The sequence below is a fragment of the Echeneis naucrates genome, chromosome 6 (genome assembly GCF_900963305.1).
Source record: "Echeneis naucrates chromosome 6, fEcheNa1.1, whole genome shotgun sequence".
NCBI lineage: Eukaryota > Metazoa > Chordata > Actinopteri > Carangiformes > Echeneidae > Echeneis > Echeneis naucrates.
This window is the reverse complement of record NC_042516.1, coordinates 7,094,814-7,383,171: the sequence shown is the minus strand read 5'-3', so window position 1 is coordinate 7,383,171 and position 288,358 is coordinate 7,094,814. Positions and strand designations below refer to the sequence as shown.

Here is a 288,358-nt window from a genome sequence, read left to right as displayed (position 1 = left end):
TGTTTGTCCAAGAGGAAGTACACCGATCAGGCATAATATTATGAGCGCCTCCTTAATATTGTGTTGATCTCCCTTTGGTGCCAATGTCTGAACACCAGGATTGTGTTTTGCTGCCAAAACAACGCTGATGCCGTCGAGGCATGGACTCAACTGGACCCCTGAAGGTGAGCTGTGGTATCTGGTACCAAGATGTTAGCAGCACATCCTTTAAGTCCTATAAGTCTGATCCATGGAGGTGGGGCCTCGAAGGATCAGACTTGTTTGTCCAGCACATCCCACAGGTGATTGATTTGATTGAGATCTGAGGAATTTGGAGATCAACCCAACAACTGAAATAATGTTTAGGTAGGTGGTACGTGTCAAAGCAACATCCACATGGATGGCAGGACCCAAGGTTTCTCAGCAGAGCACTGCCCAAAGCATCACACTGCCTCTGCGTGCCTGCCTTCTTCCTATAGTACATCCTCCTTCATCAGACCAGGCCATCTTCTTTCATTGCTCCATGGTCCAGGTCTGATGCCTGCTGGTCCATTGTTGGTGCTTTTGGTGGTGACCAACTGCAACAAACTGTGATACTGTGTGTATTCTGACTTCTTTCTAACAGAAACAGCAAGAACTTCAGTTTGAGCAACAGTAACTTGTTTGTTGGATTGGACAGCCCCCCCCCTCCCCCCCACCCTGTCACTGGTACTACACCGTTCCTTCCTCAGAGCACTTCTAATGGATACTGACCACTGCAGATCAGGAACACCTCTCCAGAGCTGCAGCTTTGGAGATGCTCTGATCCAGTTGTCTAGCCATCACAATTTGGCCCTTTTCCTTCTTCTGAGGACAAAATGTTCACTTCTTGCCTCCTATCCCACCCACTTGCAGTTGTTGATGAAGAAAGAACCAGTGTTATTCACTTCACCTGCCAGTGGTCAGAATATTGTCCTGATCGGTTTCAGTGACTCAGAGCCCCATCCCAGCAGCTCCATATGGATCAAGCCCTCAGCCCTGCTGGATTGTTGCTTCAGCATCAGTCTGCCTGTACTGTGGGCCCTTTGTGTCTTGCTCTTCTGCTTCAGTCTGTTGCCTGTATCCTGCCTCTTGTCTTCTCTCTTCGGCAGTCCTGTACTCTCTGTCTTCAGCCCCGGATTCCTCTGGCCCTTTGTCATTTTCAGATTTTTGGCTCGAGACTCCTCCAGTCTCACCATTCCCTGCTCGTCTTCATTCTCGGACATCTCCATCACTAAATGTTTTCTAACATCCAACTTGCAGAGTCCTTGTCTGTCTTCACTTGGAAGCTTAAAAGTTGTGGTCTCTTAAACTTTCTCAAATGTAAATTATATACAATGACAATGATTGGAAGCATATGCCTATAATAATATCCTCTATGGAACATTGTATTCAACATGCCATTTTTTATAATATGTAATCCTTGTTAATCTTTCATAGTCAAGGCTTCCAAAAGAGGTCTTTGTGCACTTACAGATGACTTTGATTTGGAGAACAAAAAGTGCAATTTTAAAAAGTGCATTGCGATCATGGATCTATTGACACTGACACAAAGCCCAGAACCTTTTTGTCTTTGTGTTTGGGCTAGCACTGCCAGTGCCCAGGAGGAAATGAACCAGATTGCAAATCTGATACACGTTTTGTTGTTTACAGTTTCAGAATCTATGCCTATCAGTGTAGCACGCACAGTTTGACCAGCGCCCTGCCATGATGAAACATCATCAGACTGTCAGGGTAGTGCCGGCATTGATGCTGATTAAATGGACCGAGGACTTTAGGTGTAAATGTCATCTGCAGTTCACCTGAAGAAGAGAAGACCAGCTAGTGGCACCAAAGCAATGTTAGCTGAGACATGTCAACACACACATTCACTGGAGAGATAAATGCATCATGTTTAGTGTGTGTATCTCTATTCTCTTTCTTCTCTCAGTGTTTGTAAAATCAATTGTATATGCAAACATACACACGCAAAACCTCACACACAATGATATTGTGTGAACGAATTGTTTTCTACATTGTATGAGCAGGCTTTGTAACAACTGAAACCAAATATGCATCATTGTCCTAAGGAGAGCACCTTAATTTAATTGTGTTTGTTTCCTAAGCAAATCATTAATCTCCTTTTATACAGAGACTTCAGGTAGTCCATGTTGAAATGAAGATAATGTGAAACACACACTTTAAATGAAATGCTACAAATGGGATATGCCTTTTTAATGTTGTTTATTCATCGAGGACCTGAAATGAAATGCTGATTCTTTATCCAGTAAAGAGTAATGCTGGATCAGCTGCTGAAGGTCCTGGCTTATAGCAGCTATAGTGTTTTCACCACAGGTTATGTCATCATTACAGCACTGTTTTCGCTGCTAGCTTGCTTTTTATTGGCATTCTCGAGCCTGGACTATATACATCAGAGTAAACTGTGGCAAAAAGAGCCAAGCATATGGAACCAATAACACTAGTTCTGGGGAAACACAGCAGAGATCGTAAAGACAACAAGGAAGTCTTTCAAATCGTGTCTCACAATCAGTCTGCTAAATGTTCCATCCAAAAATGATACGGAAAACAGGGATCACTGGTTTTAGTCCTAAGTAATGGGGCTGCATCCCCCTCACATGTGCAACACTCGAGCCTAAATACCACACGATTGAGATAGGGATTTTGTACATTTTTAGCTTGATTGATTTCTTGTCAGTCTACTGCAGTGCCTGTGGGAGAGGTGAGACCACCAAAAAGAACAAATGTAACGCATTTGCTAAACGAAATGAGCACAAAATTTGATGTGTCTTTAAAGCTTGAAAAGCTCCACCTATGGTAATGCTCTAACGTACAGTAGTCATTCAGTATGAACCCATCGTAACGCTGAGGTCTTCTGGTTTTGGTGTTTTAGTTCAGCCCATGTTAAAATGAAAATGTACCAGCAGCAAGTTCTGTATAGCAACCTCTAGGTTTTGCACGTGTATCATATACAATTGATTTTATAAACACTGAGAGAAGAAATATCTCCAAAGCAGTGATCAGAAGAATAAGAACCAATTCATTTGAACAAAATCTTGAGGCATTTGAAATATAATGTGCATATATCCACTTTCATATATCACAGTCATAGATGTACAACCCTTGGGTTCAGTTTTCAAAGATTTGTTTTATGGGTGCAAGAGAGTAGAGAATTTAGAAGAACGACTTCAACCAGAAATCAGGGTGGCTCACAATATTTTTCACAGAGCAGACTGTGGGAAACCTACTGGCTCCATCATGACGTTGTGGTGAAAGAGCAACTGGAGAAGTTGGACTGTTTTATTGGCTGTAGCCATTTGCTTCCTGGTGGTTTTTGCTTCGAGTGTCTCGTAGGAATATGCAGACACCTGCTCTGTGTGTACATGAATGATTTTGTGTGCATGTAGTTGGAGTTTCTTAAATTGTCCGCAACAAGAGGATTGGAGCTAAATATACTGCAACCCTGGAGATAACCCGATTCTTATCTGACCATCTGCCGGTGATGAGACAGAGGAAAGTGTTCAGAGGAGACACAGCTTGATACACTTATTCTAGTTACTTTTTTTTCTCCTCAGTACAAATGCTATTAGATCATAGAGGCTTTGTCAAAAGCTGGTTGAGTTTTCATTCAAAATCTGTCAGCTATGATTTTAGCATTAAACTTTTTTGTAACTCTCTCAAGAGGGAGACATTTTTAAATCAGTTAAGACTTTGGCCCACCTACGCACAGGATCTTTTTCTGTTCTGTTCTGTCCTGTTCTGCAGGCGCTTCCTCTTGCCTTGCTACTCAGCTGTCAGCTGTCAGCTGTGAGAACTTTTTTACAGGCAGTTGTGTGCCTTTCAAAATCTTGTCCAATTAGCTGAATATACCACAGGTCATTCCAGGTAAAGAAACATGTCAAAGAAGCAATGAGCTAAATTAGCAAAGGGTGGGATTATTCATGTTCATATAATAATTTTTTTTTTTTAACTCAGTTCTTTCCTTGTCATTTTGCAGTGGAAACTGAGAGCATATTTTTAATTGTAGCATAATGACAAACTGTAAAAGAATTGAAGGGTCTGAATGGTTTCTGAATGCATTATAGCTATTCATTTGCTTTTGGAGAATGGTAAAGTAAAGTAAAGCAAAATGTCAGTATTAACTGCTGTTCGGTATTACGAGATATTGAACAAAGGCCAATAGTTGAGTGTCACAACGTGATCTTGTAATTGTCTGCAGAAAAACTAAAAGCACAGACCTGCTCGCTGATGGTGAGACCTGTTGGAAGGCATCATGAGTTGAAACAGCCAACTCTAGCAGAGAAACCAATTTGAGTCCTGCGGTTTTACATAACAGAGGACGCGAGAGCCAGAGAAACCGCAGAGCTCAGTGAGTGGACCATCTGAGTACCTGGAAGAGAAACATCTGTTGAATAGATGTGAGACTTCAGTGGAAGCACTGCTGCTTGTTTAAGAAAAAAAGTGTAACAAAGAGTGACAGGAGCCACCATTTGGTTGGGTTGTGGCTGCGTGTCTCTGCCTCTGTCTGCAAGTGTCCGCATGCAAGCTTAGTGTGTGTGTGGGCGTGCATGTGTGTGTCCAGGTGGAGAAGACTGGGACAGGAAATTCTTGCTGATAGAAAGAGCCAAAAGGTGTTGACTGACTGACTGATCCACTGATTTGTGACTTGCTCTCTTGGTGGCTGACAAGCTAAACATCTGACCTGCTGGTTGGCTTAGAGAATGCATTATGGGCAGCCAGCTGATTGGCTGGCTCGGATGGTTACTAGCTGGTTGACGGATGACATTTACAAAGTGTCAGTCAGCTTGGGAACAGGAGTTTGGGTGTGTGGTGGGGGATGTCACTGCTTGTGTGTTGTTAACAAGGCTGAAACAACATGATCGCCCACCTAGCTTCCCCTCTGAATCTATTTACAGCCATTCCCCAGCAGCCAATCGGCGGCCCTTATCAAACAAACGACACTCCCAGAGAAGACTGAAATAGGTTAACGGAGGGAAAAGCTATGTCGGCCTCCAGTCAACTGTCAAGGTTTTTGATAAGGTATTACAGTTGTGTTTTCGATTTGTATCATTTGTTTTCATCTACTAAAACTTGTATCCATTTTTATCCTGGATTTACTTGTTTCTCTTTGGTTTCATAAGGCAAAAACCTCTGATGTTTTTCTTTTAAACAAAGAAGTCCAGAATAAAACAGTTGGAACAACGTTATGCTGCGAGGGATTATTTCCTTGTAGAGATCTCCATTTTTTTTCCTTTGGATCAAATTAGGAAAGAAATAACACTGAAACTTTTGAGAAAAAGAAAAAAAAAAAAAAGCAAAAAAAAAAAGACATTATTTCCTTTTTCTACTGCGCAAGAAAGGAGTGGGAAAAATGGTTTCTGAAGGAAAAAAAAAAACACAAAAAGATGAGATGAAAAGGAAAGAATTTATTCTTTACTAAACCTGAATAACTCTTAACAATATGACCAATACAGCTGTGCTTTATGTTTAATTCTTCTGTCTCTATTATCAGCTGTTGACAGAGAGCAGGACATGAAGATTTAGCCCCAGCCTTTTTGCACGAAATCATGCTTATATCCATGAAGTGTGTAACATATTGGGAATTCATGTAAAATTCATGTAACAAGCGTAAAATGAAAACACGATTTCATCTAATCTGACTGAACAAACCTCTTCCCTGTTATGAGTTCATTAGGCCAATTGTAGTTGACCCCAAATGAAAATTTTAACGCCTGTGACCTTATTCTCTCAGAATCATAACAGTCCGAACCAGTCGTTTCGGTCATATTTTCTTCATGTTGATTTGTCCATGCATCTTTCCACCCGACCTGCAGGCCTTTTTTATTTTCCAGCTGGAGTGCTGCTTCTGTCTCGTCAGCAGGGAGAACAGTCCTTAAATTTCCCACTGCTGTTTCATTTTAATAATAACAGATCTAATTTCTCTCTCTATTTAGAGGACAAAATGAAAACAGCTTCAACTTGTCTAAAGCTTTACTTCACAGGGGCTGCCAGTCATAACACACCACTTGATGTAGAAAAATGGCTAAATCCCTGAAAAAATACAATTGACACAAAGGAGTTTAGTATTGGGTGGCCGTGCATGCCGACTGTGGTTTCTATGTGAAATGGAGATTAGAAATAGTGTGGCTGCAATCAGTTAGCGGTGAAATTGCACTGCTACCTCAAAGTTATTGGTTTGATATTATCCATTTACACTTTGTATATCCGGAAGCAACTTTTCTGCTTTTATTAAATTTGTTGACAAATGCGGCCATTGAAGTTTGCTTAATATTTAGTCTCCTTTAAGCCTGTGAACGACTTCCAACTTTAAAGACCACTGCACAGTAAACACAATCAGATGGTGGCAAGGCGCTTTATTACTTAGATTTATATCTTTTATCTTTTTTTAAATGGCAGGTCCAAAGCCGTTACACACTGAGGACACACAGCTGCAGGCAGCAACATCATCACATGTGTTCTATCTCTAGATTGGTGCTCCTGGTGCCGCAGTCTCTGTGTGAGTCACCCTGTCATCCGTGAGCACAGTGTACAGTATGTGTGCTGTTGGTGTTGGAGTAGCACCATGCTGGGCAGACGACAGGCCCGTCACACACATGCACACCAGAAAAGATCACCCAGGTGGTGTTTACATCATGGCCTATCAGACCGGGAACCAGTAAAGACCTGCAGTTTTCATTTTATTGGGTTTGAACACTGACTGTATCCTTTTGCGGTACGGTCTTAAGCTTGATGCAGCGGGATTGTTTTTATATCTAATTTTCAATACAGAATGAAAATATGAAATGCTTTGCAATTTAATATCTTAGAAGGCGGTTCGTCCCAGAACTAGAGGACTCCAAGCGCTATTTCTCCTCTGTGATAAGGAAAAGGTGTGACAGGAGCTTGACCAGCACTCTGATTAGACATTTTACTTATGTAGATAAATTGGCTCAGTCGCTTCTGATAAGATTTTGTAGCAGTGCTCCGTTCTCTGTGCGTCTATGACTGTCCCCGTGTGTCCAAGGCTGTGAGTGCTGGACATACATCCACATGCTGTATGTGTCCACGTACGTTATCGGATGCCAGCAATTAAAAGAAACAGAGGCCTCCTTGGATTCCTCTGACGAAAAGATGGCGTAAGAACAACAGATGGGTTACAGCTGAATGTGTTTAGGATGAAAGGGTGAGTGTGTGTGTGTGTACAGGTGATTGTGCCACAGGCATACTGTTCCAATGCTTTGAAGCTAACAGCTCAATGAACCGACAGAGGAAATGTTCTCTATGTACTCTGTAATGTTACCTCTGCACATGTGCATCACCATCTTGCTGGGCTGCTACTGGCTGTCTTCAAACTTCTGCCAGGCTGCAATAAAACATATCAATCATATCTAGAGTCATAAAAAGACAAATGTTGCAATATCATATTCAATTGGCAATGATTATGTTTTAATATCTAGAGAAATGATTTGATTTGGCATCCTGTACAAATGTAGCAGGGCGCAATGCAATGAAGACCAGGTGAAACCTGATATCTGACTAAGACTATATGGCTCTCTTATTTTGTCCCTGAAGTAGGACACAGCTTTCTGTCTACTATAGAATGCATTATACAGAAAATAGTAATGACATTCCCTAATTTTTCTTTTTATTTTATTTTATTTTATTTTATTTTTTTTTTATGCCAGTTAATCGATTCGGTCGAATCGGTTAATGTGCAGATTTGGTAATGCTGCAGACTGAAAATGAAAAAGATATTTCCACTGAATTTAAATTGCCTGCACGGTGACCATGGGCACAGAATATGAGCAATATTCAGTTTTACATCAATCTCATAGAAAAGTTCTTTTTCAAACTACATTTCAACTACGTTTTATCCATAGTTTCCCCATCATGAAAATAATCATCACCTTAGCAGAACTGAGGGTGACCATTGGCCAACCAGGTGAGGGGTCACTCCGCTTTCCATGAGACATACAGTGTAATAGGTATACATCTATATTATGTAATGTGGCTGTAGCTTCAGGTGCATGACAGTAAATACACACACATGTAGGCCCTGTCAAAGACAGTAATCCATCATTGTGCCCCATCTGGAGAGCAGACCAACACACTAGTATTCAAAGTATTAAGGTATTCAAAAAATCTATACAGCAATCAGCAGGAAGCGCAGTGCATGTTCTAAATGACACGAACAGTGATATGTGGTGTGAATATCAAACGTGAGAGATGGTATGCCGCCGCTTGTCAGGTTCTTCAGCACACATCTCACATCAGATATGTTCTTTTCAACTCTCTTTCGCTGACCACAGATCATTTTTCTGGAGCACTGCAACACGACAAATATTTTTTATATTTTTATATCCTGGATTCGACATCAGATGACAAATGCCAACTTTACAGATCACCGGTTAAAGTTTTGAACTTCTGGAGTCTTTCATTTTCAGGTTGCCCAAAAGCTTTATATCTGCAAGTGTTGCCTGCTGGATTTGTAGAATTGAATGTTTCTTCAATCACAGGCCGAGCCCAGGGGTACACCATGGTCAAATGGAAAGTAAGACACTTTTTTCTTGCTTTTCAAAAGCCCACGTTATGATTTTATGTCCTGCTGAAGACATTTTAAGGATAAGTGTGTGAGGACTCAGCACACGCCTGCTCTCACCATACTGAAGCACTATTATATTTGCTTTGTGACAAAACGGTCCATTAGTGTAGCCATTTAATGGAGCTTTGGTTTGGACACAAACCGCCAACAGATGCTTTGTGCATCATTATCATCAGTGTGACTGCAGTCTGTTCATGAAGCCTTCATAACACCACTGTCATGTCCAAATGATATAAAAGCAAAAGTGAACTGAAATGTAGCTGGACATAGAAGAGCACAAAGAGATAGTGATGAATTATGCTCATAACTTTGCAACAGATTGAATGAGGAGGTTGAATGTTTGCTTTCCTACAAATCTGGCAGGCCAAGTGGTTAGCTAAATGCTGAAAATGATCTGCTGTGGAACTGTGGAAAGTTGTTGTTCGGATTAATTAAAGATTTCAATCACCAGACTTTAATTCTTGAGGTGAAGTAAATAGTGAACAGAACAGAACAGAACAGTGAATAGTGACTGGAGGACTGGAGGAAATATCAACAGAACATAGAAACATTTTAACTAGCAACAACGATGATCGGTTTCCCGAAAATGACCACAATAGGATTTACAATAAGAACAAATGGGGATTTCACTGTAATATCATGTGATCGGTTGACAAATGGTCCCAAGCCAAGTGTTTTTATCATGTAATGATGCTGTCAAACTGCAGCTGCCCCCTCACCCTCCCCTTCCCCCGTCTGCAGCTCTCTGATGTCTGAATTTGAACATGTCATTTTAAATTTACTTTCCTTTTTTAGGATGTCTGATGTCTTATTTCCCCAGATAAGCAAAAAATCCAAGATTCTGGCATTTTTTTTTTTTTTTTACGTTAGCACAGAAGAGGCACTTGGGCAGCACAGCTGTGTTCTGGACAGAGCTGTCACCTCACAGAAAGAAGGTTGCGGGTTCGGTTCCTGGCCTGGGGCCTTTCTGTGCAGAGTTTGCAATGTTCTCCCCGTGCCTGCACGGGTTTCCTCCACGTACTCCGGTTTCGTCCCACTGTCCAAAGACATCACATTAACTGGCGACTCTAAATTGTCCACTGGATTGGCTCCAGCCCCTCCGTGACTTAACATCAAGAAAACATTCATTCTAAGTTTCCTTTTTTAAACAGCTTCAGAAATTCATTATACTAATTTTCCCTCTTAGGTGACTGAAGTGTAGTTGTCTTTACAGGGGGAATACCATTACGTCACAACTAAACTTCCCTCTGAGGACTCAACAAGTGTCTGTGTCTGAGGCAACGTGCTGCTGTGTTTCTTGGCATCAACAAATCTCAATGTAATTCTTTGATTCGAGTTTGGCTACAATCCCAGACACATGAGCAACATGTGTTGGACATGGCAACAGAGCCAGGAAATGAGCGAAGAGGACTGTGTCCGTGATGTAAGAAAGAAGAAGTCAAAGAAATTATGAGATAAAAAAAAAAAAAAAAAAAAAAAAGCTTTTAAAGCAATTCAACAAAGAAACCAAGTAGCTGTGTGGCTTGAAGGCTGTAGCAAAACAGTATTTAGCTTTGATTCATGGGGAATTGGAAACACAATATTATTATATTATCCACTTCGGTGTGTTGCTTTTTGTACTTAACCCACAAATGTATTTTACTACATATATGTATTATATTATTATTACATATATGTATGTAAATTCATTGAGAAAAGTAAAAAAATAATAATTTTCATTTGTACATGAATCATTTAGTAGAATAAAAAAAAAAAAAATACTGAAAACAACTGTCTTGTCCAGGATTTCCATTTTCAGATTTCTCCTTGGTGTCTTTTGAAGTGAATATCCCAAAAATATCACAAAACAACAGAAAAAATGCTCACATCCTGACAGACACCATTTCCCAGCAGCTACAGAATGTGTGCAGAGCAGGAAGAATAAAACTTAGTACCTGAGTTTTCTGTTTGATCCCCTGCCAGTAAAATTTAAATTCTGAAAAAAATGAAAGAAAATTTTTATATTAGGATTCAAACGATCCATTCTCTGTAAAAGAGTTTGTTTGGATTTCACTTAACTGATTAGTTAACTGAGATGTTCAAAAATTAATAAAACCCACCATCATGAAAAGCACATGACAATGGTGGACAATATGCTGACACAGTGTTACATTGTGTCTATTATTATGTTTATTATGTGGATGGTTTTGATCTTTTGGTCTCCATTATATGGACAAGTAGAAAGAGATGAAATACAGTTCAGTGCAACACACACTGTTACATGTAGTTTCTCTTAATATAAGCATTACCTAACACAGATTAAATAAATATATAATGTTGGCTGTCTGAATTATTATTTCTTTTATATTAAATGGTTTTATAGTTTTAAATTTATTTATAGTGGCCAAATTCTCCCTGGAAATACTTTTTAGATTTTTATATGTCTATATATAGACATTTGGTTCTTTATTATCAAATGACCAACAGATGCTCCTTCTATTTCAGATTTTTTTGAGACGTGCTGAACACTATCAGCATCATATTTTACTGACACAATATTGAATCTAACCCAGCTGCTAAGGTGAGTGACACTCCAATCAATTGTAATTGTACTATTACTATGACACATTCAAATGGCTCCATCAAATATGTTTTCTTTTGTATGTTAGCTATCATGTGATCCAACAGTGTTTATACTACGTCTATGGCTGTAACTTGTTACGTGTGAGGGAATGTCAGGTAAACAATATTAATGTACATGTGCAAAAGTAAGCTGTAATTACAGCTGTTAAGCAGCCAGCGAAAAATAGCCACACAATAATAGAATACCAGACTTTGAAATGATTACAATCTCTGCAAAAATATATACCGTAATTAGTTGGATTAATTGCTTGATGAATTTGAATTTTACGATTGTTGTTGTTTAAGTCAACCCAGGAGTCTGAAAGTCTGATTAAAAGGAACAGCAATACAGTTGTAAGTTAAATGGAGAAAAGTACATTTATGTGATGTTCCTGAAGGCCTCAGCGGCACAGCTACAGTACAGTGATGTTCCTGAAGGCCTCAGCGGCACAGCTACAGTACAGTGATGTTCCTGAAGGCCTCAGCGGCACAGCTACAGTACAGTGATGTTCCTGAAGGCCTCAGCAGCACAGCTACAGCAACTTACTTGGCGCGGATATGGATTTGATCTGTGACTATGGTGTATACAGGGGTTTATGTCTCTGGACACCAGTGGTCCCCCTCCAACAACAACCATCAAAAGCACAAAAAAGTGAGGAGGACTGGCAGTGAAGGTGGATTCATCTGATTGCAAAGAACTGACGCTTAATTACATGTGCCAGCTAATGGACAACCATTGCTTTAGAAATAAAACTCTATTTTGGTCTCGCCTGGATTTTGGCTTCTTTAGGTAAGTCTTGGCAAACTATCACAAAATGGGTCCTCCTGGCCATAGCTCCCATTTCACAAAACACATGTTTGCAGAGAATGAAGTCAGACTTTCAAAGAAAAGAACACTTGTGCCAATATTTTGGCCACAAGGCCTTCTGAAAATTGTTGATTACAAATGTTTCTCGCTCTAACAGAAAAGAGGAGAAAATGTTGACTTTTCTTGTGTTAGTAGAATAAGTGCATATTTTCATATTGGCACAGTAAAATTTTATGAACCAAATAAAGTGAAATTAAAATCACTAAAAATAGAAGTACTTGGTTTCATCATGCCACGACAATGCCAAATATATTCAGTCAAATGTGTGTGACTTGTAAGGATGCACAAGGGTTCAGATCGAAAAGGACAAGGGCTCTATGAGAATGGTGAAGATTCTTGTGTAATATCTGACTTTTGGTCTGAAGGTTACCCTGTTCCCCTAACAGACCTGATGGGAGAGATAAAGACACAAGCGGGACTGAGCACAGGACAGAAAGAATTAGGAGGTGAGGGAGCTGGGAAAAGAGAGGAAATGGCTGAGTGAGTCATAGAGAAAGAGAAGGACAAACGGGGACATGGAGGGAGAAGTGAGATGTGAGAGGGTTAAAACAATTTAAAAGAAACAGAAATGGTGGGGGGTCACACAGAAGGGTGGAGGCACTGTGTGTGTGTGTGTGTGTGTGTCACTGGTAGCAGGCAACAGATGTCAGTGCAGGGGGTAAAACTTTTCCCCAAACTGAACACCCACCCCCCACACGAACATTAGTTACTAACAGACCAAGAGGAGAGGCGGTGGCGGGTGAGAAGGCTGGGGGGGGAGTAGAGTAGAGGACATTAAAGTAGAAGAAAGGGCAGAGGAGAAGTTGGGGAGAGGTGGAGGTAAAGAGAAGGGGCCGTGAGGGGAGCGGGACCTTTCAGGAACCCATGAGAGGGAAGGGGTAAAAGAGGAGGTGAATGGGTGGTGAGTAAAGAGAGAGGAGAGGGAAAGAAAACATTAAAACAGGAGGTCAAAGGGAAGGATGTGGCCTCAAATGTGGGGCAAAAGTCACTGTGTGCATCTATAATGGGGCTAAATGATATTTACAACAGTCAAATAGAATTATAAGTTTTCCTTTTAACAGAAAACACCATCAATACGCACACCATTCTTCAACAAAAACAGCACACAGTTTCCAGGCTTTGGCACAATTAAAATCCTGAAAATTCAAGTTTTGTGACGCCTGAGAATCGCCACCAAAAATGACTTTTTTAAGCCTGATTGTCCGACAGCAGCAGTATGGATCTCACACAGGTGAGACTGTGGAGCAGTCAGAAATAGATAGATTCTCAGCTCTCCTGAGAAGTCCTGTTTTCAGATGATCCTTCCACCAACGCCAGCCCTCCTCTTGGACACAGTTACTCTTTATACTTAGCTCCTCTTAATTATAATGATTATAATGATTATAATTATAGCGATGGCTAGAGGTTACCTTTTCCAGGGCAGCCTCTTTTTAAGACATTATAGCTATTCCCCTTTGTTAATTCCATTTCCATTTTTTTATGATATAATATCCTTTCATGCATAGCAGCTGAAATATTACCTGCTTATAGGTTAATGGTAAAACAATTGGGGTTTGTGGGCAAGTCCAACCAAGTCGTGATCTCCTTCATCTTTCCAAAAGTGCTTCTGCTGAAGTGCTGGCTGGCTATCGTTTACCTCTATGACTCAGTAAGGAGTTTTATGTGCATTTTGCCATGAATCGGTTTCCACATTATTTGAATTTTGCACATTGGTAATGTGATTCTCTGATGGCACCCTTGATGTTTTATTTCAGCTCTAAGGCCTTGAAAGCAACATATGTCAACACATTCATGCCCTAATCTGGTCACTTTTGGTGCAGTGAGTGACTGCAGAAGATGAACAGTTCACTGTATAAACACTATCTCTCTTTATTGTGTCTGTTGCAGGTCGACAAGTGAATATTTTCATAAAACTTTCATAAATCTTGACTTTTGATCAATATGAAATCAGCTGAGGGTAAAAAATCCACTGGCTTTCACAGGCACTAGTTCTCCACCAAGTTGGAGACCTAGGAGATATTTTGGACTGAGGTGTTCAGGCACCATCAAAACACCAAATGAAGCATTACTTTTGGAAGAAATGGCATCCATCCCTGGCATCCAGAGTTAGGTGGCTTGCAGAATCAGAAGGTAGGACTACACAGGACTGTGTGAAATTCTGGCTCAGAGAGTGGTACAATAACCAATTTTCCCTCATTGGCAGCCCTCATCCCATCCCATGTTTCATCCCTCTGGGGTACAGATGACTAGCAATTTCTGGAAACTGTTTTCTTGTAGCCTCAGTAGCATCAGTCTGACAGATCCTTTGACAGGAACTTGGACCAAGGCTGTGTTAAAAAATGCAACAGCCCATCATAAGTGCATCCCACTGGTGACCAAGTAAAGTTCCTGTTGGCAAACAACAACAGTGAAACCACTCCGTCCCCTTGGAGCATTCCCAGAAGCTTTTAAAAATCAAGTTTTCATAGAATCTCACAATTCTGTTACTTTCCTAACTATTCTAAAGGTTGTCTCGTCACAAGCACACCATTTTGAATTAGGGCTGCAGGACTCTATATTGGGGACAATATTATGATGTGCTGATTGCCTTCTCCACAGAGGCCCGGCTCTTCAGGCCCAGGTTTCACTTTGCATAGAGTGAACCTTGAACAAAGCATTGTGTTTTCTGTGTTGAACACAACACAGGTTGGGACGTCTGTAGCGGTGGCATGCTCTGGGAGCTTATGCCCTTCCTCTAGGTGCTCTACCTTATAGGTTTACCATCATGTGGGAACTAAGAGGAGGCATAAAATAATAATAATAATAATAATAATAAAAATATAGAGAATGATTGTTGATGAATTTGATATGCTCGTGAGAATCAGTGTTTGTCTCCATAAGTCCCGTTATAATGGCCCTGTGAAGGAGGGGCGACGCCTTCACCCAATATCAGTTGTGTTTAGCTCCAGCCCTCCCATAACTCTGATGGATTGACAGTATCCATAATGGATGGTTAGATGGATAACCCTAACCCTGCTCATTCGCATCCAGCTGATCTCCAGAGCAGAAACCCAAGAGCTTGTGGTGACGTAAACACACAGAGTGGCATTATAACATTATTTAATTGTTTGTACAGCACTAATTTCAATGAAACGAATATACCTCGTATGGAAAGGTGCGCGTGTCTTTGCTGGTCTCTGATTAGAGAGTATGAGGTAGACATTGAACATTGGTCAGCAGTGTTGTATCAGTGGGTTAATGTGACTGTCTACAAATTATGGAAATGTATACACTTTCATAATTGAATGAGGACATAACTCAACATGGGGGATCAAATGTAATTCACTCAAGATGACTTTTTTTTTTTCAGTTGTCAGCCACAATATCACTTGAATGGTATCAAATGGTAACACTGCAACTTATGTGAGCTTATTTTCAAATCCATTTCTCCTGTTTCCCAAATGTCCTCCCATTGCAACTGCTTTGTGCTATGTACTTTAGATCCCAGAGTTTTATTGCGTAATACATGCAGAAAATGATCCATTTATTTCTGCTGAGGGCAGCAAGTGAAGTGAATATCTGTTACTGCAGGAACGTTATTAAAGTAAATCATATTCACATTTGTAGTAAGGTAAAGGATTCAAAAAAAAAAAAAAAATAAAAAAATGGATACTGTCTGCTCCATCTGTCCAGTATTTGCACTGAGGAGAACAGGTTATATCACAGGCATGACCACCGGACATGAAGCACAGACCCTCCAACTCACGCAACATTCAAGAAAGAGTAACCCAGCACACAGTTTAGTGATTCAAAAAAGGAAAAGCCATCCACTTTATAGCTGAGTATACTATGTCACCTCACCCGGGACACATGGGCAATCTCAGGCCTTAAAAAGAGACGAGTTATTTTGATTGTGAATCGAATTGAATTGGATACAGTATGATAAAATATGGCTGACAGCATAAATGATGAATCCACAGTAACATATTATTTTGCAAAGTGTTATCATACAAATGAATGCACACTAGCCCGTATATTTGATTGCACAAGTGAGATCAGTTACCAGACTTGAGTACCATCAACAACCAGTGCTGTGCCTCATGACATGACACAAAAAAAAAGAATCAAAGACACCCATAACAGGCAGTAATAGCATGCCTGGCCATCAGTTTCTTTATCGTAGTCCCACCCTCTGTCCCTTTTCACTGTCTTTTTTATTTTCACTCAGCTACACATCCAGAAGTATTCTGACAAAAACCTTTTAACTGTGGTGGGAGCAGCTGGGGTATGACAGACATAACACAATACCACAAGGCCTGTCTAATCCTTTAAAATGCCTGCTTCAGAGTGTGCAGAAAGCCTGCTGGAAAATGTCTATCATGACGCTCTGACCTGCTAACGGAAGCACCGTGCCTTCGTCGGAGCCATGCTTAGGTTTGTAAAATGAGTGAGATAAATGATGTGATAAAATATGATTTCAGCTCCAAAGCTCAAGGTTTCATTCTCCAGCCCAGGTCCACTGTCTGGTTTGAAAGGTGGCTGGATGGATGCTGCTATAACTCCTTGTGGGGGGGAAAAAAAAATCTGCATTAGATGCCAATAAAGTTTCTCCACCAAGTGGTGTCTGATATAAAGTACAAGCCTGCTATAAATCAAATAAAATGAGTGACTTTGCTGGTTCCTTGCCTTCATAGATCACCTTCATCGTTCCCTTCATAATTATATCAAACAACCTCAGGGCCAAACCAGACCAAACAGTCCAGACCTTAAAACCCCTTCCCCCCTTTGAGGTCCTGCCCTGAAGCCCCAAACGTACTACTATTTGCACTCAGTGCTCAAAGCCAGAACCTGAACCTCCCTCCTTCCACCACTTAAATCAATCCCATCTCCAGCATTAGAGGCTCTGCCTAGCCTAATAACCTTTGCTTTAGCCCCAACTACCTCAGACCTCAGACCTCAAATGCCCCAGTCTCAGGTCTGGTTACATTCACTCAGTCACAGCTCCAGGTTTCCCTCCCTGGACCCTCTCGACAGCAATATTAACTTCAGCCTGGCTCAGTTCACAGCTCAGCCCAATCTAAACAAGGCCCTTGCCAGTGTAAAACAGGGTGCACTTCATAAAAAGGTGATGTCAGCTGGCAGCAGGGACAGACAAGACTCTGTGCTCAAGGCATGAGGCCTTTTGTGTTGGTGCATGCATGCCTGGATGTGTGAATGTTGTGTATGTGTATCACTCTGATCCAGTCTCCATCAACAGACAGTTTTCAGTGGGGTTCGAAGCCTTTGACTTTGAAGTGATCTCATGGGAGCTATTAGGCAAAGAAACGGCCCTGTTAGAAGAAGAATGGCATCATGGAATAGTTTGGGGTGACAGCATTCAACAAGCACGTTTCTGGATGACAGAATCAGTTAATGACTGCTCACAAACTGCCTGAAGTTAATGCATTTTATGCACTGAGTTGCCGACTTTTAAGGTTATTACAATGATTTTCACTTGCTTCAAAACTCAACTGAAAATGACTCTTTTATAAAATATTTGATGTCCAGAATGTGTGCTGTTATTGAGGTGTGATCTTTGCTTTTGGAGTTTTTTTGTTTGTTTGTTTGTTTGTTTGTTTATTTGTTTCATGTGGCACTGAAAAGAATGTGTCCAGTGCTGTTTATTAAGCAAATCCATAGATATAAAGGCTTGTAACACCCAAAAACACTGTTGGCCCCCTCGGATTGATTCTACACCTCTGGAATGATATCAATGGGTGCAGTTATTTTTTTCTGTCTTGTGTCTAAATAAATAGCATTGTGCCATCATTTCCAGTAAGACGCCTCATTGACCAAAGCACCATTTGACCAGTCCGCATTTTTTTGTACTCTGTATTCTCTAACTCTTAAACAAACTTAGGTAATGTTAATATAATTTGCACTATTGGAGCCAATTATGAAATCACAAGAGTCCCGTGTGCCATATTTGGCCAGTCATCCTTCTCTGACCATGTCAGTCGTGCTGCTTTTTTCCACCTACCATCTGAAAATAAGGCTCTAACCGACTCAGCTTGGAGGCCTACGTTATCTCTTGCCTGAATGATTGCAATGCTCTTTTTATGCCTATCTCTTTGTACACAGCGGACCTGAATGATGGTCCAGAATGCAGCCGTCTGATCTTTTATCAGCTCAAAAGGGCACATAATTATTGACGTAAATAGACGACTTTGTCCTCTGGGTCTACACGCATCTACTTGAACTCAATCTCATAGTCATATGCTCCTTCTCCACAACTGCGTTTATCCAACTGATGTTGTTGTTGAATTTGCTGTTTTCCTTTAGAGAGCTTTTGTCTTTTTATATCACTGCTAACCCAGTTAACCCTTAACCCAGTTAATCAATCAGTTAGTTGTTAAACCTCATCATGATGGACAATTTGTCATGCTCTTCTTTCTCCTCCTTCTTATCTCTCAACCCAATCATCTTCCGCACACTGAAATTTTGAGACACATGCTCACTCATTCTCACAAATAAAATTGCACCATGACTGAGGAACCACACCCTGGTGGAGTCACCCCTTGATGTCTTTCCAGGTTACACCCCTGTTTGCCCTGGCTTATGTCCCCATTAGACATGATGGGCAAGAACTAATTTTTCCATCCGGTGATATCAATGAGGGAAGTGTGGAGTTTTAACATGACCCATAAGCAAACACACTCACGTACAATTGCAACATGAGGGTTGACTGAAAGACGTATCATCAAGAGTGCCAAGTTTCTCAGAGACTTTTATGCAATTGTTTGGGATTTTTTTTTCACATCTCTGCAAAATAATTTTGCTAAGATGTTGAATTGAAGAACTTAATGAGAAAAGCCTGACTGTTGTCTCTACTGTGCAGCTGGAACCTCGGAAGCAAATCTTGTGCCTGCAAAATATGTGGAGAGGTAAAAAAAAAAAAAAAAAAAAAATCACGACAAAGGTTTTTCATGTTTTTGATAAAAAACTTTTTCTCCTCTTGGAAACAATGACAGAAACAGAAAATGCTGTGTGCCTCACAGAGTAGGAAAACTTGGAGCAATCATCCTCTTTCTAAGAAGTGAGGCACTTTCAGTATTTGGCTGTCTTTGCTCACAGCTGCAGCACTCTGCATGTGTCAGTGTGCGTGTATGCGTACGTCTGTGTGTTACCATAGACACAGATAAACATGAATGCAGATCCTGAAAAGAATTTGGGATTACAAGGTTTATATACATCTTCAGCAAAGGCACCTCAAAGCAGTCTTCATGGATTCATGCTTTTGCATGTTCCACATGTGTGTGTGTGTGTGTGTGTGTGTGAATCTTCATATTAAAGAGCGTGCATGTGCAAAGATGTGCACCAGTGTCCACCCAAACACAGTGTGTCCAAGAAGGCTAGCTGGCTGATGTGAAGCGTGGTGGTCTAGCTGTTTGGCCTCAGCACAGGGGATTTTCCCCTCCAAGCTAATTACACCCAGCAATGATGTCATAAGCCAACCATGGGTCATGTTGTCAGGGCGACAGGTAGTGTGTAAACCCAGAACCGCACAGAGTCAGTTTACGTTTGCAGTTGTGGACAGTTATGGCAGAAAGCATTGCTTCATGGTGCTTGATAACAGACTGTGATTTAGATTATTTAAGACCACCTGCTCCTCTCAGCTGCTGTCAGTGTTGATGGCGTTGTTCATTCAGACATGTCTGAATGAATCGTGAACAATTTCAGCCGCTCAACTTCAGCAGCTACAAATAAATACAAGTATCTGATATTCTGAACTGCAGAAATGCACAGTCTAACTGTCCTGCACTAAGCTGGCCATTTAGACACGCCAACATACGCATACATCCCGGTAGTTCACTCACACATGCATGCACACACATGTTGTACTGCAGGATGTTTGTGCGAGTTGGTCTAATTGCCTCAAAACAATACCGTCTTTCTCCGCACTGAGGAAACTATAAAGGATGCATTGCCAGATGTTGCCAAGGTGGTTGTTGTTGTTCACGTGTGGATACACATTTTTTCCCTCAATGTGTTCCTGATTTCAGCAGGTAGAGTGACACACCACAGACCCACTATCTCCATTTAAAAACTCACCCAGGCAGCGCAGATGAATGAGCTCTCTGTCCAGATTTCTTGGAAGAGATTACACACATGCACATGCCCGTATCGCAATCCCCATTTTACACACTACACTTGTGTGCCCTTACACATAGTATTTATCTTGTCAGTACTGAATTGATGGTTCAACCATCCTTTCCCCGATGAAGGTACGGTCAGTGTCCTGAAAAGAAAAGGATCCTGTCACAGCACAAACGTTTGTGGTATACTGTATTCAGCCCTCTCCCACCACTGCCTTACAGGAAACAATGTAAGCTGTCAGACACACTGGCAATTGTTTAGTGATAGGTTCCCTGAGGGGACAAAGACATATTCAATTATGAAAAAAATCTGTTGAACAAAAACAGGTAAAAGTAACAAAAAATAGAAAATCATGCAAGTTATCGCCACAGTAGAAACCGTCAAAGAGGATAAAAAGTGACTAATGTTTCGTTCAATGAGTAACAGCCAGTTCCAACTCAATGAGATTCGAGGAAGAGAGAAGAAGTGGATCAACCAAATCCAGATCTGGCCAACAACATGGTAGTGATTTTACTACACAAAAGGCTGTCTTTCTTTTCATTACACAATTCAAATTGTACTATTGAACAAAGAGCGATGCTCCGTATGCATGATGATGATATCATGATGGATTTGGGGAGCACAGGGGAACTAGCTGCGTGTGAGAGGAAAGGGAGACAGAGGGGTGTGGAGAAAGAGACATGGGACATCTCAGGGAGATTGATGAGAAGAGGGGAACCGAAGGGAGATAAATATGAAAGCAAGCAGACTGCTGGGAAAGCCTGCTGGCGAGACAGAGCAAAGAAGAAAAAGATGGGAAGGTGCTGAAAAACAACAAAGGAGGTGTGAATGGAAATTTGAACGTGAAGGTGAGAGACCAAGCAGGAGGGAGCTCATAAATAAAACATGGTGAAATTGATTGCGTGGAGAGAATTGTTGAATATGGTTTTTTTTAAGGAGTCGCTGACCTCCACTTGCTGACAGAAAAACTGTGCGTCTGTCAACCTGCAATCAGCCTGCGTGTGATGTGAGGATACGATGTATGTTGATCTGTTGACAGAGCCTGTTCGGCATGCAGCAGTGGATGAGTGCATAGGGAAATAACACAAGAGATGACTTTCGTTATATTTACACTGAATGAACTGAATATTTAAATCAATCATTTGCAATCAATGTTGCAATTCAATCAAGGCAATTTCCAAACATTTTTTTTTTTTTCATTTTGCTTTATTAAATGTGCCAACCGTTTGATTATGCCAGCTGATTTTCCCTGAGTGAGGATTTTGAATTTCTTTCACTCTAAATTGTTTGTAATAAGAAATGATAGTAATTGTGCATTCTGCTAATGCACAGTTGCATTAAAGTTTGAAAAATGTATTGTGTAGCCTGTATAAGTTTCGTGACAGATTTTAAGATAAAAATTCATGAATTCCACTGACTGTGTGTGATGGGATAAAGATATAGACTTATGTTATGTCCCTCCCCCTCTTGTAAAACTACTTTGCGACACTGCATGTTTTTGTGTGTCAGTGCAGTGACCAGTGTGTCCTCTGTCTCAGAGACTTGGATAAAGAAGAACAGCTTGGCTGCAGCTCCTGCCTGGTATTGCAACCCACTATTTATGGGAAAGCCCTTGTTTAGTAAAGAAATATGATTAGTTACCAAGCTAACTACTTTTCCTGAACCCTTCATTCACTCCAAACTTATCATTTTAATATTTATGTCATAATGCAGGTAAACCTGCTGATAAAAAGATACTTGATCCTCTCTTGTGTGACACGGTGGAGAATGAGCTACTAATCGCTGTGCAAACCGATCCCCAGGTTGTTCCTAATAGCACTTGGCACCAAAGGCACTTAATTCCTTAGCATTCGCTGCCACGTTCATGAGTTTTGTTTCCTAAACTATGAGGCTGCACTTTTCCCTGCCGCAGTTTTTACAGCTGCTCAATGCCGCCGACCACAAAAAGGTAACTATGGGTCATACAAACCGATGCACTGTCAACCGTTGGGCTCGTATTTATTTTCATTTACAGGACAGTCCGACAGGTGAGTAAAGGGCTTTTGTTTCAATAAGTAAATCTACATGGTATATGGTATATTAAGCTCAACTTTGAGGCCCTGTAACCACAGCAACGGAATTCTTTCATGATCCAAAGCCAAAATGAGTCAGTTCAATGTGTCCTGGGATTCCTGGGTCATTAACACTTTCTGAAACCCCCTGGCATGTTGGGACATAACACACCCACGTGCAAATCTATCATGATTCTCCCTCCATTTCCCCTTCATGAGATTGGGGTTCGCTTATGTCCACATACATGCCTTATTTCCTGGCATCTGTAACGTGTCACAGGAAAAAAGCTGCTCAGTTTCACCACCGAATTTGAAGAATTTTGACATGGGATAATGCATCATCACTATCCATGTAGCACTTAAAAAAAAAAAAAAAGCCCAAATATGTCTATGATTAAGAAATTATGTGGAAATGCTTTGAATTTAAATAAAACATCACACAAAATAAGGATGGCAGACTTTGTTGTGTAAGGATAGTGACATATAATTGGCTTCCTAGTACATTCGCATGGCACAAATTAGCAGCGTGAGGTACCAGATTAAGTTTTTCTAACAAGGAAATTAAGCAGGTTAAAGTTGCAGTGGCCTGGAGGAATCTCTGTGGTGGTCAGGCCTTCCTACGTAAAATAAATAGAAACTGAGCAGTTTATTTTCACTGTGGCTAAATAGGGGGGACTGAGGGAGAGAGCAAGTAAGAGGGAAAGAGAAGGCGACAGAGAGAAAGAAGAAAGTGGTTTATTTTCATTGCGGCAAAATCGGTTTGTTTTAACTCCGCTGTGTTTGAAGTTAGAGTTATCCCCTGTGTGAGCCAGGCAGAGCGTCAGAGGGAGAAAAATGAAAGAGAAGGTGGACAGAGCGACAGGAAGGTGTAACACAAGAAGGTAAATCTGAACTTAAGGGAAAGTTGGGGAAGAGAGGGAGAAAAGAGGGCTCTGAGCCTCATATGTTCATACTTAGTGGGGGGAAATCAGAGGCTGAAACAAGAGATCCCAAGTGTAAAAGTGCTGTGCCACAGCCAAGTCCATCTAACACTGCCTCTCACTATTGATCTCTATCTCACACTATCATAATACACACAGTATTTCGTGGGTGTGAGTGAGTATTACAAAAGGCAGCTCTGATGCTGACGCATTCACAGCCTCATGATGTCACTGGTCTAATTAATCCCTGCATTTGTGCACAGAATAAAGTCTTTTTCTGAGTGTTGAAACAGGCAGTGTCACCAATTTTTAAGAAATAATAGTTCTGACTGTTGGATTTCAGGAAATAATTACATAACTCAGTTCCCAGTTTGGATCAACACAGTGAGTAGGAATCAAACTGTTGTTTCGAACAACACAGAAAAAGCGTTGCTTACACTATCAAAAAAAAAAAAAAAATCAATCCCACATACTTATTCAGTGTGTCTGTGATGAAAAAACACGTCTGCTCATTCACCCTGCTCACACATGAACAAAATGTGATTTGTACTTGGATAAAGGAAAATTTCAATGCAGACAGAATGCAAAAAAATCGGAGTATTTACTATCAACAAGTGCCCAGACTCAGCCGTGACCTTTAACTGCTGCTGCACTGCAGGGTATCTCTAAGCTGTTTGCCAGACCAATCAAGAAAGTTCAGGTTTTGTTTCCGTCCATGTTTATATTATAAAGCAGCCAGCTAAGATCCTTACTGCTCAGTAAGGCCTCTCAAATCTTGTGAAGTGAAACAGAAAGTTGGTTAGCTTAGCTGTCGCATACTGTTACACGCCCAGATTTCCAAGCATCCTGTGTTGGTGTTATCTTGGCCAATGAGACATTTTCATCCAAACCACTCACTTTCCTAACATGTTGACAGATACTGAACCATAATGTATGGGGTGGCAGGAGATGATAACCATGACGCTTGTCAAGAAAAATCACTTATAATTATGTCATCTTAAAATGGTGGGGCTTAATGAACTAATCTTAATGGATACAAAAAAAGGTGAAAGATGATAAATTCCCATGTGCTACACATGTTGAAAGGCAAAGGGAGCGAGCGAGGCCATAGTTTGTCATGCTGCTGCTAATGGTATAAGCCTTCAAATAAAAACACTACATTTAGGTTACACTGGAAAGTACTGGCTTGACATTTGGTTCAAAAGCTGATTATATATCAACCTTAAATCAGGATTTGAGGTAAAAAAAAAGAACGATGTGATGCAGAGTATCTGCAGCACCTGATATGTAGCCACGCCCTGTCAGTCTTTGCCTTGGCAGCATACTTAAGCCAATAATGGGTGCGTGTGCAGCCTCGTTTCTATCCATCACTGCAACGCTTGATTGTCCAGAAAGCAGAATGTGTTCAACCTCAACCTACCACGACTACAGTAACCAAATCTGACTGGAGCGCAATCATCTGCTCCTCCCATCAACGTCTTCGCCCAAGGCAGTCAGATTTTTCCTTTTTCATGTGTGAATTGATGGGTGGAGCATCTGAACAAAAGCAGCTCGAACAGTATCAGCATATCACTGTAGCGCACATCCAAACTGAAACAGCAACTTGTGCCAAGAGCAGTTTTCGGGTTGTTGTCTGGGGAAATTACTTGTTTTACTGTTCTTGATGCACTCGGACTGCGGGCCAAAATGTATATCGAAAAGTCTCACTTTTATGGAGAATAGTCATGATTGAATCATTACTCAGCAAAAAGAGACTTGTGCCTCCCTCCCCCCTCCAACTGACCCATACCATGTATGACAAAGTGAGTTGGATTTGCCCTAAAGGTGGTAATCATCTTCTTCAAAGGACACACTGAGACAAGGCAAAACATGAAACATGATTCGCTTGCAACAACAGCAAAAGGTCCATTAGCTCAGCACAAAACTGTACACCCCAAGACAGGACGCTTCATTAGTTACCATGCTGTGCAAGAATCTCAGACAGGGAACAGGAGACCCAGGGTCAATCTCAGCTGACCTTTATTACGCGAGTTTAACCAAAACCACTGGAACTTCCACTTCAACTGAACTGGCTTCAATTTCCTTTAACCTAAATGCAGACACAATGGCTAGTAGTTAAATGGTAGGAGTACATAATTCAGTTAAATATATTCCAGGGTTTTTTTGTTAAACTGCCTCCACTTTTCCGACAAGTCATAAAAAAAAAACAAAAAAAAAAAACAAAACAATGTGGAAACAAGCCTCTCTTTAAAAATAAGAAAAAATATGAGGGTCAGAATGGGTGATAAACAGAGGAAACAGGCTGAGAAAAGAAGCAGAGAAGCCTGTTTTTTCAGTCAGAGAGAATTAGCAAAACAGATCAGGTGACCATGAATGAGAATGTCCGAGAGCCACCAAGCTAGAGGGGGTTGGACGCGGTAGCTGGACCCTCTGGATTATTGATCACTGCAGGCACCAGTTCACCTCACCCTGGACAGCTGTGGCTTGTCCACTCTGACCTCTTGATATTAGCGCAGTTCAACAACATGGCCTGTATCCACCCTGCTTTATCTCCCCCAGGCCTGCTGGGAATGGAATGAAAAAAACAAAGATTGGGAGGACCTCTCTTTAAAAGCTGTTACAAAAGCACAAATGCGGAAGCTTACAAGGTTAACAAATCATCTGGAAGACGAAGAGCTGATGGCCTGATGTGGGTGTGCTTTGGTCTTTGTGGTAGTGTCGTCAAAGAATATTTTCTGTGAAATCGCACAGTTGTACCGATCCATATTCTCTTGCATTAAGCGTGCTCTGCTGTGTTTTACATTTTAATGCACTGATCATAATGCAGCATACAAAATTAATATTAATAAAAAGCCAATGGACATACAAAAAAAACATGTTTTATCCCGATACTTTTTGATTCGCGTTCTTGAAAAACGGCTTCCTTTTTATCTCATTGTTGAATTTATGTTCGGAAACTTCAACACACTCATTATTTAAGTTGAGGGAAATCATGCTGCGTCAAGAGCTAATTTTTCACTGGCTTTTACAAGAGCTTGCGGAGTTAAAGAAAAAGATTTAAAAATAACATAGATGATTATTAATCATCTCCATTTTCCGATCAACTGATCCCATTAGGTCAAAGCTGTGTGTGGTGACAGACTCAGCGACCGGAATAAATGGAAATTAGGTTGAGAATTTCATGATATGCAACTGGGAAAATGCTAATGGCTAATTTCTAATAAATCAATACAGGAACGTACCTGCCAAAACAGTGGTTAAAAAAAAAGAAAGAAAAAGAAGTGAAAAAAGAATAGAATAGCAGTGAAACTTTTAAGGAAACAGTAGTTCATCAAGTTTTCTGACAAAGCATTCAGAAGATTAAAGTGTGTAACGGTGACCGATTACAGATACGTATTCTAAATATTCCTCTGGAATAAAAATTGAAACCAATGTCATTGTCATGTCAAACTGCTGCCTATGCACCACAGGCCAAAAGACGTCCAGACCTTGAAATGTTGCTGTGTTTTCGCTGGAGGCTTATGAAGGTTGTAGACCCTTTCATTTTGCAACTCTTTCATACATGACTTTCCAGCTGGTCCCGCGACCGTAGACCTGGAGGGTCAAATGTGACCCATGAACTTCTGGGATCCTGGACCTGACATTCTGCACTCTGACCCCCCGAGGCTAAAGATCATGCAGGCGATTATTCTTGGCCATTGAGCAGGTCCGAATCAAAGGAAAGCGAGGCTTTGGTTTATGAACAAATGTGTCATGCAGATAATTATGGCCACCCATTCAACAAATCAACTTTAGGATGAAATGAAGGAGCACAGAGATGATGGCTGTGTATTTGAGGTAGAGGAAGAGTGTGCGTGCGTGTGTGCATTTCTGCATGAGAGAGCCAGCGCGCCTCCCACCAAAGGTGGAGGTGTTGCAGAGAGAGAAGAATTTGACCCATTCGTCCTCTGATCCTCTGAACCAGGGGTCCGTTTCTGTCACATGTTCACCTGTCTGCACGGATACGACCAACAAGTTCAGAGAAAGCTCCACATAGTGATCAGACAGCAGGACATACTGATGATGTCATGGGTTGAAGCATACTCATCACTTGTCACGTATCCACATCTCAAATAAGATGTCGGATAAGATTGAGAGCTTTCTTTGGGTCCCTGCTGCGGAACTACAGTTAAGAAATCTCAACGTTAAAACAAAATTACGGGAATAAAAGCAGGTGCTATTTCACTTGCTCGAAATCGTTTAAATCCTTTAAACACACTTTTCCAAATATGAATTTGAGTTTGAAAGATGCTGTCCCTTTTAGAGCACTGTTCCACAGCTCAGAGTACATCTGCATGTGTGGCTGAGCTCATTTCCGGTTCATGTCTTGTATTGCATGTCATATTATGTCTTTCAAATTTCCCGCTGTTGGAGAGTGCTGGCTTCACGAGTCAGTTGGTGTGATGTGAATCTTTTTCACATTCAGGCCCTCGTGGTGGACACTTCCACACCCTCGAATTCTACACATCAAAATGACATAAGCACCGTCTAGGGGCGGGACTGCAGCTGATAGAAAAGCGTTTGATTCAAAAACATGTTACACATATATCATTTCTGCATGTCTGCTGAGTAACCTTACAGGGACCTCTTGCGTAACACCCTCTGATATATAGGGGCAAGGCTCTGGTGGAACAGCGGTAACTAATATCATGGTTATGATCATTATTCACCCGCTGCGGCTGCTTCACAGTTGAACTAAGGCTGGTCACACTTGGAATAGTATGTGTGCCATGTGTTGCAATATGACATTGCACACCACATGCTGTAACATTTTAGATTCTCTCTATACATTTGAAGCACTACTCGCAGCTGCTGCATTTGTTTTTATTTTCCATTTTTCATTGTTTACGATTATCCGGCATCAAAGGAGGATTTACACAGAATGCATGCTGGTCCTCTGCCTTAGGACAGCGCAGCACAACTCAACTGGGTCTACAATGGCAATAATGAGTGGAGGCGGTTGCCAAGTTAAATTATTGTCACAGTGGGTTGTTGGGTCTTACATGACAATATTGCTAGGCCTGATTATGCTAAATTTAAACAAAGTTAAATAAAAAATGCTGTTTAGAGTTTGTAGTACAAACAAAGTCTTTACCTACTTTGATGGAAAGTCCTTCAAATAACATTCATTCTTCAAACACATTTGCTGGAAAAAGATTGTGTGATTGCACTAGATTGGCACCTGAATGGGCCTTGCAATTCTTTTTTATCAATGTTTGTAGAAAAGCAATTGCTCAAAAAGTGAAATATTGTAAATCCACAGTCACTCCCATTGATTGGTGGTGGAGCAGGTGGTATCATTATTTCATTAATCGGATAGTTGACTATTCTTTTACCTCGATCCATTGATTTATAACTCCCTGTGTTATGACTACCTGCATGGCTTTCACTCAGGATATCACTAGTTTCTTTTTATGGCCCTCATCACCATTTGTCTCACTTCCGCTGGACATCAAAAGTTTACCGTTACCTTAAACTACTTTCGCATGCATATTCTCCCGACTAACAGGATCATCCATTACTACCAGGCCAATATTTAACTGGTAACATGAAAGGTTGTGTGGCCATTATGTCATTTATCACTCACAATGTCATTGAGGTCTGTAATAAGACTCATAACTGACTTGTTATTCCACCCTTTGTTGCATCTATTACAGGAAGCAGTGCACAGGCCTGTTGCTCTTTAATATCCGCTTATAGTTTCACTGCCGACAAAAATGCTGTCCTGCTCATTTACCATACCGGCTGGCTTTCCCCTGCAGTGGCTGGAAGTAGTTTCTAATCATGCTGTAATGACTTGTGACTTTACACAGAAGAGATAACCTATCTTATTTCAAGGGTTATAAGCTCAGAAAAAATGTTGGCTTACATGGAATGCAGTTTTCTGTTTATGTGACTGCAAAAGTGATTTTTGGAAAGGCTTGAAGGAACAGCACATATCAGAGCCAGAGTCGTTTACCGGCAATTCTTTCAACATAGGGCCCATTTGCTTTTTCCAAAGAAACATCTCTCCATCCATCCCTCTTCTACTGCTGGGGGAGGGCAATCCCAGCGAATTTTCCGGTCGAGGGCAGTGCACACCCTGGACAGGTCAGTCCGACACAGGGCCAACACACAGAGACCAACAGAGACCAACAACCACTCACACGCACACTCAGACCTACGGACAATTTAGAGTCACCAGTTAACCCAAACATGATGTCTTTGGATGGTGGGAGGAAACCCAAGCAGGCACAGGGAGAACATGCAAACTCCACACAGAAAGGCCCCAGGCTGAACCCGTGGCCCTCTTATTGTTCGGCACTAACCACTACGCCAAATCCAATTTTGTAAATACGATATAATAGCCCCACATACTTTTGAAAATGTGTTGCATTTGATGTGATTCACTCCATGAATCAACTCCACCACATATCCAGCTCATGAGAAAGAACCTATCACTTACTTATAGGCATCACTTATCCAGTAAGACTTCCTGACTTTGTGTGTCAAACTGTTTGTTTGGACCTGCGCATGAAATACAAGTGTATTCCACTTGTATTTCATGCGCAGAGTGGGGGAAACACACATGGTGTTGCAAAAGTGGTCAAGTAAAATTCATGAGAAATGAGTGGTCACATAGCAGTGAAAGGCCACTTCAGATGTTTCGTGTTGTACTTGCATCAAACCCTGTCACTGGTGAGAAACAGATTCAATTGGACAGTAGCCATGTTTTTTCTGCTGTTGCTCGTTGGTCTCTTGCTGGGTGTTGGTGGTGCTGATTGTTGTCAGCCAGTTACCTGGTTAGCACATTAAAAGAAAGAGACAGAGACACGACATGGTGTTGCAGCCCGCAGCTGGAGACAGCCGTTGATGAGGAAGTTTGATGCTGAACTAACAGCATTTCCTCAATTGATCAGTGTTAGCAAGAGCAAATCTTCCTTTCCCAAAAACGTCTTTATTACACGAAAAAATCCCTCACGCATGGGATGAAAAATTTCTTCAGGTTCTTGGCATCAGAACTATGAAGTTCTTCAAGAAGATGGATGCCATCAGAGTAATGACGTATTTCATCCAGACTTATACACAGAGCTATCAGTCAATTAAAATGCCGTTCCATGTTGTCTTGTAGTCTCTGAAGAGCATTCACCAGAGAGATAAAAGCATCAGAGCAACTGTTCCGTGAAAAGGAAAAATGTATGTCTCAATTTTTCAGTTTTTTAAATGCCAGCTGTTAGTGAGAGACACTGAGAAGGTGTTAAGGGATAAGTCAAAAAAGTTAAATAAACATAAAAATAAAAACTACAGTTTATCCTGGATGGAATACTCTATCTATGATAAAATGTCTAATTTAAAAAAAAAAAAAAAAGCATCAGACTTACACAAAAATAACACAATTTCCATGGCATCTAATTCATTCATTTGCTTTTATTGTCTGTATGAGTCAGAAAAAGTAATAAAAGCAGCAAAGCAGCTGTGATGGTGGTGTGGTATTTAACACCATGGCACCACTGATAAGCAGAACGCAGCAAACAGCAACATAAATCACTACATAAATATTTATAGATCATCCGAAACTCATCATCATCATCATCATCGTGGTCGTAGTCGCCAATGTGCCTGAAACCACTTTAGACCAGTGTTATTTTCAAGAGTCCTAGATTGCTACTGATTTGCTATAAACACTGACACCCTGTGACTTCTGGTCATGGTGATTCACAGGTTTGCACTGCTGCCTCACGGCAAAAAAGATGTGGGTTCAAACTTTCTGTGTGGAGTTTAATATAACTTCACATTTGGCTAGCAAGCAGCGAATGAACTGTAAATGTCAAATTTATAAAGAAATGACTCCAGTTAGAAATGTATATATAACGCATTACTACACACAACAAATTCATTTAATGTTTTTGCAAAAAAGGCTTTGAAACTCTAAACTGTAGGGTTGTGAGCAGGATCTAGCTTTCTTGGCAGCGTGGGGTAAAATCAAAATCTCTGTGGAGTGGAATTTAATAAATGCTTTGGACACAGCACACAACTTATTCAAATCACAACCAGATTCATGCTAATGCTGAAGCATATACAATAAAAAATTCTCCGCAAAAGTTGCAAACACATGGCTCTGTTGGTAAATGCTGCTCATTGTCCAGAGAGACGGGTTGATGATTGAATACGTCAAATGTAATTCTCACAGGCTGCAGCCCTTGAGGTCTGCGTGACCTCAAGTAGCACGGCCAAGAAGAGACAGAGAAGGTGGGGGGCCACTACAGGAGCGTGGAGGGGAAGGGGTGAGGGCAGAGGTTGCGAGACAGAGAGGATGAAATCTTGAGGAAATATAGCCCGAAACAAGTATGGAGAGAGTTACCCATAAAAATGTCACCATGGCCACGTTACCATGATAAGATGGGTGAGGTAACCCTCCCCACTCTCTCCCTCTCTCACACACTTACATCCTTCTGCCCAAAGTGAACACTGTCTGAGGTAACTGCTGTGGCCGAATTCTGTGTGTATGTGTGTGTGCGTGTGTGTGTGTGTGTATCTGACTACTTTAGGTTCCAACCACAGATGATAGCAGCTCAGTAGGTCCAATAGTATTAGTGGAAGGTCTGAGCCAGTAATCAGAGGAAGGAGGGAGGAGGAAGATGATTTCCTTTTGGGGATCGAAGGTTACTTTTATCCATTACCAGCACTGTGTGTCACCTGAACTGCCTGTGTGTGTGTGCGTGTGTATCCCTGCCTAAAACAGGCAGCATTGTTGAAATATCACTGACCTACACGTGAAAATCAAGAATAAATACACATCATTTTGTACATACATATACACATAGATATATACAGGGAATCATTGCACAACATCCAGGGCTGCAGTGGTAAAATCAGAGGTGGGTAAACTACGAAGTCTGTGATCAGATTGACTATGATGCAGTAAGGCAGAGCGCTAGCGGCCGCGCGGTGTAGGCCTATATTTTGTACCATACCGGACCAGAGTCATCAGTGTCAGAATTGTTGGTTATGGTTATGGTGATATTGTGGTTATTGTTGAATGGTAATTTTGTGAAAAGGAAGAGGATAGGAGCTGCAGTCTATTACCTAATGTTTTGTGCTCTGTGTGAACATTAGACTGTACCAAGGACGTCACTGAGTGCTCTCTAATGCCTTCAAACAGTCACTGTATCCAGAGCGCGCTTGTTCTTTATTTCCCTGCGAAGTGTTGACATGCACCGACGTCATCCACACCTGCCCGTTGTGACTTTGTACCTGAGAGGCAGCGATTGGTCTCACAGACACCGACCGCAACAGTGAGACAGATACATTGCTTGTGCAGGTTGCCAGCAGGTTGCCAGTTTTAAAATCGTGCCAAATTTATTTAGGAAGATATAAAAGGCATGCAAATGTAAATGTGGAAAAACGAATTTTATATTTCCAAAATTCCCGAGGTGCGTAAACGGCGTTTATGTGCGGTTAGCCTCCACTACAGCCTGGAGAACATCTGATAAAAAAAATTCTCCTCAAAAAAGACTCCTCAAAACTGTTTGCACCAGAGGGTGACATGCAAATCGTGCATATGCGTCATTCTGAAAATGTTCATGTTCAGCGTCTCTTTTAAGCTTGTATGAACTTGAATGTTTTAAGATGAGCTGCTCTCGCTGCTTTTAGTCAACCATGTCTTCGAATAGTCATGTCAGGGAATGCTTCTGGATCAACTTCCTTCTGTCATCATCATCAAGTTGTCTTAGTGTTGTCTTAAACCCACATTAAGTTGCCTTGTGGGTGTGCCAGTATCAGCCCTTAATGTTAGAGCAGAACAGTAGTAGTTAAACTAATCTCCGGAGCATCTATTAAACATTAACATTAAACCTTTTTTTCACAATGACACAAATTCGCTGCTCAACTTTTGCCCTCCATAAATATTATTCCTTCATGACTACTGACTTCATCTTAGGGGACCAGGGCAATGAAAAGTCCATAATTTTCCTAAATTTGGGAAAATCACATCTGAACATATGACCCTCCAGAGAAAGGCGGTGAGGAAATTATAAACTGAAAAGTAGATTTAAGCGCAAAGACAGATGGTACCAATGATGTTGGGGGGAAGCGTGGAAAGGAACCTTACATGATGTGTCTGTGCTACCAGCCACCAGACCCAATGTCAACATCAAGTCAGTGGCCTGCTTTTGGTGGCTTTCTGATTAAACCATAAAACTGAAACCGCTCTTCACGCCCTACAAACTCCACCACAGGACTTGATTTGTGACTGCAGTTAAAGTGTGCTGAGATCGAATTTGCGCCACCCATTCCACTCAGCTACACTCAATCAAGCTTTCAGGACACGGGCTTGCAATCGTTCTCAACATCTGACCCAGTTAAAACAAAAACACTCATTGGACCTTGATTGCTTTGTAAGGCATGACTTCATTGAATCCAGTAATGCAAAATCTAACACAAACAAAGCATCAAACACCACATGAGAAAGTGTAGTGGCAACAATCAAGTTAAGTCTGATGGATAAACGTGATGGGAAAATGGCTGTCTTTGTAAATGATAGAATTACAGGAAATCTCATGAAAACAGAGGAGAAAGTTTCACTCTTTATTGCGAGTTTCCATTTCCTAGCAAGGAAACTTTTAATGGTGCTGATACATAAACAAGATGGTTCCATAATCCAGCCTTTACCTGGAAGAAGCTCTTCAGATTGATTTCTGCCCAGCAGCTGCAGCCCTTTAATCCTTCTGAGAAAACGGATTGAAAAACCATATATAGTCAAGCAGTCCACCTCATCTTCATCTTCTTCAGCATCAGCTTTGTCTCTCTTTCTGGCTGTCTGTTTGTTTTCCCCAGCTTCCCAGCCACATAGAGGTGCCTGTATGCAAATGTCACTCCAGGATAATAAATAAAAAAAAAACGATGACAGATTTTCTCATTTAGAGAAAACGTATTTGCTACTGCCTCCGTCAGTCATTTCTCCTTGGAGACTGACAGCTGCCCAATTCAATCAGATTTAGCAAACAAGTGTTTGACCGCTCTGTGGCTGAAAAAGTGTGGAAGTGTCTTCACAGCTGAGAAGTTACGGGAGGTAATGCACAAGGATCAACGCTGTTTTCTTTGATTTCCAGTGTTTTACATTCAAATTTTAAATGGCACCAGTGAAAAAATAAATTCAAATTAAAAGATTTCAGACAGATGTTGATGACAAGATGTAGAAGAAATAAGATGATTTTCATAGTTGAAAGAAACTGAATGATTGGAAATTATTTAAACTATAAGATGATGTCTTGAAAATTTATTTCAACCTCAATTTTCAAGCATCAAAAAAGTAGTGAATCTGAGAGTAGAAGATAAATGGTGAAAATTGTATACTATAGTTAGTTCAAAAAGTTACATAAACTTGGATAAATGATTGACACAGTAAACGTTGAACAGTTATAATTCTTAAAATAGACAGCTTCAAGTGAGCTGGGATTGGCTCCACTACCTGCCCCCATGACCCAGAAACAGATAAGAGGTTGGAGATGAATGAATGAATGAAAGATTGCTTTCAGTAATTGTTCAGTTAATCAGTTAATGAAGTCTGCAGCTGGATGGCTTGAACCAAAACAGGAAGGAGAAATGTCATTTATGAGAAAGCTGAACTTCTCAAAGGTCACAGTTAGATCAGTGCACAGTTACACTCACCTGCAGGCAATATTTAACAGTTGGCTGCGGCCATTTGAACGGCACTGCACCCTTTCACCCAAAACTTGAAGAAAAACCATTGTAATGATGACCTAACAACGACTGACAAAGCGAACATCTGAATGTATTTTCTCATGAACATGCTGGCAGGGATTTTTTTTTTTCTATAGGCTGATGTCATCAGCAATCCCTGTTCCTCCACTTCTTTGGTGACCATGTGAGAAGCCCCTGTTTCAACAGGAGAATGACAGCAAGCTCTGGCCAGAAAAGCATCACTCATTCGGTCCACGAGGCCTCGGAGATTTCAGTGAACCTCATTATATTTTGCTCAAGACCTTGCTATTTTAAAGTTTGATCTACACTTTGGTTTAGGGGTATCAGTGCGGGGGATTTGTGTTCAATCTCAGGCTGCCACACTGGACAAGGGAAAAGTAAAACAAACCATAGATTGACAGTGAGACATGTTTTGTGAACGTGGGCCCACAGCTAACCATACCCCCCAGGATAATTACTCATTATATTCCCTATGCTCTGCTGCTGTTTCCTGTCTGCAGAGTCTCATAGCGGAAGACATAGAACTTGAACATAAAACGCGTGTTTTTTGATATGTATGTGTCCGCTTTAGTTTGTTGATGTTAGTGCAATACCATCGAAAGAAATAACATTGCTTGGCTGTAATTCTTACCCCTCTGTGTGTGATAGATACCGTTGCATATTGTCACCAGCATCAGCATGACACAACATCTCTCTCCTCAGTGGTTCACATGATCAGATGTTTCCAAGTTGGAAAAAGTTCTCGAGCAAGATGCATTCATGTGCAGCTAAAATACAATTTGCTCTCCTCAAAGGAGACATTAACTAGCTTGTGTTTACAAGAGGTTAGACCGAATATATACATTCAAATAATATGAGCTGGCAAGAGACCAAATAAATGATGGAAGGGAGCTCACATTCAGCTGTTTATTCTGAAATCCAAGAGGTTGAAGTTGTGATTTACAATGTGCGCTTGCAAAGTTACTGTAGAAAAATATCTCGTCCACACTGCAAAAAGATTTATTAAGGAGTAGGACTACTGGCTGGTTTACAGAGACTTAACAAAAAGTGGACTTTAAAATGGATGCTGTAAACGACGTGGTAAAAAACAAAAACATAAAATACTTGATAAATGCTTCATCAGAGATCCGTCTCCTGATTACCTCATAATGATGTAGAAAGTCTTTCATTTTGACAGTTTCCCATGATGCCAGCTGGATTTCTGTTCTATACTCTGTTAACTGTACACACATTTCCAGGAAGCCTTTAGGTCTGCAAGTAATTCTGTATTTCCTTGTTTAAATAAATAACTGTGGAAATGAGGTTGTACAAAAGAAAAAAAAAAGGGAAGAATACAGGACTCACTGGACACAAAGTCATATCGTTTGGTATGTACATATACTGTGACAATAATGTAGCCTGCTCACTGGCACAGTTGGGGAAAGACCTACTGGAGCTTGGAAACTGTGTGCTTTTCCTGCACCATACATAAGCAACGCAGGTCCACTGAGAGTTCCGTATGATAGGCCCCATTTCTATTCATCACCTTGGTTCATACACACTCATGTTTGGAGGGGGGTTTTTCATTATATGGATGTTAATCATGTCGATTTTGGATCTTTAAAAACATGACATCACTTTGGCCCCTATTGTTGATTTCATGAAAATATTGGTCCCAGTATGTAAGGCTTATTACAGCTTATGTGGCCCCCAATCATAATTAACAAGTTTGCCTGAAAGGGCTTAACAATCTGTACAAAATACAACACCCTCCATCTTCACAACCTTGATTCAGAAAACTACAAAATTGCCCTTTAACAAAAAGAAAGTCACTCTGACACATTCACGCTTATCAGTTAATACCTTTTCACTGTAACTGGAAGTACATCATACATCTAATACCATGCAATTCGTACTGCTGAAATAGGTAGCATCCAAAGCAAAAACCCGCAACAGGGGGATTTTGAACAATTCAGCATGCAATCATTCCTCTAAGAGTCATGAACTTGGAAGTTACAGTGTGTAACTTTTTTCCCCAATATGGTTCAGATAAAAAAAAAAAAAAAATGCTCCAAAGAATAGTTAATTGAAGGAGAGTGGCTGTCAAAGGCTCCTATGACCCCGGACTCATTGACCAGCCTGACAGGAAGTCAATCAGACAGGCCAAAAGTCAGGGGTGAGCATTTATGGCTGTCAATCAGTATGCGAACTTCCATTTGTCTTGCTTGTTTTTTCATATCACTGAAATGCTGCAAGTGGCTACAAGGAAACATTGGCAGTGAGATTGAGTGGCATATCCTGATATCTGTAAGATGTTAGAATATAATGGGATGATGAGAAAGTAGGCAAATTGATTGAAGGGATTATTTTTAAATCCCACCACAGTGCGATTCAAATGTCAGGAACGTTTAAAATTGTATTATGGCCATTTTAGTCATTTAACAGCGAAGTTCATGTCTGAGAAACAATTTTTCTGACAAATAAATTGAAAACCCAGTAAATTCTTGACATGTCTGACTTATAAAAGAGGCCTCAGTCAATATTTGTGAATATGTAAAGCTTAACTACAACATTAATCGGTGTGTAGATTAACAGAGCAAATTGCATTTTGATTCACAAAAAAGCACATTTTTATGATTTGAGATCATCCCTGCTTTCATAATTGTGAAAATGTATTAACCAAGGAAGTGATGTCTTTATCTTAAAAAAAAAAAAAAAAGATTACCATTATGAAAACTGGAGATAATTATTTCCACTTATATAGTATAAATGGATATAAAATGTTGTATAAAATGTATAATATCAAACAGTATAAAATGTTGGCATTCCAAAGTCTCGGTTTTCTAGGGACTGTGGAGGAGAGATAGTCATGGCATTCACTGACTCAGTATGAGTAACATGAGTCCAGGTTCTGGTTGGATATTCCCCTTAAATCTCTTTTCAAAGGAGCTACTGTACATTTCAAAGCCCCGGCTGCCTGATCTGCATGAAACAGCACTGCCTGCTGGCCAAAGTGCCTAACTGCACTCTGTGAAACCACTGAAACTCAGCATTCAATCTGCAGCCTCACAGTGCGTATGAGCATTTCTTCCGCAGATGACAGCGTGGGCTCTTTTTGTGCCTGCAGCTGCTCTGACTGCTTCTACCTTCCCACTCTTCTCCTCCTGTCTCTGATCTTAGGCATCACTGTCAAAGTCAGCCAACATCTGATCTGCCGGTTTTCACACCATCAGTGGGGGCAGTAAGAGACAAAACTTGTAGGTTTAACTGCCTCTCAGAAACATGCTAGAATCCTGCTCAAGTTTGAATGAGGGCCATGGACAGCTACTCTTTTCTAAAGTCTCTCTCTCTCTCTCTCTCTGAAGCTACCTCAGGAGTTTGAATGATTTTGGGCGACTGAGTCTCTCTCTCTCTTCTCTCTCTCTCTTCTCTCTCTCTCTCTCTCTCTCTCTCTCTCTCTCTCTTCTCTCTCTCTCTCTTCTCTCTCGCTCTCTCTCTCTCCTTTGCTCCTCCTTACACCCCCCAATACCTATCCCTCTTATTAAAACAACACGCCAATCTGTTCAGCCCGGTAAAGGGGGTTTGGGAGCCACAGGAGCCATAAAAGAGGCTCCACACACGCACACACACACACACACACACACATACACACAGTCGTCTGGAAGGAATTAGACAGCTGAAACAGCGACAGAGAGACTTTTGGCCACTTCTCTGTGCGGCGTGTGACCTCCATGCTTGGAGAAACTATAGAACCATTTACCTACACGCCCCTCCACAGAGCAAAAGTACTGCTGATCTGACTAATATTTCATTATTACAGTTGCTGCTGGAAGCTTTTTTTTTTTCTTTTCTTCTGAATATGACTGACGCTGCCAAAGGTGATGGCTTTTATTTTTTGATATTTCATTTTATTCACTCTTTTTTTTCCCCACTTTTAAATATGAATGAAACCGTCAGAAGTTGATGGAGATCATTTTCCACAGCCTGCTTTTTATTTATACTTTTTTATATGAGTGATGCCAAAGTTGCCTGACATTATGCTTGTGTTTGTACACCTCAGATGCATGTGGTGTGAAGTAAATGACTCCAGACGGACTGTTCAGAGCTAAAGAAGACGAGGAGACTCTTTTTCACCGAGTTGACCAGTGGACAGGACGCGATTCTTCTCCATCTCCTTCTTCTTTTTAATTGATGGGGACCATTTGAGCGGATTCATGAGATTCACTGCTGCCCAAGTGTTCCTTGAAGCCTTTCCGAGACTTCTTCCTCCCGTGGAGGGGTCCCAGAGTTGACCGCATCTTTTCTCAAGGACGAGGAGGAGGACAGCATCTGCTCCAAGGTAGGCGGCCGGCTATCATTACTGTAGGTCTGATTCCCTGATCAATGCTCCGTGAAGGGACAGACAACCTGCATGCTCACCGGGGTCTTTGGAAGCTGCCTACCCGACGTGTTTTACCTCAATGGGGGAGTGATGCTTCCAATTGGGGACATGCCAGCTGTCAGCTGGGTTTTTGCCTCTGCTTCTACAAGCACAGCTCAGAAAGCATCAGTGGGAGATTTGAAGTTGAAAAGCTACTTCTTCATATCAAATCATAGCTGTTTATTTCATTTGTTACATTAAACTAAGAAAATGTGCCTCTCCGAAGTTTTATCTGGTCTAATAATGAGCATCTCCATTCGGAGCTGTGCCAGCGGCGGAAAAGTGCGACATGTCCACGTGTTTCTGTTAAAATATATCAAATAAAGAGCCACTGAGTCTCGGCTGAAACGGTTATTGCAGACCAGGTATAAATTATAAACTGTTGACGTCTCAGGCCATACGTCATACTTTGAGATGTGTGAACCAATGAGAAGGCTGGAACTGGACACGTCCCGCACGTCTCACGGTGGGAGCGCGTAATTTGATGTCTCATATGAATTTGCGCACATGTGGCTCCTGAGGTCTTTACACAGTGTGTTCCGCCGTCCATTTAGTCCGTCAGCGGTGTAAGTAAATGTAAAGAGTCTGGCCTGAACTCACGGAAACAAGCGATGAGTCGCAGAGATCATTTTCCTGCACACACCCAGTACGCCTGAACGCATCCTGCGCTGATGGAGATGAATATCTGTCACACTCTTGACACACTGCAGCTCCTGGCTCATTGAACACTGTCTGTGACATACAGTAGAGCTTCCCCACTGGGTGAGCAAGATGCATTTAAATACTTACTGCACTCAGTGGGGTGCTACTGCTTCTTTGAGGAACTCTGATAGGAGTAGTTGTTATTCCCACTTCTTGATTAGAATTGGATGCAGTTATCAATATTCAGTAAAATAAATCAAATTCAAATAATAGATGCAGACAGCACATTTTTGACACAAAGTTAAAGAAAATGTTGTCAATGTTGGACTTACTGACAACCTTAAAGTGAGCTGCCTGTCCTCGTGTGGGGGTTAGCCCAGTCGGACAATAAGAAACGCTGATTCCTCCTGGGGGAATATTATTATTATAATCGAGAGGTAATTGTTAAGTACAACATGGCAACAGTAGTTTTGTATAGTTGGAATCAGCAGAACAGTTGAAAAGTTTGTTGCACTTATCATACATGACACAGGATGTTCCACCACACAGAGCACAGGGCAGTTTGAGCCTTAACAGGAAGTTCACGCCATGACTGGTCTCCATTAGGGCCCACAACAAGTCTCACGTGCCGTTTCTGCTCTCAGCAAGGGGCCCTCAGTGTACAGGGCCTCTGGGCTGGCAGTGTGCAACTACTGAAGTTAGAGGAGAGTGCAGTACATGTGCAGCCCCTCCCAAACACACACCACCTCAGCTATTGTGCATTAATGCCACATTTTCTTCCCCAGGTTAATATGGTAGGGAAGCTGCTTTCAAGCCAGCCAGTAAAAGTGAAAATGTGGATTGCCACTGCCTCATACTGAGTCAGAGCCTCGGAGGGAAGAGTGAGCCAAAGCTCGGGCATACTGTAGATCCAGAAGTTACAGTTTATTGTAGAGCTGCCCAGGAGCTGCATGAAGTAAGCTGTGTTTGAGTAGCTGCTAAGCAGATTTAGTTGGCTCCCTGGCTTTTCCATTTTTTATCGTTTCCTATGATATCACTTCAATGACATCAACAATCACTTAAAATGGTCCAATATTTTGAGTCCGAATGCGAGTTGTGTCCTTTCTTCCTCCATCATACCTCAAAAATATTGAATGGGACATCCTTGTAAACTGACTGTGAGTCCTGGTCTCTGTTATCTGCCAGCCGTAATTAGCCCTGATAATACAGAGTGCTATGAACAGAATTGGAAGAAGTCAGATATTTTAGAGCCCTGCTGATAAAAGTCTGTCACCAGAAAGGGAAAGTGTTGGTTTGGTGAATGACAGAGGCAAATTAAAACTCAGGAGAAGCCAACGCTTGTGAGAAGCTAAAATATCCCATTTGGTGCCACTGTGTGACTGACACACAGGAAGGAAGAGCAGACAAATAATGAGGCAGAAGGATGGTCACAGAGGGATGCACTCAAAACTGAGCCACAGCTTGTGGCCAACATTTTGGCCATAAACTGCGGCTCAGTTTTGTCACTACAGATGCAATGTGAGCTGAGCCAAGACCAGCACCATCCCTCTTCAGTACCTGCCCAGCCCTCCACATCCTACCACGTCCTCTCCCTCTTTCCTTTGAAGCCCGTCACTCTCCAGCACTCTTTCTCACACTCTGTAGTGTGGTTGCTTCACTTGGTTCAACTGATTTAGAAAAAAAAAAAAAAAGACGCCAAATGAAAAAAAACAAAACAAAAAAAAAAAAACTGCAAACTGTTTGGCTTCAAAACTGAGAATGGATTCAGCAGCGTTTCAATTACAGCATTACCTGCAGCTTCCTCATGCACCGCCGAGAAAAATGTATGAAAATGATGCAACCCCAGCTGTTAAAGAATGAGATGATGCACACACACACTATGAAGAAATCCTTGTGGAGTAATATAAAACACTCCGCTGGGATGTTGTAACCTTTAGTGCCTTTTCTAGTTAGAGGCTTATCACACCTTATCCTAAAGGCTTGTGGAGGAAAAAAAGAGACAGCTGTGGGAGACGAGTAGGGGCAGGAGGTAAGAGTGGGGGCGGGTGTAAAAGTCAACTCCTGCTGCCTTTGAAGACCCTCACGGCCTTTTGGCTCCTTTTGAGTTAAGTTTGAGTATGAGAGCTAAATGTGTGGAGCCGCTGCATGCACTCAGCTGCGGTAGTTATTACACCGAGAAGCAATTGACAAAGATTTGATTTTTCCGCACAAATCATCGATTAAAAGAACCAATTTATATTACAAATGAATTTGTCTTTTTTGTCTGAAAGCTGAAAACAGCAGGAAAGGAAGAAGAATATTGTGGGCTGGCCTTGATTGTGTTCAGATCTGTGTCTCGCCCAAGACAGCAGCCAACTCTTGAGTCTTTCCCAGCCGCTCCCTCTCCGATTCGTCATCTGCTTAGAAACACGTGAGCCTTTTCTTCCTGCTACAACCGTCATGAGGGCCATCTCCACATTCAAGGCTTTTTTTGGTTTTTTCCTTCTGCACAAACACACACGCAGGTTTATTGGGCTTTGCTTATTCAGATTCCATACCATGTCTCTCTCCACTTTTGCAGGTGCACTTTCATTCTTTTGGCAGGATATCATTTGTGTCCGACCTTCTCAGCAGATCTGGTTTTCTAACATTATTATTTTGTTTTTGTGACAAAATAAACTCTCTTTCATATTTCTTCTATGGATAGACACTAAACTGTAAACACCTTCACTTACTTGCAGCTTTTTGTTGAGATAATGAACTGCTTGTAAATATGCCCTGGGTTTGCTAAATTATACTCCCTCCTCAGGCAGATACTGTTTTCCTGTTAAAAGTATCCTGGGCACTGGTGTGAAGTGTCTCCCTCTTCAGCGCAATATTAAAGTTCGATTTGTGATTCAGCGTGACTCACCAGAGCTGCTGATTTGTGGCTGTTACACTTTCAGCAAATGAATGCTGAGTCCCACTCGCGTAAGAGATGTGTGTTCCATATGTTTTCTCAGAAGACCATCTTCTTTGGCACCACTTCAGGTTCATACTGACTGTAGAGTAAGGAAGAATCACACACACAAACACACACACTGTGTCACATACACGTGCAGTGTAGTACTTACTATTCGAAGATATACACACACACACACACACACACACTTAGAGACAAGGACCATGACGACAGGAAGTTCACATCTCTCCTGTGAGTATGGACAAGCCATCTCTCCTTCTTACAGTAGATGTTCTCATGCACTCACTTTTACATAAACAAACTGCCAAATACACACTAATGTGTATATTCTTTTGCTTTACATTTGCACAAACACTTCAGTGTTCAGCAGCAATAGCAATATTTTGACATTTACATTCACACTTACAAACCATATCATTGAATTCAAGCACAAACTGTGCCTAGTACAATTGAAATGATTTCTTCAGCACAGACTGTGGTTCATTATCAAAGGTATGTCCAGGTCTGTTTATATCTAATAGAGTTAGATACACATCACAGGAATGAATGAAGAACAGTATTCGTAGTACTTTGCTGCGGTGGTGTTCTGCTTAGTACTCATGATGCAGCAATGGGAGATGGTAATTTTTGAGTTTTCTGTGACAGTTGTTGCATATGATGCAATCATTTCCTAACCCTAACCCTTACCCTGACCCCAGGCAACACTGTTCTGACATCGAGTCTGCTACAGTCCCTCACACATCCGTCTGCTCGTTGCTTTGGCTGTTCAGCGTCAGTGACATTTCACAAAGAGACGACCAAAGTTATCTCCAATATTAATTCATTCATGTATTCTTTTATCCTCTTTAATCCTGATTTATTCTGACTTTTCAAGCCTCGGCATGATTGTAATGTTATCACTGAAAGAGAGCCAGGGGACTTTGACTTTAGAGACTGTTCATAATCACGTCAGAGTGAGACCTCGAAAGCATCCAGCCCAAGGTCACCATTGGGCAGGACACACACATATGTATAATAAACAACAGGAGATATTGATGAGGTTTTATCATTCACCAGAGACAATCACAAAGTTGGGGTGAAATCATTCACATCTGTTGATGACACTTTAAGTTCACACAGATACATGTCATATACCAACATGTGTAATTAGGCATACACACTCTGCAATGACATCATCCACATATGTCAATGACACCTTAGACTTTATATCTCCGGGGCTGGGGCCAAGTTTGGACGGCCATCATGACTGATTTCTTTGGAGACAATCTTTCTGAGCTAATTGCTCGTCTGACCTCTGCATCAGAGCACACGCCAAAAACGGTGTATAACCTATAAAGAGCATTCTAAGAAGTGTGTTTTGCACTGAAATCATTAAATGAAATCAAATGACTGCAATTGACAGCTCAGCTGGGGATTTTTATCTCTGGAATATGACTTGAAATAAGTTTCACAGTTTGGTTTTGTGCTTTCCCCACAAACTTTGTACCAGGGTGAACGTTTCATGTGATAAATAAACAAGCATTCAACAAGCAGCAAACACTGTGTGTAGTTTGCATGTTCTCCATGTGTATGTTGTGGTTTTCCCAGTTCCCTCCCACAGTCCAAAAAGTCAAACTCTAACTTCCCTGGGGTGCAAATGTGTTTCAGACCTGGTGAACTGCTGAGAATGTATCTTGTCAGAGTAGATCGTCTCCTGTCCAACTACCAAAGATTTTGGAACAACAAACACATTTATAATTCATTATTTCCAGGCAGCGTATTTTAACAGGACATCGCTGCTAAACCAACTCTGCTCCTGAGCTGTGGCTGGGTTCATTCAGAGGTGATGTAGGGAAAGCGAGTAAAAAAGTTGGTGTTACACCACTTTATCCTTCATTCATCCATCCATCTTCTACCACTTATCTATTTCTGTGTCGGGGGTGCTGGAGCCAATCCCAGCTCACATTGGGTGAGGGTACACCCTGGACAGGTCACCAGTCCATCACAGGGCCAACAGCGAGAGACAGAGAGAAACAAACACTCACACTCAGACCTACAGACAATTTAGAGTCTCCAGTTCACCCAAACATGATGTCTTTGGACGGTGGGAGAAAACACAGGCCCGGGAACCAAACCCGTGACCTTCTTGTTGTGGACAGATCCAACCACTGTTGTAAAGCAGTACACACGCATACACACCCACACAGACACATAAACAACCATTACCATTGTTTACCATTATAATAATGTGTTTTTTTACAGTCACACTCTCTCCCCCTCCCCCACTGTGTCATGTTTTATATGTGCATTTTTGTGTGCATGTGTGTATATTGTGTGTGTCAGGGGGCCTTTAACTTAGCAGCTGACGTTGCGAGCCTATCCACGTGCCAGAGGAGGCCTGCTATACTGCGGCCTTCTCATCCAATGATCAAATGAACGAGGCATTATACTTGAGCCAAGAGCTCCGTGTGTGTCTCTCTTTGCATCTTTCCAATTCACTTTTGGTTTTTCTCTTCACTCTGTCTAATATCTGTCTGTCTTCTTTTCCTTTACCTCTTCCATTTCCATCCACTTTCAGCTCAGCCCTTCTCCTCTTCTGTCTCGCTCTCTCTGTATACTTCCCGCCCTCTGCTCCAGCTGTCTTGTGTGTAAAAGGGCGGTGTGAACGACTCTGGCCACATCACAAACAGTGCTGGGCTTTGTTAATATTTTAGTTACTTGTCCCGATTTACGAATCTTGCTTAACTTCCACATTAAACCTAAATGTAATGATATATGATGGGACAAAATATAAAATTTATAGAGCTCACCGAAACGTCTGTTTAAAATCAAGGCTCATTGATTGAGTCACCGCTTTGAGCCTCATAAAGTGTAAAGCACGATCATATTTTACTCCTCTTTACTGTACATCTCTATCTTATGTGTCTATCGATCAATTGCATCATAAATCCTTTTGTCATACTTTCTGAGGGAGTAGTGGGGAAGCGGCACACGTGCAGCATTAGAAAATCAAAAAAACTCTTGTCTTCTTCCCACGGTGATATAAACAGATGACATCAGAGGGTGGACCGCTCTCCGTTGAGCCGAGCTGAGCCACGCTGAGTGGGTCTCCGCTGGTCTGCCAAACAGATGGCGGTAGCAAACTAATGAGAGCTGGAAACCAACAGAAGATTTTGTGCAGCAGGGTCCATGTTCAGAAAAGATTGTCGCTTAGTGTTTTGACACAAAAGCAGCAGATGTTCTTCTGTCTCCACTGAAAACACACAGACTACTCCTTCATGGTTTAAATGGGAATTTCTTTTTCGTCTCACATGCCTGAAAATGATCAAAATGTTGCCCTGACAATGCTGCAGAAAAATATATTGAAACATTTTAAGACATTTAAAGAGCTTGTAGTTTGAATGTTTGGCAGCAGCAGCCAGCTTGCTGGTAATTAGGTCAAGAAATCTTGTAACGTGTGCCCACCCACACTAAAGTGGAGTTGGAACAATTGGCTCCTCACAAACGTCTGACATTTAGACAGGGATTTTGGGGAGGACCATAGGGGAGGGAGAGGAGGGAGGGAAGGAGTGATAAAAGGAGGAGAAACAGTACTGCTTACTTTACCAGAGTTAGAAAGTTAGACTGAAAAAACGTTTCTGTGTATGTTCAATAATTGAGAGTAAACACTTTCCATATTTTAAATCTCAAACATTTGGCATAGCTCTTATATGTTATTTAGGTGTATATCTTTCAGGTTACATGAAATCACTTAATATTTTATAAACTAAAATCACAGCAGGTTTAATAAATGGACCATTGTATAAGGCTCAGGAGACTCCATCTGCTTGTTGCACCACATGGTGTAAGGTTTAAAATTAATATTCAACACCGCTATCATGAAGCTGAATCACTGAAAAAAAAAAACTTTCCTTTTGTCCCTAGATGAGGTATCAAAGACTCCTCACCTACCTGCGGATATTTGGGACCACAATGTTCGGCGTGTCCCTCCTTGTTGGCATCTCCACAGCCTACATCATGGGCTACCAGTTCTTCACGACAGCACGCAACCACCTGTCCTTTGGTCTGTACGGAGCCATCTTGGTTGTCCACCTTATCATCCAGAGCCTCTTTGCCCTCCTTGAACACAGGAACATGCAGCGGTCCTTGGAGACACCAATCAAACTGAATAAATCCCTGGCATTGTGCATCGCAGCCTACCAAGAGGATCCAAACTACCTGAGGAAGTGCCTGGTGTCAGTAAAGAGGCTGACATACCCAGGGATCAAAGTGATCATGGTGATTGACGGGAACTCAGATGATGACTTGTACATGATGGAGATTTTTAAAGAGGTGATGGGATGGGACAAATCGGCTACCTACGTGTGGCGGAGCAACTATCACAACAGAGGCCCAGAAGAGACGGACGAGAGCTACGCTGAAGGCCTCCAGCAAGTCTCCAGGCTGGTGCTGAACAACAAGTGTGTGTGCATCATGCAGAAGTGGGGAGGGAAGCGAGAGGTCATGTACACAGCCTTCAAAGCACTGGGAAGGAGCGTGGACTATGTGCAGGTGAGGCAGACTATACTAGAAACGATCGGTAAATATCTGGTTCAAATTAAGACAATGAAAAAATAATCAAAGGCAGGAAAGAAGTTGAAGTTAAGATGTAAACAACTGGCATCAAACAGAGATGCAGACTATGTCATTTTAAAGATGTGGGTAAAGGTAAGAAATGGAGAGACAGAGGGAAAGGTGGCGGGAGAGGGGAAAGGGGGGCGCTGCCAGACCAAACATGTGCTCCACAAAGAGTCTTTTGTGTTGCTTTGAGACCGCAGTGCGTGTCTGCATCATGTAGCATGAACAGGAGTAGCAGGGGCTAATATTTTAGCGTAATAGCAGAGCTGAGTCTTACATCATTCACATGAGTGGCATTCAGGAGTTAGTGCCCAAAACTGTGTCGGTGAAAGGTTACATTAGGTGAAAGTTTGTCTGCTGGACAATCAGTTAAACCTGTGAAACAACAATAATGCCAGTGTTTGTTAATGACACTCAAAATTAGATCCAGTTCCCAGGTGTGTTTCGCTTGGTCTTATAATGACAACATTGTGCGGTAATGTGTCCTAAAATATAAAACAGGCACCGCAGACTTTAACAGTGTTGCCTGGCTTGGTAACAACAGCTGCTGAGGCTTCAGCAGATGTGTTTTTACCTTAGTTGTAAAAACATGCAATGACAGTAATGAACAGAATTTTGCTAAAGCTAAATGATGCAGCTTATAAAATACACCTGCTCAGAATCAGGGCTTTTACCTGCCTCATAGTGGCTACTGTTGCCTAATGAAGCTCACATCAGACATTGCTAAGTCTTCTGCTCTGTGCCTCTGTTTTTGCCCTGCATGTTGTCATGTAAGTATTGTTTGTACCTGGAGTGCCTGTTGGGCAAAAAATAAGCAGCCTACTTTGAATTTGTGTTTCTATGAAAACAAAAAGCACAGTGACACTTTTTTCTATGACAGTGTTTTTCTACAGTGAGTGACTTTCTTGAGCTCCACCAAGAATGAGAGATTGTTTTCATTCCCAGAAGTTTACTGCGGGACTTTTTGGCTGACGTGGGTCCCATAAATTAGCAGGCTCTTGTAATAATGCGACAAGCCACACAGCAATTAGTTGTAAAGAAGTGTCTTTCTTTCTTTATTTCGGTATTAATTATCTTACGAGAATCGATCATGTTGCTGCATGTCATACGTTTTTATTAGTTGGACCACCCTCTTGGCTATATCCTGGTACTGTTTATGGCACTAATGTATTTCAAGCTTTTCTTATGGCTCAAAAGAGTAGAAAGTAAAGCTGTAAGCCATACCCAGGCATGTTGTACGTATTAAAGTAAATTATATTTGCATGGGTTGGCGTGGGGTGTCTATTCCTGCTGCTTGCAGGAGAAGATAGTAATTTGCAGCCCACAGGCCGAAGCATCAGGCGTCATCATGTTATATAATTTCTGCAACATTCAGCATGGTGTTGTTGAAGAAAGATTCCTGAACAGAAACCTCATTATTGTATACATAATGACTTTAATTACTCTGCATTCACACCTTGGGGGAGTGAGGGAGGAGAAAAAAAAAAAAAAACAGTTTGATACGATGCTGTCTAACACCTTCAACCATCATGCCAGGACATTTCCACATGTAGGGAAAGGAGGGACAGTGTTGCATGTCTTTTATTATCACGAGGCTCTGCCTGTAACAGATGGGGCATTGCACTCAACAGTGCCTGGTGAAGTGAATTCAGATTAAGTCTGATCTTTCTTACAGGGGAATAACAACCAACCAGGTTGTCATTCAGATCATTAGAATCGAGATTGGATATCTTATTTTTTGGCTTCCACCACATAAATAGAGCAGGGGGAAGGAGCACTCTGTTTTTGTACACTGTCATCAGGATCAGTGATTTTACCTGGCTGTGACAGATGACTCTTACCCTAATACACAGGTAGCTCACTGCTTATTTTATGGGTTTTATTTAGGTGTGTGACTCTGACACTATGTTGGACCCAGCATCGTCAGTGGAGATGGTGAAGGTTCTGGAAGAAGACCCAATGGTTGGAGGTGTCGGGGGAGATGTTCAGGTTAGTTACATAACTCTGAATATTGTGTTCATCCATGCAGGTATTTTCCGGTCAGTATGTTAAATGTCCTACCTCCTTTTTGTGTATCAATTCTTTCCTAGATCCTCAATAAATACGAGTCATGGATCTCCTTCTTGAGTAGTGTACGGTACTGGATGGCCTTCAACATTGAGAGGGCTTGCCAGTCCTACTTTGGATGTGTGCAGTGCATCAGTGGACCTTTGGGAATGTACCGAAATTCCCTTCTGCACGAGTTCCTCGAGGACTGGTACAATCAGACGTTTATGGGATCCCATTGTAGTTTTGGAGATGACCGTCATCTCACAAACAGAGTTCTCAGTCTCGGGTATGCTACCAAGTACACGGCACGATCCAAGTGCCTCACCGAGACACCGATTACGTACCTGCGGTGGCTCAATCAACAGACTCGATGGAGTAAGTCGTATTTCAGAGAATGGTTATATAACTCCATGTGGTTCCACAAGCACCATCTGTGGATGACTTATGAGGCTGTGATCACAGGCTTCTTCCCATTTTTCCTCATTGCCACTGCAATCCAACTCTTTTACCAAGGAAGGCTGTGGAATATTCTGCTATTTCTTCTCATTGTGCAGGCAGTGGCACTGATCAAGTCATCATTCGCCAGCTGCCTCAGAGGTAATATTGTCATGGTGTTCATGTCGTTCTACTCTGTACTGTACATGTCAAGCCTGTTGCCAGCAAAAATGTTCGCAATAGCAACAATCAACAAATCCGGTTGGGGAACCTCTGGGAGAAAAACAATTGTGGTGAACTTCATTGGTCTGATTCCCATCTCAGTTTGGTTCACCATCCTCTTCATTGGGATTATCTACACAGTAATCCTACAGACTAGAAAACCTTTTCCTGAATCAGAAAAGATTGTTCTGATCATAGGAGCGGTCGTCTATGCAAGTTATTGGGTCATACTGTTGACATTGTACACAGTGCTCATAAATAAGTGTGGAAAGAGGAAAAAGGAAACACACTACGACATGGTGCTGGATGTGTGACTTCCAGTCATTGTTTACCACTGAACTCTCCTTTTGGGTTGTTTTCACTCACACAGTGTTGCACAAATGTACAACAAATCCAGAGCAGCTCTGGAGGGAAAATGAATGATTTGAGTTCAACCAAAATGGCCAAACAAAACAAACACACACACACTTGAATTACACAATTATAAATAGCGGTGGCTGCTTTCCATGGTCATTCAGGATCTTGGAACATGAACAGGCCAGTTAACTAGCTTACCTAAATTACTTTCGCCCAAAATTGTTTAGTTGAAGATCAGCTAGCCTAGCCATACTAGCTAACCTCGACAACTCAAAATGACAAGATTATATGTATATTGCAGTTGGCAGCAAGAGCGCTATAGGCTTTGTGTAAATTAGCTACCTCTTACCCATGTCATTTTCACTGGGCTTCAGTCTAATGCTACCATCTAGCCAAAAAATATGGATGTCTGGCTCCACCCATTGGGGTTTTAACTTAATTTCTAAAAATAATTTTTCCTCTAGAGCATCACTTAGTCTCCTTTTGGCCACACCCTAACCCAAAATCTATATATAACCCCTGCAATATGGAAGACAAAACACTGCAAGTATATTTCTGCACAACACTGAAGATACATCCCTAAATGCAAAACGTGTTGAGGCAGGGCCATGTTCGTCACAATCTAATGGATGGAAATGTAATGTACCACGGTGGTATCTGTGGATCCCAGTAATGGAGGTTGGCCACTTTACCAATGAAAACAAACACACAAGGAAAGTCAGCAAAAGAAGTTGGGAGTCGAAATTCGTCAGTTATTTACTGGGGCAAAAGCATTGGTGTACCTTTCCAGTGTTTCAAAATCCAGTGATTCAAAATGGGAAGAGCTACAGGAATAATTTACAGACAGTGAGCATTTTCAGAAAGGCTTTAAAATAAAGAGCTGCTCTCTTTCTTTTATTGCATTCATGTCATATGGAATAGTCTTCACACATTTATATGTACTTGCAATGCATACTTTAAAAAACAAGTTGTTTTTTTTTATCTAATTCAATACATAATAACAACTCCTTAATTTCCAGGTCTATGCAATTACACTGTTGGATTTGCTGTTTAAAATGTATCATTCCAGTTTATGTATTGTAACTGTGAAAAGATGCAAAATCCAGTCATGTTATCAAAAGTCTTCATATCTATTTGATCATATACAGCACAGGCCAAAAGTTTGGACACACCTTCTCATTCAAATGAATAGGAAAGCGTGTCCAAACCTTTGGCCTGTGCTGTATATTTGAATGTGTGAATGCTTTCTGACCATGGACAGTCAGTTTCAGCCATGTGACATGAACGCACTCTTTTTCTCAACGTTTACAAAGTGAAAAATCTCAAACCAATCATGGATTGGTAGATATAATCTCCCCCTGATCATGTGACCAGGCAAACATGTGACCTGAAGAGAGACGGTGTATCATTGCTGCTGTGACTGTTTTGTTTTTACAGAAACAATGACTTTTCTTTTTCTTTTTTTTTATATGAATGATGAGTGTTTTTGCAAATATAGTTTTAATTCTATTATTGTTCTTTCTACAAAGTTGAGTGATAACCACCAAGTAGACACAGAGGACTTGTTCAAATCCAAAGATTTTGAGAATATTCCTTTTGCCTTCCTCATGTCCTTGCTCCTTTCCTTCCTTACTTCACATACTGTATTGACTGCACTTCTTTGCATTATGGTGAACAACCTGCAAAAGACAAAGTAAATGTGAGAAGATAACAAAAGCGTATCCAGTGTGTGAAAAACACTACCTGACAACAGTAATGTGAATAAGGGCACTTGGTGGAAGGGAACGGCATTTGGGAATGAAACAAGTCGGGAGTTTGCTGTTGACCTAGAGCCGACATGAGTTTAATCCTTATGCACTTTTACGTCTCTCCTGTCATCCAGTGTGATGCTTGACGTAAACAAGATGAAATACCTCAGTGGTTCTCTTTGCATTGCACCAAGGCATCAAGATGCCGTCCAAAGATTAATGCATTCTGAAGGTCTCAAGTAATTTATGATCTGTTGGTAATATTATATATAAAGGTGTCCTTTTTTATATGCAGTTCCTTATTAAGTTAAAGCTGGATCTCTCTGCCTTGTTGGCCCTTTGCTGTAGCCGTTTACGTATTGTTACCATGTATTTCAGTGCATTTTTATACATATAGACATTTTTATTCTATTTTTGCTTAGCTGCCAAAGATCTTTATTTTCAATTACGTTTTTATATATAAAATGGTATTTGTTGTGCTTACAACTGTTCTGACAATGACTTGTATATCTGACCAAACAATGTGAAATTTCGAGCTGGGGGTTTTGTCTGCAATAACAACAATGGAAATGCAATTTGTAGGGTAAGTTATTGATTTCACAACATATGATGAACCTGTGTTTTTGTACTTTGTACTCGGGATAGCGAACCAGCATATTTATGTGAGAACATTCTGTGGTTTATAAGATTTTGTACGTAGTAAGATGCCCTCTGGTCTACATGTCAAACCCCTACAGATCCATATGTTACACATGTGTACGTTGAAAAAACAATAAATACATTCAGAGATGTTTTTAATATGCACCACATGAGAACACAAGTGCTATTTTTTAATTGCGAAATGTTTGCAATGTCAAAACTGTATGGAATTGCGTCTCCTATGTTGAGTTCTTAATAAAATAAACAACAAAAGCCAAAACAGACTGAAAGCCTTCCTCCAAAAACATTTGCTCAAAATTTGCAAATGATATATATATTAGTCATGAGATGTGTTTCTGAGTAATAACAAGAAGAAAAAATTGGCAAAATCTTTCGACTGATGTAAAGAGAGGTTCTGTTTTGAGGTTTTGATGAATGACCAACAACTGAACCATGAAATCGTTTTCATGCCAAACTGGCCATGGGCAGTGTTATCATCAAGCACTTTTGTGTTGTGCCAAATAAAAATAGCTATTAATTTAATCACTGTTGCTGGTGTTTTCTTTTTGCTTTGAATTTATTTGATGAATGTGCCTAAGTAGTGTGCTCGAAAGCCACAGCAGCGTCACAGTAACATTTTCTGTCCCATCTTAAGTAATCATTTTGATTGGAAAGCAGTGTTTTCTTTTGTGCATGAAGTTACAGTTTCAGCTTTAACTAGGTCATAAATCTTCTTCCACTTCTTTGTCATCGGATTTTTATTGCTCTGCATTTCTGTTGCTGTTCTGTGGGCATTGGGGTGGGAATCAGGTACAATTTTACTTAAGGTTGGGTTATAGTTTAAAGACATAGAATGTACAACCTTTTACATTTTTAGATGAATATAATCTGTCAGTGAATGAGCTGTTATACACAGGACACAGTTTTTATTTCAAAATGAGACAGTCTGCTATCATCAGGAAATAACTAAGGTGCTGTGAGTCACCCCATCTGAATTTTGCCAGAATATCCAGACGGCCAGTCCAAACGCAGACTTGATCCTGACACCATTAGATTTATATGTGTTACAACAGGTGTCTACGACCAGAACATGAACGCACAAATGTCTCAAAAAGAAATTGCTGCCCAACATGTCCAGACATACGTCATTAGAGAAAGTATGATCACAGTGATTTGGTGGACATTTGGTGGTAATGATAAGGTGTAGCCAGCTGGCTACGCTGGATGAATGACCAACAACTGAACTTGTGTGTGCTCTTTTGTTTGCGTTTGCTCTGTATTGAGTTAGACAAAAAAAAAATAAAAAATAAAAAAAATACAACAGAGATCCTTCGTCAAAGGGCAGATGGTTGTCAGGACAAAAAAAAAAAAAAAGTATTTGGTGAACACAAACACAAATACTGAGGAATTTGGGATCAGGGAGGCTATGTGCTAATGTCTTCAAATCATGTTCAGTTCTTCACAAAGTCTTTGATGGTCTTGTGAGTCTTTTCCTGGTTTGTTTTGATGTATTCATTTATTCACTGCATGACCTTCTCTATTGACTTTGTTTGCTGGCACTAATAATGGAAACTTCACACAATCACAGAACCATCCCTTGCCCTTTGGGGTCTATGGGGCCGAACTGATTTTCTTCATTGATGTTACCTGGCGTTCATTGCACTGTCATGGCCTTTTATATTGAGGGAAATCATTAGCATTTGAGGATAAGTCTGTGTGTATTCATCCAGCCAGGGTGAGGATTGCGACACATAGATGACGAATCCATGTTCTTGTGCATGTGCATATCCATATCTTCGGTGACATCTCCACTGCATTTCAATGTGGCTGTGTGTCATTTCATTTCCTGTAGTTGAAAACGTTAAAACTGTCTTTATTTATTACCCGGCTATAAATCATATGCCATAAAAATCCTCACAAACACTTTTATAAACCCTCTGTTTCTGCCGTGTTGTGTCTCTCGGTGAAATAAATCTCATGCAGGCAGAGGAGAATACCACATGTTGGTGGATCACCAGCACAGTAGACGCAGCCAGGCTTTTGTCTCAGTGCGTCAGCAGTGGACATTGTCACCACTCTGATGCTGCCAAATACATTACAGCACTGTTGAGCACTGTTGCTAGCTAGCTGAATGGCTCCCTACTGGCAAACTGTCTCCAACATATGGCTGAAATCGTACTCTCTTTGTCCCTTTCACTCTCTACTTATTTTAGGACTTTGTAACTACACTGTCTATACTTAAATATTCCCTGCCCTCAATCCTTAAGCCTTATTTTAGCTCTATTTCTAGAGTTTCAATTATGTTAAATTCAAAGTACTTAAGTGCAAAATACAAAGTTTTAAACTCTGACACAACTTGGCTGCAGCAAAGTGCTGTTAAGTCTCACTGCTCCTCAGTGGCGACACAGTTTCTGATGTTTTGGGCCATAAGCTTTATTTTATTATGGTTCTGCATCAGATAGCTCAGACTTCTCACTTTATTAGAAATGAATTCTTTCACTGATGCAATTCTTCTCAATGTTTAAAAGTTTAATGTTTCACTATTAAGTCTGCACTGTAGAAAGACCCGACAACCAGTGAAGATTTTCTTTTCATTACAGGAACGAGAAAACAAAAGAACAACATGGATGCTTTCAGACGCTGGAGAAAACTCTTTGAAAAGTAAAGGAACTAAATGCTGAAAAGCATTTCTTCAAGTCTAACAGCTGTAAATACATTTAAAAAATACATCTATTTTCAGTAGTCACATTTTTAAAGCCTTTAGAAAGTAGGAGGAACTTGTGTCTCCCCATTTGTACAACGTGATGACACAAATACTGTTGTTTCCAGTGAGTAAAAAGCCACACAAATAGAGAGCTGAGTTTGTCCTTAATCCATTTGTTTTTACAAGCCGTCCTATAAACAGTACCTTCTTTCTGTATGAGAATCAGTACATTTTCCACCATAAGCTAGCTGCATGCACTAGCCTACTTCGCCTCCACTGCCACTGCCTCTCCCCTGGTCCCCTGTGGAAAGACAATCATTGTTGATTTCTGTAAAACAAATTGCTTTTTGCCACAATCACAGAGTTTAAAACCAAAGTGACCCTTGAATGCAACAGACATAGATTTGTACTATTTGTAAAAGTTTGACACTCCAGATTTAATCAGCTTTCTCTGCGTGCGCACTCACACAGTATGGTGCATTTTGGACAGATTACTGGCAATACCATTGTTAGTTCATGGAAAAAAAACTGCTTTGCATTGACCTCCCACCTTCATTCCAGTGAGAAGGATGCCCCTTAAATGCGTACAAACTTCTTTTCATTTAAGCTGCATCAACGTCTAATTGCTTCATGTACTGTGGTCATACAAAATGCTAAATTCATAGCTAAGTAGTAATGTTGGGAAAGCATGAATTTCAAGCAAAGGACTGTGTAAATAGGTGAATAGGTAAAATCTGTTCTCTTAATTGCATTGAAGGCTATATGATCTGTATCAAATTCAGTACACAATCTAAACACTGGCCACCACTTGTGAAGGAAAAGCTGTAAATTATAGGGTATGTATGGTTTGGAAAATTTTAGAGTAGACAGACTAGAAAGACCTCTGACTCAAGTTAGATGAAAGGTGATGCCTGGTGGAAAAAAGCAGCAAGCCTCTGCTTTGTGGACCACTGATGTGGTTAAACCAAAAACTGTGAAATTGAAAGGTAAACTGACCACAAACCTGGCAACAAAAGTCACAGTTTGTCTCTGAGTATACCCTGATTAGGTCACTTTCTCATTGTGATGTTTGTGAATAAACTCATGTTTGTGACTTCTTTTTTTTTTTTTTTTTTTTTTACACATTAGGTTTTTAATAAAAATAAAAACCGACACACTTGGCCCCCTCTACTTTATAGTGTGACGTATAATTGGCAAATTAAAGATAAGGTCAATAGGCTACAGGTGAGTACTTCTGTTAGAGAGTCCAAAATTCTTCCATTTGATTGAAAGATGCAAGAACTTACTGTATTTGCTTGTGTGGAATTGGCACAGCTGTGCTTTTTGTGTCTCAGACATCATAATTCAAAGAATAATGAGTTAGCTCAACACAGTCTGCATCAGCTTCCCAGAGGCATGATGGGACAACATTGCCGACAGCAAATGATCCTTTCAAGGCCTTTTTATTGGTTCCCTGTTTCCATTACTGACAAACATGTTCATAAGTTTCTATTTTCTTTTTTCATTTTCTCTTTCTGAGGTTTGTGTATGATTGTGTAGGGTCTCGGGGTTTTGGCTGATGGACATGTCAGGCTGGGTTATTTTCCAAAGTTTGATGCATCTCATACACCCCTGCCACATGGAACTAGTCAACCAGCTTGGAGAGTCAAAGCCTCGTCGAGTTACGAATCTAAAAGTAGATTTAACCTCATGCCATCACCTCTGGTCTCGACCTCTCTTACTTCCTCTGCTGCAATGATACTTCCTCTTGCGTGCCACTTCATTCCCATTTCTGTTCCTTGCCTTTGTCCTTCTCGCATCACGTCTCAGATCTATTCCCATATCTCCCTCCTTTCCCTCCTCCAGGTCTCTCCATACTTCTGCCTTTCCCTTCCTTTTCCTCTGAACCCACTAACCACATAATGAGGCTCATTCAGAGTGGCTAATTGTTTTAAAAACTCCCATGTGTTCTTGTGCCTCACAGAGAATTAAGGTGGTCATTAATTACAGGAGAATGCTTTTCTTTTTGCATGGCATCAAAAAATATTGTAATTTTAACCACCATGGTCATGGTCATGACAGAAATGTCTTCATGGAAGACAGACATTTAATGAAGATTTTCTGTTTACGGTGATAGGTTGTGTCTGACCATCAGTTTCAATTTACCATCTTTGGTGAATTGAAGCTGCTGAGTGGAGTTTTAACGATTCATGCTGGTAGAATCCAGACGTCTGTTACCCCACGGGCAAATGGCTGGCCACCCACAGTTTAGCCAACGCACGGTAATTTGAAGATAGCTCTCAATGAGCCAAGGTATTCATTCTGTCAAGATTGGATTGATATATTATGTCCATTATACTCAAACCTTCCCTGACTGCTGCAGAGCCACCATAATACCTAATCTAATCTAAGGTAAATTACTGCAATAAGAGGGGTTGACTAGAGAAAGGATTAAAACAATGTTGCCATCATCAATTTACAATTTACAATAGTCCGTAATGACAATACTTGGGTTAAAGTGAGAAAAAGCAGGTGCAACCAAATTCATTCTATGCTAACCTGTATTTTTCTTTTCTGTGTGTCAAAGATGATCCATCCATCCGTCCATCTTCTACTGCTTTTTCCATTTCCAGGTCGTGGGGGGTGCTGGAGCCAATCCCAGCCAACGTTCTGGGTGAGGGCGGGGTACAGCCTGGACAGGTCCCTCACAGGGCCAACACACATAGACAGACAGAGAAATCATCCCTGCTGCTGTGGTCTTCCAGTCTTTGTGTACAGTACAGGCCAAAAGTTTGGACACACGTTCCTATTCATTTGAATGAGAAGATGTGTCCAAACTTTTGTCTTGTACTGTACATATGTGCATGTTCTCAATATTTGTGTGTGTGTGTGTGTGTGTGTGAGTGAGAGAGAGAAAGAGAGAGAGACAGCTGTTTGTACATTTCCATAGAGGAGGAAATACTGTAATGCAATGGCAAAACATTTACAATTGGAAGGAAAGTGTGTGTGTGTGTGTGTGTGTGTGTGTGTGGTTAGGTGAAAAGGCACTGAATAAATGTATAAGTGAATATGTGCATGGAAATACAGTGAGCAAAAGTTTTTGTTGTTATATTGTGGATGGGAAAATCTGTTGTAAAAAATTTTTTCATCATTATTAATATTGATATTGGAACATTGGATATGAGGACATGAAACTATCTAACTCTTTGGTTTCCTTGAATGCAAGTAAATATTTTTAATTGACCCCAAATAAAATTAGCAGGCATTTTGTGGACTAAAATTACTACAGGAATTCTGCAAACTCTGATTTCTCTATTCATGAACTCAACTAAATCTTTGTATGGACTGTGGTATGTGCACTGATGGTGATAACTGGCACCTGCTATGTTTATATAGTGACATACAAACGTAAGTTTCAAGTGCAAGAAAACCAGCACATAAACAAAAAATTATAATATTAAGATAAGGAATGAAAAAACTATATGCGTTCCAAGCTCCACATCGAACTCTAAAATGGCTGCTGGGTGAGAGCTAGGACTCAGGACAGTGATAGCACTGAATGTGAGTTATCATCTGGTTGTGTGCGATATTGAAATTGTTGAATATATCGAGTTGTTCCTGCCTTAACAGGATCCATGTGTCTTCTTTTTTTTCTTTTTCTTTTTGCTATCGCTGTTTCTCATTTGCTGTCTGTCTCACACACACCAGCCCAGTTCCAGGGAGCATTGTGCACACTCCAATTTCATAGCAGGATGAATTGACCTCTCCCGATGGAAGCTGATTACAGGACCACTGATTCTTGTAAGGAAGGGTCTTCTTATGTGTGCCTGATGACCACTTCAGGGTTGGAAATGATAACAGTTTGGGGACGCCTATACTCGATTGTTAGTCCATAAATTGTGAAGGCAAAGCCTCGAGGAGTTGATGTAGGAAGTATTTTTGAATCTCAGTTAGAGTGTGTGAATCATGAACAATAAGCAGAAAGGGGCTTTTATTGATTATAGGCTTATACTGGGGGTATTTGACTCATTTTTTCCTCCACAAATGCGTATAATTTTCATGAGTGATTAAGATTGAAACTAAAACTATTAACCAACGCATGTCTCTAAGTCTGTCAGTGACAATGATGAGTAATGATGTTGGGGAGGCTTTCTGTTTTTGAAAATCCCCATGGGGATAAACAGCGAAACCATCATTACAGGAGAAAACAGAGCAAAGTGCTGGGAAAGAATGAGGATGAAGGGAGCACTGGGCAAAAACAGACTGTCACGACAGCATTCAGACACACCAGTGTTTTGTTTTAGGCAAGTCAGGGAGAACCGCCCCATCTTTGTCTTCTCCAGTCTACACAGAACCAGAGAACCATCAAATCTCTAATGACTGAAATACTAACTGAGCTGGACCAACCAAGACAACATAACACCTGAGCCCTCTCAAAAGTTTTTTTCTTTAAAGGTTATAAAATTGGTATATATCCAACAACTTGTATTATTGTTGGCAGCACGGCAGTATTGTGGTTAGCGTTGTTGCCCCACAATAAGAAGGTCATGGGCTTGGTTCCCAGCCTGGGGCCCATCAGCGTGGAGTTTGCATGTTCTCCCAGTGCCTGCGTGGGTTTACTCCGGGTACTCCGGTTTCCTCCCACCGTCCAAAGACCTCATGTTTGGGTTAACTGGTGACTCTGAGTGTGAGTGGTTGTTGGTCTCTTTTTGTCTCTGTGTGTTGGCCCTGTGATGGACTGGCCACCTGCCCCGGTAGCCCCGCCCTCACCTAGTGTGAGTTGGGATTGGCTCCAGCTCCTGCAAACAGACAAGCCTTTGAAGATGAATGAATGAATGTAATATTGTTATCATGGTGATGAAGGCCAATCATGTTTGAAGATCGGTGCTTCCTGTAAAGCTGCCATATTGGGTTCTCTTGCTTTTTTAAGTGGAGGGAAGAGGCTGTCTTTAACTGCTAGAAAGCTGCAAAGATAAACGCAATCTCATTTTCCAGTGTTTTGAATAACAGCCACAGTTGAAGACTGATGACTGCTTCGTGTGTTTTCTGCCTTCAGACCCTGAGCTGCGTAGCTGCCAAATTGATGCTTTGGAACAGCTGTGTTTTCGCCCACCTAGTTGATATATATGTGGATCGACAAAACAATGGCACTTAACACTCAATGGCACTCAATGTGTTAACAGTGCGTTTCTTACAGACGCAATCTGTCTTCACTTAATCTTTGGGAATTTACACCTGGACCTTCATGTGGTCACAGCTACCAAATTGTAATGTGATTACTAGAAAAAAATGTGAGTTTAAATGGGGTGACATTGATCTAATAGTATTCCACTCTAATCACGCCGAAACATTTTCTCTCTGCTTTTTAAAATAGCTTTTACTGTAAAAATAAGTTTGGATCATGTGGTGCAAGTAAACATTTCACCCTAATATGAAAGCATGCTACCATATTAACTAGTGACGCCATTTGGGAAGACCCTAAACATGAACGCTATCATTAACATATTTCAAATTGATGGGTGTCGGAAGAATGCTTTGATTATAACGGACAAAGTAAAAAATAAAACTTTGAAGTCTTTTTCTAAAATCAAAGAGGGATGAAAAGCTTGTGAGGAGCAACAGAGGAGTAACTGTGATTAGAAGGCCAAAGATAAAGTAAAGATTCAAACCCACATTTGTCTTAACAACACATCAGTGCATAACAATATCTGAGCTGTCGCATACAGTGCTTCCCGGAATACAAAGGATCTGCTTAATCTGAGAGACACATCAGAAGCTGAACAGGGCAATAAGAAATGATCCTGTGTCTATGAAAACCTAAATGGTGCTTCGAAGGAATGGAAGCTTTCTCCTTTCGGGGAAGGTTTAACAATACCGTTAGGCTGAGTGCATGCATATTTTAGATTTCACATATGAATGCACCATTCAGATGAAAACAGATCCAGAGACAACCTTCTTTTGAAGACATTTAAGGTCTCAAACCCTGCCAGCCCTTTCTCTTGAGGTCAGATGCATTTGCAACTCACAAATCGAATTGTGATTTTTCTGTTAAGGCAAACGGCAGGCTTTAATAGTCACACACGTCGAAACGTACTCAGACTGAATGGGAGCTGCACATTTTCTAATTACAGATGCGGTTGTGAACTTCAAAGCAGAGGGCCTACAATGATGTGATCTGACTCAAAGGTGTGAACATTAGGGTTACAACATGCACCCACAACAAGTTTAACCAAAATCCATTTCTGGATTTAGGCATTTGTTCAGATATTCTTCTTCTGACGGTGCAGATGTTTAAGTTGTATCATGAAATGACTCACATTGATCCTTTCCTTGACCATCAGTGCAACAAAACAGCAAACCGTTCTGATAATTTCTCCATGGTCCTTCTGAGGGAAAAGCCTGGCTCAATTTGAGTTTAATTTAACCTGCCCAGTTGCTTCTCTAAACTACATCAATTAATACTTTGCATCTTGTTGTTTGATCCACAGAAAAACCAGCATGGAAAGAGTGGAATTTTCTTGTTTTGTTATGTTCTTAATCATTAATTGACCAAGACTGCAGGAAGGTTCTGGTCCAAGCCACGGAGTCGTCCAATAAGCAACCCTGATCCAACAGCAAACAGTTCTTGTACTTTTGCTTCAGAACAGATGTGCTCTTGGGGCGATTTTGTTACTTTTGGTCAAATCCGTCCTTTATGCTAAGGTAAATTATTCAGCAGCTGGAAGTAGCTTTATACATACTTTTACTTCTTTCCCTGAATTAAGCAGAAATTGACATGTCATAAATTTCATAAAATCTAAATGTATAATCTGCTATTTTAAAGCTGTATGAAGTCTCTTGTGACATCCCATTCTGCTGGTCCAGGGGTAGACCATAAGAATAAAACATCAGACCAAGGCCAGGAGTTGAAATACATTCATAAAACCTTCATCATCAAGTAGCTGGTTCATTTAGTTATTGTGCTTTTTCTGGCCCACATTGTTTGGCCACCCAGTATAGATACAGTAGATATAGATAGAAAGAAAGAAAGAATAAAGAATGGAGAGAAAACTAAAATATGAGGATTGTTGTTCAAAGCTTTCTCAGAAAGTACAGTTTTGAAGTGAAGCACACACGTACATAAAATTGCAAGCGTTAACTAAGATGCAACATGTCTTTTTATTGCACTCCCATTCCCACCCTCTCTCCTGCTCTCTCTTGCAAACACACACAGAGAAAAGTGGCCTGATTGTTGATTCAATGTTGCTAGGGGGACGCAGGATTCATGGATTCTGTGCTCCAGATGTTTCATTAACAACAAGGGGACTTCCTGGTTCCTGAAGGAATGAGAGTGCACACCAACTCTGTGTGAGTGCGTGTGTGTTCGTGTTAGTATGAATGCATATCTGTGTTTGTGAAAAGCTTCGAATGCTTGTCAGCTGTAATTCCACCAGCATGTGTGACATCAGAAATTAAGCTTTCCTAACCCGTCCCTCCCAGTAGTTTCCTCTTCTCTACATACACAATGTAAATAATAACAGACTCAAGTGAAAAATTGTAAAACTCTATATTTAAACTTTATTTAATGCACATTAAATAAATGCAACACGGCAGCTCTATGATTTCGCTTTATTCAAATCTAGCAAAAGCTTTTTTACACATTAGAAAAATATTGTAACAAAGGGAAGAGAACAATGTGTGCTCCAAGCAATAATCGGTTCTACACAGCATCAATATTTTTACATTACAAATTGATCAATTTAGTGTGACAGAGGTCAGTCAGAACTTTGTGGACTTGGAATTTGACAGTTTTGGTGTTAAATAAGGAGTTTCTTTTCTCTGCAAGACTTCAGCTTTTGAAAGGCGTACAGCTGGAGCCCATGCACCCTTCCCTGTTTTGGGGGCGACATCGTCCATTAAGCTCTGTGTATTTACATTATTGGCCCACCTCTGACTCATGGCCAAGCAGAGCCCACAGGAAAATTTCTTCATATATGTCCAGATGGTAGAGTGATTGAAAGGCCGCGGAGCCACACCGCACTCTTAGGAAGGGTGTAACAGAAAGTGCCCTGAGAGTTGTCAAGTGCTGCTGGGCACCGTCCCTGATTATTTCATCATCCAAATCAACTATACATGTAGCCTAATAACACATCTTAAATATAATAAATATGCACTTCATCAAATATTTGTAAAGTTTCCAGGGCGAGCAGTCAACCAAACATCTACTGAATGAGGCTCACCAAAAAAAAAAAAAAAAAAGAAAAACGAAAAATGATGAGTGTACCCAGCCTCTTCCTGGACTCATTTCAGGGACTGAAAGATAATCTTGTTGCATTTAAACCACTGGGACAGAGACTGTCAGAGAAGATCTGTGTCTGTGGTCGCACTGATGACTGCAGTAAGGACCTGCCTGTCCAAAGCCTACTGCTCTGGAATGCCTAACTGATGTTTTCTGTCTAAATGCACAATTGAAGGTAGGCAAATTATAGGGTCAAAAAATGCATTCAAACCAAGTCACCAAGTGCTGATTTCACTATCTGTGTGTGTATTCTGGTGTGTGTGTGTGTGTGTGTGTGTGTGAGAAAGTGAGTGTGATCATGTCAAAGTGTGTTCCTCTTGTGTCAGGAAACTCCACAGAGGGGATTTTGAGCAGGTGTTTATGTCTGCGTGTTGTCAGATTCTTGCCATCTTAAAAGCGTCATCGGTGTGCAGGGAGTGGTCATGAAACGTGTTCTGTTCAAACTGAAGGCTGAGTACTGATGTACTCCCTGACTGCTGTTATCCCAATGCAAGACAGTCATCGGGTGATAAACTCCAGGAGCAGGGCTGCACAAGCAATTTACTATACAGCCCAAACCAGACTCACTGGGAGACGTCAATGATCAGCCCTTACTGTATATTTCATGACTAAGGCTGAGCTCAAAGACGGTTGTAATGCTTAGTCTTTGACTTTATTACAGTGTTTGTATTGTGCTTCAAGTCCAGCTCAAGCTATTCATCACATACCATCTCATATCTAATCAGATAGTTCTGTCCTCCATCACTGTCAAAATGTTCACATGCTCACATGTTCACACACACAAAATGGAAGGCATGTGATGAGAGAAAGAAGAAGGAAATAAAGAAAGAGAGGAAGGTTGCCAGAAATGTTACGCCTCAGAACTCCATCTTTTGGAGCAGAGAATCCTTCGTGTTTCCTCTCTTCCCAAAAAGCTCATACTGAATAGAGATCTCAACCTACGGACAGTATTTCATCCTCAGGCAGCTCGTACTTATTGATGCCATCTGGAACATAAATTGCATCTTTAAAATGAAGTCATGTCCTGTCACATTACAATCTCAGGATAACATCTCCTTTTACCCCTTAATTCATACCACAGACAATACACTTTCTTTCCTCTTTCTGTTTTGCCCTATCTTGGTTGCCCAAACAAATCAGCTCTGTGACGTGTTTTGCTGATTTGGCTACATTTTCGAATGCCCTTCCTGTTGCAACCTTCCCCATTTATCTGGGCTTAAGGCACAATGAAGTTAATTCTACTCATTCTCAAGTATGGATGTAGAAGTTTACTCTCTCAAAAGCTCTGTAACATTCGAAATGCTTGGCCCTTCACTTGAAAGGAATTTAATGCACTAAATCTGTTTGGGAAAATCACCCCTACTCTCACTTATTCTCACCTCACAGAGTCTTACTTTTCTTATTTAACAACAGTGTTCAGTATTTGTTTCTCTCTGAACAATCTTTCATATAAAACATCGTATCAGTTACTAACAGATGTCCCTAGTTATCAGCCACTTTTTTCTTATTGAGCTTGAAGCATTTTTTTTTTTTCTCACAAAGGCATCCATCACCTGTATTCCTGTATTGTGAAGAAAGGCCAAGTTTGGAAATATTTACATGGACATTTGAGAGAAACCTCTGTTGTGGTTTGAAGTGATGATCAAAAGAGCAGATTTCTCTTTCTCTCAACCTTTTCTGGGTCAGAAACATTTCTTCATGAAAGAACATGGGAAACAACTTGCCACATTTAAAAGAAAATTGATTCAAGATTTTCCTTCTTTCTGTCTTTCATTCTTGGTAACAGCTAACAAAGGTGAGTGATGCATGAGCAACACTGGCACGTTTTTTTTGGAGTGCTGTTATCCAGGGGCAAAACACGTCCTTGAGGCTGGGACACACTTGAGGTTTGGGCCTGCTGGTCGGCTTTGGTGTTATTGTAGACTAAACAGTCAACAAACCGCAGCACTTACAAACATTTTCAAAGCGAGTACAGCGCTGTAGTGTATGTACATGTGTGTCAAAGAGAGAGAGAGAGAGAGAGAGAGATAGACACAGACAGGGAAATGTAGACTAAGATGAAGGAAGTTCTGATAACCAAAGGGGGGTGACTAATTTCTGTATACTTTGTATGCGCTGTTATCAATCAGATTGTTACATTTTTTGGCACTGATCATACTTAATTTTTCAATATGCATTTTACAGAAATATAGACTATTACGTCATAGTTCAACCCGCTACTTAAAATGCACATCCACCCATCCATTCCCTCTTTCTCCCTCCTCCCGTCATATACATCAGGGATTTTGGTGTGGAGTCTGCCTTTTTTGGAGACGCCTGTTCAAACATCAGTGTCTTCAAAAAGGTACTTAGTTTTACACATATTCCCATGATGCAGTATCACAATTGATCACACCTATCAACAAATCCAAAGCAGGTAAGTGTGCTGAGTTACAGTGCTCAGTTTATATCACGTGACAGACCACCTGCAATGTGGAGAAATTCACATACCAGCAACACTAAAGCAGTAATAAAAATGTTTTATTGGATTTGCATAATCCATATATTGCCCAAAGTGTAAAAACATGTTAAGTAGAGCACTTTCTTACTTGTCTGCATCAATTTGCTCCCAGTCTTGGTGCTACGCTAAGTTAGCCAACTGCTGGCAGCCATTTCATTGTACGATGGGAGAAGTAGGCTAAACTGTCCCTTTACTTTCTCCCCTTATCCAGAATCTCTCCCACAATTACACTCTATGTGTATGTTTCCAAAGATCCATGTCTACATGCAGAAAAGTGTGTAAAAGCCTTGGTTTTATTGCCGATGTTGTCTGTTGCTGCAGTTTTTTCTCATTTAGTCTTCAGCAGTTTTCTTACATACTGACTCAGTACCACTCCCAACATATTTTTTGGGTTTATGCAATAGATAACAAGCCAACAAATTTTACCACAGCTGAAACATAAATACATACACACTGAGTCACAGAAAATTAATTTGATGTGGCTGTTAGAAAACTCTCCAAGCATCAGCTATATTGAGTTGATACTCCCCCTAAACACACCACTCAGCCACTCTGAAGACTCATTTGCTGGTAATCACGTGAGTGTGAACATGCATGTGAAGTGTGTTTTTTAAGTGAGGGACACAGGGAAAATGTATGTGTTCGTGCATGTGTGTGTTTGTGTGTGGGCCGGTGTGGGGTTGCTTTGTCCAAACAGTTTTTCGGGTTCAGCCCTAACACCAGCAGACGTCATGACTATAATCACTTGCTGACACACGCGCATGCACAATCCTCTCGATGCAGTGACATGAACCTACAAAATAAAATGAAAACATTCAAGCCAGGCAGAGGCATCACATCTTGGACAGGAGCTCTGGCTAACAGTAAAGTTCCAGTAGTGAAGTCTGTAACCCAGAAAAACATCTGGGGCCAAAACTCTGTATATTTAGGTGTGGAAATCACAAAACAGGAAACATGTATACACATTCTTTTCGTCGGATTATAAAACCCCAAATACACCTTTCCCCACATTTTTTCCCTCATACATCTCAATCATCCTAAAAGTGGGCACATGTGCATGAGCTTTCAGACCCTTTGCACAGCTAAGTATGACTGGCTTCCGACACACCTCGAAAATAGCCTGGTTTGCATATAAAAGACCAGCATAACCTCAAATGGAGCTAAAATAAAAAGTGGATAGATCACCAGTTTATCACAGGGCTGAGACATATGGACACTCATGGGAGATTTGTGTAAGTAGTACAGGTAGAAGGTGTGATTTGAGGTCTAGCAGATACACAACATCTAGGAGACAATTGCATTACAAAGCACAAACTACAGCGAGAATAATGGCTGAGGAAGACTGAGGCAGGGAGTGCATGATAAACACGTAGTGAGAGATGTGAGAGAGAGAAACCACTCTCAGTCTAATTTCTCCCGTCTCTTTGGGTGGGCCTGGGAAGGCACTGAGATTTAAATCATGGCTGTTGGACTGATGTTATACACAAGCACTTTCATGAGCTTTGGCCTCAAGGATGTTTAGATGACCAGCAGCAGTCATAACATGTTGAGTGATGCTGCCTGTATTTTATGGTTTGGTCAACAGCAGCCTATCCTTTCACAATCACTACCTGTTCTTTTCTCATACCTTTGCCTAAGGTTATTATCAGTAAAATCACAACAATTTAAGTTGGTCTAAGGTTACACCCTGCGCTTTTTTCTTGACCGTAATATTTCTAGACTAAGACCTGGAAATTTTGCTGTGATCATATGAATAACTTACGGTTGCATTATATTAAAATCTTGTTTCGTATAATTGGAGTTTCTTATATTTTTGTCTTTTTGCAGTTTTCTGATACTAATATATTGAATCATAACTGTTTAAGATGAGGAAAACGGGCAAAATATATGCAGAATGTAAACCAGAATTATTTGCTGTAAAACAAATTATGAGTGATTTGTCTACAATTTCACAAATTTTGTGTGACTCTGTCAAGTAGCCAGACTCAAAGTCAAAGCAGGGGAAAAATAAATATTAAGCCTACTGTGCTCCACCCAAAACTGTTAGAAAGGCACATTTAAACAAACCTGGCCCAAAAACGGTCTCTTTTTCAATTACTGTTCTTCTCACTCTCTCAGACATACACCCACCCACCGTGACACATCATTGATACGGGGTTCAGACATATGCACAAATGCCGTCCCTAGGTGATACCTCCAGCTCTGCCTAATGTGGTGTGAGGTAATGCTTCTAGGAAAGGATGGAGGGGTCGGGGAGGGAGGGATAGGGTTGTCTGGGGGGCGAGACCCCAGAGAAGGAGTGTGTCCCGCAGCTGTATGGGCCTAGATGTGTTGTGCTTGGTGCCAGACAACCAGTGAGCTCTCCCAATGAATTCATCTTCAGTCCGATTCATTACAGACACTCCCAGCCAACAGTACACAAAGTACATCCTTAATATTATGCTGTTCTACTAATATGTTAATAACTTTTCTGTTTAATCCCTCGAAAACTGAGAAGTCCTTGGGGAAGCAGAAATAGTTGTTCTTTAACATGTCATCCCGTTTTCCATTCTGTTCAGTTTATTATAATCCAACACACACCTTGAACCAGGAATCCTACAATAGAAAAGGAGCTTCACTACAGCAGACACATGATCTGGGTAGAGAAATGTCAGAACTTGAGTGACAGGGATTGAAGGAGCTAGTCTGAAGGAATGCTGAACATACCAAACATTTGAGATGCAGGTTGACTCTGTATTTACTGCAGCTGGGGTACAAACACACGAGAGAGGAATAGAGAAGTCAACCACAGCCAAGATAAGAATAACTGTGGTACAGCATCTTATATATTGGCTTAGATGCAAGGATTAGCAAATAAAACAAAGATAACAACATTTTGTTACGTTCACCATAAAAATGTACGTATGTTGTGTGGTTGTGGGTCAGCAATCCATTCCATAATTCCATAATTTTTTAAACATTTGCCTTCAAACTAAATCATAGACCAAAATGTTTCACTGAATGTGCCTCTTGAAACCCTCAAACTGAACCCAAACATCACCGTACTCCATCCTGAAACTTACCTTTTAAACATGGCTATGTTTACATAGTGAGGCACATTTTGGGGCTTCTGTGACCTCATGCACTTTGACAGCTGCAGTTGGAATAGTGAAGAGAGAGCTCTGATGTGCGCACCATTACAAAAAATCTAAATAAATAAATGAATAAATAAAGCCTCTAGGAGGGGGAATCTCTTCATAATGTATCACAGTGCACATGGGTGGGAGGTGGTTCAGCAAAGACTAAGTAACTTTTCTTTTTCCCAGAGAGGTAGTTATCAAAACCCAAACTGGCTGAAAAAGAGAATAGTAATACACTTGCCTATAAACAGCTTGATACAAGATCATAGTGAGTCTTCAGGTTCAATGAAGAAGTTAGAAACAGCCCTATAGGTTTTACAAGGGCCCCTCTTAAACAGGTCATTGACAGGCAGTCCTGCAAGATATCGAACTATCTCTGGTAACTGTGTGCTGTGAAACCTGCCCCAGAACAATTGGAAATAGTCTACTTGGTTTGGAACTGCAACACATTTAAGTATTGCAAAATTTAACTAAACCTTTCATGTCATCCCCTCTTTGTCTTTTTTATTATGCTATATGGTGTTTGCAAGTGCAAACATTTATTTAATCCTTTAGAACAGCCACATCTCAACATTGATCAGAAGTCAGATTAACCATAGTAACTGTACCAGCAGTTTCCATTTGCACGTGTGATGCATTTAGATAAAAATATAATATAGAGATTTGAGTTGAAAAATTATGATATGTAAAACAAAAAATGTGTCTTGGGTGGTTGCTATGACACCACATACGTGCACACACACACACACACACACACAACCAAACACAGTGCAGCTGCTGCTGTATAGTGTTGATGTGTGAACACTGAGCAGATGGCACCCTCTGGTGGAGTAAAGGTGGTCACTGTTAAATGAAGTCTCAGGTGAGAGCTGTGTTCGAATGGTTTAGAACGTGTGCTACATGTATGTTATTTCTGCACAACTGGTTTGAATCTGACCAGGGACCTGTGCCACAGATCCCCCCCCCCCCCCCCCCCCGTTTCCTTTCGGCCAGCAAACTACCACACAAACTTATTCCAGCTGACTAGGTTCACAGTGCCTTTTATCACTTGCAGTATTTTAAGTGACTGAAGGTGGCAGGTGGAAGATCTGCCATGGGACCATCACAAAATCCCCTCACTGTTTACGGACCATGTAGACTGTGGGCTTTATGAATGCTGTTGCCAGCTGCCCAAACAACATCACCACTGATAACATGAAGGCAAAATTTTTAACTGATAACTTTCTACCATATCCAGGATAATAAACTTACTATAAATGTATACCACATTCTCATGGTTTGGCCAATTGACAACATAGCGGAATCAATCAGAATAGTAAGAATGTATGATATTTACCATGTATGTAGACAACAGAAGTGTTTTACATTACCCTGGTGGCTAGATTCTATTTGGCTGGCCCAGTTTCAATGCCCAGATCTTATGCATGCTGGCTGAGTGTCATGACTTACTGTGACAGCTGAGCAAAACAGAACCATTGTTAATTTTATAACAGCCGTGCTCTTTGTACTTAATGAGCAACAGATTGAAAAACACCTGTGTGGGTGAACTATGAGTCTGCAGAGGTCTTCAGCGGGTGACAAGGTCCCACTATATCACAAAGCATGAGACATAAATCATACATACAAATCTAAACATATGTTGAACAATTAGCACAAAATTATATAATGTTACTGATAAACAATGAACCAATAAAATCAGGTATAAATATAAGATAAAAAAAACAGTGCCTTTGATATTTCCAGATATTATAACAAAACTTGTTATTAAATCTGCAATTTGGTATCTTTTGCCAATATCTTTAATTTGAGGTTCATGATCTGGGCAGGCAGAATTTTCGGGATGTACTTCTGGGGCAGACATTTCTTGTACAAGGACCAAAGATAGTGAAGATTTAGCTCCCATTTTAATAAAGGTTGCAGACTTTTTCTCAAAACAAGTACAAAATGTTTCTTTTTCTCTTTTTTCTCAATGTATATGTTTAGATTAATGTTTGTGAGCACTTCTCTTTTGCCAAATAACCTGTCCATCTAACAGGTGTGGCATTTCATGATGTGGATGAAATGCCTTGGTGTCACTGCCATTTTCTTGATGCAGAGTGATGCATTTTCACTTGTTTGGGTGTTTGACTGCAGCCTGTACAATTTTTGCCTGTACCAGTTCAATGGCACAGAGATGAATGGCAGACAGTCTGTCTCAGGATCTTGCCAGAGTCGCTGACAATTTTGGTTGCCATCAATAAAATGCATCAATGTTTGTTCCCACTCTGTGCAGAAATTCATAGACTTCGCAAATCAAGTGTTGCATGAGCTCATTAGGTGACTGATGATTGGTGAAGAAGTCTGATAGGGTCCTGGGTTGACATCTTGTCTGTGATTGTGTGTGAGGCTGGTGCCAACTTCACAAAAAGAACAGATTATGAAAATGAAATATTCATTTTTAGTGGACGTTCACCATGTTAATGGCAAACCTCAAAACATGCAGCATCTTTATTTGCATATTGCATTTTAAATCTGCACATTTTAGAGTGGACTTTTATTTTTACCATCCCAAGTAACACCTGTGCATTAATCATGCTGTGTAATCAGCATCTGATATCCCACACCTGACAGGTGGATGCATTACTGTAGCAAAGAAGACGTGTTCACTAACATGAATTTAGATTGGTTTGTCATCAAAAATTTAAGAGAAAGAATAGAGTCCAACAGAACAAGTATAAGACTACTAGGAACGTGTAGTTCCTGGTACGTCTCTTGCAGCAGCTAAAAGGGTTCCTGTGGCCTGGCTGCTTTCCAACCATGGCCTGAAGTCTCAGGGAGATTATGCTAATCAGACCGATGACAGATGTAAAAACTTTAAATGGCCACATTTCCTCAAAAAGTAATGTTGAAGAAGATAAAAGGCCTTTGTTAGAGGTGAGTTGTATTAGATGCAAATCATCATTTCTAAACCCCTCTCTTTGATATGATTTTTACACAAAATCTTATTTTCAGTTCATCTCGGCTTCTGTGTAAAAATCACTGCTTTATTGATTAATAAAAATTTTACATTCCTGTAATTGTCTCAAATTTGTAATTGCCTTTATCGCAGAGGTGACGTGTTGTAGTGTGTTGTCCCATAAATTGGTGGTGTTTCCATTGTTTTCATTGTTTTCAGCTCTTCTAGTTCCTTTAGTTTCTCTTGGAGGTGCTTTTCTACTGTCGTGGCCCAAAACATGAGGTTGTATAGATCCATGAGCATAGACCTATGGCCACAGTTGCTACATAAATACTAGCTTCATACCAAGTCTTACTTACAAGCAGGATTTGGCTGATCAATGCTAGAAATATAGCTAGTCAGTCAATCATTGTCCTTAGCCCTGCTCTTGTGTTCAGCCAATTACAATGCTTCAAAGCCACAACTTTTTTAATTGTGTATCTTTTTTTTTTTTTTTTTTCAAATACTATGGATTGATATTGAGATCTTATGCATAGACCTTACAAAGCAATCAATTTAAATATGCATTTGACTTCAGTTAAAAAATTACAGTGGTATTAAATCTACAAAGAAAGTATGAATTGCAATATTTAATTATAGATTTTTGAAAAAAAAAATCATAATCTCAGTTTCAGAAACTTGAACAGATGCACAACAGATTAAGACAGAGAATGAAGCAATGTTTAGTAAAGCCAACCCCCTGCTATTTAATAGACAACTAATGGAGAAAAATGAATGATGAATCCAAATGAAAAATGGGGGATGAGAGAAGAGGAGAGGGGGGTCTGTGTTTCCAACCATCCATGTCATATAATTTTGACTGTGATAAATTAAAGAAAATGATTGTAAAAGTAAACTGTGTATTCATTGTAGGTGGTATCATTTATCACCTTCTGACCTGACAGACTACTCAATTAATGTCCATGCATTAATCCATCTTCAGTCCCTCTATAAAGCTAACTGATGTCCGGTGGAAGTGGTGATTCATCACATGCTGACCAGGTGAGGGGATTAAAAAAAAAAAAAAAAAAAAAAAAGAGAAAGAACCCTCCCTCTAAAAGCTAAATACTTTCTTTCTATTTCATAACAACTCTGATGACAACTCACAAAGACTGATTATGTTTTACATTTATATTAAAAAACAGAATGCCATATGGTTTATAATTATACTGACTTGAAATTCTTTGTTTTCCTTTTGCATATAAGTTACCACAGATAATTTCTTCTTCTTCTTCTTCTTCTTATTATTATTATTATTGTATGATGTCACGATCAGAGTTATATGCCAGCCTGTGAAATGTCACATAAACATATATTGCGGTTAATTGTGTTTAAACTAAAATGCACAACATTCATATCATATTAATAATTCATTCCAGCCTAGCCATATCAGGCTGATCACGTACAGAGCATTGCTCGGTTTATTGCGAACCCTTTTTATATACAATCTGTGAAACTGTTGTAAAACATGTCCTTTAAACGCATCACGACCAGATCGGATGTATCATAAGCAATACAATACCGAAATCAAATTTAAGGGAAAAAAAGAAAACAAAGAAACCAAAAAAAAAAAAATCTCTTTCCATTGCGTTCTGGTACTTACCGGTGGGTTTTAAATTTTTCGCAAAGCCTACTGTAATGTGTTTCGATGCTTGATGCTTGATTTTCCCACGGACTGAGAATGCACCATTTCACCAAATCAGCTGATCCAGAACAAAACGGCCGCAGGCCGGAAAAGCGCCCTCCCGTGTGACGCATGGCTCGCGCTACGGTACGCCATTTGTGTCTAGCAGCAAAAAGCGCGGACGGTGGAAGTAGTCGTATAATAATTGGTAAGTTTTCTTCAGATTGGGCGGCATCGCCTAGTTATTTATCGAGTTCCTTTTATCGACACGGTAATCGTTTCTCTGTGTTATTTTCGTGCATTGTTTTGGTTATATAGAGCACTGTTTTAGAGGTCGATGCTAGCCTCCTTTTTGGGCCTCTGTGCTGCCGTCGTTTTCCAAGCCTTGTAGCGATGTAGACCCGCCCCTGCCTCTCTGTGATTGGACGAGACCGCCGATCTCCTGCTTTAATTGGACATGCTGTTTGTCTCTCAACGTACATTTAGGGAAACACATTGCTAGTTAGCATGTTAGCCACAGCAACACCTCCAACAAGTTAACTCAGTTTATGCCTCGCCAAAAGAGGCGTGTGTGTCATTAATAGAGGTTCTACAAGGCGTCGCTGCAGTTCACCATCGGCAGTCTTAAACCTGTCCGGATAACTTAACAACTCTTTGGAGCCAATGTCGGACGCTTGACAGTTGGTGTTGAACCGCTGGAAACGCCGTAGACATGGCAGCTAGAGTTAGCAAGTTAACTTGGAAACTTAAATTAGCCACCGCCAGTTACAGTTCACACAGAAGCCGCGGTTCGGTTTGTGCTACATTGAACTCGGTGTTAGAGATCACATAAGTAGCACTTCACTGAAAACCACAAGTTGGTATGTTGGCGCTTCTGTTAATTCTGCAGGCGTATTCAACCACAACACACAGTAGATGGCGGTCGTGAGCACAGTGAGATCATTCAAGTGCCCATTGAATGACCTCAGCAGGACCCGTCTGAGCTGATCTGAATATCTAAGGTCCTTTTTAGTTCTGACGGTTTGTTTAGACCAATAAAATGTAATATGCCCAGTCTTCACAGATATTGTAAAATGACACTATCCACAGTGTCACTTAAATACTCGCTAAAATCCAATAAGATTTAAATAATAAAGGATATACATTATTATTTTCTTTGTGATAATTATGTCATACATTGAATATATATATATATATATATATATATATATATATATATATATACTATGGCATACTATATACATACATAATATATAATGAATTCACAGTGTTTAGAGAGATAGAGTGTTAAGAAAAAGTGACTGATTGCTAGAGAAGGAAGAATAAAGAAGACATCTCCTCAACTTTGGCAACATGTCATATTGGGGTAAAAAAAGCAGCCGACCACCCAAAAGAAGCACAGTTCCATGTTTGATGTGACTAGAAATCTTTGAATGCAGAAAATAGATTCAAAGAGAAGAGCTGCTGTGTATTTGTTATATCTCATACTTTGAAAAGGAAAATCAACACAGATTTTTGCCACTGAAAACATTTTGAAAACTACTGCAACTGTGCAATTCATCCAAAATGTGGTTGTTATTCTGGCAATGATTCCATCTCTACCAAATCAGGTCTAAAGGCCATTAGTGTTGCACCTTAAACAGGTATACTCCATTTAGTGAGAGTGGAATTTATTCTGCTCATCAAATGAGCAGCAACCAACTGATCCCATCCAGGCAACATTTTGTGTGTAAAAGCACTAGGTGGCGACATTTCCTAATGTTTGGTCAGGTAGTGTTACAGAAGGTTTGGTCACTTGTAAGAAGCTTGCTGTTAATTGTCCAATTTGTGGCTATTGAACTTTAATTGCTCACATAATTTTCTTTCATTCACTTATTTGTGTATCAGATTAAAAAACTGTTTTTGTTTCTTTTTTTTTTTCACAGGAACTTTGATCCAGCATTGATGATAGCAGTCAACTTCACTGTTTGTCGTAATAATAACAGAATACTATATGGATAAAACATTGATATCAGGAAAGAGGGCTGAAAGTGATATCAGTGGGAAGTTGCAGCCGGATGATGAGAAAATGCAGGAGAGTAAAAGACAAAGTTCACCCTGCAGAACTGCTCAGCCCAGTGATGAGGAACTTGGTGAGAAGCTGCAGCCGGACTCCTTACCTGAAGATGCGGATAGCCTCTGCCCAATTTGTGGCTTTTCAGCCAAATGCCCAAGGTCACTGAAAATCCACTCAGCACGAAAGCATGCAAACAACTCAAAAAACGATGATCAAACAGCAAAACCAGATGCAAAATGTGAAAATATTGGTGACATCAGTTCTGCAGAAAACCAACAGGAGGCGGCTATGGAAACAGAAAGTGGTGCTGAGGTCAAACAAAACCGAGAATCTGATCTTTTGGAAATGAGATCTCCAGCCAGTAAAAATGACATGAACACAAAGAGTTTAACTAAAAAGCAACATGTATTAGACAAACAGCAGGCAGATTATGAGGAGATGGCCCCTGCTCAAGAGAGAAGAGTAAGCAAGCGAACCCCGAAACCTAAGATGATTTACTCTTGCAACTACTGTGGGCAGGAATTTAGGGACAAGGCTCCTCTAGATGTCCACATTCAGAGTTACCACACCAAAGACACCCCATACACATGTGAGTATTTAAGTACTGTTTTTTCTGAATTTTCACTTCATATAAAATTGGTAATATTTTAAAAGACAGTCTATATTTACCTTTCCTGGATTTCTTGGTTAAAGACGTTTTTTACCTGACCTTTTTTATTTGATGGCTGAAAATCCTTTCTCTAAAATGTCTTTTAGTTGATGCTGATGAGAGCAGGGATGATGGAGAGGAAGCTGAAGATTGCGGCAGCTCTGTGAAGGCTACTCCAGCACGAGTGGCACGAAAACATCCGCATAGCAGATTCCAGCTCAAGTGTGCACACTGTGATTTTAGGGTCAGTACCCCAGCGCTTCTGGAAAGCCACTCTCGACTCAAACACCTGGACCATCAGTGGTACCGCTGTAAATTGTGCAATTTCTTTTCGGCCACATCTGAGTGGATGGATATTCACCTGTCCTCTGATAACCACACACAGCAACAGAAAAGGAAGAGAAGCGAAGAATCGTCCTCATTTGAGGTGTATGTTGAGTGCATTAGCAGAGATAATGCTGAAGATGGTGCAAATATAGCTGATTCTGCTAAGACTGATGGAGAAGAGGTTAGTGTTGTGACAGAAGACCAGGAAACTGTACATGCAGTGGAGGCGGCTAAAGCTGCCTTGGTTGAGGTGGATGATTCAGAGCTTGAGCCCCCAAGAAAGAAAAGGGGAAGACCAAAGCAGGGGTCCACGACCACTTGTGGGTACTGTGGCCTGGTTGTGTCCAATGCCACCAACCTCAGTGTTCACGTTCGCCGTAAACACAGCAAGGAGTATGGCTACAGCTGCACTCTGTGCAACTACAGCTGTGTGACCAAAGGAGACATGGATCGTCACTGTATCACCAAGAAGCATGTTAGGCGTGCACAGGAGTGTGCCAATAAGAATCCAGTCAACAATCATACAAGTGCGTCACAGCAGAATCCCACAAGCATCCAAGCCGAGGAACCAAATGCAGGCTCACAGATCACCATCAAAAAGCAGGAATCCAGCAATGCAGGCTCTCAAGAAGACAGCAGAGAAGACTCAATACAGTCAGACACCAGCCACAAAAAAAGTAAATATGACTCCGTCAGTGCTTGCAGCCACTGCGATTTTGTTGCTCAATCAATCCCTTCGCTCCATCTCCATGTCAAGCGAAAGCACACCAAAGATTTTGAGTATGTATGTCTAGCATGTAGCTACTATGCAGTAACAAGCAGGGAAATGTCTCGCCATGCAAACACAGAGAAGCACAAACAAAAAAGCCAGAAATACTTAGAACCACTGGGGAGTGAGGGACAAAGAGCTTTGGTGGTGAAGGAGGTTGCTGAGCTTTCTGAAGAAACATCTACTCCTGAATGTGATGCGTCCAGCCCCATAAATGAGTCTGAATCTTGTTCAGAAGACAGTCAGGTGATGGAAAGTCAAACAAACAACAACAGAGGATCTGCTGATGCTGCGGTTTGTGTTTCTGGCAGTGCAGATGAGAAGCCAGAAGAAAATATCAGCTCTTCAGGTGCGTCAATTCCACCTGACCAGGCAGTTAGACTTTCTGCAGTGTCTGAACCTCAGCAGGCTCCAGCAAACCTTCAGTCTGCAGTTGACCAGTCTGCTCAGCAAGCAAAGCAGGAAAAAGGGAGTAAACAGGCAGACTGTGAGCAATTAAATGTCAATGTAATGGTTTTAGGCACAAAAAGTGACATTTCTCATTCAGATACACAAATGTCCAAAGCCCTTCCCTTTGATGCCTGTATTGTGTCCATGAAGGCTCTCACTGAGCAGGAGCAGGTGCTGCAAGAAGGTCTGGCTCTAGAAGGTGAGGCTACTGTGATATGTCTAGCAGGAGGCTCACCAGTGCCTGCTTGCGCCCCAGCACCCAGTTCTCCATATGTGAAAAAGCTCAAACCTAAGGAAGCGAGGTTGAGGGAGGAAGCCAAAGGCGGCACTTCTCGCATACGCTGTGAGGACTGTGGCTTCATGGCCGACGGGATCAGCGGCCTCAATGTCCACATCTCCATGAAGCATCCATCCAAGGAGAAGCATTTCCACTGTTTGGTGTGTGGTAAATCGTTCTACACTGAGAGCAACCTACACCAACACCTGACCAGTGCGGCTCACCTGCGTAATGAGCAGAATAGCGTGGAGGAGTTGCCTGAAGGGGGGGCAAGCTTCAAGTGCGTGAAATGCACGGATCGTTTCGAAACGGAGCATGATCTGTTTGTTCACATTAAGGAGAAGCATGAGGAGCTCCTGAGAGAGGTCAACAAGTATGTGTTGGAGGACACAGAGCAGATCAACCGTGAACGTGAAGAAAACCAGGGCAGTGTGTGCAAATACTGTGGCAAGGTGTGCAAGAGCAGCAACTCCATGGCCTTCCTGGCACACATTCGTACGCACACCGGTATGTACTCCACCTCTGTTTACTCACACACTCTTTCTCTCCTTTGATCTCAAACGCAGCTACTGTCTATGTTAGTGGTATTAACTGGCAAAGGGTTTTGGGCTTGGATGAATTACTCAATTAAATAACAACATAGAAGGTGCAAATGCTTTAAACACATCAATTCCATATGCGCAGCTCCTGTAACTTCCAGCTTCCTGACATCAGGAAAAAACAACCCTTACTGTATTCCCATGTGGCGTGCAGCCAACTCAGAACCGGAGCTGGAAAAAACTTTATTTAATTTTTTTTAATTTAGCTCACTTGTCCACTGAAATGGCAGGATTTTAACCTGAGCTCTCGAAGGCCTGTGCAACTGTAACAGAGTTTAGCTGTTGATTCCACTTCACACAGTGACGTGCAATCAGATTTGCTGTTACATACAGTATGTATCATAGACATCATAGACATGTATCACTGGTTGGCACGGCTCTCCTCAGCACATAAATACTGGCAGTGACGTTACCTCAGCACCAGCATGTGAGGACTGAGCCCATGGTAGGTTATTCGAAGCACAGCACTGTACTGAAACTGTGAAAATAATGCAATAACTCAGCTGAAATTATATTGTACTTAAGAAGGTGGTGAATACATTGCACTTAACTGAATGATTCAAATTGGTTGTGTTTTGTTGTTACATCTTGATAGTTAGCTACCTTAGCTCGAAGGCTAAGATGATATTTGCCAACTTCTTTCCATGAAGCTGTGCTGAGAGACTGCTGTATATGAACGTGACCAACCAGTGGGTTTCCTTGCTGTCCTACAGGCAATAAAAGTGCATTCAAACACTAAGAAAGTGTCGGCCCTTGTCACACAAACACAACGCAGACAGCGGTTACACAACTATGAGTGACATCAAGAATGGGGCAAGAAGGCAAATAGCTACAGAAAAAAAATCATATTTTATTTAGGAAAATGTGAAAAGAAGAAATCAATAAGTAGTGGTCAGCGTTGATATTGTGGTGAGCTGCCACAAATAAATCAATAGGAATTTTGGTTCACTTTGAAACTGTGGCTGCGGTGTGAACTTGAAACATTGACTCATATCTTATATGCATTGTTTTGCAATGTAGAAATTTATATGGACTGGAAATAAAAGGTACCAAAATATGTTTATTTCAAAAAATATAATAAAACTTTACAGTTGCTGCATGAATTATTTAACCTCCTGTAACTGATACCCTTTTGGTTTGGAGTTCTTATGTGACATTTTATGAGCACAACATCAGATCATAGGAGGAAAACAATTATTTCTTTTTTTTGGTGTGTGTGTGTAGCTACTCAGCTCTCAGATTTCTGTGCTTAGACACAACCGTACAGAGTGTGGAGATACAGCCTCTTCTTTGGCAGCTGAGGCTAATGTTAAGGCTACTATCTACTGCAACCAGGTAATAGCTGTTTCAGTAGAGATGAAGGTAAAGATTGATTGAGCTTCAGACCAGCAGGAGAGACGCTAATGGACCCCAGATTGGGATTCCCTGAGCAACGCTTGGTCAGAGACATGTGCGACTCATAATTGATGTGTCCATTACCAAGACTCAGTTGTAATTATAGTCAATAAGTCTCTGTAAATGTGTTAAAGCTTAGGCTAAAAGCATTGGTGGTCCAAAGAGAGGTGGGCTAATAATTTAAAATAATCAATGCAGACGTATTCAAAGCCTTTAATTTCCCTTGTGTCTGTATGTCCATGTTTGTGTATATGTGTGTGAGCACTAGTGAATGTGTGTGTATATGTCAGCCTTCATGGCTAGCTGGTTATCCTCAATCCATTAAAATTTATCTTGTCATTTATAATGCAAAGCAGGCCGGCGTTGTTCGGGGCTTCGGCTGTGAAATGTCCGGCAGGTTAAGAACATAGGGCGCTCCATTACTTTTTCCTGACCATGTGTATTAATTGCTTTTAAAATCAACTTAATGCTGGAACGAGATGTGAGGGTACCATCAATAAATGCCCTTTGCTGCCTTCTATGGTCCATCCCACTTTCAGTCCAAACTTTAATCGGACTTTAATTGAAGTCTTTGCTCTGTGCTCACTACATGCCTACGTTAGTGTATGTGTCTTTGCGTCTGTATGAAGGCTCTGTTGAATAGGAGACAAAATGGGGTTGCTTTCACTTCAGTGGCTGGCAGTGGACTGTTTGGGTTTGTGCAGCTATTGAAGCTTTTTTATGTCGCTCTTGTCAGAGAACCAGAAGATAATATTCCCTACATGGCCTCATTGAATGCTGGTTAAAGATTGAAAACAGTATATCATCATATGGCTGTAACTGCACTGAGCTAAAATGTGCAGCCTTAAGATATCCTTTTTTTAATATATATATATATATATATATATATATACAGACACACACACACACACACACACACACATTTTATTTGCAGGGCAGAGAAACAATTGCACTTAGAGGAAAGTTGAGCATTATTGTCCTTTTTTTAATGAAACATATGCCATTCACCTTGTGTGCCAAAGTCAGACTGCTTACTTCTCAAATCAGTTTGCTTAAAGCTGTAAGAATTGGAGGTTAAAATCCTAATGATTAATGTTGCGCGCCCACTTTCTTCTTATTACCGCTTAGTCTATATGTATTCATGATTTTACCCTGTGTCATAATTCTTGAGTTTTGAGGTCACTTTCTTGGCGTTACTTAAGAAAATGAAAGCTATGACGCTGAGGTCTCAACAGATGGCTTCAAGTCAAGGGCACATTCTCAGGTTTCAAATGATGAACAGTTTTTTTTTTTTTTTTTCAGTTTCACTTCTTTTTATTCAATTGAGTTATGTTCTTGTTTATAAGATTACATCTCTGCTTTCATTTATGCTGTTCTTATTTGTGGGGAACAACTATTTCTCTTTATTTTTTGACAACATATGCAAGTTGTTGTTATTGCTAAGTTCCCTCATTACAGTGAATTATTCACCTTTTATATGGTGGTCGTTTATTCTGGGAGTTGGTTTGTGGGGCTCTGGAAGAGCACTGTGGGGGTCTGCCAGTTTCTGGGCTGGGAGCATGTCCACATCCTTTTAATTAAGACCTAGTTTTTTGTTCACTTGATTAATCAGTGAAATCAGGAGACGGTGGTGGGAGGCTGCACACAGATTTGTCAATTTGTCCTTTAAAGGAAATGCGTACACATGCTTGTATTTTGCCAATGAGGATACAGAAGAAATTTGCATTTTGAGGTAAATTGGTCACTTTTTCACTGTAGTGAGCTGTCTGACCTCAGACTGAGCTTCAGTATAATGGACTCACATGCCATGTATGCATGTTCACATACAGGGTGTGATGTGTGCTTGTGGAAATAACTTAAAAGTTAAGTGGCAAGCATTCCCATGGGCTGCCAAATTTCAGACACGTATAACTTTTGATCCGTAATGAACATAGTTTAGCAAATAAGGGATTTTTATATGGAAACTTGTAATACTCTGCACTGAAGTTATTTCATATATTACCCCAGGAATCTGTTGTTTATCAAGTGCAGAATTTAAATGCACTTTTTAAGCATAATGAGGCTAAGTGTATTATCCTCTGCCACATTAACAGGCACAACGATGAGAGTCTACCTTCTGCGCAAATCAACCTACCGTTTTTCTTTTTTACCCCATTAACCCATTTTGCAATGGGATCAGTCTATGTTGACCATCCCCGCCACTTTCCATTGAACTATTTTGAACATGGAGTTTTGAAGACTAAAAAATGTAAAAGCAACAGGGAGAAAAGCCTCGTTTTGATGCTGAAAGCTGAATCAAAGTAGAAACAGACAGCAGACTTGTACGAGGTTTAAATATGTGGAGCTCTCGATTTAATTGCAATGAAGGGCCCGGTGAAACTATGCAACGAAGTGCCTAGGCTTCAGATATTTTTGAATGAGTTGGTACAGGACAACAAGAGCCCACTGGGGGACCGTTCATCTCCCAGGAGAGCTGTTGGCCAAATGAGGAGGAACCTTGCCAAACTTAGTGAGGACAATTCTTTCAGATGGACTCTCCAGAGGATGGTGGATACGGTGGATGCCAGCGATGGATAATGGGGACCAGGGCTGTGAACAGGCGCTTTTAACTCCCATTATGAGAGCAGTTTCCACTGTTGGCATGTTGTATGCTCTCGTAGCAACCCTCAGACACTGACCAGCAATTCTTCTTGAAATTGTTCGCAAGCATGATTTCCACTACACTTGCTGTCACTGCTGGATGGGGATCCCAATAATCATTGTACACCAGGTGTAGAGACACCATCAACCTTTAATACGTTATTATTCTGCAGACTGTGCATATAGAGGCGGAAGACTAAATGATTTGATGAGAAATGATCCTTAGACACTGACAGTGCGACAGCGAGCACACAGATCAGTTTGATAGTGTTTGCCGCTTTCAAAATATATCAGAAGTTTCATGTTTTCTTGGTTTTAAGGGTGGTTTTTCATATGTAATTAAAAAGTATGTCTAATTCCAGCCATTTATTTTGTACCGGCTGTCATAAAATAGCGAATCCAGTTGCTTCACTACTATTCATCGCTCACACACTAACCTGTCTTTGGAAGTGTTTGCAGATGTTTGGCGCTTCATATTCCTTTCTAGTGCCGAAAGGGAAGGGGTGTGGTTTTAGCTGCCAGCTGCTAATGAGAGGCTTTAGTTTTCTGGCCGTTCACGTTATGGCACTACATAAAGATACTAAAGCATCAGGGGCATGAGTTGTTCTGCAGAAAATAATTTTTCCAGTGTTCTACTAATGGGCATCCATAGTTACAACTCAACCAGCCTCCATAAAGTAATACTCAGCTCTTTGCAAAGAGTATGCTATGATGAATCTGTTGCCTTTCTCTGCCAGTTTTATTTTGTTCATCATGAAAACTCAGAAACAGTTGCATAATCTTCCTGTGGAAGAAACTGCAACACTGAAAAAAATTAAAATAATTGAAAGATTATTCAGCAGTGGGTTAATGAATGATATTATCATCTTGCTTTATGGGAAATTAAAGCACTTTAAGGACAAATACTCAAAATTTGTCAGATTTATGCTGCTTTGTTTATGACATCCAATTTTTAATATCTCTTTTTTCTTCATTTGATTTTATTTTGGACTATATCTAAAATCCAGCTGCAGATTTTAAATGTATTTTGTATTTGTTTTTGTTTTTTTTTTGTTTTTTTTTTTCTGTTTCCTGGATACTGTTCCACAGATGTCATTAAACCTAGTTTTAGCCACTGCAGATGGAAATGTCACATTTCTTGTCTCATTCCCTCTAAAAAAAGATACTGCAACAAGCGGTTACAGTGTCTTTTTGACTGGCTGCCAATGTACACAGTTAAAATTTTCAAAAAAGAGTCATGTTTACTATTTCTGCACCTTCTGCCACCTTTTAATCAGTTCTCTGCAATGTTAAATAGATTTCTACAAAAAAATCCTATTAAAAACTGTGATTGGACATATGTGACAGATTATGACAGTACTTGCTGAACAAACTGCAGTAAGGGTGCAGACAATTGGTGCTGGAGATTGGACCCTTACCGTTTTAATGGTAAACATTAGTTGGTTGTAGAAATAAATAAAATAAAAAAAGCAGACATTTTTTCATATTAAAAGATCATGTATTATTCTCTTCCCTCAAACCCATAGTTAAAAACTAAGGCTATGGTGGAAGAGTGTATGGCATGTTATCTTTGTGTGTGTGTGTGTGTCTGCCTGTCTGTCTGTCTATCTTGTCTGTGTGTGTGTGTGTGTGTGTGTGTGGTGAAACATTGCATGAGGTTCCTCTCTCCCCTCAGAAAATGAATTAGTCATCCCCTCTCTCATCTGGGATGTGAGGGAACCATTGCCCCTATGTGGATAGCAATATTAATTTAACATGACACTGCATTGATGGTCAATTTCAGTTTCACGGAGGCTGTTTAAGTGGAGTGGTGGAGTATTAATGTGATAAGATGTGAGAACTGAGGGACGTTACATCTCTCTCCTTTCTGCCATGTCTCGTAGTCAGCCAGCCATCTGGACAAATCAGCTCCCCACACGCCTCTCTCTCACCTCAACTTTAGGACGTGTGTGTGAGTGAGAAGGAGAGAGAATTATTTTCTCCCCTTCTGTTTGTGCACGGGTGATTTTTCTTGTGAATTTAATGCGTGTCTGTATGCACATACATAGGTGTGAGGTGGGGCTCAGAATTTATATGTAGGTACATGTAGGTGTGGTGTGAATGTTTATGTCTGACTTTTGCTTTTCAAGGGTGTTGATGATTTTTGTTGTGCGATATTGTGAGAGAAGGTGTTTGCAGATTTAAGTGTGAAGTTTGCAGTCATGTATACATGTTTTATTTGTTTATCTGCCAGTGTTTGCTTTTGGGTATGTGCCTTTGTAAGTGTGTGTGTGTGTGTGTGTGTGTGTGGTGGGGGGTATACTGTAGGGACATGTGAAATGTAGAGGCTGGTGTTGCTGCTGCCCATGAGTGGACCTCCACCCGCCCCCTGTGTTTATGGGCCTTGTTAGCACAGACTTGCCTTTCAATCTTCGTTACTGGCTTAAAATTCGATGTGTCGTACTTCCAGCTCACAGCAAGTGAACCGTGCATGAACGAGTTAGTAATCTACACAAAGTGCTTAATCAAATCAGCGGCTGCCCGTGGAATAAATATTGTAGAATGTCTTGGGCTATACACTGGGAGAGGGTTTGCTCAAAGATGCGTATATGGGTATCATACCAAGCTGCCACATAGATTGGAGTGCCACACTATGTATTGCTGGCCTAAAATGGGCTCAGGCAGACCAAACAAGTCATAGTTGCAATTTTTTAGTGTGCCAAATCCTCTAATTTAGCAACATTTAAATTATTAGATTTTTTTTTTTTTTTAAGATTTATTTTTAATATTTCCATTTCTTATGAATTTCTTGCGGAGGAGCCAGTAGCCTGATTTTTTTTTTTATTTTATTTTTTTTTAGTGTCACACAAACAGCACAGGCATCAGCCCTCGCAACTCTGCTCTTAAATGACGGATGGCAGGCAGAAGATTTGCCACTCTTTCAAACGCCACCCCGCCCTCTGGACTTATTAATGACAATAATTAGGGAGAAACCTCCCTGTGAAGCCCGTCAGAGTGATTAGCGCTTTAATGATGGAAAGGGAGGTAGTGAGCGCACACAGAATTGATTTACGTATTCGCCCTGACCTTTGGAATCCAATTTACGCATCCACAGGCAGAGGAAGAGTAGGTAAGAGATGAAGGAGAATGACAAGGATAGATAGAGAGTGAAAGAAGAAATGCCTGCCACTTGGAGTGTGACTGTAGTTTTTATGGGGAGTAAGGGCATCTGTTTTCATAATTCTGAAGTCACTGAATGTCTGTGAAGTAGATTGAAGTCCTTGCATAGAGCTGATAACATACTTCCAAGTGTGGCATTGAAGAATGATCTGCAGTGTAAAATCAAATTTCTGCCCAGCTGTTATACAGTCATCTTTTATTAAAGTCGCCACTTCTTTCTTTCAAACACAATGTTATTGCTGCATATTAACTCTCCATACTTTGTTTTGCAGGCTCCAAGCCTTTCAGGTGTAAGATATGCAACTTTGCAACAGCTCAACTGGGAGACGCAAGAAACCATGTGAAGAGACACCTGGGCATGAGAGAGTACAAATGTGACATCTGTGGGTGAGTGACAAGACTGGATAGCTTTTACACATGACAAAAAAACCCTTTGTAACCATTCCTCCTTAGATAACCAGCAAGTTCAAGTCTTTAAGTGAGTGAGTGAGTGTGTGTGTGTGTGTGTGTGTGTGCGCGTTTAAGCTTGATGCTTTAAGATGTTATAAGTCTCAAAATGCCCACAATTGTTGTGGCTTGAATGACATTAAGATCTGAACGATTAGTAATGAGATTATTGCGATAATGACATTTCTGTTATTTTATGGGGAAACAGTTATTTTAGGTGAAGGTTGGTTCAATATTCACAGCTGCTGACATTGAGCACTATCTCTGTTGAGAGTTAAAACTGAAAAGCTGACTCCATTAGGAGCCAGTGAACATTGTGCTCCTCTGACAGCCAACTTTAAAAACTTTATTTGTTTCAAGGTGATCAATGATCCCTGGTTCAAGGCACTTGAACTCTGTGTAACTACAGTAATAAAAGTATGGTGGCTTTACTGCTAATCTGAGGCTGACTTCTTTTGGTCTGTAAATTAAATAAATCAATCAATAAATCCATCGGACGCACTGCTTAAATGAGCTGCTAGTCCAAAGGATTTCATTATGTCTTTAGAGAATCTTGAGGTTCCTTTGGCACCTTTTAATGTTCTGGTTGAATCACTAAACACATGCTAATATTTATTCAGACAAGAAAATGGGGAATAAGAGCTAAAAAAGTGCTTTCAGAAAATGGTCTCACCTTAATGTGAAACTTAACTTTCTCTTAACCTTAACTGCTCCCAAGCCCTCCTTAAAACATCTACCATTCAGCTTGGCTCATGAATGAAAGGCAAATGAAATAGAGTTTATTTTACCATCTTCATGCTTTCAGCTGTACAAATAATCTTAATTGGAAGTTTATGTACGTAACCACAAGCCTATAAATACCCACTAGTGCAAGAGTACAATTATTATCCCACTACCTTTTACCCCCTACATACGGACCATATGCTGTGTTCGGCTCGTTCCGTTCCCGTGGTAGACCTCCTCACTGCTTTCCCATGTTCAAATGGACGTTTTAAGCTGTTTAACATGCAGTCAGGGAATAGAGCAAATTGTGGGATTTCCAGCTTTGTGCCATCGAGCTTTTGCAGCTACCTACTCGCTAAGATGAAGACATATGTAGGGTTATTAGTTTCTGCCTCTGTGTAATTCTGTGTAAACCATACCATTTAGTTCAGTCAGAGGCTTATTTTGTTCTTCTAAAGCTGAGCAGAGCGAATGTGTTTATTTGCTCCTGCTGATGTTCGCGAACATATTACAGCAGGAGCAAACAAGCTTTGGTTTAAACACAGCTTCTCCTTTAATGAGAGGAAAGGCTTATTTTTCACAAGCCCTCCAGCTGAAACCCTCTTCTCCCAAGTGCTGAAAATGTGTTGGGCTTTGACCAAGCGCCTAACTTTACATACACTCGCCCCCGTGCACGCACACAGACACGCACGTACATACGGAGCAGATCTCCAATATGCCTTTAAATGGGACTAATAAATACAGCCCCTGGTTTCACAAATCATGTGGATGGAGGAGCTATGTGCTGCCAGTGCCAGCCACTGGTGACAAATCGGCCCTGTGTGTGCTTTCAGTACTGACTGATCACCAGGCCATCCCTCCTCTTGACTAAAGAGCAGCAAACACAAAGAAACCCCCAGAAACACCTTCATTAAGGCCAGAGGCATACATACGCATGACCCGCTCCCCTCCTCAAACTTTTTACATTTGATGATGCGCCCTTAATCTGAATCTAAAGCATTTTACTAATGGATGGCCATGTATCAGGTATAGCACATAATTATCTGTTTTGTTTTAGGTGACCTAGAAAAGTGAGATTATAGTGCGATTAAGCTCCACATTCTCCCACGGATACTAATGATGGGGCAACATTATACTTATACAAGCCTTTCTGGATTTTTCTGTCCAATCACCATTTATCATCTCAATTAGTGCAGCACTATGTTTGGTATGTGTTTTTGCTGTATAAAATTTGGATTTCATTAACTTACTTTATTGACTTTTGGGCCTTTGTGTGGCGAGTTTTGTGAGTTTAGTTTATCGGCATTTTGTACAGAGAATCAGCTCAGCCCATTGTGTGTATGTGAGATTTTTTTTTTTTTTCTTTTGTTTCCTTTCCTTTAAAAAAAAAATCGCTCGTCTGGATCGATCGCTGTGTTTTCCTCGTTAAACTTTCAGACTAGACGATTACCTCTGCACTGACACTGAGCGAATGTATGTGCTGCACCTTGGCTGTCCACCTCACTTTTGCTTCAGCTCACCAATGCTGGTCTCTTCTCAGGAGCAGAGGGGGGGAGTTGTTGATACTTAAAGATCATATTGTTGTGGCATTTAATTAACAAATGCAAATGCAAGGCCAGGACAGATTGGAACCCTTGACCATGCTGCCAATCAAACCTGAGTGTGCTGGTAAGAGCCTTGCTCATCATTGCTAACACTTTCACCAATCCGCTCACTTCCTCCGCATCTGTTTTTCTGTTTCTCCCTATCTATCTGTCTGTCTGTGTTTAGATCTGTCTTAATTTGCCTTCAAAGAACTCTTAAGGTGCAAAAACAGCAGAAAAAAAAACACAAATTGGCTGTTAGATCGCAAGATAAGATTTCTCATATTTAATTGGTTAAAAAAAATCCTCCTGCATGTGAGACGGCAGATTCTTGTGTTTCCTCCTGGCGTGTTTTGTCCACAGTGGGGCTTGGCCACTTAATGAGCCTCTTCCTCCTCTCTCTTCCATCATCCACCAGAAAGGCCCTGAATTCAGCATTTCTAGCCTCCCGCTCTCTTGTTCTCCCCAAAGATGCAACGGACATGCAGTGCTGTTGTAGGTGTTAAATTATGCATAAACAGTCTAAATGCTTTGAGGCATTGGTTTAATATCTCAGCTCGGGCCTTAGAAGTATTAACACTATCATGGACACAGATTGTCCTCTTGTGAACTGCCATTTTATGATTATGGGTCATAAGCTGCCCATTTCCAAGTGTCACTTCAGGAATTTGAACAAAACTTAAAAAAACGTTGCTTTCTCACGACTAAGAAAAGTTTTCAACCTGCTAAAGTTTGTGTTTTCTGTGGAGGAAGCTGCTTTGTGTTTTTCTCGCGCTCCCTCCCTCGTCTCAGCTTCCTTGACTTAGTGTTGGAGAGAGTATATATAGTCATTATTTCATGTTGGGTGTTGTGTGTGTGATTTGACTGTTAACAGGATGGGGCTGGCTCATGTCAAGGTTTTTATGTCCCCCCTGTCTTGTGAGATTGTCTGGTCTGTTCCCAGAATAGCCCATCAGTTCCGCCCTGCGTGGCTCATCCGCTATAATGTGCCTTAATGCCCGGGCCTGTATGAGTAGTGTGAGGCCTAGCAGTGACAGTGGAGAAGCATCTTAGCTTGCTGCTTATCCAGAGAAAGCCGTCACTTAACTCAGCCCCTCTATTGTTTATCTACACCCCTCTCCTTCTCCCCTGACGTGATTCTCTATAATCCTCAAACAGATTCTGGTTAGAACTCCCTGAGAACTATTTTTATGTTTTTTTTGTTTTTTTTAACTCCCTTCCTCCCATTTAAACATTAATGGTTGTTGCAGATGAAGAGAGGGATCCCTATGAGGATGATTATAATGTCACTCCACTGATCTCCTGCCGCCCCGAAATAATTGTACATCATCGCTTCATAACGTGTCAGAGGGACACGTTGGTGGCGTGCAATTAAAACCGAAGAATATAATACACCAAATTACTGCCTGTCAGACCTACGAACAACACACTCGGTATTTGAGTTACACTTAATCATCACGTACATTAGCGATTTCACTAAGATCCCTTCACCCTACCCCCTCTGCTTATACAGCAAGGACGTTAAACACACTGCTCTTTGCAGGCTGAGGGATTGTGTCTGAAACAACAGCTCTAGGGTAGCTACATATTTATGTTCGAGTTAGACCTTTTGAATGTTGATACTGTCCTAAATCATTTAGCTGTTTGTGATCAAGAGCGTGCACCATGTGTTGGCAGGAAATGAAATAATTAATTAATTAACACACAACAGATGTAAACACTGAATATTTTCCCCCAACAAGTCAGGTTCAGTATACATTTAGTGTTTGGACATTATTGTCATATTTTCTTCAGATGCCTCTAAATATGCAATTGGTGGATTGTAAAGTAAGAGAATATTAGGAAACTGGTGTGATCACCTTCAGGAATACTGCCATTGATCTTGTTGAATTCTTTTAACAATAGTTATCATGGCTTGCTATTGAATTTATCTGAATCTCAATATCTTTATTTATGAAACAAATAGTTTAACAGGGCTAAGGCTGAAATCAGCCTTGACCCAGGACTTATTCTCCTCCACTGACAGATCTGTTGTATCTCTGGGTGTGCGTTGCCTGTTTTTACCTGTTTTGATTAATCACATTTATGTGTGCTCATCAGATGTGGGGCCTCGGATTTATTCCCATCAGGGAGATGTATTAATGTTTACTGCTCTGGTCACTAGAGAGTGTGTTTCTGGGAACATGGTCCTTGTCAGTCACTGTAGTCCTCTTCACCAAAATAAACACATTTTGCCCTGATGCATTTAACTAAATTTAGTGTGCCATTATCGGAAATGAAATAAGTAACGCTAAAGGTCATTTGGGAAATAATGCAGAAAGGCTGGTCTGGAAAGGTTAAGTATGTGAAGGAGCTGTTCTGATGATAACGAGGGCTGCGTATGGCTTGGAGAGCTCGGCGTTCTGGTTTGACTCGACACTCTGCGATCGCTCTTTATGACCAAGACAGCTTTACAGCCCGTTACCCCCCATAACACGATAAAGCACAGCATAATGGATTGGATGTGTTTAGTAGCCTTGGGCTGATGTTTGTAAAATTAATGTTTTTTGCAATAGAAACACACTCATGCACAGGCACACGTGCACACACAGAATAAAGCAAGAGAGGTAAAAGAGAGGAGAGAGAGAAATCAATTGTAGACAGCATCAATGTATCAATATAAATCCAAGAGTGGGCATTTTTACACTTTTTATACTTGTTTTGGAGCTGGGTTGTCAAACTTTATTTCCTCACAAGTGATGCATTCTTGAGAATTTCTCTCAGCTGTAGAGATGACATGAAATATGTGACTTCATTAGTTGAGTTTAGATTATATGCCTTGTACTCATTGAATGCTATTAAATTTGTGGTTCAACTTATACAGCGCACTGCTTGAGGGGGATAAAGTCTGTTTGTTCAGTCAGTAGCGTTGGTGAAAGGAGCCGTTGCGAGCCGTTGAGTGGGACCCCAATCAGCACCTCTTGAGCATGAGAGACAAAAAGAGAAATCTCTGTCAGCAGATCAGTTCTATTAGGTTTTAATAACAATTTCATATCCTTTGGAGAACCCTGAACATGGGCCTTAGGGGCTTCATAATCAAAGCATTTCCCTTTAATCAAAGACAAACAAAAACAAAACATTGGGTCCAGACACTACACAGCAAGACCTGTAGTTAGGCTTGGGAGCCAACACAGCATGATGCTAAGTTATACCACTCTTGAGGACTCTCTAAGTAAAGCGGCCATTGTCTGCACCATGTGTGACCTCAGTAGCTGTTTTTCTGAAACATTAAACTTCTTGTGGCCTCAGCCTTTCTTTGCTTATTATCACTTTTTGTCTTATCAAATCTAAACTTGCAGCACTTTCAGGAGATAAAGCGAGTTAGTGATCTTTAACTCACAAAACACCATCATGATAGCACTTAAACACTTTGAATTTAACCCTCTAAAGATTAGTATGTGCTAACAAAGGCAAATTAGCTCCATTCGATAGAGAGACGAGAGATGAGTGAAATGAGTTTACACCCGCTACCCCGACTCAGGTTGTCCACAAAGGAAGTACAAACTTCATGCTTTTAAAGTAGTTGAAGTATTTTAAAAATGTTGCTGAACAATCCATTCTATAGAGCTAATCATGTCATAGGTGTATTGGAGGAGGAAAAATAAAGAGAAGGAAGTTAATGAGTGATTAACAGCAGCAATTAAAAGATGAAGAGGAAGGCAGATGAAAAAAGGGGTGTAATTAAAACATCAGTCCTCTCATTGTCAGAGGTGCGAGTGTCATCCATTGTGCACTTATTAAAAAGCTGGGTGGAGGGGAAGAAGGCGAATGGTGCTTAATTCCAGCAGCCCAAAGTGTCTGGTAATCTGCCCATGGATGGAGCAGGAAAAGGCTGTAACTCATGTTTAAGTGTTGGGGCCGTGTCATTGCAGGTTCACAGTCATGCATTTCTGTGTTGACACCCATCGGGGCAGGGGATATTTGGCAGTCAGGAGTAATTTAACTTAATTAATGGGATGCATATTTGATGGAGGAATAAAATATCCCTGCTCAGCAAAGTGGAAAAGGGGAAAGATTTACTGGGAGTTAAAGGTGGAGGGGAGAGTAATTTCTGCATTCAGTAACCGGCTGCTTGAGAGACAGAGAGGGAGAGAGCAAAGGAGAGAAGGAGGAAAGAGAGAGGGGTTGAGGCTGATAAAGATGGCAACCGAGAGAGAGGATGAGAGATAGATGGTTGACACAAAGCTGAGCTGATGTGTAGAGGGGAATGGGCTGTCCCTCCATTGAGAGGACCATCAGAATGACAACGCTTGATTTAATTGATATCCGGACTGAGTCCTTCTTCAGCGCTCACAGACACATTACACTGGTTTGCAAAGTTGTGGCAGAGCTGCCGTCTGTCGAGGGCCTTTTTAATATTCATGAAGGGGCTTTTAAGGGTGTTCAGCAACTGTCTCCTCCCTCCGCCACCGCCACTGCACGCTCTCCAACGTCTTTTACCACTAACACACGCACACTTTACCTTGCAATCACCAGTCACACAGCAGACGTGCAACAACACGCTGGCTCTCCCAGACAAACCCGTGGCCTGATGAAAAGCTGTCACGCTGCTCTTAATCTCCCCTGGCACTTTTTAATTGACTTCCTGTAGGTATAGATTATTTTCATGACGAGTCTGCCACCGTGATGTTTGATACCATCCCGGAGACTGGCATCTGGGATGCTTGTAGCTCACTGGAGTTGATGCTGCTATCTCTCTGTCTTTTTCTTCTTCTGTCTCTTTCTCTCACTCGCTGTGATGGCCAGACTTATTGGGGGAACAGGGGAGAGGTAAAATGCAATCAGTCATTGCTATCATCATAATTGAGCTGATGTACCTGCTGCGAGTGCTGGGGAAATGTTGACTTGGGTAGAAGGTAGGCTCTTTGTGTCTGACTGAAGCTGTTAGTCGGATTAGACGAATACGCAGGGCAAGTATTGGCCCTCTGCGAAAACCTGGATGTCAGCCAGTCTGTGTTGTTCTACTGATATGATGGATATGATGCAGTTTGTTTGATTATGTACTCTATTTATTGCATGATTAATATACACGATGCCGCTTGTCTCAGATAAGCCCTTAAGTCTAATGAAACAACTTGATCGGATTCCAAACATTTATTTGTGGATTATGGTTATGATTAGTTGTCAGGTCAAGTTAAATTCATTTGTATAGCCCAGTATTACCCATGGTGCCTCAGTCAGCTTTACACATGCACACACACATAACATCAAGAGTGTCAAAACCAGACTAAACCTTTAATGGAACAAGCAAGCAAAAGAAGGTCAACAAAACCTGTTATGACATAGAATGCAACAGAAGCTATACAGTTGGAAAAGATAATTACAAAAGTAAGAGTGAAATAAACCTATAAGTGCTACTAAAAAGTAACTAATAATGCAATTATAATATTATATCTCTCATACCTTTGTTACAATGCTGTGTCTAAGGCTGGGATAAAAGTCTCATAGAGAAACAGAGTTGCTCTAAGTTTTCAGATATTTTGGCGCTGAAAATGGTGACATTTAAAGTTATGAAATACTGGCACAAACTGTCAGCTGTCAGTGGCGTGAATCCAAAAAACATTGATAGTGATCCAGGCCCTCATATCCATCGGTATGCCAAATATCGCTCTCACTTTGTGTATCACATGTAGTCTGGCCCACACAAGCTCATACCAGCCACACAAGCGGACAGGGCCTCCGCCTACACAAACCCCATCCATTTATACACTTTTGTACAGAGCCATGCACTGTCCTCCGTGATAAAACACCGCACATGGGACACTGTGAATTAATCAGACAGGATATCTCCAAGATCCTGTTTGTGGTTCTCTGTGTGGGGTCTGGGGGCCTGACATGAATCCATAGTGGGGGTTAATTTTATTGTTGTTGTTCTTTTTTTTTCCTTTCTCCAAAGCAGGAAGATTAATCAGAAACAGAATGTGGACTCAAGTTTTATAGCCTCCGCTCACGACAGTCCTGGAATAGATAGTTATGTGACTTGTACATTATGAAACAACCAGTAACTAAGGGCAGGACTGTTCTCAGATGGTGTTTGTCAGCTGTGATCTTTGTAAACAATCTTCCATTTTGATCTAGATCTACAGAGTGATTACTTGGTGCATCTATTCTCCTGTTGTATATGCTCTCGCATTAAATTTGGCCCTCATGTCTCTGTAGTCCATCATTTCACAACATCTTTCAAAGTTAATATCACAAGATCCCTATGATTCTTAGATTTATGAAGTGATATTGACCATTGTCTATGTGAAACTGATAATAAGCCGTGATGAATGGGTGACATTAGTGATGAAATTACATCAACCTTAACAGGCTATTGTATTAACACACCTAGCCGATCCCACTCCTCCTTACTGCCCGTTTAATTGATTAATTGCTGACGTGGATGGATGAGGGGTTGTGGGTCCTGAATCGGTGGCTGATTGCAAGTCAACCATAAACAGGAGCAGCCACAGCAGGCCCTCAAGGGCAATATTCATGCTCCCCAACCTTATGGTGATTCCTTATCCAGCTCTGACAAGAGGAAAAATATTCGGCCATAAAAACGCTGGTATCACTGGGCTGACATATAAAGCCCTCCGTCACTCCCTTCCTCTCTCGCTCGCTCTCTCTCTTTCTCTCCTTCTCCCCTTTCCTGTGTTGTGTCTCCTTTACCTCTGAGTCGCTCAGCACACCCGTTGGACTCTGAAATCACTCGCCCTCCTCTGCATGTGTAGCTGCAGTCCCTTAGGTGGCCCCCGCACTTCCCCCAGCTTTAAATATGAGCAAATAATGGAGGAGTGAGTGATGCTGCCTGTGTCCTTGACTGGGATCCTCTGTGTGCTATAGCCACATCTCACTGTCTCCAAGTCCCGTGGGACCCATAAAACAACCACGTAGAAAAACTCCCAAGGCTTGTTGGTGGCATCCGTTGGATGGATGCAGGGATGCAGAAAGGCAATGAGGTCTTCGTGTGTGTGTGTGTGTGTGCGCGCGTGTGTGTGTTGGGGAGGGGGGTTGTTTGCATGGTTGTGTATTTAATGAGGGGGCACTATGCCCACTTTAATGTGTTTGCATTTCAGATGTGGTGCAACAAACTTATTAAAACGTTATACTGCATGTCAGCTCTCTTTTATATCTTACTGTTTGTTTCTCTGCATCCTCTGTGGCTCCGGCAGCTGATGTTAGGTTTATTGGTGAAGGAGGTTAGGAGCAGGCTTTGTGGCTGCCACTTAAATCACTTCATCAGCATAGTTACGAACAAAAGCGCTTGTAGCTCCTGACAGGGGCAGATGGGGGTAATTTTTTGAGGAGAAGAAGTGCAAGAAGGGTGTGAGAGTGGCTTAGGGGGAGGCTCCTGCCTTCCATCTGCTATCCACAAGTGTCAAGTCTGCAGCAAAGTGGAGTGGATGTGTAGCCAAAGAAGAATTAGACCCCTTCATTAGCCACATTGTTTTTATGTTCTCATAAGCCTGGATGCATGTTAACCCCTACGCTACCAAGCTTCTCCAGACCGTGGCCTGGGTCTGGGCCCCTGCATCTGGCTGCGAAAATGCTGACACATTGATTACCCCGCAGGAAAAAACCCGTTGAGCGTGATGAGGAGGAGCAAGCCATTTGAAGAGGAACCATTTATTCATTTATTCTGTATGTTCAGCAAAACAAACAAGAGGTCAGGATTATGCCGCAGCACTGATAGCTCTGTGTCTATTACAGTTAAATTTCAAATTAAAATGTTCTCTTTTCCTTCTTTTATGGTCATTTCAAAGCCTGCATGCTGCCATCCAAGCTCCCACCCCAAGCAAAAGTTCTGGTGCTTAAACTTTTAGTTTTACATCCGATGGAAGCTTCAAATAGCTTCCAAAAACTAATATGTTTCCCTGAGCCCAGTACTGAGCTCAAACAGACACAGGAGCTTGAAACTTGCAGTCTTTTCTCTGAACGTTAGATGGCGCCATTCAACTTGCTAGGAATCCACAGTCACAGATATAATTTGTATTATGTGGCTGCCTGGTGTGTGGTACATGTGGATCTCTTGCATGAATGAAATGCAATTAAGATTCTATCCATTCAGTTGGAAGATTTCTCCACATCTGTGACTCTTCTAACATCTATCTTTTGATATTTATCATTTTTAAGTACAATACAACTAGAATGTGTGTTGGGCATAATTGTGCATGTTAGTGGCGATGGCAAAGCTGGTGGAAGTCAGATAATGAAGCAAAACTTTGTGATAGATTGAGCAGATTTGTTCTGAGTTTCAAGTAAATTGTACAATTAGTTAAATTTGTGAATGCCTACAAACAAAGATGGTTAATTTTAACATACTTGTAGTGTTCAACACTTGTCAAAGTCCCAATTTAAAAAGTAAAATTTGTTGAAAGAATATTTCCCTGTCTCTTTGGTGAAACGACACAATGAGTGTACACAGCAATAAATGAGTGGAGTTGGAGGCTGGGCTTGTGGCAGGGCAGACATAGCGTTCAGAGGGTTGTCCCTGCCAGAGCTGGTTTAACTAGGACAAGCCTCTCTATACCGGTGGACCTCAGGGGCCGATCAGCAGGTCTCAGGAGAGACTCCCTGCACTGCCGTCTCACTAGGCCTGTCACAAGGGGGCTGATACTGGGCCGGCCGGCTGGCTGGGTGGGTGTGGGGTTGCTGTGATGATGGTAGTGGTGAGTGGGTGGGGGCTGACATGCCGTGAGGGCAATTACAGCAAGGACAAAGACTACACAGTGATAAGTCCCCACAGCACCCTAATGAAGAGAGCAGGTTAGCCTGTTAAGAGGGCTGGGGAAATGAGCATGGCCTCAGTGCGTGTTTGTGTGTGTTTAACCTACCCGAGGACGATACATTTTCCGAGGTCATGTTGCTACCACGTTCACTATAACCTCGCTGACTGATGCCTTCCCGAGTTGCTGTGCTCCCCTAACAGAGCAAAAGCAAACAGCGACACGAAACTGGAAACCAGTGCATCTTAAGGGAATTGTATTCCTGTGGCTGTGTATAGTGAGAGGAAAAAGTCCCGACGCACACTATTAATGAAGTGAAATCTTTAAAATATCATGCCTTTGGTGGGTAATTGTTGCACATTAGTGGATCTACAATTTGTTATTATCACACCACTTGATTTAAAAAAAAAAAATAATAATTATATCTCACTTAAAAATTCATTACTTTACATTTTGCATTTTACATGCAAAATATATTGATAATTCTGTTGGTCAGTGGTTGTGGAATATTTATATATTGAGGATAAAAGAAGTGGAAAAGGAAAAATGACAAAGGAATTCAAGAACAGAAAATAATTTCCAGAGAAGGATTAACTACTTTCCTCATTTGGTCACTTTAGCATATCAAGCCTGGATGTGATTATAGCCAGATCGTGTTATCAGGAAACACATTCCAGATGAACCACCACTCTCTCTTCTTCTTCTTTACTTCTTCTTCATCTCCCTTTTCTTTAGCCTTTTTTTGGGGGGGGGGCATAAAGAGAGATGGTGTGTACCTGATACTGCTGTGTTGGCACACCCGTCTGGGATCTGATAAGAGAGCCTCTGGAGCGGTGCTTATTCAAATCAGTGCATGTTCACAGTGAATAGGAGCAGGTAGAGGCAATAAGATACAATGCGATAACCTTTCTGGAGAGGTAGAGAGAATAGTTTTACACAGTTTCACAGCTTTGCTACACCAGCTGAGGGATTTTCAGCAGAGCCTAATTGATTTGCTTTATCCTTACCCCCCCCCCCCCAAGAAAAAGCAAGAAAAAAACTAAACAAAAACAAAAACATTCCTTTTACCAGTGCAACACAGAACAGCTGTTAGAACAGTTTATACATTTTTGTGATACATTGTAGTGATTATATTGTGAAACCTTTTTTTAAAATATCATTTGTAAATTGATCAGCCTCCTCTTTGACCGCATTCAGCTGCTGTTTTGGTGTGTAATATTAAATACATATTCACATGCCACATAATCAATTTAGTTTTTAACATTCGCCATCCATAATCTCCTTTAGACCAACTCTGAGATAAAAGCAGAAATCTACTCCGGAGTGTGAGTGGTACTTGTAAGTAAGTTTGGTGTGTTTGTGTTTGTGTGTGTGCACGTCTGTGTTCGTGAACATGTCACAAACATCACATTAAATCAATTTAATTTAATAACACTGAGCTGCAGTGATCACTTTTAGAGGCACAGTGCAGAAATCTGAAGTGAGGCTTAAAGCTTAATTGCGGAGTGGATGGTGGTTTGCCAGGGATTCTCGGGGGTTGGGGTGGCGGCGGGGGGTTGTAACATATGTTGCGTGCACTCGGTGCAAGAATCAGCAGTGATAGTTAAACATTGGGGTGAAATGCATCCTCCAAGGGCCTCTGCGTTAATGTGTTTGGCTTGTACAGACCCTGCACTCACCCTCTCTACATACCCCTGCATGGAAAACTACGACATTCGACGCCCACACTGAGTGTATTCCGATGATCTGAACTATGAAGAAAATTGAAAAATTATCACGGTAATAACAGTAATTAATGTGATTAATAATTATGATGCTGTTGCAATATACAAAAAATATATTTGTAAATGATTTACTGCTTAAATGTTTAAGTATAATTTCAAAAATAATTATTTCTCTCTGCCATGTTAATTCTTACAATTGTAATTGGCTATTCATTTGAATAGGGGACAGGTGGTGGAGTTTTCATGCTCTTGTTCGTTGGATTTGTGTTCTTTCTTTTTAGCTTATGTGTGTGTGTATGTGTGTGTGTGTTTTTGGGGGACGTTGGCAAGAGAGGGAGAGAGACAAAAAAAAGAACATGCAGACTTCTGCTTGCAAACAGGTCTTAATGCTGGTCTTGCCGCTGGGAATGATGCAGTGATGAAAATGTGCAAAAGGGAAAATATATAATTTTTAATATATTTAATATGCTGAAGAAATTTTAATATATATGGAACTTTTTATCTTGATAATACCACAAATTTAAATGTGCTTTGAAGTCTGCATATAGTGATATTGCCAGATTCTGACGTACAGTATGATGATACCATAATTTCCTATATTGTAGGCTATTGTACAGCTCATTATGGTCAGGGGTCTAATGTGCAGGCTCTCCTGCTAAATTAATCTTGCCTCTCTTTTCATATTGACTTTCACAGTATGCAGCCTACCAAGTGAACAAGATAATGAAACACCCCCTTTTCCTCTCTGCAACCAAACACCGCTAATCTAATATATTAGTCACCCATGCTTGTGTATGGGTGAGCAATTATTCTAAAAAGTTTCCACGCCGTGCCGAGGTGACAAAGGGAATATGGGTAAAGAGGACTGCAGACATGTTTGACGGCTGCTCGGTGATGCTGATAGGCCAAACGGTGGTGGGAACCCGCCACTTTTAATCATGTGGAGGGTGACGGCTTTCATAAGAGCATGCAGCGACTCTGACAACTCTAATAAGGAGAGGTGACAGAGAAACTTTCTGTGTTAGCGGCAAAACAGAGGGGGAAGGTCTCCTTGTTTTTTCTCTTTATGCATGTGTTTTGTTTTTTTTTTGTTTTTTTGTTTGTTTCTGCTTGAGTGTAAGAGATGAATTTCACAATCTGTGACTGGATTTGTGGTGAAAGAATGTCAGCATTAATAAAAGGCTTTGGGGACAAGGTCATATGGGTCCCTGTACAGCAGAGCACCCTGAGCCTGTTTGTGGCTTTGGAGATAGGCAAAACATGCTAAGACGTCTCCCTGTGCATAAGGTAAACTGGCTGGAGTTTTACCCGTCAATGTCTCATCGCACAGTCTAATTTATGATTCTTCCTTTTTTTATTCAAAGACAGTCTCAGCTCTGGAAAAAAGGGGAGCGCAAAGGAATGATGCTTTGAGGATATAATTAAAGATATCGTTCAAAGAACAACTTTTTGCATATTTGAATTATTACTGTCGTTAAAAACCACACAAAATATGGAAATATGATTGCCGGAAGCACATAAATCAATGATCAGCAAGGCCTCAGAGCCCAATAAATATGGGGAGTTAAATACTTTAAAATGCAAATCACATCTTAAAATTTGCATATGGGTGAATTTAAAGGAAGTGTGCTTCCTTAAGACCCTCTGAGGTAGAAACTGGTGGAGCTGGAGGGGGTTTGGAGAGGGGAGGTGGGACACCATCAGGCAGCCAGAGTCCTTTTTATTTATTTATTTTTTTAGCGTTGTCATTGGTCAAGTTGTTGGATCGTTTTAAATGATAGCAGCTGAAGTGGGCTGACAGACACGACTGCATCTCTTTTGTAGATCCAGAAAGTGCCTTAAGTGATCTGAATAATTAGGAGTTAATTATTCTTCATCCATCTAAATCAGAAGAGGACAGATATGGGAATGGAATTTATAATTTTAGCCCGACATCCTGTCTTGTTCTAATGTGGTAAACTAAAGTGACTGTGAATAATACCTACTGACCTTTGAGTAATTACGCCTCGCCTGGCAATTTGCTTGCTGTTGCTAATTGAGGGTATTGATTCAGTGAGATTCATATTAAAAATACATATGTTTTATGGCTGGGATTTTTTTCTTCTGGTTGTCTTTAATGTATTATTAATCCTTATTATTTTATTTTATTTATTTATTTATTTTTGTAACAATAATTAGCAGACAGGATGTGCTACACCGGAGGGTTGGAGTACTTTCTTTGTCCTACTCCTACTTGCTGTTGCAGGTGCTGTGTATTTTGACAAACTTTCTGCTGAATCTGGATTAGTTTCTGTGTTGTATGAAACACTATGCTGATCGGAAGTCTTCCACCCAAACTGGATCTGGTAAAAAATACTATAATATGTTCCATATTTTTTCATTAAATTATATTGCTGACCGCAGCAGTAAACAGAGATAAATAAATTGTAAAATGTAAAGAATTTTCCACAAAGCTTCCACATGAAGGCTACGGCCCTGCCAGTTTAGCATAAACTCAGATGTTGTTTTCCCTCCCTGGACATTTAAAGACGCTCTAGCAGCACCACTGGATCAATGGACATGATGTCTCTTTGTGCATTAACACTCAGGTTAGAGTGTTAGGTTAAAAACCTGCCCAGCACCTCCCTAAGAAAAAAAGACGAGAGAGAGAGCGAGAGAGAGAGAGAGAGAGAGAGAGAGAGAAATCAATTTTCACTGTGGAGTCAGAGGGGTGATCTTTTGGTTTTGAAGGCATCCCTTTACCAATATGTATGTGTGTGTGTGTGTGTGGGGGGGGGGGGGGGGGAGAGAGAGGGAAAGAGGGAAAGAGAGAGCAACATGGGGAGGCCAGGTCTGTCACTCCTGAGTGTTTGCATGTGTGAATGCCCTTCCTGTGGCGCCTGTAGGTATTGACCAGTGCAGAGGACAAGGTGGCTTGCTTCAAACACATCTCTCCTCCCTCTTTAGCCCGTAATATTTTAAGCCTTTTCGACCAGCACAGTTTCGGTGGCAGCTCACAGCCTCGTAATAACCCAGATAGGGATCGATTGCTGCTGGATTTAGGCACTTACCCCTGCTAAAACTGGTAAACTGATTTGTCTTTTCCCGAGCAGCGTTCTCCCCATTGTTTAAGGAGACACTTAAAAGAATCCTCTGAATTAAGATAATGTGACTGTTGGTGTGTGATCAGGCAGACTCAGCTAAAAGGACAAGCAGCTTTAGCTCTTTTATTAGCTCTCTGTTTAAGGGGCCATACATGTTTTGACGGAGTCCAACTCTCTTTATTTTATTTCTGTCATGTCGATTACTGTGCCAGGGAACACCCGCTCTGCTCCCTCATCCCCTCCCTACTGCAAGAGTGTGTGTGTGTGTGTGTCTAAGAGAGGGGGGCAGCGTTAAGCATGCCAACTCTAAATGAGATGGACCAAAGTGTGAGGGCCCTGCTGTTCCTTGCGTTCAAGCCTACAAGAACGATTCAACACAAATTCTTGGTGAAGGACTCGATGGATGCCATGAAATTGCATTTGCTGTACAGCTAATGGCTTAAGACTGGTTCTGTGAGAATGTTCCTTAGAGGAAGAAAACATGTCATTTGGTTGTGATGCACACTGACCATTTACACTTAACCACAAACATACCACTTACGGTACAGATGTGCTCATGTTCATAAGAGGCCAGGTTTTCAGGAATTTAGACAAAAATACTTTGTAAACAATATATTCTAGAGGTGGAATAAAGGTTTACACATTTTCAACAATCTTTGGATTACTATGTCAAACTTGCAGTTTCAAAAAAGAAAAAGAATCGGCCAATCATAGCATTCACACACTATACACCACCCACACAGCAGCACAGGAGCCAGTGTTCCCCACACAGCTCAGCTGAGCTTTAGAGGTGCTGTTAAAGGTGCCTTGACTGGAGAGAAGTAGGATGAAGTGTCACGTTCAGTGAAGGAAAGAGAATAAAAACTGTTAAAAACAAAGGAAGGAAAGAAGGAAAGGAAGAATCATTTTGACGAGTCAGAAAAGTCATTCCTGTGAGAGTAGGGAAAAAAGCAAAAACTTCCAAACTTAAAACAGACCTCACAATTTTTTTTCGCCCACCTCTCAACATGAACACACAAATTCAGCCCGCTGGCATCACATGGCGCCTCACTCGCTCCCTTCCTCTCTCGCTCTCCTCTTCCTTCTGCGTGTGAAACTACAAAGGGCCGTCCGTCCAAAGGAGCAGCTCTGCCATGGTTGCTGCTGGGTGCTGCTGCTGGTGGTAATTAGGCGTCCCAACACTTAGGCCGGGTGTCTCACACGACGCTGAATTCCACTTGACGTGACGGAGGGATGGAAGAGTTATTCAGCTCTGCAGTTTCTTCTGCTCTGCTGGTCATCTGTCCTCTTCAGGGCCCATCAGCCTAAACAGCCAACTCAACACACACACACACATACGGACACACACCCCCTGACCCCCTACCAACCCCTCCAAGCACCCGGGGGGAGATGAGAGTAGCAGTGTTAGAAAAAGAGATATCAAAAGCCTCAAGGGGTTAGGAGAGGGCTGTTGGGGGGGGTGGTTAAAGGGGTTGTGGGTGTATGTATGGTGAAGGGTTTGGGTGGGGGTAGGTGTTAGTCAATACTCAGACCTCTGCATCACTAACTGTACAGAAAAAAATAGATCAATATTAGGTAAAGGCACATATATTTTACTAATTACTGCAATAATTAAAAGGGTCTGTTGTGATTAAAATAAAATCAGTATGTGGTCAATGTTTTAGCTAAATGAATTCAGACACAGTAGGCTAATGCTGTTTCAGCCTTATTGCTCCTTTGTCATAAAATCATTTGAGGCAAAGTATTTTTTTTGTTTGTTTTGTTTTCTCTCTTGATAGGTCACACAGACCCTTGGGAATGACTTTCTCATTTTATCGTTTTTTTTTTTTTTTCCCACAGACAATGTTCATCACTGGAAACATACCTGAATCAGATCTGATCTGGTTATATCAAAATGCAGATCACTGGCACTTAGCGTCTTTGCTTATGTGCTTTATATTTACAGATAGTTGCCAATCCTCTATTAATAACACATAGGTTAATTTCCTTCGCCAAAAGATTTGATTGAATAATGAAGAAGGCAGGATAGTGGGGGTGCAGGAGTTGGGAAAAATGTGCTGTGGCAGTAAATTCAGAGTTTGCATGGCGTGCAGAGCACAACGCTAGGCTACGGGAGGGAGAGACATGCTGCTTTCATGTCCCTAAGCCATGTTCACGTCCACTGAAGACTTCTGTTTTTACACAGGTAGGCAGTTTGGGGACTATCTCGGTAAGGAAGAATGGGGGCAAAGAAAAAAAAAAAGAAAAGACATGAGAGGAATCAAAGGATGTTCCCCCTTTTAATAATGTAACAAATATTCTAATTTCTAAAAATAAAACCTCCTCTTCATCCTCTTCCTGCTAATCTGAGCAGTAATTTATTCCAACCCAAGGCCATATTAGTATGCTAGCCAAGGGCAAAATGGATATGACAAGACCAAGTTCCCTCAAAAGACTTAGACATGTATAAAAAGAGAGTGAAAAGATCAAGCTGGAACTTGCAGACTACATCCAAACTTAGGATCAGTTTTGGCTGATTGTAATCACTACAATTCACTGAAGTTTTTGTAATGTTGAAAATACTTTGATGTAGTAGCAACACACGCACACATATATATATATATCTATATATATATCATATATATATATATATGATATATGTCTGTCTGTGTGTTGGCCCTGTGATGGACTGGTGACCTGTCCAGGGTGCACCCCGCTCTTGCCAATTGTGAGCTGAGATTGGCTCCAGCGGTAAAAGATGAATGAATGATGCATCAGAACTGTGAGTGTCCATGTCCTTTTGTGTGTGTGTTTGTTTGTGTGCGTGTGCGTGCGTGCGCGTGTGTGTCCACATGGATATATTGATGTCATTTTATGAAAAGCAATTGAGCAATGGGACTTTATACTAACCATCAAACAGACACTTCATTATAGGAGCAGTGATAACAAATACATTGTGCTGTATAATGATGGCAGTGGTTCATATTGTTCATTATACGTCTGAGTGTCACACGGCACTTGGAATTTATGTGTGAGAATGCACACAGGACTGTGTGTCTTTGTTTTTGTCATTTTACAACATCATGTTTCAACAAATTAACGTCTGAACCATTGGGAAGAAAAATATACCATAATTTGCCATCGGTGACAAACAATATATTTTGGATAATGATTGCATCTATTGGTTTCTGCATTTGTAAATGTGAGGTAATGAATTTCCTTTGTGAGCAATGAAAGCAAACAGAGATATTATGTCACTTTGCTTGAACAGGCCTACTGGATGCATGATGGATTGTTATTCCATGATAAACTGTGTCTAAGAAAAAAAAAATAAATTTCTTTTATAGGTTGAACGTGCTAAGTAACTGTTCGGCATGTAATACATAAATATACCTATAGATTCCGTTCTGTGCAAGCTCACTGGAAGATGTGTGATGTGGAGTCTGACTGGTAAAGGCCTCAGGCGTGTTGGCTGCCTTTGACTCGTGGGCCTGTCAAAGATTTTGGGGCATTGGACTGAGTCGATATCTGCCACACACATGTCATGCTTTCCCTCCCTGATGAGCCCTGCAGTTATGCAATCAACAGTATTATTGCTTGGAAATGTATATATTTAATTTGTGAAACAATGAGAGTTTCACTTGATTTATGGTGCAAGGCAAGGTTTAATTAATTGAAAAATGTATATTACCCTCTGACTTAATTATTAGCTAATTAATCACTGGGTACTTGTTCAGTGTTCCCCTCCTTTTTCCCCTCTTTCAAGGCATCTGACACTTGAATTTCCTCCCGGGGTCATTTTTATGTGAGGTCATGGTTTTTCTTCATGAGTGGTGGTGGAGATGCAGAACATGCATGTGAGAGAGACTTTGGTGGAGTTCAATGGTACACAATTCAGGTGAAAACCGCGAAGCTTGTGACTTTCAGTTATCGGGAGTGAGAATGCAACAATCCGGTCAAAAGTTCTGCTGTGTGGTGAAGTGTTTACCACACAGTTGTATTTGAAGCAAAATTGTAGTAGCTTTATGTCACGTTTCCTTCAATGTGGTAGTCTATCTAAATAAAATAAAATAATAATAATAACAATTGCCCTCCCACGACGCATTCACCGGCTATACCTATGCCAAAATAGGAAACGCAAATGCAAGTATAAGAAAAGAGGCGAGTAACCAACATCTGGACTCCAACCAAATCACACGTGACTTACACCGGGAAACTTTGCTGTGGCTTTTAAATGTGACAACGTGGTCACCTTACAAACGCACAGATCTCAAAGTGTACAACAATAATACACACTTGCTCAATCGCACATGCGTTCACAAATTATACTCTACTTTAAATGGTAAGCACAACTGCCAGCTTGTTGCACACATAGAAAGTATTCATATCTTCTGTAGTGGCCTTGGGAAGCACAATTTGCCAAAGGTGTAAACTGATCCTCAGGGTCATGGTCAAAAATGGTGAATAAGGCTCTCACTGTTACAGCTGTCAGTGGTTTACCTCTCAGTGGAGGAGTCTAAATAGTAGTATTTATGTCAGTTGGTTTTCTTCTGAAGATGCAGGGCAGGTTGATCGGAAGATCAAGGATTTCCCCTCATGAGAGCTTCTCTAGACAGCTGCTGTTAGAAAATGATAGGGAGTGGAGCCATTGGGTAGAAGCATATAAGGACAAGGAGGATGTGTGGCTTTGACTAGGGGCCAGACTGCTAAAACACCATAGCACCAAGACCCATCCTTCCCTGCCTGGCCACTATCCGGCCCCCATGTGTCTCCACCCGGTAATGGTAAGCGTTTTAAACTATTAGAGCTGCTGTGAAAAAGGCCCGTTTGAGTGCAGAGCTGTCCGTCTGCAATGAGGCAATTGGGGGTGGGGGGCTGTCATGGCTGTCACTCAATGGGAGGATGAGAACTGTTTGGCCCTAATGGATTCCTCCAGGCGGACGGCTTACACGGAGGCTAGAAGTAAAATCGATGTGTTGTCATGAGCGAGTGAGGCATCATCAAATGGCCAGGTGGAAGGGGAGGCCTGCCCGGGTTGTTACGTCTATATCACAGCCTGTCTGCGTGTGTGTGTGTGTGTATGCGTGTGCATGTGTGCGCGCGCATGTGTGCGTGGTGTTTGGAAAGGAGAGAAGAGACAGACAGATGCTCAGCTCAGCTTTACACGCCCAATGGGGCCTCTGCTATGATTGTAAGCATGAAAGGGGCCTCTGACCTCCATCATCTCTGTTGCTTTTATTTTCCGGTTCTCTTGGAATCGGACACAGATACACACGGACATACCCGCACACTCGTACACACAGATAAATGTGAATCTGTGCAGACAGGGGTATATTGCCCTGACAAAAGTCAAACATCATCTTGTAGGCAAAATCACTTTTCACAGAACAGAGAGTTCTTTTTAGTGATTTTAGGTTTTGAGTTGAACCTGCAGAGAATGAGGCAACTAGAGGTCGAATAGTCTAACAGTTGGTTACAAAATTTCCCATCTGTGCCTCCCTCCACAAACTGCAAAATATTTATTTTAACAAGGGAAACAGTCTGGAAAGCCACGGCAGTATATAATGAACATGCAGGAGGAAGGCGGAATCTGAAGTTTGAATAGTACCAATGGTGACAGATGACATTTAACAAGATGTTTTCTGGAAGACTCAGGCAATAAATACAGTAATTGTAAGGAAGTGTTCAGGAACATTCTTTTTTAGAAGAGGATTTACACTCATTTTGTCATCTGATTTTTAGGATTTAAAAGTTATCTGCTGCCTATATGTTAAGAGAGATGAACCTCACTTTGGAACACAAACAGAGAGACAGCTATTAACTATTCCAACCCTTTTCAAGTCCTCTTTGCTATTTACCTTGGTGAGGACAGGCCTCAGGGGAGATGGTGGGGCCAACCTCTGGCCCTTGACTGGTCCTGAGGGACTGGTCTGGGTCCATTGATTGGCAGGTAGACTTGGAGGAGATTGCTCCAAGCTGGCTGTAGGCAGGCAGCTGATGCTGAGCAGGGATGTGGGTGTTCAACTTCCTCACTTGGCCCCTCTGTTTGGGCTCAGTCAGCCACCAACGGCTCCTGTCTGATAGGAGACCTCTTCAATACTTAACGTTTTTCTTATCGTCAACAACTATAAATGATAAAAAAAAAATATATATAATAAAAATATATTCCACAGAGCAAAATCTTTGTCCTAAAACAACTAAGGAAGCCATTGGTTACTGGTCAGTCACACGTTCCCCCACCATGGTGATGATTTTGATTTATTCAATATGCTGGAAATACTCACTACACCATTGAATCTGCTGTGGAAAATAGTCAGCAAAGAGTGTACCGTATACTATAGCTAGAGTAACATTTGTGAAAATCTACTTTCCAGTAATTTAGGTAAGTCAATAAATGACTTTTTAAAAATGGAAGTATTTAGTTAAACTTTGTTTTTTAAGTTGTATAATCAATAGGAACCAATGCAGTTATAGTCATTGAGCCAGCTTGTGAGTCTTGTAGTATGTTTAATACTTTACTTTTTCGATTTTCCAGGCTTAAATATTTCAAAATTGCTGAGTAAAATTAAGCACAACTCAAAAGAATATATATCTTTTAGCCTTCTACATGGCCTGATTGATAAATTCCCCAAAACATCTGTGAATGAGTTGTATTTAAGTGAAAGTTCCCTCTCTCTTCTATCCTCTCTCTTCTCCAATCTTCAGTTTGGAACTTGAGTAAAGACAGTTTCAGTGCTATTGTTGTTAGCCTATGGAAACAGGAATCTCTTCTCTGTATTGCTGAACACATGAAAGAGTTGGTGTTGATTAAGGAGGCCTTTTAAGCTGTGAAAGCCCTAAATGTGCTGTGTCCTTAGTAAGATGAAAAGGAGTTGAAGTTATCCGGCGCTTTCTTACCTTAGCTCTTCCAATGGGAGAACCTCTGGGAGTGTGCCTGAAAGAGAGACAAACTAGAAGCCCTTCTTCTCTATGCTAATTTCTCCACATTTTACTTGTAATTATGCCCCAGCATCCTTTTCTCTCTCAATTTCTCTTTCCTCTCTGTTCTTCTCTAACTGCGCTCTCCACACTTGTCTCCTAGTGCTGATAAAACATTTTCCTCTTTGCTCCATCTTTATTGTCATTTTCAAACATATCTTTTAGATGTCTCTTTTCTGTTCACCAAAGATGTTTGATTATTTCTATCCTTATGCATTTACTCCTGGATAGTTTTTTTTACTCCATTGCTACAGAATGAATTGAAACAACATGGCCCTTTGTCGATGCACTATAGATGTCTGTTTATGCCAAAGTATTTTGTGGTGACGTATGTCCCCTTTCTCCTTCTAACATGTCACTTCCCCTCCATCTCAACAATGCCACTGCCCATATTTATTTCATCTTGCTAATGTGGGTCACCCCTGGATGGTGGCCATCAGCCAGGCACAGTCAAATAGCTGTGTCTGAAGCCTACCTTTGGCATGATTTATGGGCTGGTGTGACGCTCAGATCTCAGAAGGACCGCCATTGTCCCTGCTACAGCTCTCAACTCTCGACGTAGGGGCGCTTTGTCTGCGCTGAGGCAAACCAGACCCCCGTCTTTAAAAGGAATCAAATTATTTCATCATGTTGGAAATGAAAAGGCTGTAATTACTCCTAATTAGACCCTGACTTTTTTCTTTTCTTCTTTCTTTCCCTTCTTCTCCTCCTCTCGTCTCCTCTCTTTTCACACTCCAGAGTTTTTGGAGGGGAATTCTTTTTCCAGAGGGTTCGAGATTGCTCTAAATCAGCACTGTTAGGGTAGAGAGTAGGAAACAATTTTCTGTTCACTTTGAAATTGATTAATATAGGCTTTTGACGGCTCTTCTGGCTTTGATATTCGATGAGTGGGGAGGTCTGAAGTGGTGCGATGAAACTGTAATGTTTGCTTTAAAGCCCTACCTTAATGGGGCTGGCTCCACAATGTCATGATGTTTCACAAGCCAGAGGAAAAATGAGAAGCAAAACACCCCATTTGTGAAGTGTTAAAGCATATGTCGTGTGTATGTGTTTTTGTGTGTGCGTGTGTCTACATTTGCAAAGCCTTGGTGGATCATCTACCTCACCGTGTTGGTTAGCGAGTGTCTGTGCAGTCGTGTAGGGTTTCCCTTCCAATAACAAAACCACTGGAGAGCACCAGACTAATGGCCAACTATCACGGAAAATCATTTTCTGCCCGTCAACTATTTACATGTATCTTTACCACACAAGTCTTGTCGTTTTAGGCGGCACAACAATTTGCTAAGCAAATCCACTTGCCATTTATCTATCAAGGGGGAGGCTGTTGGTGTGTGTGTGTGTTGTGGAGAAAGTTAGAGGGGGGGTATTTGGCGGCTGGTGGTGGAAGAGGAGGAGGGTTTTTCAGAGGAGGTGGGGGAGCATTGAGGGAAGCAAATATTTTCTCTGGCTTGCGACAGCACAGTGAAAACACACTCCTGATGCTGATGTGTATTAGAAGTGAGCCAGGCAAATATTAGCACTGCCTTACAGTGGCAGAGTGGTGGCGTGGGGATGTTGGTTTGTAGACGGGATGCGAGGAGTTTAGTGGGCTGCTGTGTAATATGTAATGCAGCTGGATTTTAAAAAATGTGCTGCCACTGAAAATATCTTTCCTGTTCTTTGTTCAACATTAGATAGATGTTGGTAGCTAGATGGAGAATTTAAAGTTACTTAATCAAAAAAAACAAAACAAAACAAAAAAAACATTTTACTAATCTTTTAAAAGACAGAAGACTCCAATTTATTCCTGATTATTCAGTGTTAAAAAACAACCAACATAAAAAAATGCAGTTTTCCATACACCATGTTTTTTTTCCTAGTACAAACTTGTATTCACTTTATAATGATACAAAGCAAAGAAAAACAGAAAATCCTCACTTGTGACAAGTTCCCACTCTTAATTATTTTGCTTCGATGTAAATTTCTGTTAACTAATGGATTCATCAGGTAAGCATTTGACCCCTGTTAATTGTTAATCAAACCAAAAAGCAGGAGTTAGACAGAGGACTGAACTATACATAAGAGTTTAACACTCAGTGTGACTGACACTCCACAGTCAATGTCCTGCTTACACACACCCATACTGTACACACGGCCAGCCCACCCAGTACTCCCAAACAAGCCATAGCATTTACTCAGCCAGACATTAACTTGTTCAGGTTGGCATGTGTGCTCAAGGGCACAACAACAACAAGAGCAGCAGTTAACTCTACCCACATTTCCTGCATAAGTCAAATAGTTGTGAGAGAGGGAGAAGAGGGGGGAATAGACTGCGAAGGGGGTGGTCAAACAGAACGGTGATGCGTCTTGTTTGTCAGGAACAGAGTGCAAGGAAATGTGACAGAGCGCTGGAGGAGGTTTCCAAATCCATTTCCTGCTCTTGTCCATCCAAATCAGACGCCGACGACGGATCTGCTGGTTTTTATTGTGCTCTATTATGGAGGGGTGGTGGATGTGGATGAGGGGTAAGGGGGGCGGGGGTTAGCTGGTGCACACATGCCCAAAAATGATGCGTCTCCTTTGATCTGTTCCAGTGTGAGCCACATGAACAGCTCCGCCGCCAGGCAGACGCACACATGCACATGCACGCACGCACGCACGCACGCACGCACGCACACACGGCTCTGCAGTTTGGCCCTTTGCACTTTATATAGCTCGTCTCAGTCTATCGTGTGTGTGTGTGTGGTTTTGACTTACTCTGGCATCTTGTTTTTTCCATCCACATGATTTTTTTCCAGATACATTTGTAGACTCACTGTAATAGGAGCCAGTGTTTGAGGTACAGCGCTTATTAGTTTCTTATCTCAGCTAATTACCCATTAAATAACCATATGCGTGCGCACAGACACACACGCACACACACGCACTCCTATTACTGGATAATTAGCAACCAGCCCATAATGAATATGCATTTCCCACTGCTTAATACACAGAAATATGAATATATCCATTCTAATTTCCTCAATTGACTTGTCATGCTTTTCATGATACTGAGCTTTTGTGCATTACTTCGCCAGAATTCGAGGATGAAGGGAGTGGACAGTTTCAGCCAGTTCTCTAAGTATGTCTGCAGTGCTGTGTTCCATGTGCCGTCAGTTTGATACTTCATTAGCAGCCATTGATGCTTGTGGCCTGCAGGTGACCTTATGAGCTGGTCCAGCTGCAGCAGCTGTATGGTCTAATTCAGTCGTCACTGAGGAAGGCTCTGATTGATACATTTAGGTTGAGCTTGCACATGTCCAGATTTTTTTTGTATACTCAATTCAAGATTGGAATATTAAAAAGCCAATTAATAAACTTTTTTTTTTTGGTTTGTGTATTGCTGTGAGACTGGACATTGTGTTCTCATTCCTCTTTGTTCACGATGCTGCTTGTTGTTTTCACTCTGCCCGTCCTCTGTGGCCTGTTGTGCAGGACGCTTGGAGCAGTGTGTGTCACATCAGGTGCGTCAGGATGCCCATTGGCTACCGGCCGCCGACTGGAGCCATCCGGGCCAATCAGCTGTCGGCAAGCTGACCTTTTTGCTGCCGCCCTGACCCTGATGGGAGGTGAAGTGTGTGGCTGGTAGCAGTCAGTACTGGCACAGCAGGACAAGGAGGAATAAGGAGAAGAGGAGGAGGAAGAAAAGGACCAAGCCGGAGGGCGAGAGATTTTCTCGGCCAGTCACTCCTGTTTCTGTCCTCCTTTCTCCTCTCAACTCCTCTTCGGCTGAAGTCATGACAGCCTCCCTTGGCCAGTTTAAACAGTGTTTCACATGCTAGGACTCTAACTCCGTATGTACTTATAGTCATAAGTAGCAGAGTGTAACCACATAAGATACTTCCAGGCCTGTCCATTGTTGTGTGTGTTTTTGGGACTCGTGTCTGTCACTTGATATGGTGACTGGTCCCATTTCCCACTGGCCTCCCCTGTCATCCCAGAGGTGCTTGGCAACAATCTGTCCTCCTGACCAAGAAAACAAAAATCAGAGGATGCTCGAAAATGCTCTGAAATGCAGTAATGAATATTTTAGATATAAAGGACCACTCTCCCAGCCTCCATTTGCCTGCCTCAGTCCTCCAAACAGCCCTTTTAAAGTCAAGTGATGGGGGTTAAGTTAATTATGCACATTAGGGCTAGCCTCCCTCCCTTGCTTGCTCAGTTGCAGTATACGTGTGTGTGTGTGCATGCAGGCTGTCGTGGTGGCTTTAGATGCCGCAAGTCTGCCTTTAATTAAACACAGATGCATGGAAAGAAAGACTGTCTGTCACACACACTTTTAACAGTAGGCCTGCAGACTTGCGTGGGCTCACACACACACACACACACACACTAACACGCAACTGAAGAAGATGGAAGAGTCTAACAGACTTGGTACTTGTGTGTCTGTATGAGAGGAAATGACCCCTTTCTATCATTGCTCTGCAACCGGATAAATAACTTAATCTCAATGACGCTCTAAAATCAGCTTTTAAAGGTACAGAAATATTGTTGGAATTATTTTACACATCTGCAGAGGAGATTTAAAGGCAGTGCATGTTTCTGCTTTTTTTTATTTACTTGTTTATTTGTGTGCCAGCCTGTCAATATCTGTTTATCTGCCAGCTAGTTTGGTCACTTTTTTATCTCATCCAGCTGCTGGTTCTTTTGTCAATTATTCTGGATAGAGTCATGTGTCTCATTGTTATGACATTATTTGATCTCCCTTGCCATGGCAGCTGATTGATGTAATCTGTTTGCAGGAAGCAAAGGAACCCAGTGTTAATCAGTGCAAAGGCTTTGATATAAAAAAATACCACTTCAAGACCAAAAAAGTGATCAAACATGTGGAACTAACAGAGTCCAGTTGTTCAAAACCACTGTGAGATTTAAGAAATCATGGTTTGTTCATTGACACACACCCACACAGAACCAAGACAACAGCAGATCTATACTTACATTCATTCATGTCAAAGGAGTCATAATGCAGAAGAGTGGGTGAGTTCACAACAACTGCAAATAATATTAGGACCTGAATTTTAAGGATTGAAAGATAACTCTTAACATTTTGGGTAAAATTTAGCGATAAATAATTTTACATTATAACTCATACAGTTAGTTTGTATGTATTATATATTTTTTTGAGAATTTGAAACTCGACTTTTGATATAGTATTAAAAATTGGAAATAAATAATCACATCTGGATTCATGATTGATGAATTTTTTGCAATGGTTTTACATTTTTGAATTGAGTAAGAGATCAATTATAAGCATATTTTTATGCATAGTTGGGGGGGAGAAAAAACAAAACAACAACAAAACAAAAAATGCAATCTTAATTAAATCTGAATTTCAGTTGGTTATAAAAATGCTTTTTTCAGACTCAAAATCAATCCCTAACCCTAACCCTAACCCAAAATTTAGCTCTCTAAAACATTTCTGAACTCAGCCAAGACTGCTGAATACTAGCTTACTCTTGCTCCTAGATTTTCGTGTCAATCTAAAAAACTGATAATTTCTGATTTTATCACAAGTGCTGATTTCACATTTAATTTAGCCTAATAAGAGAGATCCTCCTGGCAGTTTCTCCAAGCAGGACAGAGGCGTTTTCTATCCTTGAAAGCCTTAAACTCACAACCATTTTCTCTTCTCTTTGTCTCTCGGTCTCTCCTGTGCCGCAGCAATGGCCTCATTTTTCATTAGAGGATTGCCCCATTATTTCATTTCTTGTGATAAAATGACAAAAGATTACTCACGAGAAATACTAAATACAAAGCCGGACCGATGGGATCTCCCCTCATATGTAACACTGCTGCGCTGTGGATGAAGGCTTCATATTTCCTATTTCTCCCTCTATTATATATGTCTGGCAGAGTTGTAGATACAAGGGCTGTGCTTGTGTGTTTTTGTGTTTGTGTGTGTGTGTGTGTGTTCCATTCTGGCTTTCCCAATCTGATCAGACACCACTAGCTGGTCAGCAGACTTTTTTTTTTTAATATAGAAACCTTATTTTAGAAGGGAAAATAGAGAAAAATTTGTTACATTGCGAACAGAAATGTCAGCAAGTTGGGGGAAGTGCAACTTGTTTCACACGCAGCAGGAAGAGGAGGGTAAACACAGCCAACACAGGCCAGACACAGGGGAAGAAAAAACCAAACAAACAAAAAAACAACAAACAAACAAACAAAAAAAATGCACACGATAAATAAATAATAAAAAAGCACCATATCTTTATCTAAGATGATTCATATTTTATTTCAAAACAGTGCCTCCATTGCTCACATTTTTCAGTAGCGGATAATAGAAAATGTAAAGATACGGGTGGTGAAATATGAGTTGGTTTGGGGAGGTACGAATAAGAAAAGATTAGCTTGAGATTAGAATAAGAGAGATGGAGGAAGGAGGAAGAGGACGGCAAAGAGTCTGGCAGCATGTGTGAGTAGTTTTCGGAGTGCAGTGTTGGTGTGTCTGTCAGTGTGTGTGTTTGGGTGTGAGTGTGAAAAGACGGATGATGGTACACACTCCCACCCTACTTTGTTTTCCGCCTACCTCTGTGCCAGTAGAGATTGGACATCCTTGACCGACCTACACAGCTGCACCCACACCTGCCCACATGTACAGTAGCTTTTATTTTCACTGACCTATCAAACAGAGACCTTAAATCCACATAAACAGACTTTCTGTTTTAACAAAGTTTGTGCTGTCGACTTATTTCCATGCTTTGCAAACCAATAAACACATGCTTGTTTAGTGATATTGACACCATTGTTTTTGCATATTCATTTGGCTGTTTGTATCAGATAACCCACGTCGAGTTGCGTTCCCACTGGAGTTTATTCAGAGAAGTTGTTTTTCTTGACTTTCTAGCTGCAGTCCTTCAGTAGTTCAGAGGTTGGCAAAGCTTTCCCTGAGTGGCCCCATGTCTTTAATTTAACAAGAAACCCACCAAGGACACTTGTTTTGGCTGCTCCCCTCCATCCTGAGAGTCATTAAGGCCGGCCCATGGTGAGGGAGACCCAGCCAGGCATTAGCATAAGCCGGGCAGAGCGACAGAAGGAGCCCTGGGTCAGTGGAAACTTCCAGATCAAATGCTGCCAGTTACCCCCAGACTCCTGCTCTGGTTAACAGCAGCAGAGACCAGTAGCCCCAGGGATATGTTACCGAGCTAAAACCAACACTAGCAGCATGCCCACACACACAGTCTGAAAACCTCTTTTTTGTCTTTTAAATGCCTGCTTATCTTTCTTCACCTTTTCTATTCTGTCTCGTGCAGTATTTTTTTTAAGCAACTTGAACACCCCCTTGTTTATTTATTTCACCATTAGCCCTGCTATAGAAGTGACATAGTTATTAGTAGCAGCCCTCTTGATATGCCATTTTATTTCTTCATTAATTTTCTATTTCTTCTTGATTTATTTACCCAACTGGACATGAATGGCAGCAAAATAACACCTATAGAGGCAAACCTTCTGTAAACAAAAAGTAAATATTTTATCCAGAAGCGAATGTAATTGACATGGGGCATTACTTAGCATCTTTTTCATTTTAACATTCACATTTAGCATGAAAATTGTGGCTATTGATATTTCTGTTCATATGACCGTGGGGTACATGTGGACATTAGGTATTCATTTTTATGATTTCTCACAGTCTCAGCAAGTAAGAGACAAATTCAGGAATCTGGGTAAGGTGTTTACATGACATCCTATTCTGGCTTTGATTAAAATACCCCAACATAATCTAAAACGTGATAGTAGAACTCCTGGAGATGTAAACACTAGCAGCATAATTGTCAATCTTGATTATTTTTGTTTTTTCCTCTCTAGACATGACTATCAGTGAAATTTTGTCTTCTGTGACACATGCAGAAGATACATGTACATGTAGGCTACATGAGCTGTGTTATTGGATGTCAATTTTTCATTTTTTAATTTTTTTTTGTTTTGCGTGTGTGTTTGTGGAGTTGGGGTGGCGGTTATGTTTTTTTTTTTTATTGTGTGTGTATATGTGTTTGTTTGGAGGGTAACGCTTTCAAGCAGGTGAGTGTTGAAGTGTGACTGTTGCACAAACACGCAGAGATTTCACATCACTGTGAGTCATATTCAATAACACATAGAAGGGTGGGTAGGGTATGACCTTAGTCACTTGTCATCATAAGTCAAACAATCGTGCAATCAATAAAAATTGTATTATACATTCAGAATTATTTTGCTTTTCATGTTTATCAAATTCGATTTAAATCTACTATCAGTGCAATCCTTACAATAAATGTATACAGTGTATTAGACAGAATTTACAAAAATCTAAAGGGTTGGTCATCAAAGTTATATATAAGATATTACATGCAGACAGGTCATTTCAGTCTCACAGCTGTTGTCAGTATGTAATCTACCAGACTTGGATCGCTGATTTTAAAACATCAGTCCAAACATACTTTTCTGTTCATTTGAAAAGGTCTTTGTTGTTTTTATCATGGTGGTATGAAGTGTCCTTCTCCCAGTGCCTGCTCTGACGGCATCTGCTTTGCTTTAGAGCAGAGCTGAGCAATTCACAGTGACGGACGTGGTCGACTCATCACGCAGGGCTGATTTACTTTAAGTTCTGCCGCGTTTGTGTTCCCTCAGATCTGTCACGGGATCACATTGACGTTGCTATAGCATGCTGGTGTTTTGTTTTGGGGACGAAGAAAGCCAAACACCAGGATAAGGCGTGACGTTTAATGCTCCCTGACAGACAGGGTCTTTTGTTGGTGGACATAGCTGGCAGAGGCTATGCCTGCTCTCTGTGTCTGTGTGTGTGACCATGAGTTACCATTACTTGAAGCAGAAATGGAAGACTGTTTTTCCATGGATTTCCTTTAAACACATCAGTCTTTTGATTGTTTTCAGACACTCTGTTTAGAAGAGGAATAAAACCAACTGTTGAATGTGCTTAAAACCTGTGAGAGCTCTTCAGCAGCTGTTTGGATTTACATGGATTAAATTGTTTTGTGTAAATGAGATTACTCTTAACCTGCATTTACATATTTAGCAACTATGTTGATGTACCGGGGCCCTGCTCAGACCTGGCATTGACATGCGTCTCAGGTGACAGCTGAAAGCACAAGGCATCAAAAATGCATTGAGGATACGTTAAGGATCTGAACACATCTGGAGGTGATCTGCATCTTGTGGTATGAATGCAAGTGTGTCCAGAACTAGGTTGAGAGCAAGAGTCTCCTCCAACAGTCCTGGTAAAGTTCTGTAATGAACTGAATATGAGCAGTGCACGGTGCATTGAACCACTCAGCTTTCTTTCCTTCTCTGCCCCTCTGTCTGCCACAAATACAATAGAGCTGCCCGTCACAAATGGAACAAAGCATATGTGTTTATTTGCATAAAAAATTAGAATGCAAGAGCTAATCAAAAATGGCCACTGGAGACATGTGGACGAATCACCTCAGACTGATGTCAATGCCAGAGACCCGACTGCGTGTGTGATCAGAAGACACATGTTGGTGCAGCTTTCTTCATTATTTCATCAGATTCCTTTTCAAAAATGTAATTTCTTTAGGTCTGCAATAATGGCATGTCTCCCATTGACAATTTCAGTTTAAAATGCCACTTGTCAGCAATGCCTTTAGACTGTCTAGCTTCTGATACCTACAGACGTATGAGGAAAATTGTACTTTTTTGTCCTTCACAGAATTGTGGCACACTGTAGTCCACTCAGACGCCTTGAGATGAATCAAACTGTCCTGAGCTAACTGGAGCTAAGTGATTGTTAGCAAACATCGAGGCTGTTGGCAGGCAGGAAGCCCGTGGCTGGTCGAGGATCATGACGGGAGACATTACCATTGTCATCTGAAAAAAAAAAAAAAACATTTTTTCAGAAGTAGGTTAGGAAACGTACCACATCATTTGTGTTTTTAAAAATTTCTTTCAATGGTTTAGTTTAAATTTTAAGTTTTTTGATATTTTTTCATATGACTTTTTTTAGGGAACAGTTAAGATCTCCATACTTTGGAGGTATTCACACATTTGCACTGCTCTTAGGAAAATATTATGGGACATGAAATAAAGCCACGTGGTTGATTTAAAAACATAAGTTACTACATAGTCTTTTCAATATTTCTTTTTTTTGGGGAAGCATAAAAAATGTTCTTGCTGTAATACATTACAGGTTATACCCAAAATAGCCAAAATGGTAGCAGTGAACCACCGTCCTCTCCACAATGTTTTTGTCCAGGTGCTCTTATTCAACCAAACAAACAATTAAGTATGTTTAGTTAAGTATGTTACAACTAAATTGCAGGCAGTGTTTCAAAGCTACGGGCTCGTAGAAAAACCCTTGCTTCCTACACTTCTGCAGGCGTCGGAGAATTGTTAATGCATTTAACACGTCAGTCGACGCTCCAAAAAACCCAGTCTGTCCAATTAGAGATGGGAGTCATTTTCGTCTGTCACATAATGAGGAATCATGAAGGCTTCTTATTTCTCTTTTGTGGTGTTTGATGTTTCATTGTGTCAACAAATGAACAGGGGGACAAGTTTAAATTTTTTTAAGGCAGTGCTGTAAACAGCCTTTATTTATTTTATTTACATGCACTGTCAATTACCCAATGGCAGTACCCTTGCAGATACAGCAGAGCGCTGTGCAGGCTGGCTGACTGGGTGACTGGCTGGGTGGCTGACTTGGTGGCTGACTGGCTCGTCTCCTCCAAAAATGTGAAATATGATTTACATTGAGAGCATGTTGTAGCAAACCCTAGCCCACGGTATGCATATTCCCCCATTGTTTGTGACAGTTGGTTGTACCTGCGCCGGGGGGAAGAGCGCCAAGTAGGCATCCGACTTTGCATTTCAGTGGCTGAGCTCAGGGTCAGGAGCACATCTGGTTGACTGGGAGGTTTGTGTGTGTGGTGTGTCATTTCTGTGTTTCAGATTCCATAACTCGCACAAGCGCACACACATACTGCCGAGCTCACTTGTTGCTGTGCAGCCGAAGCCTATGTGCATAAAGCAGCAGCCGCGGCACAGCAAACCCGGCACACTGGTGCACTCCTACACAAACAAACAAACACACCTGCTGCTCCTGGCAAGTCGCTCTGACAATCAGCCGAAGGAGGGAAGGCAAACAAAACAAACAGTTTAATTTACATGACAGTAGCCTGCTTTACATTAGCATGCCGTGGCAATGATAGAGTGAAGCTCTGCTGGAAACAGCAGGTAATGAAAAGTGATGGTCCTATTTGCGGTATACTGTAAGTACAGGAATGGAAAGCTTGAGCAGTCAGAACTAATAGCATGCACAGTGCTGCATGTCTCCCAGACAGTCCTTTTGGTGCGCTGGTTAAAAAACAACAACAACAAAGAAGAACATCTCACCCAGTCTTTTCTAAAATAACTAATTTTTCAGCATTGCAGAATAAATATGAGCAATTTGTTATGGTGAAGAATTCAAGATCTGTACATGTGTAAAGTGAAGACAGGAGTGTGCTGTTTCCTTTTCTCCAAACTTTTCTCCTTTAGACAGAACATGAAATGTTTATGCTTTTTGTGCAAAAACAATTCATGTGCAATTTTAACGAGCAATTAAATTCATCAATAAATAAGTAAACAGTGCTTTGGCCAGTTTGTAATTGCGTGCAATGGTATTTGTGTCTAGAGAGTTCTGTATTTGTGCTTGGTAAGTTGTATTTTTGTGGACAGTTATGCCATGTGTGTTAAATGTGTGTGTGGTTTGCGGGTGGGTTTGGTTTGTGAATGTGCAAATATAGCATGCATTTGGGTTTTTGTACATGATAGCATACGATCCTAATATCACGTGTGTGTAGTAATACTGTTTGTGCGTCTGTAAATGATTTTGTGTGTGTGGGCGTCTGTGTATAATGGCTCCAGTGGTCTGCTCCTCATGTAAAGAGATAGCATCTTCCCACAACAGATCAATAAGGGAATATTTCTAGAATTCCTGCCTCTGTCTCCAATTTAACCGACCATGTGTGTATGTGTGCGACCATGAAGAATACTTACACTGACAACCTCACTTGTCCTGGTTGTTGGGTTGAAGTTAGCTGCCACTATTAAACCTATTGGCATATTATCAGACGCCGAGAAGGCATGGAGCCACATTTTGGTTTTAGTTGCGTCTTCTCAGTGAGATTGTTACTGTTCCAGTTAAATTTATTTCCTATTTCCTTATTTCCTATTTGTGAGGTGTGTGGTTATCAATCTATATGACAATGCTGTTAATGTCCCATCAAAATATGCGGAAAGTAGGGAACATCTACTTTAATAAAATATAGCCAGAATGATATCATCCTGTTTGGATACACGCCCACATTTCTACTAAAATGTTGACACACTCGTGGATGCATTGTCTTGCGCATAGAATCGCCACTCTCCCTCTCTTCACCTAAGCTCCTGCGTACTTGCTGCAAGTTGTCCTAAAGGGATAGCGCCACAGATGATTTATGGTACCAGATATGATTAGATCCGTGCATTTTTACACAACTGACACATTTTTGCATGTGATGCCCTAAGTGTGAGACATTAGTCCTGAATGACTAGATAAACGTGTTTCCTTCTTATTAAAGTATAGCTTCACGTTGCCCTCGCATGATTGTCGTGACAGCAGCACCTTGGCAACAGAGGACAACCCACTTTCAGTAAATGTGAAAATATTTTTCTGAGAATGTATATGAAATAGACATTAAATTGACATAAATTTTCCGGCAAATGAATGCCCTGACTGACTGGCTGACAGCTGTAAGTAGTTTTTGTTGAACTGTACACAACAATTTAGGTTTTCCTTTACAGGATCATCAGCAGATTCTGTACTGTGTATAACGGAAAGAAAGAGAAGAAATATATAGTTTATAATAAGGTACTTGGCAACAACCGTTCTTGTTATACAAACATTTTCTGATGATGGATTTTGAAGATGATTAAAATTTTTGAATAATATCTAGTCAGGCAGTGCCTAGAGTTATGTCATGTGTAGTACTTCATTAATAAATCATTTGTTACAATAAAGGGTTACTTTCAGAAATCCCCCGTGTATGTCATTCTCTTACCAGTTTGCCAATAGATGATAGATGCTTTGTAATTTCCTAATGGTGCATTGACTCGAAGCATCAGAACAAAATAAACCAAACATTTCCAATTTCTAATTGAGGGAAACATTTTATTCACTGCCATGTTTTTAATATTATTTTATGGTGTTGGTTTGGGTTGCAGCTAACTGTCTGTGATTAATTAATCCACATATTGTTTCCCAAATTAATTGGTTTGTCCATAAAATTTAAGACAGTGTGAAATCCTCATCAGAGTTTGCACATTGTGAACTTGCAAAATCCCTAAATATTCAGTTATCCTTCATATACATACATAACAAAGAACAGCAGCAAATGCTTCCCGTTGAATAAACTGGAACGAGAATATTTTTGGCAAATGTGCTTGAAAGAAAAAAAAAAAAAAATCGCCCAATTTGTTAATTTGCTATCAGAATAGGTGCCAACTAGTTTTACCCCCATCAGCTAATCAGTTAATTGACTTCAATAGTTCCAGAGCCAATGATGGTGTGTAGTACTTGTCAAAGGAAAAACTGGTTTTCAGTGGCTTTTCAGTGCCCAGTTCTTTCTCTGGGCTTCTTCCTCAATGAACAGCCTGTACTGCTCTGTTAAAGACATGGGACTATTTCTATATAAGCAGCAAAGGCAAAGCGCAGTGTGTATGTGTAGGATACTATGTGCTTACCTCATCCCCAACTAATGTTTTAAGCCTTTTGAAATGTTCAGTCTGCACTCACAAGAGTTTTCAGACCTGTTGGGACAGTTGGCACACACCCTTTATGTTTCGCAGAGGTTGAACACATAGTTCAGCTCAGTTCAGATCATATATTATTGTCAATAAAATTGATCTTTGGTTTTGTTTTGTTTTTTTTTTTGTTTGTTTTTTACACCGCTCATATTTTTCCATGCTACTCCCTTCCCTAGACACTTCCCTTCACTCTCTCACTCCACTCTCCTGTTCCTCTGTCCTTCTCTTTTCATCTTAAGCCAGATAAGTCTGCCTCGACTGCCAAGAGCACCGAGTATCACTGCTTGCTTTTTTTCCCCCCTCCGCTTATATTCTCACAGTGCACTGAAGCCATGTCGCAATTTCTCAGGGAGTTTTGATGCCTGGATGTCTCCTGTCTGGGTCCATCTCGTCTGAGCCGCTGTGCCGGCCCTATACGATCTGAACTGCGCTGCCTCGCTGCAGGTCAGCCTTCACGGCCGATTAGTGTCGAAGCGCCACTTTGGTCACAAGTTGTCGGGAGCGCTTATCGTGAAGATCAACAGCGATCAGTCTCGCTGCTGCAATTCCTCTCTCTCTCTCTCCCGCTCCCACTCTCTCCCAGTCCTCTACATCCCCTCCCTCTTTCTCTCTCCTTTCTGTTTTCTGCCCTCTCCCCTTTTGGCATTATCCCCCCTCCCCCTTCATGTTTTTCCTCTCAAATCACCATATTTCCATCTATATCTTATCATTGTCATCCCTTTTCCTTCTACTTCCCCCCAGTGCTGTGTCTTTTGTTGGATCTAAACAATCTGAAAACGCATTACTTCCTAACAACTCCTCTTATTGGAAAACATAATGGGGTAAACTAAAAAGTAAGAATGAGACAACATTCTCCTGAGAGAATCTGATGAAATCTTAATCCAGCTGTTTCAGCCTGTAATGTCAGGTGTAATTTACATGGTCTGTTTTGGTGTGTAAAATACGGCGCTATTGCCTTTTCCGAAGAATATGAAGGAGGTTATTTTAGAAAGTTTCGGAACATGGAGAGGATTGTCTAACTAATATCAGGGCTGTTGTTAAGATGTTCCTTGGGATAATAAACCAATCCCAACACTATTTTCACCAACTTTACCTCATCTATTCACATTCTCCTTAATCCTTTCAAAAGGCAGATGGATGCTCAGAAAGATACATCATATGATGGTACAAAGTTTTCTGGTGACATATTTCAACAACAAAGAGGTTTTGCTCAGAAAGAAAGTAAGATAGCCCCTTTTCAAGTTGTTTTCAAGCAAAAGCCATTTTTCTATCAAAAAGGAAAAAAAAATAATAATAAAAACTTTTCATGACTTGTCACTGTTGGCAAGAAACTACTGATTTGTCTCTGTCCCGTCAAAACAGGTTGACATAATTCAGCCTGTCAGCTCAGAGGACAACTACAGTCTTTGTTTTTGTGTTTTTACCTATGACACTGTGTGCCTCCTCCACGATCAATTCTTTGCTGAATTGTCTTTGGCCCCACACAGAGCTGTCCACTTCAACAGACACAGATTCGGTTTGTATTTATTTGCTCCTTCATTCTAATCCCTCTATCCGTCTATATCTCTGTGTTTCTGTGTGCCATCAGGCCTCGTCTGTGACAAGAGTGGAGACGAATCATGTTTGGCCTGTCAGTATGGCTGCTAGTGTCAGTATCTGGAGCTGCCGGTTCCTCTGACAGCACTGGAGGGGCTGCTGGTCCTAGCAGAGTGCAGCCGTCACCCTGTGACACGCTCAGTGTCACCGATCCCCTCCGTCTAGTGACATGGCATCCCCCCCTCACCCCCCCATCTTTGTCTTTGCCCGGCACTCCACTGCAACCCCTAGCCAGAGGCCTTTTCACTGCCTCTCTGCAGTCAGTCAGTCAGTCAGTCACTTACTGCCTCACTGAGGAGTTTTAGGAGAAACTGACCTACATGTGGGCAGCACAGCAGCATCCTGGTTACCCTTGTTGCCTCATAACAAGAAGGTCACGGGTTCCATTCCCATGCCTGGGGCCTTTCTGTGTGGAGTTTGCATATTCTCCCTGTGCTTGCATGGGTTTCCTCCAGGTACACCAGTTTCCTCCCCCAAACCAAAGATATGCATGTTGAGGTTAATTAGTGACTCTTTGGATTGAAGATGCCAATAGGGTTCCCTGCTGACATTCACTTTTCCTATTATTTCCAAGAGTAACAATGCATGATTGCGATCATTTCAGACATCTCATAACATCTCTTAAGATGGGCCAGACAGGATAGAAATGCTATGATCATCATTTCATCAAACATCATCATTTATAATCAAAGTAAATATTGAGTTTTATGGGCTAACACTGCAACTTGACGAGCAGATAGATAGATAGATAGATAGATAGATAGATGGATAGATAGGAAGCCTCTGTGCACAGCAGGACTAAATATGTGTGTGATTCAATCTGGCCTTGGCGAGTGTACAGCAATGACAAATGGATGCTCACTATGAAACCCCCTCATCCAAGAGACAGTATTAGTTTTTGCTTTAATTACCAGCAGCAGTAATGTTTCCTATCCATAACTGTCGGCCTGCTAGAATGCAGCCTGGCAGAGGGGTGAGGGCCCTGTCTCTTCTCTCAGTGGGCCTCCTGTCTCTTCTACCCCCCCAATCCGTCTATCCTACCCCCCCCCCACCACACACACACACAAACACTTCCCTCCCTACACTTCCCTCCCACCCCCTTTTGCCTGCCGCATCTTTCATTTCAATATTTCAATATTTATGCCTCATCTGAGAAAGTTCAAAGTCACAGTAAGGAGGCATAACTTTCTCCCGCCTCCCTGCCGACAGCATAGGACCCTGCCTGGTGGACGGGAGAGCGGAGGCTGGTGATGGCTGGTCTCCCCTCCCCTCATTGGTCAGTGGTGACAGAAAGCGGGAGGACAGACTTGAGTCAGTGAGTTGGTTACAGAGATTGACAGCCAGACCTTCAGCCCAATAGATATGGGTTTTTTCGATTGATGCTATCATCCGTCTCCACCGGTATCAAGTTGTAGACTCTCTAACGGGCCACATGAAGGGCTAAGGTTCTATGGGTGCTTATGTTATCCATGTACAATTTTTTTGTTAGTCCGACCATTACTTTAAAAATTCAGAGCCAGTCTTAATAAATAAAGTGTCTGGCAAGTCTGTCCTTTGCCGTAAAGATCTCTGACAGCTGCCGTCTGGTAATAGATTAGCCTAATTACAGTGTCCCTGAGTTTAGATCACAACGTCACACACTCAGGCTGTCGCTCTAATAGCCATTACAGCCACTACTCTCCACTCCCCTCGTCTTAATGTAAAGTTGTAAAAAAGAAAAAAAAAAAGGAAAAGGTCGACTTCATTTGCATTCAAGCCTTCATTAGAATATGCGAATATGCTAAGGACCAGAGCTGGCGCTTTGCATGTGCAGTTGATGAATGGCTGGTGCATCGCAGAATAGGCCGAGATGGAGGCTTCGTCACCCTCATCTGCATAGCACACTTTATTTCCTTATTTATTTATTTTTTCATTCTGTGATACATCTCACGTCTCTAGATGGTAGATAAGGAGGACCTTTCCAATTTACCTGCCTCCCTCAACACACACTTCAATAACCCAAGGCTTTATAAAATGGCTCAATGAGAACTTGGGAGTTTTCATGAAGCCTACTTTGTGTTTGTGTGTATGTGTGTGTGTGTGTGTGCGTGTGTGTGGGGGGGGGTCTTTGAATGCCTCGTACAGATCGTGTTTGTTTACTGCTTCACACATTTGAGTGAAGACTTACACAAGGTGTTAGAAAAGGTAAAAATTGGCTGTTTATAGAGCCGTGATTCAACCTGTAGAACATCAGAGAGGGCTAGCAGTGGGAGGGAGGCCAGCTCTTACTTGAGTGAATCCATCGGAATGTTTTTGCGGAGGGTGGGGCAGGTTTTCGTGAGGTGGAGGGTGAGTTTCCGGAGAGAAACTCTTCTCTTCACTCTTCTCTGTTGTCGGGGCGGCAGATGGTGGGTGTCAAGACAACGGCAGCAATAGCCAAACAAAGACATCCTTTGTGTGTGTGTGTGTGTGTGTGTGTGTGTGTGCGCGTGTGTTTGTGTGCGTGCTTGTGCATACTTTCTGAGAGGTGTAGAAGTTCGCTAGTGATGAGTAGGAGGCAACAGTATCTATAATAAAACTTGAACGGTGAGTTGTGTAAATTTCTAAAATATACTCTCACTCAATCTGAAGAAAGTGGATGATTTTATGTAATTTGAAACATCGGGCAACTCGTCCAACCTCTAAACTTCAGGCACTTCTCATATCTGTCAACTGGAGAAAATGACAGATGTCCTATCTACCCACAGAGCATGATCTTCCACTCTTTACAGTCTTTCCATTAACAGTTATGGTGCTTTGAGTCTTATAAGTCAGTCTTTGATAGGAATGATGCTGAATCGTACATTAGCACCGCAGAGGTTTATTTTGCTCCTCTGGAGTGTGACCTTAGCTGCCCTTCACATACGTGTGAGGATAATGAGAGTGGTAGCTGGCTGACAGACAGGCCCGACATCCCAGCTACGCCCTTCACTCAGCTGGCTGAGGAAAAATGTCAATATGGAGGCCTTATGTTTTATGGATTATCTGCTTTAGCAAAACTATAGTGAGAGAAATACAACTCTCGCTTGTCATGTTGCTTCAGTTCTTTTTAATGTGCGAGACCACTCACCAGAACAACAACGGTCGAAATTAGAGGCTGCCTTCTGTTTGTTTCTTTGCGATGTTCACTCTCTACAGCTCTCCCTCCTCATTCATAGCCTAACTGTAACCCTCTTGTCTGCTCAGGTTTGGACGGGGTGACCTGGCATTCTTTGATTTACCAATACCTGTTTGCTTGACCTCAGTCTGAGGAGCCATAGTTTGTGGTTTTTGACATGTTTGTTAATAAACAAAATTTACTTTAGCTTGCATGGCATGCACTAACACTGAAGTATGTGTGCATAAAGCCCGTTATTTTTGACCCTGCACTCTATAGCTTTCTGAGACTAAATTATTTATTTTAATATCTCTGTCCCTTTGTCATCCTCTGTTATTAGTTTTCTTCACTCGCTTTTTTATACATTTAATTTGTTCTCAGAGGACAGGCAGATGGACAGTAAACCGACTGAATTAGTCATGTTTGGGCTTTTTTCTTCTTTCTTTTTTTTTTTTTTCCTTTTTGGGGAAGCAGGGAGCGCAGGAATACTGTTGTTTTTTAATCCCCTGGAGGCAAAGGAGAGGTTTTGCCTTTGTAAACGGACCCAAGTGCAGCCCTGTTATCCACAGTTTAATCTGGCCACTGGGGGCCAGGGAGAGGCCGAGTGGTGGTGGGGGCTCATCACAGCTCCTGGTCCCTTAAGGAGCACAGGTAGGGTAGAGGTGGGGCTGGAAGAGAGAGGGGGCGGCTGGTGGCTTTCCCCTCAGTTAGAGTCTTAGCAAGGAGATGAGGTCCTGTTGTATTTCCTGCTATAATGAAGCAAGCCGTAATGGCATTGGTCATCTAGAATAAACAGGTAATAATTACACCAATAAATCAGTGTGATTGGTTGATGATAAATATTATGCCAACATCAGCGCTTCTTCCAAGCACTCTTTGCAGAAAATCTGCAGAATTTTTTATTTTATTTTATTTTTTTCAAAATGAACAAATTTCAGTCTATTAATGCTAATATTACAACAAATTACTAACTATCGGAGTATGGTGCACAAACTGTTATGTGAAGCTTTAACTTTAAACATCCATACAGGTTAATATCACACAACTCCAATTGACTGTGTTTTCTTAGGCAGGTCATCATCTTTCCAAAAATATATTCAGTGATGTGGGATAATTTTACTCAGCATCCAGATTTATAAATATTGAAATATTGAAAATATAAAAACAACAAATAGGCTCTTTTTTATTCTTCACTCCCAACCCTTCACTTCCTCTCCCAACATCCACCACACACACCTGAGGAGACCTTATAAACATAAGGAAACCTGCATTACAAATTACTGCACATCATAGAAATTGTGCAGCAAGCTTTTTAAAATACCAGCGCTGCCAGTGAGGCGCTTTGTAATTTATCCCTTCACGGCTGTTAGTTGCACCGTGCAACGGTGATTTATTTGGTTTAAGAGAAGTTTTGTTTAGAGAGATAATGAGCAGGACTTCTCTTTAATGATTTAACACGGTGCAGTGGAAAGGAGAGGAGGGAAAAAAGCACATATATTTTTCATATCTTTAACTGCACTGCAGAGAGGAAGGGAAAGAAGGCAGGAGAGAGAGAGAGAGATGCATTAGCAAGAGAAGCTAACAGCCTCTAACAACTGGCATTTTTGATTCATTTTGTTTTGTTGTGTAAAATGAGACTTTTTAACCTCCTCGTAACACAGCAATATTTTAGTATATTATGTATTTCATTTAAAATGTTTCTCGGGACATGCTCTGTCTTCATAGCGAATAGTGTTTCTTCTTTTTTTTTTTTTTTCTTTCTATCCATAAAAGTGAATCGCATTTGTGCTGATTCCACACATTATGCCAGCTCTTACGAGTCTATTTTGAAAAGTGCTATAGCCACTTGTGTAACTGTCTGGTACCTTGTTCTTTATACACATCCCTTTTCATCTTGACACCAAATACAGTATTATTCTTTCTTGTTCAGCATTTTCAAGTTTTTCGCCTCACTTAGGATTTAGATCCCAAATTAAAGCAGTTAATTAGAAAATATAATGAAGCTGAGTAGCATAATATGCAAACAGTGCTATGACGCTCAGAGCTGGGGGCTCCGTAACACTGAAACTGCCATCGGCACATAACGATGATGATATCAATAATAGATTACTTCATCAATTGCCGTTCTCTTGAAGATGGAAATGCGCTGTTGGGAAGGGACTGCATTTTTATTTTTCATTAGTATAATTTTTTTTTTCTCCTTCTTCCCTCCCCTACACTAGCTTGAAAATGTCTGTTTCATCTCACATTAGGGTGTGCTCTGCATAAGTGCAGGTGGAACTTGCTCTCCTCTCTAAATGATCCTTTAATGGAACAGTGTGCACTGGAGCTGGGAACTCTATGGGGCGCTGCCACTGTCGATGAGAACTTCGCCTCAATCAATCCGTCAAGCCCCATCACCTGCCTCAGCAGATGATCCAAAAACCCCTTTGGTGAGGCAAAGTGAGCTTTTTATGTACCTCCTCTAAGCCTAGAGGACACACACACACACACATGCACACACAGTGCACACACAGACACGAATGCTCAAGCAGTGGCATCATAAGTGAGAGGTGTCTGTTTCACTCAGCAGCTTGACGTTGATGAGTCGTCAGAGAAACACTTTGCCTGTCTTTTATTTTTATCAAGATCATCTTAGAATAGATCAAGTGCTTGCTTTACTCCAGCACTGGCATAAAAAAATAAAATCAATTCTGATGTTTTATTTATTTATTTTCCTCCCCAATATCTGTTACATTATGGGATGTTTCCATAAGTGGATCTCTTAGAAGCCTGGGCAATATTGATGCGAAGTCGCCTCTTGCTTCCGTCAAACAAAGCGACAGCCGCGCAAACTGCATTTGCCTCTGATTCTGTCCCTGGTTCACATTCACTCTAACTTATCAAGATACTCCATCATGATTTTTCATATTCTTTTATCCCCCCTCTTCCTCTCCTGTGGCTTTTCTTTCTCTGTCTTTCCATCACCATCTATCTCCACATCTGCAAATTTGACACCACATTTAGTTCACCCCCTCTACTGCTATAGACCCAATGGTAGAACATCCATTAAACGCAGTCCTATAAACTTAACAGAAGCCCTCCTAACACAGTCCTTATTCTTCATGTCTGCCTGTCTGTCTTTCTCTCGTGGAAGCAGTCACTCTGTCAATAAATGTCTTATCTTTCGACTTCTTGTTCCTGTCTGTTTATCTGTCTGTCTGACATGTCGGCAGCTGTCTCAGCGCTCCAGGGTTGCTGTCAGCCAAGTGTTGGTTTCAGTTCTTCTGTCAGTTCACCTGCCTGTAAAAGCGTCTCAGATTAGACATGTCGACTTACCTCCATGTTTTATGCTTCTCCAGGATGGGTTTATAAAAAAAATGAAAGAATGAAGAAACACATTGTGTTCACGTAGAAGAGTGAATGAGTTGCAGCATTGTGAAATTCTCCTCTTTATGCTATGGATCTCCCCCTTAAATGATAAATATAGTATTTCCAGAGATTAAACATGCTAATATATATGCAGCATTTCCATTGTCAATAGATCATTGTCAAATTAATTCTAAGGTGTTCACTGAAAAAATTAGAATGTATGACTGACACCCACGGCACCGCCAGTGTTTCTAAATTAAGACGTCTGTTTTGTCATCAGTCATTTATTCTACATAAGGCTTTGGCTCAAATAAAACTAGCAAAACATGCACTGTAGAAGAAGGGGATAAGACAAGAGTGTGATGATAGAATAGTCACAAAAAAAAGTGAGGGAGATGAGGTGAGGGGATGTATAGCAGGAAGTGGGTAGAGAAAATGTGGCTGAGAGATGGAAAGGTAAGAGGTATTGTTGAGACGACTGGCAGGAAAAACCGAAGATGGAAGGGAAAGGAGATGAAGGAAGCTCAGATGGCAGAGGAGAAGGAGGGAGGAGTGCGCAGAGGGGAGCTACCTGCTGCTGATGGCAGTCAGAGTCAGTGAGGGATGGAGGGCGATCCAGCTGTGACATTAAAGCAGCAGGTGGAGGCCATCATTAGGGCTGGCACAGGAGGCTGGATGAACCCACACACACTAATTTCTTTGGGGCCCAGTGGCCCGCTGCAGAAAGTGTGCTTATGTATGTGTGTGTGTGTGTGTGTGTGCATATCCTCAAAAAGAGCTGAAGTATAGTCCCATAACTTCAGAGCCCATACACACCTCCCCTTGCATCTTTCCCCCATGGAACCTCTCCTCTTCCCCAGGTTTCTGCAGCTTGGCCTGGTGAGGGTTGACTGGTTCCTACATCTGGTAGCTCTCTCCTAATGGCTTTTCAGCTTCCTTTTAACCAGTTACAATACAGAAGTTTATTCCACTTTGGCTTCATTTTTCACCTCATAGCTTTTCCTATGATGTGTTCCTGCTCTGCTGGCACAAAACAGGCAGCAAACCTAATGTTCAATTAGTTTCAAAGGAAAAATTATTGAGAACTGTGACAATTGGTCCTTCTCCTTTTTCTGCTCCCACCATGGGTAAGACAGCACAGCTGCTTGGCTATCTCAACTAGGCTTCTTGCCTTAGTCCTTGTGCTTTTTGTCCAGTTGTGCAATGGAAACAATTGTTTGACCAGTAACTTCATTTCACCAAGATTTTCCTTGTCTAACATGGTTTATAAAACATTGTGTCAAAAATTCAGAAGTGAAATCACTGTTGTCCATCGATTTAAATCTTTTTCCTTTCTTTGGCATTTCCCAGATTGTACCTGATGCCATCTGGTATGATGTGAGAATTAAACAAAAGACTACGGAGCATTTTTTGTTATTTTTGCTATTTAAGGTCAACTCAAAAAAAAAAAAAAAAACTGGCTAAAAGTAACTCAAGAAAAAGTGTCAAGTCTGACCTGGGCACCTTAGTTGTGCACTGCTTTTGGGAATGGCAGTGTATGATTTTGGGGCTTGGTGGGCTACGGTGCATCTAAGCTCTAGGCCATTTCTTAGATCTCCCATCCCTTCCAGACCTGTAGATGGGCCTATCCAGGAACACCATTAGGCAAATGAAGTTGTTTGTATCAAATATTGACGTGTTATCTCTTCATCGTCAGGCGGCAGGAGGGAAGAGAGAGAGAAAGATTGTAACTGTGGGTAATTGAGCCGTGTCTCCCCTGCTTATCGGTAAAGCTCCGGCACGTCACGGACCTAACGAGCTGTGGCGCGCCGATTAGTCTGAAGGGAAAGTCGAACGTGAAACACCAGAGCCTCTGTCGTTCTTTTTTTTTTTTTTTCTTCTTCTTTTTTTTTCATATCTGCAATGGATATTATGAGCCTCCCTGGAGGGCAAGAGGCACAGCCTTATTAGTTCAATTCATGGGGGGGAAGTGAATTGATATGGATGAATGGCATGTTAAAGTATCCCTTTGTTACAATAACCATCAAGGCTGATGGTTTGGGCTGATGATGCAGCCCAAGGCAGCAAGACGACAAGCTGAGGCCTTGACCTGGATGGCAGAGGATGCACACACACCAAGGGCAGGGGGCTGATTACACACTGCCTTAAACAAATGGATTTGCCCCTTTAACATTTAGATATGGGATCTCTGTGTGTGTTGGCAAGTGTGTGACCACGCATGAGAGATAGGGCACTTGTGGATGTCTGAGTTTGTGAAGAGGGACTGTCATTTTTCTGAATTTGTATCTGTGTTTATGAGTCTGTGTGTGTGCTGCCTGCATTTTATCTTCACATTATCAGGAATAGGAGTTTGTGTGTATTAGATAATCACGTGGAGAACAGCTAACTGTAAATGTGTTACGATCAGCGTTTGTGTGTATGGTGGGTGTGTGCGCGCGCTTCCATTTGTGTGCCATTACTTGGGGCTGTGCAAGTTGTTATTGTACATTTCTGTTGCACCATTTGTGTGTATGTGAGTGTGTATGCAGCCTGTGCCAGGTGCCTCCACAGGGCATTACCATCTTACAATCGTGCCACTCTGAGAATAATCCAGTAAGAAAATAGACGAGATGAGAATCTCACAACATGCCAGTTTGATTTGTACCCCTTGCTATCAAAGAATGCTAATTAAAATCATATTTTGCATATGTCTTGTCTTTCATGCACATATGCAAATTGCCCCTGTTGCCTTTCAGCGCTCTGTAATTAGGTTTATGAAGGACAGCTGTAATACATAATTAACAGAAATGTTTGCAAGCACCTTTTTTTTTTTTTTTTTTTTTTTTTTGCACGTCTAAACACAACGTCTTGAACAAGCAGACATGAATTGTTCCAGGGCCCTGCTTTTCTCTCAAAATTTTCGACTCATTCTTTTACCCCCTCCCTCAGAAATATCTTAATTATGCTGTTTGTTTATTTATAGATGATGCTGTCAGTCAGAGGCGCTTCCGTTGGGCCAGAGAAGCTCAGCATTTTGATCTTGCCATTCTCCATGATTGGAGTATACAAGATTTAGTCATTCACTGGCTCTCAGTTTAACTTGAAGGCAACATTCTGGATGGGTGGATGGATTGAGTTAGAGAGGACTGAGAAAATGTAGAGTGATGATAACGAGGAAAAACAGTGGAATGCTTGAATATTTATATGGTGGTGTTAGTTGGTGTCGGCCTCAGGGGCCTTGATGACGGACAGGGCCCTGGGGCCATGATAGGATGGAGGACAGCCGTCCGTGTGTGTGCGTCCTACATTGGTAGCTTGAACCTCAGGGGTGGCTGTGGAAGGCAATCGCAACATATGACATAGCAACATAAATGGTGAAATAATTATGCTGTCGCTTTATGATACACTAACTCTTAAAGTTAGAAGTAAAGCTTTAGAAATATGCAAACAGGCTTGCCAGAAAGAAAACAGAAAAATGATGTATTTGGAATGAAGGGAAAGTGAAAAGAGAGGACGAAATAGGACAAGCACCATGAACGAAGACCCGTGTGTGTTCAGTGACTTCGGCAACCACATGACTGTCGATTCAACTCCCTCGGCCTCTTTCATGTAGCTCCATCCTCAGCTCTCAGATGTGGTTGTTGTCTCTCAGTTACACAATAATGGGAAGTGATGGGTGCTAAATGAAAAGGCCAGGGGATGAAAACACTGGTGAAGCAGCTTGGATGTCAGAGTAGTTATTCCTGTCATCCATTCATTATGTTTTCATATGCTGTTTAGGAGACACGGTAAACCCAGGGCCCTTGACAAAGTCAGAACATTGTGGTCACTGTTGAGCAATGGTAACCTGGTATTTTTTACGGTGTGCGTGCAACTGTGTGTGTAGCATAGATACATACGCATATGAATTCTTGAGAATTTGCAAATATTTGACACATTGATGTACAACCTGCTTAAACTCTCTGACCAAAAAGGTGCTAGTTAAATAAACACACCCAAACTTTATGCTATTGTGGTTGAGAAATAGTTTTCATATAAATTTAGCCTGTTTTCCTAGTCTGTCATCCATTACCAGAACAATAGCTATTCCATCCAAAAACCTATTTATGACAGCACCCATTTGCTTTTTCTAAAGACTCAATGTCAGACAGGTTTTTTTTTTCCTGAGAAAAGTTGAGGAATGTGAGAGAAGGATGGGGTTGTGTTTTCATGCATTTGTTGGAAAGTGTCGAACAGTGTGAGAAAACAGGGCGAGCAGCAGACATTCCTTCATACTCAAGTGAAACAAATCTTTCAGGAAAACACAGAGGAATAACTTAAACGAAGCCACAGCATCTTTTCTGCTTTACAACCCAGTTTTGGAGACAATGACAAACAGTACACAGTTCATGTTTATATCCATCTCAAGACTTGCTTTAGGTTTAATGTGTTTTGGCTGACATGAATGCACAGAATATCAGCCTGAATCGTTTTTTTTTTTTCCATTCCTTGAAGGATTTCTGGTATATATATGTTCTGTTATGATGCATGTACGTTGACCATATTAGTCACAATCTCTTTCTTTTAACTACGCCAATCTCTAAGTTAGTCTTTGGTCAGCATAACAAAATAAGAATGCTCATAGCTCATATCTTCTGTTTTACAGATGGGCCTTTGTGATGAGGAAACATCTCAGCACCCACCTACTGGGAAAACATGGAGTTGGACAGCGTAAAGAAAGGTAAACCACACACACAGTTACATTGTTTAACACGCGATAATCTGCCTCTCCAATGGTCTTCACTTTGGTAGAGTAAATATTATTCAAATATGTTCTTTAGTATGTTTCTGAGTATTAAACAAACAAAAAAACATTTCTAACGTAAGAGGTGACTAGTTTTCAGGGAACTGAAGCGAGAGATACAGCAGACAATTAAGTCTCGATTTTGGAGAATGGTTTGACTCCTATAACCCCTTTGGAGGTCTGTAAGCTTTTGAAGCCAAAAAAGTCCCCACTAGTTAAATTTCAGGTTAAATATAACTTGAGATCTCCCCTTTCCCTAATGAGTTAAATGGCTTTCCCTCATTCTGCCTGTCTCGCTCTCTTGCTTACATCCCTTTTTTCTGTCAAACTTTATCTGGCTTTCTCCCTCATCTTAGTTTCTGCTCTCCCTCTTGAATTAAGGATGAATGATGTTTCTTTTACCATTTTTTTTTCTGTGCATGCAAGTGTGTGTTTTTTGTGTGTGCAATGTCTCCCGCTTGGTCCTGCCTATCAGAAGCAGAGCCCTGCCGTCAGTGCTTGTGTGTGTGTGTGTGTGTGTGTGTGTGTGTACGGGTGTGAGAGAGAAAGATGAGGAGATGAAGTTGTGAACCCCCACCTCATCCTGACAAGCCAAAACGAGACGTTAAACGCCTCTCAATCTGTCAAGCTAGCCTCTAAAATAGAAACAGACCTGCTTTTTCATTACTCTGCAACCAAATTGATACTTTTGACAACATGTGGTATTACATATGACAAGTGGCTTCAGATATGGAAGTAAGCAGTGTAAGCAATGTCTGAGAGATGCCTCTCCATCTCGCAGACATTATCAGCTAAATTCCAACTGCCAGCTGTTCATCTGGATTTAGATGGAAACAAATCCTCATATCCTTAGCTGCTTCAAGCCTCTGTTTCATCCGCATTTTTGTTATTGCGACCTTTATTTATTCACTGGTAGCTGACAAAGCTCCATACAATTCATCATTATACTTGGTACTCACAACTACATGCTTCATGCTCCAATCTGTGACCTAATCAGTGCAAGCATACTCCTCTGCAGAATGCCACTGGGCTGACTGAACAGGGACTTGAACCAATGACCTCCAGGTCGAAACCTTTTTGCAACAGTTGGCACAGACAGAGTAAGACCAGTACAAGCGTATCTTGGCATTTCACCTTACTAACACAAAGAGGCTGAAATATAATTTTACTTTCTTTTTGACAGAGCAGATATTTATCCTGCAGTGGATAAAAACATTCATATTATTCACGATATTGAAAAGATCACAGAAGGCATTACTACTAAAATAAAGGGAAATCAAATTATTATTTGTCTTCTCTTGCAACCAACAACAAATGATTATTATGAAGAAGGAAAAAAGTGCCAATCCATAAACTCATGCGTTGACGATGGAAATAATGAGTTAGTAATCATCTTTTACAATGCTTCCATCCTGCACAGTAGTAGCATCTAATGTATGTAAGGGATTTCACTTTTCATCTAAATTTTGAGAAATGTAACTCTTTATAATGAAATAAAAAAATTTCACTGAATACCATTAATGTGTTAGTATTGTTCTCCTTTTAATAGTCAGCTGGAACAATGTACTTCCAGTTTAAACTGTCAAACTTTCCAAAACAAAGAAAAACAGAAAGTACAATTTACAGGCCTCTGCTTCATGAAAGCAGTTAAATACTTTTTCATCTTCATGACATGATTGTGTTTGCATGTTGTGCTGTCAGAGAACAGTGTGTGCTCCTAATACCTTGCTAGCTTAGTACACTCCGCATATCCTTCTCTCCCTTAATATTTTCTATTTTTTCTATATTTTATACAAGCTTTAATCTTCCTATTTCATAGTCATCTTTTTATGATTATCCCGTGTCATTAACAAGCTCACTTTATTTTTTTGAGATCAAAGAACGTCCATATTCCCACAGAATAACTTCATCAGTCAGAGGGGAACGTTTCTGATCATCCCAGAAAATCTTTGACCACCAGTAACCACTGGACTCTAGAGGAAAGAACATCCCTGATTTTTCCACCTTTGCCTGTTTATACTAAACCAAAGGAAGTTCGGGTAAATCTGCCCTAGTGTTGTTTTTGCTTTTGCATGATGTAGCCATTCATGTATATTGTGACAATGTTGGCATGCAGTCCACCATGCCATGTGAGCCAGCTCTCCCTTTTACATAGCTGTTGATCCGCTTCTGGATCTACCTCTGCTGCTTGAGTAAAGGTGGAGCGGGACCCCTAGCATTTCACAAACAACCCAGTATTTTTGTGTATGACCCCAACAACACTTCATTGACAGTTAAAATTTTCCTTCCCTAACTGAGAAATACTTTTACCATCAAAGACTTTTTGTGCCCTTTGCTTCTTTAACACAAAGTGGCAGCACAGCCAAGGTCATTGAGAACACACACACGAGGACACCAGGCATGAATGGAGCAGTAAGGTCTCTGTGTTACCTGATAGTGTTTAGCTCAGTGTGCATGTTTGCCAAAAAAAACTCCAGTCACTCTGCTGAGCCATAAAGTATTATGACACACAACATCATGACATCACATAGACGCACACACACACAGACACGAGCACTGAAGTCAACAACTCCAGACGCTCTGCTAAACCGTAAAGTATTATGAAAAACAACATCATGACACCACATAGACGCGCACACACAGATACAAGTAATGAAGTCACTGCTTGTTAATATACATCCATGCATGGCATACCGTTATGTTTATACATGTGCAAATACACTGACTGTACGTTCAGGAGATCATTCTTTCATCCATTGTTTTGTCTATTCCTCTTTCTTGCACTTTTTACACATGTGCCTACATACACGCAAACACGCACATATGCAGAGGCTCACACACACACTCACGCACACATACAGGGAGGACAGCCACAAGGTTTGTTCTATTTAAACCTGTAAAACACGGTGTCATCATTTTTCTGACAGTCCTGCAGACAGAATTTATCTCATCATTAATTAACCATCATATTTCCAACACAGTGCAGCTTAATTAGCACAAGGTCAGTGGGGAGGGCTTATTAAGTGGAACAAATTTGGGCAAGTGTAAGAGATGGAGCAGAGGATGGAAGATGGAAGAAGAAAAAGAAGGAGAAAGAGGGAAAGAAGAAGAGACAGTGTCGGAATTGACAGAGAGATAAGTAGAAAGGTGACATCAAAGAAAGAAAAGGAAAAAGAGAGGTGGTGTGTTTATTGCTGCTGGTTCCGTGATTGATAACTGAATTGGGTCTGAAAGCCTAGACCTGGAGACTTGGAAGGTAGAGGGAAAGTGTGCGTGTGGGTGTGTAGAGGGGGTATCTGAACCAGCAACTAACTGGGGACTAGTGGGGGTGGGTTGAGAGGCAATGGGGTGGTTGGGGGGAGCCAATTGCAAACATATGCTGGCTGGCAGGCGGTGGAGAGATGGATTGCAGTGGGACGGTGTCAGAGAGGCATTTTCATCACCATCTCTACGGCCCTGCTCACCTGGTATTTTTAGATAGCTGGGGAAATCTGTTAGTCAAAGGAGGAGCAGGGCAAGTAAGAAACCTGACTAGCCACAGGTAACAGCAGGCTCCATTTAGTAACATCCATTTTAGGCCTCACATGCCAATCTGAGGCATTTGTGTATCTGAGTTTCTGTGAAGAGGATACAATCCCACCAATGTGTTTTAAAAGGCTTGTGATTCAGATCCTTTAGGTGCTACTCCTCTATTTTATTTGACAGGCTTGAGAACTTGAGAAAATCTGCCCCCATTTGACCCATCTGAAGTAGTTGGAGGCCATAGGTGGCTTCATTGGATTGCCTGGTGCCAAGTGCCTCTCCTCTCCTGATTTTTTTTTTTTAAGTATAAAAAATAAAAAGTGAAAGGAAGTTAAGTAGAAACTGACAATATACAGTAAACATAGCTGTGCAAAAAATTCTGCAGGCTAGTGTACACACGCTCTGGCAATTGAAGCCAGATGCAGTACTTCCCTATGGTCACAAACCTGCAAATTTTCTTGTCATATGGAGTTGGCTTTGAGCTTGCCATGCATGTGTTTCAGTGTTGAAGGAAACCCAGTATTATTTGTCCATACCTTAGTTATCCAGTCACAGTGTCTCATTTCAATCACTTCCCACTAATGAGTGTTGTGGGGAGCAATGGTGGACACTGGTCAGATCTGATTTTAAATAAAAGCTAATATTAGCCTCGTACTTCATTCTAACCCCTACAGGGAAGAAGAGGGGGAATCAAAGGGGAGGATGGGTGAGATGACAGACTCTTACTATCTGACATATTCTGGGTGAGAGAGAGAAAGAAAGAGAGAAGGGGAGAGAGAGAGAGAGCTGAACTGTTGTAAAGTGACACAACTGGGTCTTCGTCTCAGTCACACCACCATTCCTCACTGCAGGCACTGAGAGGAGATGAGGGCTTTTTGTCCTTTTGTCTGCATGCATGTGTGTTCGCTTTGTTATAGCTGTATACTTGTGAGGACTGTATGGCCTAGCTGTACGCTGGTTGATTATAATGGCGCATAGGGATCTCAGAAGGTTTTTTTATCCTAACAGTTTTCATTAGAGCTCAGAATGATAGTAAGAAGTTGTTATTTTTGTTGAATCATCCCTGCTCATCATTTTCTCCTGAATATATAATCTCCCTTATTCAGTTAATGGATGCAGGGTCTGAGCCAACCTGGTGGGGAAAACGGTTGTTAAGTCTCCAGAATCTGTAGAAGCATTCCCAGTAGTGTGATTTTATTGATGCTGATTGATTGTTGCACATCAAAACCACTGATACTCAGGAGAAAACTGTTATCTTGATTATAAAACAAAGAGCAGATACAACCATCATGTTTGAATGTGTGTCGCTAACTAGTACAGCAAAGAATGAGTGCCCCAAAGGAGGAACATGCAATGAATTGTGTATCACAGCTTGTGAACAACACTTTCTTGACTACATATGACTGGAACTGACTTCTACGCTGAAAGTGCGTATCTATGTGAAAGAGCTTGTGCTTGTCAAGGTTAACAATGGATGAATCTAAAATTATATCACATGGCTCAGTTTTTATCTCGATACTTAAATGTTCCTTATTGTTGCAGTGTACCCCTTTAACCTTTGTGTTTGTATATGTGTGTGTGGGTGTATGTGTGGGTGTACACGCACTCTGCTGCAGAGAGTCTGCAGTCACCTAAACCGGCACTTTAGTAACAAGGGAGTGGCTTGGGAGCATGATTGACAGCAGCGACCTTGCCTCAATTGCTTATAATTAGTTCTTTAAAAACAGGGCGCCAAAAGACAACTGACCTGTCTCACATAACTGTTTTCATAGGTAATTGTTAAAACGCCTGCCATTTTCATGCTTGTAATAATAAACTCCTTGAACTAATACACTCATCACTCTTGAAACAGGAGTGCTGACAACCCAGAAGAAAGATATATTTGTTTAAGTAAGGGGTAAAAAAAGCATGATACAAGCAGCTGGAGAGAGTGTTTTCAGTGTTGTGGAGATGTCTAATTGCTAAAATCTGCTCACAGTTTCGCTCAAGAGCGGTTGCTGTTTTCTTTTTTGTGTGTGTGTGTGTGTGTGTGTGTGTGTGTTTTTTTTTTTTTCCCTGCAGCATAACTGTATGTCTGAGCCAAGTTAGCGGGTACTAAAATCTCTCGGAAGAAAACAGAGAACCCGGTGAAAAGGCATGAGCGCAGATCCAGAAATAGCGTGTATGATGCATGCAGCGCAGGTGTGATGACTCACAAAATGAAGACAGAGATATTCGTAGCATTAGCTCCGACATGACTGCAGTCAGACAGTAGATAATGGACAGTTTTTGACAGACTATGCCTTCCATCCTCATTTATTTAATTAAAGTTGTTCATTTTTTTTTGTTTGTGGTAAGTGTTTCAAGATTACAAGATACGAAAAACTGTATCAGAAATCCACAATAGTGACATTATCATATAGCAAATAAATAGTTGTCAAATATATCAACAAACTAATGTCCTAGTTGACTCCACTTTTATTCTTGAATGTTCAGATGACAGAATTGATTTAAACATTACTGCAGTCGCTCACGTGAATGCCAGGGGCTGAGCTCGGCTGAGCGGGCATCTGGCTCTGCAGTGCCAGGCTCTGGGCTTGCAGCCGCGTCCCAGCATGGCGTGCAGCTTGGCCATATTGCCCCGGCACCGAGGGCCGGGATCATCCAGGCTGGACGGGAGGAGCGGGGGCGGAAGAGCCCTGCCTGGTGCCAGCATGGTGGCAGTATGGACCACAAGGACCAGGCAGGGGTCAAGTCACACAAAAATTGTGTGCATGTGTGTGAGTGTGTGTGTGTGTGTGTGCATGCATGTGTGTGTGTGTGTGCGTACGTGTGTTCGTGCATGCAAGAAAAAGAGAGCGTTAGCAGTGTGATAGGGAGATAAAGAGTAGATAAAGACAACCCCTAATTCATTAGAATAAATCCTTTCCCTTAATTATTGATAATGAATCTGCTCTTTAATCTTTCTCTTTCTTCCCTCCCTTATCTGCCTGTGTCAGCACTTTGTCTCTCTAACTTGGTGTTGGGTGGTAAGGCCTCGTTTTCAGCCACCCAAGGGCAGCAGTCAATAACATCCCATGCTGCTGGTACTGTAAGCAGGAATGTGATTAGTAGCGCAGAAAAGTACAGAACAGGCAGCAGGAAAGTATTAACTTAAAAGCAGCCAAGGATCGACGCCCCCCCCCCCCCACACACACACACTCCCTCCCACCCACTATACTGAAAAAAAAAAAAAATAAAAAATACTCAAATGAAACTCATTGCCACAACATAAAAGTAACTGTCTGTTTGGTGCTGAAGCAAGATTGCATTATAACTGCTGACCAACCAACATGCAATCACTGCTGTGTTGTAATCTCAACATCACCAGACAGATTTTTGTGTACTTGCACTCATAAAGCCCAGTTTCCCAGAGGTCTGTGCAGCACATGTAGTCCTGTTGTGGTACTGGCAAAGGCCTCAGCGACCCCTAGCTCACCTTTGTGTTTGTTGGCTGCTTGTTTGAACAGGATCCAGCGGACAGCGCCTCACTGTTTACCCTATTCAATATTTCATGGCGAATGAACACCCACAGAATGAGGGATCGCGTTAATATTGCTGCTAAAATTAAACGATAATTAAAATTTGTTAGTTTAAAAGCCATCGCAGTCTATAAAAGTTTGATTACTGGAAAATTAGGTGCATTAAGTTTTTATGGGTTGGCCTGTTCTATCGCTTGGGAACAATTTTTATGCACTTGTCATGGGCATATGGTGCAGAGTTGTGGGAATAAGTGTGTGTGTGTTTGTGGGTGGGGGAGGTTAGGGTAACATGTTAGTTCTCTGAGAGGCTGACACACTTTAATGTTAAACTCTCCACCCTTGCTCATCATTAGTTAAATCACAGGGCTCCTAGTTCCTGGGAGCCACAACTGTGACCAAATGCCAATTATAAATCTAGGTCCATGTCTTGTATGAGAGAGGTCAGAGGTCACATACGTCTTAGTTGCTTTATGGTCATCTCATTTGGCCAGTGATGTCACATCAGCACTCTTGTCTAGGCTGTGTTTTGTTGTTGGTCACAGTTCTTTGTTGCGGGGTGCAGCGGGGTCCTATTGGCTCCTATTACTAATAATAATGTTAGTTAGCCATCGACAGCTCGTCCCAGAGTTGGGAACCGCCCGTCATGTCAGGGGAACATGACCTTGACTCGCGGAATAAATCTGCAGCCGTAGTTCGTCTTCTCATTAACGGCACCTACCTCATCTCTGTAGTGCAGCTCCTACAGTCCTTCTAGCTTTTGAAGTTTTTCTTTCCCTTAAGAATGATGTCACCCACCGCTGAAGCCCAAATGACATTACTCAACCAGACAAGAACGGAGAATGTGCACAGTTCACCTTCACATCCTGTGGCACAAAACCAGGCAGTTACACAGTGACACAATTGTGCGGCTAACTGTTGACAGTGGTTGGACATTATGCACAGTGGGACTGTGGAAAAACTGGGCTGTTGCCAGCCTGTTTTTCTTCTCTATTGAAACATCAGACTGTCATGGCAGAAATGGATGTTGCCAGGCATCACTAATGAACCAATTAATCAATGAATTAGCTGAGCAGCGATTAAATTAATGCGAGCTGGACTGGCAAGCGGCAGTCGTGGATATATCCTGGGGAAGGTGATTAACACACACACAGAACAGGCAGCGATCAACAAGGCCACTATTAAGTTGGACAACTTCCTGAACTTTTCTCTTTTCAGCTAAATATAGCAACTTAATTCATTTTATTTGTATGTGGACGAGAGAAATATTACCATATTTTCCCATGCAGCTGCACTGCGATGGTAATATGCTGTGGAGCTATGTTTTCAGGAGACATTCATTTGTGTTTTACTTATATTATCTTATTTTACATTAATTGCAGGCAATCTTCATGTATCATCTTCATCTTCGCTCTATAAGCTATTGTTAAATAACCAATAAATACGTAAATTGACAATATTTGTACTATTTCAAAGATTAATGATGTAATGTAATACTAATGCAGTCACTTGTCACCACACCAATTACAAAATATCATTGTACTGTATTCAGATCTCCACTCCACAACTATTTAATACTATAATTTAATAACACTCTAATGATTAGAGAAGCTACAAGAGAGTTACAATACATTGTTTCATCAATTAAGTAAAAATAGGTAGGAAGATGGAAGATTAGACACAGTGCTAATATTTGTTGGATGCTCCACTGATTAAATGGATAAAGGGATGATATTTTTCAAAAAGGATCGTAGATTTTATGTAAGTTTCATGTAAAACAGACACAAGTCTTCAGGGGTAATTACTGGTCTAACTATGATATTCGATTTCTCCTCAGTTTACTGGAGTCCGCTTGTGTCCTTTCAGTAGATCGTAGAAGAAGTCAAGACTGACTGATTTAAAGCAGTTCTTCCTGTTTGTATGGTAAAGCACATGACCTGCAGCTTAAATTGGTTGCATCCTCAGGTGTTACATGGGACACGTGTGGAGGAGAACTTACTGTATGAGCCACCCCCATGTTGCCTCTCAGAGGGGAAATGTATGCCCAGCGCACTGGACTCTTGACTAGACTGTGGGGGCCCTTTAGAGGACTTCAAGGAATATTCAGCAAAATGAGTCAGTTTTACCTGATTTCCAGGGCACTTTGTGTGGCCCTGTGTGTTTAGCACCCAACGATTCAGAAGTCATAATAGTCAGCTCTGTGTGGGGCCGTTGGTCCAGCACTGTATCACATCATCCCCTGACATCCACAGTCTCCAGCCCCATATACCCGGCTTGACTCACAATATTATAGAAGGGGAGGGGAGGTGGAGGGTGTTGGTGGGGCTCCCTTGATTATGTGACATCCTCCGGAAGACCGCTGGAGTTGTTTCCTCCATTACTTAGAGGGGGGAAAAAGAGGCCTTTTCACTATTGGGACTGTCATTCTCAATTTGGACTAACGGTAAGCATGCACAAGGCCTCCTGGACACCCCCCACCCACCCACCTGCTCTCACCCCACTGCCTCAGACCCCCTCCCAGCCTCCCCTCCTCCCCCTGCAGCAGGATCACCGTGGTGACAGTTTGATTAGATCATCAATCGTGGCCGTTAACAGCGGTTTTCCTGAGCACCTGGACCGGCAGGTCACAGCTGGCTCTGAGCTACCGCTGTCCCCCTGACCCAGAGCTGTGTGTGTGTGTGTGTGTGGACATGTGCATGCAGACTTACAATTGCACATGCTGTCCATTTTGTGTGTGTGCAGGTCTGTGTGTATATGCGCAAGGGCAGCCCTTTGTACTGTATTTGTGAACTTCAAAGTAAATGTATGTGTGTTGTGTAGTCCTATGTGTGTGGCCTTATTTGTGCTCATGTCCTCACTTATCCATGTCTCTGTAGAATGCATATTGCACAGTTGTGTATGAGCATTTGTAAGTGTGTGCATGATTTTGAAATGACCCCAGTGCAGTGCAGAGCTTCATTTAGATGTCCACTGCTGTTACACTTCAGTACAAATGAGAAATGCATTTCCTCAGGAGGCCTTTAGACCCACCTTGTTATTTCCTGATATGCTTTCTGTCTGACCTGGGAGGTTAAAGCACTAATAAAAGTTTTAATTCTTTACACTGGTTGTGAGATAGTGCTTTCCAGAGAATTGGGGCAACGACAGGTGAAAATATCAATGTTTATGTATGCTGGTAGCACTACGGTAGAAGAATAAAGTCTGAGTGGAGAAATACAGTAGAGCCAAAATAAACAGAGGACACATCTGTATTTGCGTGTTCACTGCCAGACACGTTCCATAGTGTATAGTTCTCTGTTTGCAGATACACAGATACCAGTATCTAGCAGTTGTGCTATTCATCTGTAATCGCGTACGTACACACACATCTCTTTACTCTTTGCTGCTTCACAAACGCACGCATACATAAATTCACCTGCTTCCACACACTGTCTTTGCCGGCTGTATCAGGTTTCTCGTTGTTCTGGTAAAGCAGTTAAATTTATGGGCTAACAATAATGGGACAAAGTGTGCGTCTCGTTTCGATTCCTCAGGTATTCCATGATTAAATAAACGTCCCCGGTCTTTTCATAAAGCTTGTTTATGGCAGCATGGCACCATATGCTACTGCTTCCACCCCACCCACCTCTCTCTTCCTCTCACTCCTTCTCTCTCTCTGTTTAATTCCATCTTTTTCTCTTTGTCTCTCTCTCTGTTTCTCACCATGCTTCATACACTGCCCTACACTGCCTCTACCAGATGCAGGCTAGCCATTATCCTGTCGTGGCAGAGAAGCTGAAGTTGTGAATTAGCACTTAGAAGCGATTACAGAGTGATGATGAAATCCATCTGTGGTGTTCATAGGTGGTACTTGCAAATTGTTGGTGTTGTAATGACAAAACAGTAACAATAGGATTTTGTTTTATCAACTCTTGTGTCTGTTCAAGTCCTCTGTTATATCAATATTAGTTGGATCTGGAGTATTTGTTTTCTGCGGTGCTGGTCAGAGCAAAGTCATATGTGCCATTTAAGTCATTAATAATTTGTTGTCTTTTTAAACCTTGTTGCACTTTTGTTGTGAAATATATTATAACAATAATAATTTGACAATCCACTATGTAATAATTTTCATGTTTTACTTCTCTGTAAAAAAGCAAACATGCAAACGATCACGAATTTTACGAATGCTTACGAAATGCATTTATAGATAAAAAAAATAATAATAATAATTGATCACACACATTTATCATGTCAAATGATGCTCATATTTTCGCTTCATCTGAAGAGTTGCTGACACGCCAGCCCTCTGTGGCTGGATAGTTTTGAGGACACAAATGCAAGCAAAGCAGCAAAAGTTAGGCCTTGTAATTAATTATCAAAAGTGTACGACTGTGTGTCTGTGTGTGTATATGTTTTACAGGGAATAGAAAAACAGAGAATGTTTCTACAAGCAAGTTTAGAAAAGCAATTAACTTCTCCAGCCAGGACATGGCAGTAAACATGTGTGATTGTTCACCACATTGTCTTGTTTGGTTCCGTCGTGGTAGAAGAGCAGACACGAAGAGACTGACTTTGTAAACTACAGACTTTTGTGGGAATTAATGGCAATTTCACAATAATGTTAGTGTGCTAATATACTAAACAATGGCCCAAATCACCTGAGCGACTGGGACGATGGAGGCGGCCTTGTCCCCTCTGTCCAGTCAGTGCTGTAACAACTACCCCACTGTCCCCCCTACCCAATGACCATGATTAATGAAACCGCTGCTGTTTTTAATTAGTGCGGCTGCAGTCATCAATTACGTCTGCCCCACCCCAAATACAAATATTGTTATATTTGGGGGGGAAAATTCTTGATTTATTTCATTGTGGTGGCCGGAGGAGTGAGATGAATGGCCTCCCATCATGGTCATTTGCACGAATGAGGAGGAGGAGAAGAGAAGGGAAAGTGGGATTGGGGTGGGGGGTTGGGGGTAATAAAATCACTGTGGTAGTGTGGCGGGGGGGTGGGGGGGGCGGGCAGGTTGTGTTTCACATTAAGTAACGGACGTGGACGGGCCCAGCCAGCAAAAGCCAAGTCAATAGGGAAAGTCCAGTCTGGGTCTCAGTGTCCCTGTACTGGGATCTGACTGCAACTACCCATGAACTTAATTAGACTTTCCTTGACCTCAGAGCAGTATGATACCATTTTATTTTATTATTTTTTTAGGAGCCAATATTAGTAGCAGGTAGTTATGGATGGTGAAGTTTTCAGGCACCATACAAATCAAAGAACTCCTCTTTTGCCTTTTCCAAAAACATTTCTACATATATTTGATTAACTTTGGGGTTTGCTCCACTCCTTTGAGCTCTTTACATTTAGTTTGGTCCAGCGTTTTTCTCTGGTATTATTTGGTGACTCTTACTGGAACACGGAGTGTGTTAGAATCTATTTGAGACTGACATTTTCCTTTAGTTGGTTCTGATGTGTTGTTTACTACAGTAGTGGCATACCAGTCGGGGTTGCTGGCTCAAACTTTGCCACATACACACCATCCCTAGGCACGAAGCAAGGGCATTCAATCCGTATAGATGGGTGTTGAGAATCCAAAAGCATTAGCAGAATGCTGTGGTACAACTTAATGCGTTTGTCCTTGTGACAAGAAATAGGGCCTGCGCCAGATCCTTTTCTCCTCACTGCTTTCCATACATCCATATCCCTCATATTCAGAGGCGTGTCCAGCCTTACTGAATACAGACTGGGCTGCATTCAATCCTGCCTGGTCCAGTTTATTCAGATATGATGCAGTAAAGAAAGAAAGAGTGCAGACACTGGATTGAATCTCAGGCCTTTTCCATTCATGCTTTTTTCTTGAAGTTTTCATATGACTCAAAACAGGTCTAGACGTTCTTTTTCTTGTATTAGCCTTCTAGTATGAGTTGAGTTATGAAGAAAAATAAACTCTCCTCCAAATCAGTTATTGAATAAAAAAAAAAAAGGCAATAGTTGAGTTGTTCATAAATAATTAGCCTACTGCATCGCCTCTGTGCAGTTTTTCATATTTGCTAATAGTTCACTAGGATATGCTGTAATGATAGTACGCATATATGCTGTTATGTGATTCAAAGATGTACATGACTCTGTTCTGTGGACTGGGAGTTTACGCTGCGGTGAGCCACCAGCCATTTCGCTTGTACCGACTATACACACCACACACACACACACACACATACACACACAGATTTTTATACCCTTACTGCCACAGCCATCGCCAGCCCACTGACTCCAGAGAAACGGGTGGGAAACATCTTGAATATTTTATGAAGCTCTGGGACCCCACCTCTGTCTTCTCCACCCTGGAAACCACTTCTGTTATGTCCAGCAGTGCACACACACACACACACACACACACACACACACACACACACTACCAGAAAACAGAAATAATGTTTTAAATGCAATCATTGTCAGGCCCAAACAATGTCATTTATCAAGGGAGCATTTGGGACTGTATAATAAGTTTCACATTATTAATACAATTTTTCATCCTCTGTCAAGCCTATCTGATTTATGGCACGTGTGTGATCTAAGGTGATCATTGAATTACAATTTCAGTAATAAGAGAGAGAATGGACCCGGTCTTTTACTTCTGCCCAGTGGAGCTCACACACACAAATTCACAAATACCCACAGATACACAAACACGCACATCCAAAAACCTAGATAAACAGCCTCCAGTTGCAACATACAATTACACACAACATACAACAATAGTCATAACCGCCCTATCTGTGTTATAATTTTACTGGTCCTAGCTCAGAGCAATTTTGCTAAATATTTGTTAAACCAATATGCCATCTTACTAAATTCAGTGAGTGAGAGAGCAAAAAAACCCAAAACAAAACAAATGAACCTAGTCCCCTGTTAATTAGATAAGGGACATAGCTCATTATTCTAAAATGATATCGGGACACAGAGAGTAAATATGAGTGGCCCGTTAGGGGCTCTGTAATGGGACGGGGATGCATGTCATTACAGGGCGGAATGATTTACAACTAGATGCTTTTTGATGTATAGACTGTACCTTTTATTAAGTGGCTGCTGTTATGGTCACTGACTCAGTCATTTCCCTTTGTGTCTAATCAAAATCCATATCCAGACACCCCGCCATCCAGACCCCGGCCAGATGGGGGGAAAAAAAACAGAACGGGGAATGTCCGCATTCCCCTTCCCACGGCCACCATCAACCACCACCCCCTCCCCGGCAGATGCCTCAGCTCACATTCAACAATCACTACAAGAGATTCTTATGATGCAGATAATATAATCTAGCAAACACCAACAGCAAATAAACAAATGGCAATGTGAAATTCTTTTGAGGTAATTAAATAACAAAGACAGACTCCTATCATAACATTTGGATCCAGTTTACAAGTATCTGCACCATTAGCAGTCTTCCTTTTTTTTTTTTTTTTTCCTCCGCTTTATCGGATTAACTTGTTGTTGAGGGCCTGCTGATCGGCGTCATACATCATCCTGTTTGATTTCTCTTTAGAGCGAATTTGGGGAAGCTACTAATTGGATTGTGGGAGTCTGGCCCCAGTTAAAGATGGTAAACCGTGGCGCAGACTTGTCCCCCAACTCTCAGCCCCACAGGCTTCTGAAACGCCAGCTCTCCTCAGGATCGCCACAATTTATGACACATTTTCTCTGTATTCTTAAAAGATAATTAGGTTTATCACCCATTTTTTTCCCTCTCAGCCCCCCCTCCCTTCATCCCTTTTGTGTACCTGAGAGTGCACAATTGCAGCATAAAAACATAAATATTTCTGCAGCACAGCAGCGCTGGCAGGTGAGCCTAATGAAATTCTAGGAGTGTAATTTGATTTACGAGGTGCTAATGCGGCCTGATATTAGAGAGAAAAAGCTCTGATATGGCTGCTTGTGCTGTATTTAAGGCCTATCAGAAGCCTGATAAAGAGCATCCTGTCCTCAGCACTGCGGCTGAGTTATTGTTGCAGATATTCATATTGATAGTAATTCTTCCCGACGCAATTTAGTGCCGGCAATATATAAATATGGAGATAATAGTTAATTTTGGTGGCTGCTCAGGTTGCGATGCTTTAAATTCAAGACTTGCAAAAAAAGAAAAAAAAAAAACAACTTTGAGCTGTGAAGCATCTGGGCACTTTTTAAAGTGCTGGTTAAAGGATGGGTGGGAGGTTGAGAAAAGGCCTTTGACCGAACTCTGTCACACAAATCAGATTTCCAGTACTTTTCAGCAGCTGCTAATTTGAGCAAGAAGCTTTTTGGAGCTCTTGATTTGCAGTTTTTTCAGCTGAAGCATTTTCATTAATAGTCTGTAAAGCCCATTGCGCTTTTAAATTAACTGAGTTTAAAAACAATACTTCATGTGTACATGCAGAGAAAGAGATCATTTTGGGGTGTTTTTGTTCAGAATCATGTTGTTTCATACTCTCCAAAAAAAAAAAATACTTCTTGTAATTTAAGGTTGTGTGTCCACAAGGGTGTGTCTTTGGGTTGGACATACACTTACCAGAATCACATTTAGGTTTGTGTGTTTGGGACTATTGAGCTATGGCTCATAATAAAAACAGGCAATAACAGGGCCACCACAGAGGGACATGGCCTTTGTGCCTCCCTGCTCCCCCTTCGCTCTCCTCTCCCCCTCCATGCCACCTCCTTCTCCTTGTGGCCTCTCCCCACCCCCCTAAGTTATGGGCTGAATAACAGCGCAACAATATTAAGATAACATTTCCTGATTGTTTGTCAGGCAGGAGCCTCCTTCACCCCGCTTTCATCACGTCCACCGTGTTCATTAAATTGACAATTTGTATTTGCCCTACAGCGGGATAAACAGGAGCTTATCTGATGGGCCTGGTCTTTTATTATTTATTTCATTATCTTTTTTTTTTTTTTTTTTTTTCCTCTCCTCCTCTTCCTCCTCCTCCTCTTTCTCCCGGGATTGAAGGTAAACATAAATCAGCAGCAGCATCTCTGTTGTGTGCAGTTGTTTATATTGCAGTCATATGCAGCAGCAGCCCTCTCCGAGGAGGTTCATCTACAATACTCTGCAGACACATGTGGCCTCTTCATGGAGGTTTTAGTTGTTGTTTTGTGTGACATGCCGGCTGTACACTCCTGCAGGTCTCAGTATGATATGACTCGATAGATATTTCACTTTAAAATGCCCTTCTGCTGGGATAATTCTTGGACTTGTTCCTTTGAGATTCTGCTGCTTTCTGCAGCAGATTTTGTGCTGTTGTTGTATCTACTGCAGCAGGCCACAGATTGTTGTCTTTGTTCATTTAAATGTTAAACTAACACCATTCAGGAAACTGATTTGAGTACCCACAGACCACAATGACTACAGCATTTTCTAAAGCATTTCTCTTCTGCAGCGTGAGCGATGGTGTTGCCCAGTTCGATAGCTTAGCCTTAGAACAAGCCTGTCGTCGGTCGACATTGTACACGCAAACGAAAAATAACGAAGCCAGCACCCTTACTTAGGAAACAGTTGTCCCAGAAATTTAATCTTTTCCCCATTTTTTACCCAACACCCCCTTCTAATCAGGTTTCAATTGACTGCCATTGAAGGAAGAGCCTCTCCTCAGACACATATATAGGTCCGAACCCAGTCAGACACCATTTAAGGCTTACTCAGTCTTCCTCCCAATATCTTGGAGAGCTCAAGGCCAAATGATTTAATCTTCATTCAGCTAATTTAGTCTGCATTTAAGCTGCCGGGTTGTCGAAGTGCAGAGTGATGGAGTCTGAAAACAGGATGAGAGGGAAAGGCAGAGGAGGGGAAAACGGAAGGAAGGAGGGAGGAAAACAGAGAGCAAGAGCGATAAAGATAGAGCGATGGAGGGAGAAAGAGAGAGCGAGGGAGGAGGAGGGGGCTGAAGATGATGATCCATCCTGACCCTAGTGAATGCTGTCATGTTCCTCCCTCTAGGTAATCTCTCTCACTCACTCGCTATTTTGCATGTGAAAATGCTCTCCTGACAGTTGCATATCAGATAAATTTTCTCCCCCCCCCCCCACACGCTTTTTCCCTTCGCCAAATAAACAACAGTCTTCACTTTGAAGTTGTCTGTTTGTGTCAGTTTGGCTTGAGGCGAGAGTCGGCCTCTCTCTCTCTCTCTGTCTTTGTGCTGCAGCGTGAGAGCATCGGCGGATTATTTCCTCTCACACCAACTGGCCAGCACAAAAAAAAAAGAAAAGAAAGGAAAGAAGAGCAGAGAAAGATTGCGGAATTCTTAGCTGTCCAAAAAGGCAAACACAAGTATTTCAGTCAATTAAAATAATAGCATTTGTTTACATGCCCATTGATTCGTGTGATGTTCCACACACTGAAGTTGCAAACGGGAGAAGTGGTCGTGTCTGTTCAGCCCAAAGCTAGTATGTCAGGATTTTTTTTCTTAATTAATCAAACTGACCTATTTTCATCCCACTGTTATTTAGTTTTTATCAAGACCACATAATTACGGTTTACACGAAACGTACACTCTGCAAGGTCCCCCTCAACAAGCACCACCTCGCCACTTGGGGGTGACAGTGAGTGTGTGGTAATGAGTCGGGTCTTCCTTTCCTCCTCCTGTTAGAGTTACAGTAACCCCTCCTCATGAGGGATTTATATCATCATTTAGGCCAGTGTGGCCTGTGATGTTCTGACAGTAGCACTATATGCATGAACTGATGACAGGATCACACCACTGTATAGATATGGTAATGAGTGACGGTATAGACACAGAATCATCCAGCTCTCTGAACATACAGACAGGAGGCCCACCTGGGTCTTTGAATAAATCTGCACTGGGTGTCAATCATGTCGCTTTGCTTCATGATCACAAGGAAAAAGAAAGGGGTGAGTGAAGAGAGGAGACAGTGAGGAGGAAGAAAAGCAGAGAGCTAATGACTGGAAGTAAAACTTGTGCACAGTTACAGATGTTCATTCCTGCTGTGGCCTCTAGCCAATCAGAGCTTGACAGAAGTATGACAAAGCAAAGGAGCATTCAATTCGAGATCAGATGTGTAATTCTAAATGAAGTTTCCTTGTATTTGAAGTATATATATTTATTTATATTTACATATTTATGTTGTATTTATGTTGTAACATTGTATCCTCGTCTGACTGTGGTTTGGCCTTTCCAGTGTGCTGTAGCGTATCACCATAAAGCTTACTAGCAATGCTTTGGCCAGGTGTCTTCAGAGAATTGCATAGGTGGAATGAGGGATGCGTATAATTAATGACTATTGTCATTATCACTTTACGTGCTGTTAATTTTCTTGATTAATTGATTAATCATTTAGTGCAAGAAATGTGAAAATGGGCATCACACCAGAAACTGGGCTAATCCATATATTTTGTCATATATCCAGCAATTCTCATTTCCCACTCAGTGGGTATTGAGGAGAAAGAGTGATGAAGAATCCTGTCAGATCAAAGTGCTGCTAATACGTTCCTTTCTATTGTGTACTTGATTTTTTTATTTATTTATTTTTTTTTGGGCCCATTTAGTTTTTGTGTATGTGTACACAACATATCCATGTATAAACTGTACAATGCCAATACATCTATATTCATAATCAGGCAATGATGATAATTAACACATTGATGTTTGCATGTGTACATTCTTGCAGGCAGTTGTTAGCCCGAGCCATAGACAGACTATACTTTCAAATCTTAGCAATTGCAGTTTCTTGAGTTATGCTGAAGATTAAGTTGTTAGTTTGGCAGCTTTGTCTGGTTTTATTTTGTTGGTTAAGTTTTTTTTTTGGTTGTTTGTTTGTTTGTTTGTTTGTTTTTTAATTCAGGTTTTCTGAAGCATAATAAAGCCTTCAAATTTGAATTGGCAGCCCTCCCTGTCTCTCTCTTACTTCTGTCTTTCCATCTTTCCCTTCCTGCCACCTTCACACATGTGCACTCACAAGCACATTAACTCAGTCGCTCCTCAGTCCCTCTTCCCCTGCCTCCTACCTTTGGTGTGTTTTGCATGGTGCCTGGCTGTTTAGAGGCCGTATGCATATGTATGGGTAGGACGGTGGATCGTGACGGGATCTGACATGCGGGGACAAGATCAAAGTGTGCCATCTGATCCCATAAAAACAGACACAAACCCTCCTCTCATCCTTACAAAACCCCCACTGATAGTCAACTCTGCCAGCCCTGACTCCTCCATCTTCTTTCCTCTCCTCCTGCCTTTCCTTTCTCTCTCGTTTTTCCTCCATCCCAGCATGCCGTGTGCCCACGTCAAGGCCTGCCTGCCTGCCTGCCTGGCTTTGCGATTACGCCCCGTGATAAACAATGGCCCGTTTAGCTCATAAAGCAGGAGTGTTGTGCATAATGCTTACAATAAAAGATAGCATCTCTTCACTCATCTTATTTACCTCTCCCACGGTGGCATGGGCGACAAGCTGTTCTATAAATACAGCACGGAGGAAGGAAAGGGAAGAAAATACAGATGCAGACTTACATCTGTTGGTCAAATAAACTCTCTTCCAAGCCATTTGATGAGAACGAGAGGAAAACAGCAACATTTAAATATGCATTTTGAGCTCAAAGCAGGGTGATAAAGGCGCCATTTTAAAGCTGTTCCATTCTTTCTGGTAAGTGAGCTTAAAATGTCCCTTAACTAGTTGCAGACAACATCCCCTTCACATTTAAATTCATATTTATGGAACAGATAGATTGATGTAGAAGGCAGGACACATTCTCCTCTCCACCCCCCATCCCTAATTCCCTCCTTTCCCCACCCTCTTTTTTTCCCCTACCTTTCGTTCTCTTTTGCCACCCCACCACCCCAACCAAACCCCCCACGCCCCTTTCAGTAAGGAAGATGTATGAGTTTGAATTATTGATTCAGACACATGCTACATGCTGCTTGGAGTCATTATTTGTTCAGGTGAGTGTCATGCTGCTTGCTATGAAACAGATACCACAGGGATTAAGCGACACAATCAGGACTTAAAGACAGCCGCCCTCCCTAAAATAACATGGCCCTCACTGCAAGACGAATGCTCCCCAAAACCTGACTTCATTTGTTTATGACTCGCACATTAGTCATTCTGCACCTAAATTATAGCGCGGGGTAAAGATTAATTTAAGCAAAGGCTTTTTCTATTGTTTTCACTTCTGTGTGTTTCTTGAAGCCTAATAGCACAACAGATGAATATAGGTGCAAACATCCTACACATAGATTAAAAAAAAAAAAAAAAAGACACAGCTTCTCTGGCATTGTAGGCGTCGGCATGAAGAATAGACAGATGTCCGGCATAAAGAAAGAACAACATGCATATTCACATTTTTGCTCTGATTCTAAAAAAAACATTTGGCAGCAGACAGCAAAACAGCGTATACCACACAAGACAAATATTGCTTTTGTATTTATTAGATTGATACTGACTATCTGAAGCCAAGTGAGCACAGATACTAATCATGTGAATAGAAGCACAAAGGACGTGTGCGTAGAGAAGTTAAGATGGAGGGAATCTCTGGTACAGGAGCCTTAAGAGGCAGGAGGTAAAATGTTGCTAACTGTTCATTTAGCCCTGGCTAAATGGTCAGGGACGCTGGACAGGTGAACTCTATTCTCCTCACTGGCCCTACGGGATGTGTATGTGTGTGTCTGTGTGTGCATATGTGTGTGTGTGGACTGTAACAGAATTTCTCAAGTCCTCTGGGCCCTGGTGCAAAGCAGAGAATAAATGGTGGAGGTGGCAGGCCAAGACAGAAAAATCAATGCCTGCTTATACAGACATGACACACCAGCATCCAACTGCATTCTGTGTGTGTGTGTGTGAGAGAGAGAGATAGAGTGGGGGCGTAGATGTACAGCGTGCAATCATCCAGCCCTGTGCTCTGTGGGTGTGAATGCGAGTATCCAGCAACCTCCATTTCCTTTCTCACAGAGTAGATTTTCTAGCGTTTTATGTCAGCTTTGGGATCAGTAAATAACTCTTCGTTTTTTTCCCTCCTCCTCCTCTTTCCCCTCTGCCTCTCTTCTTCTCCTGCAGGAAGTTTGAATGTGAGTTGTGTGAACGCTCCTTCAGTGAAAAATGGGCCCTGAACAACCACATGAAACTGCACAGTGGGGAGAAACCATATAAGTGTGCGTGGCCGTCCTGCCACTATGCCTTCCTCAACCTGTCAGCCATGAAGGACCACTACAGGACACATACTGGTGAGACACTGAAAGCATGAACCACTACTGCTCTGCACCTACATCAACACAGTGACTTGCTCTAAAGTGCAAAATTCCTGATATTTACTTTTCACAGACGATCAGTGTTTTTATGTGCAGAGGACAAAGGGTTATATGTCAAGAAACACTATACTTGGATCAGACAAAATGTACTTTTTCATTCCTCTATAGCTCTAGACTATTTAACAAAATGAAGTTTGTGTTAACTGTGAAAATCTCACATTAATTATGAATCTTCACAGCTTTGTTTGGAATAAATATACACACGTTTTTGGCTGATAATAGTCATGACTTGTCCATCTGTACTGATTTTCAACATCCAGAGAAAGTCGAGAAGCGATTCTTGGCGGGTTTGCAAATTCCCTTGTTTGATGGTTAAACTCTTACCTCCCGATCCCACTAGGACCATTGCTACTATATGATGTTTCATCGTCCAATTATATTTGAATTGAAAGACAGTGAATAGCCAAAAGAAGAAGGAAGACACCAACACAATGTTTGAATTCCATGTTTGTTTTTGTTTTCCTCCATCCTTCACACTTGGAGTGTTGCTGAGTGTGGGTATTAAGGTAGTGTGTATTCCCCAATTCAAATTGATCCATCCCTTAAATCCATCTGGTCACCAAGTGTGTGTTCATCAGATCCATCTGATCCTCAAGAGTGTTTTTTTGTGTTTGTGTGTGTGTGTGAAGTCTGTCCAAGAGTGTCCCTCTGGCAATCTAGCAATGCAAGAGGCAAAGTTAGTTTTATCTGTTTTGCAGCATCAAGTAAAATGTTGTATATACGTTCTAGAAACTTGGGGCACACTGATGTGATTGTTCCCAAAATTATTTGCAACATACCCGCTTTTTCTTTTTCCCACTGCGAGACTGGTCCTAATGCTGAAAAGCAGGATTATAGCATAAACATAGTGAAACAGTAAAACTTGAGTTTCAGGACTGAAATCAGTTGTTATTCTCTTTGCATATATATGGTACTCTTCTTTTTTTCTGATTCCTTCATTCCATTTCATTTCTCCAAGTACAGTACAGCACACTGTATGACTCTTCTGAGTCATGTTTTTTTTGTTTGTTTGTTTGTTTTTTTTATACTTTCTGAAAACTTTGGATAGGCAGATGGTGTGGTGGGCGGTGGGAGGATACTGTCTTGAATAATAGCCCCTCGATAGGAGCCCGAGTCAGACTCTTTGAAAGTGTCTTTATGCTGCAGCCTAGCAGTTTCCTCTCGGCCTCAGTAATGTCCCACACACAGCTCCTTGATGCCCTTTTAAGTCAATGACAGAAGCAGCAGCAGCCAGTGGCCTGACAGCCTGACTGAGCGCTTGCAGGAGAGCCCTCCATCCGTCACGGGTGCCTGCTGTGTGTGTGTTTGCCTGTGTGAAGGCGTGTGAGTGTAAGACTTTGTGAATGTTATTTTAAATGTGTTTTAACAGTGATGTAACGTCAAGGCACCTCTGACATAATTAGACTTTTTATTTTCATTTGTTCCCAACCCTCATCATTCCCCATCAGGCGGCTGGCGTCACACTGTCACCTAACTGTCACCTGGAGAGGCATGGTTTGGTGTGTGGTGCTGGTGTGTGTGTCTTTGTGGGTTTGGCAGGGGAAAAGACAGGCTTGCGGAGAGTGTGTGAAGTGATTAAGATGGAAAAAAGGAAGTGATTGAATAGAGAGCTTGAAAGATCAAGGGTGACCAAGTATGAACATATGAAAATGGGAGAATTAAGATTGAACCTGAAACAACCTCATTTTCATCAGCGACAAGACCCGACTTGATTAGCAAGACCCAAAAAAAAGCTAACACAATTTGCTCTGTTCTGACCTCTGGCTTTCCTTTTCCAGTTGTAATTGGTGCAGGGCTAGACTGTTAGCTACAGCTATACAATCACTGCAATCACATTCCAGCAGCCAACTTGACACACTGAAATATTATCTCTGAGTGTGTGATCTGTTTAAAGGTTGTAAATCCGCTCCTTCAAGACTTTAAGATGCAATACTCACAAATATGTAGGATTTTTAAAAGTTCAACTAATATATCCTGGGAATAGAGCAGTCAGTAATGGCAGAGATGAGCATTAAAGTACGTGTGGTTGTGTGAAGGGTTATTGGACGAAGAAAAACTGAGGAATTTGTACTGCAGCTGAGTGTAATGATACACATATCCAGCTCATTAGTTGGAACCGTAAAATTCTCAGTCTCTTGGTGAAGAAAAACTTGAGAATTTCATCATAGTGGCAAGTTTTGAGTGATTTGCTTTTTTGGAAGTGTGTATAATTGCTTTATAATCCCTTAAAATAACATTTCTAATCTCTTGAAACAGCAGTTGATGTCATGATCTTTGCTGAAACACCATGATACAGATTCAGCATAGGCTAAGAATTTAGGCAAGGCATGAATACTTTCAGAAAGAATAATAACAAAAATATATACACAATCTGAACAGATCATATAGATTTTGTTTGATTTGAGTAAGCTTATACTACAGTAATATATTGACTACTTTTACTTTTTTTATCGAATACTTTGACATATTTTTTGGTCCTGTTCCTGCGTAAAAGGCTCTTCTTGTGTTGTTTTAAAAGTCAACTACTGTTTGAAAATATAAAAACATTAAGAAGAAATTTAACCTTTGTCATGGTTATCCAACTAAGTATAAATTTTATCTAATGCTATTAAAAGAAGCAAAATGACAAAGTGTACAGTCTCCATAGTAAGTAAAACACTACCATGATTAAGTTCCTTTTTCAAATCCAAATGGTGTTGGTTTACATGCTATGCTAAGCCAAGCATCTGTCATCTGTAAAATTTTACATGGTAAATCAGCTCCATTATTTTATGTCAACTGTGTGTCCAGAATGTGCAAGAGAGTGACAGACATAACATCTATAACTAAACAGACGGGATAGAACAAAATGTCAGTTCAGCAATAAACCCCTGACAAAGACCAAATCAACAATATACATATACTGCATTGCTGCGACTGCATGACTAAACCTTTGTGATCGTCATCCTGTGGATATAGTGACTGATTGTGGCAACCCCTCCCCAAAAAAAAAAGAAAAAAGTTAACACCTCCGTTCTCCTTCTCCTGGCTCCAATCCGATTCATTGTTCGCCTTTGATTTGTGTGTTTTTTATGTTAATCATTCTCTCTTCACACCACACCAATCGTGTCTGGTGGAGGTGGGGGGGTGCGGGATTCAGTGGTCGTCAGCCGCCAGGGTCATTTGTAACGGCTGATGAATGAGCGACTCAAATAAATAAATAGGTGCACTGCATCTGACCCACCCAGCTTTCCCAGGCTCCTGGGCGTTGTGGGAAGGGGGGCTTGAACACAGCAACAGGGCCACAATTGATTTCCTCATTGCTTCAGTTTGTCGCTTAATCTGGCGATATGCTGATAAATCTTCGCACTTTGTCAATTAATTTCCCTGAAAAATGAGACCCAAAATGGCGAGCACATCAATACAGCAGCGGATTCTGTGTCAAAAATTAAGCGGTAAAATTAATTGCCCTCCCATCCGTTCCTGCTAAAACATAACTAATGAGGGAGGCAATTATAGCTGCATGCAGACTCCTCCGGGGTTATTTAAAACACACACACATGTACTTATATATATATATATATATATATATATATATATATATATATAGGTGTATCATGAGAGCAAAAGAAAAGGAGCATTGAGCCAATATTCAAATTGCCAAAAAGTTTATGAGGTCTCAGTGCAGACACAGTATAAAGTAATTTCATTTTCAGGGCATTTTTGTGTCTCGTGCTTGACTTCGTGTACTGTGTATGTGGTTGTGAATGCTTTTAAGCTTTAAATTATGACAGATGACTTGATTTCACTTTGCTGCAACATTGTGCACCTAGCCGTATTTCAAACAGATGAAATCTGGTTTTTGTGTTCAGAGGTTAGCGGCTGGATTGTGTCCAGGTTAGAGTAAAATTTTAAGGATTAGGTTTATTAATTTAGAATACAATCTATGCTTAGTGTAGATACTCACATATCTATAAAAGTTAGTGGTTGAAGTGACTCAGATGTGACTACGGTTAATTTAAAATGGTGTTGTGGGCTTCAGTGAGGTGGGAACATGCTCCTTCGGCCAAACAGAACCTCTGATGTTGACAGCAGCATGTCACTCTCATACTACCCCACCTCACCTTCCCCACCCAAATCCTCAGCGGGCTCACTGCCACAGAACAGCAGATGAAAAGCACATATGTAATTTATCGCCTGCGTTTCCTCCTCAAGAATAATTGTGGCGACCGCGGTTGGACATAGGGATCGATAGCTATGGATTTTTCTGTGGTGGGGTCTTGTAGCGTTGGGCGTAATGAGAGAGGGAGGGAAAGTAGGAGGGGAGAGGAGGATGGACCAGTGCTGTTTTTTCTGATAAGGAGAAAAGGTCTGACCAGATGCTTAGTAACTCATCTACAGTTTACAGAAAGAGAAATAAAAATGTTTTCTCCCGTTTTTACATCCAGCTGGTTTTCGTTCTATGAGCGATGGGCTTCTACATGAGCACAAAATAATCTGCCTGCTTGTTTTGGATACTTTGCATGATTTATTTTTGCATGGTGATGACAGCTGTAAGTGTCGAGCTGAGGCTGTTAAACTGAATTGATTGCTGCTTATTGAGTCAAAAATATTTAATGTTATTGAGAAATACTTATGTTTTGAAACCAAGGTCCAGGGAATTCAAAATGTTTGTAGTGGCCTTTTTTTTTCTTCTTTCCACTATTAGTACCTCTGCTCTGAATTCACTTGTTTGTCACTGTGAAGTTTAGAATCCTGGTTTTTCCCATGAAATTTGTACAAAACATAAATGTAAAGTACTTGGCCATCAGTTAAACATATTCTTTAACACTTATTTTTCATTAACTTCATATATCATGTATTTCAAACAGCAAATGCAAAGGGTTGGTTTGATATGGCTACATTAAGTGGTAAAACGGACATTTATTAATATTAAAGCATTGCTCCTTTTAAGGCCATCCACACTGGGATTGGAGAGGGAACCTGTATCAGCTTACTGTTGCACCTTTTTAAGGCTGTTTTCTGTCTTTTAAGTGGCACTGCATTAAAACTCTTCTCACAGTTGAGTGGCTTTAAATGGGTGTAACAGAGGAAACTTGAGGCTGCCGTGTCTCTGCGGACTCAGTGAAAGCTGCTATCTGTGCAGAAGAGGAGCAGAGCACCGCTGAAGCCCAGCTGGAAGAGTCACCCAAATGTGTTAACAGTGTGTGGTGATGGCTGCAGTTTAATATCAGCATTTAGATGAATGTTTTGGTGATGGAGATCATACATGCAGCTTGGGTCTGCATGTCAGGCATATGTGACACGCACATACTTCCCATACACATGCTCCTACCTAACACACACATTTAGCTCCCCACATCCAGTTTGATTTGTGTGTCTCTGTGTGGCGATAGCTGCATCTTGGTATGTGTGTGTGCAGATTTGCATGCACATCTGGGTCTGTTTGATAAATGTGCCCATGTGTGCATGCATGTGTTTCCCTGAGTGAGTCTTATCACAAAATGTTGACGTGCATGTGTGTTTGCAGGAGTGTGTAACTGCTTGTGTGCAATGGTGGAAAGAAAGCAAGGAGAGAGAGAGAGAGAGAGAGACACACACACCGACACCATCATGCTGTTAATGACACAACCAGATGCAGGCAAGAGAGGAGGAGTGTAAAAAAGCTCTCCACACTCCCCATCTGGAAGGCATCGCCCCTAAATGAAGTTGTACAAAACCATCCCATTGATAATAAAGCTAATTTTTATGGCTCTGACAAGTATGTAATTATGTTCAGCGGTGCTTTTCAGATTTTATCACAGTCAATAAACCACACTGGCAATTTCCCGTCCCCCATTTGACATATTTACACGGATCCATCTGATTGGAGGAATTAGTTAGCTGTGAGAGCTCTGATGGATATACACTAGTGATCTGTGACTTCTGCTTGGCTCATCTGTTAGCCAACTAGACCCGCTGCTCATCTGTTCAGTCTGTCTTTTCTTTTCTCGCTTTCTGCCTTTCTCCTCCTTTACACATTTTTCCTAATCCAGTAACTCAATATTCATTTTTTCTTTGTCTTTATGTCGAGCTCCTACATTTTGCTGGGTGCCAGATCAGTCGTAGTAGTTTCTTAGTTAAAGTATTTCTCATCTCCACCCCCCATCAGACACTTCTACATCTTCTCCAAAAACCTTTTATTTTTACCGCACATATTTGAAGTTGCAGTTTTACAGCTAAATTGTATTTGTGTTTGATTAACGCTGATAGACCTTTAAAATGAAAAAGTATCAGAGATGGATTAATTACATTGAGCTATATGTAGTGGAAGGAACCAGAAAGAAAACAGAAACAAGGAAATGTCAGGAATTGTGTAGCCTCACATACTCTTGTCAATGAAACCGGCAGTAGTAGCAGTTTTTCTTACTACAATGACATCACACGCTCTCTGGTGTCAAAGTAAGCTTGTTTATCCATGTGTTGGTTTATTCAGAACACCAGAACATCAAATACATATTAAAAACATAAATATGCTGCATTTTTATTTAGTTTATTAAGTCGAATTGGAATCAACACACTTAGATATTAACGGTTTGTGTCCTTAAACTGTTCAAACAGAAATACTCAGCTTTTCCATGGTCGTTTTGATTTCGTTTAGCATTCAAACTCTCTGAGAGGGTTTTTCAATTGATATTCTGCCAAGCTTTGACTCCTGTTTCTTAATGATATTACACTCACCAAAGTTAAAGTTGGGGTTTGGGAAAGGAGCATTATCACTAAAGTATTGAAAGGGGTCAGATGTTCAGATGTGTTGTAAATAAGACAATAATTCAGCAAAGTTATTTTGAGAAAACACAAAATGGGGCTGATTCATTCAAATATTGGATTGTATTAGCTAACATTAAACAAATCACAACCATCCCATAATGTGCATGTGCACTTCACCCTGATGGTGTTGGAGCGCTGCACTCCTTTACCCCAGCCAAGTGTTCTGCTGCATATCCAAATGAAAATTAGACTGTGGACTAAAACAAAAAAATGATATGTGTGCACCCATGTGAGTGGCTCTGAGGTTGGCTAAACTCTGTTGATAATGAATCCATTAACTCTCCGGTCTCTTTTTCAGCAAACCTAAATGTACAAATAATTCAGACAAGAGGCTTCTCACTTTTAGCCAGTGATGCCCGTTACTTCTCACCTGTTAAAATGAGAAAAAATTGCTGATGGCAGGTCATTTTAGCATTTGGTAATTAATATCAAACTTATTCAGAGACATAGCAAAATGAAACCTTCCTGTTTTCTGGCTTTTGAGTTTGCACTTTTGATTTGTGAGGGAAGACTTACACTCAACAGTGCAACCGTGCACACTCCTCAGCATGTTTGTAATTCCAAGAAAGCAAGCAGAGTGGGACATCTTCTCTCTGGTGCATCATGTCTCATCATCCGGAGAAATCAAGGCTCACCTTTTTATTCATGTCATATTAATAATTTAATGTAAACGTTATGGGTTTCAACCAGGAGCTTGATCAGCAGAACCAGAAATAGTCAAACAATCATATCGGAACTGAGGTTAAAAAAAAAAGTTGACTTTTTTTTTTTTTTGTTGTTGTTGTTGTTGTTCTTACGTTTCACTTTAGCTTTTGCATAGTGATTTTTGTTAACCTGAAATTTGCACAAAATCTCTGTCTGATTTATTGTGTTTCCTAAAAAAAAATACAATCCAAGTACTGTAGTAATGACCTTTCTGTTTTGGTCTGTCGAAAGAGATTTGGATTTGAGCGAGTACATTTCTGTGATTTGTCTTTTGCTCAGGTTATTACTGCTTCTCCCTTATTCTGGCTTTTTTTAATGTTCTCCAGCCTAGACAACACTAATGCTCCCTCCTTCCTGTTCCCTCACTCTAAATCTGTCTCTGCAGGAGAAAAGTCTTACCTATGTGACCTGTGTGGTTTTGCGGGAGGCACAAGACATGCCCTCACCAAACATAGACGCCAACACACTGGTGAGCAACAACACACGCATCCTGTGCTAACATTGTAAAGTAATCTTTTAGAACTGGCCTTGCTTGAAGTTCTTGAAGACTTCTCACTTCACCCTAAAAGCTTCTTCGGTTCTACCTAGCTAGTGGGGACAAAATAACAAAAAATACAAAATAGATGGAGAAGTCACCAACCATAAACAGAACACTATTGTTATTGGCAACACTGCTAGAATATCTTACAGGAGGACTTTTAACAAGCACAGAATCTCTGTGCACTTCAACAGGACCACCCTAAGGACAAGGCACCCAGACATAAACAGAGCAATGTACAACAACCACTTCACAAGTGCACAGCTTCCTCAGGTCAAGGCTCAGCAGTCCATCTACATTGTAGGGACAAGGGACACTCATGTTAGGACAGAAGTTTACATATTTGAGTCATTGAGTAAAAAAAACAAAAAAGCATCCACTTCAAACTGGAGCAACCACCAAACCGAGGAGGTGTAATGCCATCCTCATATCAGCCCGATCTTTCACAGCACCAGTCAAATGACTCCACATGATGGCTGGAAGGCTAGCATATCACAAATTGTTAACCTGACAAGAAGTGAAAACCTGAAATGTCTCCAAGAATCTCAAGCAAGTTCGCTGTCTTTCATAAGACCTGGATGACTTCATAGGTTTGTTGAATAATGTCACAATCTGTTGTATGTGTGGACTTTCATAATTCTGAATGGTGATTGACACTGCACAGCCACAATATTTTTTTTTATCATAGTTTTAAGATTTTTTTTACGCACACACATACACACACACAGGCACTTCAGTGTGACATGCTGCTGTCAGTGATAGGCATGTGTACCAGTATGGCTGACTGAATCTGAGGTTTTTAATTTCATTTATCATTTCACCATGTCATTCTGTTGCTTAGGGAAATTGCATTTTTCAGATAGGCTGTCAATAACGAGTGCTTTTTTAAAAATTGGGATAGTGAAACAAATACTGTTCTTAACCGTTGTCTGGCAGGTGCCCAAGGATCAAGAATCCTGTTATAAATATTCATCTGGGTTTTCATAATTCATTTTGTTTGCTGCTCAGTTCCTTTGCCATTCCCCGCCCTGAAACTTCCAATTTCTATCCGACTGTCCTGGGTGGGCATATGTCAATTCCACTGATTTAGCTTTATATTCAAATCTGATCCATTGACATCCCTGAGCTGTTGAGTAGAATACTTCCTCATCTACACCGTCTGAGTTAAAAATAAAAATATAAAGCTATTAGAAAGCACAAAGTGGTGCATAATTTTTTAAACGTGGAGCTAGGGTGATAGCTCTATATCTATTTATACACTTTTAGCACTTTGTTACCTGATTATAGTGATTTTTGTTGAGTTTGTTGGTTTTTGGCTCTATTTTTCAGTGGACACAAACTACTCCATCCATTATCCAAACCAGTTATCTGTCTGGGTCAGGACATACAATGACAAGTTTGTATGCTTATGTGTCAAACATCTCAGTGTCATCACCATTCTCTGTCAACAATTTTTCCATTCCCTCCACCCCACAGGAGAAAGGCCTTTCAAATGCAGGCTCTGCAACTTCGCCTCCACCACGCAGTCCCACCTATCGCGGCACAAACGTGTTCACACTGGGGAGAAACCATACCGCTGCCCCTGGTGCGACTACAGGTACTGGCTCATTGATCCACCCACAGTCGGTGGCGCTGATAGCCACCACCGTGGCACTGATGAGCAGGGGGTTGATAGGTAGGGGGTTGTGGGGGGTATGTATGAGTGTGTGCATGTGTGTGTGTGGGTGTCTGATGGTGGGGTAGCAGGTGGCATTGTGGGGTGGTCTTGAGAGGTGGGGTTGACATTCGTGTGTGTGTGTGTGTGTGTATGTGAAACGAGAAGGGTGGTTGGGAGAGGTGGAGGGGCAGACAGGTCTAATCTCCACAGCACGGCTCCATCTCATCACTCTGCCATCATCAACAGACCCAGCCAGATCCCTCAACACACACGTACACACCCATACACACATTCACACACACAATATCACTGTCACTGGCAGGTCCCTGTCATTAAAACACCATCATACCACATCAGTAATTACACAGGAAATTGTCGGTGAAATTGAAAAAGTTTTGGCTGGCGTTGCACATCTCCATCTCTCTCTCTTTCTTTCCTCCCCTTGTCTCTCTATCTTTCTCTCTTCCTCTTATCCTGTTCTTCCTCGTCAGGTTGTGGCAGAAGAGTGTGAAAGGGAATGATCTTGAACTCATCATTCGTTTTAGATGTACTCTTCATTCTTTTTTTTTTCCTCTCTGTGACAAAGTCATTTGAGCAGCTTGTTACACCTGCTCCGCTGCAGTGAAGCGCTCTGCTCATTTTATCTCTCTCTTGTATGGAGTGCAGTTTAAAAAAAAAAAAATGAAATGCAATAATTGCAGTCAAGCTATTATTTTGCAATCAAAGGATTATCTCACCTTGTACCTAAAGTAAAGTATCTCTTGTCTCCATTAAGGATTGGCCACTGTCTGGGTTGTTCACTAATAATGTCTGATTTAAAATGCCTTTAAGATGTTTCACTCTTAGTAATTATAAATGTCATTGAAGCCAGAAACTTATTTTTTACTGTGTGCTATTTGAGTTCAACAAAACAGCTAAACACACTTTGTCCACTAACATATGATGGTCATTCCTTTTAGTAGCTAAACGATTAGTCGTTGGGATGCTTGGCTTGTCAGTCAACCCAACTTGGATTTCCATGACACTGTGCACAAACATCCGTGGTCCCCAGCTTTAATTACTTTGACCATCTTCCTCATCTAGAGTTTATCAGAAGGTCAAATTTAAATCTCGTCCAATGTTGTAAATGAATACCATTCTCATTATTTTCTGATCATTTGAAAACGTTAAGATTAAGATGTGGCAACTAAGTACTTAACTAACCTCAGAAAAGAACTAGCATGCTTCCAACTGCTGATTGTCTTCAGCTATTTGCATACCTCTAATTTATTTGCTTACCCTGAATGCTATTTTTGCTATGAGTCATAAGGTTTAAGAGACAGGACCATAGGGTAAGGATGGGAAAATAAAAATGCACCATTTTGAATGTTTAGCTCAGTCTTTAAGTATTGAATAGAGTATTGCAAATGAAATGTAGTTAATTATATGAATTCATTTTTTTTCTTTGCCTATAGGGCACTTTCTGGTCCCATATCAAACTACTCCATTGGACTAACTCCAGTATCAGGAAGATACTGTACATGTAATGAGCCAAATGTTCCTGGCCTCATTGTTCCTGTGTTGATACTTAATGATCATTACAGATAGTGGCAAATGAAACAGTAAATTAGAAGCCCAATTAACATTTTGGTGGCCCCAGGGGTTCATAGCGGTCCAAAGGAGAGGGAAGGGGAGCAAGGTGGGTGGAGGAGGTAGAGAGAGGTTGAGGAAACACCCCACTGGCTTGCTAATATGAGCGGTTGAATGTGGAGGCCTCAGACAGGCCCCTGTCTTCACCCCATGTTTTTACACAGTGAATGCATGTTTAAAATCCTGACGACTGAGAGCCTGGATGAGTTAAACACATTTGACCTTTCAATGTTGGCAAGTCTTGTGAAATAAATATGACGCCGCTAATAAGACATATGTAGGTTTGAGACCATTGAATTGGTTATGTGACTGACAGATCTTTGTTATAGGAAATGTTTATGTGTGTATTAAGGAGACACATCTACTATTAAAATATCCATATTAAATGTTATGGATGACATCCAGGAAACCCACTTGATACAGCGTTATCTCCATCAAGGTTGTTCCTCAAATGCATGTAAATGAGCAAGGAGTGAATGATCTATCAAATGCCACTCATCTCCTACTCAGACCTAGACAGATAATAGAGGAGGATAATTATAGGTTGGAGATGGTGTTAAAAATATTTTAATGATATTGCTTGCAGAATCCTGGGCTGTCAATTAATGGTGTCTATTTCACTATTCTTTAGCTATTTATGCAAGCTGTAAAACTTCTTTACTTCACTGTTTAAGGAGTCAATGAGCAATTTTTTTTTTTTCTCATTAAAGTCACAGCGGCATCTTGAACACTCTAATTGATATGTAACCTCTGGCTCCTGCCACGTTACCATCCTCCTGGGGTTATTATTGTTTATTGAATGCTGCGGCATTCATGTTTCAATCTACCTGTTTAAATGCTGTTTCAGTTCGAGGCGGCTGTGGCTTTGAGGATGACATTCTTACTGTCAGTGCCAGGGAGGTATGCGGCCTTGTAAAGTGAAGGCTGAGATGAGGGAAGAGGGGGACGCATTAATGATGATTACTCGGCCTCCTTGGCAGGAAAAGATCGAAATTGCACCAATGATCCAAATGCCCCCCCTTCGCAACTTAACACACACAAAGAAACACATTTAAATCTCCCCTAACGAAGCCCCTCTCAATTACACCCTACCTATTAACATGCACTCTTTGGGAGGAGGAATATGGAAATGGCTAAAATAAAGGGGGGCTGGGGCGGTGTAGAAAGAGGCAGGGAAGGGGTGATGCATCCACTGAGCATCTGTATGGCTGATTCCCATGGTGAGTGCATAGATGGGGGAGGAAGTTGAAACAGTGTTGGACTAATTAATACAGTGTATAGTAGGAGGACTGGTGTGGGCTTTCAGTAACTGTGACACCTGCTGACTCCTAAACGCATGTTGTGTTGTTTTAATATAACAATTATGCCATTACCATATCTGAGAGATAGCATGGCCCCCCTAGGAATCCACCCGCGCTCTCTTTAGAAGCTTTTAACTCCGCTTCAAAATTTATCTTTTTATTCTCTTGCTTTCCAATAAGAATTCAGTTTCACTCTTAGTTTTAAACGCATTTTTAGTAGCATTAATGTGCGTGAATTCATGAGCTTGTGACAATTTAAATTTTCAAGTCTGTCAACAGCTGTGGTGGAAGAATAGTCAACAGATGTATCCGTGATTTGTCTGTGAACCTGTTATTGTTTTGTTAGTAACTGTTGATAGCAAAGTAATCACAACAGTGTGTGTCAAGTTGCTGGATAAGTAATTGACAGTATGTGTTAATATTAAAGGTTATTTACATATTCATGTGTTTTCAATCAGTTGCACTCATTGCCTCTTTGGACTCGTTAAATTCTGTATATATCAACTTACAAAATCTTAATGCGGTTTTGAAAACGGGCCTTTATTTTTTCTCTAAGGTTTGTAATTATTCTTCCTTTGTCGCCTGCTCGCACAAATTTCCCAATTCTTCCTCTGCTTAATTTCTTTGATTATAAAGGTGGATTAGTGGTTAGTGCTCTTGCCCCACAACAAGATGGTTGCAGGTTTAGTTCCCGGGCCTGGGGCCTTTACGGGAAGAGTTTTCATGTTCTTCCTGTGCCTGCGTGGGTTTCCTTCAGCTACTCCAGGTTCCTCCCACCATCCACAGACATCATGTTTGGGTTAAATGGTGACTGGTGAAATTGCCCGTAAGTCTGAGTGTGAGTGTGAGTCGTTTGTCTTTGTGTGTTGGCCCTGCGATAGACTGGCGACCTGTCCATGGTGATGTCCGCCCTACTTATTCTCCGACAAACCAGAATTTCAGAAACATCTCCAGACTTCCTCTGAGTCAGGAACAACTTAACTAATGAGGCTGAATTATATCAGGTAGTGACAGTGTAGTATTTCTTTATTTGTAAGCACTGGGGAATACTGGTTTTATGAAGGGTTATTTATTCCCTTTTGTTGAACTCATAGCTGCACTCTTCAGCATTGTGAAGAGCCCTCATTGTTCACCTTGGATGGTGCTAATGTATTTCATACAACAGGAACAGAAAACTTGTGAGGGCCCACTCTGTTTAGGCCCCAGCAGAGCCAGGTAGTACTGTGGCCCCATGATGGAGAGAGGTGTCTCTGCAAAAGTGAAAACAAATTCTCTCCTTGGCTGGTGTGAGCTATGGCACTGTGAGGCTTTATTGTCCCGGCCAAGGTGATAAGGCAGAGTAATTGCGTATTATACTGTCCGAGAATGTCAGGTCCAAACTGAGCGCGAGTGCCCCATCCATCAACACATGATGGTGTGTTTGTGTGTGTGTGTGCGCAAAACTGTGTTCTAAGCTGCACATGCTTGCTCACGTGATGCAATGTGTCTGTGCTTATATGCATACATGTGTGGTTATGGATTTGTCTAGGTAATTGCACATCTGTTTTGGGAATTTTTTATTTATTTTTTTATTTATTTTCAACAAACTAAGGAACACTCATGTATGTATGTGCATGTTTGTTTGTTTCTTGTCCAGGGCGCCACTAAGACTTGTGCATGTGTGCATTTGTGTGTGTCTGTGGGCAGGTTTAGATAGAGCCTGTGAGCAGGTCAGACAGCATCATTAATCAGCAGAGGGTTGTGTGTGACTCTCTGAGCTGACATCATTACATCCTACACCCTGCAGTAGCTCAATGCTTGGCCTGCCCTATCTGACCAGCCCAAAGCCCTACAGACACACACACACACACACAAAATACAGCACTATTCATATACCTTTCATACAAGTGCTGAAGATACGTACTGCATAACGGATGTCAAAAGACATATCTCTAATGCATTCAGCAAGCTAGATCCACTTGCAGGCTCACAGCAGTCGTCACCCACTGCTCCCAGCACCATTACACACTATACCTAACAACTGTGCGGGAAGAGAATATCTAAGACATATGTGAGAGCATGACAGAATATCAAAGAATTTGCAAGATGTAAATATTGTTTGTGTAAAAGCGGTTTATGTTCGCCTGCTTGTTGTTGGCCTGTTTTACAGACACGTATTTAGACAATGAATGCTTTGAAAGTCTGTCCAAATACGGCTGCTCTCTAAGCTCCAAAGCCCATTTTGAGTTTTTGTGTATGTGGGTGTGTGTGCATGCATGCGTGTGTGTGTGTGTGTGTGTGTGTGTGTCAGCATTGCCACAAAATTGACTGTTAGTGCAGCAAAACTTTTCTCGGGAACATTGCCAAGCATTTATCTTGTGTTTTCTTCCTCATGACTCTCATTTTTTAATCTTTGGCTTTTTTTTTATTTTTTATTTTTTTATTTATTCCAGAAACGAATGACGCCTTCTATTTTTCTTTATCTCCCTTAGATCTAACTGTGCTGAGAATATCCGGAAGCACATTCTCCACACGGGAAAACATGAGGGGGTGAAGATGTACAACTGTCCCAAATGTAACTACGCCACCAACTCTCCCATGGATTTCAGAAACCACCTGAAGGAAAATCACCCTGACATTGAGAACCCAGACCTCGCCTACCTTCATGCAGGTACTATGTGTTTTTGTTGTGCTGTGTAAGACACCAAAACCAGTGTGACCCAGTGTTAAACAAATAAGTCCTAACTCCATATTATAAAGGACTCTTCTGGGCATTTGGAGAAGTCTGCTAATGGACCACAGTGGCTTGTCTGATGTTACGTTTGCATGTACCTCACCTCAGTGCCTGCTGTTTCTCTCAAACTCTATGTGATTCAATGAAACCCCTATCCCAAATGAAAATTCACAGTCAGAGGTAAGGCTTCAATATAGAGCCTACATGCCTACATTTTGAAACAACAGAGCCTTGTGGTCATCCTGAACACTTCAGTGCTTAAAGTTTTGGGAGGTTTTATTTGGAGGTCTGTACTTTTTTCCAGAAAGTGTTGCCCAACTTTTACTGTTGTACGCTTTCACATCTGGGAGCTGGCCATTTTTATGACACTCACTTCACTGGATCAACTGAGTTAAAGGCGCACACAGTCTTTCTCATTGTGATCATTTAATTGGTCCTGAGTACAACTCATACGGTTAAATAGTATAATGTGTCTCTGAAGATGGCTTTCTAGTCTGATAATTTACTATTAAAATGAAAATTGAATTATCATTATTATTATTATAATTGTGCATCTCAACTGGGGTTACCTTTTTGTCAGAAAACCTGCAGAATTGAAAAGACCTTTTGAAAGCAAGATTATTCAGCGGTATTTTGGGATGTGTCCAGCATTTCTGCAGCTTTACTTATGAAAAGAACTGTACGTCAGGATATCTGTCTTCCTCTGCACAAAAAAGAATGTCCATTCTGTTTTTTAAAGTCCATTGTGAGGCCGCACACTTCATGGAAGTTAAATATTAAATCACTGGAGTGCAACTCTAAGTAATAATACCCCTTAATAGTAGCTAACAATATCTCACTATCCATCCACTATTTTTCAACAGTTGAACCATCCATATTACCACCAGTTTACTAACTTGCCTCTCTAATCTTCATTTTATTGTACAAACACTTACAGTCAGAATCAAGTCTTGACTTGATTTCCACTGATGGAGGGCCCCCAGCCACAAAGAGGCAGCCTTCAAAGATTTCTGGTATAGCCGTCCCTGCCAATCATTCAGGTCACAGAGACAGATGAAATCTTGTTCTTCTTCTATTGCTTTCTTTGTATCCCAGTGTTCTTCCTTTGTCCTTGAAGACCACCAAATCCAATCGGCAGAGTGCTTGTCCTTCAGAGGAGCAGAGAGGACAGCCTTTATCCTGTTATCCCTCTGACCTTACATAAAAGCAGTAGTCTTGGAGGGTAGCGCCATGGGAAAGAGGCCTGGCAGGGACATTACTGGAATAAGGCTACGTTCTGGTGCTGTTGTGGCTTATTTCTCATTGAAACTCAAAGAATCTCAGTTGTGCCTTTGTGCTGACTCTGAAAAGTTTGTGTTATTTGTTTTTCATTTTCTGAAATAGGCTTATTCTTATCATTTATACTCTTCAAATTGAAGGACCTACTTCTATTTTTGTTTCCCTTTACTTTAACCTCCTAACCTCTCTATACAACCTTTCTACCCTCAGCTGTTCTTCAAAAAATCTTCCTCTTTCATAGTCTTTGTATGCTCTCACCTTTAACCAAAGCATACCTTTATGCCTCTTCTCACCCTTTCACCACAGAATTTCGCTCACCTTTGTTTGTCCTTATGTATGGTTGACCTTTGGTGATTCAAGGCAGATTAATTTTTCTCTGTTCCTTTGTTTCACCCTAAGTCTAGTCTATTAGGCCCCAGAGCAGTGCAGAAGATTTCTCCATATGTGTTATATCGAAGTATGGGCAGCATTGTAGGGCTTAGTTTTTAGTTATGCGAGTTAAGGTCACATCTCTTCTGGAGTGTGTGTAGTTTTGCAGTCATCTTAAGGAAACAGAAATTTCTCTTTCAGTCAACTTAAGCAGCATGTTTTCAATATTTCATCCTGACAGTCTCTTGACAGCTATGAATCCACAGAATCACAACTAAAGAAATGGTTCAAAAATTCAGCTTATTGTGTTTCTCTCGCTCCATGAAAAAAAAAACCTCCCTGCATCAGTTTCCAGAGAGAAATTACTGATACCACTTCCCTTTACTTTGACGCTTTACAGTTTGTCCAACAGTAACGCGTAAATAAACATCGCAGAGATGCAGATAATCAGAAACTATTAATCAGTTTAAAACTGGCAGTCAAAATGTAGTTGGTTTGAAAAGGCATTGAAAGTACACTTGTGATTTCTTCCTCTTTCAAAGGAGGAGGAAAGGAGGTGGTAGCAGAAAGAGCAGTGTTTCATCTAAGTAGACAGAACGAGACCAAAAGAAAGAGACAGGGGAAAAAAAGATTAAGAAGGTAGATGTTGAATTAACCTGCTTGTGATTGCTCTCTGTCAGAGTGGCACCAGGGCCAGCAGCAAGAGGCAAATCGTCTGTGATGGCCCTTCCCGCTGTTCCCCCTTTGAAAGACACAGATCAAACGCACCCTAGTCATAGGCCCTTGCAGCCCCTCATGGTGAATTGATTGACACCCGAACGTCTCTGCTACTGCTCTGTCTTTCCATATCACTCTCCCCCCCCCCCCCCCTCTTCATCTTCCCTTCTTTATTCAGCGTCGCACTTCGAATTAAAGCCCTTCTCAAGGATGAAAGCAGAGGTCCTTTGCAAACGAAGGAAGAGAGGGAATTAGACTGTGCAAGTGATGGAGGGGAATGGTGATTAGAATTTGAGGAGGAAAAAGAAGGAAAAGAGAAAGAAGGTTAGATATGTGAGGTAAAAATGTTGCTGATAGGGCACATTTTAATGAAATGATAATGACAATTGTCTTCCATATGCGATATACAGGGAGATATGCCAGAAAGAAGTGGTGGCATCTGTGTGATCTTGGCATAGATAGCACTGCAGGAGAACTAGAGCTACAGGTGCCCTGACTTTGCTAAATTACCCATCTACTAGAACTTTCCGTTTACTGAAAATGCTGCAAGTACACTGTGACTGGTGCAGCATTGGAAAATGGTACAATTCCTTCTTTCTTCGCCGTCTCCCTCCAGCGAGGTCAGATGTAGTTGCAGGGCAGTGGCTTTGTTAAATCAGCCTCCTTTACTCTTCAGGAGCAAAACACACACACACACATACACAAAAGCAGGTGAGATGTTGCCAATAGCTTTGTCAGAGCATCTTCATTCCACTATTTTTAATTGTGAATTATTTCCCTAATTTTCAACCAAGGTTATAATTGCACATCCTCAGGGCATAGAGATCAAATGCTTTGTAATTAGCTAACAGCGACTGAGTATTTGGATGTGCTGCTTAGTGCCTAAAAAGATAAAACAAATAAATAAATAAACTTCTTCAAGGCATTGTTGCTGCTTTATGCAGATTCTATTTTCCTTAATAATGCATGATGGATGGCTACTAAGGAGGGCTAGAGGAGACCTGGCCTTGTAAGTGATGATCTTAATACACAGTTACTACCACAGGCAAATTCATTTGTTTGCATATATTTTTCCTTATTAAACAAATCTGTAAACAAATATGGATTTCAATGGCTTTTACTTAAGTTATGCATCTATGTGCTTCTGCGGCTTCCCTCCCTCTCTTTCACCTTCTGTTCATCATTTAATGAAACATTACTCTCCCGAGTTTTACTTGCGTATTGTGTTACAGCAACGTGTTGTATTGTGGAGGACAGGTGTGTACGTCATGCAAATGTGTCCTGCTATCCCAGCTCATATGACACTGTGTCAACGTTGTGAAAGAAGCCACAGACACACGCGTTAAAATCAACATCTGTTTCTAATAACAATGTGTTATATGTGACATGTTTTTATGCGGAAGAATATGTGAAAAAAATGCATCACAGTTCTTTGAAAAACACCTATAGGACATCAAGTCGTCAGTGTTAGTGATGAACCTGCGTCTTTGTGTCACCCTCCTTCTGTTGCGTTCCATGATGGGCAGCAATGAAAAAAGTCAGTCTGTTCAGAACAATGTAAATTCAGACGACCAGCGTGGCTCATTGTGTTGTGTAAATGTAATCATTGAGTCGTGTCTTCGAAAAAATCATCAAATGCCTAATGGAAGACCTTAAAAGTATGAAGTACTTTTAACACCACGGACAAGATTTTGCTATGACGACAAGTTACAATTAAACGAACCTTTTCTGCTCCCATGTGTGAATTTTGATTAAAAGCTGGTAAATTGGCCTGAGACTTAAATGCCCTTTTGTAGTCAGGCCGTCAGTTTTTGTTTGTCTTTGTACTTTATGTTGTTATTGTGCCAAATTCATCAATTTCACAAAACAACCTCAGCAAATATGCATGTATGAACTTGAAAGTTAGCTCAAGTCACTGTGGGGGTGTTAATTGGAGAAATCCCTCATGGAGGAGTATCTTTCAGCTTCACCTGGTCCTGAAGGGCTCACTTGGAGGGATGAAGTGAACTGTTTTGAATTCTTTCTTCTTCAGCCCACACTGACTTGTCCTTTTGTTGGATTTGCTGTATGTTCAATACCCGGATCTTTACATCTGCAATCTCCACATGCAGTCTTGCTTTCAATATTGCATTTGAGAAGCAGCTGCTCAATGTCAGCATACCCCATGAGACATGCAACAAGGTGTGTGTGTGTGTGTGTGTGTGTGTGTGTGTGAGAGAGAGAGTGTATTTGGGGGGGTAGCGAAGCGGTTTAGGGGAAAATGCACGGCATCGGTTCCATGCGTCTCTGTAAACCAATACAGGGCTGGTCTGGGGCGAGCAAGCAGCAATTCCTGCATAATGACCTGCTCCAATGAGCATGAAAATTCCCCCAACTGGCTGCATTTATCACACATCAGCCACAACAAACAAGCTTTTGTTTCATCCTTTTCTTCTGTCTTTTTGCTTTCCTCCTGGCTCCAATTTGAGAGCCTCCCATCAACCGTTGTAGTGGCTATTCAGTGCCTTAAATGCTAAGTCCCATCCAATCAGCAGAGACACAGAAAAGCAGTAGGTTTCTGCTTGCCCCAGATATCAAGTGCTGTGTTGTGTTTGAGCCACCTTTATGCCTTTACAGACAGATTTTTTTTCACATGGTAAATGATGACTGGAAGTTTACTCCCTCTGTCTCAGCCTGTTGACAACTACTGTGGGTGTCAAAAAATGTAAGGCAGTTTAATGCCTTACATTAGGATCTATATATATTTATATCTCCATCTCCAATGCGTTGCAATGGCACAGACCTTTTGGCGGTTGCATCGTGTGAACAACAAGACAAAAGATAATATTGTGCTCTTTGCATAGGTTTTGTTCGTGCTGCATTCTGATCATTGCGGCCACAGGAACAATTGAAACAACTGAAGCTTCTTAATGACTGAAATAACTTCTCTTTGGAAATACCAGCACCAGTTTGTATTGTTGCATTGCATTGCTCCCTTAATTGTTAACAGTATTAACTGATAGCTTTTATGTTTGCATAATGTGGCACTTCACTACAAATCCTTAACTTATTTGTTAATGGAAGGATAAAAGTGAAGGTATACGCTATAGGTATGCAGGAACACAGTGTATGCTCCCACATGAGCACTCGGAGCAATGGTAGAAGCATACATATAGGCATATTTACACACACAAACAGCCCCCTTTGAGTGACATGCGGTGGGGATGCTCATGGGCAGGGTTGTTCTTCCTGTATGGCACAGTAAATATGGGAGCAGACAAGCCGCCGGCTACTATAAAGCCTCATCCATAATTCAGTCCTCCCTCTCCTTCCATTCAGACACTGTACACTTCCAGCTACAGCTAACAGGTAACCTGCCTGACAGAAGGAAGAAATGAACTGAGAGAAGTGGAAAATAAAGACAGAAAGAAAGGAGTAGTCATCTGTGAAAAGATAAGAAAGAAAAGCTGAAATTGTGGTTGTAAGATAAGACTGGACTGCTGATTTTCAGCTTCAGCCATAGTTGCCCCATCCAAATCATTACTGATTTAACACCACCTCGAGAACCAACATGTTTTCCCTGATCTACGTCCACATTGGCTGAAGTGCACTTGTGAGCTCTCTGCCATGACCTTTGCCCTTTTTGCTGTGCCAAGGACCCTCGTGCTCCTCTTTCACCTCTCTAGCCTCCATGTGTCGTCTGTTTGGTGGCTCTCCAAACGTCTCAGCATCTCTAATTACCAACAGGCTCAACTTTCCCAACGAAACAACCAATTACCAGCGCTTTAGCCCAACCCAGTCCCATGTTTCCTGATACAGTGGCCTATTAGGGCCCCTTATTTCTCCCCTAGCATAATTGAATCCCCTGGCTGCTCATCAGTGGGCTAATTTAAGCCAATGTGCAGAGTTGGTAATCAGAGTGGCTGCCTATTAGACTATCAGACCCCAATTAAGTGCCCTCTTATTTCCAACATAACAAGCCACTATCACTAGTGCTGTTATTGTATTTCCCTCTTTAGTGCACAGTTTTGTTGGGGTAAATCTGTGCTCTGTTTGCAGAGAGGCAACGAAAAGAGAAGAAAAAGTGGGTTAACGCAGTGCTAAAGTTGCAGTACTAGTACAGGTGGTGTTGTTAAGAGATACAGGTGGAAACGGAAACCCTAAACTGGGTGAAATTTCAAGACAGAGAGATCAAACATATGGCTATTTTACTATTGCCTGATTGATAAAACTTGTGTTGTGATTATAACAGTTTGTTTTGTTTTCCAGTGAAAGCTCTCACATACTTGGTAGTACTACAGTACAAAAAATATTTCCATCTGCATATTTTTCAAAAATAATTTTATGGACCACTTTGAGGCTGCAGAGCCTGAGTTGTGTGTAAAAACACTCCTCCCTTCTCCCTAAATCACAAACTTACTGATGAAACCAATGAGTGAAATTCAAGCATCTCATTATCATATGAGAATGCCAAGCGTAATCTGTCGCTAAGATTTTCTTTTTTCACCACATTATTTGGGTTCAATGAGTGCACATGTCACCAAAATCTTGTCAAAAAATTTATGGGGAATGAATTCTTTAAAAAATTCAAACATCTATCTCCCACCGCCACTTGGGTCTGCCAAAATCTGATGCGGCTTAATGCAGCTTTAACTTGACTAATAGATTTGAAATGGAAAAAGCTCAGAGATGAATACCTTCACCACCAACACCTCTTTCTGTCCTCTCTCAAGTATAGAATATCTCACTTTTTTTTTTTTTTGGAGGGGGGGTTCTTTTCTTGTTCTTCTTCCCTTGTTCTCTGTCCTGCCTTGGTGACTGGTGCAGTTGAGGGGAGCCAGAGTGTGAAAGAGGCCCATAGATGTCTGATGAGGACTGTCTTCCCAAAGCATGTTTCAAGTCTTAAACTGTGTTTCTGCAGCATTTGAGTGTGTATGTGTGTGTATATGTGTGTGTTGTACTAAGAAATAGTCTGTGTGCATGTCTCGAAAGTCTGAGTGTGCGTGTTTAGTGTTAGTGTCTACTCCCCATAGCCTAATTAAAGGGCGAGGAAAGCCACTCATGGGGAGATTAAACCTAAAAGGGTAAATTAGCACTCAAAAGGGGTGTGGCAAATTCACACATATGCATAGGCCATGAAATCTCCTCTGACACCTGTGAAAAAAAAGGATAATAAGGAGGATAGAGAGAGGAGAAAAACTTTTGTGTTTCTGTGGCATAGCTGAGATCTGAACAGGGCACTTCATTTAGATTTGAAGATCAGGTTGGCCGAGCAGCTGGAGGACCTCTCTGTTTTACTTTCTTTATAAATAGCCTGTGGTAAGTGGCTTTGGACTAAAGCATCTGCCAAGTGGATATCAGGACAGCCATCCATAAATGTCTTAAAATAATAGATGAAATATGATAATCCAAATATGAAACTTTAACTTAAATGTAATTTATTATTAATTGTTTAAGAACAATTCCTAAACATTTACTGCAGTTAATGTTAGTAGTAAAACGTATTATGTATTTAATAATAGTTTATATTAGTTGATTTCATTTCCAGTAGATTGAGTACAGTGTGGCTGTAGACTGACTCGGTCGCATGCGCAGATGAGGAACAAATTGCTGGTCACCTCATTTCATACAAATATCCTACAATTCAACAGTGTGTCTTAGAGCCTCAGGCTGTGATGATGTGGTATCTCTGTATGCCCATTTTTTTAAACCCCTTGCTCTTCTTTCACTGCATCAGTCTCTGTCTTGCTGTGTTGTGTGTGTTATGATCTCTTACCATTTCAGTGATATGTTTGTGAGCGTGTTGAGAATGAGTGATGTGACTGGGCCAACAGCTGAGCTCTGCCACGCTATCTGTCTCTCTATCTGTTTGCCTGTCTGTTGTCTCTCCTGAGTTGTCTCTGCTCTCCGTTTGACTGCTATCAGACAATTGTGCTCTTTGTGTGTGTGTTTTGAGTGTGCGTGCATGTCATCTGTCAGTGTCTCCAGAATCAGACATCTAACAGAGAATCTTAGGCTGGCACAAAGACATACTGTATAAAGATGCATAAACACACAGACACACACACACACACACACACACACACATTCACACAGAAGTTCATCTCCAATATTATAGGTCTTTGCCCCAAGGACTAAATGTGCATGTTTGTTCATATGAGAAATTTTATGTGTAGGTTTTTTGTGCATGCACACACACAGTCTTGCATGTCTTCTTGGTTGTGCGTGTAAGAAAATAGATCTTGGTTCTGTCATGGCTGGGCCTTCAGGCACAAGAGGCCTTAACGGATGTCTCTCTCAGTGAAACACACACACATAGGAACAGGTCTCAGACCCCTCTTCCTCCTGGACTCGCAGAGAGGAATACAGATTCAGGCTCCTCTCTAGATAGTGATCAGCCTCACCGTGGCTTCAGAAATGCTATCTTCACCAGGCGGCTGAATTGATAATACTCCCCCCTACGCATTTTATTACAAAGGCCCAGTTTGTAAAAAGGTAATCATTTACCGTTGCTACTATCTCCCCTGAGCCATACATCTTCTGTCTTCACAGGACAAAGTTCTCCTGCTGCTGCAGACGTTGTTTTTTTTAAATATATATTTTATTATTATTATTTTCTTTTTTTGTCTTTTTTTTTTTATTTACTCTGCCGGTGGGTTTGCAGATGGCTTTAAGTTTATCACCTCCTGCTGTCTCAGAGTTTTACACATACAGCACCCCACCTGGTAGAATTAGATGTGTTTGTTAAATGTATGTATTTTCTGTATGTCTACATGCGTGGGTGCTTGTGTGTGTGTGTGTGTGTGTGTGTGTGTGTGTGTGTGTGCTCTCGCGTGTCTGAGGGAACAAAAACACTGAAAATGACAGTGAATGAAGGACTAATCCTCTCGGGCACATAGCGGAATCCCATACGAAGTACCAAAATCTCATCATTTCAATTATCATATTTATCATATTTATTCATTTTCTCTCAGCCGGGCTTAATGCTGCCTCTCTCTTCTCCTCCCTCACTCTCTCTCCCACTGCTCCTTCTTCTGTACATTAATCTATTTTTTCCCTCCATTGCTCTCTCCACTAGCGACACGTGAGCCTGTCAGTCATCTTGATTGACAGCACTCAAGTGGCCTACGGAAATACAGCCCATTTTTTCACTTCCTTTTTCTTTTTTTCGGTCAGACGTTGTGCCGGGGCCTTATCAGGAAACCCAATTTATTGCAGTTTCTCTGGGCGAAAGGGGTTGCCATTCACGCTGACTGACAGCTCTCAGATTTGCAGACTGCAGTGTAGGGATTTCCTTTAAGTTGTTGTGTTTTTCTTTCTTTCTTTTTTTCTTTTTTCTTTTTGTATTGTTGGAGATTACTCCACAGCACACATACATACGCATGCGTGCACACTTTACACACTTGCACAAAGGTATAGTGGCAGCCACGCTCCCTCATCTCTAAACCGTTTTGTTTTCTCCTGACCTTAGCAGTGATTTTGACTGACGGACGGCAATCTGCGGTCCCGCTTGCCACACATCAGGTCAAGTTCAGCCATGTGAACATCTTTGTTTGGGTAATTGTTTTACTCTTGTAGGAGGAACTGAAGATAGAGAAAATAAACTGTTGGAGGAAAAACACACGATTCATGCGGGGTTTGGTATTTCTCTCTTTTTTTTGTGTGAGTACAAAAACATGTTTGTTTTCTTTGCTAAGAACATTCCATGTGGGCTTACAGGCACATGTGTGAAATAATGTTCTCATCTTAAACGTGCTGCATGCATTTCCTTACCACTTGTGTGCGTACAAGAGTCTGCAGTTTAAAGCGCATTTGAAAACATCTATGTGTCATCATGTATGACTTTCTGATGTGCCCCTGTCTGTGTATGCATGTGATGCTTAAGCACTTGAGTGTGTCAGCCCCCATGCATGTGCATTTGTGTGTGTCAAGTATGACCTCCGAATCCTGAGGCTTATCGTGGCGGTGTTCCACATTATTGATAGCGAGCGGAGATATCGACAGGCCAAGCACCGGCAGCTTCCAGCAGCTCCGGCAAGCAGGATGGGACTTTGATATGACATATTGTGCGTCTCAGCACAAGCCATAAATAATTCTGACACGTTTTTGTATGCATGGGAAAGTCCTTGATTCAGCCTCCCATAAAAATAAACTTCTATTATGGAAGGTATTTGTCAAGTGGGTGCGTGATGGATGGCCCGGCGTTTACCCCGTGGCAGGACGATGGGTTATGGATGCCCGCCGCCCCTTGCCGGGGGAGGAGTCGCACCCAGCAACGCTGACACCAGAGTAATTACTGCCCTCCTCACCACGGCAACGGAGGGAGGGAAGTGGAGGAGGTATGAGGGCAGAGAGATTGGGGGGCTGTTTTTCACACACACCTGCACATCCCTCCCGCCACACAGTCCTGTAACGCCATCAGCATAATGGGACGAGGGCTGTGACGGCCATGATGGTTGGAGACAGATGGACGGCTGGACGGACATAGGGATGGATAGATATAATCAGTAAATTGATTTGTATACTCAGCAGCTGATTGACTGATTGGCAGTCACTCCTCTTTAAGGTATTACAGGTCACATTTTAAACATCAGTATATCACTGCCTAATTGCATGTGATGTATTTGTATAATCATTGTAAACAAATGAGGACTTTGGAGCGGTCATTATGTCGAGGAGAATGTTAGTGTATTGTGTATCTTGTGTACAACTTAGTTGAACTAATAGAAGAACACTTTGATCAAAGGTATTTCTTTCTTCTTGGTGTGGGAGTGTTACTCATTCAGCAGATTGTTGATGGTTTTGAAAAATAGAATAAGATGAACTTATTTAGCCCACGCCAGGAATTTCCCACAGCAGTAAAAAGACATATGTAGCATAATTAGTACCATAAATACCCCTAACTATCATCCATAACGAGCATCTGATCAATTAAAACGGGCCGCTGAAATACACAAAGTAAAACATAACATTTAAACAAAATGTACACAGCATCTGGAAATGGATAAAGGTGATTGAAAATTCTTCTAAATTTGGTGACGATTAGCATTTTTACTCTTAAATATCATGGCAAAGAAATTATGTTTGCACAGTAGACTGAACAAGAATCTGGCACCTTGGATTTGTGAACTTATTTTGGATTTTAACTAGCGGCTCAAAAAAGTAATCTTAATAATATCATAATGATAAAATCATAAGTTGTTTCAACCCTTTTTGTGACTATCACCTTTTGACAGTCAACTTTGACGTTTTCAGTTTTGTTTCATAGTATAACATGGTTTATTCTCCACTCTTAAGCTGAGCTGCTTGTTCACAATATGAAATACAGTATTTGCCTGATAGAACGATGTTGAACTCAGTTTAAAACTACCTCATTAGTATGCTAATACATTAAATCTATCCAAAAACAATAAGTTAATTCAGTTTTATCTTTTCCAGAGGTTCCTTAGCTTGATCCGCATTTAAAAAAAAGAGTGATCTCAACAGAGAATAGGTATTTGTGTGTTAGTTTGCATACATCCACACCCTGTGTTCACATGCTTATGAATATGTACAGGCGTTTGTGTGTGCTAATGAGCAAATGTGTGTGCGTTTGCATGTCAGTTTGCGAACCCAGCAACCAGATTGAGCTGTGGCTTGGATGCCATCTGAGAAGGAGGAGGGAGGTAGGCGTGGGGTGAGGAATGGATGAGAGATGGATGCACTCCTAACCGCCACTACCCCTGCTACCCTGCGTGGGTTTATGGGTGAGGTGGGTGGCCAGGGTGGAGGGCACACATGCAGCCAGTCAGTGGGAGTGACACCTGTTCACCGCTGCTCACCCCTTCATCCATACAGCTGTTCAGCATCCTCTGCCTCAACCTTTCCCTGCCTTCCCGCTCCTCCTCCTCCTTAGCAGGCAGCACGAAGGAGAGGCTCATCACAGCAGGCCGGGGAGCAGTGAGTAGGACCGGTCCAGATGTTATCACATGCAAAGAAGGAGGAGGGTTTTGTCAGGACACAAACACAAACTCAGACAATTACTGTAACATCAGCAGATTGCTTCAGTGCCACTGAGGTTGTTGTTAAGGGAGATGATTGGTACAAGATGGTGTGTGTAAGTCGACTCGCACAAACCAGACACATAAACACACACTCTATTCAAAAGCACAAGTTAACATAGACCTAAAATGTTTTTGCCAAATTTTGTATTTCAAAGTTCAATAAAAAGTTTGTATTGAAAACAGCAGATTCATTTGCTTACTTAGTTGTGTATTGCGCTGACAATCAGCCAATTCTTCCCTGTTGAGACTTCCACAGTTATTTTCTCCAGGGATTACAGTCACACTTTTCGAACTTTCAGGTTTCTGCTGCATGCAATAGAAAAACCCCAAATTTGATGGTTACTGTGGTGCAAACACAAAAAAACAAAAATACTCAAAAAATACAAGAACTTCTTTTTCCTCTTCAAAAACGACCAATGTTTGATTAATTTAATTTCTTCATCTCTATATGAAGAGTACCCTATCGTGTTACCATTCCACCTATTCACCTAACCCCATTTCAACGTCACACGTGCCACACATATCACTTACAAAGAGCACTGCCCCTTAAACATCCATATTTGATGCATCATCTGTATTGTTTATGGTTTTTGAAAATCATTTTAAAGGGCATGTGAACACATTCAAGTAATTTGACTTAATTTGTCCGTATGTTAAATGTCACATAAATCACATGTCAATAAACACACTTAAATACTTTGTATTAAATTCCTTCAAAGTCTTCACTAGATACATTTAGGATTATGGACAGATAAGGATGTAAACTGCTATTTGACTCGCAGAGGCAGACAACCCACACACAACCACACAAGCTAAAAAGCTGATAACCTGTTACAGAGGTTAACCCTCCACTTTACCCACTGCATACAAATGCAGACTGAGGCAGACAGTATTAATAAATGCTTGTTTGCATGGATCGGGCCTTGTTTAACCTGGTAACCCTCTCCCAAGGTCCAGATAGGTGGATTGAAGCTGCTGTCGGCTACTACAGATGGGGGGGTCATGGAGAGGAACAGGCCTCGGTCAATAGGCTTAGAAGACCATCAGGGACTATTGATTGTGGCGGACAGTGAGGCTAGCTCTGCACTAATTGTTTCTTTACTAGCCTGTGGCAAAGACAACAGTCACAGGCAGGGACTCATGAATCTTACATCTGTTTTGTTGCGAAAGCACCAGGAGTTAATAGCCTTTGATTACCGAGGGGTTTGTGTGTGTGTCTGTGTGTGTGTAAGTCCATGTGGTAGTGGGAGAGACAGCTAAAATGTGTATGTAAAATATACGTGAAAGACAGTCAATGGTGGAGAAAAAATAAATCTAAGTTTTAAAATGACAATAAGGAAAACAAAATATTTCCCATGATTTTGAGATAGCACATGTAGTGTGTTAGAAGTCAGAAGGACATGAGGCCATTTCTGTGTAAACGCTGGTCTCATTATTTTCTAATACGTGTTGGTGGGTTTCAGGAATACTTTGCTAATTATGCCTGTCTTTTTATTTATTTGAAAAAGTTAAACATATTCATTTAGCTCGAGGAATATCATAGCATTATATCCTGATGAAATATTATGTTTGTTTCTATCATATCATTGTCCTAAAGTCAAAGCAGTGTCAAAGGTTCGAAGTAAAAATGTTCCTGTTGGTGCATATGTCTGACTCAGCCACATTAAATATAGTTCCATGCATTTGCCAATGCAGGTTATTTCAGCACAGGTTGCCTTGGCTTTTACACTATGATTCAAATACGTTTCTCCACTTACCCTCGCTGCCTGAGTTCTGTCCTGTCAGTGCCAGCATCCATTTTACTGTTGCTGTGTGTCTTGTTTGGGTTTCAGAGGGCAGTGTCCTGTACAGGAGTCATATCTGCTCTTCTAACCCCGCCGCAGTAGCCAGGCTGAATTCGGCTACATGCAGTTTGTTTATTGCAGCAGAGTTTGTTTGTGGCCGGCTGTCAGAGCGGCCAGCCCATTGTGATGAAAGACACTTGGACCTTCCCATCCATTTCGCATTTGCTCCAATCAATTATTCAACAGGACAGCCAATTAAAAATGAGGGAGAGCGGTCAGGGCCTCGCCCCCCGAAGGCCGCCACTAGACAACTCTCTCCGTGAATAATTGGTGCAATTAATTTAGCATTGAGCAATAAAGGAGTTCTCACTCTCCTCTCTCCCTCTATCTCTGCCTCTCTCTCTTTCTCCCTATATACTGCAGACCCTCTGAAAACACCAGTCATTACAGACAAACATCACAGCAACACACACACCGCAGCATTAATAATAGTGAAACATTCAGCAACAATTCTATATCATGCAGGGGTACAGGTGAGGCCGGAGCTTTGTGTTTATTGTAATGCTTCATTCAGTTTTTGATTGCTATCGTTCTTGAAGATAATTTTCAGTGTGTAATATGTACAGAATAAAGATTAAGCTAACTGGAAACCGAAAAGGCTTACAGCTGTAAAAAAAAAATAATAATAATAATGATAATAATAATAATAATGTATTTAAGGTATATGTGTGGATATTTCCTCTGTAACAATCACTAGCCAGAGGTAATGCTTTATCGAGCTTGTTATTTCTGGCTGTATCACGAGAAATGTGGTTACACACACTAACAAAAACACAGCTGTGCCCTCTGGGACACACACATATGCACACATTCTTGGGACGCAGCAGGAGAGAAGCTGGTTTCAGGAGCCGTGCTCTACTGTAAATTATTGCCATACAAAGAAATTATTCCATTCACTTGATTCTATACATTTCTCTCGCTCTTATCGTCCCTTATCTGCAATTATGGTTAATTTGTTGCTGCCCTCGCAAGATGGTGCCTACAATAGTAATGGCACCCACGGCAAGTAGAAACACACACGTGGTAATAAGAACACTCAGGAGGAGGGGAGCACTGACAGCTAAACTCCACAAGAGTTTTGATTCAGTTTTGAAGTGTTATGATGGAACAAACACTGCACTCACCCCTCCCCCCCCCCTCTTCTCTTCCTCTCCCCCCATCATCCTCTCTTTATTGATCATTCTCTAACTCCCAGTATAACACCCCCCTATGCCCTACAACCCCCTCCCCTCTCACCATTCACCTCCATGAACAACCCCCACCCACCTCTTTTGATAGCCAGATTGACAGTTGAGTAATTTCACTGTCACTGCTGAGTGACGCATGGTAATGGGAAGACGTTTCACAGCGACATTACAACACAAAATAATTTCCAATTTACCGCTCATCAAAAGCACCCTTGGAAAAAAAAATAAAAAAAAAAAAGAGAGAGAGAGAAGGGAGGGATGGGTAGACAGTGAGAGAGGAGAGGATAGAGGAGGAGGAGGAGGTGAGGGGAAACACAACAGTGGATTTATGGCTTCAATTACTGATATTTCACATTTAGTTTAAAGCGACATGTTTTTGTAATGTGACAGGCTTCACTGGATTTGAAAACCTCTTCAGACCTCTCCACTCTCCTCATCTGCGCGCCCCCCCCACCCCAACCCCACCAACACACATACACCCATTTTCCCTTTTTGCAGTGGAGATAATGAAAGGCTGAATCAAGACATGAGGATGGGGGGGTTGTGGAGGGGGAGGTTGAGGAAGAGAGTGATAGCTGTGACTCTTGAGCCTCTTCAGAGAGCCAAGGAGGGAGGAAGACAAGGCCTGGAGCTTTGATCTAGATAGATTTGACTGCAGCCCACCCCATCATTCACTGGGTGGGCCTCAGTCTGTACTCCACCCGCCACTGGTGGGATTTACAACTTTACCTCAGTCATTGATGGACTACACCATGACAGTTATTGGTGGGTTTACAATTTCCCTCCTTGCTCCTGGTGGGCTGGCAGAGTATTCATGCACAATGAATTAAGGCTCTATTTTTTTGTGCACATGGCATGGCACAGAGCTGCATTTTCAGAGGCTCTGTGGTCCTTTTTTTTTTTTTTTTTTGCCGTTTGAAAATCTAGTGGCAAACCACAATTTTGACATCAAGGAAGAGCATTTTTGTTTAGTGTGCAGCTGAGCTGGTCTGAGGCAGTGCTATATTTCACAGACCTTGCCATAATTTGTCTGTTTCACTTTTACAATACTTTCTTTCACCAGAAGCCACATCTAAATGAACAGGAACTGATTGATAATGTCATGAATACGGTGGTGATGCCGGGAATATAGAATTTAAGTTTGAGCAGACGCTGACCTCCTCTGCGCCTGCAGGACTAAAAGAGTTGTGCTCACAGAGTGGGATTGTGCACACAGAATCTTACACTGTTTGGAGGTGGCGTCTATATTGACGTATTTACTCTTGGGCACATCACAATTACAATTCCATTGTACCATTCTACCATTCAACCATTTTTCATATCTTCCTCACAGCCATACTCTAATCCACACATACAACATGGCAGAACATCATGTTGACTATTTTTAAAATACCCTTTTTATGATTCATTGTGTCACCAGAAACAACTGATTGTAGACAGACGACGAACTTGGAAACTGAAGGAAAACGTCATTTGCCCTTAGCAGCATGTTTGGGAGCTTGAGAGCTCCCCTCAGATTTTCAACCCTGCATATCTGAGATGAGTTCTCTCTCACAAGGTGTTTCTTTTAACTGTCCTTTCCGTAAGAAAGACGTGAGTAATATATAGTGAGAGAGCTCCATTTCCAAGTAACTACAACTTGAAATCAAGTACACTGTGTGTGGAAATCAGAAAGCATGAACACATGGAACTCTTTATTTTCGAGCATGAAACTGGATATTATCAAAATCTTAAAGCAAAACAAAACAGAAAAAACTACTGTGAATCATTTTAGCGATATAAAACAAAGAGCACACCTTAAAATGAATATGTTATACACGTCCGACACGTACCGATATTCCCCGCGTGTTTGTCAAGGGATTTACTCGTGTCACCAGTTGTATTTAAGCTTTGCTTGTGTAGGAAACAGACTTCATCATAAACAGTCCTGGGTGGGGCAACTTTTATTTCAACTTTTTTTTTTCTTTCTTTCTTTCTTTCTTTCTTTTCTGTTTAGTCACATGTCACTTACTGGGAAGTACGCTAAATTTAATTTCTATTGTGTCAGCTAAGCCACAGGGGATTCACTCTGTTGCGAAGCCCATCTATCAGTCACCAAAGGACATTAAAATAAATGATAAAACCTTTGTATCTGTCATCTGACCCAGGTTCTTACTGTCTTGATGAGCCTAAGTTTTTCACTCATATTGAATTACTCTACCCTCTGAGAAAACTGACTTCACTCTTTGTCACTGTTATGACTTCTTTCTGAAACTCTCCTCTGCCTTGCCCCGAAGCTCCTGAAACACAAGAGAATGTGTGCACATCTAGTAGGTTCAACTTGTTTATTAAAATCCTGTGTGGGTTGTTTGACGTTATATGTGAATAATATCTTTCGAAAACCAGCCAGGATGTATCGTGCCAAGGGATTCTGGTTTTAGGCTGCTCTGTGTGTCCACTTCTGCACTTCTTCCTGCCACTGCATCTGTGTCTCTCTCCCAGCAGAACCACTCTGTCCGCGCAATCACCTGTGTCTATTCATACTGAACTTACTCACATAAACAGGTGCACGAGTCACCTCCCCCAGTGCTCTCCTGGCAACACTTAGACGGTGTGCATATATGTATGTGTGTGTTTGCCGTTATGCAGCTCTTCGAAGTAGGGTTTCCTACCTATCCCAGGGGCAGTCCAAATTACCACAGTGGGAATAGGGTCAGTTGATATAAATTCAGAAAAGTATGGTGGTTAAGCTCAAACAAGGTTCTTCCTGCTTTAACTCCTGCATTGTTAGCGATGATATGTAGTGTGCAGTCCAATGAGATGGCAGTTGTTATCCCTCCTGGAGTTGCCTTTTTGTTCTGCAGTGCTCCTGGCCCATGGAGAGCATTTCTACCTCAACCTCAACCTTCTGCTGCTGAAACTACACCGCAACAGACCTCTCTCTCTCTCACACACACACACACACACACACACACACACATATGCAGATAAAAATATGGCAAGCTTGTCTCTCTGTTAGTCTTTGCATGTGACACTGCCAACAGCCATCACTGTGCATCACTGTGCATATATATTTAGAACACTTTGTAAGTTTGCATATGTCCATGCTTATGAGTGTGTGAGCATGTGTGTGTTATCAGCAAGGAACTGAGCCAGTCACCCACTGTAAGCTGCAGTCAGCACACATGCCATTTACACAAGCACTCTGTAATTGAGGAAAACAAGATACCTACCAAAGAGGAATATAGTTTCAAAAAAAAAAAAAGGAGAGAGAAGAAAATGTAGGAAAGGTTTTTATGCATGCATGTGTGATCCCGTGTGGTTTTTCTAGTTCTGGACCGTGACACTTTATCCGTCCTCTATTAGAATCCCTGAATCCAAACTTGTGGTATTCAATCATTTTGATTAAAAGCCGCAGTCTCTAACAGAAGTGTTGGGAGTGGAGCTGCACGGCGGCCCGCCACGTTTGAGAATTCATATATTTTCATAAACTTTTAACAATGTCAATGAGACACGTCTTCAATCTTTGGCCGCGCGACGGCAGGGCATTCAATCTTTCTTTAGCTTTTCGACAGAAAATTTGAATACGAGTGCAGTGTTATTAATGTGACAGTTCATATGGAGGGCTTCATGGGGGGATTTGTGAGGGGGTTTTTTATTAGTTTTGGAGACACTTGAAGCAGAGAGAGAAGGAAGGGGAAGAAACATGCTCTATTAGGTCAAATACAGCTGGAGGGGCCTTCTCTGCTTCTCCAGCTAGCAGTGACGTTATCATTTTAATTTTGCACGCCCAATTAACAACACTAACTAACCAGGGACATTAAATCTGCTGCCGCTTGAATATTAGAAAAGCAAGTACAATTTTTTTTTGTCATGTTGTGGACCTCTTATTTATTTTATCATTTTGTTTGGTTTTGGGTTGCTGTTTTTTTTTTGTTTTTTTTTTGAACTGCAGTCAGGTCAATATTTCTGTCATGCTGATTTATTCAGGGGCATACCTATCCCTGCTCTGATTAAGTTTTAACTGGTAAGGTGAAGCATGTGACTGTATGTTGTGAAATCAACAACACAGATTTTGCTGCTGGAAAAAACAACAACTTCACATAAATTCAGATTTGGTTTTATTTGAATGTGACTCTCTCATGAGTGATTGAAGCAAAATGACTTTGAGTGTATCACATGTGGATTGATAGGAAGTTAAATTTAGCCCAATGCAGTACAGTGCATCTGATTGCCCTTGCTACCGTAAAGAGCAAAGTCTGGCTAATATGAAATGGTTTGTCAATGCCAGATCAATGTGTACATCTTAAATGAACGCACTATGGCTGCATAATCCATAACAGTAGGTAGGGTAGAGCAGTACACCACTATATTGAGTGTCTTTTGTCTTTGACACATCTTTGGTGTCATGGGTGGTGCCATGGAGGCGCCTTAGAAACAGGCCAGTCCCCATTCATATAGCTTTTATTACCATTCTCTGGTTACACGCCATAATAACGCAGGGTATTTTATCAGCATTAACGTCACTGGTGGAGATATCCATCTGTCAATATGCAAACCTGCCTATTGACCATCCTCATGTTTATGGGATCTCCATATGTATATTTGTATTATATATGTGTTTTTGCCTGCCTTCCTTTGTATCCACATATCACTGTCTGTGCATGCAGTATATTTGTCAATTTAGACAAACTCAAGCACTCATGTCAACACACCCAAAGCAAAAAAAGAAAAAACCAACAAAAAATCATATCATCTTACTTACTGTTTGTCAGACCGAATTGCTCTGATCCTTTTTTTTTTCCATCTGGGTTTTCTGATAAAAGCCTTTGAGCTTTCACTTTTATCCTAACAGTATGGAAATAGAAAAAAAAAAAAAAAACACTTTTTGTGGTGCCACAGCACTGGAAAAAATATTGTAAAAGGTCGTAATCATTTCTTAACCAAAACTGTTTGGTTGAACCATCCCCACCACGACAGAAGAGTGAAAAGGAATTGACAGCACAAACGTGACTTTTAAATAAGTCTTGAGACCCTTTTGTCCCATAAACCACAGACGCTCCATCATAAGCAGTTGCTTCAGTACAAAGCTCCTAGAATGTATTTTTCCCAAGATGTAAACAGAGACGCAGTTTACGCTGTTTCTCTCAACAGTGGCCCTGTTCACATGTTGATGGTGAATTTTTAGGATGGTAAGCATTGCAAAAAAAAATAAATAAATCCTCTGAAATCTCAGAGGTGGATGTTTCAGGACCTTGGCAAATTAAATCACAACTATCTCCTTGACATCAATGGAGTGAAGAGCAGTCCTTTTAAAATAACATATGTTGCATCAATGCCCCATGTTTGGGATATCTAAGGCCAGTATCAGCCACACATATCCATCTGACCCCTGTGCTCATTTTTACTTGCACCTGAGCGTCTGCTTTTCTTCAGTGCTGTGTTTCTGTGCATGCTCCACTTAGTTGCACACTGTCTCACACACATCCTAGGTGCTTCTCTCTCTGTCTCTCACTTTCTCTTTCTCTCTTCTCTCCTTCTTGCTCTCACTTTTTCTATTTTAAATGGTCATATGGTCAATTGTCATATACATGTGTGTATATATATATATATATATATATATATATATATATATAATAATAATAATAATACGTTCACTTGTGGACCTTCCCCAGTCCTGAGCTGAGTTTCTCCCAGCTTCTGCTGCGTATTGCCGACCTGTTGTCAGGAGAATGGATGGAGTCCGTCCCCTCTAGTGAAAACCTGGCCAGACGCTGAGCGCTAACCCACTGGATAACAGATAGACACAGACACCCCACATCCCTTTTGGGGATTTGAAAGGGGGGGTTCAGAGTCTGTCTGTGTGTGTTTTGTCTCTGTGTATGCGTGCGTGTGTGTTCTAAGAGCAATCCTGTGGTCATTTGTAACCCTGGCACTCTCATAGCACCTGCTGCCCAACCCAGGCAGCCTAGTAATGATGCAGACTGATGATGTTAATAAGAAGAGGTGCCCCCCTCGGCTACAAAGCTCAGGCAGGACACACTTACCCACTTATCCGCACACAGCATGCACGGACTTACATACACAAACGTTATATACATGAGCAGACTCAAAACAAACAAATGTACATTAAATCCTTTTGCAGCCGTGTGTAATCACACAGTGCCTTCATGCACACACATACAGTGCATTACATCCAGGATTCTTCAGGACGCCTCTGTTTCTTCTCCTCAAGGTGGGAGGCAGTTGAGCTAAGGAACACTACCTCCCTATCTATACAGAGATACAGAAATAATAATGGAAATAAAAATGTGTTGGCGTATGTGGTGAAAATCTTTCCGCTGGAAGGAAGAAAAGGGAATTATCACATATAGTGATGTCTTCATGCATGTAGCAATACTCTGTCTCTTTTTATTTAAGAGATAAACATCAGTAATTGGTGGTTGATTTACGGTCTCCAGGCTGCATTCACTACAGGTACATACTGTATATACAGCCGTTCTCTTTTAATCTGTGAGCGTGCTTTGGTCTAACAGGATTCCAATGTTTGTTTGTGGTCTCGAGAACTTAATCTCTTCTCTCAGTCATGATGCTGCTGTGTAGTAAAAGCTGGCTGGAAACCAGCTAGTACAGGTTGGTAGTTACTTTATGTCTCCCCCTGCAGTGTCTTCCTTTTTTATTTTGTCTCACAATTCGGGAGAATTGATGGAGTCTCTGTGTTTATTCCAGCAATGTCAGCACAGCACACAAACACTTTAACTCTCTCACTCCCTTTCTCGTCCTCTGTCGCTCTCGTTCCTTTCTCACGAGGTAAACATATTTTGCAGAAAAGCTGACGGAGAGCTTGTTTTAACAACCTCAAGGTCAGCAAGTCAAAGCCTGCAGTTGTCACGCCAGCCTCGCTGTTTGTCGGTGGCCTCTGTGTATGTGTGCGACTGTGCACGTGTGTTACAACAGTATGGCATCTCCATGGCAGATTTATACCTCACCATGCACCTTCAATAATTCAATAACGGTGCTTGCGTCTCCTTCCCAGCTCCCAGTGTCATTATGGAACAGGGCTAAATGCCACTAGGCCGAGTCCATCGCTCCGTCTGCGTCTCTCTACTGCAGAGCCACAGCACATGCAGTGTGCCCACACATCCAAAATCACACTGTGGTGCACTCTTCTGCTACCCCACTTTCGGTCAAGCTCCTGCAGCTTTGCAGGCTGTTTCCTGCTCCAAATATTGCTAAAAGCCTGCTATATTTGTCATATTAGTAAACCTGTTCATTTCCAGCCACAACCTGGTAATTTTGATCAACCTCACCACCTCTGTTTCCCTTCTACACAAATAACGCTCTATGGTGACTGCAGTCGCATCCAACTACGATGAGTATCAAAATCGGTCAGTTCTTTGGTTCCCTCGGCTCTTTTATGGCCTGCCAATGCCTCCTCCCTGCGGTGCAAGGCTGTTTTAACCCTTCTGACCCGTCTCCCAACCCTGCTTAGCTTTATCCTGGACATCCGTGACTCCTCTGGTATTACGGAGCTCCTTCAATCTCTCCCATCGATCCAGCTCCTCCTCTGTTGCTATGTGCTTCAACCTCTCTCTGACCCATCCTCTACTGCCTCATAGTCCTGTCTAGTAATGTGCCCTGTGCAATGCCCTCCCCTTGTATATGTGTGTGTGTGTGTTCAGCACTGACCTGAGTGATGAGTGGTGACCCTCTGGCTGGCGCCTGGCGTCCTCCTCACTCCTATTGATTAGATCTGAGGTTTCATACAGTAGCCGCCTCACGTGACTCTGTCATTTACTGTCTCTCCACTGTCTCCAACCTGTCTTGCATTCACACACGCACCCACGCACACACACACACACACACACATATGCGCATACATTCATTCAGTCACTTTCAAAGTACACGTGTTCGTGATGAGCTTGTTCTCAGCTGCACTAATAAATGTGAAAGGGGTTAAAGTCCCAGATTCCATATTGCTTGTATGAACATACAGAGGCATCCTGGAAAATGAGTTTAATTAAGAGACAACAGATGTGGCATGCTAACTGCTTGTATCATTTAGCTTATAGCTACAGAATGAGTCAGCAGCAGAGCAAAGTGTGAGTGAGGGATCACAGCGAAAACGAGGATACAGCTGTCGATGTTAATACACATCTTAGGGTTTGATTTGATTTGATGGAGTGCGGTTTATGAGTCTTTCATTTCACAATGTGCCAGGTTGTTTCCTGCCCTCACAGCCTTTGGTAAACAGCGTCCCCAGAAAACTAGACCTTTATGTGTGTGTGTGTGTGTGTGTGTGTGTGTGTGTGTGTGTGTGCGTGCGTGCGTGTGTGCGTGAACCCCTTCCACTCAGTCTTTGCCACAGTAATGCTCAGGTTAAGTGTAGTTGCAGGCTATTATACATCATTAGGGTAAGTAAGGCTCAGGCAGCGCAGCAAGAGAAATGGACTCTTTCAGATGCTTCATTCCTCACCGGCCATAGCTGAAATAGGACCTGACGTCACACACACACACACACACACACGCTGAAACACACCTGCTCATATATACACATGCTTGCGTACAGGCACAAGCTGCTGCACAGAAAAAGCAGTAAGTCACTTATCCAGTCAGTCAGTCACAAATCACCCTGTCAATCAACCGGTTTATAGATGCTAAAGCCTCCTGATCGCTGCTAGTCAGTCAGTCCTGCCTGCCACTCGCCTGCCACAGCAGAAATTAAAGCCTCCATAATGGAGAGATGTGAGTGTTTTATTATGTTTTCACATTTTATGATACATGCTAACACCAGCCATACTGGATTAAGAGTGTGGCAATTTCTTCTAACCATATCAATTAGAGTCAAGCTGATAGATGAGCAGGAGCTAGAGACTAAAGACCCAGTGTGATATATGGGGTGTGGTCTGTTTATTAATCATCCTGGTACTAATTAATTAATTATTTGTTATTATTACTCATTTTAATGTTTTAATCCAAACTTTTCCTTTAAAGGCAAGAAAATCAAATTAGGGGGAAAAAAAATCTACTCTCAACCATTCGGATATGAGAATGATCATATTCAAAAAGAATGTAAGTGAAATATCCCCTGTTATCTCCCATTGAGCTTGTTGTATTTGCTATGCAGAAGGGTACAGCAATGTCCTCTCTGAACAGACCTCCAGCTGGGTTTAAAGACTGTGTCCGACTGGACGGCAGAGCCACAGGAATGTGTCGGTGATAGATGAAGAAGGCCAGGAAAAAGACTAATTGTTCTCATTACAGAACAAATAAAAATCAATACTTCTCAAAGCGAGGGGGAGGTTGTAGTGGCCTTGAAGGGCACTGTAGTTATTGCATAGGAGTGGATTTTGTTGGAATTACAAGTGGTGGCGAAGGCGCAATGGAACCGATCACATTTGAATGCTAATTCCGATAAAGGACAGTTAGATTAATAGATGTGGTGGTTCAGCGCTGGTCCTTCCCCCAATAAAAGCGGTGGGGGTGTTTGAGATTGAAGCTTTAAATGCAATTAAATGAGAAAACACATGGCAAAAAAGGGGCGATATTTCCCCAATTTTTTCAAATTAAAGCAGGAAATTTCATTATCGGGGGAGCATATTTTACACAGGCAATTACAAGGTTAATACATCTTCAGCATGCCCCCTTAAAGTTCTCATATATTTGTTCAGGGGTTTTGTTCTTGTATTTCAGTTTAATTGGCTATGCATAGGGTCAGCATTGTACACACACACACACGCTCAAACACACACTCAAATAGATTCTTTAACATTAATTCCCCTAAAGTTCAGTCATACCTTAACCCAAAAAAAAAAAACGTTTATCCTCTAATATAATTAATGTTGTAACCTTAACTTGACCACAACCAATCCGAACCTTGATTTAAACTGAATCCTTCAATTCTTCGACGACCAGCCTGTGTTCTCAAACCCTCACAAGTAGTCAAAACCTGTCGTGAGTCAGTCCTCACTAGTATAGCTAAAGTTAAACCGCACATACACACCGTCAGATGCACACATAGACACACACGTAGACTTTCTTCATCGGGAGCTCCAGCAGCATATTGGCAGCAGAATGTGTATGTGTTGCTCAGACAGTGAGTGGCTCTGGTCTGGTTTCTCTCCTGACAGAGATGACAGCATTGTGTGCATGTGTTTCTGAATGTGAGTTCATGCATACATACTGTATGTGTGAGTGTGGGGTTTTTACTAATAATTTCTCCCCCTCACGTGTTCACTTTGACTGTTGATTGACCTCATAGAGCAGAAGAGTGCTCATACACACTGTACATGTACTGTAGCAATAGTTGTCATGTCTTCATCGTTAGTAAAAAGTAAAGTGAAGAATAAACGTGGAAGTTCTTTATAAAGTTTGGGGGGAAAATATGAGTAAGATCAAAGACAGTAAAGTGTAAGATTTGTTTCAGAATGCAGTTTTATGAAATTCTCTTTCAATAAAAGCTTTAAAAGGCGAAACTGGTTTTGTGTGGACTGTAACACGTCGATGCCAATCTCCTCAAAGTTTCCATCCTGTCAGGTTGTTTTTCTCTGATTTAGCATGTCTTACAGCCATAGAGACACCACACTGTATAATAGAAATTCAACAGTGAAGCAAATTGGCAGAGCCACAGAGGGCGGATCGACAGTGAGAAGACAAGCTGGGAAGGAGGCGGAGAGCAGAGGAGGCAGTGTGAAAGATGGAGAGAGCGAGATGGAGATGATGATGGAAGGAGAGAGAGGCTGTGGTGGTTTATATAACATCTCCAGGATGGTCTTTGGCATGCGTCAGGGGGCTGAGCCATCAATCACTCCATCTGTGTAAAATCACGAGCTGACTCCAATATTGCTAAATATTTATACTGTCACATACACACAGGCGTGCAGATGAAAAGAGTCATTCATTAGGGCCTTCTCAGGCCTGTCAGCCTGGAGATGGAGATTAGAGAAGCAACCTCCCACCGCGCCTGGCTCTCCTCTCACTGAGCTCCTCAGCCCTATATATAGAGCCATCAGGACGATAAATATCTCCAGCATGCCTCTGTTAGGTAAATACCCAGTAAATATGGCAGGGAGGATCGGAGACTAAGCTAAACAGACCTGTGTGCCTGAGTGAGTGTCTGTTGTGTACAAGTGGGAGTCACTCAAGAGGGAACAATAGGACGTGTCGCACTATATCCTCTATGGATATACAGTATGGATGGCTGGGCTTTGATTTGGTTGGCATCTGTGATGTTGTAGTAAATAAAAAGTTGGGTAAACTGTTATTTCAGCTGCTGCCAAACAACCAGAAATATAAACGTGAAATCAGCCAAGAGTTGCTGTAAGAAACCGTCCCTTTTATAAACCGGTCCTGTGAAAGCGCCCTGTTTGGAGACGGCTCACTCTAGTGTACTCTGAGGTCTATGGCCTTCGCTTGTCTTAACTTGCAGTGATTTTGGAGGTTGACCTCTCAACTTTATGGGAGTAAAACTCAGAATAGCTGGTAAGTCTCGTTAATGGGTTATGATCCCATACATGTCTTGTGGCCATCTTTGTGTAGCTGATCCACAGAGCAACTTCACACAGGAGAAAAATCTGAACCAAATGAAATAATTTTTCTGCCAAATTTCCTTTCAATAAGCCCTGGGTATGCAGGCGTACATTCACAACATCTTCTACAAAGGTCATCAACCCTAAGCCCTTGTACTGATGCCGCCCCATATCAGCATACTCCCACCTCCATGTTTACCCACACTGCCACTGTGGTCGTACTGGCCAGATCCACACCAAACATGCTGCACCCCATCTGATCCAAACAAGTTTATTTTGGTCTGATTTGACCAACGAATTTGCTGCCAGTATTCACCAGGCCTCTTTTCATCTTCTTTGGCAAAGTTTACTCGTGCAGTTTTGTTTCTTTATGTGGGCAATGATCCTCTTCTCCAGCGCCGTCCGTAGAGGTTGCCTTCATGCGATGTCCTGCGACAGTCTGATCAGTTACTGAAACACAGATAAGTCTTGAGCCAAGTCCAAGGCAGTTACAGGTCTCTGCCATAAACAGTGAATTATATGTGGCTATGTGTTTCAAGGATGGTTGTTGGTGGTATTGCACTCGCCTTACTCTGCCTAAGCATTACTACAGCTGTGCTGCCGGTTTTTGTTCAGTCACATACCGATAATCTAGTAAACTCTCTCTAGCCTCTTTTTTTCTGTCTGTAGACTATCCCTTGATAATACAGTTATTGTAAGACAGTGTCATTTGTAACCATTTATCATTTTATATTGATATTGAGACTGCACATTTTTGCACTGCACTCATTTTTCTTGTATGCAGTATTACTGTACTATCAATTAATACTTGGTGTATTAAATGTTCCAAAATATTGAAAAGTAAGTATGAAAGTGAAAGCAAGTAAAAGTAAAAGTCTTCTCTAACAGCATTACTCCACACTTTAACTGGGAGTGTGTAACCAAACTAATCAAACAGTTGATTAATTGTTGGAGAAAGTACTCTGCGACATATTGATTGGAAAATAATTAGTACTTCTATCATGTGCTCAAAAATGATCATAGTTTTGAAGTTGGATAGAAAACATTCCTTTTTTGGACAAATGCAGTGTAGTTTCTTTGTTTCCCTTTCTAGGTCTCTTAACTGACATCTTTCATCACATTCTGCTTCTGTCTTTGTCTCTGTTTACTCTCTGTCTCCCTCAACCCAATTCAGTCCACGCTTTCTATATTTTTCCGCCCAGTTTTTTAGAAATATTGAAGCAAGCTATTGTATTGCGAATATTCATTTCATCCGCCTTGACGGACCTCATATCACTGCGCAGGCCGGGCTTTGGCAACAAAAAGACATCAGCAGCATCATCTTCACACTGTAATTATGAGAAATGGGGGAAATTTCATTTTGATTAGCGAAAAAAGCTTTTATTCTCAAACTCACATCCATAATTAATCATTAAATCATGGGAGAGTGAGTGAGAGGGATAGAAGCGGAGGACTCGGTGAAAGGAAGATGGAGGGAGGGATGGAGGGATGTAGCACTAGAGAGAAAGGAAAAAGGCATGTAATTATCTGCAGAAGTTCAACATCCCCTGTAAATCCATGGAGTTCTCTGACGTTGCTAATTAAAGAAGCAATCAAAGGTCCACCTCCAGAGATTTTTTTTGGGAGGGTGAAGAAAACAGGCCAGAAAGATAGACAGAAGACCAAATGGGGAGGATAATGGAAGCGAAAGGAGAGAGTGGGAATTTGGGGGAGAAGGGAGGAAGAGTGTTGCGATCTTTGTTATTGTTTTATATGTCAGCCTCTTCTCTTGGATTCTTGGATGAGGCTCTTACATGCCTCTGTCTAATCAGTCTCTCTATTTTGTTTTTTGTTTTTTTTACTTGCATCTGGCCACCATGCTGCAATCATTTCTGACCTTCATCGGAGGAGTACAGATAGCTGCTGTGATTTATCACAACAGTGGAGAAATCACCAGCACGCTAACAAAAAGTAGCACATTAGTCTGGTTAGCGAGTTTTTCAAATTGAAATGATGGATATCCTGACGTCCTCCTAGGCCACAAAATCAGTGATGTAACCTGCAGGCATCAGGTGTTTCAGGCCTTTAAGCATCACTGGAAGCCCTGCTGAGGCTGATCAAGCCTCACTTTGTGCAGCTGTAACAGCCTCCCACACGTTTACTCTTTTTATCCACAGCCAACCAGATAAATTCTCAGCAACATGTGTTTTGTGGTAGATGATGCATTGAACTTGCAGAGGGACTTCCTCACAAGTCCCTAATCTTGTACTAACTGTACTGGCTGACCGGGCCCTCTCACTCTGCTTTCTTAATTCCACATTCCCCTCCATCTGGTCCTCTCAAGAAGTAGCTAGCTCCAACATGGTGTTGGACTTTGTCAACTCTGGCACAGATCTCAAGTCTAAATATAGTTGTGACTACATCCTGGAAAATACTGAATTCCCTGCTCATTTTGGGCAATGACAACAGTGTCACTTTACTTAATATTCCCTGAGAATGTTCCTTGTCATTAAACACCTGAATCTATGTTCCCTCTTGTGAAACAATTGAGTTTCTTGTAAATTGGCTGTTATGAAATTGCAATAACATGCAAGTATCCATGTATATTTGGGCCATGTATCCTGTATTTTTAAATCTAGGCAGTATCATAAGATGTTTGTGGTTTTATTGTTTGCTAATTTCATGAAGGTGCAGTTGATTTCATTTCCCCATGTGCTTTCCCCTTCTTCGCCTTTCCTCGCCGTCCTTTCCTCCCTCCATCTCTTTCTGTCTCAGTCTCTCGGGGCACAGACCTGGGGGACGTGAAGCAAAAAGAATTAGTGCGGACCAGATTATACTCACACTTGGTCATCCCCTGTCAGCAGAAAAAGAGCTGAGAGCAGGACACTGACCTGCGAACCCTCTGACCACCGTGTGTTGGTGTGCAGGCTTGTGGGCGTGTGTCCCCTGGTACTGTATATTTCTTTATTGAGACCGTTTCACTGCCAGCGTGAAATTTTTTTTTTTTTTTTCCATTGGAACAAATCCCCCTTAAATTCTGCTGTGGATTATCTTCTTTTCAAGCGGTCAAATAATGCTCCATACCAGTCACCATTCTGCACTGGACCGATATGTATTACTGTATCTACTCTGAAAACATTACTTTTATTTATGGGAACATGTATAACACGCCACCGAAGAACACAGTCTTTGGATATTATAGGATGACTTGTTCCTTTAAGACTATGCTAAACTTGTCCTTTCGTTGCAACCTGGTCTCGAAAATAATGTCTCAAAATGTTGACATTTTAGCTTTGACTCTTTTCAGATTGAGTCATTTGTGTTCATAAATGATGTCGCAATCTGGGGGGTGCAAACGGCATCATTCATCCTCTTTAGCATCTACTACACACAGTATACAAAGACAGGGCATGTGGGAAAACACATTCTGGGCTGTTTCTGAGATTCCAGCTTTCCTGCCAGACCCAAACTCTTCTTCCAGCCGTGGGAGGCTCTAAATAAAGAAAACCAAAGAGACTAGAGACATCAGAAAAAAAAAATCCTCTCTTCACAAGAACCAGAAAACACTTCACTGCCAAATACGCATAATGCATAACTTCCCGTGTATCAGAGGATTTCTGCAAAAAGACCCTTTAAGGTATTTTTTTGGATGTGTTACAGTCTAAGCATTGTGTTAAATAAACTCACAATAGAGGATAGCAAACATAGACATTCATTAGTGTGATAGCATCACTTCTTTAAAGATAGTTGCTGATGGATTAACGTTGGCCTTCAGAGCTACGGTATCGGTGTAACAGCCCAGAAGGCCCTCTGTCAGTCTGTGCCCTCATTCTCTTCTGTTTATTCGTCCTTGGGGTGTGTTCACTGTGTCTCCATCTCTCTCTCTGCCCTGTCCACCCGGTGTCAATCTGGCTGCTGTATAATTGGTTGTTTTTTGGTCGGCCAGCCTGTCCTCCCTGGCGTTGATTCATGGCGTTTGTAAAGGTGACAGTAGCGGCTGTCCCTACCAGACAAAGTAGAGCCATCACCAGCCAGACCTCGGCTGACCTGCTAGTTTGTGCACACACACTCGCACGATGACAGACACACACATACACGCATAGAAAACACATGCAGCTTTGCCTGAGGCCTCACAGGGGAGGAGAGGGAGGCAGGTAAGGTCATCATGTACACAGCTCGACCAGAGAAGAACCTCACACACACACACATAAAAAAGAATAAACACATACACATATGGCCAATTGTCTTTTTTTTTTTTCTTTCTTTTTTTTTTTTTTTTTTTTGATGTATTCCATTCAAATCAGAATTCAACACATGTAACTGGATAAATCCAGATACTGAGAGCTACTAGAGTCACATGTACATGTTTGCACTTCACATGGAGTGTAGCTCATGGTCTTTCTGTTGTATGTAAAGACAATAATCTCTGCTTATAAAGTTTTACGGAAAAAAAACAATGTAAAGAAAGTCAACTACACACAGTGTCCATAGGAAAATGCATTAATGTGTTAGCTTTTTTTTTTTTTTTTGTTTAATGTATTTATTTATTTGGATTTTCCAACTCCCTACCCAGGTACTATGGATGGAAAATAGCAACGTGCTAATACCTGGTACAATGCATCTCTCCTTGTTATGTGTAAGGTTAATGTTTTAATGTGCACTGTCCCTGTTTAAATGTGAGAATAATGTGAGATAATAAATAAATTAAAAGACAGAAACCCTATGAAAATAAAACTATTCATAGTACCTTTGTTAAAAAAAAAAAAATGAAATAATTTTACAAGTGCAAGCGTATAATTATGGAACAACATTACACATTCAATAAGAACACTTCTACACACATTAATGAAATACATACATTAAAATACAGACCTGTCTAAATATATAAGGATGCTCACACACAAACATTGATGCGCAAACACTGTCACATGCAGGCCTTCCCCAGTGACCTGGATACACCCAGAACTGACACTTTATCTACTAAGCAGTGTCACCTTCAAAAGCTTGTACTAGTGACACACACACACACACACACACCTCGTCTGTAAAAATCCCCCACAAATAACCACCATATGTGTGTCAGGTTTAGGGGTCTCCATCATGCTCTTCTTAAGGCACTGGCTTCATATCTATAATTGAAGGTAATCGGCTGGTAAAAGGATTGTAAAGGGGTTTGTGCTGTGGGTAAGAATTGATCGGGGGCTCTGGCTTTTTCATGGTCTTGCCATTGACCTTGTAATTGATTTGGTGCGCATGTTTTTTCTCCCTTCTTTTGTTATAGTTTGATGCAGTATAATTGACTTTGCTTTGCTGTAGTGACTGTTCAAGTGGATTTCTTTGTCTTTCAGAGAAGTGTGTGTGTATGTATATGAGTTTGTGTGTTTGTGCACTTCTATCCTGATGAGAGCCAATTAGGGCTTATTGTTCCATACATTTAAATTAACATGAGGGATGAATTTAGTTTCGGGGATTAAAGAATGAATACAAACAGCACCATGTCCTTACAAGTATAATGGGGCATATGTCTAGGTGTGTGTGCCAGCCTAATTACATGTGTGTGTCTGTGCAAGTGAGCTTACATTCACCGTGAGCTGACCTGTGTTACTGCGAATGTAATTGATTGTGTGTGTGCCGGTGTCTCGGTGTTAAGGTTAATTTCTGTAACTGCTGGTAAGTGCTGTCTGACCGCTCCCCTGGCGGCCTCTCTGAGCTGAAGTAATGCCACTTAAAGGCCCCGGGCCCCATCCGCTGGCCAGCCCATTGATCTGCTGATCAATAATTGCATCTGTACCGTGCACTCAGCGGGGGAAGCTTCCGCGCTGACCTAAACGCAGCGACGAGTGTAAGTGTAACCACACAAATGGTTATCAAGTTACGGTTCAGTTTCAGGTTCTGAAAGAAGTTCCAGCGGAGTCCCATGAAGAAAGAGATTTAATTTAAGTGACATTTCAGTCATTAGCAGTTTCCCTGTTTGGTGACTAGGTTCCCTCTTACTATTGTTATCCCCATACACTGATGACAGCTGAGTGCTGGAGCGTTTAAAGTACAGCGGGGTCCAGCTTTCCAAATACTTTGTTGTCATCAGTAATAATGAAGTACATTTAGACAGTTTTGGACCAGCGATTAGTTTGACTTCATTCTCAGAAACCTTCTTCAATCCTAAAAATGTGTTGTGGTGCCAACAAATTTGTGTAACGCATTTGTGTTTGTGTGATGTAGAACAAGACAAGGATTTGCTTCTTATTTCCCAGCATTCTCCAAATATCCCCTTTTTTAAGGGGGGGAAGGTTCCGACCGTCTCATTCCGCTCTCTTTATTCTTTAGCAATCTTTCTCTCTGACTTTTTCCATTCATCTGCCTTCCCAACTAACTCTCATCTCATCAGGAGAGAAAAATAAAATATATACACACACCCCTACAGGATGTTCAAATCTGGGGTGATGAAGATTACTTTTCTGGAAATCCATATAAAAACTAATATTCCCTCCACACAGACCACTAACTCAGTGCAACTTTAAATTAGTCACTGGTTCAGTTTTACAGCAAGACTTTCTTCAAGATGTTTCTGTCATATGTACATAAAAATGACATCACCAACCGTCTCTGCATCCTTTTCTTCCTCCTGTTGTGTTATTCCTCTCAGGGAGCCTCCATCTTGTTTCAGATCACAGCCAATAAAGCTGCCTTCCTCCCTCTGTCTGTCTCTCATCCTCTCTCCTACTTCCTGGTAAAAGAATCAGTCAGTCAGAACACTCAAAACACATATTAAACAGGCATCAGCCTCTCACCGGGGCCAAATCACGCTGTTCAAATGTTGTTCTTCCACCGGGAGCGCAGGACAACTGAAGAGATAGGATCTGCAACATTAACTTGATTCACGGCTGCGGCGACTGAGTGACACTCCATAAACCTCAGCAGGCTGCCGTTGGGCCCTGCCGACAGCACCCCACGGCTATTGTGACACACACTAGCAACACATTGCCTTGCCACCCCCACAGCACTGCACTCACACGTAAACGATTACAAACAGGGGCCTGTAACACGCAATATATATATATTGGCGCATAATGTCGGACTTTAACACCCCAGCCACGTGGACACGTACATACAACATGTGAATGGAAAAAAGAATCAAAATAAACTAAACCAACTTTACCAAACTGAGCATACACACACAATATACCCTTTCTGCCTTAAAAAAACACACACGCACGTTTTAATGTAATGCAGCAGAAAATGCACATACCATAAGTTACTGTCTTCTTCAGCTCACAGCATTTTGGCATAGGCTGTTAGCATTGGCCCTGTAGCTCTGTGTAAATGGGTAACCTGCTACTAAAAATGCCAACTTCCTCTGGCTGTCTTTGGCAGGGCTGACTCCCTCCACTGCTGAGCTTGTCACTTGAGCTACAGATAGAAGAGTCTGAACTGATATTTACTAGACCAACTTGTTGCCTGTGTTGTACGGCACCTCAGTGATTTTTTTTTTTTTTTTTTTTTGCTTTATACAAATGATTTTTGTTATGACACAGAATAGGGAGGGAGGCAGCAAAAATATGGAGATGAATAGAACAGAACAGAAAACACAGGCAGTAAGCAGTCCTGAAGTCTGTCTCCATTTGTCAGCATTGGGGTGTGGCCACTTCATTTGCCAAATTGTTTATTGAAGCTAAAATGCTAATGTAGCCTTTCTAGACAACCAATTTAGAGCTGTCACTTTTAGGATAGTGCCAGTTTTATCTAATGTATCGTTACGTATGCTGAAGTGAGAACATGACCGCAGGACAGATTCTGACAGGCTTCTCATCAGTCGGCCAATGAAACAATACAGTTTTCCTTTAGTAAAGCAGAAGTGTAAGTGGATGTAGGAATTGCTATAGACAGGCACAAAATAACTGGTTCGTTCAAGAAATTGAGCTGTGGGCCGAAGCTATGTTTAACTGTTTGACTTTTACCAGTTCTAACTTCATAGCCATGAGAATAGCAGCTCTGCAGTTTCTGCCTGTCCAGATCCAAGACTTCTCTCTGCTGTTGGACTCATTCTTAACACATTAAGTGTTCACTGTTTCCTGCAGCACTTCACTGACAGACACACCAAATGAAGAGGCTTGTTGTCATCAGCAGACTAATGGTCACTGCCTACCTGGCCAGTGAACGTGAGAACTAAAGCCAGCAGTGTTGGTTTCATACAGGTCAGAGACTGTTTGCCGAAAAGCTGCGACTTTGTCAATGACATTGTCAACTTTGTTAAATCAGGGCATTAAAGTTCAGGGGGCAATCAGTGATTGATGGGTTTGTTCCTGTATGTCCTGTGAGATCTGTGTGATCTTGTTTTTACCCTGGGGGTTCAACCTTCAAACAATTTTCAGGAAGTGAGTAAAAATATGGGTTTCATAATCAACAAATCTTCATACAAAACTAAAACATTGTAAATTAAGTTGATTATGCTCTTCCAGCCACAATAATACACGGTTGTTTTCAGTTTTTTTGTTTTTAAGTTCATCTGTGCCCAGCAGCCCAGGCGTGAACAGAGTCCTCTGTTTCTGTCTCAAATTCTCATTTTTCTGCATAGATTAGCCTACAAGTGTCTGAGCCAGGCGCTGTTTAAACAATGGCATTTCTAACACTATTCCTATCACCTTGGAAACACCATGGCAACCTGTGATCTGAGCGGGCACGCCGTGGCTCAATTAGCACCAGCCGTATCTCACCACAGTCTTCCGCCAGCCTAATATCTCCATATTTCGCCTCCTCTCATGCATTAAGTGACACAAACATGTGCAGCATTGCATCACCTCTTCTGTCAGCCCAGCTCTCTGTTTCTTTTTTCTTTTTTTTTCCCCTCATCATGATTGACACATAAACATAGCAAGTTCAACAGTTGCTGGTACTGAGAACATTAAGAGAGACGGACAGCCACGTGTCCAAACACAAATGCAGAAACTGCCTTGCTTTATTTTTGTACTTTGAATGTGATCGTGTGAGTGGAGCAACAGATTCCAGAAGTTATAGTTCAGACTAAGTTCAGAAAGAAATTGCCAAATATAACATTATAGAACTTTCAGGGTACTCAAAGCAATGAACTTTTCTCCCTGGAGTTTAAAAAAAAACAACAAAAAAAAAAAAAACAACAACTTTAACTTCTGTTGGTGAGTCTGTCTGGTTGTGCAGCAACGGGCTGCTTAAAGACGCTGTTCATGGTGTCATGATTTCTGGTCCTGTGTCAGATGATTCAAATGTGGGATCATGCTCTGTGCATTTCCTTCGTGTGTCTTTCTCGTGGCTTGTGAGTGCTGACATTCATTACAGCTGTGTCGACCTTTTTTCTGTCAGGACTGTATTTTACAGGGAAGCTGAACTGGTCCCATGCATGCAACCTAAATAACGTGGCGGCTCAGCTCAGCAGGTTCTTAACTGAGACTGTCACACTGCTGCTTTGTCTGTATTATTTTTCTACATCAGGTTTCAGGGAATTTTTACTTTATAAAGTGACAGCGGCAGTAAAACACCATAACACTAGATCCTGGCCAACTTCCCCTCGAATTATTTTCTTTTCATACTCTGTGTTTGCACTTGCTTCTGTTACTTGTTTTAGCACAGTAAGAACTGAATAGAAGTCTCTAACACGTGGTGTGATGTGTGTCCCTCCGTTCCCCAGGTATTGTGTCCAAGTCTTTCGAGTGTCGTCTGAAGGGTCAGGGGGCTGCATTTGTTGAAGCAGAATCCATGGGCTCCCCCGTGCACAGAAAGAGCTCATCAGAGGCATCCGGGCAAGATGAAGTCCAGCAGGTGATCATCATCCAAGGCTACGGTGGCGGGGAGGTAGCCATCGACCAGGCCCTGGAGGAGTCTGCTGCTGCCACACTGCAGACACTGGCCATGGCTGGCCAGGTGGCTGAGGTGCTGCACATCACAGAGGACGGACAAGTTATAGCCTCAGGAAGGGAAGTGGCATCCGCCGGGGCCCACCTGGCCGGAGGAAGTACCCAGTTCGTGGTTCTGGAGTCAGGGGAGGCCAGGGAAGATCTGCAGACTGTGGCCAGAGGAGGGGTGACAATCGCAGCCGGAGCAAAAAGCCACATTGTTTCCGAGTCGTCCACAGCTCTGGATGCTCTGCTCAGCGCCGTCAGTGAAATGGGCCATCAGGAGGAAATACAGGGAGAGGCAGCCGTCATTCATGAGGTCTTGACCCCTGAGATAGCCGAGGCTGTGGAGAGTGAAGTGCAGTCGGAGGTGAAACAGGAGCAGGAGGAGGTGCAGGTCATCCAGGAGCGCGGCCAGGAGGAGATGCAAGAGGTGCTGCAGCTTGCAGCATCACAGATGATGAAGGAGGGCCTGACCCAGGTCATCGTCAACGACGAAGGTACTCACTATATCGTGACCGAGCTGGACAACTGCACCTTACAGGTGGAGGAGAGCGTGTATGGAGAGGCTGGGGCCGGTGACGGAGAGGCGCAGCCAGCAGAGCAGCAGGCTGGAGAGGAAATGGTGGTGTATTTGGATGGAGCCCCTCATAATATAGTCCTGGAAGGGTAGAAGAGACAGAAAGACAGTAACAGAGGTGCCATTACAGTAAAGCTGCATTAGGCCAACTGTTCACCAGGTAATCAGTTTCTTCCAGTCTTCCTCTCATCTCATTCCCTGTTAATTTCCCCCGTTTGATTCTTTTGCCTCAGCTTTTATTGTCTTCTCGTGGGCTATAACAAACTCAGGTCAAACATGATTTATTTCGAGGGGCAGTGGAGGAGGGAGGGTTTGGTGCAACGTGAGCGAGCTTGCTATCATCACATCCACCAAGGCTCTGCAAACTTCATAAACGCCACGCAAGATAATGAATATTTTTCTTTCTGAAATATTTTTAAAAATGCATCTAATATTGAGAGAATGAAATGGCTCACTATAAAGGAAAATGTGTATTTTGCTCATTGGAGATAACAGTTTTCTTTTTATGTGTGATATGTTTGTATATCTCCAGCTTAAGTTCTGTTGTGTAGGATTTTGCTGATGTAACTCATGATAGTTTTGTTCACGAATTTCTGTTTTCCCTCTATGCTTTGTAATAATTAGCACATAATCAATTTCTTATAGTTTCAAACCAAATCTTACAGATGTTTTATGTGTTGTATTTTCAAAAACCTCCAAAAATATTAACCCTGTTTCATTTGTGATAATAAAGATTGAGCCAAATTTTTTGAATTGTGTTCAGATTACGTTAATGAAGTTTAGGTGTTGGCTATCAACTGTTACCATCTCAGCATCAACACAGTGATTGTCTGTACTGAACGGCGCCATCTTAAATGCACATGCCACCAGCTGATGGCTTCCATCATGCTTTCCGATCACTAACACGGTCGTAACCATTATCATTATCATCATCATTGTGGTCACAATCCCCCCCCACCCTTTAGTCACATTCAGTTGATTGTGTATAACACACACATCCTTTTTTCCCCAGCAGAATTCAGCATTGGAGGGAGAATCAATATTCATTTAGGTCCCTACACAGGCCTGGTTTCTGATGGAGTGAGTGGGAGAGCAGTATGAAGGCTGCAAACACAATGGCCAATCGCTGAAAGTAGAGGGAGAAAGCACTCGTACACACCGAGGGCATCAAAAGATCATCCCTTTAACACACACGCTGCGCAGCGCACGCAGAGCGAGAAGGTGGGCTGAGAGAGAAAGTAGTGGAGGAGTGGGCAGGAAAAAATGAGAGGATTACAGATGGATGTTGAGAGAGGTGAGGCCAGAGAGAAGTGAAAGAGCAATGAAATCCACAACCACACAGAGAGAAGGGAGCCTGTAATTTCACATAACACCTGTCTGCCTTTCAGCCTGTCTGCTGCTCGCAGCCTCATGTTGCATTTATAAACCCGCAATCATCTTTTCATGCCGTTTTTTCCCATACAGCAAAAGATAGGCACATTTGACAGAGGTCACGTTCTCTGTGTGAGCATCCATATGTGCCTTTGAGCAGGAACCAAAGTTTGTTAACACCCACTGAGTGGTAGAAAAAATGCAAATAAATGCAAGAACCATATCAAAATAGAGACAGCATGTGTGTGGTGGGATGGGTTCAATATTTAAAACACTCCATGCAGTCTGAATTTATTAGCATTTTATGATGAACAACAAAAGAATGCATCCTTTAAGTTGGCGCTCCCCAGCCTTTTTTCACTCATTCCCCATTTTATGCTGACTTTTTTTTAGACGAAGTGCCCATGAACCAAAGAATCACTTTTACTTCAGTCATTGTCAGAGGCCTGAAAAGTTAAGGGGAGATTGGAGGAACGTGAAAACAAGTAATTATGCACCATTTCTGTGTAACACAGGTTCTCTTCTCTGATTTGCAGTTTCCCAGTCACTACTTTAGGTTTATATAAACATAAGGCATCACATTTGAGAGCTGTACATTTGGCTGTTGCATGTGATCATAGTGTAGTGCGATATTGGCAGCAGGTAAGAAAACTGAAACTGTATGACTTCAGACTGACCTCTACCTGGTGACCTGAACCGGGAGCAGCGAATCAATACTGCGGTTTGCTCTCAAAACAACCACAAGTCCTTGTGGCATCGGCTCCACAAGATGTGGGAAGTGTTGCTGAGACTCCGCTCCATGTTGGCATGACCACATCCCATCATTCAGATGAGTCAGCTGCACGTGCTGCCAGTCGTAAAGCCGTTGGACTGTTTCCATCCACAGCGGTAAAGAGGAGAAATCTAAGTTACTAAGTTACTTTTTTTTTTTTTCTCCTGTCAGGTCTAACCAGCCTTGTCATTCTCTTCAGACCGCTCATCTACAGAACTAATGCTCACCGGATGCTTTATGATCCAAAGTTTCTGAAATAGTCCAACCAGCTGATCTCGCATGCCAAAATCACACCATGTCCCCGCCCCCCCCCCCCCACCCTTCCCCAATTCCCACCAGTAACTATTTTCTCTGAATGGGAATGTCTGTGTGCGGCCCAGCTTGTACATTATTCTACATGTCTGGCTGAGTGATTGTGTACTGTACTGTGTGCATCCCCACCCTCCTTGTGTATCTCCCTAATTGGGTCCGGATGGCTCATTATTAACTGTAGCAGACCACTTGTGTGACATGGAAGAGGGAGAAATTAGCAGCTGTCAGCCAATGATGAGTTCATTTCCTGACAGGCCTCTGCTCCGAGGAGTCCTGCTGCAGACGACCAGACGGCTGATGGAAACCTGCCGCTGAAGCTTAATTGGAGAGCCAGAAAAAGGGCAGAGAGAGAGAGAGGGAGGCGAAGGCATGGATGGAGAGATGAGAGTAAAGACGTGGGAGCAAGTGGAAGTAATGCATAAAAGCACTCAGACTTCTTGTAAGTAACCATTGAAACAAATCCATAGGTCAAGCAGGAATGTGACAGTTTGTTGGTAATATCTAAGACATCAGACATCAGATCCAGCCACCTCAACTCAACTGTAACTTTCAGATGACATGTTGCTCCTGTTTTATTAATGTATAATCAAATGGCTGTGGTTATGTCGAAATATATAAAATTTAATCAATGTTTATTGTTGTGGAAGTCTTGAGTTTTCTGCCTTCCTTTCTCTATGCTCTTCAAAGTGCTTGAAGCGTAATCCATGAACACCATTAGTTACTAAACCTGAGGTATTGCTCTTATCACTGCTAACCTTGTAAATAAAACTTTGCGCAACAGAAAAAGATTGGAACAACCTCAATCTTGACATTAATGTACGGAGTACACCTTAAGGCATATTATACTAAGTACGGCATTATTCTGCACAGTGATTAGCAATCAATATTTTCATCCACTCTGCAACATTATGAAATTGTTTGTTTGTGCCTTCCTTGAGCTCTGTAGAGTTATTTTTAGCATCTGTTAGTTTATTGTTTGGATGTGGCCCATAATGTTACTGTTCTGATTCACTCTCACCGCTTTTTCTTTCTTTCCTTCCTTTTTTTTTTTTTTGTGCACAGCATGCTTCTATTTTCAGCAAAGAAGCCCTAAATTTCCACTGCAGCCTCGCTCTACCTGTCCAGCACAAAACAGCTATCAGACAAATGTTTCTAATGGTGCTTTGTATCAGCAGGATATGTAAAGCAACATTTTGCTAACAACTTCCCAATATCTTAAAATGTGATAAATATGTCAGCGTTCTAGTATGTTGCGTTTGCCCTCTCTCCGCTGTGAGGGATTTCAGGGTTAAGTCCATTTTGTGAAAATGTTTATTTTTAAGACAAAACTATGTGTTGATATTAACTTCTGTGACAGTTCCACATCATATCATCCATTTATCATCCTGCAGGTGGAACAGTTGGTGGTAAAAGGTTAATGCCTTTGTACTTTTACTTTGAACGTGGGATATTAATTGTCATGCATATTTTTATCATCATTTAACTGTCAGTGCAGGGATCTGAATATTGAGCTGGGTGGCTATAAAGGGGAAAGGGCCTCTGTTTGCTGAAACACACAAATATAAACGCACACTCTCTCCTCACACACAGAAACACAAACATGCACCCTTTCCCCGGGGGCAACGCTCATCATTCTCCTGGGGACAACAGAGAGGGACAGGAGTGTAGATGGGGGTCTCTCTCCCGCTTCCTCTCTCTGTGTTTCCCAGAGTATGATAAATATGGCAATTCTGTTTAGTCGCCATCTATAGAAAACATATCAGCCTGGGGATCATTTTCTTAATGTCTCTGCTATTAGTTTTGGCTTCCCTTTGGCAGTATTAGCATGCTGCCTGACACGCTCTGCTTGTGTGTGTGCATGTCCTTGGGGCTCCAGGTACAATTCTATTAAGCCCGACTTGTTTGTTTATTTCCTGTCTGTCTCTCAGTGCACGCGCCTTGCTGGCTGGAACCTCAAATCTCGGTGTGTACATACATCCATGCTTACATCGATAGGCCGCGTACAGTTGCATGTACTGTCAGAAGCCAGTGTTTGTTTTTGTCATTTTTGTTGCTGTAAATCGATAGTTGTTCGAGGCTGAGGTGGAGTGCAGGAGAAGCCACGGTTCAGTTACGGTTCATCTCTTCCACAGGAGTTATTATGTGTGGGGGGGGGGGGGGGGGTCCTGCGTGGCTCCTCTCCCCTTCCCTTAGTTTTCCAATGTAGCTCTGCATTTGTGTCTTTGATCATGTTAATCCCTGCCTGGCGCCCACCCCCCCAAAGTCTCTCTGCCATACCTCACTGCCACACACCTCAGCGCCTGACAGAAATTGACAGCCCACTCTATCCCACATATACACACCCCCCTCCAACGTGGCAAGCATTCTCCGTTCCTCCTTTAGAGCAGCTTACGCCTACCCCAAAAAAAGAATCAAATAAAAACACCAGGCAGGCAGCCCCACTGTCAGTCTGCAACACTTCATTAAGGAGAAATAGTGATTGAAAAGAGATCTGATTAGCTTACTATGATGACATAGCAATGTTTCAACCTTGAACAAGAAACAACTCCAATTTTTTTTTTTTTTTTTTTTTTTTTTTTAGCAAGGCACACAACAGTGAGGAAAAGCACTTCAAAACCCAGGAAAGTGGAAAAGAAAGACACGTAGACAAGTAGCTCCTGCAGAAAGGAAAAGTAAATGATGAGGCAAAGAGTGGATCAGTGGGAGGCCTATTCCCTATGCCCTCACAAGAGCATCACTTTTTCAGCTCCATCCACATCATGGAAGAGAAATTTGAAGTAGGACTGAGCTGAAATGCTTTCAAAACAGTTCCAGTTTAGTTTCTCCCCCATTTAGATTTACAATATTTAAAATTATACAGAACTCTTGAGGGTAAGAAAACGTTAAGCCTTAAATCTAGCCTTTTGAATTGAACAAATTGATATCCTAAATTTTATACCACTGGCCTTCGCAGAGTCTGATTCACGTGTATCGACTCGGAGAAGTCGGCATGCTACCCTGCGCCAACACGCCACTCTGTTTAAATAGCAGATCTTCACTGTCAGCCTGCGATAACACCTTTCTACATAGCTGCTGCCGCCATCTGCTTCATGACAGCACTGCCATATAGGGGTTAATTCTGTTGGTATATTCATTTTAGCAAAACAAACAGCATGACAGATGAAGAAAGTGGGAAAAAAAGGTATGATGGGTTTTCTTGATTTTGAAAATATTTCATGATAAGGTGAAACTTTAATGTTCACACTTGGCAAAAATTGGGTCATTCCAACAGTAAACACTTACAGGATAGAGCAAAGAGGAACAAAGCCGATGATAAGCAACGGCAACATGGAAAATACCTGGAAATAAGGCGGCAAATGAAGCAGACACAAGTCTGTAGTCAAGTAAAACTTTTATGTAATGCTCAATTTAATGCAATGCTAACATTATGCGATGATAGCATGCTGCTGAGCACGCTAACATGCTATCTTGTGTACAGAAGTACAGCTGATACAGAAGAGCAACGAGCATTCAGCAAGCATTCCGGTTTAATTAAAAGTTAAAGGGGCAAAGGGGGGATCAACAATATTATTAAAATCAACCACAAATTACAATGTTTCCATGAATTTGGAAGAAAATTGAGGTGATAACTAAGGTCAAATGGATTCATCTTCAGGTACCACAGGCGCTTTAAACTTTAGTTGAGTTGGAACCGATGTGGTTGGCTGATTTACTGACGGTATGATCCTCAGAGCTTTGATGCGGGCACAGCTAGACATGACAAAAAAACAGATAAACAGGAGTCATTTCTGTACAAACTCATATATATCTTGTTAAAGTTTTTTGTTTGTTTGTTTGTTTGTTTTTTTTCACACATGCATTCTGACTTTTTGTATTTCGGTACCAAAACACAAAGAACAGCAGAAGCCTGACAGGCATTACAACCTTCCTCAAACACATTTTCCTTGTAAGGTCCTTTTTTGATGAGTGACCAGAACTCGGTTGGTGGAAACACAAACCAAATGTAGTTCGTTTAGTGCCTTTTGTTGAAAATGTGTTTTTCAGCTGAATGGAAACAAATCTGTTGGAATCTAAAAGGACAGAATGAAGGTTTATATTGTTGCTTCAACTAACTTGATATTGACACTTCTGGAAACTTTGAGCCCCCGATTCGCTCTGTTAAACATCATTTCACTGAGAGAAAAAGGGAAAAGACTTATGAACATTCTTGAGGCAGATTTGCCAGATTTTCTAATTTCCTTTTTTTTTTTTTTTTTTTTGTTGAGGAAGGATCCCACAGACTGTTTCTTGCAACACAACTCTGTTTTCATTTGTCTCACATTCCATTCCAATTGGACTATTGTCACTGTATGAGATGTTTATAAATGGACCCATGTGTGTTAGTATCTTAACTACTAAAATGACATGACTAAAATGAAAATGTCAAATATCTCTGAGCATGAGCAAAGTGTTATTTTGCAGCAGGCTTTCCGCTTAGTCATCTCCTGCTGGGTACATTATTTTCCTCTTTCTGTCTCCTACTATTTTCTTGTAATGTACAACGAGGAAGTGAGGCCTCAAGTCTCGGGCTGATCTCATTTGCTGGACTGAGTTTTAATGTCACTGATATTGGATTGGATGTGACGCTACTCCTGACTGTGCCACTGGAGAAGTGCAGTCACAAATTTATGGCGCTGCCAATGGGTGGTGGCTGTGCCATTCAACAGGACTCATATTATTGGCTAAGTCTTTCATCCCCAGTGATCTGGTTGGCATTTCAGTCTTCTAAAAAACCTAAATCCCAAATTGATCTTAAACATATCTGAGCTTATTATAATTTCTCTGGTTCTCGCATATCAGGGCATTTCAAAGCGAGGCATAATTGCGTGCTTCCTTCCCAACCACCCTGACTGCCTTTTAACCATCTTTCATGGTGAATTGCGCCTCACATTTGTGAAGTGTAGCCCTGCGAGTCCCCCGGTGGCCCCTGCTTTGCTGTAACAAGCGTGAGGGGCCCCTGTGGTAAGTGCTCTCTGGGGACCCTGGCTCTGATCTGGACGTCCCCGGGGCCCTGTTAATTCCTGCTCTGCTCAGAAACCCTCGCCACTCTCCACTGCTCCCCTCCTTCTTCTCCTCACACTGCTCTCTTCCTCCTCTTCATCCGCCCATCGTGCTCTCTCACTTTCTTTCTGTTCTTCATGTAGAAGGTGTGCTGTCAACAGGAAACTTGGCCCGTCTCATTAAAAATCTGGTCGAAGTTGTGAAGTTGTGACGGTGACAGAGACGTGCTGAGCAGTGTCGTGGTAAGAGGAACAGTAAATTACCCAAAGCCCACTGATATTCAGTTAAAGGGTGCAGGAGTCAGGGAGATATACTGGCAGAAATTAGAAATATTAATTACAAATCTCAATTCTTTCCTGGTTCACATTACCTGAGCACCACGGCAGGATCTCTTAGATGACAGGAGACTGTCATCTGGGGGAAGATATCTTTAAATCCCATATATACTGGTTCTACACTGGGAGGGTCCATGTCCTCCAATTTACGTCAAGTAGTGTGACCTACACCTCCGACAAACTCTGGAGCTGAAACAAGACGCCAATACTGTCAGGTCAAAAACTGCAGTTCCTCCAACGGCCTCTTGAGATTGAATGGTCGGGAGGGGGGAGTGTATGCTGCGGATGACCACCCTGAGCCTCAGGAACAAAGGGGTGGCATAATTTCCCCAAAAAACTGTGGGCCTATATCCAGGTAGGATGAAAAAATGTGGCGGTGGATGGAAGGCAATCTTAACCGTGCCTGTAGCATTTCAGTATGTTTACTCCCTAACCCTTACCCACCGTCAGCTGTAATTTAGCAAGTGAAAAGTCCGTCATGTAGCTTGAAATCAAAGTTGCTAACCACAGAAGCACGTTTTCTTGTCCCACTCTATAAGTTTAACTAGTGTTTGACAGTAAGATGACAAACGTCCAGAGCAGTGCAAATATACTGCATTACTGAACCACCAGTATGACTGTTCCGCTATGCTAATGGCACAGTCTAAAATTTAGGAGTTACATCCTCCCCCAGTGCCAAAGTGCCCATGGAAAAAAAAAAAAAAAACACACACAACTGAAGTTTACTAGATAAGGTCATCCTCCAAGTGAGGCACCAAAAGGCTCCATTATGTTTTTAACCATCATTTGTGTCTTTCTGCAAGCTTTCATAGCTGCCCTCTGCCCTGCTTTTCCTTCCTCCCTATCTCCCTCCAGTTCTTCCATCCCTGCCCTTGTGGCTGCACTGAAAAGGGGCTGCAGAGGTGGACTACGGGTGAAAGGAGCGTACATGTGTGTGTGTGTGTGGGGGGGTGGAGGCGCCCGGATCATGCCGGGCCACTCCACAGGAGTGATAAGAGCGAATAAGCTGTCAGCGTGGGCGTCGGATAGGCCTTATTGTTCATATTTAGATGGAGGAACAATGGTGGTGTGTCAAGCGCCTATAGTTCATAATCTGCTGATGCTGACCAAGTGTCAGTGTGATCCATGAGCACTGAGGCTTCTGAATCCTTAAGCAATCCCCCGTAGGAATGTCATGGGGGAGAGTACAAATGGGACAGCATCTGCTGGACTATAGATAGATAGGTATAGGAGAAAGGGAGGGAACAGAAGGCGTGTGAGGGAAAAAAGGAAAGGTTGAAAAAGCAGAGAGGGTGAGACAAACCCAGAAAAGGACAAAATAAAAGGTATGGAAGGGAATAAAAGAAGAAGAGCAAATTTCACTTAGAAAAATAAGCTGCTAATGGTGAAGAAGTCTGGAAGAAAGCACCTGCGAAGAGAGAGCGATAGATGGATGGAAGGGGGATTAAAAGGAAGAGGCGAGGTGGGGGCCGATGAGGGGGGAGAGTGAGGGTGCTGATTGTGAGGAGGCCTTTAGCAGTGTGAACTCCCACCTGCAGGTGAGACAGAGAGGAGAATGGGTGTCAGATTAGAAGGGGGCCCTCAGAGCTCTTTTCCCCACAATGAAGGCTTGATTCTGGGCAGCAAGATGCCCCCGAGACGCCAGGCGCACCCCGGAGCCGTCACAGCCTATCAGCTGCTTTTCTGTGCTCATCCTGATCCAAATGCAACTCCGCTGCCCTCACACTGCTTCAGCTCTGACAGATGACAATTAATGGTGATTCTATGATAGAGATCTTTAAACAGATCGCATCAAGCCGGTGTGTCTGTGTGAGTGTTTGTGTTTTGTGACAGCGCTTTGAAGAATTGTAAAGAGGCGCGCAAAGCTGCTCACACACACGCACACTCTCAAGTCACGTGTTTCACTGGCGTTTTTAAATGTGTCACAATGAAAATGCCCCCCCAGGCATTCTTCATTTACTGTCACAACCATTAGACATGGAAGGGGAGGAAAATAAGAGATGGTATCAGTAACGCATGAGCTACAGTAATTAGCCTCCTGATGCAAGTATGTTTACGTGTTTGCGTGTGTGTGTGTGTGTGTGATGTGTTAACTCACAGCACACAAATGAATGCCAGTATATCCCTACATCTGCTGAGGGCTCTCATCAACAGGGGCTGTGTAAACTGAAATCACCGTTTTTAGGGCTGAATCGCAGATTCTCTAAATTATATATCATCTCCAATGACTCATATTCAGACGATAAGCTATGCTAATGCCTCCATTAGTTTATGAGCTGACATGAGATTTAATGGGAGCCTTGTCATGCAATGCTGATTCCTGCCAAGGCCCCAGATCTTCACTTTCTTTCCCACCTTGTTCCCTGTGCCACCACCTTAGCGTCTCGCCTTGCCTCTCCCGAGTTGATGAGCGTGTTTTTGTGTGAGCGTGTGAGAGTGTGCGCATTTGCTGTGTGCGTGTGTGTGTGTTTTCGGTAGCTGAGCTTTAACATGTCAAGAACCTGTGGGGTTTTGTGAATACTTACTGGCATTAGTGGCTTGTCTTCATGGGAGCCACAAGCAGTTTTATTGTCTTCATCCTTTAGTGGATATAAATAAAAAAAAGTTGTATTTATTTCCGGTTTGTGTAAAAGCTGCATTTTATATTTTGTGAGAGTTAGTTGTGAATTCTTCATATTGGTCTTGCTAAAGTATAATTTTAGTCTTTCTAAACTGTTACATCATAGGTGATTTGATTTATCTTACCATATTATCAGGTGAATTATCAAAACGATATCGACCCTCAAATCATACAGTTAATAGACAAAAGTTGTTGGTTTGTTTTTTTTTTTTTTTTTACTGTGATCGCTGTGAGTTTAGCATTAAACAGCTATGGGGGTGAACCATGTCCTTGGAGCTACAGGGAAGCTTTTAATGTGAATTATCTTCGGAGAAAGTGATTGACAGCAAGACTGAGAAAAGAAACAGACTGCAGTGAATTTGTGATGAGACGAGGTTTGATATTAAAGGGAGAAACTGGAGATAAGTGGTGAGATGAGGCTGACTGTTGTGATGGAAGTAACGTTCTGGAAATGGACATGATTCTGAAAATAGCAGGACAACAGAGGTAGCTGAACATGTGTCTGAGGACCTTGTTCTGTGTGTAGGTGAAGTAAATGAATGCTCTGGTGAGTTTTCGAGAATAACTTATTTATAATAACATCTTACAATGAATGTTTTGTTGCTTTTTTTTTTTTTTGAGTGCATCCCAGTCGCGGATGTTTGTTGTTTGTTTCCTACTCTTTCATTTCTCAGATAACTTCCTAATGATGGGCAAGACAAAGATGATGTTAAAGTCGTGTTGAAAAATAAATAGTGTAAGGAAGAAAAAGAGGAATGACCCAAACTCTGACTTCGCTTGCATGCAGTGTGGCACTTTGCCACGATCCGGCTCCTGGTCTCGCTGGATCTTGTTACCCACCGTGCCCCAGGTTCTTCCGCCAGTTCCCGTTGCACTGTGTTGGCCTAGGTCTAGGGCCTGTTCAGCATCAAGTGTCATGCTCTGACGTCCAACACAAACACGCAGCAGTCAGAGTCTGGCTCGGTGAGTGACGCTGCAGAGGCTTTTCCTTCCATGCTAAACGGCACTGACATCACCGAGAGCTTATCCAGTCCTTCACCATGCTCCCAAAGGCTGAGACTCGCCCTCAGTAATCAGTGGGTAGATCCCATAACGCACACACACACTAAAATCAACTGGCGCTGATTCATTTGGTTGACACAAGGCAACACAGACAGTGACATGGACTTATACATATGCACAAGACCAAGGTCTCAGTCTAAGCACTATTCATCTGAAAGGCTGAAATCAGTTTATTTGAATTTCTCACCGAAAACAGAACAATATTTGAAAAACTTTTACACACAGAGAATGATGTGGAATCACTTGTAGAAAATCATTCTTACAGTGAATTCATTGACACAGACCTTAGGGGTCTAATGGTCAAGTAAGGACTACGTATGAGTCTATGTGCTGGAAATCATGAAGATCAACATATCCATCTCCCTTCAGTTCATATTTCATAGCGAACAGTCGTATGCAGACCCGTGTAGAGCTGATATACAGCTGATATCAGCCATATCACCTCACCCAAACTGTATTGTGCTTACCCCAGAAGAATGAATAAAACAACAACACCTACTCAGTTTGCACAGAAGGAGCTATTGTATTTTGAGGATTCAATACTGTGCCCCAAGTTAGAGCAGAAAACAAGAGGCTATGGCTCATCTCTGACACTTAATACCACCTTGTGTGGGATGATCACAGGAGTTTGTCCTACAGAAGCAAGTGGACAAAACAGCAACTTTATGACATGAAACTTATTGTACTACACTCCAGGTTGTAGCCGTGTGACTTTGAAATCATGGAAGTGGATTGATGACATTATGTATATCTGATTCTAACATGCAATGATAGCGACGAGCAAAATACATGTTTCCCTCGTGATTAGCACTGAAATAGTGATATGCGTTTCTTTACAATCCCTGTGCCAACTTCTTCTCTCCAAACTGTACATATGCGGGGTCCCTTGGGAATTAAATGGCAACATATGTGAAATGTTACCCCAGTTCACAAAGGAGCCTCTTGCCTCAGCAGAGGTGTGGCAGCTGCCTGTGGAGGTGGCCTCCCTGCAGGCGAGTTTGGGGGAGGGAGGTGGGTGCCCTGGAGAGCACCTACAAGAAAAACAGTGAGTACAGCAGCTACAGTACAACTATAGTGCAACTACCATACATCTACAGTGCTGTGCACAGGGCAGTTTGGGAGTTAGCTAACTGCCTCAGGGTCGACTTCAGGGCTCCGACTGTGGGGCGGCCCAACGTTTGCATCAGACTGCATTTCTTCTCTCGGCGTCAGGTCACAACAGGCTGGGACTACTGGTCACCATTTTGGGACCTGGCAACATTTGCATCAGACCACAAATCCTTGTTTCCGCCACACTTTCTGTCTTTCTCGGTACAGCAGGAGCAAACGTCACAGTTTGCTGACACTCAGAGGAGGCACATTACCTCAAGAACATGGAGAGAGAATAAATACTGAAAGGACAGTTTCATGACTCCCTGAAAGGTCTTGTCTTGCTTTTATTCTTTGAATCTACAGCAGCATAGCTCAGGACATCCAAGGATGGACTTTTCAAATTCAAGTTTGCTAAACAGCATGTCGATGTTAAATATGTGTCTTAATAATAATAATAAAAGTTTTGAATTTCCAGTATTCATCTCTTTTATTTCAATTAAGCCTAATTATCTGGATGATCATCTCAAAAGACCTGATAGCAGGTGTTTAAATTTAACTTATGTGCAAGTTTTTATGGCTATAATCAGTTTTATTTATATTTATATAAATTATTTATATATTTATATTTATTAACATAAAAACAAGACTGAAGACGACCTATCGAGGCAAAGATGTAAACTTAAGAAATGCACTGGAAAAGTCCCAAACCAACACATCGACATTAAATCAAGTTCCTCTCCTCCTTACACAACTCTCTAGCCAATTTAAAGGGAGAGCAGCTCACGTCAATTATGGATGTGCGCTATTGAAATGTTCATGTGATAGAGGGTAACAGTAGAGAACATGTTTTATTACTTAATTGAGTGGAGTTCCAGCAGGCCTTGTAAATGAGGAGTGACAGTAGGCGTTATCGCAGAGCGCCCTGGGTAATTATGTTCGGCTAAGTCTGGCTCGGAGGAGGTGAGACTCTCACAGTGGATATAAACAGCAGAACACACAAGCATTGAAACTGTTTTATTTCCAAGGCAAAGAGCTCAGTAATATGTAGAGGGGAAGGAACCTCTTTTTTTTTTTTTTTTTTTCTGAATGCTTATGAACTCAGGCTTCGATCTCCGGGCTGATGCTCGCTCCAACAGGTTTGCCTGCCCGATTAGCACATGTAACGACTTTGCAATCAAAAACCAAAACAAGTGTGTTTGAGGCACTCAGTCCTGGTGAGAGGTATAATCATGTTAGGGGCAATTAGACAGGTTTGTTGTTCTCTACAGCCATGTTATGTACCTGTGGGATGCTGATTGACTCAACAATTTAATTAGGTTTCGTTATGTAGACTCCACAACATGCTGCAATAGGCAGCGAGGCCTGTATGCCAAGCAGGGCAACAGGGTCATATTATTTAAGCATCTCACACAAGTGGCCACTCTCCCAATCATCATGTCCTCTTGTTCTCTAACCTTGAACCTTCCAGTCTTCATGAGGGCAAAAATTGATTGTAATATGGTTGGTTCATGTTTGGCTGAGGATACTTTCACATCACTTCCCCAGCAAATGGCTGTCATTTAGGTGCTTTTGTTTTTCTCGAACAATCTCACGTACGTCTAATTTGCTATTTGGAAGTGTAACACAGAGGGTTTTTTTTTAATGAAGTCATAAGCAATTCACTGCTGGGACAAAAAAACAAACAAACACAAAAAGAAGTCATAATAATAAAGATAATAATAATAATAAAGAATCCTCAAAAAAGTAAGTATTGTCAAAACAGCAGGTGTGATTGCTGCAAAAGGAGAAGAAGAAAAAAAAGATGATCAAATTATTGCCGTAATGATCATTTGAAATAACGGTCAAAAAAATGAAAGAAAGGAAGAAAGGAATGTTTCACATTGTCTGCATGACTGTGTTGAAAATTGCCCTTCAGGGATGTGATATAGTTGACGAATAAGAAAGATAAAGACCTGGAAGATGAACAGTGTGTGATGGAGAATCACAGATGTTCTGGGGAGGGGTTGGTTCCGGCCGTGTGACACGTTATCTATGAAAATGGATAAAGCGAGAAGAACAGAGAATCAACACAGTGAGGGCAAAGTCTCTATAGACTAATTATTCCTGTGACAAAATGGAAACTGTGCCACCATAGTCCCCGCTCCACCCAATCACACATGTAGAGCTAAACTGAAAAAGGAACTCTCTTCTCTCAAACACATGCGTTTTTTCTAGGTGAGAGGCTCTGATTAAGGCAGCGTATAGTGAAGAGAATCCGCGGTGTCGCCCACCTTTGGGACCCTCCTTAAGTGGCCTTAAATAAGATAATAAGGGCGATGGGCAGAAAAGAGAGGACTTTGTCTGCTGGCATTAGTGCGATGGCCATGTTCACGGTGATATCTTTGAGGGGGGATAGTGTGCCAGTAATGAGACAGGGTTGCCTTCTCTCGCCGGCCTAATTAATCCTACATTTTCATAGCGTATAATCACTGCCCACAGAGCAGCCTGCTATTGGCCAGAGAGGAGAGATGTCAGTGGAGTCTCTATCTGTGACCCTATCTCTCGTCCTCCGTCTCCATCTTCCCCACTCGTCCTTCTTTCCTTCTGCCATTTATTACGCTGGTATCCATAGTGAAGTGAAGCCTCCCAGTATGGACCTATCTGTTATCTATACATTATCAGGAAAACACACTGCCGACCATATTGTGCTACAAGGGGCTCCGGCAAATTACTATTTTTATGGTACATGATAAAGAAAATGCTGCCTTCTGTTCAAATACTTTACTGTCTTGGAGGAAATGGGAAGGATTGAGAGTTTAAGATTGTTGGGTGTATGTTTTGATCTTGTTAGTGGCAGCCAGTGCTGTTGCCACCGATGGATAATGCAGTGATTGAGTACAGTCTCATAAAAATGAGTTTATAAAGGGTTAAAATGCAATAAAGTTTTTAGCTCTAACAGGCTTCCAAACAACGTCATAACTCACAACGAGAAAAAGTAAGACCTCCTAAGACATTTTAGGAGTACGAAAAAAGAGGAAAACATTGGGCCATTTTCAAATTCTAATGTGAATGTGATTTATTTCTTTTTTGTTAGAAAGTGATTTGATTCCACTGACTCAAAAACAGAAAAAGAAAATGTGACATATATATATATATGTATGTGTGTTTGTGTGTGTATAGTGGTAGCTGAGAAGCTGTGTTATTCTGAAAAAAGACACATGAAACAGATGCACTGTTCATGGGTATTACTATGTGACAGTGATTGTTTTTATTCCTGCTATAGCCCCCGGACTGCAAATTCATGGAGGACTGCAGTGTCTCGCTGTTCAGCAGCATTGAACCCATGTTGCAGAACGATCCCTGAGATGATAAAGAGAGGAAAGTGAGAAGTCACATCCTGTCACATCTCATGATCTCCCTCCTGAAATGTGAGGCCTGCAGGGCCTTGAGGGTGACATCCTCCATATACCAACACACCACAACACTGAGGGAGGTTGAGAAAAAGAGGGGGTGGACGGTATAGAGGAGAGAGATGGAAAGAAAAGGGAGAGAAAGGAGAGGGGTGGGGCATATAGAGGGAAACAGAGTGGGGGATTTAATGGTAAATAAGCCTGTGTAGAACCAACTGATCCTGTCCTTACCTATCTCTCTGAAATCCTGCTTTCCACTCACTCTCTCTCTTGCTCTCTATTTCTATCTCTCTCTCTCAATCGCTGTCAGTATGAGAAAGATACCCCAACCTCAAAGTGACAGGCTCTCAAACGACTGGGCGAGGAAACCAAGCATTAATTAAGTCATTGCCGGACTGTAATTTCCTTGAGAAGTGAAAAAATGCACGAGAAAAGGTTACTGAGACCTTTTCTGTGTCAAAATTACCATTTGTCATGAATATTAATGCACCTAATGAAGACAACCTTTGCTTCATCAAGAATGTTCTGGAGCAGGGTGCCACGCTGATAGACTCTCCCTGGCTGTTTTTCTCCTTCAGTCAGGAGGGGAAACTGGCACACACACACACAGAGTAATTCACACATACACAAACTGAGGTTTACCAATCTGAGTCACCTGCATGCATATTTTTCTTCATGTGAAGCAACACATCCTTTCAAATGAAAGGAACCATGTTTGACACCGTTTTGGAGAGACTGCACGGACAAACTGTCTTTTATCAAAAGCAAAGTTTTGTAATAGTGATGGTGCAGATTTTTTCTCCCAGTGTGTACAGTGAAACGCTCAACCCAAAGGTAAGAATGTACGTATTATTCATATCGGGCATTAATGTAAGTAATCTGTGGTCCATCATTGGATGGAAACTTAAATTTTAAAAAAGGACATTAAAATGCTCCCATGACATCAGACTGCTATAATCGGAGAATGGTTCGTCTGTGTGTTTGCGTCTGCCTGTGCCTATGGGCGCCATATTTTGAAGGGCTCCACTGAGGCCTGTCAAACAACATCAGGTCTGTCCAGTCCAGGTTCTACTTCAATAGTCTGTTTTTTTTTTTTTTTTTTTAATTCCCTTGAACATATGCTGTGTGATCAATTGTAACACTGAGATAAGGCCTCAAGTTCACTAGAACTCCACTGAATCCAGATTACTTAGGTGCAGGTGCACTTTGCTACCATTTTTAGTTAATAACTAATCCCCGTCATGCAATGAACCGAGTAACCACAAGATTTGTTGACAGTACTGCAGCATTGAATCACCACTGAAGTCTGGTAAGTTGGCATCTACCTCTTGCAACCAGTGCTCACAGCCAGCTCCACACAGCCTTCTCCAGGGGAAAGACAGCCAAAGTTTTTGTTGAAGGAAATGAAGAAGGAATAACAGACAACACTTGGTAGAAGGCTCTAATTCTGTAACCGTAATTTGGCAACAAATGTCGCTTCATTTCAACTCTCAATAAGCGCTAGAATTTATTTTTATTTTTCGTCTACGCTGAATCCATATCATCGTAATTTGTGTATCTTCATACACTTCTCCTTATCTGGTTTCCCAGTCTCCGGCTTAAAGAAAGTAAAAAGCATGTGCATGTGAAAAGTAATAATATTCATACATATAATATTTTTTATTCCTGGACTTATCACAGCAATTAATACTGCTGTAAAATGTTCCTGCTGCACAACATATTTATAATGAGTTAGACAGGATATTAAGGGGAAATCAGAGAAACCAGTGCTAAAAGCAATAAAAAGTAGAGGTTCAACTCCAACTCCTGTGGGGTCAAAGGCTCATGTTGCAAGACCCAAAGAGCTCTTTGCCTTGATTCATTAGTCACATGTTAATAAGCAGAGAATAATCTGAGCTGTGACTGTCAATCTGTGAGTCTAATTTGTTTTCATATGCATGAAACCTTCAGGTTGCCTTTGTAGGAAGTCGTACCGGTCCTATTTCAACCTTTTGCTCTCCTCCTCATCTCATTTTGTGGGTCATCAACTAGATCTGCATCAAAGTGGCTGACCTCACTGTCAGTCCCAACCCAACTTCAGGTTGGTTACACGTGCTGCTGTTATTGAATGACCGTTGTGTGTGTAGTGTGATCTCTGTTTTGTTTGTCCTCCTTCCCATCATCCTCCCTGGGCCGCTTCTTTGATTCTTTGGGCAATTCCTTATTCTGGTTTTCTCCTACTTACTGACCATCGGTAGCTGCTGATGCCAACCTCTACCTGTTAGAATATCTCGAACAGGCATCATAATGGCTTTAAAAACTGAATTAATCTGGATCAGGGTCATCTGACAGGAGGTCCATTGTATTTTTTGAAGGCAGAGAGATGAGAAAATCTCAATTCAGACAGATTTCAGACAGATCTTAAGGGCAAAGGCTGTGCTGTGATTTGTACTTCGCCATAGCTTGTCCAAAAGATTGCAGGATTTCAGCCGTATGCAGGCGTTTTATTGTATACACGTCACTTGTTAGCGCGCTACCCCTATCAAACTGAGCAAAGTAAACATGATGGCTGCCAATCAGAAATTTGCTCACTCGCTGTAGACTGTTTGTGCTCTTGTCGCTCAGCATGTCATGACTGGATGTTTTTCTTATTGCTCTAAACTGACTGTAAGTGTGACTGACATGGCTTCCAGCGCACCACAAGCTTTGTCCCACAGAAACTCTACAAGACACAAGCTAACTTTTTATGAAGGCAAATACAAAAAGCTTTTATATACCTATTCCTGGGACCAGGAACAGAGTAAAAGAAAATGTTTTAATAAGGAACTGTCAAGGATTGTGACTCTACAGATCCATCTGATTCCGTCTTCACCTGAAATAACCAGGCAGGAAACAATGAAATTATCCTTTCAAGTGCCGTTCCTCTACACACGCACACATGCTGTAGTTGCCACCGCTCAGCTGCCATCTTTGCCCTCCTTACACCTCACTGTCTCTCTCTCCCCTTGACACATACCTCTCATTAATTCAGACCTGTCACATTCACACATACACACACACACGCACACACACAGTCTGGTATCTTAGCAGAGGGTGACAGCTCGGTGTTGAGTGACAGCAGCTCTTTCTGACTGTAACAGGAAGATCTTCTGCTGCCAACAGTTTTGTAAAGTAACCCTCGACTGTCACTATGAGAGAAGGAAGGGTCATCTATTCATATGTCTGCCTCCTCAAAACGTAAATAGCTTTCAGTGATGTCTTCCCTCATCCATTATTAACGGCTTTTGAATTAATGACAGTCTTTTATTTTGCACATGTAACTCTGGTGTGCTTGCTTGGCATTGACTTCTCCATCTAGTAGAAGTCTCTTCCCAGTCCTGAGGTATGGAGTAGTCGAAAAAACACACTCTTGTCTTTTTTTTACAGAGCTTTCATTGGATACTATGATTGAGAAAAACACCTGGCTGCCGTATTCCCATTCTGTACCAGACTGGTTTAACTTAAATTGTACATCAGTCTGATAACAATAAATCCCAACAAAACTGGTTCAGGATTCTTTCTTAACCTTCCATGATTGTCAGAGGCTGTGTCATGGTATCAAACCCATTCATATGCGATCAAATCTTGTATGAAGTTTCACATTGATGGCTATTCAACCGACACACCTCAAACCACGTCTGCTGTGCCAAGGGCAAATTCTTGTCAATTGGGATCAGTTTATAGGAAAAGTTGTCCTGAATACAAACCCAGGGCTCCTGCTGACCCTGAAACAGAGAACAATGGCTGCACATGTACACCAAATTCACAAGTGTCCACAGCATATTTTCAATATCACATTGTAAATCCAGTAGATAACAGACCAAAGGGGAAAAAAACACCACTGAATAATACAAAGCACCCACAAGAGCAAGGTACACTGCCAATTATTTTCAGATGTTTTCGGGTAGATTTGTTCCTTTAAGGAGTCCTTTTTATTTTGTGACCTGTGTGTTCATGATGTGGATTTGGAATGAGTTCAAATTTTACTACCAGGACTATGCAAGATCTCTGGCATCCCCTAGGTGAGAAGAATAAAACTGTGATTTGTAGTCAGAAGTTCTGCCAAGGAAGCCCATAGCTTGAGGGCTCAGACTCACAAGACAGACAAGAACATACAGTAAACGGGTCCACAAAACGTCAGAGACACCGATTCCTTCTTCACCATTTGATCTATTCTGCATCAGTCTAAGAAAGAAAAAAAAATAATTGGCCGTTTAGAGGCACAAAAAGAAAGTTTGCCTTTGTTGTGAATCTGCATAAGAGTCACCACCATACATTATCATGAATAATACATCCATATCTACTCCATAGCCACGGGTGGTAGGGATTAGATAAAGCGCCATAAATAAGCTTCAAAGCTCGCTGTATGCCGTTTTGTTATACCTCGCCATAGAGGCCTTTCCTTTAATCACAAACTTAGCCTTAGCTGGTGGGGCCCTTTTGTTGCGATTGTGCTGGTGTCGCTATTAGTGCGGGGCAGCCCCGTTTGTACACACGTATTCATTTACCTAATTAACACGGAACTCACACTGGGAGTCAAATGAAAGCTACCGTAGGGGAGTCACACAGAACAAAGCCTGGTGAGGAAGCCCAGCTTCCTGCTGTTGCCCACCACCAGAATCACTGGGGAAAGAAAAACCAACAACACCCGGACAGGACTTTGGTTATGTGATTGATCTGAAGACCCTGATGATGAATTAACATTGTTCATGCTGGATACATTTTTTTTTTTTTCAAACCAAGAGAAGTTATAAATGCAAACATTACAAATGATTAGCAAAAGTTTCTCTCCACACTGAGTCAGGTGAATGGGCTTTAGCAAATGCATCAGATGGAGGTTTGTGCTGAAATAGACTATGTTTATACAAACAGATAATGTATTATAGTTATTGAAATGCTCTAAACAGTCTGCCATAAAGACATAAGGAAATGTATTTGTCATTGTATTACTGCAATAAAATTATGTTGGCACTCTCATAAAAACAACATTGCACAAAATTAGAGCCACACTAACCTATGACCTGAAAAAATAGCAGGTAGACAAAGGCAGGACAGAAAGAGAGAAACAATATAACAAGATAAAACAATAGCATTAAGTGCTGAAAGTGTGAGTAGTATTAAATAGGCTGATACAGTAACTGTAAATAAATGAATAAATGAATAAATAAATAAATAAATGAATAAATAAATAAATAGGCAGCTGTTCAATGTTGCACACAGAGTATATTTAAATCGCACATTTCAGTGTGCAAGTGAGGGGGAGGGGGGCAGAGCTGATAGAGGCTACAGCTCTGGGGCAAATGCCTCTTCCTCAGCCCGGTGGTCTGGGTTTTTCATGTGCGGCAACGCTTCCATGATGGTAGGGGGACAAGCAGGGTACGTCCCTGGCGGATTTTGTTTGTGTAGACAGATTGTGCTTTCCTCCGCAGGTTCTCCGCGTAGACTGTGTCCAGGTCTGGTAGAGTGCAGCTCCCACTATCCCGGAGGGCAACTTGCATACACACTGTACAGCACTTACAAAGGATACGCTCTACTGTGCTCGTGTAGAAGTTCCCTAAGAAATTCATTGTGGTGCACTTCTTTTTCACTGCGATAATGTTTTGCATAATTAGTGCTACATTTAAATGAGCAACTCTGCTGACAAGGTCAAAAGGTCACCCCCTTACTTCAAAAATGATGATCAAAATTCAATTTTCTAAATATTTTTTCATCTTGACAAGAAGAAAAATTAGGGGGAAGCTACATATTTTTGTACCACACACACAGTGTTTAATATTTTTGTGGCACCTTAACTTCAGACTAAAAATGACTGTAGGACTGCCTCGACTTGGATAACTCCTTAGTGAAAATTTAATTAGTAGATCATCATACGAAAGACTTTGCAGCCCTTCCTAGGAAACATGAAATACAATCGGCACCAGCTAAGAATAAAGAATAACAGTAAGTTCCTTGACAGCTGGATGAGGCGTATTTATACTTCTATCTGTGTTTACGTCTCTCTGTTCCTCATCTCTTTCCCTCTGAGATGCAGGACTCACCATCTTATGTTAATTTAAAGAGCTGGGTGTCTTTAGGGAACGACTATCTTTAATTAACACAGTAAGATAGATATTCATTCTATCAGCCTCTTATCTCTACCTTGTACTCTGTAGCGTTATTTTCACAGCTTATCACCAACTACAGTGTAATAATACCAACTACCTGATGCGTTTTATGTGAACTTTTCTGTTACATTGTTTTCCGAAAAATGAGTTCTAATGAACTTCATTGGCTAGTATGCTCTTATCTTTGCAGTTCTTTACAGGAACTAATCATATGGTTCTCCATGAGAGTGGATCCCCTAGTGAAGTCCCGAGAGGAAGGATTTAACTATATCTTATGCAATTATCATTCAACATATCGGGTTATATCACACGCAAACTTTTATATTCAAGTTACGAAAACTCATCAGAATCAGAAAACCTGTATTCTCCTTGTGAGCACTGCATACAAAGAAATAAGGATATCACAGAATGCAGAAACTGTTTATTGGAACATAAATTATATGGGGACTGAAGAAATCACCATTTCACTGTTATTTCAACAAATGAAATAACAGGTTACATACAGGTACATGTAGCGTCATTGTATATCACTACAGTATGTAATATAAAATGCTTACCAGGATATAAAGACATAAAAGCAATTAGGGGGTAGAAAGAAGAGCTTCATTTGTCATGGGTTGAATGGCCTGGCATCCACGAACAGACATAAGTGAAGTATTGATCTTTTCTGTAAGTCATGTACTAACTGGCATGTTGCTGATTTTTAAGCAATAAACAGACTGATAATGTGAGAGTTTTACAAAAGTGCATGATAACAACGTGTGTACAACCCATGTATCTGTTTTTACTGTAAATCATTTACATACTGTACACACTGTGCATTACATCACACATTAAGAGGTGAACTCAGGTTATTTGTGAAGCACTCAAACACACACACAACTGCACGAATTAATTATGGTGGGTGGGTGGTTGCATCAGCAGTCAATTATCACTTGAGGAGAGTGTGTTGGCCTCATTCAGCTGGCAGCCTAGCTTCCCCCTTCTATACACCTTCCCTGAAATCAGCACCAGGCAAATTGGATGAAAAGCCGGAAAACATTACTGCCTAAATAGATAGTGACGACAAATCTGGGATTTCAGTGATAAAGTAAATATAATGTATCAAGAAGAATGAAAAATGAAGGATGAACAATTAAGGAGAGCTGCTGCACACTGAGACAGCGCGGGAACTAGGGGAAATGAGTGATCTGGCTAAACTTCAGTCATGCAGGGAAAGTCCGCACTGTTTCCTGATGGCTGCTGACTAGTCCCCCTGGGGCACCGGGGGTTTGAGTAAAAGCTTTTCGTGTGGATGTGGGAATGTGAACTGGACCACTGTAGAAAAGAAAAGAAAAGAAGTGATAATGCCTGTGAGAGAGGAAAAAGAGCAGAGTGAGAGAGATAGTAGGGCTGATGGACAGACAGACAGACAGTCATAGGAAGAAGGGTGAAGGGTATTTCATGTAGTGTTGATTTTAGTGAACCCAGATTTGCCCCTAACCAGCAGCCTGACCTCCCTTGACTAGGATGATTCTTGTTGCCATGGAGACTGGCAAAACAAGTGTGACAGTCCTCTGCACCCCCCACCCACCCCGTATCTGAGTGATGAAAATGAATGTGGCCCCAGGATCAACACGCAACCATATTGGCAAAAAATCAATACTCTTCCCTGTGTCTTGCATTGGTCCAGCAAGCTGTAACATATCAATCCATATGTGCACACACTCTCCAACAATCCCCCCTTCGTGTACGTGATGTGTGTGTGAGCAGGAGAGCGAGAGAAGAGAAAAATGTTGCATTGAATAAAAACTGCCCAGTGTGTTTGAACTGCTCCATTAACACAATATTTAGTTTTGATACAGAGAAGGAGAAAAAGAGCAAGTCTGACTGAACAGAGACTGGACGTCAGTCTAGGATGGAGGGGTTGTTCTTGCTTTGTTTTGCTTTCCTTTAAATTCTGTTTCTCATTACTGTGCTGAGCCTCAAGCAGTAAAGGGAAAAAAACAAAACAAAAAAAAAAAAACAAAAAAAAAAAAACAAAAACAAAACACCAACCCAAACCAAACCAAACTAAACCAAAAAAACAAAAAAACAAACCAGAGCAACTGTGCATGAGCCCAGGGGCCCCCAGGAGCCATGGGGGTCCCTACTTTGATGGAGGCCTGCGCATCATTAGAACACATAACATAATGGGGTCAAAAACAGCGCTACCATTGCACCGCTTCTGCAAACTCCTAGCAGCACTGTCATGGACAAACAGACATCCAACTATTTCTAGGTGACTTATGATGTGTGGAATTACAAAAAAAAAAACATCTCAAAAATGTTTTTTTATTTACTTTGCTTAAGGCACAAATAAAGAAAATAATGTGCAGCTATGGAAACACCTTCAAACAACAATAATACAGTGGCTAGATGGATAGATAGACAGAGCAAGACTTTGTAATATATGGCAATGGGTTAAGAGAAACCTAAAATGAATAATGTAACCCATTGTGGATCACTCCAAAAGTTCACTGTTCATGAAGGATTTAATGTGAGCTAGCACTTCCTTTATGTGCATTATAAAAAATTATACAGTTGTACTTAAATTTTTTAATAAAGTGGCTGAGAACAGTTAGAGAGACTGGCATATGTTAATAAGACGGAGAGGAACAGGCTGTTTAAACAGCATTGGTGGGGGGAGAATCCCACTCCAACGCATCCCTGGTACTCAAAGGTCAACCATATTTTTGTAATAGCAGCCCCATAGCCAACTCTAAATCTGTCCTCAGAATATGGAGGCTGAGCAATGAGAAGGTGTGGGAGATAAAGTCTAGTACCTGCATGAGGCATCATTACAACACACTATTTATTGGTGGGCAGGATAGAAAGATGGGACTTGTGATAGCCTTTATGTTTTATAGACTGGGTTTGAGTAAATTTCTGTCAAGTCAGGATGTGTGGAATCATTTGTTAGCTTCAGTCTTTGTATGTGTAAAAAAACTGTAAATATGACCAATGCCTATTTTTATAGGTCAATATTAATAGCTTGCATTAAATCGAGGTTATGGAACAATCATCGCTGCGGCCACCAAGGACAGTAATGGGAAAATGCTAAATGCTGAACTATAGTGGCTATTAGGGCACACGTTAAGAAGAGTCCGTCAGATGACTCCATAGCGTCTCCATAGTGTCTCCATAAAGTTTGTTAACATTAACATCAGCCGTCATTAGCCAGTGGTCAGACTGTAGCCGCAAAGCCTTCATGATGTCACATCATTTACTGCCGCAGTTCCAAGGTCCATGTATAAATTCATGCAATGTTACAGAACCTGCAAAATCTGACATCAGTCTAATAATGATTTGGTTCCTGATGGGGCACGTCATAGGTTTTATCATTTGACTAACCTTGAGGTGTAAACACTGGCCACAACTGGATCTGGATGTTTGGGGTTTCACCAAAGTGGGCACAAGTAGAGAGGTGATGAAACATGGAGCCTCCAGGCAGCTCAGACAGGCGCAAAAGAATTTTTATTGATTTTTTTCACCTGGTATCATTTTGGATATTCTTCTTTTTATTATATGTTCATATGGATTGGATATTGAGGCAAGTCCTGTTTTAACCTGTTCACTACTACTCACAACATGAGGTTGAGTTTCAGTCTGGATAAATTCATTTTGATCATCTCATAACAACTCATCCTTTATTTTCCCTAGAACAAAAATACACACATTAGAAGCAGTGACAATCTGCTTCGGAAGTTGTCAGAAAATGATTTCCCTCTGTGGGTTTTTTTTTTTTTTTCAGTGATACTCCGTATGATACTGCTAAATGACATACACCAAAAAGTGCAATGAAAACACCGAAAGTACTGTCCTCATGTTTGATCAACATATATAAAACGCTGAACTAAACACAAGGTGTATCAAAGCTATAAAACAGCAGTGTAAACCACATGGCCTGCAATATGTTGGTAAATGTTATCACTGTATAATTAGTGAATATGTATGTTCACACTGCATTATGTATGTCATATTAGAGGCAGATGACAGTTGGCCACGTGATACCTAAGTTTAACTATCAGTCTTTACCCATAAATCTCTGTATACGTGTGTCTGAAAGTGTGCATTTGATTGTACGCTGGGTGTTGATATCTGAGCCGCAGGGATCTCTGAAGGCTTGTCGGTGTTTGCCTGTGTGTGCTCCCTGGTGGTGATGAGACCCCGTCTCTGACACGATGCTGCTCTGTTAAGGTCAAGCCCTACAGAATGTCAGGGATGATGACACGCACTGAAAGGTTTCATCTAATCCCTCCATTTCCCCTCTACCACTCCGTCCCTCCAATCTGTCTCCCCCACCTCCGTCTCTGGCCGGCTCACTCACAACACAAGACAGACACATACTGGCCTTGTGCATGTGTGTGTGTGTGTGCGTGCGTGTAAACAGTATCAAACCACCCCAATAGTAAGGCCGAATCAGAACTGCCTGAGGCCACTGTCTCTGTGTCTGCATGGATGGCCTGGTCTTTGCAACCCGCTGTCAAACATCTTTGCTCCAGTCTACAATGACTTCACATTTAGTGATACTTAGCTGATAATGCTTTAATATAACGGGACTGTGAAGGCCACACCAGACCAACCACCACTCGTGAAGATATTGCGTTGATATTGCATGTACTATATAGAATCATGCGGAATCTTTATTAGCCTTGGAATAAGAAACATTTTCAAGACCCGATTTCCATGTTCACATTCATTCTGCTGACAAGATCAACTTATGTAGAAATCCTAATTGTGTGTACAGTTCTATTTTTACATGAGTTTGAGTTTTTTGAAATATCAACGGCGACAATGAGCTCTATGTGTGTAACTCTATCGCGTGAACATTACTGACTTGAGAACATTTCTCGTGCAAAGTACAGGTATAAGGAAGACATAAGGACTCCATCAGTGTGTTCACTTATGCCCACAACTGATCCCTTCTGATCTATTTGAATTAAGAAAGTATAATTACTCTTCCTGTTCACCTTCACAAAGAACGCCTCTCGACTTTGGTTGCATGTGAGCGCAAATCTAATTCTGTTATTTCTAAATAGCGTCAAATGAATTCAATTAAGCTTCCATGAAAAAGAATGTTATTTACACCTTATGAGATTACCTGGACTTAATTTCCTGGGGTTTTAAATAATTGACAAACAGCATGTGCGTACTTAACTAAGCCTCACATTATGCGCACAGTTGAACATGTCATCAGTTAATCTTAATGCGTTTTACTCCTACATTTTCTCTCATTTTCTCCTCTTTCTTTCGCTCGGCTGCTCCATAGTTAACATTTATTAAATTAGCAGTCATCCAGTGATCAAACAACAACCCCTTTCTGTCGAGCTGACTGAGTGACAGCAGAGGTCTCCTCAGCATCTGGTGAGATGCCTAGTTTGGTACAGTTAAGCACAGAAACCAAACTAATTATGACATTACAATTCCAGCAAAGCGTTCTTTTTTGTTGAGCGAGAGAGCCACACTGTTCGATTTGGTATAAAGCCTGGTAAGCAAAGACACAATGCTGGATTCAAGATGCCTGGTCTGCCTTTGCACCTTCTCAAGCAGTCATTTATCCTCTCACCTCTGTGGATTGGGTCTGGAATAGCAGAGGAACAGCGGAGATGGAGGGAGTTGAGGGAGGGGGTGGGGATGGGGGGATGTGGGGGGGGGGGAGATGAAGGATTATATAAAGAAGAAGCAGCACTTGATGGTAACTGGTTGAGATTAGCGCCTTAGGGGTACAGCAGTGGCTGTGATTTTGATACTGCGCCCCCAGCTAAACGCTGAAGGCCGCCTTGCCTAGAGGAATCTGCCTTCACCCACAGGCAGTAAAAGATTGTTTTCTTACCAGCGTCTTCTCCTCCTCCTCTCCTCCACCCCACAGACACCTGTCATCTCCAATGTCAAAACTCCGCACAGAGAGGAAAAGACAATGCAAAGAATAAACAAAAGAAACATGTTTTTTTAAAGGCACCCTCTGCATACTGATCTGTGGGTGAGGCCCGCACTTCACCTGCAGCAGCCTGAGCCAAATGTATTCAAAGTCATGACAAACAGGGCTCTGCTGGCTATTTAGGATCAAGTATGTTTTTCCTATCTGCATGGTTATAAGTGGCTTTTTTTATCCACGTCTTGATCACTGTTAGGCTTTCTGAGCCTGAATTCTCAATTCTCTGAAGTTACATTTTTGATAAAACATTTTCCTTATTAGCAGCAAATTAAAACTAGATGAATGTCATTACAAATTATGTGTTTAAAAATAAAAGTGTAGTGAATGAAGCTTTGACTTTGTGTTGAACCTGAGGAGAACTTGTAATTTCTCTGCTTTGTTTATTTTCTTAAAGTTATTTCCAATGAAAGTGCTACTGAGGTAGTGGCACAGCTGAGACCGTGCAATTGTAATGTAAGTTTTTGTCTTAGTTTGTAAGATAAAGTAAAGAAATGTTTCAGGTCGGTGCCATGAAAAAATATGGGTCATGGAGTCAAAGCTCTTGGACCAGGCTGTTGTGAGATCAAAACTGTTTTTGTCGAAGACTTTTTATCACAGAAAAATTGATATATAAACAAAAAAAAAAAACAAAACAAAACAAAACAACCAGATCTAATTCATGCTGGCTCAGGAGAAAAGATTCTTTATCCGATCAAGTGTGAACGACCTTTGCTGCCCTGAGCAAACACAGTTACCTGAATGGTGAAACACTGGGGATCCTGGTGTGAAGTGGCCCTTGTTGTCTGTGTAGTTAAACAGAAGTATGAGATGACGTGACACTGGCAGCCCTGCCAGGCGGTGTTGTCCCAGCCAATGGGGGGCAGAGGACACAATGGAGAGTAATGGCTGCTACATGCCATCGGCCTCGTAGTGATTTAAAAAAAACAAAACAAAACAAAACAAAAAAAAAAAACAAAACCCAGTGCCACGTTTTCATCTGCCCTGTTTTTCTCTATTTTAATTCCTTCTGTTTGTTTGTTTGTTTGTCGACCTTGCCACATGTCAGCTGACCTTCCTCCATCCAGGACCCTGAAGAGAGAGGGGAAGGGAGAAAAACAAAACGAAACAACATTGTGCAGGACGCTGACGTTTCTGTACAGAGAGGGAACAAACAGCACATACAAAATGCCCCCCACTCCCCTCAGACAAATTTACTCAAAAATATGTGTGTGTCTTGAATGTCCGAGCTGTCCGGCTCTTGGCCGCCATTGCCAAGGAAGTGTCATGGTGTCGTGACAACTTCAGCGACTGTGGTGCGATGGGTGACCCTCGGCCAGCAGAGGGGGGGTACTGAATCCCCCACCCACCCCAGAACCTGACAGATGTCATATACCTCCTCCATGGGCACCTTCTGTTTCCTGTTCACCTTTCTCCATCCTGCAGCGTTAGGGCTCCTGTCGCCACGGCGTCAAAGCACACACACATGGTCGCACACACACACACACACACACAAAGGGGAGAGAGACAGACAGAGAAGGAGAGATATAAACCTGACCGATACGGGTTTAAAGCGCCAATTTTTTTGGATTGACAGTTTAAACTGTTTTTTGGTAAATTGATCTGATACATTCATTTAATTCTCATCTTTGGCTTGCGCCGACTCGATCTATTTATTTGTTTTATCTAAAAACTGTCTGCTCAACATAAAAGGCAAATGTGCATCCAATACGCCCTCTGGCATTCACATCGTCTTCTCAGAGGATGATTCCTGTTATTTACCAAAGACTTTTCTCTGAGAACAGTTGGTATTTTAGTCTTAGCACACCCCACTCAAAACCTGTTTGCACAGATTTCCCTCATCATCCCTCAGACCATAGTTTGACAGAAACACTTCAACAAAATGAGATTCTGCCTCGTTACATTGTCTTATACTGTTACATCAAAAGTGTCACCAGCCCACTCCACGAATAACAAGTCTAACAAACCAAAAAGCTTTGTGATATTAGATTTCCATAAACCTTCTGCTGGTCGCTTCCTCGCAGGGATTGTGTATCATCCACTCAAAATGCTCTCCTAGATGGAAATGTGCAGACTAAATCTGATCATGGCGATAGATAATGCTCACTTCTCACTCCTGAAACACAGACTTGGGTAGGAAACAGAGGGGCTCCTGTGACTAACCCATCAATCACGCTGACATTACGCTCGAGTGATGGATATTCTAATTTCCCTTTTATATACAGGTGCACAGGATGGATGGATGACGATTAATGGACAGGCAAGGCTGTTTCCACAAAACAAAGAAAGCGCTGCCTTCGGCATCACTGCGGAGGGCAGGGAGCCACATTTCCCTGTGTTTTGAAGATGATACCTCACATTGGGGACTTGTTTCCCTGTAAACACGTGAAGACAAAATATACATCCTGAGGTGACAAAGGTGTTGCTAACACAACAATTGTCTTCCCTCTACAGGGACCCATAACAGGTTCTGCAGTCACTTCTGTGACAGCCCTCGACATCCTCACCTCACCTCATTTTCACACAACCTGTTTCTCGCATTCTGTCATTGCTATCGCCTTTGTAATTATTCTTTAACTTTCACCCAACCTCAGACTGCTTAGACCATAGTCTATTGAAAAACATCATTCTCCTCAGGCCAACTCTTCTGACGCAGTGTGCTTAACTGTCAAACTCTTCAAAATCGGAGTTATGCCAAACATCCTTTTGATGAAATCTTCTGACGTATCAGTGCTGCAGGCTTGTATCTCTGAAGATGTCTCCATCCTTTCTTTTCAAGATCAGCTTTTTTCTTTTTATGTTAGGCTTTTAAGCAAATGCCTCTTTCGTATTGGACCTACAGTTTAACCCTTTTCTTACACTGGGGGTGCCATGCAGGCTCTTTAAAGGCCTCGCTTCACCAAGGGGCCAAACTCACTCCTGACGTGATGACAAAGAAACAGGAGAAGTGAGAAAAGGACAAAAAGGTGATTTCTCAAATTGGCATTTTGAATATTAATATTTGAAGCAGCAGTCATTCCTCATCTATGTAACAAGACAAATTGTTGAAAATGAAGTACGCTCCTTTTTTGATGTCGTTTTTGGATGGATGGATTTTAAATGTCTGCAAATGTACTGATTCCCTGGGCACCACTCGTTCTAGGCCTGTTTGTTGGACATCAGTTATTTAACCAGTGATTTCCAGTGTGTCGTTTGACTGCTGACATTGCACATGTCAGCGCTGGAGACTTTTTTCTCGGACTTAACAATCCAGCCTGAGATCTCTCTTCCACCTCTGTCCTTCTCCCTCTCTCTCTCTATCTCACTTCATCTCTTGCTCTCCATTCCTCCCTCCCTGTCTGAAGCTGTCCTCCCAGCCATCTGTCATGTGATGTTTATGGGCCCTTTTGCTTTTGTGTCCTGATGACCACTGTCACAAAGAGCTACCCATTACCGATGCGGCCCTGATGAACGATTTTACCCAGGCGCATTGCTGACACCCCTGTGTCCTTGGCCGCAGAGACGATGCCTCGCAAGCCAGCTCAGGCCAGTAAAGAATGAGGACGGGGGGGCCTGGGGGAACTGGACTGATAACCTGTCAGTCATCTCTCCGACAGAATGTTCATATTTTTCCCCCTTCTGCCATTGTCTTCTCTCTGCTTTTCATCCAGCCAATAGAAATATGGGGCTGGTCAGCACGGTGATGGCGATGATGTTGTCATTAATCCTGAGGTGGCGAATAGCGCCCTTGCCTTTCACCTGAATATATATCTACATCTGAACAGACACAGTGAGGGACCCTCGCTCCTCTAAAGCGGCCACAGAAAGTGCCCTATAGGGTTAATGTAGGTAGAAAGATGATGAATACTATTGAGCATGATTTTATCTATCAAATAGACATTTTAGTTCTTGTTCTGATCTTTTACTCAACATGTCTGCAGGTAGTGCAGCAGGCGAAACTATAGTTTCATTACACTGTATTAGGTATAGTACAGAGTGATCCTAATGTCCAAGTGTTTCCTACTAGGCACTAACATGTTTTTAGAGGTGAAATGATGTCTCAAGTTTAAAATCAAACTACATTTGGCTCAAAAGTGAAGGTTTCTTGCAGTCCAGGATACATGTTACCATTGTTGCAACAGAATTTCAGTGACGATATTTCACATGCAGGTAGGGACCTGTCTAAAAGTGAGACAAACTGATACAAATACTGTCGAGACAACTTTTTGTATGTTGTCTAGACTAGTGGTTCCCAACCCAGGGGCAGGCAGACGCCTGCCAAGGGTTTGTCACAAGATGGAAAGTAAGGAATGGATTTTTCTACTAAAAAGTAATTTTTGTTTTGACAAAAAAAAACCAACAACAAACAAACAAAAACAAATAACTTTTTTTTCCAGACCCAGACTTCTAATTGTATGGTCTTGCTTTGTGCTTGTGTGTTGAATATACTGAATTCATTTTATTTTGCACTGAAATTTCTTGAATCTTTCCTTCTCAGATGAGATAATTTCACCTCTCCTAGTTTTTCATTTAGTTTTTTTATTATTCAAATGAAGCATCTTGAAAAGGAACATCACACTTGAACTGAAGATGCAGTTTTATATTTGAGGGCCACCTGTCACAAGGGAAGTTATGACATTTCTAAAAACCCTGGATGTCTAAAAGTCTCTTGGTTTTCAGTCACATTTTTACCAGAACTAGACCTGAGGATTTTGTATGATGGGCAACTCACCGAACCTACAACACAGTAGGTACATCGTAAAGGCCAACTATTTTTTTCCTGCAATTTGTAATGAGAGTAGATGGATAATGTGGAACCAAACAGGTGATTTGAACAAAAGAAAACAACAGAAAAGATAATCCTCTCACAATAGTGTAACATAATGTGAACAATCTGCTGAACCATATAAAAATCTCATTTATTCAGTGAGGCCTTCTCTCCTTTTGTGTAACAATCCCTCGCTCTCTCCCTCCTTCTCTGTCTCTCTATGAACATCTTTACTGGCCACTGAAGCCGCTGATGAATTCTTAAGCAGATCAACTGATAATTGTATTTCATAACTGTCAGTTGTGCGAAGGCTGCCAGTGTGCCCAGGAGCTATTTGTGTCTAAGTATGTCCTCCACACACCTTCCTTCCCTCACCCACCTCCCCCACTCTGTCCAATCCCCCAATCACTGGGGATGTGCTTACAGTCTCTGGCCCCGAATTACTCAATCAGGAGGACACATTTACAGATGACACTTTTATTACAATTAATCAGGGGAACTTGATTAAGAAAGTTATTCCACCCCTTCATTGAGACTTACACAAGTGGTGCTGCTGCATATTGTAATTTATGTCCCACTGAGCTCTTGCGCCGCTGATAGACAGAAAAACCGACAGATTGCCAGCCATACTGGGACAGATGTCGACGTTTGTGTGTGTGTGTGTGTGTGTCTATGTGAAAGGGAGAGAGTGGGTATGTGCGTGCACATAACCCCCAAGCACATCTACGCATTGAGTAACACATGCACAGCCGCAAACAAACACATTCCCCTATCATTCTGTCATGCACAACTCAAGTTTCGCAAAGAGTTTAATAAATGACTTTAATTGGCTGTAAAAATGTTCTCACTGAAGGAGACTTGAATATTCCATTTCCCCTTTCTTTGTGTCTCTTTAGTTCACTCTCTCTCCCTTTAACACAACCCCCCCCCCCCCCCCCCACACACACACACACACACACACACACACACACTCCTGAATGAAGCCATCTCTTTACCTTTACTCACAATTCCTGGGTCTGCTGTGGCTAATTAGTTGAGTGGGGTTTTAGGTTTGGTAATTAGATGGAGGTAGGAGTGACGGGGGCTTGGGGAGTTGGGGAGTTGAGGGGGTCTGACTGACTTGCAGAGAAAGAAACTGGACTGTCTGGATTCTGGCAGCACCAAGCAGCCAGCCAGTGTCCCTCAGGCGCCTGGAGGTAGACTACCATCCCACACTATGAGGGTGATGTCTTTGTTATGTGCCACATGTTCCAGCAGAAAAAAAAAGAAAGGTTTAGTCAAAGAAAGAGAGATACACCTTTGAGAATTTCACTACCCTGGATGTCAAAGTGCTACAATGAAAATCAGCACTGTACTTTTGTCTTGAATTGAAACCTGAAAAGTTGTGATTTCTTTACTATCGAGGTAAGAAAATAAGAAAGACATTTTGTTTTAAAGAATATAAGAAACATTTCCTAAACAGTGGTATAAGTATTGGATAGTGGTAAATTATTATTTAACCAATATATAATTATATATGTATGTTTATAAAAATATTTGTTCAAACACATCAGGGTTGTAAAGTCAGCACTGACACAGCCTTATCTAGGCAAAGTTATACAGTTATTTAGTTTGCTAACCAGCTAGTGGTCATACCAGACCATGGCTGCTGTATTTAGACTGTATTGACATAATGCATTTAAATTCTTGTTAGTCCAACGTTTCATTTAGAAGAACATTTAATTTCTTCTTTTCTATGTTATGTAGTCTCACTTTAAGGTAAACTGAAGCACAGCCCACCATTAAAAGTATAACTTTTCTGAAGATAAAAACAAACACACTTACTCTTTTTCCTTATAAAGTTCCCTTTTATAGCCAACATTGTAATAGCACATTATTACCTATGCTAAGAATATAAGTCATTTGCATTGACATCAGATTAAAAGGGGTAAACGTAGTGCACTCTGCATCACATCCATGTACACACTACTCAAATTTTAGCGTGTGTGCTAATGACTCTCCGAGGAACGGTGCGACAGTAGACTTTTGACTAAAATTACAGTGACACTTAGCAAATTTCCTCAAGCGAAGAAATATTTCTGCACTTTCACCATCACACAAAAGCCTGTGCATGGTTTTCTAGAAGACCTTCTCTGTCTTTAATGTCTTGTTTACGCTCCACAGTTCCAGGTTGCTTCAATAAGTTGCCAGTTAGCAGCCTCCGACTGCAACGCAATCCAATTAAATAAAGAGTGTTGTCTCTCCAGGTTCCTGTGTTCTCTAATTGGGGCTGTGACTGCTCACTAATCAGTGGAAGTACAGGTAGGCCCTGGAGGACACCAAGACGAGGCCTCTCCTGTTAATTGAAGAGATGCTAAACCTGGCTTCCTCCTTGCACACAGCACTCGTGCATGCTAAATTCATCTAAACATCCACATGCATCACCGCCTCTCCCACCTCTTGTGTGGCTGGCATGTAAGAGCTTGTTTTTGCATCCTAACACCTGAGCAAATAGTTGTGCTAGAGAGGTTAATGCAGTTATATAGAGTTCCCTGTTTGTTCTGTTGGCCATCAACTCACAGTTGTGGGAAAAAAAAAAAAAAAAAATCTGTTACGTTTATTCAAACAGTATACTCTAAGTACAGTTTTGAGCAACTTTATATTTCCACCTTTCAGCCTCCTATATTTATTTGACAGCTTTTACACAAAGGTTAACGTAACAAATTTTTTAAATTCGCAGCTAAAGATTCAAGGAGAACTTTTTTGCTGTCTGACGTCTTTCAAAAAGCGGTATTTCAGATGTCCAAGCTGTTAACTGTTCCGCCCAAGAGCGATAAATTAGAAATTTAAAATGATCTAATATGTCATAAAAAATCAAAGATTATACAAAAAGTATAGGAACTGAAAACTGATTTTTTTTTTTCTTTCCTCACCCATTAATCATCTGTTGACCTGTCATGCAGTTATCTGGTGTCCCTGTAAATAAAACTGTGAAGTAGCTCAAACCAGCTCCACCTCCAGCAGCTGAATCAGTGACATGCTGCTCACACACTGATGCTTCACTACAGATTATATACGTCATCACATTGAATGATGCCATATATACCAATATAACAGTGAGAGGGGCTAAAGCGAAAACTTTTAATACTTTTACATTTTGGAGCTGGCATTTATTTACTTTTAATTACGTAAGGGGCATTTCGTGAACGACTTTTACCTGCAATCTAGCATTTTTTTAAATGCTGTATTAGTTATTTTACATAAGAAGATGAGAATCTGAATATTTCTTTGGCCACTGTGAGCAATTTAAAGTTTTAAAACAGAGTAACTTCTATTCACAGTCTACAGGCATTGCTATAAGGTCTCAAAATTGACAATTAGCAATCGCATAATCTACCTATATAACTTATCTTACTACTGATTTACTAAACTACCTACACAAGTAGGAAGTAGTTGGGTGGGACAGGTGACTGGAATTCATTGACATCTGAGCAGCCAGAGATAAGTGAAAAACAATATGTATTAAAGGGCATATTTTGGAGCCAATAATTTCTACTTGACAGAGACAAATTTCCACTTTATGCAAATTTAATGGACAATAAAGTTTTATCTTATCGGATCTTGGATCATTAACAAAGGAAACTGTGCTATTAAAAGATATTAAAGCCCAAAAAAAAAAGAAAGAAAAGAAAAATAGCCCCTGTCTATGTTGAAGACTTTGAGTGCTGTTCTGACTTCCTCCACTGTAGATTGAAAATGGCCTTGGCCTGGTGTGTTTCTGATTTCCTGCACCGTCTGGTGAAGGTAGCAGCTTTGCCTGCTGGGGTCACACCTGTAACGTATTTCACACTGGGTTATATTTTGAGTGGCCACCTGGATGAGGAAATAACATGTTCACAGTGCATGAAGACTACATCCCTCGCTGCCAGGTAGGAATAGGTGTTTGTTTCAGCCAGTACACTCAACATTAGGACACAATAGACTCTGTCCATACATCATGTCTATTTCCTACCTTTACACACTTACCTTCTAAGCCCCACCTGTCTTAGAATAATAATCTTTGGGTTCCATGTAGAAATGATCTGCCATGTGAATAAACGTCCTAAAAGCACTTTACACCGCTTTGTTTTTTGCTTCGAAAACGAAATTAAATAAAAGAAGTGGAAAAAAAAAAAGAAAAGTCAAAGGCCATTCAACAATACATTCACCATGAGGGATTTTTTTTTTTTCTTTTTTAGTTTATAGCCGAGAAAAATAATGGCATTTTTCTAGTCCAACTCATGGTTAGCTGGACTAATTTTTTTTTATTATGTGCAGCTTTGGGGCATGTGAATGAGAAGATTGATTGTGTGAATGCAGTTTCTGTCAGCCACAAACAGGCAATGAAATACCAAGCACACCTGGAGCAGCATTCATTTTTGACAGGCACATACCAGTGTAAGCCCCTATTAGAAAAATAATGAAGTCTATCATAAAACATTTATGGTAGATAAAGTGCTTGGGAGTGTTAAAAGCAAGCACATTATGGCAGCAGGTCTAAAATTATTTCATAGGTGGATTTGTAAAAGAATGGATGTTTGGCTCTGTGAGTCTTCATGTGAAGGCCCTCTGTTAGACGGCAGACCTATGAGTGTGTCCCGCCTTCACCCAGTGTTAGCTGGGATTGGCTCCAGCCCCCACCAGCCCCCCTCTAACCATGCATGGATAAGTGGTATAGATAATAGGTGGATGGATGGACTTGTCCAAGAGGGTGGAGACACAAGATTAGGCAACAGTACTAAAAGAAATCGAGATGAAACGGACACTATTCTTTATGAGGTTTAATCTGAATATTGTGCAAGATCATCATCAAAGGATTGATATTAATTATTTTTCAAGTTTTTTTTCCTTTTACATTAAGTTTAGCCTTGTAATTTGGGATGACTGAGCCATCACATTGACTATTTTTCATTGCACATAATACTCACAGTTGGATATAACAGAAAATAAAGTTGCCAATACTATTTCTTCATGAAAACATTATACAGCTATAATTTCAATGTCATATCAATCAGTATACAAAATTAGAGCCTCTCACTTCCCACAATTATTAATACCTTAATTTATAGTTCTTCATTTTAAACGGAATAATTTTCTTCTCTCATTTGCATCAGCTATCTGTGACATCACAGCTTACTGTTACTGACAGTGGGGGGTGTCACTTCCACCACAACTTTGCCCAAATTTTTACCAGCGTACATGTAGTCCACGGCCTGGAAGACTGACTCCAAGCCCATGAACTTCCCTCCCTGTGCTAGATCCCCACAATCCACCTCACACACTAGTTCCCCTTTGGCATACATTTGCATCATGCTATCCAGAGCCTCCCTGTAGTCACTGAGGAAGTGTGGTAAGAAGAAACCGCGAATGCTTGCTGACTTCTGAAGCAGTTTGACCGGCAACGTTCCTCCTCTGAAGGATGGGACCCCCGATGCAGTCTGGTAGCCAGAGATGAATCCAATCACTATCAGTCGGCCCTTTTTGGCCAAACTGTTTACAGCGAGTTCTAAAACGCTGCCTCCAACTGACTCATACACCACATCTATGCCATGTGGATACTCTTTCCTAAGAATCTTGGCCAGGTCTTCAGTGGTGTAGTTGATCGCCCTGTCACAGCCAAGGGATTTAAGGAAGCCAGCTTTCTCATTGGATGAACACGTCCCAATCACATGGCAACCAGCCTTTTTGGCAAACTGCACTGCAAACTGGCCAGTCCCTCCTGCAGCCGCCGTGATGAGGACTGTTTCACCTTTGGTCAGGTCGCCCAAACGCTTCAAGGCGATGTAGGCTGTAGCACCACTGACCAGCAGGGTGAGGAACTCTGGTTTTACTGCTGGAACAGGCACACTTTCCTTGGCTGGCACAACGGTATACTCTGCAAACGCACCACTGCCGAAATAGGCCACTGTGTCCCCGATGGTATAACGGGAGCTGGCGCTAAGGCCGAGGCCAACAACCTCACCGATACCCTCGAAACCAGCATCGAAAGGAGGCTTCAGAGAGGGATCGTAGCGGCCGGCAGAGTAATTAATATCAGAGGCGTTGATTCCCACAAAACTGAAAAAAAAAAAAACAAAAAGAAAAGAACAATAGAGGAAGATTAATGGAAATAAAAGTCTCTTACATGATGGCATTGTAAATAAAATGTATACAAAAAAATGTACAATGGCATGCTGGAGTTTTTGTATGGTCATTAGTGTAAGCACATATTTCCGGAATCTCTGTCTGAAGGTCAGGACTTCAGCTTCCTTCTTGAGACTCGTCTGCACGGCACATAAACACCCTGGTTTGTTTTGGCAATGATTCCCTTTACTCTTGAAGAGAACAGTCCTGCTCTGACAGGGAACGGCTTGTATCACAAAACACATTGCGTGATGTCATGATTCATTGTCTTCAGAGACACCCACAACAAAATGCACTTTTAAAAAATCTTAGATTGTTGCTTCTTGCCTCAACATGAAGACGACTGTTTTCATCTTACTTTGGTAACATGTTGGAAACAAATATGTGCGAAAGGAATGTATAAATAAATCATTTACTGTCTTTTAGAGCAGCATGCACGCTGTGCCTCATTACTGTGCATGTCACACATGTACGCTGAGAAGATAATGCTTCTATGGTTCATAGATGAGTCCCGATGATACGACAAAATACCTTGATTTGACTACTTTACATCTATAAAATCAGCTGCCTCGCAGAGAAAGACTATGTTATCATCAAAGGTACAACTGTTTCACTTTTCATGTAACTGAAGAATGTCAAACTTTTTAAGTCTTTAGTTGGCATGAAAGTCACAATCAGTTTAAACACAATCCATTAAAAAAATATAAAACTGATAAACACAGAATGATCTCCACAGCCAAGGGCAGCAAACTCGAAAACCCTGAAACTCAGTACTTTTTATGGTAATATAACATGACGTGTTATTGATGTGTGTGATGATAATACAACACTTACAAAATAAAATGTGGTGGTGTGGCCGTTTTAATTTGTAGCACAGGAGACATCTCAATTTATGCAAATTCATTTTCATTGTTTAGTATGAAAAATTATGAAAAGGTAATAAAATTATTCTGAAAGCTTGAGATCAAATACCACACAATCCTTCATGCACAGTATTATTGTTATTGTCCTACATGAATGTGACTACATGCAAGTGAAAGTCAAAAGTGCACACAGTGATCAAATGTCCCGTTGAAGTTCACCCATTAATTGAGGGATTTTAGGCCTTTACTGTGCATTAAAAAACACCCGATTCACCAAAATCAAATATATATATACGAGAAAGAAAACAATCTTATTTCTCTCTCATGAATTAATCCGCTTTTCCCACTGCACTCATGATCTTTTCAATTATCAATTTCTCATTCTAGGTTTTCTTATTTAACACTTTTCTATTTATATTTCATGAGGATTGCAGTGATGCCACACAAAGCTGAATGACTGGTTCTCAGTTTTCAACACAATTCCAGCAATGCAAATATTTATTTTCCCTGTTAAGTTATCTTCCTAGATCCTATGACTTTGACGCCTCGCTAATACATACACATACACAGACACACACATAATTCAGTGGTCAAAGGTCATTTCACGAGCAACTGATTACCATCTTAGCAGGTAATAAGTCACTGGCATTGTCTACAATGGTATACATGTCATGTGATGAAACCTGTGTTTTTTGTCTTTTGGATTAGACAATAAAGCCTGAGGTGTAATTGTTTTAAGGATAATTTAGCCTTGAATTTTATGTAGAGGGAAATCCAAGTGAGCAGAAGACATTACCTCTGGGTGGACTCAAGAGAAGAAGCAAAAACCCAACTATTAAAAAAAGCATTGACTTAAAGTATTTACACTTTAGATAAAAATAAATAAAATTTAAAAAAAAAAGGTGAATTCAGTGCTTTTTTTCTCCATTTCCATTGTTAAACATTTACACTGTGTCAGGATTTTCTAGGGGAAAAAAAAAAAAAAAAAGAAAAACTGAAAAAAGGCTTGTACATTCTGACTTCAGGTGGGTTTAGTCTAAATACACCGCTGGCTTGTGCTGCTGTGAATGAGAAAAATGATGCTGCAATTCCCGCGCCATGTAACACCGCATCTCCTTCTCCATCTCTCTATGCCAGTCTGAGCCCCCCCATGACTTTCTGTTTGCAGGTTGGTGACGTAGAGAGAGACAGGAGGACAGAGAGGGAGAGATAGGGAGGGAGGGAGTTAGAGAGGGAGAGCGAGAGAAAGAGAGAGAGAGAGAGAGAGAGAGAGAGAGGGGGGAGATTGTGAGATGGATTGATAGACAAATGCAGGGAGGGCGGAACTTGGAATTACAGTACAGCGTTTATTCCTCACGTATTTTGCCATCTCGTGATGATGATGATCGCAGGTGCTGGACATGGGTAAATCGAGGTAAGCGCAGAACCTTTTTACAACTTCTCAACAATGTAGTGGTAGATCGACACGAATTAATGATCCACAAATAGACTCACAACACGCGTTGGGTCATCTGCCGTTATTCCGACCGCGCACACAGAAAACAACAAGCTCTCCCTCTGTCTCTCCGTCTGTCTGTCCATGCTCCAAAAACAACTTACCGATTCCTGACGAGCAGGTCAGAGTCCCCGGGTGTCGGAACCGCGACCGTCTGCGTGCGGACGGCATCTCTGAAATTAGGACTTAGCTTGGTTACGACCAGCTTCTTCATGCTGCTCGGTATGGAGGATCCTTTAAAATCCATGAAGTGCGCTGAGTAGGACAGGTCTATGATGAAGCGCCGCGCCGACGGGTGAACTCCTGAAAGTGCGCCGGTGCCTCTGCGCCCCCAGCCGAGAACCGAGCCCGCTCTGCCGCCGCTCCTCGCCCACGCCAGGCTGGACATGTCGCCCGAGCGGGGCAAAGTTCACCAACAACTTGACGTGCGCTAGAGGCGGTGGGGATAACAGTAGTAGTAGAAGTAGTAGTAGTGAGCCCGACTGCCATTAGCCTGCGCTATAGGCTGTCCTTCTGCAACATGCACAGCGTGCAGGCCGGGCCGGGCAGGGCTGGGCCGGGAAGAACCGAGACAAACCTGCTTTAAAACTGCAATAAAAGCGGCGATGCTTTGCTGCGTGACTCTCTGACACATAGGCACCCCCCCCCCAAAAAAAAAAATAAAAGCAGGGAATCGCGTATTTGGGGTTAAAGCGTGTCGCTGCTGCAGCTTTGGAAGTAGCACAGCAGCGCCCCAGACTTGTCGTCGGAGTCCCTCCCCTTCCCGGACACAACACTCACTTCCTAGTAAGGTGAAACAAATCAATCCTCATCTCCCAACACAATCCTCAGCCCTGATTCCTCCTAGCAACACAAACAACAACAACAACAACAACAACAACCCCCGCGGTATCTTAACGAGCGTCAACGCGCCCACAGAACACGTCGCTCAAACGCACCGCCGTTTAATTCTCGTGTTTTATTTGCGGAGCGCCGGAGCCGTGTGAGCTTCACGGCCGCCCGTACACCTGTAACCTCGATCCGTGATCTGTGACAGCGGGGCTGTTTGCGCTGCCGCCATCCCTGTCGGCTTTCACCTGACCCTGGCGTTTCTTTCTGGAAGCATCGGGGCTGCTTGAAAAATGTTCCCCCCTTCACTACAACAACCCACACCGCTAAGCCCGCTTTCCCGCCGGTGGGGGGGTCAAAGACTCGACTCGTGCTCTGTCACCGACTCGCTTTTTGTGCGTCTAAAGATGACAAGCAAGTTTGTGCGAACCTCGTGAGTGATCGCTTACTTTTTTGTGGTTTGCAATGCGTGCTCATATAAGTTTGGGTTTAGTTCACAAGTTCCGAAAGAAGCCTCTCCTTTGTCGGGGGTTTGTGATTTTTCTGTTTTAAAGCAAAAGGAGAAGGAGTGAGAGAGAGAGGGAGAGAGAGAGGGGGGAAAAACAAGACAATTAAAAAGATTGACAGGTAGGCTCCTCTGTCAGGGGTGACGCTTGTGGAGAGGGGAGGAGTAAAAATGTAGCAGGAAAAGCCACTCGATGCGTCTGTCTATCAGTTGAGACTGTCTGAAACAGCTTCTGGATCCACCGCGTTTCCATTTTTTCCTCTTTTTGGAAGAACACGGATCAGTCCCTGGAGTTTCTCCCCCCAACACCCCCTCTCTCTCTCTCTTTGCTGCTTTTTTATTTTTCTTCCTCTAAGAGACAAATATTTTAGTCCACGTCGATCTGATCTGTTGTTGGCGAAAGCTTGGATGCGCCTGCGTTTTGTTTGTTTCCCCCCTCTCTCTCTCTCTCTCTCTCTCAAGTGATATCCTCTACACCGCATCAACCACCCCTCCAAAAAAAAAAAAAAAAAAAAAAAAAGCGACTCTGTCCAAGATGCGATGAGATGAGCGGTGGAAATCATTTCCACGAGTCTTAAAACGTAAGTACGAGAGAACGCCTGCTCGTCCCATTTATGTTTTTTTTTTCCTTCTTGAAGGAGGTAAGGAGGGGAGGGAGGAAAAAGTCTCTGCCGGACTGGTGAGGCTGGATCCGGGCTGAGGTGGCGTGGTGGTGACGGGACTGACATTAACCCATCTAATGCCTGCCTATCTGTTTCCCCTTCTCCCTTTTCTCTCTTTCAGGTCTCCGGCAAAATAAGAGGGAACACAAGGATACATTACTTATCAGAGCTGTGCGCTGCGACCACACGGGACTTATTTGTTTTGTTACTGCCAGAGTTTATTTATTTTTTAGTTTTTTTTTTGTGTGCGTAAAAGGCGCAGCGAACTATCTCCCCCTTCCAAGCAGCACCGGAGATCAGGGGGATTTTTTTTTTTTCCAGGGGGAGTGAACTGAAAACTTGGGTTTCAAGGTGCTGGCTTGCTTGCTTCTTCTTAACCCCTCCACCCCTTACCACCACAGAGATGAAGGAAGATGATCTTTGATGGACATGAGGGTGTCAGGAGCTGGCTGAATCCCTTCGTAATTTTTGAGTTCGTTCTCTCTGAAGCCGATCCAGCTACTAATCCCAAAAAAGAGCAGCCAGTTTGAAAAGAAGACTGACATTTTTCAATCTGAGATCAAACCCCCACCACCACCACCACCACCACCACCACCACCACCCCCAACCCAACCCATGCCCCGAAAAACGGGATGATTTCTCAAAACTGACAGACTTGATTTGTTTGTAATTCCTGCATGAGAAGCACCGTGGAACGTGACGGTCACTATGCCGAGGAGAAAGCAGCAAGAGCCGCGGCGATCAGCAGGTATAACCCGCCCCTCCATAGCGACCATTTCACATCCCAGTAGCCTACTAGTTTTTATTCACAACTACCTTCAGCGACACACTGTCCGCTAGTGCTGCATGTTGCCATTTGTTTTATTACTCTGCTTAAATTAAATTTGTTGTGTTATTAACAGAGAGCCCAACTCGCCCCCAGAACAGAACAGAAAAGTGTGTAATTGCGCAAATGACGCTCAAATCTGCGCAATGCCACTTTTATTACATATACATGCATACATACATACATACATATATATATATATACATATATATATATATTTATATAATAAAAAAAATCCTTCTTTGCTAGGAAAGTTCTCTTAAGAATGGTGAGATAAACTAAATGGCATGTTATGGGGGATAAAAGGGAGCTTTTGAGGTTCAAGAGTGAGTAATGATGAATAATTGACTGGGAAAGAAGGGGGAGAAAACTGGTGAGAGCCGGTTCTTTCCTTCTTTCTATTTTATTAGAGGATTGCCAACCTTGATTTGATGCGTGATTGATCGCCTGTCATGTGGCAGTCTTTGATCTATTCATCCCTGATAAACATCAATAAATCCCTCCATGAAGACAGGCATGCCTCTGGTAGGTTTAACCACTCAAACACAAAACCCTCCTGTTGTCTCAGCCAGGAACTGAAAAGCAAATAAAGTTATGTATAATGATGGAAAATCATCATTTTATTTCCTGTGAACGTACTAAAAGGAGATGAAAGGGCTGCGTGTATGCTGAGAAGATCACATAAAAAAAAAACAACTCCTTTTTAATCAGGTGTTTCAGTCCTTGTGTTTTTTTTTTTTTGTTTTTTTTTTTCTTCTCAGTGATGAATGTTGAGGGTTTTTCTCTCCCATCCAAATTCACCCCACATTCACTGTAAGAATCAGTCCAATAAAGAAATCAATATCCACTGCTGGAGGGGAGTAGAATATTTGCAATGTGACCAACTGATAAAACCAGGTGTTGGCAGAGTACCGACAAGGTTGACTTCTAGTGGTTTGGATTTGGACTCCCCCTTTTTCCTCTCGTCTCCCTGCAGCCTTTAAACAAATGTAAATGAGTGACAGGGGTTTCTACCTCTGTGCTAATGAGGCCGAGCCTTTGAAGTTAGGCATTAACAACTGGAGTGAACAAAAGACAGTTACAGAATTTTAAAGAGATTTTGAAATATGAGGTGCAAAGCGGGTCGAACAGGAGGGCCAGCCGACGAAGACTTTGAACTCAGCAGGTTTTATCATTTTAAGCAGGGAGCTGGTGATGATGGTGGTGATGATGAGGAGGAGGAGGAGGAGGATGAGGAGTGTAGGATGAAGAACATTCAACCAGTGCTCGCCGTTGACTTTCTCTTTCGATCACCTTACCAAGCAAAAGCAGTGCTCACATGATTTCTGGCCCACAAGGATTCAGATTTAGAGATCGAGCTTCGCTGTGAATCTCAGTGTGTGTTCACGCGCGCGTTTGTGTGTGTCATAGTTAATGCTTTGGTGAAATGTCCCTCAGGAAGAGGTCAGCCACAGTGTGAGTAGAGTGACCCCTGTTAGGTTTTTGCATGTAGATGGAGCCATGAAAACATGACATCGCTGTGACCTCTCCCTCCACTCTTTCACCACACACACACACACACACACTTTCTCACACACACAATTGATCCATCACATTGTCCACTGAATGCCATGTGCATCATGGGCTGTAATGGTCAATCACAGCTTGGCAGATGGGATGTTTTCCACTCTTCCATGAACATGAAGCGATAACGCCCTCCTCACCACATTCCCAATAGCAACAAATAACACACACATGCACACACGCACACACATGCACGTAGCCTGATGCTCCACTGGGAGCTGGTAGTGACCTGTGGCTTCCTCTCTGAGCAGCAGCACAGAGAGGAAATTGCTCATGGTGGGACGGAGCATGGAAATCAGAAGTCAGGCAATTAAAGCAACAGCAGATCTGTCTGGACTGGCTTGTTTTATTTCTCACCTTGCAGCTTTTTTAGAGAGTGTTATTTGTTATGCTCGTGTTTTATTTTAGTCTTTTGAGGACAAATCCTGCATAAAATTATCTTGCAGCACCTGAAATAGTGAAAGACCTAATTGTGGTTTTCATTCATCAAGTTCATCAATCTGTTGTGAAAATTCTATAGTTTATTTTCTTATTATTAAAATTTTTTAGGCAGCTTTTAGGACAAAGATAAAAATTTGTGACATTCATTTTTCAATATATTTATATATGTGAATATATGTGTATTTATTAAATTGCAGGTTTATTAGATTGTTTAAGTAGATATTACAGTTACACAGAGACAAATTGAATTGTGGAAAATTAAAAATTTTCTTCCAACTAAATATTGCAAGATTTTCTCAGTATTATTTTTTTTTTTGTGGATAGACTTAAAATCTACATAGAATTGTCAAAATACAAGATATAATTTAGGAGCTCTCAATGGACTTAAATGAACTTAAGAAAAGAAACTTAAAAAAACTGCATCAGCAGCTGTGTGAATATATATATATATATATATATATATATACGTAATGTGGATGTTTCTTTGTGCACAGATGCATACTCCTGTGTGAGTTGTTACACTTGTAGCCTCAGCTCATAATGAAACAACTCCATTTAAAAGTGATGAGGACAGACAGGAACTGTTAACAGGCAGAAAGGGGTGACGGCGTCTTTCATCTGAAGGAAAGGCTTATAGATACTCTTACAGGAGTAAGACGAGGAGGAAGGAAGGGCAGATAAGATAGTCGGTGTTATTTTTTTGTGGAGCTCGATGGTTAATTATGAGAAAGACAGTGTGTGTGTGTGTGCGCGCGCGCGTGCGTGCGTGCTTGCGTGCGTCTAGAGGGGTGGGGGTAAGGTTGCTTCCCGTTGGCTTCATTAGAGAGAGCCCTAATTATCTGTGGAGCTGATGGATTTGTGACAGGCCCTAACGATTAATGCTGACAAATTCAGTAAGGTGTCAAGTCCGCAGCTGCCTTGATGTAATCAAGTTGATATTATACAGTCCCCATAGCCCCTAGTGCAGCACCAACTCAATTTGCCTGTGCAGGTGACAAATGGACTTTGCTACCTGACTAATCACGTCAGGAGACAATGCCAGTTAATGACCTCGGTAAGCCCCCACCCCCCTTCCAACCACCACCACTACCCTTATAACCTTGTAATAAGTAAGCCGGACCAGCAACAGCACATCGCAACCTTTCCCTCTGTTCTCTTTTTATTTTCTATCATCTCACTCCATTGTTTACTCCCCGCGCCTAATTTTTTAAGTCAAAGTAGCCGTTTGCTTTCCTTAAAGTTTCCCCTTGTGTTTTTCATGCATGGAATGTGAGGGTGGAGATTTCTCAAACTGTTGCAGCAGATTTATTTATTTTTGTATTAATGACGCAGCTCAGGCCTGCTCTAACCTCTTGATGTATCAGCACTCCAAGCTAATCCCAGGAATCATTTGTAAAAGCTAAGACATTCTGTTGAAGTTTTTAACACTTTTGCACGTGTTGCGGCCCAGCTCCTAAATCAGCACCACATCATAACACGGGTTTCAACTTTGGCTGAACGTCCCTTCAACCCGGTGCTGTAGCCGCCTTGCCGAAGGCCTCCAGTTTATTCCGAGTAGGAGAATCACAGTGCCCAGGGATTAATGATTTTGCATGCCCGGGGTAGCTAAGATTACACAGCGACCTTTGTGCTCTTACTTGGCGATAATGTTATGTGATATTCTGCCCTCAAAATAATCTACATGCTGAGATTTATGTGCCCCCCACCCCCCTACCCCTCTGTCTGCACCAGTGTCCTGACGAGCGCAGCAGTGCACAACCTCTAGGTGTGTGTGTCAGTGTGTGTCCTTTTTTTTTTTTCTTTTCTTTTTTGCCCATGTTTAATGTTGCCGGATTTGAATAATGCTCTCCTTCCTGAGAATTAGAGTGGTCTTTTTTTTGATGAAAAGTTGATTTTCAGCAAAGGAACTAGTGTCTTTGGCCTGAAAGTTGGAGCGGATTATAACTTCCGATGGCTTAAAGGCTCCACAGCTTCTGAGAAATTAGAAGTTTATGTTAAAATTTGATGACAAAAGTGTGTGTGTGTGTTTAAGAGACAGAGTGGGAGAGAGACAGAGACGAAGAGTGTGTGTGTGTGTGTGTGTGTGTGTGTGTGTACTTGTAGCTTAGCGCTGACCGGTGTTAGTTTTCCTGGAATGAATAACTTGAACGAGTGTACCGGTAACCATGCCATGTTAGTCATCCTCTTTAGCAGGGCCTGCCTTCAGATCCCTTCTCTGTTCCCCCACAGGGGAACGGAAACAACCTCTAACGGCAGTGCCACATATTTCTCACTTCAGACTGTCATATCTGTTCACTAGTCCCAATCAAAAGGAGGGATATCAGACAGAGCAGGAACACATATTGATCCACCGCAGCCTGTTTTATCCCCCCTCCTCTCAGTTGTTCTGTATGCTTCCTAGCCTTTGCCTTCAGTGTGTATGTGTGTGTGTTTTGAATCAGCTAGAGGTTACGCTAATTGGAGTGGTGGTGTCGTTAGCAGGTGGCATCGATCGACCCCGTCGATAGACACTTTTGCTCCTGCGCCACACCGAAACTAATAGTTAAATTTACATCCGGGATTTGAGCCAATCAAAGGTCAGACATGCTCAGCTTGCTCCTCTAATGCTCCGAGTCACCACAAGTGCTCCTGGTGTTCTGTGTGTGTGTGTGTGTGTGTGTGTGGCAGGGCGGGGGGTATTAGTTTCCTAGTTACAGTGTATGCATTTGTTACGTTTATTATCCTTGCAAAATGTCTTTCTTTTGCACAGCATCGTGCACAAAAACATTCGTTACATCCTCATCACTAAAATGGTTTCAGGATCAGCATGAAAGGTTTTTATTTAGTATTGATTTTTTTGTGAATTACTATAGTCAAATGGAAGGTATTAGCAAGGTTTAAGCAGCATGTGTGAAGCTTTTCCTGTTCCTTAGATAAGGATATATTTCACAGCACAGCATTAATGCCCGTCCTTGTCTCTTTCTCTTTCTTTCTCTCTGATTCTTTCTGGGGCATTCTCAACAAAAGCTGCCCTTAGGGCACGCTGCTACCATCACTGGCTGTGTGTTGCCCTTACTACACTTTAAACACACACACGTGCACACACACACACACACACATACACATTGTCAACCATAAACACAGACAGTCAAACTGACAGACAGACACGTGTACACACACACACACACACACACACACATACACCTACACCTAATGCTTAAGTGCAGCCAGCATGTCTCTGTGGGAGGTCATAATGGAGGTGGCTTAGTATGATGGGAAATCATATCATTAAAGCAGCCAGATGTGCTTTGTTGCCTGCCTTGCAGCACATAAAAACAGCAGCAAGTCATGGGATCCAAAAAAGAAAAAAATCTTAGTCTGAGAAAATCAAGTCTGAAACAGATAGAAAGCAGCCCTCTGGGACTGGGCTGACAAGCAGTCTTACTCCTGACTGCCATAGAAAAACAATTTCCCCCCAAATAAAGAATTTTTGTTCTCATTTTTCAATGTTGCCGCAGCATAACAAACTCTGCTTTTTTTAAACTTTCGTGAAATTCAGATTGGACTCAAAGCTTTGATAAACAGCGTGCCGTTGCTGTTATCAGCCGTGTGTTAAGTGTGCTTAATTACTATGTAATATTTGTGTTGTGCTGAGTAATTACATTTTGTTAAGGCTCCACAGTGGGGATGTAAGGCTTAAAAGCTCATTAATGAAAATTTGTTGATATGTTGTGTTTTCTGTTTTTTCCTTGGCACATAATTTGAGACATGAAGAAGATAAGAGGGGAAGCGTTCAAGAGAAGTAGTCGTGCAATATTTAAGGCCAAAAATTGACATCTCAAATTTTCTTAAGCAAAGTATTACATTTGCCGAGGGTAAATTTGCTCTCTTGATCAGTGCCGTGCCTCCTCGAGAGGGTATGGGAAAGTCTGCTAGAGCCAAATTTAACATGTTACTTCTATCAATAAAAGATGAGCAATTACAGAATATTTTGTCTAATAAGTATTTGAATTCCTTGGCGGTGGAAAAAAAAAGAAAAAAACATGTAGCTTACCCACTCATTACATCAGTTAGTAGGGGGAGTAAGAGGCAGCTCTTTGATGCCAACAAACAAACAAGACAAACGAGATGGGCCCACTACAGAAGAGCAAAAGCCCTATCCAGGGACACCCAACCCCTGCACACTCCTCCCTCTCCTCCATCATTTCTTCCTCTATGCCTCTCTACCTCTCTCTCTCTCTCCATCTCTTTCGCATACCTCTCATCTCTTCTCTCATTTCTCGGCACTCCCTCTCCTTTTATTTCTTGCTCTTTTCCCCACACCAGCATGTTTCTCATCTCGCATCCCCCTCTCTTCTGGATAAATACTCTTTTTTTTTTTTTTTTGCCACTCAAAAGCAAAAAGAAAAAGAAAAGACAGAAGCGCTGGTGATGGGGGGGAGGGGGGTTGTGGGGTAAAAAAACAGAGATGACAAAAAATGTTTTTTTAAAATGCGCTCCTTTTTCCCGTCGGTTGTACCTCATCAGACAAAGTTAGGTGACATTGTTGGGGAAATGAAAAGCTGAAAGGGAAACAAATGAGGGAAGGAGTGAAAGAGTGTAACTTTGCATTCTTGATATTTTTGAAGCTGTTTTAAATCAAATACCAGAATAATTTCACCACAGTTTGAATGCATTCAGCAATGTAACAAAATAGGTCTGTTTTGGTATTATATGCGCTGTCATTCCAATAATTGAATTCAGCCTGGAGAGATGGGGAGATGATGATGGTAGTGGGCACCAATGATTAGTTCAACAGCAGCATCAAAGAAGGAGGTGCTAGTTGGTGGGTGCCTACGGGGGTGGATGGATGGAAAGGGGAGGGGTGGTGGGATGGGAACGGTGTGGGAGGGGGGCAGATTTTAGGACGGGTATTAGAGCTGACAGATGAACGGGACGATGGACAAATTCTACCGCAACAGCTGTGACTGCCGCCATTATCCTGACAGGTGTCAATTAAGAATTACTGCCCAGCCGGCCGAATGCCCCTCCCAACTCACACACATGTCCCCTCCTCTCTACAACACAACTCCCCTCCGCCTTGTCCAGCTGTCGGCGTGTGAGAGAAATAACACTTTACCCTTGTCAGTGTTGTCACAGGCCCTGCAGTTGCGGTTTTCTTCCCCTATTTGAAACTGCAGCCAGCGGCAGACACCCGCTGATCAATAGCTCAGCGTATTAATGATCATGGGGATATGTCTGTAGGTGGATGTTGGGGGTGGGGCAGGATGGGGAGAAGGGTTGTCCACTTATGTCCATTTTATAGCAGTACAAACTGTTAGTAGCCAACCCTGCTCTCAGGTTACCGAAGATCCCCAGAAAGACGCAATGACATCAGCATCTAAAACCACAGATTTATGAGACCCCACCATGACTCTGCGATACGGATTTATACTGGGCTGCAGTGTGGCGTTTAGCTGTACATGAAAAAAAAAAAAAGGGGGCCCTAATTACAACTATGATGTGTGCGCTTGGGTGAATTTGTGCGCAGTGTGTGGTGAGTTCACCTCTTCCAAAGCAGTGGTTGCAGACTAATCTAGATGCTGGTTCCCTTCAACCTTCCCTGCTCACGGTGTTGGCTTAATACAGGGCCCGTTTTATTCCACATTGTAAAGTGGGGAGCTGAGGTCGATGAGTGAGAAAATGAACAGTTGCCATTGCCCCTCTCAAAGGCTCCCTTCCAGTAAATCCGCTGGCTGATAAACACATTTTGGGGTCGGCAGTCATGCTTCTGGCTTTACAGTGAAAAAAAATTGGAAATTTATGTGGTGTGTGTTCTCCATTTGCCACATTTTCTCAATTTTTAGCGGTTTAAATCAGTGCGGTGGCATGCACTTCAATTTTCCTTTAATTGTTGCACTACTAGAAAGCATTATGTATATGAAACTAACTGACCAAAGCGCTGACAGCGCGTGTGTGTGTGTGTGCTTGGAATAAAGACCTACACGTCATGTTGCATACCTTTTTTTTTTTTCTAATTATACACCGTACAGTTTAGCATTACATTCGCATGTGTCGTATGAATTCTAAAGTTCTTATATGCTCATGTGCCACACTGTTTACACTGTGTAGTTATTACTGGGCTTCTGTAATAAATGCAGTTTTCAGTGGCGGTGCAGAATAAACATGAGAAGCCTCAGTCAGTAGAAGGAGGAAGCAAAAACAGCAACGAGAAAAAGCAACATGAGAGTGAGCACAGAAGGCTCCCCAGGAATACACAGATGGATTTGCATGTTCACTTGGGAGTTACAGTTTTGGATTTCCTCCCTAGAAATCATTTGCCACAGAAAATAACCGGGGAAGATAATATCAGTGTTATTTTGCTACTCCTGCTTTATTTGCATATCTCTTGTTTTAAATAAGGCAACCCCTTGCAGTGAAATTTGGTTTGTTTTTCGGAGCTTCACTCTGCACCGTCTTTCTTTTTTCCCCTCATCACACACTGAACCTCTCTCTCTCTCTCTCTCTTTCATTCTCCCCCTTTTTTTTATTCCGGTCTTTCTTCAGGACTACCCCATCTCCTCTGTCTCACACTGGCACTACACTGCTCTGAGCGATTATCAAACCTGAGAATATTTTCCATCCCCATGCAAATCATCCACCATGCTCTCTTATCATTCCTGCTTTGCCCTTCCATCCCAAACGGTTGTGTGTAATCAAAGTAAACGGCAGCTAAAGCTAAAAGGGAAACGCTCTTTGTGGAGATGGATGGGGGGATTAAATATTAACCGGATGCGGCTGACTTAAGGGAAGTGTTTTACATAGCTTGCTCCTGCCGTGGATGCTGCGCATTGATCCCCTAGCCCCTTAGCCTTTACTTGTTTGGCTGCCTGCCGTTAATTTTTCACCATCGTCACACTGGCCAGGCCTTTGGAGCGAAGAGAGAAAGAGCAAGGCCGGTGAGCGATTCACCCATCCACTTCCACCCCTCCTCAACGTGCCTTTAACAGGGGCAGGTGAGATGGATGATAGCAATTTGAAATTTTGTTTGTGCGTGTGATCATGGAGATTGTTTTTGGTATTACCATGGTGTAACAATCCCAGTGATTAATTGAAGTGAATGCTCTGCTAGAACTGGAGGATTCTGGGGGGAAATTGGGGAGGCAGCAGGTTCTCCACCTACCTCCCCTTTTGACTCGTGAATGTGGTGTTTATTGGCTGACCTTGGAGTGCAACACTGCTGCCTTCTTCCACACACACAACAACACACTCCCAGGATCCTGCCTCCACACACTGCCCCTCTTGTCATATCACCTCCTTCATTTCCTCATGCCTCTTTCTTCCTCTCCTCCAGCTGTGATTAAAAGAGAAAATCAAACCACTCAAGCCAAACTTTGGGCAGAAAGGAGACTAAACAAAAACAAAATGGCTACAGTGGCTACACTATTCATGTAGATGGACATTAGCAGCAGGAATGTTCTTGCAGTAGCAGCAGCAACACTGCGTGTTTTCAATGTGTTTGTTGTCTAAATGTGTATAGCAATATCCTGTGGGTCACAGAGACAGCTTGTTAACAGAGGGGCTCATACTAGCGGCAGTTTACTCCCCTCCTCCACGCACGCACGCACACACACAGACACACACACACACGAAACACAGTTGTTGTACTAGTGCTGCTGACAGCATTGTGAAGGCCTTCTTGGATTTATAAATGCAGTGATGGTAATGCAGCGAATCTTGACGCTGCAGTCGTAAGAAATGGCCCCCACTCATCACTCAGCCCTAATGAAGTCACCCCCCCACCACACACACACCCTCATTCTGGCCGGAGCGCACATCTGACGGGGTCGTCGGCAGTTCGTGACCCCCAGGTGGCCATAGTCCGGCTGATAGCTGCGCTCTTCTACATGTTTTCATTTCCCCTTCTTCTCTCTCTGGCTCTGTTTGTCTCTCATCTAATGTTCAAACAGATATAAGCATTTTACAGCAAACATCAGTGTTTTGGTACTGGAAGGTGCAGATAGCTGATATTTATAATACTGCATGGTGTTAATGTGACGATTTTCATGCCACCAAAAATTCCAAACATTTTATGTTTCAACCTGAATTGCATGATACTAAAATTCCTTAAGCCAATAAGCCAATAATAATAGCACTGACAATAATAATAATGCTAAAAATATTCGCCTTGTTGTTTAATCCAATCGAAATGCAGCATTACTACTAAATGCAGTTAAAACCGCTCTGTAGTGTTACATCTTTCACAAAAGCATGATCTTAAAATATATATCCATCATATGAGACCTACAGTACAGGTCATCTTTTAAAATATGATAAATATTGGGAAAGCAGATTCATATTTAAGTCTGACCTTCCTCTTTCTTTTCCCCTTGTGTCTCTTGGATCCTCACCAACTTCTCCTCCCCTTTCATGCTGTTTTCTTTTTTCTCTTCTTTCTGTGTCTCTTGCTCTTTTGCTCTCCTTTAGTCAAAGTAGCGCTGGTCCCCATAGCAACACATAGTGAACTCTTACTCATTAGTGTGTATGCAGTTCCGCTGAATGGCCTGAATCCGGTTCCTCATTCCTGTAATTTCACACCAATACATCCATCAACGTGAGAATCTTACCTGACTGGACTGAGTGAATGCGAGTGATGACATTTGGACATTTGCTTGATTTCAAATTGGCGTGTTTGTCCTGTAGTGTGTATGTGTGTGAGACCTCATGAAGATTGAGAGGTGACACTGGGAAACGTCTCTCCGTCATGCCTGACTCACGCTCTGCTGTTTTTTTGTTGGTCTTTTTGGCTGTTAAATATCCAGAGCACTGATAACAGGTCAGCCGTTGAGAGAGAAATGAGGGAGAGGAAGGGTGTAAAGAGAAAAAGAGAGGAAGACAGGGAGGCGGTCGAGCGAGGAAGAGAAAGAACCAGGATATGATTAGAGAGAAAGACATTAGGAAAGTACGTATGGTAGAGGGGGAAAGAAAAGGGAAAGAGAGAGATTGGTCTTCTTTATGCTGGCTCACCCATTGCGTAGGCGGTGCATGGAGTGGAGGGGTCAATGGGATGCCGGGATAGGCTAATCTGCCAGGAAGGGAGGGCTAGGGTAGGCCTCATGGGAGCAGCCCATTGGCTAGACTCATTTGCCCTGTGAAATAAAATCTCATCGTGTCTTTGTTTTCATTTTTTTCATCGTTTGAAGATTGATAGTGTGGGTATTTGCTCTGAAATCTCTTTTCAAGTGTGAATATTTATCTGCCTGCATCTGTACTGTATGTGCCTGTGTAACTCTGTGTGTGCGTGCGTACGTGTGTGCGTGGGGCATACTTTTCCTAGTTCATCCCAGTTCCTGTGGGAGTGTGTGCATATGCGCAATGTTTCCAGAACTGTATGCTCGTCCTCCAGTCAGACACATGGATGACAGATGACCCAGTGGGAGACACCAACCATCCTGCCCGACCGGAATCTTGCCCCCCCCCCCCCCCCCCCCCCCCCCACCTGCCCCCCTCGACTGCAAAAAAGTGCATACTTTGTTTACTTCCTTGGCTCATAGCCATAAATCCTGGATCCACCTCCGATGTGGCGTTGCCCCCTTTTCCTCAGGTTACGGCTTTGTACACGATCATAATAGCTACGTCACCCTGGGTGCGAGTGTGTGTGGGATAACAAACCAGCCGCAACCTGGCTGGATGCATGCCTGTCTATCGCTTTAGGGGAGGGGTGGTCGTGGGGAACTTACTGGACCAGAGGAAACCTAAATCCTCATATAAAAAGGCCATGCACTCAGCCTGGGTCGAGGGAAAGAGGGAGGGAAAAAGAGGGAAGAGAGAGGAAACACAGAAAGAGGAGGAGAGAGAGAGAAGGGAAAAAAGTTGATTTCCTTTTTCAGCAGAGCCATACATCACAGGGCCTCCCAGCTGCAGTGTCACAAGCTGACAGAATGACATGTGTCATTTATCAAAGGGGCCAGGCGGGGGCCTTGGGAAACGTGCACCACAAAGCCTGAGAGAGTTCATTCCAGCGCTCAACCCTCCCTCTTTCCTTCCCTCCCTCCCTCCCTCACTCATCTCTACTCCTCCAGCTCGCCCCCGTCGTTCACTCTCCTCCTCGTTTTCTCTCCTCTCTGCCCCCCCTCTGCTCCCTCCCCAACCACCTCCACCCACCCCACTCACTTGCCTGGTGCCAAAAACGAGCCCTGTAATGTTTTCTGTTTTCCCTGTACTCACACACAGCTGCCATGTGCATGTGTGTGTGTGTGTGTGTGTGTGTGTGTGAGAGAGAGTACATAGAAGTGTTTGTGAATGCAAGGTTAAACCCGTGAGTACATACAGTGGCTGTACCTTAAAGCTAAAGTCAGTCCAACTTGAAAGAAAATCTGACAGAATAAAACACATGAAAGGAGAATCACAAACAGTGTTACCCACGAGCTAACGGTCCACCAAACTAAGCCGAACGTTATTATACAATCACTCATGAAATTATCAGCTAATGCTTTACTTATGACACTATTTAATGCAGAAACTTAGCCTTGCCACGTGAATTTTTCAATTGACATTTTGGTGTGTGTGTGTATTCCTTTGTTTCATGCTCCTCCAGGGAAGCTGTTGCTGATCTGGTTAAGGAAAGGCTTTATTTTTTTGATTGTTATTGCGGCCTCATGAGAGCAGATCTGTTTGCGCTCATTCTGTATCACTCTTTACTTACTTTGCTGTCATTTTTATTCATTTTATTTCCTAGGAGTCTGGAAACATTTATGTGTGCACACACACTCTCAATACTTGCTACTGAAGAGGTGTTTGACGGAAAGATTACAGCCTTCGCTGTTGGTAGGGCCCCAGCCGGAGGTCTGCGGGGTCACAGCTCTGAGCGCTCGGGGCCCGTTTAAGAACGCATTACATCGCGGAACAGCTTGTACATAGGAACGCCTGTTGTAACCAGTGTGTCAGTTACAATAGAGAGCTGTGTCAGTCCAGTCATGGCATGCCTATCTACAACTTTTTGTGTTAACGTCTTACCTCACCGCATGCACTCCATTTCCAGCTTCCTCTCATCCATCATCGGTTCACCTTTCATCCCAACCCCTCATCCACCCCCATCATCAGCCCCTGCTAGGGTTAACTCCATCTCAGCCACTTCCAGAATCAATAAACTATCTCACCTAGCTGCCCTTTCCTCCCTCCACCACAGCCAGATTAGACATCTCGGGAGGCTGGAGTTTTAACACTGTTGATCTGCCTCTTTACCTGTGGGGGCTTTGTTGTCGTGTCTTATTTTGGAGAACTTTATGACCACAGATCAACTAAAATGTTCATAAGGCATCAGTAAGTTATATCTAAAGGAAACTTATCATTCACTTGTTATTTATAACTAGTATTTTTTGTAAATAGATACATAAAGTAAAGTCAACATAAGTGGCTGGGTTAGTATTAGATACCTTTTGAAAAATATAGGATGTAGAATTTTAGTGGAACAAAAACTTTCTCAAGGTATCATAATATATATTAATAATATATATTATTATTATTAATAATAACCCTTTCATACAATGTAGATGCATCTTGCAAACGTGCCTTTAAAACTGTGCCCACTTGCTTACTTTTGCTTTCTAATACCCGGCTAAAGAGAGTACATTTTTACTTCCAGCGGTCGTTACTGATTCCAGCCAGCTCCTTGCAGATCAGACAGCCTCAAGAGCATCTGAAAAACCCTGGGTGAAATTCTCTGGTTAATAATTAAAAATCCAACTCGGGGCAACACGAGGTGGTGAACAGACAGAAAGGGAGAGAGTGAGTGAGGTGGGAAGACGAAGTGGGGGAGTCCGTCTGACAGTATAATGTTTCCTTGCTTTGTCTGCGGGGGTTAAAAGACATGGTACATCATTAAGAAGAATATTCAGTGGCGGTGTCACTGAGGGTGACCTTTCCAACAGGTCATGGATAGTTCACTCTTTAAACCCCACCCCCCAGGCCACTCAATAACCCCCCCCCCCCGCCTGTGCACAAAGACATAGGTATGAGTTCAGGGCTGGAGTTGGAAGTCAGGCAGTGGCCATTTGATCCCTTTATTTTCCATTTAATCGATTGATTGATTGAAGAGTATATTTTTGTACCGATGGCTAATTCACCTCACGTTGACTGCTGTGACTGTGCACTTCCTGTTTATAGGGACTTGGCACTATCTTTTTAACATAATAACATTAACAAACAGCCTCTATCCCTCCAGTCTTTCTCTTCTTTGTCTTTTTACCCCCGTCACTCTCTCTTCCCTGTGCATTTTGCTTGTGTGTGTGTCTGTGGAGGATTCGAAAGACCAGCCCCATTTCATTTATCTTAATAAGCCTCATTTATTTTTGCAGCCAGATGTGAGCTGACAGACATCAGTCAGTGACCCCCCCCACCCCACCCTACATACCCCTCTCCCCACACACACACACACAGCAGCACCCTCTGCATTTCTTCTACTACCACTGCCCCCCCAACCATACCCATCCAGGAGGTCAGGCAAGCACCCCATCACTACCGCCACCACCTCCTCCCCCTCCCACCCTCAGCATTACAGAAGATGGATGTGTCTTTAAAGCAGAGATTGATTGTGGATATCAGAGTTATGGCGCCATTCATCACAGCTGATATTATTCAGACGAGCGGGATTGAACAAGGAGGTGGGACTCCTGAGCCCATGGGTGGGTTCTCGGTGGTGGGCGGGGGGGGGCATAGAGCAAGTTTAATGGATTGTAAATGAGAGTGTGTGCCAGTTTGTGTGTCTCTGAAAGAAAGTGTGTGTTTATACTCATGTACTTGCGTGTACCCGTCATAAGTCGGCTTCACTTGGGAATTCTGACTGGCTGTTTCTCATCTCTACACTCACTGGTCGGTGTGTGTGTGTGTGTGTGGAGCTGTCTGCATTGATCTGCCATGATGTGATCCTCCTTCAGAGTCTGTTCTCATCAGACTCTGATTTACAGCTTCATTAGGATCTCTGTTCTACCTCGCCTTCTTTTTGTCTCCCTCCTTTCGCCAGGTCACTCTTGGAGGCGCACACTCAAACACAAACAAGGTGCACACTGTAGAAGGAAGGCTGCAACTAAAGGAGTTTTCATCTCAACACTTTGTTTAGTTTGTTTCTGTTCTGTTTGTCATCATTATGAATAATCTCTTATTATTCATCAAGGCTTAGCACCTCATTGTGCCCTGAGAGTTGAAGTGCTGTGGTGGTTATGGAGGTGCTTCCCCGCCCCCCGACAGCCCCACTCGGTTGAAAAGAGCCTTCATTGTGTGTGTCGTCTTTTATGGTGCTGTCTGAAAGAGAGGGATGCACTCCAGTCGGCATTCAAATGCACGTGGTAAAGCAGCCAGCAGAGCAGGACAAACACCACAGGTTGTAAACGCTTTGAAAAGGAGTGTGTATATATGTGTGTGTATGTGAGTGTGTAAGGTGTGCATGAGGATATGCAAATGTAAATGCGGGTGTGTGTGTGTGTGTGTGTGTGTGTGCCGGCTCTTGACTGAAAGGTTTTCACTCTTTTTACCTCCTCGTTTTCTCTCCTGGTACAGCTCGCCACTCACTTTACTCCTTGCTTTCTCTGTCCATCTGTCTTCTGTAGTCATCTGCAATGACTCTTTTCTTCCTCCACCGAGAAAAAAACCTGAAAGTTTTTGCTCCTCGTCTTTTTAAACCTCTGCCCATCCCAGCCCCACCCCTCCCACCCACCACCACCACCATCATTATCAGGAGTCAAGTCATGCAGAAATGTAAAAAATAAGAAGGTAATCACACTTTGTGCTGGTGCTTTTGTCGTCATTCGTGATGGAAATGGGTCTAAATATGAGATTAGAACCTGCCGGTGACTGATGCTATTAGGCAGATATGCCATAGACTTTACTATCTCCCATGAAGGATTAGCGCAAATTATACTGGGAGACAGGCTTGATTTCTCCTCTGCTGGCTGGATGTGGGCATTTGAGGCACTCTAAGTTGACAGCGTCTGTCTCTGCTTAGTTCTCCGAGACAGGTTGTGTGACAGCTGATGCCAAGCGAGGGCTTAAAAAGTGTGTATGTGTGGGTGTCTATTTGTGTATTGGACGACGTTTGGTTTGTGCATAAGTGTCATTCTGTGTGTGTGTGTGTGTGTGTGTGTGTGTGTGTGTGAGTGAGAGAGAGAGAGTAGGAGAGTTATAAACTGACAGGCGAGTGTGTTTGAATGTGATTGCGTGTCAGTGACGGGTTTTTTTTTTTTTTTTTTTTTTTTTTTTAGAAAACAGGTTCTCTTTGAGTAGGGTGACAATTGGGAAAGGCTAATTTTAAGCTTGGTAGCTTCCTCTTTAATTCTACACATTCCTATCTGGTGTTATTTTGAATAATTAAAATGTCTGAGTGAGTGTCCAGGTGAAACTGTTTGTATAGCTATGAATAAATAAGAAAACTGGTCAGATATCTGTCCAGATGCTGGAACTCAGTTTTGGAGTCCGTCTGGAAGATAACTGACAACACTAAACCCAGATAACAGGACTCCCAAGTTTCCTCCTGTATGCAAACATTCACTTTGCTTTAGAGAAGTTTGTTGTGACAACTATCATGTCGTGTAATCTTAAATAGTTTGAACTGTGATATTGATATAACTGGAGGAAGGTGGCTGAGTGTTTTGCTCACCTCTCAGGAATGTTTGAGGCAACATGCAAATGCCCCCTGTTTTAGCCCTGGTTTCTCCTCTGAGCCTGCTGATTTAGGAGGGTGACATGTCCTTTAAAGTTGGGTAGTAAACTGGGGGGGTGGATTTATAGGCTCAAGTCCCCCCCTCCCGCTTCCACTGTCTCTGTCCGCTGGCTCCTATGACAATACAACAGCCTCAGCCCTGCTGAACTTCAGGTGTCTACAAAGCCACATTAGCAGCTTCAGTGGGGCCATTTGTTTTTGCCTGAGACATTGGCCACATGTCACACAGAAGCTGGACAGAGGAAGTTTCTCAATGTCCTGCTTAAAGTGAAATCTGATCCAACCCAACTGTGGAAAACTTTGGCTATTTTGAGTTAACCTGCCATCAATTACAGATCAAGGACAAGTTCAACTCTGGAACCCAAGTAACATGCACCAAATTCCTGTCCAAAAAAGAAAATGAGATCCCTTTATGGCTTTTGTTGATATTGACAATCCACACAGCAAAGCAACTACTGAACTTAAATCAGAGACAAAACAGATGATACTGCCCATTTAAAAATTTCATTTCCTCTGGCAGCCATATTTAATTCAGCTCGTCCTTACTTCGCCTTTTCCTCAGATTTCTGCTCTGTCTTCCCACTCATCATCCTCTTCTCTGCTCTTTCCTCCTCCTTATTTCGTGAGGTATGATGCACAGTGATGCTTCGCCCTGTCAGCAGGTTTGTAACAGGTCAAAGTGGAGGGTTACTCAGAGAGATGTAGTGTGAAACCAGTACACTGCACACTGTGTGTTTCCTGACATTGGCTTCTTGTTGGATTTTAGCCAAGCAAGGCTGCCCACCTCTGATATGATGTAGGCACAATTTCTATCTTACTATAGCAGGTGTGTTAGTAATGTTTTTATTTCAGGTGGCAGACCAGAAAATGCACCTCAGTGAGGTGTGGGAGGATTTACTCACCATCTCAAGTGTGTAAATCCTGCAGTGAAACCTGCACTCTCTGCCTTGTAGAGCTTCTGAATCTAAAATAATATTAGTTGAGCTTTCAAGAGACTTGCACAATAGTTGAAATGCTGTTGCAATTTTTTTTAACCTTACAAGGATACATTTAGTGACATAAAATATAATAATATTTTAACATAGTAAGACCCATATGAGTGTAAGTATCAGCGTCTTAAAAGCCCTTATCAGTCTCCTCTGCACAGGATGCTCCAAATCAGTCTCATCCTCTCCTCTGCACAGTTTGAGTGATCAGTCCGAGGCCTAGTTTACTGCTGCCAGCATGGGACTTGATGTTCGTTTCTCTATTTATTTCCACGGCCCATGCGTTTTTCCCCATATAAAGACAGTCTATGTCCGACCGTGTCACCATGTGATGGATTGCATAGTCCTCTTCTCCGAGGAAGAGTAAGGAGGGGGGATGGTGGATAGAAGAAAGGAAAGAAGGAGGGAAAGAATGAGTGAGAGAGAGCGAGGAGGCAGAGTGTTGCTTTGCAGCAGTGAAGGACATGGCAGCTTAGCGCTGGCCAAAAAGACTGTGGTGAACACCTGCTCCTGTCTCCAACGCCCCTTCAACCTCCTCATTACCTGTCAATCTATCACAAGGCAGCCAGATCAAATGTCTGCAGCAGCCAGGACTCGCACAGGGAAGGAGTGAGGGAAGAGGGGAGGGAGAGCAAGGAAAGAAAGAAAGGAAAGAGAGGGACAGATTACATGTCTGGGAGAGCAGAAAATGAAGGGGAAGTAAATGGAGCAGCTGCGTGTGTATATCAAAGATCTGTTGATAATTTGGAGTAAACTTTGTTCAGAGAGCAATTATTAAAACTTCTGGAGGTAGTTTATCATGTTGCTAAATTTAGAATACATGGAATACAGATTTCATGCCAGTGTGGTTGGCTTCATATAAACGTGTTTTGTCGTAGTCAACGGAAAGTTAAAACATCACAGAAAAGTCATCAGATATTCATCTTGAAATAAAATTCAAAATGGATGTCACTCAGATGATTATTTAACATCCCAAACTCAAGATTTATTAGACTGACAAAAAATCAATTGTACTTTGTGAAGCATCATAAAGGCCAGGTCTGTGGTCTTTTTTTTTCCAGCAGTGCACTTCCTGCGCTTGACAAAGTCGTGTTTAGACCCACCCCGCAGCACCGTCTGGTCTTTGATTGGTGCCTCTGTATAAAAGAGATGAATCTGTGACAGAAAGGAGCCTCTGTAGGGAGGCGGGACCTGTGGTTTCACATTACACAGACAATGCTGCCAATGTTTATCTGCTATTGTTTTACACACAGCAAAGTGTACACGCACATTTGTGGATAAACAGATGTACATTTATATGAGCGCACATGCATATATATGGGCTTATTTTGTGCGAAGTGTGTGTTTTTGTAATTGTGTGTTGTTACATGAGAGTGTTTACTTGGACACCGAAGGCAAGTGTGTGTTCTTTTAAGGGCAGATGAATTTGAGCTCATCAAGGTGCATTAGTGCACACATGACTAGTCTTGGCTCTCTATTTCTGATCCCTTTCAGTCCCCAGTCCCTCGTTCTCTCGCTGTCTTTCTCAGTGTTTCTCAAACTCTCTTGCCCCTCTCTCTCCTTGAGTGTGTGAGCTGTGGTGATTTACGGTAATTATCCGTAGTTGGGTCATCTATCAGGCTGGCCGTTGCTAGGAGATGGAAGCAGCTGGTGCTGGTTGTTGTTTTGCACATACTGGTGTGTGTGTGTGTGTGTTTCTGCGTGTGTTTCCGGGGATTCAGGTGAGGGTGCTTGCATGTATTTATTGGTATCTTGTACGTGTGTGTTCAGGTGAAGTGGTCTTGCCTGATGTAGGGATTTAAAAGCGCAGGTGGTGTAGAAAAAAGAAGGCGGCAAAAGAGTCAATGGATGGAGGAAAGGATTAAGGGGGAGGGGTGTGGTGGGGGGGGGTCAGGGGTTGAAAGAGGCCAGCAGGAATTTTGCATTGGTGTGTGTTTGGAAGTAGCAGACAGCTTAAAAGGCACAGGTGTGTGTGTGATAGACAGGGGAGCTGTATGATGAATTTATCCAGGCAGATGGAACTTGGAAGAAGTCAGGGGCCTTGGGGAGTAGTTTTAGTGGCTGTGAAAATTGCAAGATTGAGTATGTGTGGGGAGTGGTGGGGGTGGAGGCTATTTTCTATTGGCAGGTGATGGTTCCACAGATGGGTGCCAGTTCAGATCCTTGCTGATGGGCTTATTTCTCCCAGTTTTGCCGTTGTAATCCACCGTAACCCATTGTGTTGACGCAGTTTCAGGTTTCACGACATAAGCAGGGCATTGATGTCGCAGCGGACATGAATGTGCCCACTCCCCTACAGGAACACACGCGCTGAAAGATGAACTGCAGTTAACAGTTGCCTTAACAGTTTTTTTTTGTGAACATATGACAGGGAATTTACAAAGAAAGTGCAGGAAATTATCATTTTTATTTTTTTACTGAATGTTTGAACTGTCAGTGTGAGCTGTTGCCAAAAAAGCCAAAACTCAGAGGCCACTGCAATGGAATCATTAAAAAGAGAAGTTTGGTCAAACTTAGGTAAAAGTAAAGAAATACAATAACTTCATCATTCGTACATTCATCTTCTACTGCTTACCGGGGTTGTGGGGGGTGCTGGAGCCAATCCCACTTCGCATTGGGTGATGGCGGGGGACACCCTGGACAGGTCACCAGTCCATCACAGGGCCAACACACAGAGACAGACAGAGACCAACAACCACTCACACTCTCACTCAGACAATTTAGAGTCACCAATTAACCCAAACATGATGTCTTTGGACGGTGGGAGGGAACAGGAGTACCCGGAGGAAACCCACACAGGCACAGGGTGAACATATAAACTCCACACAGAAAGGCCCCAGGCCGGGAACCGAACCTGCGACCTTCTTATAGTGGGGCGACAGCACTAACACTATGCTGCTGTGCTGCCATATGATTGTTGAAATAACTAGAATTACAAGAAGTTAATTATTAGGAGTCTTTGTTTATTTGTAAAACAACAAAACTATATATATATATATATATATATATATATATATATATATATAGGCACACACGCACACACACACACACACACACACATATATAAATGTAATGCAATATTCTCAAACCACGCTAAAAAGAATGCTAAGGAGACTCCCTTACATCTTTGCATCCCAGTACTGAAGTTTTATTTACCTAACCTGTTGGCAGATCTGTAAAATCTGAGTATAGGCGACATGTCAATAGGCGCTATGGTAACTGTAAATACAACCTCCACTCTCAGCTCTTCATACCGGCCTAATTAGCACCCGTTAGCATTTGTCACTGCATTTAGGGGATGAAGATTAGGAACACCTCTCAATTAATCTGCAATCAGCCTGTTTGTTAATTAGCTAACCTGTTCTAAGTGGCCTTCAGGGCTCTTGTGTAATTAGCTAAACTGCTGGGAAGCAGGTCTGTGTATTGACATTGACCTAAAGCTTACACACACACACACACACACACACACACACACACACACACACACACAGACACGCGCACACACACACTGTATACACACCCAAGCTCATACATATATATAATGTAAGTGTAAGACACAGTTTTGTGGATGTCTCCAATCATGGTCAACAGGCACAAGAACTCTATTAAATTATGGACAAACACCTTCTACACTGTGTGTGTGTGTGTGTGTGTGTGTGTGTGCGCTCTGAAAAACAAACGCTTTAAGAGACAAGCAAGCAGAACACACGCACTCCAACACACTTTATTAGTAGTCGCAAGCATGCCTTACTCATCCAAATATACATATTTGCACACCTGCACGCTGGCAGTGATACACTTAGACTGATTATTCCTCTCCTCACTCTACAGCAAAGCTGCATCCCTAAAAAGCATTCGCAGGAAAAGGCAGTAGGAGAGAGGAAAAAAAAAAAAAAAAATACATACTGTACTCCCCATGCACGTACACTCTTTTGAACATTTCATCCTTTTCAAGTGCAACAACATCCCCACCAAATGAACAGCTTCTCCATTGCAGTGTTGAAGCCCTTTTTTTTCTTGCTCACTTCAAAGCCATTTGTTTACTCTACTGCCTCCTGACATTGTCTGTGGTAATTAAAGGAGCGCACTGAAATTTATGGTTTAATTATACAGGCCTTGTTATGCAGAGAAGACCAGGATATGCTCAATAAAAATAAATAAATTCCATACGGGTTTATTGAACCCACGTTTGCATAGAGGGTGGAATCATTCCAGTCACTCAGGTGTGTGTGTGTGTAATGGTGTTCATGTGTATGCACATGTTTATTTATGTATTGCCTTGCAGGACAACCACAGAAGCTCAGTGTGCAGTGTGAGTGGGTGAGAATGAAATTAAAAAAAAAAAAAAAAAAATAAGCCAGATGAATTGCAATCGATTGGCGCTGGTTCACTGTATTGATCCCCCAGCATGTTAAAGCCTGCTGTACTCCGTGAAGAACACTCAGTCAGTCAGTGTGGGCCCCCCCCCCCCCCAACGCTCCCTACCCCAACCTCTTCCTATCCCCTGCATCTTCCACCCCTTTATCAACTGAAACATGGCTGGATATACTGTAAATGCCTCCCTGTGTTGTTACTGCGAGCTAGTGTAAAAAGCATACCATACTGCTTACAGCCATAGCTCACACTAACAAAGTGTGTGTGTGTGTGTGTGTTTAGATTTTGTGCATGCACAGTAATGGAGAGTGATCTTGGCTGTGGCCCACAAGCTTCTTCTCTGAACTGATCTCTGAGTTAGGTATAAAAAGCGCTTCGCTCTATAAATAAAACAGCACTCACTTATACACGCACATGCTCACAACACACACACACACACAAACACACATTCAAGCCTGGCTACACAGCTCTCAGATCTTATACCTGGCCATATGCAATCATATGTACAGATACAGATACACATCCCATCAATCCACGTATCAGACTCTAGAAGGTCAGGCAGAAGGATGTCGGTGGGTCATATTGATATATTTACAGGAGAGCATGACCTGTACCTGCTTGGCACCGGCTACCTGTCCAACCTCTGACCCCACTTTGCTTTACAAAACAGCTATCTAGTCAGGTAAATCTCCCACATCAATCTATAGTACACACATTTTGTTATTTAGCTGATGGTAGTGACTTGTGGTGTGAGTGAATAGCTGATCAATGTAGTCTTTAAGATGTTGCCAAACAGCATTAAGTCAAATAAACATTGAACCAGTTTGGTGAGAGGAGTGTTACTCAAAGGTCAAAAAGAATGTCTTCCATCTTTCCCTGGCAGGGAGTTGTCAAAATATGGACCAGAAATGTGAGGGACGGACAGCTGATATGACGTGGCTATTCTCGAGCCCTGCTGCTAGCAAAGCAAAATACACTAGTAAAATGCTCTCTAGAAGATCAGCAGTGTGACTTTACATAATGCTACTGACCTACTATAATTCAGCATGACTTCAAGTGTTTGCACGGAGTAACCAGAGCCAATGGTGGTTGATTCACTGACTATCTGCCAATAATACAAAATTTCAACACTAATCCTGTTTGCACTGCACTTATTCACATTCACCACCACTTTGTGTGTTAGCCCATTATGTAGCTATGTGTCTGAAGAACAACATGTCCCATCCGCTGCTGTCTCCTGAGCTCAACTCAGGCTAGAAGTGTTTTGAAATGGGGTGAAGGGGGTGGGGGGCAGTTGAGAGATAAATTGGTACAGCGAGCTGGAATGCTGCAGCAGTTATTTAAGGCCCTGTAGGTGCTGCTTAGGCCATATGCTCCCATTATTCCGCTTGGGAGGGGCCCATGTGGGCATGTGAGCAAGGCTGAAGAGGAGGAGGAGCAGGAGGGTGGGAGAGAAAGAGAGAGTGAGGGAGGGGTAGGGGTGGAGGGGAGTCAAAGGAGAAAGGTAGCTGAGAAATTATTTTAAGGAGAGCCCCCCTATCAAGCGCAGGAGGAATTTTAAGAACGGAATACCGGGAGAAGCCTGAGATGAGATGAGAACGAATTAGCTTCTAAAGTAAATGATCGCCTTCACCCTCAATATCCGGCTCTTTCACCACCGTCTTTGCATAATTCATCTCGTCAAATTTTGAGGTGTGACAGAGTATAATTCATGAACTCCTGAACTTCTCAGGTTGATAGCTTCTTTCAGGTTAGGGCCTCTCAATCATTTTCATATCATGAAGCTGGGCTTCATTAGATTCAGTGTGACGCACCCCCTTAGGGACATTTATTGATTTTTCAAAACACCTGAAAAAGTATTTCCACAACTTAAAAGTTTTACATACACAACCGTAGCAGTGAGAATGAAATTTAAAAGTATCATATCAACTATCTACCGAAACTTTTTTATTATATTATTATGTAGGGCCTTGTTTTGTCAGTTGTAATCAGTTGAGTTTCTGAAAAATCTTTCCTCTTTCAGATAGCCTAAAATTTATCTGTTGAGAAAAAAGATCTATATACAGCTTTGTTGTTAACCTCATATCTCTGTCTCCGTCTTGTTTCTGCTCCCCTCCCTCTTCCTCTCCCTATCTGTACAGTCTCTTGTCAAACTGAGGCCTGTGTTCCTGATCAGGGCATTGCTCTCATGTTAGCCGCTTCACGGGAAGCACATCCCAGCATTCCCTCTGACACGCCGGCAGCAGCATTACCATAATTGGCTTTTCTACATGACGGGACAGAGGAAATAATAATGTCATTTTATTTACAGCCCTCTTGTCCCGGTCCGAGAGCTATCACCCCCTCCTCCCTCCTCATCTCTCCTCCTCCATCCTCCTTCCTCAACACCGCAGTCTTTCTCCTCGCTACACATTCACTGACATACACCTCCTCCTCCTCACCCCCCTCTTCTTCTATCTCATCTCCCTCTCTCCCCCTCAGCCTGTGCAGGGCGCGAGTCTCGTTCTGCCACAGCGTGTAGGTCAAGCGATGGCTTTTTGATCAGCTCCTGTCCAAAGCCATCAGGGTTGAGAGGCACGTAATGGAGAGCAGGGTGACAAACAGAATCTGGGGAAGGAATAAGACTGCCAGTTTCCTATTAGGGGCCGGCCTAAACGGCCTCTGCCCCCCCACATCCTGCACCCATACCCCCCCACTATTCTCTGCTGCGAACCCACTCCTGCACTGCCTAAATCACATGAGTGAAGGGGCCTGTGATTGGACATTAGTGCCGCAAATGACTGCCGTGATTGCCCCCTTCCCAAACTCACATCAAATAAATAAAGAAATGTGTGTAAATAAATAGAAGGAGGGGTGCTGAAGAAATGGGGCTGGTGGTGGAGGTGCTGGTAAGGGGAGGCTGACTGGTTTCATCCCCTTCTTTTTCCTCTCTCTCTCATTTCATCGCCTTTCTGCCTTTCTTATCTGGTTTGTTTGGCTTTGACAGCGGCCAAATGGTGAGGCTCCGTGAGCCTGACAGAGAGTTTTATTGATTTAACAACCAGCAGACTCTCAGCAAAGAAAAAGGAGAAGGCAAAAAAATGGGTAGGGCAGAGAAAGATAGCAAAGTTTTGAAAAGGACTGATATGTTTCTAATTCACTCCTTGCCAAAATGCTGACGTGTCCACTGGTTGTGCTTCAATTGGTCACTTAAAAAAAAAAAATCAAGTCATACCAAGTATCAAGCTGCATGGGAGGGAGAATGTTTTAGGGATGATCTGTACTTAGGTCAATCGCGTTGTCCTTTTGCGAGGCCCAGTGTTGTGCTAACGCAGGATACAGGGCGTTCGCCGCAGTCCTTTCATCTGAAAAATATCAAATCAAACTGCCCGTCTGTTCTACACAACAGGACTGCACACACTCCACTCTGACGGGGTCTCTGAGAACCAGTGTTAAAATGTGCACACCTGATCGCATCATCAGTGCAAATGCAAACTCCTAATGACGCATTGTGTTCTTCCATCTTTATATATTAGGAACAAATCAGAGTCAAGGGTGCTTCATTGACTCTAACAATAACCCTAATCCTCCAGGAACTCATTTAAAGAAGAATAATAATGAATGAGATAGAAAACACACACACACAGAGACCGATAGATTTTGTCGCATGGGACGTGCAAAGCTTGACTGGCACCTGCCTTTTATCACCATAGGTGTGTATGTCAATTTAATTTACATTATGAATTTTTAAAAGGGCTTTTGATAACATCCAAAGGCGCAACTACAAACCCTTTTTAGTACTTTTATTAGGAGAGTGTCTGTTCCTTCTATTTTATTAATTGTGTAGTAACTACGTGTGTTGTTATAGGGAGATCAGTGATACATTGGGATGCTACTACTTGTGTCCTTGCTGTGTGTGCGGTTGGTGATCTGGCGTGGCTGGTGTGGGCTTGATTGCTGCTGCTTCTGACAGTGAGTCTGCAGTGCTATCCTGGCCATTGCCGCCTGTCTCCTTGATGGCGGCACGTCCCCGAGCAAAAGTGACAGGCGCTTTGGCGCCCGTGCAGATGGCCCTGCTCACAGCCATCACCCACTCGGCGAACCAAACCGCCAGGGACGGCACGCCAGCCCTACCCCTTCCCGAGCCTTCCCCTTGCTGCTGGTGTTGCTCCGCATATGTGCATCCAGGGCGGGAGAAGGAGCTTAATCTGGTCGCCAGTCAGAATCACACATCTTCAAGTTGCAGTGATTAAACAGATAGTGTTTATGCGCAGCTCTTAATATTTTTCCTTGCTCGTGCTTCAGATTTTAGCGTCCTGTCAGAAAATATGAAATATCTCAAAACAGATGGAGAGCTCATTTATTGCATTAAATGTTAGCCACAATGTTAGCTACATTTCATGACTAATATTGTACATTTATGGCTTGCGAAACCGTCCACTTGCTGCCTGTGATTTTTACAGATGTCTGTCTCTGCCAGTCTTTTGTCTGTATGCTTTTGATATCTCCTTCTTTGTTGTTTCCATGACAACATGGCAGGACAGGCATTGATTGACAGGGATCGTCAAAGGGTTCCCTGGCGACCTGCTCATCGTTGGAAGCCCCTCCTTGCTGCAGTCTGTGTTTTGTCACTCACCCAGGGATATTTCTGATCTGCTGCTTCTCATTCCTGCTGTGTGTGTGTGTATGTGTGAGAATGTCTATTAAGCACTGCCAACTATTGGGGTTTAGCTATTTTTTGGCTGCGACCAACATGAGTGACTCACATAGGTAATTCCTACTGTATGTTTGCACTGTTCATGTGGGCTTGTGAAGAATGGGTAGCCGTTCAGTGGGACGCTTTGTATATTAAATGGCTGATGTGTATTGATAGCCTCCTTTTCTGGAAGCGGGTTAGTGAAGGGGAAGGCACTGTAACAGAAGACACTCTGCAGATGTGTTGTAGAGAGTACAGCACATAATGCTAATCTGCTGTGTTAGGGATTTTCAGGAGTTTTAGAAACTGTCTCGGTCTCAGTCTGTCAGTGGGATTGAAGCGCAGCCAGGTTCTCCTGTAGTGCTCTCATTTCACTGAAATCCTGTCAGGCGTTGGGAGAGTATGTTGCTCATTTGGAGAAGGGTGTATCAGTAGCACACAGTGAACTCAGACTTATAGGCAATATTATGGTTGGTGGGTTCAGCTTCGCACCGTAAGAGCAAACATGTATGAGCAGAGCAGAGTGCGTAAAGTACACACATCTGCATGGGAAGGTGGGCACGCAAGCAAATATGTGCTCACAAACAGGCACTTACCGAGGCACGCGTATTCACATCAGAACACAGTCATAGTCAATGGTGCAGCTGCTCACCTCCCCCACCTCCCCCACCTCCTCCACCCATCTCCTCTCAGGCAGCAGTAAATGGTGCCAGTGTATATACATCAGGTATTATGTCCACTTAGATTATGATATGACACGTTAGCGTGCCGTTTGAAGCTGACAGCACATCTGTTTCATCAGGAGAGACTGATACTGGCATCTAGGACACACATCTCACCATGCAGGAAGGAGATAAAGGAAGAAACTAGGGGGCCGTCTTTCCTGTCTCCCTCACCCTCTTTCTCTCCCTCTCCTTTCTCCCTTTTCTCTTACAGCCCCTCTCCCCGCCCACCAAACCCACCACCTCCTGCTCACTTTTTCTTTCTCCCCCCACATTTTCTTTTCATTCACTTGTTCTTCCCCTAACAACCTCCTGTCTCTCCTACTTGCTGATGCTTGCCATGTCCTCTCTAGTACACACACACATGCACATAGTCTCACATAGCCTTCTATATCATATGCTTTCATGCTTTTGTATATTTTACTGGTAAACCTGTTACACCTCAGCTTTCTTTAGTTGCCTTTCCCCACACCTCGATCTTTGATCACATGTTCGCTTTCTTCTGTCCTCTTGCTAAGCATTGTGCATGCCTTTTTGGATCACAGAGCACTAGCAGATTGTGCAAATGCATCAACTGTCTGGCCAAGAGTCCCTCCCTCAACAATCATGTGGCGTTCAATCCAAGTACCATTGTTTTTTAGCAGTTCCTCAAATGAAAATGACCTTTCACTCATCAGAGTGGGTTAGGAAAAGATGTGATAGCTCCAGATTAGCGCTTTGTTGCTTTCCCTCCTCAATCAGTGATGTAATCTAAACTTGTGAGGACCTGAACTTCATGGACTGGATGAGTGAGAAGCAATAAAGCTTTGGGAATAAAGAATGAAAGGAAAAGAATGGGGGAGATCAACATGCAAGCATGCAGCTGGCTAACAAGGCCAAACAGCCAGTCATTTCCTGGGGAACATGAGGCATGTGTGGAGGAATAGGGAGTTGGGAAGGAAAAGGACAACTGTCAGAAGCTCAGTGATTTATTTTTCCCTCGGAGGCTTTTTTCACCATTGGCTCTCAGAGCCACATGTGTGTAAAATACACACAAACTCATGCATGCATGCATGCATACAGATGCACACTCTCACTGGATGAGAATAAAAGCGTACATGCTCCATACTTGAGTATTCATTCCATGTTATTTTGACAGTGGTCCTGTTAGTGTGCTGTAAATCTTTAATTTCACTGAGCTGACCTCTTTTCCTCTCTTCTTTTCTCCCCCTTTTTTATCTTCTGTCTCTCTCTGTGCTACAGCGTACATGCCCGAGGATGAGCTTAAGGCAGCCCCTCACGATGAGGAAGAGCACCTGCAGGATGATGGCCTCTCATTAGATGGCCAGGACAATGAGTTCCTGTGCAATGAGGAAGAGGAAGATGTGGATGGAGGCCAGCCACCTAGCTACAGAGACTCTCCACTCAGCAATGGCACTAACCCCGATGCCGGATATGGGTCTCCGCTCAGTGATGCCAGTGACCGACTTACAGACTTCAAGAGCACCTCCTCCACGGATGGTCAGGAGAGGGAAGGAGCAGCTTTGCCCTTTCGCTCCAACAACGGCCTCTCTTTCCAGGATAGCCTGGCACAGATGAAAGCCGTCTATGCAAATCTCATCTCAGATGCCTCTTGGTCCAGCATCACGATGGACATCATGAAATCAAAGCCTGCTGCAGCAGGTAGTGTCAACAGTGCCCTCACTACTCCAGAGCCTGCTTCTACTGCCTCTGCCTCCACTACTTCAACCATAAACAAGAGCAGCGGGGTGAACATGGCCAGTAGTCACCACAATGGCAGGAGCTCCACCTCCACTGTCAACCACACAGGCAGTGCAAGTGGCAATACTAATGGCACGACAGCTAGCTCCGTTGGTAGCCATAGTGCAACCAGCAGCAGTGGGAGCAGCAGCGGTGTGGCTAGCAATGGCAGTGGTGTGGCCTATGACTGGCACCAGGCAGCACTGGCCAAAACACTTCAGCAGACCCCTTACCATCTTTTACCAGAGCCCAGCCTCTTCAGCACAGTGCAGCTCTACCGGCAGAACAACAAGCTGTATGGCTCTGTTTTCACTGGTGCAAGCAAGTTTCGCTGCAAAGACTGCAGCGCCGCCTACGACACACTGGTGGGTTTGACGGTCCACATGAATGAGACAGGCCATTATCGCGATGACAACAAGGACAAAGAGGAGGATCAGGGAAAGCGCTGGTCCAAACCACGCAAGCGCTCCTTGATGGAGATGGAGGGGAAGGAGGATGCCCAAAAGGTGCTGAAGTGCATGTACTGTGGCCACTCGTTTGAGTCTCTGCAAGACCTCAGTGTTCACATGATCAAGACCAAGCATTACCAGAAAGTGCCTCTCAAAGAACCAGTGCCAGCCTTGGCCACTAAACTGGTGCCCACTTCGGCTAAAAAGCGAGCAATCCAAGATGCTATAGTCTCCCCATGCTCCCCAGACTCGGTCCATGCTGGTAGCGGTGGTGGAAGTGTATCCCTTGGGGATCTTGGCAAAGATACAAAAGCCGTACCTAACCCCTATGTCACGCCAAACAACCGCTATGGCTACCAAAACGGTGCCAGCTACACGTGGCAGTTTGAAGCTCGTAAAGCGCAGATCCTCAAATGCATGGAGTGTGGGAGCTCTCATGATACACTGCAACAGCTGACTGCCCATATGATGGTTACAGGTCACTTTTTGAAGGTCACTAATTCTGCATCCAAAAAGGGCAAACAGCTGGTCTTTGATCCAGTAGTGGAAGAGAAGATTCAGTCAATCCCACTGCCACCGACCACCACCAGACTCCCCGTCCCCAGTAGTGTTAAGTCCCAGCCTGTGTCACCTGCCCTCTCCTCGGGCTCAGAGGAAAAGAGGGAAGGTGGTGAGGATGAAAAGGTTGACTGTGGCGAGTCCGTGGAGAAAAAAATTAAGGAGGAGAAGGACGACTCAGGTGAAAAATCTGAGACTGATGCCACATCGTATAAATATCTTAGAGAAGAAGATCTTGAAGAGACGCCGAAGGAGGGCTTAGATATCCTTAAATCCCTAGAAAACACAGTATCCAGTGCCATCAGCAAGGCACAAACAGGCACGCCCACATGGGGTGGCTATCCTAGCATTCATGCAGCCTACCAGCTGCAGGGTGCCATGAAAAGCTCCACTACTGTTCTGCCCCCGACTGTCCAGAGTGTCCAGATGCAGCCGATCTTTAACAGTGGGCTACGAGGCCTGGTGAGTGATCCCAACTCAGTCATCCACTCGCCTCGGAGCCCTTCCTCCCCTACCCCCCTCAGGAGTAATGTCACTGCCATGGAGGAGCTTGTGGAGAAAGTGACAGGCAAAGCTGCCACTGTGAAGAAAGAAAAGGAGGAGAAAATGGTGAGCCTGGAGCGGTGTCGGCCCCCATCGTTAGGAAAATCCCCTTCCCCTGCATTGAGAGAGCAAAGAGAGCAATTAGCATCCCCAAATGACCTCTCTGTAGGTAAGCCATCAGGTGTGAGAAGTAGCAGCCCCGCTAGTGTAGATTCGGAGCTCATCTGCAAGAAGGAGCCCAAAGAGAGCCTAGTAGACGGACACAACAACCATTCAAAGAACGGCTCCGAGGCCTGTCAGTCCCCATTAACTAATGGCAACAGCCTTGGTATCATCACTGATCACTCACCAGAAATTCCTTTCATCAACCCTCTCAGTGCACTCCAGTCAATCATGAACACACACCTGGGCAAGGCCTCCAAACCAGTAAGCCCAGCTGCAGACCCACTGTCCATGCTTTACAAAATCAGCAACAGCATGATGGATAAGTCTGCCTTCAACCCAACTCCTCAGGGCAAGCCAGCTGAGCCCATCAACCACTATCCATTGTATGAAAACAGTGACCAGCCCATAGACCTGAGTAAAAATAAGTCCTCCACTAACAGCAACAATAACAATAACAATGGCAGCAGCGTGCTCCTGACCAACAATAGTGTAAATGGAAACAAACCCCTCATTTCCCTTCCTGACACAGTCTCCTCCCCCCTGAGAGAGAACGCTCTCATGGACATTTCTGATATGGTAAAGAACCTCACTGGCAGACTCACGCCCAAATCTTCAACTCCATCCTCCATTTCAGAGAAGTCAGACGCCGATGGCAGTGCGTTTGAGGACGCCCTAGAGGACCTGTCTCCTGTGCAGAAGAGGAAAGGGAGGCAGTCCAACTGGAATCCTCAGCACCTCCTCATCCTCCAGGCACAGTTCGCCTCCAGCCTGAGGGAGACCCCAGAGGGTCGCTATGCCATGACTGACCTGGGGCCTCAGGAAAGGGTCCACATCTGTAAATTCACAGGCCTCTCCATGACCACCATATCCCACTGGCTGGCTAATGTCAAGTACCAGCTGAGACGGACTGGGGGCACCAAGTTTCTCAAGAACATGGACTCGTGCCAGCCTGTGTTCCTCTGTGGTGACTGTGCCTCCCAGTTCAGGACTCCCTCTTCCTACATCAGCCACCTGGAATCTCACCTGGGCTTCAGCTTGAAGGACCTGTCCAAACTGTCAGCTGAGCACCTACGGGAGCAGCAGGCTGCCTCAAAGGTGATCACAGACAAAATGACATTCGGCAGCCCCCTGTCAGCTTTGACCACGCCAGAGGACGACACAGGCTCCGTGTACCAGTGCAGACTTTGCAATCGGACATTCGTTAGCAAACACGCAGTCAAACTGCACCTCAGCAAGACCCATGGCAAGTCTCCAGAGGACCATCTAGTGTTTGTCACTGCTCTGGAGAAACTGGAGAAGCTAGACAAGATGGAGAAGGTTTAAGCGGGATCTCAAAGCTGAGCGTAGAGACTGACAGCTGTGGAACTGACTAGAATTTCATTGCACTAAAATGACATTGTTCACAGTTACTGCACTGGGCCGAACTGAGCCACCAGAAAATAAATCAGTCTTATAGTTTTCTGTTTTTTTTTTTGTTTTTTTTTTTGTGATAACTGCCTGACTGGACCATGTCTTTTCATGTTGATTTTTTTTTTTTTGTTTTTTTTGCCAAGCTTTTTTACACTTATTTTGTAATATATTTATATGCTATTTGTCTGATCTGTGCATGTATTTTAGTGAATCAAGGTTAAACACAAGATTTTAATCTTTTCTTGCAAAAATACAACTACTGCTTCAATGGTAAAAGTGATGAGTGGAAACAATTAGTGGAAGAGAAAACTGTATAATACTTGATATAAAGAAGGTGAAAATTAAATGTATACACCAAAAGAATGAAAGAATACTTTGAGAGACTGAAGTAGCACCTTAGACAGCTGAATTATTGAATTTGTAAAGAGAACATGTTTTGAAATATCTTGCATTTGTCAAAATCAGATTGATTTTAAAAGATCAAGGCTTATCATTTCCCTGCCCCCTCCTTTTTTTTCCCTTTTCCTTTTTTTTTTTTTTTTGGTATTTTTTTTGGGTTCCTGTCACTGCAGTGTTTTTGATGATGAATGGCCTGCTCATAAATCTGTCAGTGTATTCGAAAAAAGATCATGTGAACATTTGGAAAAACTGAAATGCTGCTTTTGGGTACGAGTCAATCAGTGAAAATGAATGGCCGTCAGTATGCAAGTTTGCTCAAAAAAACTTTTCCCTGTTGTGAAGTATCACCTTATAGCAATTTTCCAGTTGTATGGTTTGTTACAACTTTCTCTTTCTAAATTGTGTCGCTTTATTCAACTGTAAAGAGAAAAGTCTGTTACATGTAAATGATTACCAGTGAAATGTCAGTACTCCATAAGACATATCTTACCATTTGAAACAGCTCAACATTCTTTGTATCTTAAGGTGTGTGCATTCTCTAACTTTTATATTGTCATTTTATATACAAAAATGCTAAAAAAAAAATAAATAAAAACAGATGGTGTATATAGATATATGCTGTAGAGCTACAAAATGTCCTTTTTTAAAGAAAATACAAATTTAGCTTCTTTGGCTTGGTTTACAGAAATGATTTTACTTATACTTGCATCCAATTTGATGCATGAAATGGTGTGGAAAATAAATAAGCGATGCACAATGACTATACATTTCAATGTTTTATCGACAATATTGTAAAAAAAAAAAACCAACAAAAAAAAACTTTTTAGCACCAATTAGTTTGTTTCATTTCTTTCTCAATTGTAAAATAAACCCCAAAGCAGTTGTTAACAGTCATATATTTGTGGTTGTGTGTTCATTTGTCATGGTGGTACACCAAACTCAATGCAACATCTAAATATACAGATTAAAAGTAAAGCGGTCACATCTTTAGCTGGTACAGTAGGATTTCTTTTCTCTCTCTCTCTCTCTCGCAAGTCACACTTATCAAAGAGGTTAGATTCAAAATGACCTTATTTCACATTTGTGCTTATTTTACAACAGGCCTGCTTTTATGTTTGCTAGATGTTCAGAGAAAAAATAAAAGTCACTAGTGTCATACTCATAACTGATGACTGAGCCACATCATACCACTGATGATTATTATAATGATGAATATGACGGGGATGATAAGCCTGTAAGGGTGCCTATTGTGCTAGGAGAAACCCATGCTAG

General features: G+C 41.8%; 4 protein-coding genes across 5 annotated transcripts; 3 read left to right on the top strand and 1 right to left on the bottom strand.

The window, feature by feature from the left end:
• The first annotated feature begins 38,939 nt into the window (after positions 1–38,939).
• Positions 38,940–50,491, top strand: has2 (hyaluronan synthase 2). Its single transcript, XM_029504782.1, has 4 exons — positions 38,940–39,211; positions 46,779–47,405; positions 49,359–49,460; positions 49,562–50,491. Exons 2-4 carry the CDS (start codon positions 46,779–46,781, stop codon positions 50,489–50,491), a joined length of 1,659 nt encoding a protein of 552 aa, XP_029360642.1. The 5' UTR covers positions 38,940–39,211.
• Positions 50,492–74,228: 23,737 nt separating this feature from the next.
• Positions 74,229–210,988, top strand: znf407 (zinc finger protein 407). The gene is made up of 10 exons (XM_029505328.1): positions 74,229–74,307; positions 76,025–76,744; positions 76,912–79,134; positions 86,693–86,807; positions 136,171–136,245; positions 157,327–157,493; positions 165,457–165,540; positions 167,086–167,206; positions 172,668–172,846; positions 209,471–210,988. The coding sequence occupies exons 2-10, from the start codon at positions 76,093–76,095 to the stop codon at positions 210,346–210,348; spliced, it is 4,494 nt and encodes a 1,497-aa protein (XP_029361188.1). The 5' UTR covers positions 74,229–74,307; positions 76,025–76,092; the 3' UTR covers positions 210,349–210,988.
• A 36,866-nt stretch (positions 210,989–247,854) lies between these two features.
• On the bottom strand, positions 247,855–252,774 carry LOC115044963 (prostaglandin reductase 3). Its single transcript, XM_029504355.1, has 2 exons — positions 251,674–252,774; positions 247,855–249,145 (listed from the first exon to the last, which is right to left on the bottom strand). The coding sequence occupies exons 1-2, from the start codon at positions 251,955–251,957 to the stop codon at positions 248,215–248,217; spliced, it is 1,215 nt and encodes a 404-aa protein (XP_029360215.1). The 5' UTR covers positions 251,958–252,774; the 3' UTR covers positions 247,855–248,214.
• Positions 251,354–287,919, top strand: LOC115044962 (teashirt homolog 1). Of its 2 annotated transcripts, none has more exons than XM_029504354.1 (3): positions 251,354–251,488; positions 253,686–254,312; positions 283,065–287,919. In XM_029504354.1, exons 2-3 carry the CDS (start codon positions 254,273–254,275, stop codon positions 286,598–286,600), a joined length of 3,576 nt encoding a protein of 1,191 aa, XP_029360214.1. In that variant the 5' UTR covers positions 251,354–251,488; positions 253,686–254,272; the 3' UTR covers positions 286,601–287,919. The 2 variants fall into 2 exon arrangements, with proteins under 2 accessions (XP_029360214.1, XP_029360213.1); XM_029504353.1 differs by lacking the exon at positions 251,354–251,488 and adding an exon at positions 252,251–253,483.
• The last annotated feature ends 439 nt before the right edge of the window (positions 287,920–288,358 follow it).

Bases quoted from the DNA above. Each gene is read 5' to 3' on its own strand.
- znf407 (XM_029505328.1), top strand. From the start codon at position 76,093: ATGGATAAAACATTGATATCAGGAAAGAGGGCTGAAAGTGATATCAGT. The intron at 167,207-172,667 runs GTACTGGCTCAT...TATCTCCCTTAG, and splicing joins TGCCCCTGGTGCGACTACAG to ATCTAACTGTGCTGAGAATA. The intron at 172,847-209,470 runs GTACTATGTGTT...TCCGTTCCCCAG, and splicing joins CCTCGCCTACCTTCATGCAG to GTATTGTGTCCAAGTCTTTC.
- LOC115044963 (XM_029504355.1), bottom strand. From the start codon at position 251,957: ATGTCCAGCCTGGCGTGGGCGAGGAGCGGCGGCAGAGCGGGCTCGGTT. The intron at 249,146-251,673 runs GTAAGTTGTTTT...TTTTTTTTTCAG, and splicing joins GACCTGCTCGTCAGGAATCG to TTTTGTGGGAATCAACGCCT.
- has2 (XM_029504782.1), top strand. From the start codon at position 46,779: ATGAGGTATCAAAGACTCCTCACCTACCTGCGGATATTTGGGACCACA. The intron at 47,406-49,358 runs GTGAGGCAGACT...GGTTTTATTTAG, and splicing joins GGAGCGTGGACTATGTGCAG to GTGTGTGACTCTGACACTAT. The intron at 49,461-49,561 runs GTTAGTTACATA...ATTCTTTCCTAG, and splicing joins GTGTCGGGGGAGATGTTCAG to ATCCTCAATAAATACGAGTC.
- LOC115044962 (XM_029504354.1), top strand. From the start codon at position 254,273: ATGCCGAGGAGAAAGCAGCAAGAGCCGCGGCGATCAGCAG. The intron at 254,313-283,064 runs GTATAACCCGCC...TCTGTGCTACAG, and splicing joins AGAGCCGCGGCGATCAGCAG to CGTACATGCCCGAGGATGAG.